General features: G+C 33.6%; 39 protein-coding genes, 1 long non-coding RNA gene and 2 other non-coding genes across 60 annotated transcripts; 24 read left to right on the top strand and 18 right to left on the bottom strand.

Moving 5' to 3' along the window:
- Nucleotides 1-7,819: 7,819 nt before the first annotated feature.
- Nucleotides 7,820-9,606, top strand: LOC105769639 (1-aminocyclopropane-1-carboxylate oxidase). Its single transcript, XM_012590409.2, has 4 exons — nt 7,820-8,014; nt 8,126-8,352; nt 8,433-8,766; nt 9,041-9,606. Exons 1-4 carry the CDS (start codon nt 7,907-7,909, stop codon nt 9,329-9,331), a joined length of 960 nt encoding a protein of 319 aa, XP_012445863.1. The 5' UTR covers nt 7,820-7,906; the 3' UTR covers nt 9,332-9,606.
- A 2,832-nt stretch (nt 9,607-12,438) lies between these two features.
- Nucleotides 12,439-12,571, top strand: LOC128041499 (small nucleolar RNA snoR111). Its single transcript, XR_008196518.1, has one exon. It is a non-coding gene; the product is annotated as a small nucleolar RNA snoR111 (small nucleolar RNA).
- A 372-nt stretch (nt 12,572-12,943) lies between these two features.
- LOC105770523 (ubiquinol oxidase 4, chloroplastic/chromoplastic) lies at nt 12,944-16,086 on the bottom strand. The gene is made up of 9 exons (XM_012591750.2): nt 15,813-16,086; nt 15,536-15,728; nt 15,323-15,416; nt 15,010-15,125; nt 14,712-14,820; nt 14,087-14,155; nt 13,722-13,793; nt 13,587-13,634; nt 12,944-13,447 (listed from the first exon to the last, which is right to left on the bottom strand). Exons 1-9 carry the CDS (start codon nt 15,950-15,952, stop codon nt 13,206-13,208), a joined length of 1,083 nt encoding a protein of 360 aa, XP_012447204.1. The 5' UTR covers nt 15,953-16,086; the 3' UTR covers nt 12,944-13,205.
- Nucleotides 16,087-17,669: 1,583 nt separating this feature from the next.
- Nucleotides 17,670-19,746, top strand: LOC105768703 (short-chain dehydrogenase/reductase SDRA). 2 transcript variants are annotated; one of them, XM_012588810.2, is made up of 6 exons: nt 17,672-17,878; nt 18,226-18,342; nt 18,588-18,722; nt 18,994-19,119; nt 19,224-19,325; nt 19,423-19,746. In XM_012588810.2, exons 1-6 carry the CDS (start codon nt 17,726-17,728, stop codon nt 19,570-19,572), a joined length of 783 nt encoding a protein of 260 aa, XP_012444264.1. In that variant the 5' UTR covers nt 17,672-17,725; the 3' UTR covers nt 19,573-19,746. The 2 variants fall into 2 exon arrangements, with proteins under 2 accessions (XP_052486993.1, XP_012444264.1); XM_052631033.1 differs by lacking the exon at nt 18,226-18,342 and having other exon boundaries at nt 17,670-17,878.
- Nucleotides 19,747-19,824: 78 nt separating this feature from the next.
- LOC105768701 (uncharacterized membrane protein At1g16860) lies at nt 19,825-23,130 on the bottom strand. Its single transcript, XM_012588808.2, has 4 exons — nt 21,790-23,130; nt 20,532-20,687; nt 20,202-20,413; nt 19,825-20,103 (listed from the first exon to the last, which is right to left on the bottom strand). The coding sequence occupies exons 1-4, from the start codon at nt 22,540-22,542 to the stop codon at nt 19,911-19,913; spliced, it is 1,314 nt and encodes a 437-aa protein (XP_012444262.1). The 5' UTR covers nt 22,543-23,130; the 3' UTR covers nt 19,825-19,910.
- Nucleotides 23,131-35,545: 12,415 nt separating this feature from the next.
- LOC105768704 (hypothetical protein) lies at nt 35,546-37,058 on the bottom strand. Its single transcript, XM_012588811.2, has one exon. It carries the CDS (start codon nt 36,405-36,407, stop codon nt 35,775-35,777), a length of 633 nt encoding a protein of 210 aa, XP_012444265.1. The 5' UTR covers nt 36,408-37,058; the 3' UTR covers nt 35,546-35,774.
- A 138-nt stretch (nt 37,059-37,196) lies between these two features.
- Nucleotides 37,197-40,589, bottom strand: LOC105768702 (probable carboxylesterase SOBER1-like). Its single transcript, XM_012588809.2, has 6 exons — nt 40,262-40,589; nt 39,587-39,639; nt 38,239-38,362; nt 38,037-38,158; nt 37,564-37,671; nt 37,197-37,478 (listed from the first exon to the last, which is right to left on the bottom strand). Exons 1-6 carry the CDS (start codon nt 40,572-40,574, stop codon nt 37,389-37,391), a joined length of 810 nt encoding a protein of 269 aa, XP_012444263.1. The 5' UTR covers nt 40,575-40,589; the 3' UTR covers nt 37,197-37,388.
- A 20,193-nt stretch (nt 40,590-60,782) lies between these two features.
- On the top strand, nt 60,783-62,066 carry LOC105770571 (uncharacterized). Its single transcript, XM_012591828.2, has one exon. It carries the CDS (start codon nt 60,902-60,904, stop codon nt 61,922-61,924), a length of 1,023 nt encoding a protein of 340 aa, XP_012447282.1. The 5' UTR covers nt 60,783-60,901; the 3' UTR covers nt 61,925-62,066.
- A 1,417-nt stretch (nt 62,067-63,483) lies between these two features.
- On the top strand, nt 63,484-66,399 carry LOC105768897 (plant UBX domain-containing protein 4). The gene is made up of 4 exons (XM_012589152.2): nt 63,484-63,855; nt 64,933-65,215; nt 65,510-65,605; nt 65,801-66,399. Exons 1-4 carry the CDS (start codon nt 63,707-63,709, stop codon nt 66,182-66,184), a joined length of 912 nt encoding a protein of 303 aa, XP_012444606.1. The 5' UTR covers nt 63,484-63,706; the 3' UTR covers nt 66,185-66,399.
- A 6,528-nt stretch (nt 66,400-72,927) lies between these two features.
- LOC105768896 (homeobox protein SBH1) lies at nt 72,928-77,179 on the top strand. 2 transcript variants are annotated; one of them, XM_052630933.1, is made up of 5 exons: nt 72,930-73,641; nt 73,730-73,932; nt 74,303-74,546; nt 76,113-76,360; nt 76,662-77,179. In XM_052630933.1, exons 1-5 carry the CDS (start codon nt 73,629-73,631, stop codon nt 76,863-76,865), a joined length of 912 nt encoding a protein of 303 aa, XP_052486893.1. In that variant the 5' UTR covers nt 72,930-73,628; the 3' UTR covers nt 76,866-77,179. The 2 variants fall into 2 exon arrangements, with proteins under 2 accessions (XP_012444605.1, XP_052486893.1); XM_012589151.2 differs by having other exon boundaries at nt 72,928-73,932.
- A 1,179-nt stretch (nt 77,180-78,358) lies between these two features.
- On the top strand, nt 78,359-81,783 carry LOC105768895 (uncharacterized). Of its 3 annotated transcripts, none has more exons than XM_012589147.2 (9): nt 78,359-78,526; nt 78,868-79,066; nt 79,168-79,229; nt 79,627-79,753; nt 80,182-80,330; nt 80,501-80,608; nt 80,704-80,823; nt 80,984-81,157; nt 81,400-81,783. In XM_012589147.2, exons 2-9 carry the CDS (start codon nt 78,961-78,963, stop codon nt 81,499-81,501), a joined length of 948 nt encoding a protein of 315 aa, XP_012444601.1. In that variant the 5' UTR covers nt 78,359-78,526; nt 78,868-78,960; the 3' UTR covers nt 81,502-81,783. The 3 variants fall into 3 exon arrangements, with proteins under 3 accessions (XP_012444601.1, XP_012444603.1, XP_012444599.1); XM_012589149.2 differs by having other exon boundaries at nt 78,382-78,549; nt 78,868-79,045; XM_012589145.2 differs by having other exon boundaries at nt 78,387-78,549.
- Nucleotides 81,784-82,333: 550 nt separating this feature from the next.
- On the top strand, nt 82,334-85,415 carry LOC105770243 (chromatin remodeling protein EBS). Its single transcript, XM_012591353.2, has 5 exons — nt 82,334-82,679; nt 83,071-83,413; nt 83,516-83,584; nt 83,678-83,813; nt 85,123-85,415. The coding sequence occupies exons 1-5, from the start codon at nt 82,580-82,582 to the stop codon at nt 85,147-85,149; spliced, it is 675 nt and encodes a 224-aa protein (XP_012446807.1). The 5' UTR covers nt 82,334-82,579; the 3' UTR covers nt 85,150-85,415.
- Nucleotides 85,416-87,198: 1,783 nt separating this feature from the next.
- On the bottom strand, nt 87,199-91,197 carry LOC105769929 (O-fucosyltransferase 2). Of its 2 annotated transcripts, none has more exons than XM_012590901.2 (10): nt 90,507-91,197; nt 90,012-90,101; nt 89,791-89,890; nt 89,633-89,694; nt 89,422-89,510; nt 89,048-89,168; nt 88,804-88,947; nt 88,312-88,643; nt 87,927-88,173; nt 87,199-87,564 (listed from the first exon to the last, which is right to left on the bottom strand). In XM_012590901.2, the coding sequence occupies exons 1-10, from the start codon at nt 90,936-90,938 to the stop codon at nt 87,256-87,258; spliced, it is 1,926 nt and encodes a 641-aa protein (XP_012446355.1). In that variant the 5' UTR covers nt 90,939-91,197; the 3' UTR covers nt 87,199-87,255. The 2 variants fall into 2 exon arrangements, with proteins under 2 accessions (XP_012446355.1, XP_012446356.1); XM_012590902.2 differs by having other exon boundaries at nt 87,927-88,167; nt 90,507-91,196.
- A 4,472-nt stretch (nt 91,198-95,669) lies between these two features.
- LOC105769661 (calcium permeable stress-gated cation channel 1) lies at nt 95,670-100,188 on the top strand. 2 transcript variants are annotated; one of them, XM_012590433.2, is made up of 13 exons: nt 95,670-95,841; nt 95,947-96,077; nt 96,357-96,686; nt 96,959-97,111; nt 97,199-97,334; nt 97,464-97,565; nt 97,666-97,785; nt 97,891-97,971; nt 98,132-98,472; nt 98,561-98,806; nt 98,907-99,231; nt 99,326-99,559; nt 99,733-100,188. In XM_012590433.2, exons 3-13 carry the CDS (start codon nt 96,373-96,375, stop codon nt 99,991-99,993), a joined length of 2,313 nt encoding a protein of 770 aa, XP_012445887.1. In that variant the 5' UTR covers nt 95,670-95,841; nt 95,947-96,077; nt 96,357-96,372; the 3' UTR covers nt 99,994-100,188. The 2 variants fall into 2 exon arrangements, with proteins under 2 accessions (XP_012445887.1, XP_012445886.1); XM_012590432.2 differs by having other exon boundaries at nt 95,670-96,077.
- A 3,978-nt stretch (nt 100,189-104,166) lies between these two features.
- LOC128040992 (uncharacterized) lies at nt 104,167-107,292 on the bottom strand. Its single transcript, XM_052630237.1, has 3 exons — nt 107,200-107,292; nt 106,796-107,030; nt 104,167-104,327 (listed from the first exon to the last, which is right to left on the bottom strand). The coding sequence occupies exons 1-3, from the start codon at nt 107,290-107,292 to the stop codon at nt 104,167-104,169; spliced, it is 489 nt and encodes a 162-aa protein (XP_052486197.1).
- A 5,645-nt stretch (nt 107,293-112,937) lies between these two features.
- LOC105767595 (cytochrome b561 and DOMON domain-containing protein At4g17280) lies at nt 112,938-114,177 on the bottom strand. The gene is made up of 3 exons (XM_012587168.2): nt 113,882-114,177; nt 113,550-113,804; nt 112,938-113,475 (listed from the first exon to the last, which is right to left on the bottom strand). The coding sequence occupies exons 1-3, from the start codon at nt 114,098-114,100 to the stop codon at nt 113,185-113,187; spliced, it is 765 nt and encodes a 254-aa protein (XP_012442622.1). The 5' UTR covers nt 114,101-114,177; the 3' UTR covers nt 112,938-113,184.
- Nucleotides 114,178-118,163: 3,986 nt separating this feature from the next.
- LOC105767506 (stigma-specific STIG1-like protein 1) lies at nt 118,164-118,942 on the top strand. Its single transcript, XM_012587062.2, has one exon. It carries the CDS (start codon nt 118,214-118,216, stop codon nt 118,655-118,657), a length of 444 nt encoding a protein of 147 aa, XP_012442516.1. The 5' UTR covers nt 118,164-118,213; the 3' UTR covers nt 118,658-118,942.
- A 1,963-nt stretch (nt 118,943-120,905) lies between these two features.
- LOC105767517 (stigma-specific STIG1-like protein 1) lies at nt 120,906-121,687 on the top strand. Its single transcript, XM_012587069.2, has one exon. It carries the CDS (start codon nt 120,974-120,976, stop codon nt 121,415-121,417), a length of 444 nt encoding a protein of 147 aa, XP_012442523.1. The 5' UTR covers nt 120,906-120,973; the 3' UTR covers nt 121,418-121,687.
- A 948-nt stretch (nt 121,688-122,635) lies between these two features.
- On the top strand, nt 122,636-123,348 carry LOC105766816 (stigma-specific STIG1-like protein 3). Its single transcript, XM_012586381.2, has one exon. The coding sequence runs from the start codon at nt 122,819-122,821 to the stop codon at nt 123,230-123,232; it is 414 nt and encodes a 137-aa protein (XP_012441835.2). The 5' UTR covers nt 122,636-122,818; the 3' UTR covers nt 123,233-123,348.
- A 2,205-nt stretch (nt 123,349-125,553) lies between these two features.
- LOC105766815 (stigma-specific STIG1-like protein 1) lies at nt 125,554-126,204 on the top strand. The gene has a single exon (XM_012586380.2). It carries the CDS (start codon nt 125,634-125,636, stop codon nt 126,030-126,032), a length of 399 nt encoding a protein of 132 aa, XP_012441834.1. The 5' UTR covers nt 125,554-125,633; the 3' UTR covers nt 126,033-126,204.
- A 1,753-nt stretch (nt 126,205-127,957) lies between these two features.
- LOC105766814 (stigma-specific STIG1-like protein 1) lies at nt 127,958-128,359 on the top strand. Its single transcript, XM_012586379.2, has one exon. The coding sequence runs from the start codon at nt 127,958-127,960 to the stop codon at nt 128,357-128,359; it is 402 nt and encodes a 133-aa protein (XP_012441833.2).
- Nucleotides 128,360-134,521: 6,162 nt separating this feature from the next.
- Nucleotides 134,522-137,212, bottom strand: LOC105770778 (probable WRKY transcription factor 31). The gene is made up of 6 exons (XM_012592114.2): nt 136,700-137,212; nt 136,517-136,588; nt 136,219-136,383; nt 135,714-136,094; nt 135,510-135,623; nt 134,522-135,408 (listed from the first exon to the last, which is right to left on the bottom strand). Exons 1-6 carry the CDS (start codon nt 137,042-137,044, stop codon nt 134,788-134,790), a joined length of 1,698 nt encoding a protein of 565 aa, XP_012447568.1. The 5' UTR covers nt 137,045-137,212; the 3' UTR covers nt 134,522-134,787.
- Nucleotides 137,213-147,282: 10,070 nt separating this feature from the next.
- Nucleotides 147,283-150,351, top strand: LOC105768582 (mitogen-activated protein kinase kinase kinase 18). The gene is made up of 5 exons (XM_012588569.2): nt 147,283-148,884; nt 149,487-149,710; nt 149,846-149,996; nt 150,073-150,166; nt 150,237-150,351. Exons 1-5 carry the CDS (start codon nt 147,552-147,554, stop codon nt 150,349-150,351), a joined length of 1,917 nt encoding a protein of 638 aa, XP_012444023.2. The 5' UTR covers nt 147,283-147,551.
- Nucleotides 150,352-151,722: 1,371 nt separating this feature from the next.
- On the bottom strand, nt 151,723-153,678 carry LOC105768584 (peroxisomal membrane protein PMP22). Its single transcript, XM_012588579.2, has 7 exons — nt 153,511-153,678; nt 153,329-153,427; nt 152,829-152,930; nt 152,592-152,667; nt 152,252-152,322; nt 152,045-152,130; nt 151,723-151,944 (listed from the first exon to the last, which is right to left on the bottom strand). The coding sequence occupies exons 1-7, from the start codon at nt 153,580-153,582 to the stop codon at nt 151,875-151,877; spliced, it is 576 nt and encodes a 191-aa protein (XP_012444033.1). The 5' UTR covers nt 153,583-153,678; the 3' UTR covers nt 151,723-151,874.
- A 5,458-nt stretch (nt 153,679-159,136) lies between these two features.
- Nucleotides 159,137-160,785, top strand: LOC128041289 (probable F-box protein At4g22030). Its single transcript, XM_052630999.1, has one exon. It carries the CDS (start codon nt 159,165-159,167, stop codon nt 160,575-160,577), a length of 1,413 nt encoding a protein of 470 aa, XP_052486959.1. The 5' UTR covers nt 159,137-159,164; the 3' UTR covers nt 160,578-160,785.
- Nucleotides 160,786-162,871: 2,086 nt separating this feature from the next.
- On the top strand, nt 162,872-164,585 carry LOC105768581 (probable F-box protein At4g22030). Its single transcript, XM_012588568.2, has one exon. It carries the CDS (start codon nt 162,976-162,978, stop codon nt 164,254-164,256), a length of 1,281 nt encoding a protein of 426 aa, XP_012444022.2. The 5' UTR covers nt 162,872-162,975; the 3' UTR covers nt 164,257-164,585.
- Nucleotides 164,586-165,359: 774 nt separating this feature from the next.
- LOC105768583 (aminomethyltransferase, mitochondrial) lies at nt 165,360-168,287 on the top strand. 2 transcript variants are annotated; one of them, XM_012588570.2, is made up of 4 exons: nt 165,360-165,559; nt 166,318-166,893; nt 167,321-167,439; nt 167,563-168,287. In XM_012588570.2, the coding sequence occupies exons 2-4, from the start codon at nt 166,336-166,338 to the stop codon at nt 168,107-168,109; spliced, it is 1,224 nt and encodes a 407-aa protein (XP_012444024.1). In that variant the 5' UTR covers nt 165,360-165,559; nt 166,318-166,335; the 3' UTR covers nt 168,110-168,287. The 2 variants fall into 2 exon arrangements, with proteins under 2 accessions (XP_012444024.1, XP_012444029.1); XM_012588575.2 differs by having other exon boundaries at nt 165,368-165,552.
- An 84-nt stretch (nt 168,288-168,371) lies between these two features.
- Nucleotides 168,372-171,310, bottom strand: LOC105768579 (uncharacterized). Of its 2 annotated transcripts, XM_012588565.2 has the most exons (6): nt 170,803-171,308; nt 170,019-170,675; nt 169,481-169,930; nt 169,035-169,207; nt 168,646-168,829; nt 168,372-168,555 (listed from the first exon to the last, which is right to left on the bottom strand). In XM_012588565.2, exons 1-6 carry the CDS (start codon nt 171,211-171,213, stop codon nt 168,460-168,462), a joined length of 1,971 nt encoding a protein of 656 aa, XP_012444019.1. In that variant the 5' UTR covers nt 171,214-171,308; the 3' UTR covers nt 168,372-168,459. The 2 variants fall into 2 exon arrangements, 1 of the variants encoding a protein (XP_012444019.1); XR_008196050.1 differs by lacking the exon at nt 168,372-168,555 and having other exon boundaries at nt 168,680-168,829; nt 169,035-169,271; nt 170,803-171,310.
- Nucleotides 171,311-173,932: 2,622 nt separating this feature from the next.
- Nucleotides 173,933-174,346, bottom strand: LOC105766813 (glycine-rich protein 5). Its single transcript, XM_012586378.1, has one exon. The coding sequence runs from the start codon at nt 174,344-174,346 to the stop codon at nt 173,933-173,935; it is 414 nt and encodes a 137-aa protein (XP_012441832.1).
- A 4,104-nt stretch (nt 174,347-178,450) lies between these two features.
- LOC128041299 (uncharacterized) lies at nt 178,451-185,197 on the top strand. Its single transcript, XR_008196064.1, has 3 exons — nt 178,451-178,508; nt 178,943-179,016; nt 185,022-185,197. It is a non-coding gene; the product is annotated as an uncharacterized LOC128041299 (long non-coding RNA).
- Nucleotides 181,543-186,318, bottom strand: LOC105768585 (uncharacterized). 2 transcript variants are annotated; one of them, XR_008196065.1, is made up of 3 exons: nt 186,110-186,318; nt 185,859-186,020; nt 181,543-181,682 (listed from the first exon to the last, which is right to left on the bottom strand). It is a non-coding gene; the product is annotated as an uncharacterized LOC105768585 (transcript). The 2 variants fall into 2 exon arrangements; XR_008196066.1 differs by having other exon boundaries at nt 181,572-181,682; nt 185,863-186,020.
- A 4,661-nt stretch (nt 186,319-190,979) lies between these two features.
- Nucleotides 190,980-193,163, top strand: LOC105769511 (5'-adenylylsulfate reductase 3, chloroplastic). 2 transcript variants are annotated; one of them, XM_052631361.1, is made up of 5 exons: nt 190,980-191,089; nt 191,281-191,424; nt 191,520-191,646; nt 191,835-192,624; nt 192,717-193,163. In XM_052631361.1, the coding sequence occupies exons 2-5, from the start codon at nt 191,391-191,393 to the stop codon at nt 192,945-192,947; spliced, it is 1,182 nt and encodes a 393-aa protein (XP_052487321.1). In that variant the 5' UTR covers nt 190,980-191,089; nt 191,281-191,390; the 3' UTR covers nt 192,948-193,163. The 2 variants fall into 2 exon arrangements, with proteins under 2 accessions (XP_052487321.1, XP_012445650.1); XM_012590196.2 differs by having other exon boundaries at nt 190,990-191,187.
- Nucleotides 193,164-204,145: 10,982 nt separating this feature from the next.
- LOC105769228 (glucan endo-1,3-beta-glucosidase 1) lies at nt 204,146-207,365 on the top strand. The gene is made up of 4 exons (XM_012589712.2): nt 204,146-204,636; nt 204,729-206,039; nt 206,975-207,002; nt 207,101-207,365. The coding sequence occupies exons 1-4, from the start codon at nt 204,567-204,569 to the stop codon at nt 207,258-207,260; spliced, it is 1,569 nt and encodes a 522-aa protein (XP_012445166.1). The 5' UTR covers nt 204,146-204,566; the 3' UTR covers nt 207,261-207,365.
- A 1,388-nt stretch (nt 207,366-208,753) lies between these two features.
- LOC105771267 (L-ascorbate oxidase homolog) lies at nt 208,754-213,032 on the top strand. The gene is made up of 7 exons (XM_012592683.2): nt 208,754-209,068; nt 209,172-209,281; nt 210,718-210,988; nt 211,066-211,514; nt 211,595-211,963; nt 212,051-212,129; nt 212,249-213,032. The coding sequence occupies exons 1-7, from the start codon at nt 208,931-208,933 to the stop codon at nt 212,459-212,461; spliced, it is 1,629 nt and encodes a 542-aa protein (XP_012448137.1). The 5' UTR covers nt 208,754-208,930; the 3' UTR covers nt 212,462-213,032.
- A 2,242-nt stretch (nt 213,033-215,274) lies between these two features.
- LOC105770358 (autophagy-related protein 8C-like) lies at nt 215,275-217,185 on the bottom strand. 2 transcript variants are annotated; one of them, XM_012591524.2, is made up of 6 exons: nt 216,973-217,185; nt 216,797-216,859; nt 216,132-216,187; nt 215,980-216,032; nt 215,631-215,749; nt 215,275-215,548 (listed from the first exon to the last, which is right to left on the bottom strand). In XM_012591524.2, exons 2-6 carry the CDS (start codon nt 216,831-216,833, stop codon nt 215,442-215,444), a joined length of 372 nt encoding a protein of 123 aa, XP_012446978.1. In that variant the 5' UTR covers nt 216,834-216,859; nt 216,973-217,185; the 3' UTR covers nt 215,275-215,441. The 2 variants fall into 2 exon arrangements, with proteins under 2 accessions (XP_012446978.1, XP_012446979.1); XM_012591525.2 differs by having other exon boundaries at nt 217,139-217,159.
- A 3,657-nt stretch (nt 217,186-220,842) lies between these two features.
- Nucleotides 220,843-224,438, bottom strand: LOC105770532 (probable beta-1,3-galactosyltransferase 1). 5 transcript variants are annotated; one of them, XR_001126235.2, is made up of 12 exons: nt 224,105-224,438; nt 223,446-223,530; nt 223,142-223,200; nt 222,835-223,046; nt 222,683-222,746; nt 222,421-222,493; nt 222,200-222,323; nt 221,921-222,008; nt 221,696-221,821; nt 221,570-221,609; nt 221,377-221,486; nt 221,154-221,303 (listed from the first exon to the last, which is right to left on the bottom strand). XR_001126235.2 is itself a non-coding variant. In XM_012591771.2 (11 exons), exons 1-11 carry the CDS (start codon nt 224,212-224,214, stop codon nt 221,131-221,133), a joined length of 1,347 nt encoding a protein of 448 aa, XP_012447225.1. In that variant the 5' UTR covers nt 224,215-224,436; the 3' UTR covers nt 220,843-221,130. The 5 variants fall into 5 exon arrangements, 4 of the variants coding, with proteins under 4 accessions (XP_012447225.1, XP_012447227.1, XP_012447226.1 ...); XM_012591771.2 differs by having other exon boundaries at nt 220,843-221,303; nt 221,377-221,609; nt 224,105-224,436; XM_012591773.2 differs by lacking the exon at nt 221,570-221,609 and having other exon boundaries at nt 220,843-221,303; nt 224,105-224,434.
- Nucleotides 224,439-227,660: 3,222 nt separating this feature from the next.
- LOC105768768 (uncharacterized) lies at nt 227,661-229,616 on the bottom strand. Of its 2 annotated transcripts, none has more exons than XM_052631021.1 (3): nt 229,271-229,616; nt 228,865-229,067; nt 227,661-228,655 (listed from the first exon to the last, which is right to left on the bottom strand). In XM_052631021.1, exon 3 carries the CDS (start codon nt 228,641-228,643, stop codon nt 228,107-228,109), a length of 537 nt encoding a protein of 178 aa, XP_052486981.1. In that variant the 5' UTR covers nt 228,644-228,655; nt 228,865-229,067; nt 229,271-229,616; the 3' UTR covers nt 227,661-228,106. The 2 variants fall into 2 exon arrangements, with proteins under 2 accessions (XP_052486981.1, XP_052486980.1); XM_052631020.1 differs by having other exon boundaries at nt 227,661-228,649; nt 229,271-229,612.
- Nucleotides 229,617-230,465: 849 nt separating this feature from the next.
- Nucleotides 230,466-239,435, bottom strand: LOC105768767 (starch synthase 3, chloroplastic/amyloplastic). 2 transcript variants are annotated; one of them, XM_012588925.2, is made up of 16 exons: nt 239,098-239,430; nt 238,662-238,728; nt 237,234-238,565; nt 236,562-236,776; nt 235,840-236,110; nt 235,248-235,423; nt 234,768-234,875; nt 234,211-234,320; nt 234,004-234,109; nt 233,447-233,617; nt 232,716-232,844; nt 232,128-232,310; nt 231,678-231,809; nt 231,444-231,555; nt 231,028-231,151; nt 230,466-230,875 (listed from the first exon to the last, which is right to left on the bottom strand). In XM_012588925.2, the coding sequence occupies exons 1-16, from the start codon at nt 239,215-239,217 to the stop codon at nt 230,743-230,745; spliced, it is 3,489 nt and encodes a 1,162-aa protein (XP_012444379.1). In that variant the 5' UTR covers nt 239,218-239,430; the 3' UTR covers nt 230,466-230,742. The 2 variants fall into 2 exon arrangements, with proteins under 2 accessions (XP_012444379.1, XP_052486979.1); XM_052631019.1 differs by lacking the exon at nt 230,466-230,875 and having other exon boundaries at nt 231,100-231,238; nt 239,098-239,435.
- An 856-nt stretch (nt 239,436-240,291) lies between these two features.
- Nucleotides 240,292-245,168, bottom strand: LOC105768445 (tRNA(His) guanylyltransferase 1). Of its 2 annotated transcripts, none has more exons than XM_012588362.2 (13): nt 244,295-245,168; nt 244,088-244,219; nt 243,960-244,004; nt 243,665-243,834; nt 243,471-243,559; nt 243,014-243,121; nt 242,326-242,582; nt 241,630-241,761; nt 241,502-241,546; nt 241,190-241,359; nt 241,001-241,086; nt 240,621-240,728; nt 240,292-240,526 (listed from the first exon to the last, which is right to left on the bottom strand). In XM_012588362.2, the coding sequence occupies exons 1-13, from the start codon at nt 244,396-244,398 to the stop codon at nt 240,398-240,400; spliced, it is 1,575 nt and encodes a 524-aa protein (XP_012443816.1). In that variant the 5' UTR covers nt 244,399-245,168; the 3' UTR covers nt 240,292-240,397. The 2 variants fall into 2 exon arrangements, with proteins under 2 accessions (XP_012443816.1, XP_012443817.1); XM_012588363.2 differs by having other exon boundaries at nt 244,299-245,167.
- Nucleotides 245,169-247,890: 2,722 nt separating this feature from the next.
- On the top strand, nt 247,891-253,817 carry LOC105768444 (tRNA wybutosine-synthesizing protein 2/3/4). The gene is made up of 9 exons (XM_012588361.2): nt 247,891-248,707; nt 248,837-249,285; nt 249,485-250,645; nt 250,803-250,932; nt 251,307-251,542; nt 252,044-252,179; nt 252,577-252,653; nt 253,205-253,311; nt 253,409-253,817. Exons 1-9 carry the CDS (start codon nt 247,982-247,984, stop codon nt 253,507-253,509), a joined length of 3,123 nt encoding a protein of 1,040 aa, XP_012443815.1. The 5' UTR covers nt 247,891-247,981; the 3' UTR covers nt 253,510-253,817.
- Nucleotides 253,818-256,343: 2,526 nt separating this feature from the next.
- LOC105768443 (peroxidase 42) lies at nt 256,344-258,263 on the top strand. The gene is made up of 4 exons (XM_012588360.2): nt 256,344-256,657; nt 256,764-256,952; nt 257,271-257,436; nt 257,562-258,263. Exons 1-4 carry the CDS (start codon nt 256,424-256,426, stop codon nt 257,969-257,971), a joined length of 999 nt encoding a protein of 332 aa, XP_012443814.1. The 5' UTR covers nt 256,344-256,423; the 3' UTR covers nt 257,972-258,263.
- Nucleotides 258,264-261,771: 3,508 nt separating this feature from the next.
- On the bottom strand, nt 261,772-263,177 carry LOC105770219 (uncharacterized). Its single transcript, XM_052631719.1, has one exon. It carries the CDS (start codon nt 262,786-262,788, stop codon nt 262,129-262,131), a length of 660 nt encoding a protein of 219 aa, XP_052487679.1. The 5' UTR covers nt 262,789-263,177; the 3' UTR covers nt 261,772-262,128.
- Between the last annotated feature and the right edge of the window lie 6,488 nt (nt 263,178-269,665).

Genomic DNA, 269,665 nt, shown 5'->3' with positions numbered 1-269,665 from the left:
ACCAAATTGAATTGTATATATATACTTATATTGCCAAATTGAATTGTATAGGTATACACCTATTGCCAAATTGATTTGTATATGTATTTATATATTGCTGATTTGATTTGAGCATTGGATGACTGGTTTCGTGCATGAATTGATTTAATTATGAAGTCGAAAGCCCCGAATGAACCTTAGGAAAAGTATAGAATATTGATGTCATGACATTATGACTTCTGAGGTGTAATTTTGTGTAAGACCATGTCTGGGACATTGACATCGTGTATGATTTGTATAAGACCCTGTTTGGGACAGTGGCATCGATATGTGTTAACATGTAAGACCATATCCGGGATATGGCATTGTACGAACCTTACATGATTTTCGAGTATCCTTAACAATTTCGAATGGTTCAACGGACAATGTCAAATCGAGACCGAAGGTGAATTTTTTAGCTAAATGGTTCAGGTATGTGTGAAGTTTATATGTTCATGAAATATTGAGGTAAGTTTAGTACTTAATGTGGTAGTATGAATTTACTTGAGTTAGTTGAATGTATATGTGTTTGAGATTTATTTAAATTCAATCTATTTGAATTGAATTATAAATATCATTGAGATGATTTATTTGTTTATGGCTTACTAAGCTTCCAAAGCTTACTTTGTGCATTCTTTCATTGTTTTATAGATTATCGAAGTTAGCTCGGACTAAGGGATCGTCGGGAAACGTCATCACACTATCGAACATCTTGTTGGTACTTTTGAAGCTTTGAATATATGGTATATGGCATGTATAGGCTAGTGAACTTTTGGTACGTTTGAATTGTAAATTCTAGACATGTGAGTCGGCTTGGAAATGGTGTATGTGATGAAGTTGCGTTTGGGATTATGATATGAGATGAATCATGGTAATTGATGTGTACGTATTATGGCTAAGTGTTTAGCATGCTTATTATGATAGGTGATGCCCTTGAATTTGTTCAATTTGGTTTGGATGTCTTGATGATCAAATGATGCAATTGGTATGATATTGAGATGATAGATTGGTATGTAGATGAGGTATGAGTTGGTTGTTTAAATATTGAGAAAATGCATGTTTGAACCTAAGATGAATTGATGATTATAGTAAGTTAAATTGATATACTTTTGAATTTGTTTGTGGACATGAAATGAGTGGTAAATGAATGGTTATAAAATGGTATGAATTGTGCATAGAATGAGTTGTTTAGGCTGTCTATTATTATGTGAAAAATGACATGAATTTAAGGCAGTTTAGGTATGCTCGAAAGGTGTGAACTCTGTAACTTAGAAAAATTTTAAGTTTTTCGAAAATTTTTATATGTGATCGGTTTAGTCCCAAACCACTTCTAAAGCATGTTTAAGGTCTTGTAGACCTATTTAAGGGACATTATATATGTTAATTAAATGTTATGTTTGATTGGTAATACCTCTTAACCCTAATCCGGCAACGGACACCGGTTAAGAGTGTTACAAAGTGAAAGAATAAGGTAAAGCCAAACAACCTTTTGGCACTGACTCGAAGCAAATAACATGATGTGTATTTTTATGTTGTTGTATAGTATATAAACTTGTTGGGAAAGCAATACAGAAAAGGCCAAAGGGAATCTAATGGGATCCACGTTTCATTAGCCATCATCGAGTTGATAAAACATGGCATGTGCACCAAGTACCTAAAGGAATGTCTCTGGAATTCAAGAATTCTCTATGAACATGCAACCATTCATGCACTGAAAATCTACCACTGTTATGGCATATGGGGAACCAATTGGAAACTAAGATGATATTATTTATATATGTATGTGTGTGCGTGTGGGAGATAATTCCAAGTGAAGAAAACAACCTAAATTTTAGGCCCAGACATAATGAAGATAAAAAGAATGAAGGATAATATATAGTAGTGAGGAAAATTATTTGCGACAATATTCATTGCAAAACATGGATATTATAATTTGATATCTGATGGCAGTGGAACACAGAAACTAGTAGGGCACGAAAATGTAAGTTCATGGAATCTAGAACTTGATCCAACACCAATATAATGGTGCTTGACGCATATAATATAAGATATACTTTTTTTTCTCTTTTTTGGTATCAATATTTAGCTGACTCAATTTGTTAATTAAATGGATTAAATGTCATTAATCAAGTTAATGAGCATAATACCTATTAGACTTGCGTGAACCAAATTACTGTTAAAATAAAATATAAGTGGTAAGATATGGGGATCTGCGAAGCTGTACAAGTGAAATCTGTATAAATAGATGAATAAGTTGATTTAACCTTATTGTATTACTTTTATTTGACTTTGATTAGAATATGGTTTTACAAACCTATGAATATATAGTCTATGCTCCTCTTCTATTATTCGAATTTGACATAGTAAATTTTCTTCTCCTCTGCTCGTGATTTTCTTCTCGAAAGAGTTTTCATGTAAAATTCTGTGTGTTCTATTTTCTCTTTTTTATTTTCTTGTGATTCCTTATAGTTTATTAATTAAACCAGTGAGGGAATTACTTCCATAAAAAATTAAGGATGCGTGATTTTACTTTGTCATTGATGTATGATTTTAATATTGAGCATGTATATATAGTCCATAAATTCAGTAGTAATTTAAACAATGGACATTGAATTTGGTCATATCGATTTGTTATTAATTATACCCACTCATGACAATTTGTTTTAGGAATTATCATGGCGCTGGGTGTTGGCAGTGGGACGATAATTAGATTTGGTTGGAAAGGGTGGTGGTGTATATTAAATATGACGTAGGTAGACATAGGGAATTAAATAAGTGTTTGCATTGCATTGCATGTTGTTTTCAAAAGGGATGATGGTTGTGTTAGTGAGCAGTGAGTGGAGATCCAGCAATTAAGCAAAGAAGTGAGGTTTAAGGAATTTGACGATTGGACGTCGCATGAATTTAGAGGTCCAACGTGGGAAGCTAATTCATCAATTACCATCCATATTTTATATAACACGACAAATGTTACGGATGCCTCTTCAGTCTTCCCCTTGTTTGCCTTTTATTTGTTTTTTCCCCAAGTAGAAAAAAAAAAACTAGACGTATTGCTTGAAAATTTCTATTCTAAGTATTGCTTCTTCAGCTAAATTCTCTCTTTCACTCTAACATTTATCTTAAAAAGTTTTAATTATAATAATTATTAGTAAGTTAGGCAGACAACACCAGATATGAACGACATTTTTGTTAATTAATGTCTACATTAATCTATTAAATTAAATATTTATTTTATATATTAAATGAAAATATCTCTGAAGTGTTTTTTTCTTACAAGAAAAAACATAGCTTAGAGAAGTAGAAGCTTTGTCGGTATATAATTTGTGAAGTGAAAGAGCTTTACTTTTGTGTTTGTCGCGCATATATGCTTATGTGTTTTGATATCGCCAAACAACGACACAACGTTCGATCGTCAAAAGACAAATTAAAGTACGTAAATTTCCTACAAATTTTCACTAATTTTATTCTTTGCCGTCCTGCTTCATTTCTTTTCTTTTACGGCATGCGCAGCTCACTTTTTGTTTTACCTTGAAATGATTGATGTTATTCCTCATAATTAAGGAGAAAAAAGAAAAAAACATCATTGTCCAACAAACTCCCATACATTTACCACACAAGTGTAGACAACTTGCTGAGAGCATTCTAGCTTCTTTTTTTTTTCTTTTCTTTTTTTCAGTTACTTTTAACCTCCATATTTGATTGGTTGAGATAACCAAAAAGTTTTTTTACCCTAATACTATAAAATAAATAATTATCAAAATAGAATAAATAAAAATTAATTATCGAAATAAACAAATGTAACAATGTCCGCCGGTGTCGTCCGACATATCGACGACACTACCTTCACCCATTTTCCAATCATTCAGTCATCATTAGATTTTTTTAAAAAGAATTTTTTGTGGTGCCGTTAGGTGGCACCGATAATATTTTTAATATTTTTTAGTTGATAAATTAATAATTTAGATTTTTGATCAAATGGTTGAATGTTAGTATTTTTGTATTTGAGTCTTAGGTTATATTTCTCTCCTACTCACATTTGCATTTTTTATTTTATGTTGTTTCAAGTTTTTTTTATATTTTCAATTCTTCTTATAAACATTTTAATATGTATTTTTATTTCATGTTGTTTCAATTTTTTTATTTTTAATTAATGTTTATAATTAATAAATATGTTGTTTTCAAGTTTTCTTTTATTTTTAATAATAAATAATTACATATTTATAATTTGATTTTATAAATAAAAGAATTATTAAATAAAAATTGAACACAATATATTTATTAATTAAAAAATTGAAACAATATGAAAAAAATACAAATGTAAGTAGAAGAAAAATTGAACCCAAGGCTCAATGACCAAAAACACAAATACTTAACCATCTATCAATAAACTACATTGTTAATTTAACAATTAAAAATATTATGGATGCCGCCTAACACAGTGACAGTATTAAAAAAGTTTCTTTCTTTTTCTTTTTTTAAACTAATGATGGCCGAATGATTGGAGGAAAGTAGGGGTAGTGCCACCGGTGTGTCAGACGACACCAACAAGTAATTTTACATTTACTTATATCGATAATTAATCTTTAACGCATCTTAGTTTTATAATTAATTAATTGTTTTATAATCCAAACGTGTGGAAACAGGGATATTTTCATCTTTACTCATTCATGCACTAATACATAGATTAGTAATTATAATATTTGTTTATAGATTGATAATGAAAGGAAATCCTGATTATCTTACAATTGCCTTTTCGTTTAATTATTACTACTAGGTTTTGACATTTTCTTCCTTATTTTATTTTTGCCGGAATCTATATTTTTATTTATTTAGCCCAAGAGATCACAATTAGATTCGAGAATTTATTAAAGATAAAAAAAAGGTACTTAGCCTGATTTTATGGTATGTCAAATCGGTCGATATTGAAACCTTTACATCATGAATAAAAAGCTACAGTATTATATTCTTATGTAAAATATAATTATTTTATAAAGTATTATATTGAACTAAAACCGTCGTAACTTATTTATTCCCATATTAGTAATGATAGTAACATAAATATGATTCACCGACGATTGATTTGATGCCGGCGGCTTCATACGTGGGGGCGTCTCCTTCTCTTCTTTATACCTTTTTTCGTGTGAGAAATATTAAGATATGACAAGTTGGGGAATATGAAAGTAATTAATCCAAGTATATACCATTAATATTGTTAATAAATCAATGTATGTTTCATTTATTTAATTTTTTTAATAATGTTATTTTTAATTTTGTTTGTAAAATTAAATTAAATTAATTAATTATTAATATATAAAATAATTATCTATATTAAATTATTAAAAGGAAATATTTTATGTATTCTTTTTAAATTTACTCAACAATGAACTTCTTTTATTTAAACAAAAATATATTATTATGACACCAACTTAATTAAAAGAATTTGTAAAGTTTATTAACATCACGGAAATAAGGGGATTAGCTATAATAATGCTTTCTTAGATGCCCAATTTATTAAAGTTTTTACTCGTATTTTTAAACTATTAAGATTGTGCCGCTCTAATCAAATATGATGATACGAATTTCAACCTATATTAATAAAAGGAAAAGAAAAGGGAGGGGGCGTGCATGGAGGAATAGGAAAGGTCCCTCGGGGTTCGTAGAAGAGGAATGGAGAAAGCAAGATATGGACAGGGTAGGAGGGATGGACGATGGGGTCCTCTCAACTAAAAGAATGTCTAGATAAATTCAAATAGGAATTTTTAGACATCAAAGATCAGAGGGGGATGATGCCCCTCCCTTCAACACCAAAAGTTAGTAAGAGCGATGAGGTGAAGCGGATCTAATAACTGTTTACTTACGCCACCAGAATTTTGCAATCTGGCACCTCACCTTTACAATATTGTTCTTTTTAAAACTGAAAACAAAAATTGATATGATGGTATTTCAACAGTTTTGGTTCACAAATAAAAGAAGACAATTACACTAATAAGGATAAATTAGCTACATATGTCAGAAAATTTTGTTAATTGATTATATAAGTCCATCTTTTAAAAATATTTAGAGAAATAGACCTTTTTTGGAGAGCATGTGTGAAAGTCCGTTCAGCTAAACGAGTTTTCTACACAGTTGGCAAAAAAGATTGTCCAACTGGCGAACTTTTTGCACAGTTGGCAGGAAAGCTTTCTGTTGGCATGTTAGGAAAAACGCATTGAGCTGGATACATTTTCTTTGGAATTTTCAAAAAAACGTTTCCAATTAAACGCGTTTTCCTGCCAACTGTGCAAAAAACTCGCCCAGCAAGACGAGTTTTCACACGCTCTCTCCAAAAATTGCCTATTTCCTTAAATTTTTAAAAAACCGACTTATTTGGTCAATGAATAACTTTTTGGGCATATATGACTAATTTAGCCCACTAATTGAGTTGAATTTTTTGTTATTTAATTTATAATTAATTTTATTTTTATGATATAAATATATATTTTATATTTAAATTAATTTAAAAATACTATATAATTTTTTCCAAAATTTATGGATTATTTTTATTAATTAAAATTTACTATCTTTAGAAATGTATATAAAAATATTTTAAATTTTATCTAAGAATATTCAAAAATAATAAAATAAAATTAATTTTATCAAAATAAAATAAAAATTTCAAAATCCAAAATAATATGAAAAGCTTAATAATCATACTAAATTATCGTGAATAGTTTAAAAATTTAAAAAAAATCTAGACTATCAACTCTAATTTTAATGTCTTATGACATTGAGAGTAAATATTAAGAGTTATTTATATTTATATTGACGTTATGTTAATATAGGATTTATTGTTAATGTATAATTGTTTCAGGTTTTAAGGTTAAAGCTGTTTCAATAAATTTTAATAATTTTATGGAACCAAATATTATACTACATAATGTATACTAGATAGATAGAAATAGAATCAGGCAAAAGGTGGGGATTTTTGCTGTGTTACTTATCGTATTATATAAAAATTGATATTTTTTATGCAAAAGTAGTTACCATTTTACCTTATTAGAAAATACCAATCCGGTTTCGTGTTTGTTGGGAGTATGATCTCTATCTATAGAAAAGGAGAAAACACTTACAATCAAAGAACTAATCACCATTACTGACGATAAAAATTCTGATTTAGATAAAAAATATCACAAATATATTTAGCATAAAAATTTCCATGCAAGTATATAATTGTAATTCTCATAGTTTTAACATATTAGGATTTTAAAAATAACTTTCATGGTATAATATTTTAATTTAGATTGTAAATTAAGACTCTAAGGGTGAGTTTGGATGAGCGGTGCATTTATCTGCGATTAGTGTAAAAACAATAGTGGCGGTGAGATTAGATATTGTAGCGTGAGATAAAAATTAAACTAAACGCACCACACCACACCATCCAATCCCTCTCTAAAAATGGGTTAAATACTACAGCACCTATCTCTTGTATTCTAGTTAGTAATTATTTTTTGTACTATTTCTACAAACATGAATTCCGACTTGCTTTGCTCAAAAAGAAAAAGAAATCTAACATGCAAAATAGTATCTAATCTGACTGTGGCAATCTTATCATTTTGTTCTACTAAAATAATTTTACATTTATAAATTAATTCTTAGAATATGATTTGATATTAAAACAGATTTATTCACAAATATTTTTGGACCTTTTTAGTTTGCAGTATCTATTTTAGCCTTAATCTGCTAAGTTCCCCCACCTTTGATTTTTTAATTTTTTTTATTTCACCTGTTTTAGCCCCTCACTCTGTGCCTATAAATTGCTCTTCCCCAGGATCCCATTTCACTCACACCTTGAAGCTAACGTAACCTCATTGATAGAAAAGCTTAGTAAAATCCCCGGGATAAACAAAAAATGGAGCTCACTTTCCCTGTAATCGACTTCTCCAAACTCAATGGTGAGGAGAGAGCAGCCGCCATGGAAATGATCAAAGATGCCTGTGAGAATTGGGGTTTCTTTGAGGTACTAAATGCTATCAAATGCGTATTTTATAGAACTTTTACTTGGTTGATTCATTGGTTTTAATGCTTCTAATCTTTTTGTTGTATGTTTGTTTACTCTTTTGTTGAAAAGTTGGTGAACCATGGAATATCTCATGAGCTGATGGACACTGTGGAGAGGCTGACAAAGGAGCACTACAGAAAGTGCATGGAGCAAAGGTTCAAAGAAATGGTGGCCAGTAAGGGTCTTGAGGCTGTTCAATCTGAGATCAATGACATGGATTGGGAAAGCACCTTCTTTTTGCGCCACTTGCCTGAATCTAACATGTCTGAAATTCCTGATCTTGAAGAAGATTACAGGTCAGAGTTCACTTCCTTTCTTATACTGTGTCAATGATGAAAAATGGCCTTATGTTTAACTTCTTTTTTTCGGACAACAGAAAGGTGATGAAGGAATTTGCAGTGGAGTTGGAGAAGCTTGCAGAGCAACTTTTGGACCTGTTGTGTGAGAATCTGGGGTTGGAGCCTGGTTACCTGAAAAAAGTGTTTTATGGGTCCAAAGGGCCAACCTTTGGTACCAAGGTTAGCAACTATCCTCCATGCCCCAAACCTGACCTAATCAAGGGACTCAGGGCTCACACTGATGCTGGTGGAATCATCTTACTCTTCCAAGATGACAAGGTCAGCGGCCTTCAGCTTCTCAAGGATGGTCAGTGGATTGATGTTCCTCCTATGAAACACTCTATTGTCATCAACCTTGGTGACCAACTTGAGGTATACCAACCAAGCACTCACCGTTTTTTTCACACTAATTCCACATAATAATAATAATAATAATAATAATAATAGGCTATTTGGCTACGTACGGAATATGGAATAATATTGCAATTAATTAATTTCTTTATTGCATAAAGCACAAAGCCTATATATGTAAGTGGGAGGACAAAAGTTATTCCAAACTAGATCAATTCCAGCTGGGGACTAATAATTATTTTATAAGCCCCATTCCTTGATATTCTTGCTGACTATTTTTATCTGCTTGAACCAGGTAATCACAAATGGTAAATATAAGAGTGTGATGCACCGTGTGATTGCTCAAACAGATGGGACCAGAATGTCCATTGCTTCCTTCTACAACCCGGGCAGTGATGCTGTTATATATCCAGCACCAGCTTTGCTAGAGAAAGAAGCTGACAAATCTCAAGTGTACCCCAAATTTGTGTTTGAGGACTACATGAAGCTCTATGCTGGCCTCAAGTTCCAAGCCAAGGAGCCAAGGTTCGAAGCCATGAAGACCGTGGAGTCTGCAGTTAACTTGGGTCCTATTGCAACTGTTTGAGTCCTTCAGTGATTGAAGAGCGATGGGTTTTAATTAGCAGTGTGTTTCTGTTAATAAGTTTAGTCGGCTGATGGATAAATTCTGTTAATTATAGTTCTGGAATTAGTGAGTGCCTGCAGGTGTGGAGCTTAGTAGTTTAAAATAAGCTGAAAAAGCTTGTACTAAGAATTCCTCAGTTATATATGGTGCCTGGTCGCTAGTGGCTGTGCTTTAAATGAGATGTTTTGGCTGTCGGAAGTGACCAAATTATATTTGACATGAAAAATTGTCCTTAAGATTCTGTTTTTGGCTTTGTTAGGCTTCAATAACTCGGTGTCTCATTTCTGTCTTTAACATTTTACATACTTGGTGCCGGTGGGTTCTCCTTTCAACACAACAATTTGTTGTTGCCAACTTGCCATTCTCTTATTATTCCTGTACCAAAGATTACCAAACCAGCACTTAAATATCTCCATCAACTGCTTACTACAATATCAGCTCTCGGGTTAAAACCAGGATAGCCCAATGAAAAAAGAAAGCTAGAGTTGACCATTGCCAAAAGCTGTTCTATGAGCAACTGCTGCCAAAATTAATAATAAAAGCAGAGAAATCACATCTCCGCTTTTAAAGGAAAATAAAGAAATATTTATATCATCTTTCCGTCAGCCAAGCGGCCGATTAATGCTTATTATGTTGCTTAGATCATAATTATTATGTTTCTTGGATCATAATCCAAAGGTGAGCTAATCAAGGCTAGAGCTTGTAATATCCACACAAACTCCAAGTGGAAAACTGATAGAATCCACTAAACTCAATGACAGGAAAGTTCTCAGCAAGATCCTATTAAAGTAACATAAATTTAATATCATGGTAATGGCCTGTTTTTCAGTGCCCATTAATTATATAAATTGATTTCCTTTTCATATGTTCTTCGCGGGGCACCTTGGTAATCTCGGTTTACAAGTTCCCAAAGTAGCATCACTAACTATTGTAATACCCTTTTAACCTCCAACTTAGTTACCCAAAATCCAAATAACATTGATTAACGTAAACTATTTGAATGAGAAAGTGACCAGGACACTTATCCGAATAAAAAGAAAAGAAAGTGACCCCAAGGAGAATCAAAAAGGCAATTTCAAGGTCACAGTCGCCATAAAGTTACTGTTTTTTTTTACTGTCTAGCTGTGCTAAAATCTTGCTATGGAAAGTTGAGGATAAGTAGACAAGGTGACTAAAACAGATTACAATGTGAATGCCGTAGGAACTTTGCTTATTCAATCTTAACACTAGGAATATGCCAAAAAAAATTGCAACAATATTTTAAATAACAACCAATTGGAGGAAAAAAACTCAACCCTTACTGCTTCATCCATTTGACAGCAAAGGACATGAGAATGGGGAGATTAAGGGAATCTACGCTCAGAATTCAAGAAGCACCCACCAACAGTCAAACAACAAAGTTTGACAAAGAGAATTTTCAAGTGTTGATAGTCGGAAAATTCCAGAAAAGGCATTCAAGTAAAAAATAAACATGTCACAATTTCCAACTTGACTGTGCAGTAGTTAGGCATAAGCAAATCTATGGTAACCAGCTAATAATATTAATATGGAATGGATGTAAAGAAAAACAGCCAATCAGGAATAGAATTCTGCCATTTACATAATAGAGACAGACACAGACAGACACACACAATAGGTAAAACAAATGAGTTGGGCATTACAACCACACGTTAAGTTAATATCAGATGAGAAAGAAAAGGATATGCTGTCTGTCCATGAGCTACTTGTTACCCTAGACAACACCGTGCTGCTTGGACCACTTTCTTTTTTGGTACTTTGGCATATATATCAACATGTCATAATAACCTATACCAACATGTTTTTTGTTGATCGAAAATAAAGTCGATTATTATAGCGAATTTGACTTCAGAGCCTTGTTGGAGTGTCTGTCATCCCCCAGAAGGGCATCATTCAGTGTGAAGGTGAGTTGGTGGTGTTGGGAATTATGAATAGAACCGCTAACTAATTCCACCAGCACCACCATCCTACTTTTTGCCCTGGCCATCATGAATTGTTTCTCTGCCCCCCTAGTCAGTTAGAATCTAGAAGCAGGTCATCATTATTATTTCTCAGTGCACAGATAATTAGAATCAAATATAACGTCTATAGGCTACCGACCGGAATTTCACAAACTCGCTCAGAAATATGTAAATTAACGAGCACGTAGTAAATCCGATTCAATTGGATGCTAGTGTTTATTTGCATGGTGAACTTCTCACCAAGTCAGCATCATAGAATGGACAAGGGAAAAGTACTCTATTATCTGCGGATCTGTAGCCAATTGAAGGATCAAAGTCGAAAGGTTTGAATAGAAGAATCTAAAGTTTGGAAATGCTGATTGTATTGTAGAGCACATTTGGGCTATATTTTGTAACTCCGTTTAATATGTTGGGGATTTTACTTCAAGTGTGTCAAGCTAGCCACAGTAGCTATGACCTGGGGCTTCATGTTCATTCTACAAGTTGCATTTTAATGTCAGGAAGAAAAACAAGGTAGGTTTCACTTATTCTTTACTTTGTGATTTCTCCAGGTAGCTAGAATTGGGAGAGAGTACTTAAAACATTTAATAGAAACAAGTTCTTAATTAGTGGGAATAATAATCTAAAGAGAGCTTGTTACAACTTTGAGGGGAAAACCCTTGTAGACTGTACCCCTAAAATACGTCGTGTATGCTATACCGTGCTATTGCTAGTTCATGTTTTCGTATTTTGAATGCAGCTTCATTTTCCCCCACCAAAATATAGAAGGGCTCAAACTCTAGTGCCCTGTTTAAATGGATTAGGCCGTGCCCCAACTCTTATAGCCCATTCAAACTTTAATAATTAAATAAGGGTGTATTATTATGATCAGATAAGCCATTGGCAGCAGCGTCTCTAGGGTTAAGCCTCTATAAAAACCCATATATAAAAACACCATCCCTGCAGCCAATGCTTCACTATTCTTATTCTGCTCGTTTCTGTTGCTTGTAGAATTTCTTGTGTCTGTTTTTGCTCTCTTTTTTTCTTTTTTATGGGGTTCTTTTTCTTTATTCAGTACTCAGACTTTCGTCAGAAAACCTCTGTTCGGTTTTAAAAGTGAGGAGGCGGCTTATAAGATTGTCTCTTCATAGGGAAGAACATTGAGGTATATCAAAAACGAAGGCCGAGATATCGTTTCAGTCGTCATTTCTCCATTGACGATCTGATTGTTGCTCGTCCACATTTGCTTTTGGGTCTACCCTTTCTTTTCCTTTCGTTGTTGCATCTTGTTTCTTACATCCAGCTATTAATCTAGCTACGCCGGGTCTTCATCTCAAAAACCCATGCGGGTTATTCGATTGTGTACCTACGTAGATTCGAATCATAAGGGTAACCCTGTTTATCAAGCGGTAATCGAGAAATTTGCTTGAATGAGTTTACCATAAAAGTAAAAAAAGAAAGCCGCCAATGAACTTAATCAACTGTTTAACATTGGTTTCAAATATCATTTATTTCTGAAAAGCGAAAAGAAATTACTTGGATCTTCTGTAAGACCTGCGTCCATTTCAGAGTGAGGGCATGGTCTAACCAACAACTCCATTCATTTGACTGAAGCTAAATTCCAATGTTTAGACCCTTAAAAAACGTTGGTAATTTTCCCCACTCGAGAGAAATTTTGACAAATGAAAAGGCCATTTTTAGTTATTGCTCCTGTCTAACAGGAAACCTTTCCCCTAAGCAGGGAGGATATACAAATTTGAAAACATTAACTATGAATCAAAGCCATAAATTGGAGGGAGATATGCAATTTTCTTTTATGCTCATACTATACATGTATTTCATCTTTTACACTATGTTTGTAGACTCACATGAGTTCATCATCTATTTCTCTCAACTGTCCTGATTTGCTTCACTTGAGAAGGTGTTAAAGATTTCTTTATGCAGTCTACAATGCCTTCACAATCTGCTTCAGGAATCATGCAATCAGGCGTGTCTTCAAAGCCATCTTCTTCATATGAATGAGGAGACCGAAGGTTTCCATGAGTCTGACAAGCCTTCATTGTCTTACAATGTTCAGCTTCATCATCTCTGATGTTCATAAACACATCATACAAATTCTCTGTAGATATAGGCATGAAAATACAAAACCACTCATTAGCATTGGATTTAGTAATAACATGGGTTGTAACACTGTTAACACCTATAGCCCATGCAATGGAACAAAAGTAAGGTGAGGAAAGCAAAATCCTGGCCTTCACCTATTTTTGGTCTTCGTGAACAGGGTGCTCTATCAGTTTGAAATTCATCTGGGCAGAAAATTGGAGAAATTGTTAGACCCCAATATGGCATAATATAAGACTGAACCATGCAGTTTAAAAGGAGGAAATACTCACCGAACAAGTATAAATCACCTCCGGTATAGTACTTTATAGCAACCTCGGGAGCAGGCTTCTTCTTCAACTCATCTAAAAGAAACAAAAGGAATATATCAAGTCAAAATTGGTAAAGTCAGTAACAAATAAAAAAAAATGAAATGCATATCTACTAAGCTAACATAGTGGAGATCATACTTGATGCAATACAACAATTTATTTTCAGATTGGTAAAGGGCAATCACAGAGCAAGCCATTCACATATGCAAGATAATTGGAAACTAGAATTGTTGCCAAACTTGTGAGAAATGATACATACACAAACTGCAAGCTAGATAAGATAAGATGAATGACATGGAAATGGAAATGGGAATCTGACATCTTACCTCCTTGGGCCTTGATAAATTTATCATAGGTTTCAAAGGCATGACTCTCCACACATTCAGAAAAATGATCTGCAGTAGCCATGAAACCAAATATATCAAATTAAGTACCATAGATGAATGAAAGTGAGCAAGTTTCAATCTTAATGACCCACTCTACAGCATGTATTTCATGTCCTATGCAATTAGAGCTATGTTACTGTAAAATAAAATTCAGAAAAGAAAAAAAAAGACTTCGAGAATACAAAAGCATTTTCTCTGTATGATGAAATCACAAAAAAGCAACAACAGAGCAGAAGTTTTACGTGTTTGAACTGAGCAGAGGTTAAGAAATTTAAAATATTCTCTTTGGTCCTTTCTTGTTAAAACTGGTAAAATAGGTTGAAAATAGGGTAGCAGGGGGTTGGATGTATGCAAGAAAGACTACCAACTAAATTAGATGGCAACTTTGGTCTTGGTAACTGCTTATGTCCATCAATAGGTTTTCCCTAAAAGCTCATTAGTAAGGGGATTTACTGGAGCTGAAAATGTCCTTTTATCATTCAGGATGAAGGAGCCAGAAGAATGAAAACAGGTGTGTGTGCACAAAGGGGCATTTGCAAAGTGAAATCCAGATAAATGTACTTACATGCCATTCTTGGGCTTAAGGTATACATGAAGACTGTCATGAAATAATAAAAAATTGCTATATGTTGAGCAAGAAACCGGTCAAACCACCAAGAATTCCCACCCAATTCCTGAAACCAAATATGATAAGAAAAGTCATCTATTTGAGGCACAATATTACAAGAACAATAGGGTCATTAAAGAAACAATCCATCATCTTCACCGTCTATAATTTTCAATTTTCTATGCAACTCACTCTAAATCATGTCATGCTAATCAGGATTGTGTTCACAAGTCGTTCAACCAGTATAGGACCTTACTTCCATGATAAGCAGGTGGTGCATCTCGTTCCAACTCTCAGCAAAATGCACTTTTAGATAGTCAGCTCTCCTCCACCAACCAAAACTCTCATACATGTGCAGGACAGATATAAAGGCTGTCATAAAGACAAAAAAAAAAACACCGAAATATCAACAAAAACTCTTTCAAGTAAATGAAAGATAATATTAGAAAGCTCAAGCAAAATGTTAAAAATAACAATAATTTCCCCTAAATGGCCAAAAGCTATAGATAAGGTGTTGCACCTTTCTGGTGAATCAAGTAAATAAAGGATGTGAGAAAAAGGTCACTGACCGAAATAAGGAACTCTGGCAATTGTTTCCAACACAAAAAATCTGGCATAATCTCTATCACGGTACAACGTATCAAGTATCTTTATAACTGAATCCTGAAGAAAAATAACATCAATAACAAATCAAATTGGCTGAACAAAATGGGTTGAATTATACTCATTCCAACAGAAATTAACACAATCAAATATGTATATACATATATAAAACATTTTACCGTGAGGAAGATATTCACAGATTGTTCAACCTTGATGACCCATTTCTCCAAACTACTAGATGATGAATTCCCGCGAGATTCCTCTACTTCTTCAATTCCATTTCCTGGGAAACTCGTCGTCCGAAATGATTTTTCTACGAAGACATCTTCTTCGTCTTCCTGCAGGATAGTTGCTTTCACTGGATGCAACTTCCTACAATAAAAAAAACCATAAATTAATTTTATTTTCTGATAATTAGAACGTGGTGGAAATGAAGAGTTGGTCGAAGAAATTTACCTGGATAGCGGAGGAACGGAAGGGGTGGAGTTGCAACGCAAAGGGTTTTGGAAGCTGGAAGGAAGAGGGGTTTTAGGACGTCTAGCTTTGAAGGAGAAAGAGGGTGCCGAGATAGCAAAAGCCGATGAAGAAAGACTCATCGCTTCGGCGAATTAAGAGTAAAGAAAAATGGAAAACTAAGACAGGCGAAAGTGGGAATTGGCGATTGACAACGTAAGCGCCGGCTTTGGGAATTCCGAGTTTGGCTGTCAAAAGGCAGTTCAATGGGCGCATATTCCCGGGTTGTGCCAACTGTTTACGACTTTTATTTTATAATTTAAATGGGCTTTTCGGCTGGCTTTTGAGTCCATTAATGAACACGATGGGCTATTTTGAAGGCCTTTCGTGCGTTTGTTGGGTTCCCATAAGACCCTCCACCTTGCTTGTTCGCTAATAATTTTTATAATAAATATTTATTTATATTATTATTTAAGCTCATAAATAAATTTGTGTCACGAGACAATCCAACACAAAATCAATTTAAAAATGATTAAGAAATTATTAATTTTCAAAATAAAATTATGAATATAATGATATTTTCACCCAAAGAAATCAATTGCATCAAAAGTACATACAACCAAACACAACAATATATGTATAAGCGGTGTGCAAAACAATACTCTAATATATCACATATCATGCACAAACACACGTATACATCTCTATTAACATGCTAATCATATTCAATTGTTATTTACCAAATTTATAGAGAAAATACACATCAGTCTTTAATTTAATCATTATAAATATAACACTTTCATGTTTCCATAATAATCTCAATCTCATCACATTATTAAATTTCACAACTCATAACTCATGTTTCCAAATCAATTTCAAAATACAAATATAATCATAATTCCAATTCTCTTTGTATATAAATCATCAGTGGTGGAGCCAAGAGGTAGGTAGTGGCCCCGGCCCCTCCTTAAAATATAAAAATTTTCATTTAAACCTTTTATAATTTATAAATTTTGAATTAGTAATAGTAAAATTACACTTTGACCCCCAAAAAATAATAAAAATTTGATTTAATCTTTTAAAAATTATTAAAGATATAATCTATTAAAGTGATAAATTTATATTTTTACTATCGTAAAAATATACAATTTAATTCTAGGCCCCAAAAAATTTTTCTGACTCCACCACTGTAAATCATTCATATTTCACTTATACTATTTTCATATCCATATATGAATCTTTTATAGTTCCCTCATGTAATATACATTCACATGTATACTTTGCTTAACAATTCATCACATAACTATTTTCATAGCTATCAATTTATTCTCACATAACTATTTTATTTCATTTAGTATAACTATATATACATATTTGTGATTTAGTTGAGCTAATCAGCTGATCCCATCGGCAGAGGTGGCTGGTAGAAGCCCTAGCACCCCGTAAAATGTAAAATTTTTATTTAGGTAATTTAAATTAACAAAAATAAAATTATACTTTAACCTTCTAAAATTATAAAAATTTGATTCAATACTTTAAAAATTATAAAGATATAAATTATAAAAAATTAAAATTTCATTCCATCCGCCTATCATGCTAAAGTTGATTAATCCTATGTAGAGTACCTTATTACAGGGAGGGGAAATCAAACACATTTTGCAAATTCACAATTTATAGAAATTCATAAGATAAAACTTTAACGTTAATTTCATTATAAATATTAATACTTAATTAGAACATGATTCAAATATTCGGTCTGTTAGTATCTAAAACTATCCGCCCAAAAAAATATAAAACCCTATACAGTCTGTACGAAAAAGATTACGTGTACGAAAATTGCATCTAGTTAAAAAATACTATAAATAGAGCGTTGAGACAGGTAATAACAGAAAGAAGACAACTCACTCTTCTTCGAAATGGCGAAGATGATGGATATGGAAACCAAGATTGGGAGGAGATTTGAAGGCAAAGTTGCAATCGTCACCGCATCCACCCAAGGCATTGGCTTCGCCATCGCTGAGCGTCTCGGCTTGGAAGGAGCATCTGTTGTCATCTCTTCTCGCAAGCAGGTTTCCTTTTCCCTTCCTAATTCCTTTTTAATCTCTTCACTTTTTTTCTTCTTCTAAGAATACAAGGTTTGAAGTCTTTCGTGAAATTTTGAATTTTTATGATTCATGATCTGTTGATTTGTTAAGGTTAAACAATTACCGATATCAGTTAGACCGTCTACGGAATTTAAGTAGGATAAGAAGTTTCTATTGATTTGTTAAGATTTTCATTTCAATATCGGTTTCTGTTTTTTTCCCCCCTTTGCCCAACTAGTTAAAAAAGTTAGAATTTTGAATTAAAATTTATTTTTAATTCCTTCTTAATATAAGGACGGTGATAGATGTTTGTGCTTTCGGTGTGATTGCAGAAAAATGTGGATGAAGCAGTTGAAAAGCTTAAAAACAAAGGAATTGAAGTGTTTGGAGTGGTTTGTCATGTCTCAAATGCACAACATAGGAAAGATCTTATTCAAAAGACTGTTGATGTTAGTATATGTTTATCCTATCTTTTCTTTTCTTATTAATTACACAATTATCATTGTCCTTCTATATGATTTTCTTCTGAAATTGGAAAGTTCTAAATTCTAACTTCAAATGTCTCAAATCCTTACTTTCTGGAAATGCAAATGGTGTTTTATCTATCAAGGACATCTTTATATCGGTCTATGCTAGTAATTGGCTGATGTTGTATTTAATAATAGTCGATTTAAGAATTGCCGTTTTGTTTCAGAAATATGGAAAAATAGATGTGATTGTATCAAATGCTGCTGTAAATCCCTCTGTGGATCCCTTGTTGCGAACCTTGGAATCTATCCTTGACAAGCTCTGGGAAATAAACGTCAAAGCAACTGTACTTCTTCTACAGGTAAATCTTTTGGGTGAAGAATAATGTTCAGAGTTAAAAGGACATACAAGGGTTCAGGGTAGTTTATATGATGCATGACTCATTATGATCAGATGATCAGATTATTGTTGTTGCATCTTCTGCTTTCTTTTACCTCTTAAATTACGCAGCGAGCTAGCCGTATCTTGCCATAGAAGCTTACTTGGTTACATTTCCACAATGTGTATTTGTTAATCCTTGACCATTGTTCAAGGAGGGAACATGACTTACCTTCTTTGTATATCTATTGCAGGAGGCAGCTCCTCACCTCCAAAAGGGTTCATCCATTGTTATTATTTCCTCGATTGCTGGCTATAATCCACAGCCCGCTATGGCTATGTATGGGGTAACTAAGACAGCACTTCTTGGATTGACCAAGGTTGGTGTTAGGGTTGTATTTCATCATATGCTAATTATGTTTTCGAGATTTTCTACAACCATGAGATCTTTTCATCTTCTGAACATCACATTAACATGTTTTAGGCACTTGCAACTGAGATGGCCCCTGTTACTCGCGTAAATGCTGTCGCTCCAGGTTTTGTTCCTACCAACTTTGCAGCATACATCACAAAAGATGAGGATGTGGTAAGTAAATGGTGTGATTCTTATTTTTGGTTACACTCTTGGCTGAAGTGACGCCCCATGTCTTGTAAAGAACTGAAATTGAGTTGCAATGTTGCAGAAGAAGGTTAACGAGGAAAAGACCTTACTTGGAAGGCTTGGTACCCCAAAAGACATGGCTGCTGCAGCTGCTTTCTTGGCATCCGATGATGCTTGTTATATTACAGGGGAAACTCTAATAGTGGCAGGGGGATTGCCCTCTAGACTCTAAGGATACTTCTTTTACTAGCTAATAAGTCCTTCCCTTACAGGAAAAATTAAGGGATACTTGTAGAGATATCTCGTCCTTTGTTCCTTATTTTTTATAACTAGAAATAGTTGTCTTCAATGGAACAGCTCTGACGGAGATCAATAAATTTAATAGGCTTCTCTTTCAATTTAATAACCTTCTAGTCTTCAAGTGTTAAATTGTCTTTGCATGCAATTGATTAACAGGAAAAGGAAGATGGTACTGGCACTGTGATATTTGGAACCTTTCTTTCATTCTTAAACACTATTTACATTATGACATCCAGTTGCAAAAAGAAACTTGTATGAAACGCGACATATTTACACTGGGACAACATCATCATTCTGGGTATCATCACATGTCAAAATAAGACCTTCCACATATGTTGGGAGGAGGCACCTGCTCCATTGACACCCTGTTGAGATAGGTTCTGATGGTGGAACAATCATGAGCACGTTATCATGGCGCCGCACAACCCCCATCACACTTACGGTGCTCCCTTCTTTTATGCAACTGTCACAACAAACGCCCTCTTTTATCAGCACTGGACTGAAAAGTTACTCATAATGATACTACTGAGGTTCATAATAGTCCAAAAAAAAATGGCATACCCTTCTTTTAGGCGCATTATACAATCATCATTAGAGAGATTGCGCTCTGCTAGCCAACGTAAAAGGCTTGGAAACGAGTCTCTGTTTTCCTTTGTTACATCAAGTACAGTAGCAGGTTTGATCATTGGAGCAACCTTAGATCCATAGCCTGCTTTGACTAGTGCTCTTAATCCAGATTGGAAGTCTGATATGTAGAAATCAGCAACAAATTTCTGTTCACAATAAAAAAGGGGTTGTTGCCTATGAGAAAATTTACTTAGAAGCTGCATTTCTTAGTTGGCTAAACAGCACTGTCATTGATTCTGAATATTTTTCTGATGCAAAACGTACCTCAGAATGTTTACATCCCCAGGAGAAGCAACGCTGCTTAGAATTTGCAGATTTCCCACCCCATCCTTTATACTCGTACAACTCTGTGGAAACATAAACACATCTTGGCTCCCTCTGGTAAGATGACTCCAATGGAATGCTGCCACAGGTGACGACCTACAATTTCATTAATTATTTAGGAAAATGAATACATGAGAATGAAAAAAAAATTAAGGGTCAACTGGGAAACTTAATAAAACATTAATTTCAGCTTTCATCCTTAAGATCGCATAATGAAGAACAACTCAATTTGAAGAAGACAAAGTCCATAAGGACAAAATGACTGTAGGCTTCCACTGTCAATACATGTAGTTCCCAGCATAATACAATGCTGTACCTTACCAGTGTATTTGGCATGTGAAGCATGCCTCCCAATGAGCCCCATGATCACGTGCACAAAATGTAACACTTAATACGCGATCATGAGTGTTGAAAGCGAGAACCCTGTCTTCAGTTGAGTACAGGAACACCATAGCATCAATATATGACGCAGGTGATAAATACGTCTACGCCAACTACCTATAATTGGTTCAGCGTTATGTATTGTCCTTTGAATAAAAGATCATGAGACCTCCAAATCAGGAAAGTGCCAACTGGTTATGCTCACAGGTAGAGGAAAACAACTAATAGACTAAGCAATTAACCCATAAAAGATTAAAAAAGTTTTCCAGCAAAGAACATGAACATGTACTAAAACCCCATTTAGAGATTGCTTATAGGAACAAGGGCCTTCATTTGCAAAACACTATAAGATGGTGAGACTTGGACACATACATTTAGTTTCTGAGTTCTGATCGGACCTGAACTCCCATCGTCACTGACAAACATATCCCCCGAAAGCAGTTTCATCTAAAACTAAAACGACCAATAATAAACAAATACCCAAATCAAAATGGGAGAGGAGTTTCAGAATGCAACTCCTACGGGTAGCAAAAAGGGAGTTTAAATCTCTCCTATTGAAACATTAAAACATGACATAAATATGTGTTCAATTCTTGTATATTAACAAAGGATTCTGTTTTTTAATTTTATTAACAGAGGATTCCAATTCGGAATCTTATAAGAACGATTAACCAACTGAATGAATCCAGAATCTAACTCATCTAACAAATGCAAAAACTAAACTCCTAGATAACAATGACAAAAGATGAATTACCATAAAAGACGTTTATCAAAATGGTTATTAAAATCACAAAATAATATTAATAATAAAACTTACCCCCGTCACTTTAATATATTGGCCATCAACAGCACCTCTAAGCTCAGCATCTGGGTACCTCTTCACGAACCCAAATAAGCCTTTCCTTCCCCAAATACAGTTCCAAACTAATCCCAACCCCATGGGTGCCACCAACGCACCTACAGCCCCAAGAACCACCACCTTCTTGATGGCTACCATCAGAAACGCACCCACCAACAACCCCATCGCCACCACCACCATCACCATCCAAACCACCGCCTTCGACAGTCTAAACCCAAATCCCACCCCTTCCCCGAGACTAGTCACTGCTGGCCCATACCCTGCTTTCCCCGACACGGCACCAGATTGCCCCGCCTGACCGAGCTGTTCCGACCTGCTGGGACCGGAGCTGAGGGGACCTGAAGTGATGAGCCCAGTGGGCTGAAGCGGTATAGTCCCAGAAGATTTCCGGATCGGGCCCGAGTTAGACCCAGATCGCATGGATCCACTGTTGGGCTGAGAAGAAGAGGAAAAGCGTGAGGGTTGCAAAAGCTGTGGCTGCTGCTTGGAGTTGGGGTTTGAGTTGGGATTTGAAGGAGGAGCACTGGACGGGGAATGATCAAGCACTGGGATGTCGAACATTTTGCCCAGCTCTCCGGATTTTTTAACGTTACCACCTGTATAAGGTACTGCCCGTAACGGCATTGACGGCTGCCTTTCTTTCAGCTGCTCCGGCCTCCCCGACACTATGAGCCCATTGCTTAGCTGGTGAGACTGAACCCGTGAACCCATCTTTTTCTTCCTTTCTTTTTTTATCAACTTAATCAGTCTATTTTAGCTATGAATATATATAGAGAGAGAGAGAGAGAGAGATTGGAGGGAAGTCGCAGAGACTAGAGAGAGTGGTGAAGGGAATGATGCAGGAAGAGGAGTGAAGCGGGTGAAATGAGGAGAGTGTGTTGGAGGAGAGCCATAAGGACATGTGTGTCGTTTTGTGTTTCAAATGACGGTGCTGCTCTGCTCTCTTCGTTGTTTTGAGCTTTGCTTTAGCAAGTGAGACAAGAAGCACGGCCTACAGTATGGGTCCCCACGCTTTTCTTCTCTTCTCTTTCTTTTCCCTGAATTTACTTTTTCAATTCTTTTTCTTATAGAATAATGAAATCCAATTCTTATCCCTTGTGATGGCTACTACCCGTACCCTGTCAGGTTGTTGTCTAGCAACCACCGGTGGCGTTGTATTACACTTGATCTTACCCAAAAATGCCGACAATGAGGGTATACAACCACCGTGGTGTTTACCTGCACGGTAAACCATATCACTTATAATATTAAATGTGAATAAAGCTTTGTAAGGAGCTGTGCATGGTAATGGAATAAATGAGAGTGAAAGGGGGCCCCTGAAAGCCTGGAGAAAAAGGTTGGCAGTGAATTGAGGAGTGAAGAGGGTTAATGATAATTGGGGTCCTGTTACTAATGTTATCACAAGATCTTCTGAAATTGGAATCTATCCTTTCATTTTTTTGTACAATCATTGAAGGGTTTAGGATAATCCAATCACAATCACCACCGTCCCTCACAAGCTTTCTCCTTCCATTTCTTCTTCACTACTACAACTACTTCCCATTCATCAAATGCATTACAAATATTTTTATTTTAATGCTAAGGATATTTTCAATTTTATATATGGCTTTTTTAAAACTAGAGCTTAGTAATTTTATAAATAAATGTATTATACTTAAATTAAATCGGATTAATCTATAAATATAGGTTATTACAGAAAATAATTATTATTATATTTAAGGGTGAATATTCGATCGAATCGAATAAAATTAAAAATAATTTTGGGTCATTGTAACTATTGTCACCTATCGTAATCAAATTTGTTATTAACTTTCACTCCTCGTAATTTATTTATTAATCTTTTATATATGAGTTAGTTTCTTTACTTGCTTAGTTGCTTCAATCATCTTCCGATTCTTATCACCGTGTATTTTAAAATTAAAAATATATTAAATGTAAAAGATGTGATTTTTATTAGAATTTATTTTAAAGGTAAATATGAAATTGATACCAATAGAAAATTTTAACACGAATATTGAATGACATCATCAATAATTCAATTTTAACAAAAATTGATAAAGATTCAACATGATTAAACAATTCAACAATATAGATAATACAAAATGTAAAATTTCATTTAATGATACAAATAATTTAAGGGAAAGTAAAAGGGTTTAAGATAAAATGAAAAATATTATAATTTAATATTTGCTTTATACGAAATATTCGAATTATTCTTAAACTTAAAATTTAAAAAATTCGAGTTGATTTGATTACATTAAAATAATTTTACTGGTAACGAACAAAAATGAAAGAGGAAAACCGCGCGCAAAAATAAAAGGAGAAAAAATGAGGTTTAAATTAGAGGCATAAGTGTCCTGCTGATATAATGCAAGGAATACAAAAAATCTGATCAAGCTTGGAGGGTATTCTCGTCCTTTTCTTTTAAGATGTGGGTAGACCCAAAATTCTCTCTATAATTAAGTTGCCTCCCTTTTCTTTAATTTATTCCATTATGCTTCTTTGCAAACTAGTCTAATCATTGTTATTCTCTTAAAAGAGTAATTAGTTAAAATCTAATCGAATCAATCATTGTACTCTCCAATGTGTTCATCATAATTTGTTAGGGTAGCAACAATGGACCACCAAAGTTAGGTTAGATTAGGGGATCGCATTATAATGCTTATGTTTGTACTATCAAAAAAAGGGAACAATTTGTCAAGGATTCATTGGCGTACAACAATTAAGGTATTTTTTGATGAAAACATTTTAATACATCTGATTTTGCGTACTGATTAGTTTAAATCAATTTGATATATGTGTAGGAGGATACCTCATTTTCATCTCTTTTTTCAAAAAAAAAAAATTCAAATATTCAAAATTTTTATACCAATTGCATTGATTCATTTCGTTTAACTTGCTTCTCTTTGTTGAGTGATTTTCTGTATCTCTTCTCATATGGGTTAATTCTATGTATTTATATGATACAATCATTGTTCAGAAATGTGACATACTAAGTAAGTTTCCATGCATGATAATATGTACCCTACCTCAGAGTTAACACGTGTATACTTAAATAGTTCACATACGCAGGGTTTGCACCATGTGTAGGCGAACTCATATTACATGTCCTCCTCTAATGCTCGCCCATATGCGAACCCATACAAAGTGTGTGTAACACCCTTTAACCTCATACCGTCGTCGAAATAGGGTTACGAGGTATTACCGAACATATTGGGTAATTTACGATTAAATTCACAAATAAATAACATACATTTTATAATTTAATGATTTAGTCCCTTTCATGAACCTTCGAGACTCAGAATACGTATTAGAAGTGAATCGGGACTTGTTCGAGTGCTCCAAAAATTAAAAAAAAAACTCAATATAACCCATTTATAATTAACTAACCTTCCCTGCAAATTCAAACCACAACCAACTTGCAACTAATATAACAACCTATCCATCTCCATACTCAAACATGCCTAATTATGCCTACAACATTAATTTAACAAATTATCTACTTGATCATTCATAAATAATTTTTAATTGAAATAATAATTTCATTTATTTCCATTTTAGTTTCATGCCACATTTACCAAATATGTCATATTATTTCATTTCATACTTATAATCCATATTAGACATCATTTTACAACCAAAGTTACAAGACTTAATTAAGTACATAATTTATATATAATACCTAAGTACATGCCACTTTTACCAAAAGAAAGATTACATCACCAAATTGTCTCTGAAGTCGGGATTGATCTGGACGTTGAATCGGGTCCTTTGATTTCTACTGACCTACGCACGAAAACAGCCGAACGTTGAGTATTTCACACTCAGTGGTATTACCATAATTCAAACTATATAACTTTAATGAATTATAAATATTAATCATATAACATTAAACGTGTAAAATTTATAACTCATAAAAACTAATTTACATTCAGTTTCATATTTCATATATAATAATTCATCAACAATATCATATATTAATGACTTGAATTTGATCAATTCATGAACCTTAGGTTCATGCTTTCAAATCTCACAATTCGACTAACAATTTATTTCTTATACTTTCAGTCGTATGATCAACCAAATTTATTCAATTCTCATATTTCGATTATTCACCCTATTAAGAAACCCAAGCCTTGGCGAATACATGGATTCCAACCAAACACACCAATACGGCACATTGTACCTAAATCGGTACTCAGTACCTGATCAACATATCAAAAGCAGTATACAACACATAAAGTGCCTGAAACGACACATATGGTGCCTAATACAACACATATAGTGCCTGATCGACAAAGCCAATAAATTCCCGTACTCTTCCAATCCTATGGCATGCCAACTATATCCGACTAAGCCCGATTAGTTAATAGGGTATTCAAATCACTTTCTCAATTTCAATTTCACTTTCAATGTACAATTCAATTCAATACAGTTTTCCACTTTCCAACAATAAACTATCAAATATTCATACATAATCATACTTCATCTCGATTTCATTAATTTCAATATTGATACCTACCTTAAAATTTTACTTACCATACACATAAATTTAAATATAACATTTAATAAATAGTAGTTTGAATTATAGTAATACAAACCGTGAATTTCTCATTTTAGTCCTTGATAGCTTTCTCCTTTCCTTTCGTTGCCGATGCCTCGGGTTCTTTGTTAGCTACGAAAATAATAACAATTTACATTATTAATTACAGCACTAATTTACAACAATTTACTGAATCTCTTTTCAATTTATACCTTAATTCCAATTTAATCCTAATTAACTCATTTACTTTTCTAACTCAGTTCACACTTCATTTCTACTTAATATCTTGCCATATTCAACTTAACTATTCAATGTTCATATTAAAACCCTAATTTTAAACTTCTTTTAATTTAATCCCTACCATGTAAAACTTATAACTTACTTTACAATTCAATCCCTTTTTCAAATCTATCTTGAAATTCATTCAATTAAACCCCTAATTCATTATTTTGTTCAACATGAACTATGTTCAAAAAACCTAAAAACTTCCAAAACCTCAACTTAATTTCAACAAAACTTTATTCTCAAGCATCTAAAATATCAAAATTAAGTAAAAAGAACTTGATTGATTTACCAATTTAAACTCCAAACTTTAAAACCTGAATTTTCCCCTTTTTCTTTTCTTTCCCTTTTCTTTCTCCCTATTCGAATGCTTCTCTGTTTCTTTTCTCCTTCATTTCTTTCTTTTATTCTTTTAGTTTCTTTATTCTTTTATATTTATTTACTTTATTATTTTAATGATAGTTATAATAATAATTTTTATAATAAATATCTATTTAATAATAAATATTTATATTACATTTGTACACATATATTTTACACTTGTCTATTATCATGTAATAGCCCGATTTTAGGCCTAGTCGGAACAGTGGTTTTGGGACCACAAATCCGACGAGAAAAAAAATGTAATGGCCTGAATTTTCAGAGGTGTCGGAACGGTGATTCGAGATCACTAAATTCGACAAATGGGTATAAAATATTATTAATTTAGTAAGTATAAGTTAAATGTGAAGTTAGGAAAATTTTTAAAATAGTGAATAGTGCACTAGAAATAAATATTAAAATAATTAGAATCGAAATGAGGTATCAAGACCTCGGGGATTTTAAACCGAGCCATAAACATTTTTATAAATATTTATGGAGTGTTAAAAAGTTAGTATTAAAGTTTCGTTAAGAAATTTTAAAGTTCCGATAATTAATTGAACAAAAAAGGACTAAATTGTAACAAATGTAAAATTTTGGGAAATGATTAAATAGCTTAAATGATAAAAGGAAGAGGGCTTAAAAGGAAAATATACCCAAGGTCTATTTGGGCTGGACGGCAAAGGCATGAAATCAGCAAGAAAGTAAGAAGAATTAAGGGCAAAATTGGAATATTGCAAAATTTGCTTAATAAAGTTAGGACCAAAGAGGAATTATCTAGATTTCTCTTCATTTTTCTGAATTCTCATCAGCTAAAACACCATGGAAGGGCTTCTTAAAGCTGGTTCTTCATATTTTTATTACAAGTAAGTTCAATTCTTGACTATTTCTTGAAATTTTTGTATTTCTATGACTTTTACAACTAGGCCCACTTGTTAAATTCATTAGTTTTTGATTTTATGAAAGAAGTTGAAAGTTGATATGAATATGTGCTGGAATTATATGATGATTTATCATGAAATTAGAACTTTAAATTGTTCATATGTTGATTTTATTGAAAGAATTGAATAGAAAGTGAATGTTTGGGACCTAATAGTAAAAGAGTTTGAAGATAGAGTTATATGTGTAAATTCTGAATTTCAATAGTTGTGTAACAACTTATAATGTCTAGTTAAAGTATTAATTGAGAAAATTAGATTAATTGAGGGGTTAATTGAGAAAGGACCGAATTGTATAAACTGTGAAATTTGGGGCAAAATGGAAATCAATATTTTGCACTAAAGCAGTTTTGGACAACAGCAGTAGTGTAACTTTGAAAAATCACCAAAAATTGTAGAGATTGAATTAGAGGATTAATAAAATATGAAACTAAAGCTTATTGAATCTAGTTTCTTATAAAAGAAACGGTGTAAGGAATGAAATTGTAAATCATGAGATATAATAGATTTTGTGAGACAAGGTCAGAATGAATTCGGGTTCCCCTGTTCTGATTTTGGAAAATCATTAAAAATTGTACGAAAATTATTATGAGTTATAATTTATATGGTTAGAATCCTTAATGAGTCTATTTTTAGAAGAAACAAACGAAAACATCATCTGAATTCTATACAATGAGATAATTAATTTTTAGTGAAGAGTGGTCGGAACTGTCAAACAGCGAAACAGGGGAAATTTTAAAGAATAAACTGTATTATTTGGCTAAACCAAAAATTCTGAAAATTTTATGGTATGAAGATATGTGAGTCTAGTTTCAGAGAAAATTAACGGATCTTAATTTGGAGCTCTGTAGCTCCGGATAAAAATAATTTAGTGACTCTGACTCGGATAAACAGTTTTGAATATACATGTGAGTGAATAGTGAAATTATAGCTAATGTTGTTTAAGTGTGTTATACACATTAAGGATGTGGAATGTAGAAGAGGAGGAGGAAAATTGGGAAATATATGAATGATTTGTGTATAATTGGTCATATGCTTGATTTTAACTGACAAACGATGAAATAGAAATGATGCTTATATTTGTGCATTATTGGTCATGGTTTAAGCTCATGTGTGAAAATAAAAGTTTCATAATATGTGTGTATGGTATATTCGGTATATGATTTGGCATGAAATAATGTCATGAATGGTTTATGAATTAACACATGTTGGAAAGCCTGATACATGAATAAATGTTGTGGTCATCCATGCTTATAATGCTTATGCTATACGTGTATTTGGCTAACATATTTGGTGTATATGCTTAGACTTTGGCCAAGTAGTGGCTAGATTATGCCACGTTAAATTTATAAGTTATGCATTGAAATGGTTTATCGTGTGGTTAGTTCCAAAAAGAGTTATGTTTAAATACACTAGCTTGCAACTATGGTTGAATGATATGCTTATATCTTGTGTGATGTGCATAGAAACAAGTGTGGAAAGATAATGAAATAATAAGTTCATATGGCTGAAATTTAATGATTAAATGTTAATTCCATGAATTATACAATGTACGATAAAATGTATTCATTTTTGAAATGAGAATAAAATAAAAATGTGAAAAATCGAATAAATGATCAAATTAAGCGGAACGCCGGATTTGAGTACTTCTGATCAAGAGATAAAGTGATAAGTGGTAGCTTTAGCTACACTTATCTGATCAAGGGAAAAAAGTGATAAGTGTTATACTTATCTGATCAAGTGACAAAGTGATAAGTGTTAGCCTTAGCTACACTTATCTGATCAAGTGAAAAAGTGATAAGTGCTATACTTATCTGATCAAGTGAAAAAGTGATTAGTGCTATACTTATCTGATCAAGTGACAAAGTGATAAGTGTTAGCCTTAGCTACACTTATCTGATCAAGTGAGAAAGTGATAAGTGGTAGCCTTAGCTACACTTATCTGATCAAGTGACAAAGTGATAAGTGGTAGCCTAGCTACACTTATCTGATCAGGGACAAGTGATAAGTGATCATACGTAAGACCATAGTTATACTATGGCAAGGTGAAAGTGAAGTACTCAAATTTCCGTAACCATTCCCTAATTTGATTAAGGATGGTAAGTGACAAATGGGCCCAAAAGAATTAAAGTAAATGGATAAGTGGTAGTGTATTTATATCAGGACGATGTTGTTATTCAAGCTAAAGTGATATTTTCATTGCAAAATTGAGAATTTCATAAATGTGTTATTGAATGGTATAATCAATAAACATTGAGTTAAATGGTAAATACGTATTAGTGTTGAACTTGATGTCATTGAATTGTACGTGAATTAAATGGAAATTGCTAGTGATATGATCTAAATCGTGAGCATGAGAAATTGCAAATTGAAGGAAATGGAAATGAAGCATTGAATTGCATGAGTATGTATCGGGTCTCGTAAGCCCTAATTATTATGATTATAACATTTTGAGGATATACTGTGAAATGTTATAGGAGCATGTTAATTATTTTGAAAGTTTTAATTTAGATGAAATTTTATAACTCGGTTAAATACGTTTACAAGTGCATGTGTTTTGGTAATGCCTCGTACCCTATTCCGGTATTGAATACGGGTAAGGAGTGTTACATATCATCACCATCCAATTGTCCTTATTTTATTTATTTTTATTAATTTAATATTTTAATATAATAAAAATCTATTTACTTAAATAAAAAGTAATTAAATAAATATATGACAATTGTACAAATATAATTATTACACATGTATATTTTTATTACCATAGGTTTGTCTTTATTTTAATTTACTTCATAATATAATAATATAATATCAATTAAATAACTTAATTAATGTGTGAAATCTAAGAAAATTCTTAGATTTTTCAATTCATTTTCCGCCAATAATATCAATTAGGACAAATGGCATAATTTTCATTTTGGTCCTTTATATTTTATTTTAATCTATAATTCAACTTTTTCCTTTATTCAATTCAGTCATTTTTCCTAATTACCCTTAATTAAGTTAAATTTACCTAATTAAAACTTAATTAAGCTCACTACTAGACTCATAAACATTTCTAATAATTATTTTCGAACTCATTTCATTAAGACGGAGGCCTGACAATGTACTTTTCCGATGCCCGTGAATTTTAGGTCATTACAATGTGGGTCATGACTCGATAGACTAATGAATCAATGGGTTGATAATAGTTAGTATCATAACACTCTTAATTCTAATTATTTTTTAATCACTATTTTTTACTTATATAGTAATAAATAAATAAAATTTAAACTTTTAACGATCAAAATTTTAATAAATGTGAAGCTACTAATTTAAAAGTTTTATATTGTAAGTACGAGAGCTTGGGTTAATTCCTATGCAACCTTATTCTCCATCCTCAATTATTAAAATATTTATAACAAATAAATAGAAAAATTAAAACCCTTAAAAGCTTTCACGAATAGAATTTCATGTGAATACTATTATGGAGCTTCAATCCTGTATATTTATGATAATATGACCATGTTGTGAATAATTTTGTTGTCTAATATTTAAGATGATTTTTTTGTTTACTTTGAATTTGTTAAATAATTAATTTTTATTTATGAAGTTATATAATATAAATGATAAATATCTATATTTAAATTTTATTTACTCTTATTCATTTCATATCTTTTAATTTTTTATACATATATATTAGATATTTATTTAAAAAATATCGATAAATTAGAAATTATATATTGAAACAAACCAATATTGATGTGTATTGGTTCCATCTAAAAAATGGTACACCCCTCCATACGGTATTGACTACCTTAAATTTTCCTCAAACCAAAACTTGACTTTTTTGGTGGAGGCACCGACCTACCTCTTTAACGGTTTTCTTTGACTTTTTTCCCTTTTATTTTGGTTATTAGTTTCAATCCGGTCTATTTTATCTAAAATTATGTTGGTTCTAGTTCTACTCTACTTTGCTTTCTCTTAAAGTTGTGATGACTTTAGTTTTTGTTTCTAGTTATATTTTGGCGTATATATAGAATTTATCAAGGCAATACCGCTATTAGACCTATTTGGAACTGTTGTCAAAGGGCTTTGTAATGATAAAAGCAGTGTTATTGTGATCATAAAGATTGGACTACAATATGATGAATGGAAAGACAAGCCATTTGAGATTTGACCATGGTTATTTGATTGACCGGAGTTCATTGTCGGGTTGGCCTAGCGAAAGCATAATTAGGATGCAATTATTTATGGTTGATCAATGTAATGCCTCTCTATTTAGTTTCTGAACATTCCGGTGATGTGATTGTAGTCAATTTATTATTTTTCTTTATTGGGCTCTTTTTGTGAACAATGCGATATAGCTTGTAATTTTTTATCCGTTATCTATACTACGTACCATATATGTGTATTATTGTTGTTTATAGTTGTTATTTATGAAAAAATTCAACAAAAAACGACAAGCAAGTAGAAAGAATGGGGTTATAAGTTTTGTTTTTTTTTTTTAAACTCGTATTAAATATAATAATTTATGCTAATGAGGGTACAACAAAAACTAGGGTTTTGGGAACCTTGAATCCCACCAAATGGAAATGCGATGTTTGGGTCCCTAATCCATAATACAGAAGCTCAAATTAGGATTTTGGACTAAGGGTTAATTGGGTCTTGAATCTAATTGTTATATGCTCACAAAGGCTCAAAGGCTTTTCTCCCTTTTCCCTGGATAACATGAGTCATCCAACATGCGATGTCAATTTGTAGCACAATAAACAAAGAATGGAACAAACTTAAAGCTACTTCAAGAAAGAATGAAAATATTTAAAACAAACTTTTGCAGTCTTTTTTGTTTTAAAAAAGGTGGGTCATGCATTTGAATTAGACTTTGCTTAGTTATGCTTCAAATGGTCGAAAATGGAGGCGGGTATTGGCCTCCATCTTTTAATCCAAAACAACAGTATTATGTTGCATATCTTATGAAGAACAAAGATCACACAATTTTCAATTACGGCTGAAAAAATTAAAACTTCATATTGGGAAAAAAAAATTGTGATTGAATCATAAACATGAATCACACATTGCACTACACCTGGAGATTGCACAGAACAGTATGTTGACCAAGTCTTTGCACGACTCTGTCAATGTATCCACTATTAGTATTCTTCTTATAACTTTGATTAAAACTAGCGAAGATTTCAAATACACGTCACAAAGTAAAATTATTATCAAAGTGTAATAATTAAAAAAGATAGATTGAAATCACGGGCTAAGACTGTTTTTTTATCTTAATTAGTGGTCAATGATTTAATGCTCGTTTGGGGTATGAAACAGTTTTAAAACTTGTGACTAGCGTATATCCTGAAATATGGAAGAATTGAAATCTTTCTCTTCGTCTCAGGTCAATGGATCTTCTTAGCTGGAGGATCCCCTATATGGATAATACACATTCCAATTGTTTTTTACCAAGTTTGATTCATTTGGTATTTTTAATCTAAATTTTCATAAAATCATAATAAATTTTACTTTTTTTACAATTTATAAATTATAAGTACAATACTCTATAAAAAGTGATTACAATTGTAACACCGATCATAATTATAATTAGACCTATTATTAATATATTAATAATTAAATTATTAAATAAAATAAAATAATTATATGTGTAATGTACTTCTACTAATTCACTATTAGGAAGTATGTATATATTTAACTAGTTCTTAACGTTATTTAAGAAAAAAAGTATAAATTGATTAAAATAATAAAAAGAAAAAGAAAATTGATCCAAATTTTTATATTACGTTCCTATTTTAAGGAATTGACGGTAATGAAATTACACCATTATTATAATCCCAAAATCACTCATTTTATTAAACCTTCTTCTGCGCATATCATTTGTAGAGCAAGTCAGAAAGAAGACTAGACTTTTTTCGAATTAGAAGGCTATGACCAAAGTAAGAGATAGTGAATCATGGTGATACACGCTAGCTTCGCCTGCTAATGAAAAAAGTTTTATACATGAACTTTTGTAGCACACCCGTTTTCAAAGTTACCATTCAAACGCGACAGGCTGATCACTTCGTGTTAGCTTCGGCCCCTTGCTTGTTATAACAGTCAAAATACGAGCCAATGACATTCAAAGCTATAGTGGGCCCTCCCATGAGTAGAACAAATCCTCAGTCCTAACTCTTTATATATTTCCTACCGTAAGTCAAATTTACTAATTCATGCTCACTTACCTAAGTGATCATCAATTCATAGCTCCAAGTAGTAAGGACAAAATTTTGTCACAGGACTGACGACTTAGTTTATATCAAGAACCGCAACTTGCAACGGGCGATGCTAATATTAAACCCTTCTTTTTGGATCTACTACATTAATGAATTCAACAAAGTAAGATACTAGAATCCCTAGTCTTAGAAAATGCCTTTTTGATTCTTTGAAAGACCATAGGTTATAATGAAAATGCTTTAGTAGACCATCCTTGTTAATTAAGGGCATTCATACGTGGTATACTTGCAAAGACTACGAGACAAAACATAAATGACAGAGTGGAGAGATTGTGGTTTAAGGGGGGTGGAAATATGTATGTGCCATGGTAATAGGGGTCACCGCCCCGAGAATTGAGACAGTTGTCCCCTTCTTTTCTTTCTTTTGAGTGTGATTGACACCACTTTTCTTGATTTAATCGTCTTAATGCAAGGGGCCATACGGTACAAATATTTTCAAACCAAAAAACAAAAAAGATATTCTGCTCCCTTTTCTTGACTAAACTAAACTTTGTTGAACCAGAAATTTGAATTTTGACTTATTCCCTCTCTCTAAATATTCCAACGCATTCAATTTGGACCTAAATCAGGATTATTTTTATTTTAGATTCCTTAGCGATGAAGAAGAGGGAGATGACGGCATGGCAAGGGTTGATGATTACTACTACATTTGTGGAAAGAATAAATGGCTTCAGGGAACAACAACAACAATGAAAAAGGGGGGATGAGAGGTGAGTGGGGCCCACTTCACATTAATAATAAAAATATTATTCGCTTTAATCGAAGCCTTGCTTTTGCCGACCTCGTTTATTGCCCACACCTTCAGCCTATCCCCTCTTGCCCTTCATTTTCAGTCACTGCTCAGTTCACCCTCCACTCTCCCATGGTGATGCATGATATGCATGCATGCATGCCCACTGTTTTTTTACCCCTATCCCCTCTTGGCAACCGACGGCGTTAGATTGAATTGAAATGAAGAGATGATGAGATTATTGTAAGTTAAAATAATAGATTGATTAAAAAGTAGATAACAACAACATTGCTACCTAATCTGCATCACCCACTATAAATAAATACAGTAAACACGTTGGGTTGACAATTGCAGGGCATCTTCACCACATACAGAAAAACACACTAATTACATTAATACAGTGATAAAATCCAACCACATCGATTGCCATTTCTTAACAGAACTTAATTCCGACATATCCATGCAAGAATTCAGGGCATTGTAAGGACAAGCAGAGCGGAGCAGAGACAGCATATCAATGTCTTATCCCTCGTTTCCACCAAATCTAAAATCAAATTATGGCAAATGTATTCAACTGATAGCTTAAGCTTGGCAATGGTGGGCAACAAGAAAATCTTTTTATATCAAAAGGTTGCTTCAAGAAACAACAAAAACATGGTTGATTCAAGATCAAACTACCCATTTTTACATTGTAAAAGGGTATAATATACAAAAAAGAAGGAAAATTAATTAAAAATAGAAGAAATTTCATTGTTCTTTCTCTAATACAGAGAAAATCGGCTGGAGTTAAAACCCACCTATTTTCTTGGGGTTCTCGTCTAAATTCACTGCCCCCAAACATTCCAAATCCTCTCTCCGATGAAGTTCACGAACCTCCTCACCGGACCCTTGTCTGTCCCTTCTTCTTCACCGTCATCCCCACAAACTTCAGCACCACAACTTTTGCTACTGCTACTGGCTTCCGCCGATTTCGAGTCACATGATTCGTCCTTCCCTAAGCTCAAATCGGTTCGTTTCGAACCACCAGACCCATCAGCTCCACCGCTCTTCTTTTTCCTGTCTTTCTTGCTCTTTGTCTTCTTGCTTTGAGCTAACCCATCTTCAAAAGCATCTATAATCTCATGTATCAGCTGCCGGTTGGACGATGAGTCCCACCTGACCCAGTAGCTCATATAGCACCTGAAACAATCACAGGTAAAAAGAGGTGGATGGTCATGATCGCTGCCGCTGCTGAAGCTGATGCTTCTTTTAGTCGGGTGTTTCTGGGTGTTTTTCCGGTGGGATGAGAAGTTGCTGAAATCGTTGTTAGCACAAGAGATGAGATAGGCCAAGACTTCCCTGTCTTCCGGGGAAAGAGCAGCCACGAGGGTCAAGATGGTGGCCGGAAGGAAAGACAGATGATCGGTTGTGCTCAGAGGTGATGGATGAACCGTGCCTCTGCGGTAGAGCTTCTTCATGGTCAACTTTGATGATCAGTCAGCGACAGAGAGAGAAAAAAAAGTTTGAGACTTTTGAGTATAAAGGGTTAATGAGGTTTTTATAGTATTATTCTACGAAGGGCAGAGAAGAGAATAACAAGTAATAACATAAGAGCGGATGACGCAGTTTAGGTCTTAAGAGAAACCTAGCCTGGGGAAGTGTGCATTCAAGTGGGACACGGGACTTTAAATGGTGAAGGGTCCAATCATCAGAGCGAGTGAATTATATTTCTGATTACTCAATCCATGTCGTTTCGAGTTGCAGTTGGTGCACTGATGCGATCGATATACCCATTTGTCCCAGTCTATCTCACTTCACTGTCCCACTTTATACGTTACTATAATCAAATATAGGTTGGTAGAACCAATAGAAATGGTGGTGGTTAGGCTCTACCTCATCTTACCCCAACCATGGAGGGGACCCTAACCACAAGCCACTTCGGTCATCCAATTCATCAATCACCCTCACCCTCACCAGCAAAGTTCGCTTTCCTGGAATTAGGACAGAAAATTCCGAGTACCGTATGTGTTTCCATAGTGAAGCTTAGCCACTAGATTATAGTTTCCTTGGTGTTTTGTAATCAGGCTCTTTCACATACATAGTGAACAGAGAATTCCCAGGTGACAGCAGGGGTATGTAGAATCAGTTCGTCACAAGAACTTCGATCGTCTTCCTTCCTGTCTAAATCAAATTTATGCAAAAGTAGGTAGGTAGTGATTTTGCTATGCAAGTGAAGCCTTTTAGATTAGATCATACACCCTTCTCCATACTCCAAGTATAGAAACTTATGTTTTAAATAAAGCAACAATACAGAAGTTGATTCCAACTTATAATAATCCAAACATGAAAAATATCCTCATATGTCACCCACACCAATAATTGTAGTATTCAAGTGATTACCAATTCCACTAAAAACCAATGACAATAATTGGATATCGTTCTCAAGACAATCTACTGATCTATGAAGAACTTTGTAGACGTGTTTTAATCCATGATTCAAGGAACTGCAGCTCCTCGTTGCTTATTGAATGGCCAAGACCAGGATAAGCCTGTAGTATCATAGGAATTTCGGCACATCAGTAGCTACCATATGAAAAGCACCAGAAAATCAGACAAAATGTTCACAATACATACCTTAAATTCACAGGTTACTCCTGCTTGTTGAAGGAAAGGAGGCCCCGCTTGTCCAGCCTCAAAAAGTACTGTTCTGTCAGCCATTCCATGGGACCACAAAATAGGTGTCTGCAAAAGATTCGGGTCTCAAATCGATTTGTAAGCGTATGTCAAAATAATGACAAATTCCAGTTTGTTTAGGAAGAATTAATTGATCTCCAAAACAACCCTAGCAGATGACAAATCACTATTATCCATGAAAGCATAAAAGACAGTTAGTAATTGCATCTTCGTGAATTAGGATGCTAATGATAGTTTACAGACTAATACTCTCATAGATATTTGTTGGAAATATATTTCAGACAAGCAAATGTTATATTTGTCAGACATCATTTGCTTATCATCATTCGTTAAATGCAGTCCTCAAATAAGACGGGAAAAGGAATGGGAGTCAAGTATTAGTAAACTAGATAAATGCATTTAACGGAAATCACCTTCTTTGCATCTTCTGGGAACTTTTCTATCATTGAAGAATTGAAAGGAACCCATCCACTGAAGACTGCACCTCCACCAAGCTTTTTTGGGTACAACAAAACACTAGCCAAGGTCAAGGCACCTGAAAGAACTTGTTACAATTTGTAAGATACCGCAAGCAATGCAATGAATTATGCTCTGATACTAGGAGAGATTTCCTACCTCCTTGACTAAATCCACACACAAATACGTTATTAGGATCCGTCCCAGCAGCTACTTCTTTGTCTATCATCGCATGCACATTCTGAACTGCTTTAAGGACATCACTTTCAGCTTTTGGAGAATCCTATACAAATAAGCAACACCAAACATCAATTGAATCACCAGCACCATAAGCAGAGCATTCAAATCATCATGATGGGAAATATAGAATTGGTTTTAAGACCATGTGAACCTTTCAAGAGTAACAGCAAAGTAAAGATAAACAGTTGCAAGACATTGACAACAGGTCTCATGCAAAATATCTTTCACCTTACACCATAGCACAACAGGTCCCAAATCCTTTTTAAAGAAGTTTATGAAAATTGAAACGAAAATCCTTAGTCTTTGCTTGGCAAGATGGAAAATTGGAAGTGTAGAAAAGTAAAACCATAGCAAATATATGTATTTTTTTTCTTTCCATCGAGGTGACTGGTAGAAAATAAGAGAGATCATCATTTTCCATCCTCATGCATGAAAACAAATCATTGGAATGATAGGAAGACAATGAGAGAGGAATGTATGTTAATTCAAAATTATGCATTTTTCAAAAGCTTCATTTTCTTTTCTCTCATTTTTGAACTGTACCAATCAATGAAACGAAATAAAATTACTTTTTCTTTCAATTTTTTCATCTTTCCTACCAAGCACACTAATGTGGAAAAAATACTTTCTTTCTACCCCTTCAATTTTTCTTCTTTTCAATTTTCTTCAATTTTTCATCTTTTCATTTTTCTTTCCATTTTACAAAGCAAAGACTTAGTTTCAAAAAAACAAGTTGACCGCAAAATCTAGGTAATCATACTTGAGGAAACTTTGAATGTTGTGCTTGAATAATTTTAAAGCCAAAGTCAAAAGCATATGCAAAGTTCCATCAATGATATTTTTGCACATAAAAAGGAATTCAGTCAGCTGATAACGATAAAAAAGTTAACAAGGGTGGCATTTTCATTTTTGTGATCCATTGCACATGCAGATTGTTGATGTAACAGAAAGCCCACAATTCAAGATGACTTAGTCTATCTAAGAAAGCATGCATAAGCATTAAAGTTAAGAAAGACAACCAATGGTAGAACAATAAAGACAACCAATAATAGGAAGTATATACCACCAAAACTCGGTTTCACTTAGGTTTGGATAAGAAACAAAAAGGCAGAAAAAACCACTACATATAAGTATTAATAATGAAGCCTACATGAATTTGTTTTCAAGAATACGAATGACACTACCTAAATGAAATCTGAAAGAGAAATGTCCCTGCAGTATGTCAAATTAGTGTAAATGAAACGGAAGGAGAACAAGCATTACTTACAGCTGTAACAGGAATCTCCTGAATGTCGAACCAAGAGGGCATTCGCATTCCATCTGCAAATAAAAAAATGCATCAGAAAGAACAATTGCGCTATCGTTATGGATGATAATCAGCTGTCTTGAACAGCATCATCATTTTTAAGAATGAATCTAGAGTTGACTCATCAGTTAAATCGTCTGAGATACGAAACTTTTAAGAGAATATAGCAATTTGTCACAGTAGTAAACCTTAATTCATGAGCCATCAAGGTATATATAGGTTTAAAATACCCCAATATATCAAAATCAAGGATGTTGACATTCATGCCCATGTCAGCTGCTAAATTTCCAGGCAGCTCCATAAAAAAGGGTTCCTAAGAATATTTACCACGGCAATACTAAAGGATCATGAAAGTCTATGCAAAAATTCAACTATACTCTTGCTATGAATACTTTCCATAGTAAAGTCTCTGCAAATAAGAGACGGGTTCCAAACATGAAGTGATCATTGTCGATCATTCCTAAACATTTTCCCCCAAACAAATTTCCCAATGTATTAACTGACTGTAAATTACACTGAAACTCTAATTAAGCTAGAAAAAATCAGACCCATACACATCAATTCATTCAAAACACAAAAACAGAAGTCAATAGGCAGAACCAATTCGTCAAGAAAATGTATAAAAAAGAGGCTTACAATTGCAGGTGACGGGGTTTTCAGGGGCAGAAGGGAAAGACCATTTGGTGTTTCGGAACTCGGAAGACCTAAAGAGTGTCTTGATGGGTTCATTGGCTGGACCAGAGTCACCAAGCCCGTGAAGCCAAAGAACAAAGCTCCGGGCAGCCATGGAATCAGACTTCGGGGAAGATGATAGGTGGCGCGGTTGGAGGAATAGTATGAAAATGATGGTGCTACCCAGGATCACAGCAAGAAGAGCTATGGGGTTGGTTAACAATATAGAATGCATGTCTTTGGTCCTCCACGCTGACCCTTTAGTCCTACAATACATTGATCTTGTTTTCCGATAATTTCCCAGAATTCAGTTGGTAGAAAAAGCCCAATGTACCTAGCAGCAATTACTTTACCTGTCATCTCCATTGGGTATAGCCCAGTTTATGTTCTTTGATATAAATGGGCCTTATTTATAATCTGTACTTAGTGGATTCAATATGGTTGTTCTTCGTTTCTTAACATCAAAACCATTGTCTTCTTTCTTAATGGATTTTGGTTGCCGTTTCTTGGGCCAACTTATAGAACAGTTAACTACACTTTGCTCCTCCAACTTGGTGCTCAAGCTCAGAGTTATTTTACTACTAATTTCAATTCAATAAATAGAAAGCTAAGCAAACCAAAATAATCTGTTTTTTGCTTGTGGTGGTGGGGTCTTCAGAGTGTCTATGCCTTTAGTGCCCTTATTTGCCTCTAATTGTCTTGTTGTGCAGGATCCATCGGATTGGTGGGAAAATCAGCCAAAATCCCACCAATGGTCTCCCATCAAGTGGAACTGCCTCATTTGGCAACACTCTTGTACCATCAACTTTAACCTTTCTAGAAAGTAAATCAATAATCCTCTGTTACTTTTGGCCAGCTTTGCCAAAAATCATACTACAAGACAACAATGCTAATACAAAATATATACTTAGACACATGCATGCATCCTCCGATAGAACCACCTAATAACATACGCCAGCAGGGTACAATCAAATATGGGTTTTCTTCCTTTGCCAAAAAGAATCAATGAATTTATATACATATTAATCCCCCCAACCTAATTCCACTAAAATTAAAGGCTTTTTTGCCCATTACTTACGATTTGGTAATGACGATATTATATATATATATTCTGTTTTGTTGCACTCTCCAAGTGTCACGATCTTTTAACTTTTGGACTCTATTCCTGCAGTGTGTGCCAATATGGGAATAAATCCAAAAGGAAGCTAATAATTAGAAATAAAAAGAGTGGTCCTCTATGGTCCTAAATAAGAGTACAGGTCAAATGGTAAGAGTAGCAAGAGATTTAATGAATTCATATGGGGCACAAACTCCTTTTAAAAATAATATTTGCTTAGGTTTTCGGGTGAGTTTGAAATGCACCTATGTTGTATACTAAATTTCGTTACCCCAAGGGATAAGATTGAAATCAACCATATGCATTAAAATAATAGGAATAGATGGTGAGCATTAAAACCCTATAAACAAGGCATATGACATTAGAGAATGACAAACCAAGGAGACAGCTTGGAAGGAAGGAATAGAAACTGTAGAATGTACCTTTGCCTGTCTGTCATTGTTGGTTGTGAAGCTTTCAAGTAGTAAGACATGACTGTGGGAGTATGTGCAATTTTAGTTGCACTACTCGTGAGAAAAAGAAAAAGAGTGAAGCCCAAGCTGTCGTGCTAGGAGCCTAATGTATATAGTATAATAATATAAGCCCCTTGGCCCTTTCCTCCCATGTCCTTGCCAACAACAATGGAGCTTCTCGAGGCTAACTAGATAATTTTTTTTTATAAATATAAAATTGTTAAATTTTTTTGATAAATGAATAAAGAATATAATACTATCAATTTTGCTTAAAAAGCAAAAGATTATTAAACTCTAATTATACTCTCAATCTTTTTAGTTCATATAGTTGATTGAATCTTCATTTAATTGTTATTAATATTGTTGCCAATAAAAGTGAGTTATCGTAGTTTAATATCAAATTGATAACTTTTGTTAAGTTATATTACGTGACATTTTAAAATAATAATTTTGATTGCTTTGACAATTTAAAATTGTGTGAAATCTTATCATGAGAATGTATAAAGCCCGGTCTGATATGAAATGAATTTATAATCATGAATTCAACTCGATCATCAGATTATATATTATAAGTTCGTAACCCCAGCTCATTCTTATTTTGGGTGGAACAGGTCTATTAATTCTTTGATTCCAATTAGTAAAGAGAACTTTGAGCTAAGAAATAGATTGTAGAAGCTAAAGTAAAAGAGAAAGAGATATCTTGAATAATTGTAATAGTCGGGTCCATTGATATTCTTTGTATAATAAGTGCTATTACACATACAATCATACTAAATTCTATAGAATTATTTGGTCTTAAAAGGAATCTTCTATAAATTTGTACATGTAGGGTTATTGGTTTCGTCCGTCATTAATGATTTTATTTTTAGAACGCATGTAAAGAATTCTATTAAAATAATGTTAAAAACCTTAAAAGATTAGATTTTACAAATTTAAATCCAATGTTATTATTTGCCTATTTACTCCTCCACAAAAGTAATATTGATGAGTAACTTTTTATTCTAAAATTGAAATGGGCAAAGCAGGAAGAGAAATAAAGGTTGTAGGTTCATTTCATCTCCCCGATTGATTTTAAGAAGAAAAGAAAAGGTAATTAAGTCATTATAGATTCAAAATTCAAACAGTGGTCCCCATATCTGGTAAAATCTGGAAATCAGTTTTTCTTCATTTCTCCCCAATCAAAAAGATAAAAATAAACAAATAAGACACCAAAGAATAATGCAGTTTGAGTCAGTCATTAATAATTCTTATGTCATCTACTACGTGAAAGAAAAAGAGAGAGTTCATTTTGGGGTTTACAAGTAGGTATGATGAAAGCACGTGTCTGCTTCTGTGAACATTTTCATGGCTGCCTTTTGGAACCATGAACGATCCTTATTAATGGCGGTTTTGGCATTTTCAATATCTCCCCATATTCCGAATTTTGGATTTTAGTCTTCTCCAGGCAGACTCCAGAGGAATCAACCAAGATTAGCCTAAAAGCCTGGAAAATGACTCTTCGTTTTGTTTTCACTCTTTCGTCATTTTACTTTTTTTTTTTTAATGAACAATTGGCGATGGACCATCCATCTTCTTCTTCCTTGTCTGTATTATACCTCAACAGATTCCACAAATCGCAAAAAAGTCAAAACGAATTTAGTTTACAACGTTTTATCGATTTACTTTTGCTAAATTCTGCTGTTCAATATTCAAACGTCTGGGATGTGGTGAGAATTTAGTTTCCCCAAATACTTTACTGCAATGGGGGTTTTATTTCGACTTATCTGGTGTTGGGCCACGTTCAGGGTTGCTTTTAGCCAGCCATGTCTGAGACTCAAAGCTGCGCCTACCCGGTGAACTGTATACTCTGACTCACTGGAGATTCACACACACACAAGTCCTTTCAAAATCTTAACACCATTATTAATCATAGCTTACACAGATCTGCAGCCTTGCCTTGCGCAATCCCCATCTTGTCTTCTTGTCCTATTCCTATAAATTTTCTTTTTTTATTACAAAAATTAGTCCGAGCCGGTAACACTAAAAATAAAGGTAACCTATAGGTGACCAAATTATGTCCACATTACTATTTTAGGTATTAATATTTAAATTTATTTTTATTTTAATAGTTCACCGTTAAATTTTTATTAATTTAATCATAATTTTAAATAATTCAATAAATGTAATCATCAAACTTCCTAACTAAAACATTTAACTTTTAAAACAAAGACATTTCATATCTATTAATTATTCTATTTATAGTTAAATTTATCTAATTTGGTACATAATCCTTTTAAAATTAAATGTCAAGTGCGTTATTCTTTTCTCTTTGCTAAAAATATTATATTTTCATTTAAATAATACATATTCTGCGGGATATTTTGACAGATATCCCTAAAGGCTACAATCACTTACAAATCTCTTTTTCTGTGTGTGCAAATTTCATTATATTTATTTTGTATGCTTGAATTTGAATTTTTAAGCATGTAATTTTGATATATTGTTTTCAATCAACATTTTGCTATTTCCTATTTTATATAACTAATAAATATAGTTGGTACTATGCTTTAATAAAATGTTTGTTTGTTGAACCTAGAAATCAAAATTTAAAAGCTTGATAATATTGAACTTTTCTTTTAATTTATTTGTTTATGAGTTTTGAAGCTTTGGTAAAACGACCCATAAAGCGTACTGTAATTTTTGACTTTGTTTATCTATTTTCGTCTGCATATTTTATCATATGTTAGGAAGTAAAATGTTCAAATTTTGTATTTTTGTTTTGAGAATATTGCTTTATTTTGCACTACTTGGTTCCATTACTATTGGTTTTTTAAATCGTAGTTAATTCTTGAAATTAGAAATTAAGTCCAGAGTTAAAAAATATGATTTTACAAAACCTAATTGTTCAATCAACAATTATATAAAATTTATGAATATTTAATTTTTCATAAAAAAATGAAAGAATTAATTGAGTTTCCTTTTTTACATTGATAATGATTTTTTATATTTTATAAATTGATTAAGAGCTTATCTTGTGTTTTATTTTTTAATTATTTACGGAAAAGTAAAACATTTAATAGATGTGTAATGCATCTGTTGTAAAAGCTAAAATTTTTAAAGTGAGTTACCAAAATAGAAATATAGACATAATTAGGTGACCATTTATAGAGTTTACCCTATAAATAATCTTACAATGTATATTTATGTTGTCGCTCTTAATTGGAAAGAAATTATCATAATTTCAACCAACAATTTATTGATTATAAATGCATTGTTGGTCGTAATGGCAATTTAAAATTTATGTTGGTGAGCAATAGGTCAATATCGAAGAATTCGTCTTTTCTTTTTGGTGTGTGAAATCCATGTTAGTCCAATACCAAATTGGTACTGGATACTATTATCATCTTAAATAGGTCCAATTTTAAGTTCCTTGACTAAAATTTTGCTACTTTTTTTTTTTATTTTTATAATTTGGTGGATTGATAAGAATATAATTGTCAATGCAGGAGAATGTGGGTTCGAGTGCATTGAAGCGTATTATCTTCCTATTTATAAGTTGGAAAAGCATTTTGTACCAAATATATATATGATTAAAACTTATAATAACTTATAATGAGATTGTTTAACAAAAACTTTTTAACTAAAACTAATTGATATATAAAATTATAAAATTGCTATTTTAAATTAAATTTTTATAATTAGAAATAGAATTAAAATATTGAGCTTAATTGATAATTTAAGAACTTATATTTGCTATAAATATCTTCAATAGAGTAATTGAGATATATTTGTGTACATATAATTTATTAATAAACTATAAATATACATAATTTAAAAATATTAATAAACCCAAAACTATAAATCAATACACCTTTAGACTTTAGTGCACCAATAAAATACTGGTTACTTACCTCGGGAAATCCAAATAGATGAAGTTGCAGGAATCCTTTGACGATGTAAACCTAAAATAACTCAAAAAGGATTGTTGATGAAGTAAATATATAAAGAAACTGCCCTTCATTCATCACTAATTTATGTCATTTGGCAAAAAATGGAAAAAAGGAAATACCATTTTCAAAAATATTGTGTAGGATCAACCATCATTTAAATCCATGAAATAAAAGCACATAAAAACAGCACGTCACACTCTTGATACGTCAAAATTAAACATTTAAGAACCCATAACGCTTTTTAAATTAAGCTCTTTCTTTTTTGTGTACAGCAGTGGACCATTCGATGCTAACAATGGATCATATGTAAATGCGCAAACTAATCAATTTGATGCACATTTCTCATTTGTCATTGCAAAGCACCAGGCATTGCACCTTTTTGGTAGGGTGCGGCTCTGCTGTCCCTAGGCCCGAGCCACTAACTCGTTTCAAGCTACCCAATTTTACTGGTGCACACTTGATACATGGAAACCATACCAATGACAATCGCAAATGTCAGGTGAATATTATGCACAACTCTGAAAATAAATATAAATACCTTTAATCAATGAACTGAAAAGATAAAAAAAACCTGTTATTCCGATTAATTGCATCCATAAAGATTATGCCTTGTTATGCTAATGTTCTTAAAAATCATCAGAACTCAATGTGATGGCTTAATAATTAAAAATATTTATCGCCTCGAGTATGATCTGGATTAGAGTCGTGCTAGTTACGTTTGTTGTTTAGGCTTTGTCCTGTTATACTAAGAGTCGGACACATCACATCTGATTGATCTATCGATCATGTCAACTTTTAACAATAGAAAAGAATGAAATTATCAATAGAAAAAATCAATTTATTGTAACACCCCTATACTCGGTTTGACCCAAGGAACTTGGTTTATGGATATTACATTTGGTGTCAAATACTCACCTCAATACTTACCATATGCATTAAATAAAAAAATACAACAATTAATAACTAGTTTCAGATTATAGAAATACAAACAAGGAATTCTGAGCTATTCCACGTCAAATTTATCTTTCCCCTTTTTAGTTGAGGATTTCGGTACGACGTTAGCTATGGAATTAAAACAATTAAAATTCATCAATACAACAATATCATAGCAAATTATATAGAAAATGCTCTCTTCTTTGCAACTTTCCGGCAACCATGGGGACGGTGATCCTCATCCTGAATATGATCGTAATACTAAAAAAGTGAGATTCAAAGTTCATGCTGTTGATTAAGAAACTACTATGACCGGAGATCCAGAATCTCAATCGGTTTTGTTAAGGAAAGACAAACTTTTGGGGGGCAAATCTGGTGAATCTGCCTTGGATCGATCTACTCCTAATGTGGGATGTGAGAATGATTTTGAGTTACTCGAAGGAGATGTGAACACGACCCATATCGATGGTGTTCCGGCCATTACTTTTTCTGATCATATTAAGGAGATTCTATTTAGATAAATGGAGTTAACTGTTGTTGTTAAATTATTAGGGCGTAACATTGGTTACAATGCCCTGTATAATCGTATCATGTTTCTTTGGAAACCAGCTAACTCTATTCTATTAATGGACATTGATAATTGCTATTTTTTGCTCAAATTTCAGGATTTTGTAGATTATAACAGAGCTTTGATGCAGGGTCCTTGGGTTGTATATGGACAATACTTGACCGTCTAGCCATGGACTAGACATTTTAGTCATTCACAACCCTACCCCAGTATAGTTTTGGCCTGGATTCGTCTACCGAATCTACTGGGTTATCTCTACAAACGGAAAATAATTAAAGTCATTGGGGGCCTCATCAGAAAAGTGGTTAAACTTGACGTTCAGACCTGCAATCAGACCAGAGGTAGGTTTCCTCGTTTGGCTATTTATCTTAACCTCGAAAATTCGTTGATTTCTCAAGTGATTATTGATGGAGCCATTCAGAGAGTCGAATACGAAGCCCTTCCAACGGTATGCTTCACCTGTGGCACATACGGGCACGTTAAAGAAACATGCCCGTCAGTTACGATCGAACAGAACCTGGCGGGGCCTTGTGGTGAACCAGCGATCGAGATGGATACTCCTAATAAAGGTAGATCAAACGGCGAACCTTTTGTTTCCAAAAATGGTGACAAATAGTCAATTTTTGGGCCGTGGATGCTGGTAGAAAGAAAAACACCACAGAGGAAAAAGAAAGAGATTCCGGCAAAGACTAAGCCGAAACAAACGAAACAACAATAAGGATCTCGGTTTACGGTGCTGATGGGGAAGAAAGATTTAATCAGTGATGGAAAGTTTTCTGCTGGAGATTTTTTAGGGGAAAAAATAAATAGGAAGGAGGTTGATATTCTAAGGGATTCGGCGGTTAGGGCTACTACTAATGTTGGTTTTAGGTAATCTTTTAATGCAAGCCATAAGAGTGGTTTGGGTGTAGGCTTAGTTAATGGATCGGGTTCTAAGGAAAATTTAGGGAATGAGAGCTTATATTGAATGGGCAGATTATCTAAAGCTTCATTGGATAAGTTATTGGGCAAAAGGCTTGTGGGCATAGACGGCAATATTAATTTTAAGAATGGCTTAATGTCTATTTTACCAAATCAGATTCCTTCTAATAATGGTGAGTTAAATTCGGAACATGCAAGAGCATCATTTAATCTTATTAGGTTTGAAAGTATTCAAGGCAGGTTGGGTTCTAAATTTCAAACTAATCTCAACGCAGATGAGCTGGAAAAAATTAAAGCTCATTATAATCCTGTTTTTTACAAGTCTGAAGGTTTCATCATACCAATAGCCAATAATTCTCTCGATCCAGGTAATCATTCTTCTATTATTTTTAGTAAAAATACTCATAATCCTCAACAGGTTCTTATGGAATCGCGGTCAAAGGAGCTTTCAGAGTCAAATGAGCTTCCGGAGTCAAAGACCAGAAAAGTGGTGGAAGTCGAAGTATTCGTAAAAGCTCTTTTGCCTTATGAGGTAGAGGAAATCGATTTAAATATTCTAGAAATTTACGCATTCCTTTAGCTGAGTCTATAGAAGTCATGGAGGAACTTTTATCGAACCAAATCCTTGATAAAAATTTAAATATCGAAGTTGATGGTGTTGTTTCTAATCCAAAAGGAATCAGTGGCCTTGAAAACTAGGTTTGACTTTCTTCCTTTAATTTTACTTTATTTATGAATATAATTGTTTTTTCGTGGAATTGCTAGGGGTGTGCCAATGTTAAATTTCCTAGAATTTTTTGGGAATATAACATGGAATATAAGCCCGATATAGTTAGCCTTTATGAATTGAGGGTTAGTGGGGCCAAGGCAGACAAAATCATTGCTAAGCTAGGGTTTTAGTATTCGCATCGTGTTGAGGCGGTTGGATTCTCTGGGGTATTTGGATTGGTTGGAAAGATTCAGTTTGACTTGAGGTGGTTCGCAGTCACCCACAATTAATTTTGACTCGGATTTGGCAAATTCCTTCGGTGCATCCTATTTTTATCAATTTTGTCTACGGGAGCCCCAACAGGAAAATGCGTTAAGTGCTGTGAAACGATTTGAGGAACACTAAGCTAGTGGGTTAGATTCCTTGAATGGCTATTGGTGACTTCAACACAATATTTTCTTCTGCTAAGAAATCTGGATGTGTTTCTAAGGGCAGGAGATGTCTGTATTTTGGTGACTTTGTTGATTCTTCTAAGCTCCATGATTTAGGTTTCAATGGTCCACATTTTACTTAGCATGGGGGTACTTTGTTTGAGAGGTTAGATCGAGCTTTGGAAAATGAGGCGTGGATTCGTAATTTTCCAAATTGTATGGTCTCCCGTCTCTTGAAGATAAAGTTAGATTATCGCCCTCTGCTTTTTGGTGCTTAATCCGAATATTCCTCCTCCCCGGGAAAGACCTTTTTGGTTTTTAATTTGGTGGGTTGAACATCCAGATTTTGGCAAAATTTTAAAGCATAATTGGGAGTACTCTGGTAATATTTCGAATTCTCTTAGTAAACTCACTCTTCATCTCAATGAGTGAAATAAAATCATTTTTGGAAACACAACCACTCGTAAGAGAGACATTATCAAAAGAATTTCCAAACTCCAGGAGAGAAATGATTACTCTAGTTCTAATAGTTTTAATCAAGTTGAGTTGTCTATTCGTCAAGAACTTGAGAATGTCCTTTACTATGAAGAGCTCATTTGGAAACAAAAAGTGAGGTGCGACTGGTTGAAGTTAGGGGATCGAAATACTAATTTTTTCCACTCTCGTGCTTTACAAAGGAGTAAACAAAATCGCATTTTTGCTATTCGCAATTCTGATCGTAATTGGATTTACGATCCTGAGGTCATTGAAGGTGAAGCGAATGAATTTTTTCAAAGGCTCTATAGAGAAATTCCTGCACCTTTGGGTTTTCTACCTCCGACCGCTGCTCCCTAACTTGATTCTAGTGATATCAGTTTCTTGGGGAAACTGATTTCTAATGAAGAAATTAAGGAGGCCCTGTTCGCCATGGTTCCGCTTAAAGCTCCGAGGAGTGACGATTTTCACGCCATTTTCTTCAAAAAGTAGTGGGACTCGATTGGGGGAGCTGTATGTGACTGGATCCAAAAGGTGTTCGACGGTACTTCCATTGAGCCTGAGATAAATAATAGTTTAATTGTCCTAATTCTAAAAATTAACAATTGTGAAACTTTTGGTTAATTCAAACCAATTAGTCTCTGTTTAGTGCTTTATAAATTAACGATAAAGGTTATAGCTAACTGGTTTAAATATATTTTTCCTAAAATTATTGCGCAGGAACAAGCTCGTTTTATTGCAGGCAGGAATATCAATGAAAACATCATCATAGCTAAAGAGGTCATTCATTCTATGAGATGTCAGGAAAAGAGGAAATGGATGGCGATTAAAATTGACTTGGAGAAAGTATATGATAGAGTTAGCTGAGAGCTTATCGATGCTTCTCTACGTGCGGCAAGTATCCCTGAATATCTTGTTAATGTCATTATGACCTCTATTTTTAATTCTACTATGCAGGTTATGTAGAATGGAGTTCCTCTTTCAAAATTTAGACCTGTTAGAAGTATCTGCCAATGTTGTCCTCTTTTTCCTTATCTCTTTGTGCTTTGTATGGAGTAGCTAGGACACCTAATTCAGTCGGCTATTTTGGAAGGAAATTGGAATCCTATTTGTCTTTTTAGAGATGATCTCAGTATATCACATCTGTTTTTCGTCGATGATTTGGTTATCTTTAGTAGAGCATATTTAAGGCATTGCAAAATTTTGAAAGGTATTCTGGCTAGATTTTGCTTGTTATCCAGGCACAAAATTAATGCAAGAAAGACTAACACTTTTTCTCTTAAGGTGTGGATGAGTCTTTTGTGTACTCGATTAGTAGTTTTTTTGGTTCGAGAGTTCATAATCTTGGTCAATACCTTGGAGTTACCCTTCTTCACCAAAGGGTTACTATTAGTACCTTTCAGTTCGTGGTGGAAAAAGTTCTTGGTAAGCTTCAAAGTTGGGAAGCCAAAACGCTCTCTTTAACAAGACAAAGTACTCTAGCTCAATCTGTGCTTAAATCTATCCCTAGCTACTTCATACAGTCTATGATGATACCTAGGAAGACTCTGGATGAAATAGAAAGTTTAGTCAAGGAGTTTATATGGGGTTCATCTGAGGGGAAAAAGAAGATGACTTTGGTTGGTTGGGATTCGATTTGTCAACCAAAGATGTGTGGAGGTCTTGGTCTGAGGAATCTTCAGGATCAAAATATATCTTTTTTAATGAAGTTGGGTTTTAAATTGGTGTCTGACAATGAAGCTTTTTGGGTTTGTGTGCTTAGATCGAGACACCGTGTGCAAGATGAGTTACCTGTTTCTATCATTAGATATAGGAGCTCTTTCTTATAGAAGTCCCTCTAAAAAATTTGGGACTTATTTCATGAAAACTTACGTTGGTCGGTTGGAGATGGTCATAAAATTCAATGCTGGAAGGATAATTGGATTCCTAATATTAAGTCCATGGGAAATCTTATTTCTCCTGATGTTAATATAAATTATGAGTGTTTATTGCATGAGATGACTATTAAAGATGGTTCGTAGAATTTTGATCTTTTTAGAGTTGGGCTTTTGAATGATATTATCCAAGTTATTAAGGGTATTCCTCCTCCTCATGATTCGAAAGGTCCAGATAGAATTTCTTGGAGCCACACTTCGTCTGGTGCTTTTTCGTTTAAGTCAGCTTATACGAACCTCAAGAAAGGTGTTTGGAATCCGGTAGATGAAAAGTGGAAGAATGTATGGTAGTTTTTTGGTCCCCAAAAGGTTCGTATTTTTATTTGGATGATTTTACAAGGAAGAGTTCTTTGTAATGTTAAAAGAGTTAGAAGGGGTCTTTCGGATGATCCCTCCTGTTACATTTGTGGTTCTCATACAGAGGATATTTTACACATTCCATGTGATTGTCCGGCTGCTAAGGATGTTTGGTTCCAAGTTAACCCAGGTAAGTTTCTTGAAAATTTTTTCTCTCTTCCTTTTCAGGACTGGTTCTTTCTTAATTTGCAGGTGAATAGGTTGGTTCTCGAGGGAGGAGCTAGCTGGGCATGTCTTTATGGTCTTATTATTTGGTGCATTTGGAAAAATCAGAACTTATACATATTCCAAGGCAAACCTTGGAATCCAAATGAGATTTTTCAAAGATATTATATTTGGGCAATTCAGTTTTGTCTGTACCGCATAAGGCTCATAACGGATCCATTCAACTCCCTATGAAAGTGCATATATTTGAGGATTTGATTCTTCTCAACACTGATAGAGCAATGCAATTGGGATCTGGTCTTGCTGCTGTAAGGGAGTTGTTCATGATAAGGAAGGAAATTTGATCGTTGGATATCATCGCGTCCTGGGCAAATGTTCAGTTTTTGATGCGGAGCTCTAGGCATTCTTGACGGTCTTAAAATTATCCAACGCAGAGGACATGTTCATGTCACTATTGAGACTGATAGCTTGGAAGTTGTCAAAAGCATCCTCGGCAGCTCTTCTACTGAGTCCAACTCAGCTTTGATTAGGCGAATCTGTAATATTTTGTCTCAAGAAAATCATTGGATTCTGAGATATATTCCGATGGAGTATAATCAGGTTGCGGATTGCTTAGCTAAGCAAGCTTTGATGGAAAAACCTAACCTGTAGGTGTTCGGTGTTCCACCCGAAATTACTAATTCCTTTATTGATAGTCCATGGGCCGGACGGCCAGGCCCGGCCCGACCGCCCGCCCATGTGAGGGTTTGGGTAAAAATATAGGCCCGAAATATGAGCTTAGGCAAAATTTTAGGCCCGTTTAAAAAATGGGCCGGGCCACGGGCAAGAATTTTTTTGGCCCGGGCCCAGCCTGGCCCAAAAAATATTAAATATATATTTTTTTATTTTTAAAATATAATAGTTTTTTATTTTAAGTTTATTTACTTTCATTTCCCTAACTATTGTTACAAAATAATAATAATAAAACATCAAGTTTATTTTACTAATCAAATGTTAGATTTTGTTACAACAATTAATACAATTAATACAATTAATAATTTGATAAATTTACTAATCAAATGTTAGATTTTATTACAACAATTAATACAATTAATACAATTAATAATTTGATAAATTTACTAATCAAATGTTAGATTTTATTACAACAATTAATACAATTAACAATTAATAATTTGATAATTTTACTAATAATTAATTTTAATAACAATTAGTTTTAATTTTATTAAAAAATTATTTTAATTTTAATTAAAAACGGGCCGGGCCGGGCTCGGGCCCCATATTTTTTCTTCGGGCCGGGCCTGGGCAAAATCTCAGACCCATATTTCAAGCCGAGCCTGGGCCTAGTAAACGAGCCCGGCCCATGGACATGTCTAGTTTTTATGCTTAAGTTTATTTTGTAATTCATTAGTTTGTTATTTTCTTCACAAAAAAAAAATCATCAATACAACACAATTCAATTTTATATCGAATATTTCAATTTTTATTCAATATTTACTTAAATTCTATTTTAGTCCCTAAACCAATACATAATTTTTATTATTCACAATTAATTTTATATTTTCATACAATTTTCACTTTAAACGAAATTTAAATTCCTATTTTCACTCAAATTCCTAGATTTTGAATTTTTCACAGTTTAGTTTATACAACTCAAAATTTACAATTCATTCTACAATTTAATCATTTTTCATTTATAACTTAAAATCTATCAATTTAATTCCTAATACTAAAATTATTCAATTTTAACAACACTTAAAAACTCAATAATTGCGAAAATTTTGACATGGGTCGAGTAGTATTTAACATTGAAATTCCAAAAATATAAAAATTACAAAAAAACTAAATTAACTAACCAATTAAACTTTGAAATTTTTAAAACCCTTGCCATGAGTCCTTCTTTCTTTCTTTCCTTTTTCTTTTCTGTCTTCCTTTCTGATTTCGTTGGCTTTCTCTTATTTTTTTTTGTTCATTCATTCTTTTATTATACTTACTTTATTATTATATTATATACATTTATTTAAATATTAAGTAAAACATATTATAATATATATTTTAATTTTAATTTATTAATAATATATATAAATTTTACACTTATGTCGCCATAATTCTTTCTTTAGTTCTTTTAGTTATTCTTTAATCTATAATTCAACTTTCACCCTATATGTAATTTAATTCTTATACTTAATTACTCTTAATTCAAACAAATTCACTTAATTAAAACTTAATTAACTACACAACTAGCTTCGTAAATATTTTTAATAAATATTTACGAATCTAATTTACGAAAACAGAGTCCCGATAATGTACTTTCTGACACTCGTAACTATCAAGTCGTTATAATTTATTTAATTAAATTTTGAATTAACTCTAAATATAAAAGCGTTGGTTATACTTTTACGGCTAAAACAATGGCAGAAGGCAGTTACAATCAAAAAAAAAAAAATGGGGCCATTTGGGAGGAAATACGGGACCCAACTTCAACAAATGAAATAATGGGTAATTTTTACTAGGCTTGCACATGGCTCATCATTTTGGTGACAGACAAAAACCATCAGCTCAAAAAAAACCTCAACCAGTCTCTTATTTTTCTCATTCTTTCACTCCTTTTAGATTCCGAGTCCCCACACTATTTCACCATCCCACCATTATCCTTACAACGCAACCACTTACCCCTTCCCCTTGGGGTCCCAGTTTAAGTTGTCATTTTAGTTAAGTCCCCTCAATTATGAATTTGCAATGTTTCCACCCTGCCATTTTTCTTTTTCTTTCTTTAATACCCATTTGACTTATGTTCATCACATGCTTCAGATTCATTGGTTTACTGTTTTTTCTTTTTCCCCTGTGGGAGCTGCTAAACATCAACATTCTTTTATCCAGTAAAGTATTTTGTTCATCATTTTATATTACGTTGTTCGGGCTTTCTCCAACTCCTTTGTTACATTACTTTTTCTTTATTATATACACTTTCATCCAAAAAAGGGCTGGAAACTTTAGTTCTAAGTTTTGACATTCTCGTAAAAAGGAAAATGCTTTTTTTAAAGTCAAAAGTGTTGTTAAATTTTAATCCCTGGAAAAAATGAATATTCTAGTAACAGGTTTCATTTTTTATTGCTTATTAGCTATCCATGTTAGAGTCAATTTATGTTGATTACTGAAGGGCTCTGATTTCTTTTAATAATAATAATAGCAGCGATTAGGTTGGTGGTGACGGGTGAGGGAGAGAATTACCTAGGTATATATATATCCCCACATCACATGCCGTCATGCAATGGCATCACTTTCACATTGGGACTGCCCTTATTGCACTTAAGGTCAACCCACTTGCATATGTTTCATATAAATTCAACTTCTATATCATTTTCCATTTTCATTTTTTTCCAAGGAAATAATCATCGAGAATCTAGCATATCAACTTCCTAGCTTCAAGGATCAAACGGTCATGATATTCTATAATACTAAAAGACCTTTAATTTCAAATTTATGAAGCAATATTTATGAACATTGGATGCCACAATGATGATGACAAGATGTATACCTAAATATGTGTAGCATATGTAAAGGTGATCATAAATTCCATTACCAATGATAAAATGTAATTTACCTTTTAGCAAAACAATTACTTGATGAAATAATAAGAGATTTTTTTATCTTAATCAATAGTTGAGGATTAGCACCTATCCTTTAATGAACTTATAAAATACAAATGATTAATTACTAAGCTCGTTATAATAAATACACTGAAAATTAAAAATAAAATTAAATTTTGCCTTCGATACTAATATTATTGAGACTTTATTGTTGTTATCAACATAGCGACAATAATAATAGACAATTGATTATTCACTTAGATAAAAAGAAAAAGTGTAAATGGCAGCCATGTTACTTAAATTATTATTATTAATCCATTATTTTTAAAGATATGAAAAAAGCTGGTTAGATTCTAATAGCCAAAATTGCCTTTCATAATTAAAACCCTTTAGTAAAATTACATTCAACTAAAACGCAGCGTTTATATTTTAGAAAGTTTAATAATTGGATTTAGATATAATTATTTGTAATTAGAATAATAATTGTAATTGATGGATCCTACTGAATTGGATGTAATGTGAGCACCTTAATTATATTTTTTAATTTTAAGTAATTACGTAGGACATCATAAATTCATTTTAAATTTTTTATACAAGTTTAAGTTATATTTTTGTTACATTATAAGTATGAACACATATGAATGTTTGAATTGTTATGACCGACGATTTATTATATTATAAATCTTTAAAAAATTAAAACAATAATTTATGCGCATTTAAAATTCTAACAAAAATAATCTTTAAATCCTAACGTTTCTTACAAAAGTTTATGGTCAAGAATTTTATTATAAAAATAATTTATATGTTATAAAAGTGTTATAATATATATTTATAAAAATAATTGTAAAATATATAGATATGACTTATTTATGTAGTCATGCTATATATTATTAAATAATATATTTATTCATAAAAAAGTTACGTTTTTATTATAATTTATTTGTAAAAAACTTTCTAAATTTATTGCAAAAAATTATATTATTTAGAAGAAGTGTTGTGAAATTTATTCAACACTTTATAAAACCTTTTTTATTATAAACATTATATATTATGAAATTTAATATTATTTTTTCACTTTATTTACATATTATAAAAAGAGTTATAACATAGCATGGTTCTTTTTTCCAATATAAGTTTATATATTTTTTATGATAAAAGTTGTAGACTATTTGTACCATAGACTCAAATATTATATGGTAAATGTTAATTATGCAAATACAAAAAGTTTTTGTAACACCCCTAACCCGTAACCGTCGCCGGAATAGGTTAAGAGGCATTACCGGACTTTCAACCCAGTTCAGATTAGTAATTCATCAAACATTTAACAAATATTATCTTATCCACATTTGACCATTTTAACAACTAAGCCAAGTCTCATGGCTTAAGAACATCGAAACACATAACTATACAATAAGCTAAAATAACCAAAAACATATTCCCCCTAAACTAGCCTATACATGCCATATTTACACAACTTCCATGAGTTCAAAAGTACCGAGAAGTCGACTGGATAGTGTGACGCTTATCTCTGACGTCGTTCGAATCAAGCTAGCTAGCTAACAAACCTCTATAAAACACGAAGAAATAAATTGAGTAAGCATTAAAGCTTAGTAAGTTGATAGGTAATTAATAATCAATCTGTTAACATGCTTTTACCAATCCTCACAACATGTTCTCAAGACAATACAATCAAAATTTCACATAGTTCCACTATTTACTCATGTTGACATCAAGCTGTTTACTCGAATCATAGTCACTAATTTATTTATATCCTACGCTACAGAACTCCAAATTAAGATCCGCTTGATTTTTTCGAAACTAGACTCACATATATTCTTACCATAAAATTTTCAAAATTTTTGGTTTAGCCAATAAGTACAGTTAATTCTTCAAAGTCGTCATTGTTCTGCCGTCTGATAGTTCCGATCCTTCTTAGCTAAAAATTAATTATCTCTTAATACGGGATTCAGATGATATTTTTGTTTGTTTCTCTTGAAAATAGACTCATTAAGAAGTCTAATCATGTAAATTCTAACCCATAAATATTTTTATACAATTTTTATTGATTTTCCAAAGTCAGAACAGGGGATTCCGAAATCAGTCTGACCTTATCTAACAAAAATTCAAATATCTCACAATACGAGATTCTTTTGCTTACACTGTTTCTTCTATGTGAAAGTAGAATCAATGAGCTTTAATTTCATGCCTTATTCAACCTTTAATGCGATTTCCCACAAATTTTTAGTGATTTTTCAAAGTTATACAACTGCTGCTACCCAAAACTGTTTTATTGCAAATTTTACTCTTTCATGATTTCTTTCATACATTTCATGTCATTTCAACAAACCTTTCTCATGTCTTAAAACATGATTAAATATCATTTCATCATTTTTCTCTATTAAATACTCGAATATGTTCCGTACGTACCTGTATTGTCTCGTACTAACATCTTTCTCATTCATCTCATTCTTTTATCCGTTGAACCATTCGGAATAGAAATCGGATACTCAAATATCTCACATGATAAGTACCTAAACCATGGCCCGTAGCCAAATCAAGGTAACTTATCCAAAGAACTATTATTGTGGCCCCAAGCCAATTTATCCGATATGCGTGGCCCGTTTATCATTTACTTCTCTTAATCAAATTAGAAGACGATTACGGAATTGAGTACTTCGTTTTCACAATGCCATAGTAAAACTATGGTCTTGCACCTTGTTACATATCACACACCGAAGTCATAGCCCAGCCATGGTCTTATACGGATCACATATCACATTGATGCCATAATCCAGATATCGTCTTATACAGTAGCACATATCACACCGATGTCATATCCCAGATATGGTCTTATACAGAAACTCATAATCACATCACACCGATGTCATAGCTAGCTATGGTCTTATACAGGAATCACATATCGCATGTTATCATGGTCCAACCATGGTCTTTTTCATCAATTCGTTTTGGCCTCTGAACAAAAGTACTCAAATCCATTGTTCCAACTAATTTTTACTTTGACTTAAGCATTATTTTACAATAATCAAAATTTTATAACATTCATATACATTAATGAAAATCTAGTAATCACATTTTAGGCATAGTCAAAGCATTTAACAAACATTCTAATGAAGTCATCACATTCCTCGTCACTTGCTCTTATACGGAGATCTACTAATCTGATACTTTTTCTTTTCCTCGATCTAACTTTTTATTTGATCTTTTCGGATCTGTATAAATGAATTTAACATCAATTTAACACATCTCATATTCAATTCAATCCAACTTACATATTAGGTAAAAGTACAATTTTGCCCCTATACTTTTAATTAATTTCAATTTCATCCCTAGGCTCGGAAAATGAAATTCATACAATTTAATCCTTATTCCAAGCCTAGCTAAAATTTTCATTTAACATTTACAGCCCATGTAATTCACAAATTCATAAAATTTTCATGAATTTTACACATTTACAATTTAATCCTTAAATCACATTTTCATCAAAATTCCTTTAACAAAAGTTGTTTATCTATCAATAACCTTTCATTTTATACCATAAAACTTCATAATTCATCTGTATTCATCCATGGAAAAACTTTAATACCTCAATAACTTTGCAAATAAATCCTCAAGATAGCTTGATTAGGTAATTACGATATCAAAATATAAAAATTACTAAAACGAGACTTGAATACTTACCCAATTAAGCCAAGTAAGCTTGCTTGAACTCTTTTCTCTTAGCTAGGTTTTCATAAAAAAATTTCGAGAAAGATGATGAAAAGATGATATTTTCATAATTTAATCAATTATCATCTTTTAATATATTTTATTTCCAATTTCATCATTTTCTTTAATTAAAATTTCATGGATGAATCATCATCCTTATTTACTAACTTCTCTTAATGGCCTATTTGTCATATAAGGACCTCAAACTTTGAATTCCATAGCTATTTGATACATATAGCTACTAGAACTCAACTTTTGCATTTTATGCAATTTGGTCCTTTTATCAATTAAACGTGAAATCGGTAAAGTTTTCTTAACAAAAATTTCATACGAAATTTCTAACATAATGCATACCATAAAATAATATTAAAATAATTTTATTTTCGGACTCGTATTTGTGGTCCCGAAACCACTGTTTCGATTTCACTGAAAACGGGCTGTTACAGTTTTCTTGCACTATATTGTGGGATATGATACCATTTAAGGGAATTGAGCTAAACACAAGCACCAAAGATGACTCACGAACTTTTTCGTTTGAAACATTCAAGGATTGGAAATGTAGTTGAGAGGACATTTATTGTTATAAAAAATATTTTTCGTATTAACAATATCATCTGAATGTAACATAAAAAATAATGGTGGATCGTACTAGCATGTTATATACTTTATAGCTTCATGCATAAGTGGATTTGGATGGTTCATATTTCAAGAGTACATAAAAGAAAAGATATTAATAATGTTAATAGTACAATTTCAAAATCGATAATTATGAACCCGATCAATGACTAACATTTAATGAAAATAAATTTATATTAAATATTAAAAGGAAATAATCCAACAAAATACGAAACACTAGAACAATTAGACTAATTTTATATAATGTTTATTTTTCTTGTTATTTTATTATTAATCGTATTATTAACTAAAATTTTAAACTAACATAATGCATATAATAATTTTATTTTAATTTTTATCCTTTTTTTGTCATTCTAATAAATTTTTATTAAAATTAATATTTTTAAAATATAAATTATATAATTATGTAATTACAATTTATATTAAAACATAATTACAATTTTTTAGTACTCAAATAAATGGACCCAAAATTTGTAATTCCTAAGACCCCTATTTTTCTCTATCATTTGTTTAATACTTTCTCTCATTCTTTTTTTTTTGGTTCCCTCTTTCCAGTCATTCACTAAAAAACAAAACGCTCATCTTTCCTTTCCTTTTAAAAGAACATAATAAATTCTCACCTTTTTTATTCTCTTCAAAGTTTCTTTTTCTTATTCCAAAGAGAAATGGAGAGCCAAAGAACTGTAAACAAAGAACCCAAAAATCTATCACCATGTAGCAGTGGAAGAAGAAGCAGTACGAGCAGCCATTCTAGTTCACCCGAATTCGAGTTTTGGATGGTTCGAAACCCGTCTTTTCCTCAACCCGATCTCATCTCCGCCGATGAACTCTTCGTTAACGGCGTTCTTCGTCCTCTCCATCTCTTAGCCAGCAAACAACCCGAAGAAAACCCACTAACCGAGCAGAATCCACCCGCCGCGTCAGAACCTTCTGTACCCGACCCAGAACCCGAAGCCGGTCCTCGTATAACATCCCAGTCGCTGCCTGTTTTATCAGCTTCGAAACGGTGGAGGGATATCTTCAAAAAAGAAAAGGGCAAAAACGGAAGCAAAAATCAACAAGACAAGGATAAAGAGAAAGAGAAAGAGAAGAAGAAAGAAAAGAAAAATCAGAGTCAAAGCGGAGGGAGTCCAGCTGAGTTGAATATAAACATATGGCCCTTTTCAAGGAGCAGATCCGCAGGTACGAGCGGGACCAGACCCAGGATGACCGCCGGTACCCGGAAAGTAAGTAGCGCTCCATGTTCCCGCAGCAACTCAGCGGGTGAATCCAAGTCTAGGAAATGGCCGAGCAGTCCCAGCAGGGCAGGGGTTCATTTGGGTCGAAGCAGCCCGGTTTGGCAGGTTCGTCGTGGAGGTTCCGCTGTTAAGAGCTCCGATGTTATGGCCCGGACCGCTGAAAAAGGTAGCGGTAGAAAAGAAGTTACCGAAACTCGTCGCGGTAAAATTGGGAACAGTGGCAACAACAATAGTAACAAAGCCAGGGTCTTGAATTTGAATGTGCCAATGTGTATTGGGTATAAGCATCATTTGAATTGTAGAATCGACAATAACAGTGCCACGGTTGCCGGCATTGGTACCGACCCAAACGGCGGCAGCGGCGGAAATGGTAGAACCAACGGCCCTAACGTCGGAACCGGTGGTAACTTTTTTAACTTGCGGAATCTTTTCAGTAAGAAAGTTTATTAAGTGTGTTAACCTTTTTTAAGTTGGATTTTAATTTTTTTTATAGTAAATTTCTTGTTTATCCTTTTGTTATTATTCTCCCTTGAATCCATATGTAAACATAAAATGAGTTGTCTTGAGTCTTAATTTTACATTTCATTTGCTACATAGTAGGGATGTCGAAAGTTTTCTACTTTAAAAAGATTATTTTGTAGACATCACATATATCTTGGAAATTGTGGGCTCTGACTTCATACTTATTTCCTATACCAAATTAACTATTAAATACTAGCTTTGTCACATCAGCTACGAAAGAGGGAAATCTTAAAAAGAATTTATTATGTGAGCCGTAGAAAGTAGACGAATTTTGTTTCTCCATTAGTTCTCAGGGAAATCTCCGCAGGCCCAGCGTTGTCGTTTCACATTATCACAGTTTCCAGATTCATGGTATCCCTTCTAAATGAAATTCACATCACATCATTGTCTTGATTTAATTTGTTAATGAGGAACCAGCCAAGCATCACTACCACCAACCTTATCTAAAATTACCATTACAATATATAAATCAAGGTACGTAAAATTTCTTGGGTTTTGATCTTCTATGTTGGCACACAAGTAATTCAAAGGAAGTGATTCTCTCTGTTATGTGTAAATTGGGGACCTCAATCTTAATATATAACTTTTGCACATCAATTAAAAATTAGTTACTAGTACTTTATTTAATAATTAAAATTCAATAAACCTTAACCAAATTAATTTTTTTAATTTGATTAATCTTTTATTATAGTAATTTCAATATATATGGAAAGATGGGAGTTTTCTATCTGTTCATTAGAACCTAACATTTCTAAACAATAGGTAAATCTCATCTATTAGAGATATTATTTTAAAAAATATTGAACACCTTACATCTCAGTCCAATAAAAGTTGATTGATAAATATTTGGGAAAGGGTAACGCCCCAAATACAAATGTCGGGCCATATGGGCTTAATCTGTTTAGAATTTTCAGAAACTGAAGCTGCCCATTTTGTCTAACAGTGTAGAGCCCCATTTTCATAACATGTTGAATCGGGTCAAGTATTTTATTTATATTTTGTATGTTTTCTTAAGTTCGTTTTAATTTGAAATATGAGTCTACTATTTTGGTCAAACACGTTCATATTTATAAATGATTAATCTAAATTTATTTTTTAAAGTCTGTCCATATTATTTTTAAAATCTTCTTTAAAAATATATTTATATTTATTTTAATTTTATATATATATTCATCTTAATTTATTTTAATGTTTATATTATAATAATATTATATATTATATATTATTATAGATTTAATTTTTATATGTCGTAAATTATATAATATATGAAAACAATTAATATAAAACAATAAAAAACTTGAAAGATAGGTTGATCAAATTTGGACTTTAAACGTTAAGCCTAAAGTTAACCTAATCTTTTCACCTAAATCCATTTTTCGGATGTAATAGTTTGGTTGAACATTTTTAAATTTCAGACCGGTCATGGATTGCCCGATCATCAAATGAGTTAGTTTTGGCTTTGGTTCAAGGATAAAAAATAGAATCTAGCCGCCGACAAGCATATAATTTTCGGCTCAAGGAAAGCACATGAGAAGATCCGGTTCGAGCTGTAGGGAATAAAATTCCCAAGTGTGAAAATCTCAAAGGTCAAGCCAAGCCAATCTTTAAGCCAAGCGAGCCATAGAAACAGAAGTTCCTCCTCTCTATTTTATCTGTCGTCTCTCTCGGAACTTGCTTCTCTATCAGATAAAGCGAAATCTGACAAAATTGATGGCCTCACGTGACAAGAAATCTGGGAAGCCGTCGAGCAGCCGCGCCGGTGGAATACGCACGCTCTCGGATCTGAACCGGCCCTCTGGACCCGATTCCGACAGCGATTCCGATGATCCCCAGGAGTACTACACTGGTGGCGAGAAAAGGTCATCTCTTTTCGCTTTTATTTTCTTTCCATTTTTCTTCAATTTATTTGTGGCCTTTTCTTGTTGTTATTATTAGCATGAATCATCCAATTGTTTGATTGATTGTTGAGTAAATTTAATGGTTGAAAGAAGAATCTGATTTATTCATGAGTTGTTAAAGTTTCAAGCTTGGTTGATTTCTATGGATTTTGAGAATGAATTTGGATGAGAACTTAAGAACTTACTTGGGGTTTATACTATCACCTGCTACTTTGGGTAATTTTTTGGGGGGACTTTATGATTTGAGTGGTATTGGAGACTAGAGTTAGTACTTGCAAGGTATTAACACTGCTTTCACCTAAATTAAGTGCTTGAGAAGCCTATCTTGGTTTGATGATGTGATAAACTAAAACCCCAGTTTCTCACAATAGCAGATCATGTTCGCGTCATTCGTTGAATACAAATTATGAGGGTAAGTCCAACGGATTTACATTAGCTTTAGATAGGAGATATAATCGTCAAGAATTAGGGATATTAGTAACTGGAAAAGATCCTCTCTCTTTTTCTTGATATAGGGCAAGTTGAATAAGTTGTCATCGTTATTTTGATTTAGAAATTTTGGCGTATTCAGTTTACTTCTTGTTTTGTTTGAATAAACACATGCTATCTAAATTGATGTATTAATAATAATTTGAATAAAATTTTAACCTTGTTGAGTACTTGCCTGCTTGATCGGAAAAAAATAAAATTGATTCTTAGATGATACTAATAAGTCTTCCTTCAGAAGTTTATGTTGTTTGCTGCACATTAGGTGATGTGTAATTATTATTTGCATTTTATAGTATTGGAATGTTTATATGCAATAGTGCTGGATTTTAGATGTATCTCCTGTTTAAGTACCGAGTTTCTATGTTTTGACTTGCATATCTTATGTGAGGTCCTGGAACAAGTTATCAACACAATCATCATTCTTTTTATCATTGATGAAGCCATTCCTTTATTTATGTTAAGTTTTTCAGATAGAATTCCCAACCTCACAATTCAATATATTATGATGGCATGCTTAAGGATGATCAACTTTAACTCTGTTTATTGCAGTGGCATGCTTGTTCAAGATCCTTCAAAGAAAAATGATGTAGATGAAATTTTCAATCAAGCTAGGCAACTGGGAGCTGTAGAAGGTCCTCTCGAGCATCCTCGTCCATCAAGTTCAACAAGTTTTACTGGAACCGGTAGATTACTCTCGGGGGAAACTGTTCCTTCTGCACCTCAGCAGCCTGATTCCATTATTCACAACATAGTTTTCTGGACCAACGGTTTCACCGTGGATGATGGCCCTCTGAGGAGGTTGGATGATCCTGAAAATGCAGCATTTTTAGAGGTAATGAAAATTAGGATTGAATACCTCTTTTAAGAAATAGAGTTATAGAAAATGAATAAAGTGACAGCTGTTATTGGATGTGGGTGATTTCTGTTCATCTTTTGGAGTGAATACTCAGTTGCATGACTACGGTTACTGAGTTCGGTCTTCTGCATACTTGCCTTTTCCATTTTGTATATTGTACAAAGAGGTGTCCCATTCTATATGTTTTCAATTCTTTTATGGGTGGATTAATTTTTATGTTTCAGAATGCCATTTCTTGTTTATTAACAACTTGGTTGCATCTCGAATCAGAGCATCAGAAAGTCTGAGTGTCCTAAAGAGCTTGAGCCTGCTGATAGAAGGTCTTCTGTTCATGTCAATCTGATAAAGAGGGACGAGAAATGCCCTGTGAGTCTCTCTCTCCTTGTTAGCATTATTTTTGCCTGGAAGGTTGAACTAGTCGAATTTAGAAAGTGATGCTGATTGAAAGGGCCTTATCCAAAAGTGCTTCTGTCTTCTTTTAACAAGCATAAAATTTCAACTTGGTTGATTCTTGATTTGAAGTCCTTTTCGAGGATAACTCCAATGTTTGTCTTCTTGCAGGAACCAGAGAAGAAACGCCAAGTAGCATTTCAAGGTGTAGGAAGAACTCTTGGTAGCAGCAGTACTTCGGCAGCTCCTGAACCGACTACCGGTTCCAGTCCTCTCAACACAGCTCCGAACCCTTCACCTGGCTTGGTTGTAGATGAAAGTTTACCATCGACCTCAATTCAACTTAGGCTGGCTGATGGGACTCGCATGATAACCCGCTTCAATCTCCACCACACAGTTGATGACATCCGTTCCTTCATCAATTCATCTAGATCTGGGGGTGCAACAAACTATCAGTTGCAGATAATGGGTTTCCCTCCCAAACTTCTTACTGATCCAACCCAAACCATAGAGCAGGCAGGCCTTGCCAATTCTGTGGTAATCCAGAAGTTCTAAGCTCCGACCGTGTCGAAAGTGTCGTATCTGCTTATCTCTACAAGTGCTTATTGTACCTAGTGAAAAAGAATCCATCTACTTGAAACGATTATGAACCACTACTATATACTGGAAGCAGGTTTTTGATGGTTCTTTCTAGTTGAATGGTATGGAATTGTTTGAATTTTTTTTTCTTGAACCAGATAATCATTGTAGAAGTGGTCAGTTTTTCTCCCTACAGAGGATTATTGGTATATCCGTACATATATTATATACACATGCCAAAGTTGCTGCCGTAAGCGTTTCATTCTTAAGCTCACCATTTCCTTGCAAGCTCTGATGACAAAGGGAAGGGTTGGCCAGGGATGGAGACTTACATCTCACCCTTTCACGAGTTATACAGTTCTTTTTTTATCTCCATCGATGGTGGTGTATAGATTGGACAGGAAAAAACAACGTCGGCCAGAAGCAAGGGAAAAAGCATTAAGGGATATAAATTAGGATCCCTTAATGCTTTGCGAATCTCTCCACCAAAAAATCTGATACGTTTGACCAATAAGTTTTGGTGCCTTTATACCGTAATTGCAAGGTGAAATGATGAGTATAAATTAGGATGTAAGAGTCTTGTCATGAAAACACAATGAAGAACCACTAATGGAACGATGCGCTAGCCAGCCTAGGTGCTTACGGAAAATAAGCCGACGACATTTAGATTGTATACCTTATAATTTATTTTTATCTAAATCAATATGTTGATTACAAGTAGTAGTGACTAATTTTCTTGCTATTAGAATTTTTGCTAGCAATGAAATGTGTTCGATTTTCATAGACAGAGATTCATGATAAAAAAAATAATGAAGTGAACAATTATCACACCTCATTATTATAATTTTAGGTATTATTATATTTATATAATACAAAACATAATATAAAACAAATGATAGAAATATAATTAGATACAAAAGTAAGCAGATCCCCCTATGATTTTATGGGATGATTGCACAACCGTAGTTTCCAGAAATGGGTATGGTCCAGGTCCTTAATCTAGATGCACAAACAATAATTTAAAATCATGATGATCCGATTTCACTTTTTGATAAAAAGCTTCTTTAATCCAGGATTCTTTTTCTTTCCTCGTAATTATTTACGATATTTCATTTTTATCGTCCAATTTTTAGGACGATTTATGTTAATTATTTAAGTTTTAAATTTTTATGGCGGTTAATTTTACATATCACATTATATTTGTGCTTTCATTTTAATCACAATATTTAGGTTGTTTTTATTTTGGTCACCCAAAATATATATATATAAATATTAAGGATTAAAGTGAACAATAAATAGAAATCAAAATAATACATAAAAATTTGTTAAATTATACTTATTTATCCCATTGTCGAAAATTCTAAATTTAAGTTTTGAAATATATTTTTAAAATATTAAGATTCAAATTACAATAGTAAATCGATTGACATTATTAATGAATAAAAATTTTCAACAATTTATTTTGATGTTTTGAAATCATTTTCAAAAATCATCAATAAAACTATTGTCTTTAATAGTTGTCCACAAAACTCAATTTATTTTCATTATATGATCTTAATCTTTCATGCTAAACTAAAAATAAAGAAAAATCCTTGCAACTAATTAAATTAATTAATTTTATCTTTCATTCCAAACAAAAATCATAATTTTTCATCACTTCTTTAACCGAAGAAGAACAAGCAATTAATTTAATTAATTGCAAATACTTTTTCCTTTTTCTTTTAGCTTAGCATGAAAGATTTGAGATTATATAATCAATGAAATTTAAGTTTGGTGGACGATTATTAAATATGAATTATTTGAGTTGATTCGTTAAGGATAAGTTAGAAACATAAAATTAAATTTTAAATTTTAAAAGGAGATTAAATCAATTAATTTTAATATTATAGTAACAAATTGATTAGCATTATCAATGGATAAATTTTTTAAACAATTTATTCTATTTATTTTGATGTTTTGAAATTTAAAATTTCAATATTAAAAAATTAGAATTTCGATAATGGATACACAAGTAAAATTTGTATATTATTTTAGTTTTTATTGCCTTTTCACTTTAATCTTCAATTTTTTTTACCCCAATTAATACTTAAAAAAATATTTTGTGAGTGACCAAAATGAAAGTGTAAACACGATGTGGTAAGTACAGTTAACCGCCGTTAAAAATTTAATGCTTGGGTAATTAAAATCGCCCTAAAAGTTGAGTGACCAAATTGCAAATATTTCATTTTAAGTGGCTAAAATGAAAGTAACCTAAAAATTGAATGACCAACTAAAAAATTTATCCTAAAATTTATAGATTATAAGTATGAGTAACGTGGTAGAATCGTCAGTGAACTAGTTTTTCTCTTGTCTATGTTGTTGTTTTCAGAACCTTTTCATTAATGGTGGGTTTGGATGGGCGATTGGGTGCGGTGCGTTTAGCTTATTTTTTGTCTCACGCTACAGTATCTAATCTCACTGCCACCGCTGTTTTTACATTAACCGCAGGTAAACACACCGCCCATCTAAACACTACTGGACTTTTGGTACTTCATATGTGACATGGTTGGATAATGTATATTTATATATTCATATAGAAAGATGATGATCGCCATTACAATCAAATATCTATACAAAAACACCGGAAAATAAAATTTAATAAATTAAATTATTATATTTTAACTTAATAAATTAATAAAATAGATAAAATTATCGATTATCATTTTAATATAATGAGTATATTAACGAAAATTAAAATTTATTACTTTTAATAAAAAGAAAAATGTGTATCAGTAAATAAAAGAAATCGAGATTGGTATTAATCAAATAATGAGATAAAGTTTGTACTTGAAACAAATTTGATATTTTAATTATAATAGTTTTGTATTAAAAGTAAGATTTAGTGTTTTTTTTGTTAACAAAAATGAGAACACGAAATTCTAAAGTTGAATAAAAGTGCTCCAAGAATTTTTATATTAATATATTTTCATTAATATTGTAGCATAAAAAATGTATGCTACATCCAACAATTAAATTGTAATTGTGCAATAAGAATGTATACAAAACAATAAAGTAGGAGAGATTAGAGCAGCCAAAACTAGAGGCCTAACCTATACATTTCTCAAACTCTAATTGCAAACATAATCGGGAGTGGGGCATAGATGCACAACATTTTTAACTTTCTTTAACAAAACTTCACTAGAACTAGAAGAATTCCTAAATAGCCTACTATTTCTTTCACACAATTGTGTTTCATGCCAGCACAACTTACATTTCAAACAAGAAATTACCCAATTAAATTCTCGAGAGTAGATGCACTCAAATAAAATATGATTTCAAGACTCAAAAGTATAAAAAGAAAAAATAAAAAATTATATCATCACTAAATAATTGGTTTAAAATAATCATCCAAACAATTATAGAGTGTTTAGGCACAGAACAAAAAAACTTATACCAAGAGACCAATCGAGAAGCTCCTGAAAGAATTAATTGTTCCTCCAATTCTAACTACTAGCTGAGTTGGCAGCACCTTTTAGTCCATAATTAATGATTTTAGTTAGGAGGAAATGTTAATTGTCAATTACATGCATGATGTAGGAAAAAGGGAGCTCAATTCATGCAGAAATATGGTTAAAGAATAAGTGGATTACATTAAGCTTTCACAAACATCAATCATGATTGAATAGTTGTTCTTCTTTTTGATGGTTTACAAGTGGACATTTGTAAAAATATTGTTTAAAGAAAAATTCTAAAAAATAATACGAATTCTTATCATACCAATAATATATAAACCTAAAGTTATGCAAATATATAATATAATATTCGAATTTCTTTCATATCAATTTTTTTTTCTTTTTACATCTCTCACCATCTTATCATGCAACTGTTGGTGGAAATGACGTAAAGTTTTTCCAGAGGAAAAAAAAAAACAAAGCGTTTGCACCAGTAGTTCTCACTTGGCGTCTCTCTAGCTTTTTTCTGTTGTGACGGATTCTTTTGGTGTACTCTCTCTTTTCGAGCCCTATATAGCTACCCCTGCCAAGGCTCTTTCCCCATTAACCCTAAACCTAGCTCCTGACTTCAAACTTTAGTGTTGCAATAAAAGGGGGAAACCATAAATTTTACATTTCTTTTTTCATTTGTATTTATTGGCTTTTATAGCAAATATCAGCATATGCTTTTGTTCCCTTTGTCCTCATAAAAATATGGATGTTTCCGCTTCCTTCGAGTTGAATTAATTAATTATTATTTTTTATTAAATTATAATGCTAAATTTTAAAAATTACAATTAAATTTTGCACTTCTGTATTTTTATTTTTAAAAACTTAATCTTTCTATTTTTTCAAGGATATTATACTATATTTTGATGGGGGGGGGGGTGTTGAGAAATTGATTCACAGATTGCTAGCCATCGATGTTTCTATTGCAACTTATTGGCTCATGCGTACATGGATGATGGGAGATGGTTTTTTCTCAGCAAATTAGCTTTCGCAGATCCTCATCCACTACCGTATAAAAGATGTATTATTTTATTAATTAAATGGTTAAGATTTATAGACTCAATGGTACTGTTTGTTCTTTGTGCACTTCAACTTTACGCATCCATTTCAATGTACCTTAGCTTAGCATGGCATAAGATTCTTGAAGCGTAAAAGACAGATTGCAGAATCAGAACATATATGGGCTAAGCATATGTTGTGACATTTTGTCGACCAAGAAATATATTATATAATAAATGTAAAATATCATCAAGTCGATAATAATGTTTACTGGGTTAATACATAAACAATCTAAACTGCCACACCTTTGGATATTATGAAAACGAAAAGAGATTGAGAAATTAGCAGCGGTGGATGGTAGTAGTAGCCATCGCAGAAGATACGATACCAGCGAAAGAATTATGGCATTAGAAATTTAGAATAAGATAGGTTAAGCCTGTATCGGTGCATTACAAGCACTCATAGACTCACAGCGGTGGAAGCTGTAGGAGAGGAGACCAAGAGTGAGAGGGACATAACTTTAATATTTGTGTGTGGGAGAGAGGATGAGGTTGGGACTGTCCCACACTGGCTTTACCAGCCTGTTTCCGGTTCAATCCATCCTTTTTTTACCGTGCCAAATAATTGTGGATTAAGTGACAACTGAGACTGAGAAGACTAACAAGGATTTGAAGCAATTTTTTATATCTCTAGGTGTCTCTGTGTTCACCTTCACTCTGCTGCACCACAATTAGTAACAACTATTTACTTCTAACAGTTTATTTTCTGCATCCACCCCCCCTTTTTTCCCTTTTACAGTTGCATCTTATTATTTAAATTAACTCATTTAATATATCAATATTGGGTATATAAAATTCATATTATATTTTTAAAAGGATAATTTAAATTCAAATTTTAGAATATCTTATTAAAATAAACAACCACAAACCTTGAAACAATTAATCTCTACCAATATAAAATGAAAATGATGTATATATATATATATATGGTGAAAAACAAACAAAAAGATTCAAACCAACTAAATTAAAACAAAAGGAATCTTTGAAAAAAATTGCAATTTTTCCTCTCTGACAAATGCCATTTTGGCTATTTGGTCGGCTTGTTTGTTTTCTTCTCCACATTCTTCAGCAAATGATGTATTTGACTGATTAATGCTAAGTTTGAAGTCTTTGAAGAAGATTCTTGAATAGCCACAATAACCTCCATACTGTCCATCTGCACCAATACTCTATCGCAATGTCTGCCTTACAATAGTGTCAAGTCATCTAAAATAACCCATAATTCAACATCAAAAATTAAATATTTCCCCAAATATCAGTTAAAATCAAGAATTCACTCCCCATTTTGATCCCTCAAAACTCTCCTTGCAACAACATACCTGAATCCACCTTAACAACACCATCAGATCTTATTTATATCCAACTACTTGTCCAAATGGCCCCTCCCTCACAATTTGCATCAAGGTGGAGCTTACTTTGCAAATAGAAATGTACTACTTTATCTAATTATATGAACCTTTGATAATTTTTTAAAAAGTTAAATAAATTTATATTAAAATTGAAATAAGTGATGAAATCAATTTAATTTAATTAATTGATCGGTGACGAAATTAAATTGGTAGTAATATTAAAAAGTTTTTTGAAAATTTATTTAATTAGTAATAAATTATGAGTATATTCCTAATGCATTATAAATAAGTTTAATATATATTATATAAGCTTATTATAAAACTTTTATAAATATTATGAAAGCTAAAATTAAGCTTGAAAAATTAACAAAAAGTAATAATCTAATAGAAAGAAATCCTAAACATTTCCTACTTTTGTTTCAAAGTCGGGCGGCGCTTTGAGTCTTGACATTTATCTTCTTCACTTCTTTGTTCTTTCAAATATTTACTTTTAACTTCATTTTTCCAAGTTCAACAGCTTTATTCTTTGCCCCTTTCATTTTGAAATATTATCACAAATTTCTCATACCCTTTCATTTTATTTTCATTAGAACCTCCACTGTCGTAAGTTTTTTTTCTTCAAAAATCTTCCCTAATGTGAGAGAAAAGGACAAAGAGAGCAAAAATAAAGTTAATGTAGAGCGAGGGAAAAAGAAAAATATCGTTGACGAGCACGTTTGTTTTTTTGTACATAATAAAATTGTAAATTATATACAAGTGATTAAATCTATCGTTGATCCAAGTTATTTAACATAAATGCTGGTTTCATTTCGCTTTTTAGTTCCTGGCCAGTAATGGCAGTGCAAGAAAAGAAAGGGAGACTTTTCATCGGGAAGGTAAAGCTTTGGCTGTCCAGCCAGTGGCCAATTGCCTCCTCAAACATATCACACCATTTGAAACGATTTCCCTGCTTTAACTGCCCTATTTACTTCCTCTGTATCCCCCCCGCGTGCGCTTGCTTTCAAGTGCCAGTCCGACTCAAAACACTCCTGCCTTCTCTCTCTCTCTCTCCGCTCCTTTCTTCTGATGAAAGACCAAACAGAACTCGAAAGGAGTTAATGCTGCTAGTCACTACAAAGATAAACACCCATTTTTTCTAATGGAAACCTGAGCAGGCTTTGCCAGACCCAACCCGCATTTCTTAACGGACTGCCTGGTGCTGCAGCGCCTACTACTACTCTCATTGCTATCACTGTCTAGGATTTCCTGTAAAAAGCCTGGTTATTGTAGCATAAATCTCGCGGGAGAGTCCTTGAGATACAACCTTTAGGGCGAAAAAGAAGATTGCGTATGAGAGAGAAACCGGGAAAGCAAGAAAAAAGAAGGGAAAAAAAGAGTGAGAGAATGTTCATGTTGTTATATACCAAAGCTTCCTAGTGAACAACAGCTAGCCAAAAAGGAAGAGAAAGAAAAGATAAAGACAGTGAGAGATAATGGAAGGCGTTTCCAATAGCACTTCTTGCATGATGGCTTTTGGACACAACAGCAATGGACTATGCCCTATGACGGTGATGCCTCTCACTGCTTTTCATCCTCATGATCAACATCAATATTATCATCATAATTCGGACTTCAACTCCTTATTTCTTCCTTTAGCCCCAACCAACAATCAAGACCAGAACCACAATAGCAGCAGCGGCTCCTCTATGATTATTGACGATCAAAGCAACACCACCAATAACAATACCGGATGCTATTTCATGGAGAACAACGATGGCAGCTCTTCTTCTGTCAAGGCCAAGATCATGGCTCATCCTCTCTACCACCGTCTCGTAGCCGCCTATGTCAATTGCCGAAAGGTAAAAAACTAAGCCAAACAGGTTTGACTTATGAATCTGCTACCCAGTTGGCCACAAGCTTTCACCTTCTCTCTCCTTTGGCCAGTTTTTGGGATATGAACCTTATACTAAGTTCTTAGAAGTTGTGGGGACTTGGGTATTGAACGCTTGTGTCATTTTCATTTGAGCAGTTTTTAGCGGAGACTGAAGATTTTTATACCTTTGTCATCTCTCATCTCTTTTGCCTTTCTTAAAGATAATTTTTCTTGTCCGATAGAGACATGAGTCTTCAGTTTTGTTTATTTTAAAAATTTTTCATAGTAGTGAAGGTATTGGTTTTTTTTTTTTTATTTCTAACGAAAGCGATCTTAAAAAAAAAAAAACCAAGCAGGTAGGAGCACCACCTGAAGTGGTGGCGAGATTAGAACAAGTATGTGCATCTGCGGCCACTATGGGTCCCAGTACCATCGGCTGCATAGGAGAAGATCCAGCACTTGACCAGTTCATGGAAGCTTATTCTGAGATGCTCGCTAAATACGAGCAAGAGCTATCTAAAACATTTAAGGACGCCATGCTTTTCCTCCAAAGTGTCGAGTGCCAGTTTAAAGCCCTCACTATTTCCCCTTCAAATTCCGGTGATAGTACTTTTTCTCTCTCGCAACCTTCAAGGATTATTGCTAATATTAAATCTGGAACAATCTCCCATGCATGTCTATATTTCTGGAGACATGTAGCTCTAATAGTTAATCAACAAATCTTAACGAAATAATGTATAGTTTATTGGTGCTTGTTCCAAGTCAAGTGTCGCCTGCCCCTTTTGGCACCATTTTCTCTTTTGTTTTCTTCTTCTTCTTTGATGCTTCTTTAAAATTGTGCTACTCCTTTTCACAATGGGTATATGGAACTGTTTTACCAACTAGGGTGTCCACAATAACCAAATAGTAGATATTCCCTGCTGCTTTGATTCTCTTCGTTTGCTTCTTGGGTTTCTTATGAAGTCATCTTGTATGTTAGAAATGGACACGTTTTTTCTTCTACTTTTCGGAGTTCCACCATTGAAGGAAATGACATTTCAATGTTTTGCTAGCTTTTATATGGAACATTTCTTGTTTTTGTCCTTCAACTATGCTGGAAAATAACGACTATGCTAGTTATGAGGTTTTCAAGGTCACGGTTAATGACGGATGTTTCTGCGGTAGCTAAATAGCGACCGGCTAGTTCAGTTGTAAAGGCTTCCGGAAATGGCACTTCTAACTATATACATCAAAGATGATAACGGTCCTGTAAGATTGATCAAAATTTGTAAGAATTTTAGGTTTTGAACAAACTAGCGTTCCTTCACAAAGTTTTGAGTATGGGGAGTTATCAACCACAGCCCTAATTTTGAAGCCTTGTATTTGTAAAGGGTAATGCACAGTGTTAAAGATTTATACACATGTAAGGGTGGGTAATTCAACTCATGTAGTGGTTTTTAGCTATTTATGCATGAGGTTGACCGTTTTAGAATTCTTTATATGTGTTTCCTTTTTTGTGGTGCTTCTCAAAGCATTTGATCATCAAATACTTGTTTACTTGCCTTCGGCTGTGGAACTGACGAGTGAAAGTCAAAAGGTTATATATTTGAATGTCAAAGCTCTTTGATGCTTTCGACGTATTGTAGATGCTGTACTTAGGTAGTCTTCAATTTTTCATTTGTGGATTTCAGTAGGGTTTAATCTAGAATTGCTTGCTAATAAAATACTGATACTACTTTGTTTTATGACAATCCTTTTTATATTTCAGTTTTTTATTTTATGAGATTGATTTACACTAGGAATAAATATACGAAGCTAGAATACTTTGGAATTACTAAGTTTTAATTCTGGTTATGTTATTATTAATTCTGTATCATTAAAGGGTTGCCTTCTTTTACTCAATGCTAGATATCTTGGCATTGAAATCAACTCGATCCTTTTTACTTTATGTTAGTTGGGGATAATGTGCGTACAAAAATGCTTGAACCCTTGTGTTGATCTATGGAAGTGATCTTGGGTATGTGTAATTTGCCTTAACCGACTGTGTCACAGGTTTTATAATAATAGTTTGGATTATTGGATTCTTGTAATGGTTTTGTTTGTAGACAGAAGAAATGAATTTTATGGTGACATGGTAGTTGGTTCGGTTTGAGAATTAGGAGATTGACTGGTTCATTTTGTGTTCAGCTTGTGGAGATGCTGTTAACTTGAATGGATCATCTGAGGAAGAGGCTGATGAGAACAACCACCATTTCATCGATCCCCTTGCGGAAGACCGAGAGCTTAAAGGCCAGCTTTTGCGTAAATACAGCGGATATTTAGGCAGCCTGAAGCAAGAGTTTATGAAGAAGAGGAAGAGAGGGAAGCTACCTAAGGAAGCCAGACAGAAGTTGCTGGATTGGTGGACTAAACATTACAAATGGCCTTACCCATCGGTATGTACACAATTTGCCTACGTTATTTGGATTCAGGTTTCTAAGTGTCGGATGGGTATATACTAGACACCTCTATGATCAATTTTATTTTTTTAGTTAGTTTTTCCATTTATTTAAAAGATCATATCTCCGCACTTATGTCTGAACATGCCCCAAACATGATTAGTTTTAGGGAAATATGTCTCAGTTTTAATTTGCTTAATTTGTGTTTATAATTGGCAAGCTATGCAGCCTTCAAGGGTTTCATTTTTTTGTCCACTGTATTAACATTGTCCGGTCCATCGACCAAATGTTGCAATAGGAATCGCAGAAGCTAGCGTTGGCAGAGTCAACAGGTCTGGACCAGAAGCAAATTAACAACTGGTTCATTAATCAAAGGAAAAGGCATTGGAAGCCATCTGAGGATATGCAGTTTGTGGTAATGGAGGCTACCTATCCACACTATTTCATGGACAATATTTTGGGGAATCCCTTCCCTATGGATCTCTCCCACACACTTCTTTAAAGACAATGAGTATGGATGCATCGCTGCTGCCAAGCTTGAAGGCAACTGCTTCTATATGCAACCTGTTATAGTTAATTGTGGGGTAGATAATTATGCATTACCTTCGGATATTATTTATTTAGTATATATCAAAGATTAACTCCTGTTACAAGTATATACCTATGTTGAAACTCTTTGATATAGTTTTGTCAAATGCTTGAATCTTTTCCCCTATTATTCGGGTGTGTGTATATATCGTCACTAAAGCTGCTTGAATTTTGTGGAGAAATTAGAACTTCCCTGAACTTAATAGTAAATGCCTATATTGATTGATTTGTAGTTTTGTAGGGCTCAGCCCTTCTCCTTTTGCCTACCAACAACGAAAACTTGCCTAAACTTAATAGTAGGAAACTAATCTTGGCACCTTACAATTGAAATGACAAGGATTGAAAAATAAATCAATGTAAAAAGTACGTTTGTATAAATGAGATAACGAAGTATAACGTTAAGGATTTGGATAATGGAGGGTTTGTTCTATTGTTGCAAGTTTCATTTTTAAGATAATTTTTATTTGTATTTTGGGTTTTGTTGAGTGTTAATTTCTCTCTCTCTCTCACGGAGGATCCTCCTCGTATTTATAAGGCATGCGACGTACTAGGGGTAACTAAGTGCCATGCATGGCGACACGTTACCCCCTAGGGGTGACATGCGTCCTTTGGTGCTCTCAAGAAGATGTTGGCGAGCAGGACATTGGTTATCAAGACTATACATTGTGGACTAAGATGGATGGTGGTGAGGACGCGTGTCTTAGATAGCGAAAGAGCGAGCTAGACGAAGGTGAGAGGTTGGATCTCAAGTCAAACATTCGGCCGGGTTAAAGCGTGCCCAAGGTATGGCGTGCTCTATATTTTATACATAACATGTTCAATTTTTCTTGTATAAATTTTATATGAAAATATGAAAAGCTTTTTATTTTATTTTATTAATGTTGGTTTCATTTTGAAAATAATTTGTTATTATTTAAGTCCCTGGTTGAATTGGTATCACGAGTCAAGTGAGCATATGGTAAGGTTTGAACTTGCAGTAATTAGATTGATAAAATCTTAAATTCACCGCTCAGCCGAACTCGCCCTAACCCGACTCATGGTCAAATCTAGTGAATAAATAAAGAAAATAAGAGAGCAAAAATATTTTATTAATGAATATGGATGATTTACAATTCTTTTTAAAATCTATATTTATAAACATATAATATAAAAATAATTTACTTTAATTTCTATTTAATTATAAAATATTTATGACATGAAATTATTAGTGAATACTATTATCTCAAAAAACCCACTAATTCTAGAATTGATAATGTGATAAAATATCAAGCTAAGAAGAGAAACAGAGACTAATAGATTATTTAATTGGCCAAAATAAAAGCCCAGAAATTGGGGCTAAGTTCAAATATGATGCCGAGATCACGTCCTTTGAGCATCCAACTAAACCTAAGCCGAAATTCTTATGGCCCAAACAGTAAAAAAAAATATTGGAAATCGAGCAAGACGAGGTTTTTCATTTTCAATACGACCAAACTAAACCCACACTCTCCACACATTGCCTCCATTCTCTAAAACCAACGCCCTCAACCGCGGCCATACGCCGTCAACGTTCTCCGGTCTCATTTCAGCGTCCAGGTTCCCGCCACGTTCATCTTTTGGTTTCTTCTTGTTCCTGATCTCATTTGCTTTTTTCGTTCTTGTATATTAATTTAAGAATAGATTATTTGTTAATCGTGAATTAGAAATGATTTGATTAACAACTATGTCGACTTGCATGCCATGCAGGTTCTATTTTAGCTTAATACGATTTCAGGGAAACTATTTTTTGTGGGCCATTCTTTTTTCGTATTCTGAGTTTCTTGTATGTGGAATTTTATCAAATACCTTGCCCTCACAATGTTAGATGCAAACGTTTGATTTGAACGGGTTTATAAGTTTGTATGATTCTTCGCTAAAGCTGTGGACTTTAATCTTAGGTAAACTTCATAAACCAGATGAAGTTTGGGCTGTAGATGAGCAAGTGACTTTGTCTTGATGCTATTGAACTAGTTATTCTTGGTTATTGGATAATGGCTTTGTCGATCTCTAGAAGGATTGTACGTTCTTTTGGTTCACTGTCTGCCTTGGGCTTCCGCGAATATCCAACTGTCGCAGGTCGATCATTTCAAGCTTCTGGTCAGAACAGTATACTAAGTTACTAATATTTCAACATTGTTTGTTTGCTGCTTATATGTGATTGGTATACTTGACCTGGTAACTTCTTTTTTTCTAATTAGATTTGAGTGATCAAATTGCTGGGGATAACTTGCTTCATGCAGAATGTTTTAGCTTTTCCAAGGTATGCTCTCATTTTGTTTTCTTTCTAAATATCCTTTTTGTAGAATCTATCCAACAGGATGGGTGAATCAATTCAAGGAAAGGGGATTTGGGGGTGGGGGATCTAGTTTACTAGTTAATGGATTTGCTATTATTGTTATCCTTAATTTTTAGTTTAGAAGTTTCTAACAAGAATACTTATAACAGGCTTTTTGTATCTGCATCTAGTGGAGGTGCCCTTACTACAATACCAATTATAGAATTCTGTATTATTTGTTTCTATCTTTATCACCCCTTCTAACCCCTTGGTGTTTTTGTTCTAGTTATTTTGCATGTTTATGCACCTAGCCTCTTGTTATCTTCTCTATCTTGGCGTCTCTTTGTATTTTATCTATCTATGCTACATTTAATTGATGTAGGGTGGTCCATCTTTCCTTGGTTTTCGGAGGTTTTCAACCACAATTTGGACTCCTGATTCAAATGGTGGTGCTTTTCCATCCGATTTACTGTCTTCAAAGACTGTGCTAACACCAGAGCGTACTATAGGTATGGAAACATTAAACCACATTCCTTACTTAGCTACTTGCCTTTAAAAATTTTAATAGTCATAAGATGGAAGCGTATTAGTGTTTGAACTTTGAAGGCAATATGCATTTGTAGGAATCTCTGGGATGTTCTTTGGCTTTCTAAAAGATATAAAGTTAACAAAGGTGGAGGCCTATTACTGCTACCAAGCCACTTTATTAGTTGTTTCTGTGCTAAAACTTGCCTCCAGAAATCACCTTGACATATGCCAACTTGTTAACCTAAATCTCCACTTTGGGTTTTGCATTGCCTTCCATTTGGCATCTTGTTTTCGTTAAACTGAATTCAGCTTGTAAGCCTTTAAATAATTGTTGGAATAGGCCAATGGTGTTTTGTTGTTTAAATGAGGAGCAGTGTTCTATTGAATTAAATGTATTATTATGGCGCAGGACTTTATGAAGACCTGGTAGTTCCTGTGACAAATTTTCATAATGAAGACCATGGCTTGATGGTTTTGGCTGGTGATGTTTTTGATGTACCTATTAGAAAGGATATTATCCACCGTGTTGTACGATGGCAGCTTGCAAAACGACAACAGGTGCCATTTCATCCTTCTTTATGGATGCTTGAGGCTCGCTTTTAGGATTATCTTGGTGTTAATGAAATTCTTCAGACCATACCATATTCTGCACATCATTTTGCATTAAAAAGATTTTCTGAATTGTGCCAACAATCTGCTAAGATTAGCGATAATTGAATGGTCAACAGGGAACACATTCAACAAAAACTATTAGTGAGGTTAGTGGGACTGGTAGGAAGCCCTGGCAACAGAAGGGTCTTGGTCGAGCTAGGCATGGATCACTGCGTGGTCCCCAGGTGACTCCTTTGCTGTTCTTTGATTTTTAAGAAGTTTTGGATCTATGATGCTATTTTACTATGGCCTTTTAATTGATTTTATGGATTGATAACAGTTTCGAGGTGGTGCTACTATGCATGGCCCCAAGCCAAGAAGTCATGCTTTTAAATTGAATAAGAAGGTTAGGCGTCTTGGACTGAAGATTGCACTGTCTGCTCGTGCTGCTGAAGGAAAGGTAAGTTCTTAGTATTTGGCATGTGCATGTTATGCGTAGTTTGTTCACACTATTTTGCATTTTGTAATGTGGTTTTACAGATCACCTTAATAAATGTAGAACAAAAGTTTTCAGTGCTAAGTTTTGAATCCTAACTGATTAGTATTACCTGACTGAACAGCTTCTTGTCTTTGAGGATTTGGAGGTCCCTACACATAAAACCAAAAATATAGTGAACTATGTAAATCAAATGGAGAATACCAAGAAACTTCTGCTGGTGGATGGTGGCCCCATAAATGAAAAGTTGAAGCTAGCTACACAAAATTTACATTATGTCAACGTGCTGCCATCAATTGTAAGTTGTGTTAACTGTAATTATCTCAATGTGGTTGCCTTTGTAATTAATTACATGGTAACTGATTAACTTTGTATTGTCACTGTCTACCAGATGATAGAGTTGGTTTAGAACTATTTGAATGCTATCGGTATTCACTTATAGGGATTGCATAATGTTATTGATTGCTTTAACCAACTATTCTCGAGTTGGCTTGTATGTTATTTTTCTTAATGCTGAGACTGTTGTGTATATTTTTGCAGGGCTTGAATGTCTATAGCATCTTGCAGCATGACACGTTAGTGATGTCCCGTGATGCTGTTAACAGGATTGTCGAGCGAATGCACACTCCAATCAACCGTTGAACTAGAATTGCGTCTATTGGTCATTTAGTTTTCTATTGGAATAGAAGCCTATAATTTTGCTGAAAGCAGCTGAGAGAGAAAAAAGAGAACCCCAAACGATTTGTGTGTTATCTATGATGGCATTTTCAAATGCATGGCTGGGTGTATAATTTCATTTGTATCAACATATTCAGCTTTGATTTTTGTAGTTCAAATTTGGTGAGACAGAAAACAAGAGATTGTTACTTTCACCACCTATTCCTGTTTGGTAACAATAAATTTTCTTGACCATTTTCCTTTGTAGTAGTACTGGGCATTAATGAATATTTCCCTTTGAGAAAAAAAATGTCAGTCAAATAATTTCTGTTTCTTCTTTTTTTTTTTTTTTTTTAAATGTAGGAGTTGTCTAAAAAATCTAACTTAAAATATGTATTAACTGAGTTGAAAATATGAACACTTTATTTGTAGTTCAATGGACAGAATATTTTAGTTTTAAGATAAAGACATTATGATTTCTTTTCTTCAAGGGAATTCCTGACAACGAAAGAAGTGTGGGTGTTAAGAAAATTGGAGGCCGGGTCAGTTCAGCCCATAAATTAGAAAATGGGTCAAAAAGTGGAGATTGTAACTCTTCTTTGCACTTAAATTACTGTACTGTTATCCTATCTTAGTAAAACATTTGTAATTCGAGATTAAAAATCTTAAATTTATCCTTTTATGATATTGAAAAAAGAGTTCTTACATTGGGTTGTTGTGTCCAATCCTAGCGGTGAAAAATTAGAGAACTACAATGAAAATCATTTCACACTATAATTTTTCTTACCAGTATGAATTAAAAAATTAAAAAAAATACATTTAATGACTGTAATTCCAGCACTCGACTGTATTGTCTCCACTCACTCCATCAACGTACCTTCTTCTTGTATGAGTTGTCTCCTCTCTTCATCTCCCATGAGGGGAACTTAGGGTTTTGTCTATCTTCCTTCTTTCCTCCCCTTATTTCTTCAAAGCTTTCTATTTCCATTGTTTTGAATAAAAAAAATTTAAAACTTCCCCCCTAAATCCCTGAGCTTGACCGTAGCTCAAAACCCTAGCTTCCATGGCAAAAACAAGACCAGGAATTTCTGGCACCAAGCCCAAACAAGGGAAGAAGGACCTCGACTCTTACACCATCAGAGGCACCAACAAAGTTGTCAGAGGTATTGTGATTCTCATGTACATATATACGCCTACGAATACGTATACGCCGTAAAAAATTGTCGCTTTGGTAGTGTCGAAAATTTTTCATGGGAACCTTTTGGATCTTGGCAGTTCGTGTTTAACAATTTTAAAATTTCAAATCTGTCATGTAGCATTAGTGTCGATGATTAAGAAGTGAATGTTTGGTTGTCGGGTTTTACTTTTTTGCTGGCTTTAATGGATGCATATACATTCACGTTGAAAGATGTCTGTTTGCAGAAGGGATTGTTGGTGCATCTTTCATATCAACATCAATGTATATGCATATGGGTGTGTTTTACGGGCGTATATAGATGTTAAGAGATTGTAGTTTGCGATGGCTTAGAGTGAAAGTCTGATTTCCTTTTGCAGTTGGGGATTGTGTTCTGATGCGTCCTTCCGACACTGGTAAGCCCCCGTATGTGGCACGAGTTGAGAAAATTGAAGCAGATAGCAGGAATAATGTGAAGGTTCGAGTACGGTGGTATTATCGTCCCGAGGAGTCACTTGGAGGAAGGAGGCAGTTCCATGGAGCAAAGGAGCTGTTTTTGTCTGACCACTATGATGTGCAGAGTGCTCACACCATTGAAGGGAAGTGCATCGTTCATTCTTTCAAGAACTACACTAAGCTTGAGGATGTTGGGGCTGAGGATTACTATTGTAGGTTCGAGTATAAAGCTGCTACCGGTGCCTTTACTCCTGACCGAGTTGCTGTGTGAGTATGATGATGCATTGGTTGGTGAAATATGGCTTTTAGCTCACTTGTTAGCAATGTGGTATTTATTATTTGGTGCCCCTGGATTTGTCTGTTTTGAAGGTATTGCAAATGTGAGATGCCTTACAACCCTGATGATCTCATGGTGCAATGTGAGGGCTGCAAGGACTGGTATGGCGTTCTATGTATTTTTGAGTTCCTGGTACCAATGGGAGGCCCGATAATTTTTAAGATATCTATAGGTTCTTATTACTGTTCCTATAGGTATCATCCCGCTTGTGTGGACATGACAATTGAGGAAGCGAAAATGTTGGATCACTTTGTTTGTTCCGAATGTTCTGAGGATGATCTGAAAAGATCACAGAACGGATTTCATCCATCACCAGTATCTGATGTAAAGGTAAGACCTTTTTCTGACCAAATTCTCATGATGCTTGGCGAGTTGTCTTTCTCTTTCTTCTTTGAGCAATTTAGTATTTACTAATCCTCTGATATGCAATTTACCCGATCCGTTTTTGGTGTCCTCCAAGGAAGTTTGTTAATGAATTTAAGTGCAATTAAGAGGAATTCTCATCCTCTACAAATAAAAATAACGGCATGTATAGCATATATAGTCTTAAGTCACTGGGAACCCTCTAGTTAATGTTGTTTGTGTGTGTTACTATTGATTATAAATGGATAGAAAGTTAATGTTAGTTAGGAAACATGCTTTACTCTTAGATGCAAGTCCTTGTATTTGTTAAGTGCCTTGAGGTTGTATCTGCCTGGTTTTTCTATTTCCAGTAGTTGATTTGGATCAGGTTTGAGTGGCTACCATATCTCATGACATATTATCGAATCATATTTATCTATAAATAATATATATAAAAGCACGAGTTTGGAAAAACTTTTGAATAGATGAGAAAGCCCTTTATTTTCAATTATATTACTATAATATTTAATTTAGAATTATTATTAGTAAAAGAGTTGAAATAAAATAGAAGTTGTGATAATTTAAATTACAATCACTCGTAAAAGTTATGACAAAAAAAGTTGTGCTAAATTTAAAATAGAGTTATTATAGAGCTCTAAGTATAAACTATAGGAAAAATTGTGATAATTATAATTATAACTTTGGATTATATTTGAACAACAATGGCATCTGAGAGGAATGAAAGATCATTTTAATTTATAATGAGGTAATATAATGAAAAATTGTTTCTTTTTTTTCTATTTATTCGCTATTTTTTTGGTGCATGTAAAAACCTTTGGTGAGTTTGTATTGAAATAAAGTCAAATCAACGTGCAACGCATGGAACATTAGAAACTAGTACCTCTAAAGATCTGATCGTTGATTGGGTTTATCTCTTTATCCAGCAGTCTGCATACTTATTTCCATTTCACTACATCTTTAAGATTAGCATTGACTTTAGCTGATCAAGGCCAGATCGTTGTTAGTTGTTACTAGCAAGTGGCCAAACATTTTACCTAACAAATTAACAGGTGCTTTTTTTTTTTTTTTTTATAATTGGGATTGTGGAACATTTGGAACATCATAGAGAGCTATAGGCAATCATCTTGTTCTAGATATGAAGTTTAGAGTGAGCGTTTAAATATAAAAATGTCTGCTTACAGTGAAAAGTCCATTTATCTGAAACTTTTGCCTACAAAGTATTTATATTGTGTTTTAAGGTTCTGCCTCAACTTCTCATTTTTGCGGTATTTCCCAGGTGGACGCCAAACGACGAAAGAGGTAAGTAAGCCATGGGGAAATTTTGTTGCTTGAGGGGAGAGACTCCTTATGCAGATTTAGCTTGTTGTCTGTCTGAGATGTATAGTGCAGAAGTTGTGTTTTGTCCGAACTGGTGGCTGTTAGTAACTTATGTGTTGGAGTGGAGACATCTGTGTCTGTATGTTAGATCAAGGAGATTAAATCTGTGCAGGAGGATTTATCTGTAGTTCTCTGATGTTGAACCGATATTTGCGGTACAAAATCTTTCCAATCTTGCCTTTCTTTCCATCACACATGTTCTTGGTTATGCATTGCCATCTCCCACCATAAGCTCGCCCCACTCAAATTCATTTTCTGCAAAAGTAATGTTGAATGACCCAAGGTTGCTTTGAATTTAGGCTGTGCAGAAACTACAGTTGTTTCTATAAATGTAGCCAGCGTTCTGAAGAGTTGTGCCCTTTTCTACTGAGCACGACAAACCCCAAAAATTTACCTTTTGTTGTAAAACATGGCAAATAGGATTGACATATCGGCGGCATGGAGAGAGAGCAATATATTTACTTCTAATGGAAAATTCGGTAGCAGTTCATGGCTATACTCTTACCATGCTAACATGGAGGAAGATTTTACCTCGAGGTTATAAATGCACTTAGCTCTTTATCGATTCTTTCATGAAGCTGGGTTTGAAGATTACTATCACAGCATGTCTGGTTGGCATGAATAGCCAAGTGGTTCCTGCCTTACTTGAAGTGCTACACTAATTCATCCATTTGGTTCATGTAATTGCTATTCTTTGGAATAGTCTATTACTGACAACAAAGAATATGGCCAGGATAGCTCCAGGGCTTACCCCTCAAAATTGGCTATTCAACACCACGAGGAATAACCACTCGAAGCAAATTTCCAAACTACCCATTAAACAAACAGTCATCAAACTCTTCATAAAAAAAATAGCCATTCAAATCTTCATAAATAAAGTCACCAAACTCAACCGTGACAGTATACCAACCAAAAAGTCATAAAATTTAAAAACATTAAAAGAAAATGTATTGTATACCACCCATGACGGTATGATTTAGCATACTAACCAAACTATGCGTTTTCAATTATTTTAACATTTTGATATTTTTTAAACATTATTTTATATCAAACTAGAATAATATTATATTATATATTTATAATTAAATTTTATCTGGTAACAAAAAAAATTTAACTTCATCTTTTTATGATTTAATATTTATCTTTTAATGACTGCAAAATATCTATTATTAAATCTTCTCTATTTTAGTTTATTTGTTTTTAAAATTAAATTAAAATATTAATTTTATTTTAAAATCTTGTTTTATTGTATTTATTTTTTGAGCGATTTTCTTGAACGTGTTTTATAGTATTTAATACTAAGTATTTTAGTTTTTAAATAATTAAGAATTTTAATAAGATATTAATAATATAAATTTAAAATCGATAAGTAAAATTATTGTTTTAATCTATTCTTTTACCCAACCAAACAATGTATTAATATTATTTGTCTATTCCATTCAATTAACCAAACTATTTAATATTATTACCCCTCTATTCCATTTTCGCCAAATGTACCATCAGCTCTTTGCAACAAAGCTGCCAGTGGAATGTACTACTGTGGTGCAATCAGTCGCTTGGCTGCCCAGCTAAGCTCAACATAACCTCAAGTGACGATATCTGGTCTAAGAATATCACCGAACCTGTATATAGTAACCGAACGGGAGCCTATTTGCAAGCTTAGCGATATCGCCAAACGGGACAACAGTTGGCTTGCATCCACCCGAGGGAACCCAAGACTTGTCCATAGGAATCGATGCGATCCTGTCGGCCGACGAGTTTTAAATCCCAAAGTCAAGGTTTCTTTAACCAGGATAACCAACAAAATTTCAACATATAATTTACAATTGAATTTGAGCATTACGAGGCCATGTCTCCCGAAAAACATAATTACAAGTCATTTTTAGTATTCTACTCGAACGAGGTTCCAACATCAAGCCTGCCTTACCATTAAACAACAACGTATAAATAATCAGAGTTTGATTTGGGACTAAAATTAAACAACAAAGAATGATGCATGTTTTAATTAGAACATCTTAAAAAGGGAAATAAGTCAATCTGTACGACACATACACTCTTTACACCGTGGATACCGGTAAACACTTCTAGCCTTAGGCCTACTCTGGACATGTTTAGTTTGTCTAACTGCCTTCCTCACTCTCTGCTCAAACACTTTCCACTCAATTGTATTGTTCTTGACGAAGATATCAGCTAGTCTCCGCTTATTTGGGCGTATTGTAGGCATCCTCCCTCCGCCATAGTATATTCGATACCCAGATACCAAAGATGACAACTGGCTACCAGAGTCCGTCATGGCAAATGCATCAGCTGCAGTGCAGGCAATGAAGTCTAGTGCTGCCAGCTACAAATGAAAGGTCATAATATGTCATTGCAATTGCACCAAGTATGATGGTAACCAACATTGATAAAAGCATAGAAAACCATTTGTCCTAATCTTACTAGTCTTAGAGATGCTATATAAAAAGTATTAATCTAATTATTTCCAAATATCTAACTTGGTTATTTCATAGTCTATATCACTGACAAGAGACTGCATGAAAACAACCTGGAAACAAGCAGTAGCAGCTTGTGCATGGTGAAAAGAGCTAATGCCAAAGTATTTTTGAAAGCTCAAATTTTGGTAAAGACCAACAACTCATCAATGCAACAATCGCAAAACCTACACTTTTCATCAAACAAGAAGTGGATATGCCGCATTGTTACCTGAGATGAGAAATTCTTGAATGGTTCAAGTTCGGCGGATGAAAGCAAATTCTCTTTCGTAACTAAATTAGGATACAAGCTTGTCAAAGCAGCTAATCTTGATGTCCCTCCATATATTTGTGCCCCTGCGACATATATTTGAGTCTTACGATTGAAACCTAGAGCAGCAAGCATAAGTACAGCTTCTTCTGGTGTTAATGGACATAACCCTTCAGATCGGAGCATGGCAGGGGAAGGTAACCTGAAGCTAGTAAAACAGTTGGCTTCAATATAAAGCAATATTTTGTATGCTTCTCCAAATTCACAAGGAATGATATGGCAGAAATTTAACAAACGACGAAGAAATATAGAATGTGTAGGGGACAAATTAGAAAACTATTCATACTTTTCTGTCTTCTTTAGCTCTGTTAATGCAGGAAAATGGATTTGTCGATATGCTTCCAATTCTTGCCCCTCTTGCTCACCTCCGCCAAACTCACATAACGAATGAGCTACCATGTCAATCTCAAATCTCAAATGCAAAGCAAGATATTTGGAAGCTTTAGCACGATCACTCCTTGCAATCATAGCAGCCACTGCATGTGGACCAACAAGATAATGATCCAATAGTCCTGGCTGAGCTGAATGCTTGTGCAATCTTTCAAGGAGTAAAGCAGCAGTTTCTTGTATCTTCGGAACAAATTTAAGTGCATGAAAATTACATCTGCATCGAAGTCTCTAGATGAAGTTTCCCAATTAGGAAAAGCAAAGTAGAAAAGAAAAGGATATAGACATAAATTTTATTACCAACAACTGATTATAACAATTATCCAATGAATAAAGCTTAAACATCAAAAGGAGCTTGCTATGGCATCAGATATTAAGGCTAGAAATTTACCTGGAACTTAAATGGTATCGGGTCAAAAGCCAAACGGTTCCCAAAGCCAACGAAATGGACAACTCTTTTCTGGAGTAGGATAGGGAGAATATTTTTCAGATAAAAACTTGGTTTAGATTCCTTCCTAACATCTACGTCCGTCACCTGGAAAATCAATTGAACAATCACTATTGATAAAAGACACCCTAAGACCAAAGCTGCGAGCAAAAGCCATTCAGAACTTGATTTAGAGGAAGAAACTCACAACACTACCAATTGCCTCCAAATCTAGAGACTTTAGCTCCTCAGGAAGTTCTTTCACTATTCGAATATCTGGAGCCAGGTACTTAATAAAATGCTCCTCCTGATAGATATCACCAAATTGACTGCGAAATTTAAAATACAGTGCAGTTATTTTTCTGTCAAGTCCGAATAGAAGTCATTTGATAGATACTAAACAAATTTAATCTGAAAGTTAATTCCTTTCATTCAGTGTTCAAATATCAACAATATACTTTAAAAGAAAAAAAAATGTTTTAATGTGAGGAAACATCCATCTTCCAAGGGGAAGAAACATAAAAAAATTAAGATGAAAATTATTAGCAAAAGAAAAGAAAGGAACAAAAATAAAAGCCTCACCTTACATCTTTCCAGACACTACTGTACATAAATTTGGGAACAACAAGAGTTGCATTAAGTAAGCGAGCAAGTACTACAGCATTGCAGACCTGTCACCAACAGTAACATTTAGCAATCAAAAACTAAATCTACTAATCTCAGAGAGGAAAGATGAAAGCAAATTCAATAGCTTGGAACACATGCTAGAATTTCTGCCATTGGAATCACTTACAGCTACACGCTGCTGGTTGATTCCACCATTTGCAGTGACCATAATGTATCCATTCTTCCCCTCTACCAAATTAAAAAAGAAGTAATGTAAGAACTGAGAACTAGTCTAAATTATCCATACCCCAGTGAAGAAAACATATAGAAGTCAAAGAGAGAGACCATTAGGTTCCCAGTCACGTTGATCAGCACAGGGTCTCCAAGCAGAAGCAGGAACTACAGGTTCCTGCCATAAATCTTTCGGTTCACGTTTATTTTGCCCCTATGTGTCATAGCACTTCTTTCAATAAAACATGAAAAACAAGAAAAGAGAAACTGTACAGAAACGGGAAGTTCGTCAAAGAAAGTGAACAAAAAAGACATCATTGCTTATATTCAAATACCTCAGCCAAAGCATGAGCAGCCAAAGCCAACAACCTTCCATAAATACCACCGTAATGCTTTTTCCCTTTACTAGGCTTTGTCACCTTCACCTGCAAAAGCCACAATCGTAATGCTTTGGCAAATAAATTCATATCACACAGAGAGTAATGTCAATTGTCTCCAGAAATCATATTACTCTCCAATACACTAATAACCACTACTCAAATATGTACTATTCATCCATGAATCGTAGAAGTCACACTTGTGAATGGTGTGGTGATTAAAGTTGTATTGGATAGTAATGGACAAAAAAGTATCGGCAAACCCAAATCATACAAGCTCTCTTTCATTTAGCAACTTAGCAATAACCGATTAATGCACTTCATTGAACTGGAACTCCTTGCATTAATAAGGAAACAATGCAGCTAACCGCCTACTAAAAAACCCATTATTTCTTCATCATTAGTGTTAATAATTGTGAAATAAAATCTCAAAGCAAATGAGAGTTGAGCTACCTGAGCCGAAACAGAAGAAGCGTTCCTGGAAGATCGGTCATCGGATCCGACCCGGTGATCTTGTAACCGCAAGAGCATAATCCAATCGACCAAGAAAAACAAACCCACCAATGCAGTCAACACTACAAGTCCTTTCACCCTTTCCTTTTGGTACCAAACTTTGCCTCCTTTTCTCTTCGCGTTCTTCGGTTGCTTCTTTCGATCAGCCCATAATTTTCCCAACAATTCAGCTCCGACAAATGACGCCCCGCTCTTTTCACCGTTCAAGAACCGGCTGGGGCCGAGTCGGGGTGAATGACTGGGGGACCCTTGACGACTCCTGGGGCTCCCCCGGAGGTCGACCCGGTCGGGGATCCGAACGGTGTTGGGTCGATCTTGTTTAGATTCAAGGGCAAGATTGTGTGAATTGTTTGAGTTGCTAGTTGAAGACATCGAATTGATGGGTTTAAGACTCAGATCCCAATGCAGAAAGAGTTAAGGGAGATTGGGTTTATTTTTTGCTTAAGACATCACAGCGAAAAAAACGCCGACTTTTGTAGTGCGATATTAGAGTTGGATCTTGCCGAAGGTGGGATGGTCATCTTGAAAGCTTTTGGGATAAGGATAAATCAGGGGATTGTCGTTTCGCTATTTTGCATTAGTGTTGCCGTTGGGTTATTCGGACGGTTTGACCCACAGTATCAATTGCCCATTTGCCATCCGCCGCTTTTAAATGAAAACTGGTTCCATGGAGAAAACAGAACCGGGCCTAAGCCGGTAACTGTCTTCGAAATATAAAGTATAAGTTGAAACATAAATGGGGTTGGAAATTATTTTTGATATTTTTAATTTAAATTGTTTATATACATTTTTCTTTGAAAACAATAAGTCTTATTACCATGGTTGAAGTTCCTTTAATAAATTCAAGTTATAATTTCATTTTTTTCCATGACTACTAAATAAATGTTTTCTTAATTTAAAATGTCGTACCAATAAATATAATAAAAAAATTGATGATATTAAAATTTTAACATTAAAAAAAACAAACAAAGCATAGGTAGTTAATAGAGCACAAATTTGAAGAAAATGTAAATTTAAAAACAAAAAAGAAAAGGAAATGAGCCATTTTTAAAAAAAAATTAATAATATATGTCGATTTTAAAGGGAAAAGGTAAAAGTGCGTTGCGTATGAAAACGCGTCCTACGAGATGTACTTTTTGACTTTTTTCACATATCAGTTCCTCTGGTTAGATGATTAATTGTTAGTGGTTTTATTGTTGAGTTCCAGGTTCGGTTTCTCTCATATTTGTGTTTTTTATTTCATTTTGTTTCAAGCTTTTTTTGTTACTTTTAATTAATACTTGTATTACATTAGTTTGTTTGGTTAAATGGTTAAATCATATTTTGATTCCATTCTTGAGTATCAAGTTTGATTTTATAAATCAAAGAATACAAATGTGCTTAGAAGAGAATTAAACTTGAAACTCAAGGTGAAGTTCTTGTTAAAAGCATTATTTAAAAATAACAAAAAAAGAAGAAGCTTGAAACAACATAAAATAAAAAATGCAAATGTGAGAGAAATCAAACCTAATATTTGAGGATAAAACAACTATACAATTAACCATATGAGCAAATGTGTTAATATGTTAAAAAAATCAGAAAGCATGCCCTATAAAATGCATTTTCATAGTGAAAACACATTTTACATGATGCGCTTTCACATTCTCTCTCCAAAACTGACCTATTTCACTAAAATTTAAAAAAGAGTTGCCCATTTCTCTATTTTTTTTAAAATTGACTTTTTCTTCAAATTTGCCCATTAATAGAGGAGTTTATGGTTAGGGCAAGTTCAAGATGGGTTTATGCATGATATTAGTATATTTTATGTTTGTTCAAATTTAATATGACCTAGAATATGGGTCTAAAATTTTTCTTAAATGTACTCATATTTGTAAATGGTAACCCAAAATCATTTTAAGTTATCTTATATTATATATATATTTTCAATATATTATTTTAAATTTAATATTTAGTTCCCTTTACTTTTTAGGAGATTTATGGTTGCCTCTCCCAACAATGTTGTCTCCAAAGTTTGAACTTACATCATCTCATCAAGAGTGTAATGTGCCTTATCAATGCACCCATCACTTATTGGTATTTTGTTGAAAACTTAAATATATATAAGTTGACATATTTTCTAATATTCACATAATATTATATATTTAAATTTATGTTATATTAATTACAAAATATATAAAAAAATATACTACAAAAGTATAAATGGGTGGGGTTAGGCAATCTTGAACTTTGAATGTTGAAGTCCAAGTCGAACCCACATTTTAAATGAGTTTAATTATTTTGTCTAATTTCATTTATCAAATCTCATAATTTTTATATTTTGACCATACTTTCAACTTTGGGTAATTTAATCCTAAAAGATTGTATTAGAATGAATAAAAAATTGCATTTAAGAAAAAGTAAAATAAAATTTCAAAGTATAAAAACATTCAAAATGAGAATTTAAGCAATGGAGTTCGTTAAGTTTTGAGAATGATATGACAGTTAGCTTAATATATAAGGACTTATTAATTCCTCATCATTTGCACTGACCATTCAGTTGCACATTTTGAAGCATTTTTGAAATAGAGTTAATTAAGTGATGATATTGATGTGATTAAATTGAAATATGTGAAATGTTCATCAACTCATTACTGTTTAATTCATACAACTGCATTTAATCTATTTTTCAAAATTAAATATATTAGTATTTTAAGTTTATGTTGGTTTTTAGTGCGTTTAATATTTACACATTCTATTAATTTGATCTTAAATATAATAAATTTAATAAATTTAGCCCTCAATGTTTACAAAATTTATCATTTTAGTTCCAATTCTAAAAATTAATAAATTTACCCTCAATATTTACAAAATATGTCAATTTAGTCCTAACTCTAAAAATTTTAAAAATATTATAAAAAAATCATTTTAGCTCTTTATAACCCATTGACTAGCCCATGTGAGATATTAAAATAAGAAAAAGAGTACCTTCTTTCAAGTCACTTGCAACTATAATTTTGACTTCACACTAGATAATTGTTTTGGAACCTACTTGGAATAATTGGCTGCATTACTACTCGAATAAATAACATTTTCAATGCCTTTACTTTCTTTTGGATCTTAATTTTTGTGTGTTTTATCCTGACTTTTTTAAAGTCTTTTTGCAGGTGACTTGAAAAATGGTACTCTTTTTCTTATTTTAATATCTCACGTGGGATAGCTGATGGGTTTTAAGGGCTAAAAATGATTTTTTTAAAAATTTTAGAGTTAGGACTAAATTGAAAAAAAATGTAAATTTTGAGGGTCAACTTTTTTTAATTAGAACTAAAATGACAAATTTTGTAAATATTGAGGCTTAATTTTATTACTAGACCAATAAAAAACCCACATAAACTCAAAGCGACTCAAATATTTAAATTTGAAAAGTTTAGTAACTAAATAAAAAAAAAGTAATAGTTGGGTGACCATTTTGATAGTTTATCAATAAAAAAAATTCCAGCATGTCCGCGTAAATTTAACGGAGGGGCTAAATTTAACAAAATTTAGGTACTTATCTGAAAAAACAGGAAAAGTTTAGAGCTAAAATGTGAATAAAGCCTTAAAAAACATGTATTGATGCCAGATGCTATAATGTAGAGTTCACGCGACTTGAGACATCAAACATTGTGACGCAGCCACTATTTGTCTTCATTTTTGCCTTCGGAATTTTCTTTCTTTTGAAAGAAAGCTTTTGGAATCTAATATTATAGTATTCACGATCACAGGCATTGGAGTCGCCACGAGTTTGAGATTTCATAATTTGACTTAATCCCTGCCTAGCTGCCATATTCTTACCCATGCTTGCTTTGTTTACAAGGGCATTTCAAAGTGTGAGTCACAAGATTGAATATCAGGGATGTGACACCTTTTTTTTTGTTTACTATCTTTTTTCTTGACCAACTCACTGCTTTATTTTCAATATAAATAATAATTTGGGCCTGAAACTATACACCTACTGCCTTTGAATGCATACGTTACAGCTTAAAACAGTAAAATCAAACAAGGCAGTGTTGATCATGAAATAATTAGAGAACACGTTGGAATTATTTAAAAAAAAAAACTCATTTACACAATTTTTGACTTAAAAAGAACCAAATACGTTTTCCGTCTGTGTGTACGACGATTAATTACTTTAATTGTGATATAAAGGCAAGCCGAGCTAAGTTTAATCGACGCTGCTAATTTCTCAACCATCTTATTTTAGCCCACGGATTCAACGCTGCATCCACCGCACACCGGCCTGCTCCATTCTTTTACATTTTCTCAGCTGAGTTGTAGACCAACCACTTTCTTTTCTTTGTCTTTATTGGCCATTTCCCTCAATAAACTAATCCTGCTTCTTGTCTCGTTCGCCACCTTTTTTTTTTTTGGAATCCAATCTCATCGTGTACTTCGAAGTTAAATAAATTATCCAAAATTTTATTTAAAATTCCGAAATATTCTTAGTAAACTTTTATAATATTAATTTCACTATTAATTAAGACATTAAATTTTAGATTTAATATCGTCTGAACTCTATTGAAAACATGAATGCAAAAATAAAATTATCTTCCCAATTTTAATAATACTTTTGTTACCCTAATAAAACCAAATCATAGAACGAAAGTGGGATGATATTGAAATAATCTTGTTTGAACGACAATTCAGTGTTTATTATTGATAACGAAAAGGACTTAAACGACAACTTAAAGTATCCTATTTTATCCTTTCCAAAAAGAAAAAAATCCTCTGATAGGGACAGCCATGTTACCGCCACGCAGCTAACGCTAAACCCACGCGGCGACCTTCACCAAATGGCAACCTACTCTCTCCACACACTCAATCGCCCCCTTAATTTCCACGCTCCCACGCCGCGACTTAGACAAAAAGTAGCCGTTGCAACACCCACGTGGCAGCTTGCCGACATTGAAAGCTGCTTCAGGTATACTAATCTATTAATTGTTACTTCATTTAAAAAAGGAAACTCATACCCGTTAAATCGAAACGACACAAGAAGAAAGCGGACCCTACCGAAACGTTAACATCAAGGCAACTGCCAACCTGAACTACCATTTCCTATATCTTCACAACAGCGAACAAAACCATTGTAACAAAATAAAAATCAAAACCCGCGAAAATTACTACAAACATAAATCCTGTTTGAGACCAAAAAAAAAAAAAAAAATCCACCGATCTCATAATATAAATGACTGTTTTTTGTTTGCTTGGGGTTTCTGGTTTTTAGTTGCTAACCTGCTTTGCTTTATCAACAACAAAGAAGGTTTTTTTATTATCCATTTTTGGGTTTTCGGTTCCCGGTTGCTTGCGTTTCACTTTCATGTCTAAGTAGTGGAGAAATGATATTGCTTTTTATCGAGTTTTGCAGTGATCCAAACACTCCCTAATTCAACTTCTGATACGCATCATTCAATTGTCTTTGGTTTTGGCCTTCTAGATTGCCCGAAAATTATTCCTTTCTATTTCCGCCCCACTTGAAGAATCACAAACAGAAAACGAGTAAGGATTTGTTTGTACTAGAATGTTTTCTTTGTTTCCCTTTTCCTATGACTTCTGTTGATTGTTTTTTAAGTTATTTCATATTGAGAGGACTTGAAAAAAAAATCCTTCTTTATGTTTTTTTATGTAAAGCAATGATTTTTGTGTGAGTTTTATGTTTAAAGGAGTCAATTTTCCTGTGAGGTTTCTGTTTATATCCGGAATATATTGCAACCTTAAGAGTTTAATCGTTTAATTACGGTGGATTTCCTGATCTGGGAATTATCTTCGTGTATGCAGAGAAGATTTTATATAGATGGCAACACTAAGTGATATAGGGGTTGCAGCAGGCATTAATCTGCTAAGTGCTTTCGTTTTCTTACTAGCGTTTGCTATATTGAGGCTTCAACCTTTCAACGATAGGGTTTATTTTCCGAAATGGTATCTCAAGGGTTTAAGAAGCAGTCCTTCGAGGTCTGGAACATTTGTTAAGAAATTTGTCAATTTGGACTTCCGTTCCTACTTGAGGTTCTTGAATTGGATGCCAGAGGCTCTCAAAATGCCAGAACTCGAGCTTATCGATCACGCCGGCTTGGATTCAGCTGTTTATTTGCGCATTTACTTGATAGGGTATGCTGTAGGCCATCTTAATTTCTTAAATTGTTCATTTTTTCCATCACTGTTATTGCTTTGTTGCTTATGCTCTAAATGGAAATATTAATTTTGCTTATAAGCTGTATCTGTTTGTGGGTCTCCGTATATATGTATATTTATTAATTTTTCTTCTTAAGATGATGTAGTTTTTATGAAATGCGTTAGCTAATGACAGGCATTAATCATTTATCTTTTTTTCATTTCGTCTTTGTCTTGTTCTGATTGCTGTCTTATTGTTCTGTTTGCAGACTAAAGATTTTTGTGCCTATCACCTTCCTTGCATGGGCGGTCCTAGTGCCGGTTAATTACACTAATAAAACATTGGAGTTGCAGCTGAAGAATGTTACTTCAAGTGATATTGATAAGCTCTCGATTTCAAACGTTCCAGATGGATCGGATAGGTAGGAGATATTCTATCACTGCAAATTTCTTTTGTCTTAGTCTGTGATTCAGGTTACAATGGACTAATATTTAATCATATGTTGTAGGTTTTGGACACATATAGTAATGGCTTATGCTTTTACCTTTTGGACATGCTATGTGTTGCTAAAAGAGTATGAGAAAGTTGCGAATATGCGGTTGCAATTTCTTGTATCAGAAAAACGCCGGCCTGATCAGTTTACTGTAAGATGTGTTCTTTGCATTATTATCAAAAAAATTATTTAAACTTACTCTTTTTGTTCTGTATTATAATTCAAAGAGATATGATGCCTTTTACTAAATTGCATTTGGAATGGAATTTGATTTTTTTAGGTGCTTGTGAGAAACGTACCACCGGATTCAGATGAATCTGTAAGTGAGACTGTGGAGCACTTTTTCCTGGTTAATCACCCTGATACCTATCTTACACATCAGGTGAGTTCCTCTTGCATTTGTTCCAATGATTATATTATCTTCTTGTTCAAAGACATTTATCATAGAATTCAGTTCATGATATAGTTTTCCTTATATTCAGGTAGTATGCAATGCAAACAAACTTGCGAAGTTGGTGAAGAAGAGGAAAAGTAAGCAGAATTGGCTTGACTATTATCAATTGAAGTATTCCAGAAATAATGCAAAAAGGCCTATTATGAAGGTAACTTACTGCCGTTTGTCATGGTTTTAGAATCTGGTCTCCTGTTGATGTTCAGCTCTGCTTTATATTTCTGATGTCTTGACAAGCATATTATCTCTTTACTAGACTGGTTTTCTCGGGCTCTGGGGTGAAAAAGTGGATGCAATTGATCATCACATAACTGAAATCGAGAAGTTATCCAATGAAGTAAGTATTTCCATTTTTAACTTGCAAATTCTCTTTAGGTTGATTTTTTATTTGTTCATTCAGTCGAAAGATTCAAGCCTGTTCACGAATACTGCATCTGAGCCACAGCCATTTGTTTTTCTCCGCTGATTGTCTTTCAACACTTGTTTTCATTATTCAGATAGCTGAAGAGAGGGAGAGGGTCCTAAAAGATCCAAAATCCATAATGCCGGCTGCATTTGTTTCCTTTAAATCTCGATGGGGTGCAGCTGTTTGTGCTCAAACCCAACAATCCAGGAATCCAACCTTGTGGTTAACAGACTGGGCACCTGAGCCACGCGATGTATATTGGCAAAACCTGTCAATTCCTTACGTCTCGATAGCTGTCAGGAGGCTGATCATGGCTGTAGCATTCTTCTTCCTGACTTTCTTCTTCATGATCCCAATTGCATCTGTACAAGCTCTGGCCACAATAGAAGGCCTTGAGAAAGCAGCACCATTCCTGAAGGCCCTTATTGAAATGTGAGTTCCATTTTATTTTCAAAATCTTGAATCATTATTTAGATTGCAATGCTATAATTAATATTGACCTTTTTTCCCCCCTCTGCAGACCGTTTATTAAATCGGTTATCCAAGGTTTTCTACCTGGTATTGTTTTGAAGCTCTTTCTCATTTTTCTGCCAACTATTTTGATGATCATGTCCAAGTTTGAAGGGTTCACATCAATATCATCTTTGGAAAGGAGATCAGCAACTAGATACTATCTCTTTAATTTAGTGAATGTATTCCTCGGCAGCGTAATTGCAGGCAGTGCACTGGACCAGCTAAACACGTTTATTAAGCAATCAGCAAATGAGTATGTTTTCCTTCCATTTTCTTCTGTATATGTCTGTTATGGTTTTGGTGTCTAAATTTGCCTTAATTTCGATATAAACGATTCTCCCCCTTCTTTGCAGGATTCCTAAAACAATTGGTGTAGCTGTACCAATGAGAGCAACTTTCTTTATTACTTATATCATGGTTGATGGATGGGCTGGAATAGCAGCAGAGATTTTGATGCTGAAACCGCTTATAATTTACCACTTGAAGAATACTTTCTTGGTGAAAACAGAAAAGGACAGGGAAGAGGCAATGAACCCAGGAAGTTTGAGCTTCAACGTTGGAGAACCTCGTATACAACTCTATTTTCTACTTGGCATGGTTTATGCTACCGTGACACCTGTTCTACTTCCGTTCATTTTAGTTTTCTTCGGGCTAGCTTATGTTGTCTTCCGTCATCAGGTAAAGAACTTCGACACATAATATTCAAGTAGAGTAGTAAATGAATCTTTTTGCTTTGTCTGATTCTCTCTATTTTGTTCCTTTGAAAATATAGATCATCAATGTTTACAATCAAGAGTATGAAAGTGCTGCGGCATTCTGGCCTGATGTTCACGGACGCATTATAATTGCTTTGCTTGTCTCGCATGTCGCGCTCATTGGATTGTTAAGTACAAAGCATTTGGCTCAGGCAGCACCACTTCTCATTACTCTAGCTGTTGTCACAATCTGGTTTTACAGATTCTGCAAAGCGCGATATGAACCTGCTTTTGTCAGATATCCTTTGCAGGTTTGTTGGTGTTTACATATTTAGTTGATGATTTCATCCGTGTTTTCAGTGATTCATTCATAATTAAAGCTTTCATACTCTTATTTAATGAATTTAGTTAAATGACTACCACTAGAGTGATGAATGACATGTTCAATCATCATAATCATTACTTTCTCTGTTGTTTGTTTCAGGAAGCAGTAATGAAAGACACTTTGGAACGCGCACGGGATTCAAACTTCAATTTGAAACCCTATCTTCAAAATGCATATATCCATCCAGTTTTCAAAGAGGAGGAAGATGACGAGGAGGAGGAGGTTGTCAAGTTAGAAAATGAGAGTGTGTTAGTACCCACGAAACGCCAATCTCGAAGGAACACACCAGTACCTAGCAAAATGAGCGGTGCATCCTCACAATCCTTACCGGAGGCTGTTCCTGAACATTCGGTGCCCTAAACTAGGTAACAACAGTGAACCGATTTTGTCACCATACTGCTATATTTGACACTGAGCAAAACTATGCAGCATACTGAGAGGATGGCACTGTAAATTAAACGAACAAATAATGTAAATTAAACGGTCAAACTCTATATCTGTTCCATGCTTTTTTTTTTGTTTGCAAGGAAGTTCTTGAGCAGGGGATTGGTATCCCATTATATGTTTCATGAAAATCACAAGCTTTTAGTTCAAACAAAATATCATGATAGTTCATGTTGTTTGACTAAGAAGATAAGAATTGGCATAGTACCTTTGATCAAATTGAGGGACGTATGATAGGAAACTTGTGACATTTTTATTACAATTTATTTAATTATTTTTTCGTGTAAGAAAACTCCACTGTTCAGTATTTAAATACTTTACTTACATCCAGTCACGGGGCTATGTGAAGCTTTCCTAGTTTACTTGGTTACATTTCCTCCTAACTTGTAACATCTATAACCCTCATCCGTCGTCAGAACAGGGTTACAAAGCATTACCGGACTTTACAGAATAAATACGAATATTTTATAGCATTTAATAAATGTATCAGAAACCAATTATAAAATACTCATATTGTACCTTATATGAGCCCTCAAGGCTCAATATACACCTTAAAAGTGAATCGGGACTAAACCGGATACTCAGGGACCTTTTCGCAAAATTTCAAAAATTTTCTTAGGAGCAGGGGACACGGCCGTGTGGTCGGCTGATGGCTCACACAGCCAGGAGACACACCCGTGTCTTAGGCCGTGTGGGCATTCGATGTGAGGCACACGGCCGTGTCCCAACACGTGTAACTCTCTGACTTGTGCCACACGACCAAGCCACACGCCCGTGTGCAAAAACCTGGGCATTCTGTTTCGAAATTTTAAGATGCAGGGGATACACGGCCAGACTACACGCCTATGTGCCAGGCCGTGTGTCACACACGGCTGAGACACACACCCGTGTCTTTGCCCGTGTGGACGAAAATAGACCATTTTAAGGCCACTCTTCTCACCCATTTTGACATCAATCAATACACAACATTTCAATACATCAATATATCCCAACTAAGCACTCAACACAAACTAAGCACATGTCTTAAACATGACATAACATCACAAATACTTACTTAACTATTATACTTATTTGTTTAACCTATTTCATAGATTTATCAAATCTACTACTAATTACATACTTACAAACATTTATCGTTTAGAACCACAATTCAACTATTTCATTGCCAAACCAACCCTATACATGCCATATAAACTAAATTTACATTGCAAAAATTACCGGATTAAATTGGATAGTGTAGCTTGATGTGTTGATTCAATTCCCCTACCTCACAACAATCTACAAAGACATTAAACAAAACAAGTAAGCTTGATGAAGCTTAGTAAATTCGATGATTTTAAACATAAATCTTACCGAACATTGAACATATTACAACCAAATCAAGTAAGTAAATCATTCAAATTATATTTCCTGCCAACCACAACTTTAATTTATGAATTCACATCAATACTATCAATAATTTTAAATCTTCTTATATTAATTTCATATGTCACTTCCATCCCCTACCAAATCGGAGTACGACTTATGGATGTGAGTACATCGTATTCAGAAGCCCGAAAGCTGCACTGAAGCACATAAGTGCTAAACATGACCTGTAAGGGTTGAGCTGAGCTCATAGGAACTGAACGGAAACCCATTAGGGTTAAAAAGAAACTCATATGAGTTAAGAGCTAAATAAAAAGTAAACACGAAAGTTCACAACAAATGTTGAACCTTGGTTTACTTAGATAATTTGCTGTCAATTCATCTTTTACATTACCACCAATTCATCCTTTACATTTTCCGTCAGTTCCTCCTTTACATTTTCCGTCAATTCATCCTTTACATTTTCATCAATTCATCATTTCCCAATAACGATAGTACTGAATCCCGCGTTTTCGACCGGAGTTGAACATTCAATTTAATTTCTTTATTTTAACAATAATTTTATTTTCCACAAATGATATGAATAAATACATACTACCATTCATTAATTTAAAATATAATATTAAGGTTTAACCATACGAACTTACCTGGGTTAAATGGTGAAATTTGTAGTAATTCAGAGACTATTCTACTATTTTCTCTTTTTTGCATTTGTCTACGGGCTCTTGATCTAAAATGTAAAATTATTCATTCATCAGCATATATTTCAGTTTCAGTCCACTTCACAATTTATACCCTTCAATTTTCAAAATTACACAATTACCCTAACTTTTATAGTTTTTACAAATTAGTCCCTCACCAGTTAGCCTATCAAATGAGCTAAATTTTCCCAATTGACAATTTATCTAAATATTCTAAACTATCACACAATATTTGATAAACAAAATTTGATACCAAACCCTAATATTTAATCTTTTTCACAATTTGGTCCTAAAATCAATTTCTATTGAAATTACTTGATAAAATCATCATATAACAAAATTAAAGTTCTAAATCCATGTTAATTTATCACAAACTTCCAGCACTCATCAATGGTAACTTTAAAATTACCCATGAAATCAAAAGCTACTGAAATAGATAGTTGGACCTAATTGTAAAAGTCTTAAAAACATAAAAATTTCAAGAAAAAGGCAAGAATTAAACCCAATTGAAGTAAAAATATGAAAAACTAGCTTTAGAAGCTCTCCTATGGCTGTTTTTGGTTGAAGATTGATGAAGAAATGTCTATATTTTCAATTTAGTGTTTGTTTTAAATTTTTATCTTAATTCCCAAATGACCATTTTGCCCCTAAATCATCAAATTTCAAGATTTTTCTCTGCACATGCCGTTTCAGCCTTCTAATTAATGTTTAATTGACTCTTTGGTCCTCCCCTATTTACCACTTAAGCCATTTAACCCATATTTCTTTAATTAGCAAGTTTTGCATAATTTTCAATTTAGTCCTTTTTACTTAATTAACTATCAAAACATTAAAATTTTCTAACGAGACTTTAATACTAAAGTAATAAAACTCCGTAAATATTTATAAAAAAATATTTACGGCTCGGTTTATAAAATCGAGGTCTCGATACCGCATTTTCGAAACTATTTTATCTAATAAGTCTTTCTAAAACACTAATCACTAATTCAGAAATTTTTCTAAAATCACACTCAACTTGAAAATAATAAATAATAAAATTTTAAACTCACTCATAAGATTTAGTGGTCTCAAACCACTGTTTCCGACACTACTAAAAATTAGGTTGTTACAACTCTCCCCCCTTTAGGAAATTTCATCCTCAAAATTTTTTACCTGGAAATAGATACAGATATTGTGATCTCATCAATTCCTCTGTTTCCCAAGTAGCCTCCTCTGAACCATGATGGTGCCATAATACATTTACTAACGGTACTCGTTTGTTTCGCAATTCCTTAACTTCTCGAGTCAAAATCTTCACTAGTTCTTCTGAGTACGTCATTTCCGGTTGCAACTCAATTTTAGTATGAGGAATTACGTGTGAAGGATCTAATTTGTATTATCTTAGCATCGATACATGGAACACGTTATGAATCTTCTCAAGTTCCGGAGGCAGAGGTAATATATAAGCTACAGGGCCGATTCTTTCAATAATTTCATATGGTCCAATAAATCTTGGACCCAATTTCCCCTTTTTGCCAAACCACAATACTTTCTTCCACGGTGAAACCTTTAAGAACACTCGATCACCCACATTGAATTCTATATATCTTATTTTCAAATCTACATATGATTTCATATGCAAATTCAACCAACGGTAAATACTTTTCCCAACTACCTTCAAACTCTAGTATACAACATCTCAACATATTTTCCAAAATCTGAATCACTCGCTCTGATTGCCCATCAGTCTGAGGATGAAACGCTGTGCTGAAATTTAGTTTTGTACCTAGAGCCTCTTGAAATTTATTCTAAAATCTCAACAAAAACCTTGGATCCCGATCTAAAATAATAGATGTGGGGACCCCATGTAACCTCACAATCTCTGATATATATAATTCCGCTAAATTCTCAAGTGAAAAGTCTGTTCCGAAGAGATAAAATGTGCCGACTTAGTCAATCTATTAACAATCACCCAGATCGAATCTTTCTTTTTCGAAGTCACAGGTAATCCGGATACAAAATCCATTCTGACATGCTCCCATTTTCACTCAGGAATCATGACAGGTTGTAACAAACTCATTGGTACCTGATGTTCTTCTTTTACTTGCTGACAAATCAAACACTTTGCTACGAACTCACAAATTTCTTGTTTCATATCCGACCACCAATACATCTGTTTCAAATCACAATACATCTTCATACTACCTGTAATACCCCGAAAATTTCTACAGTAAGGAAAGTAAGATAATATCTCTGATATAGTAAAATAAGGAAATAAAGTGCTAAAAAGAGTAACTTTGAGTTATGGCAACATTGGGAATTATATTATGACATATTAATTCAAGAAAGGATTAAATCGCAAAAGTGAGAAAAGTTTTGTTACTCAAGAGTAAATACTCAAAAGTTGAGGGGTTAAAGTGTAAACATGAAAAATTTGAAGGACCAATAGGTAAATATTTTAAGGGTGGAATAATCTAGAAACTAAGGAAAATGGATGGATTGGGACCAAATTGAATAGATGAATAATTATGAGGGACTAAATTATAATTTTACCAAATTAAAGTGATGACTCAATTTTAAAAGATCTAAAGGGCAAAATGGTCAATTTGAAGAAAGAGAAATCTAGAAAATAATGATGATGTTGGAGATATTTTAGAATAAATAAATAAATAAATATTAGTTTATTAATATTTTAATTGGATTTTGAATGACGTTTTATTATTTTATTATTATTGTTATTATTAATATTATTGTTATTATATTATGAAATAAATTAAAATATGACAAATGGATGATAATGATAAAACACATGTGTAATAATATGTAAATGCACAAATGTAATATTTATATTGTTTATTAAATAGCTATTTATTATTATTAACTATATATATATATATAAGATATAAAGTAAAAAAAAAAGAAAGGAAGAAGAAAGTTACAGAGAAGAAACAACGAAAATAAGGGAAAGAAAAGAACAAGGGGAAATTAGAGAATTGAAGCTTGGAGCTTATTTTGGTAAGTCAATCAAGTCCTTTTCTTTTAATTTTGATATTTTAGAAGCTTTAGAATAAGGTTTTGATGAAACTAAGTTAACATATTGAAAGTTTATGAGTTCTCAAGTATAGTTTATGTTGAACAAAAACATGAATTAGGGACTTAATTGAATGAATTTCAAGCTAGAATTGATAAAAGGATTAAATTGAAAAGCAAGCTATAAATTTTATGTTGTAGGGGCTAAATTGAGGAAAATTCAAAGTTAGGAAAATTTTCTGAAAATTTAATAGTTAAATTTGAGTTTGGATGGAATTTGAATAGAAAAGAAGTATGAATTGAGTTAGGAAAGTAAGTAAACTTAGTTAGAATTAAATTGTAAAATAAGTTATAAGAAACAGTTTTGGACAGCAGCAGTGGTCTAAATTTGAAAAATCACCAAAAATTGTGGGAATTTAATTAGAATATGAATAAAATATGAAATTAAAGCTTATTGAGTCTAGTTTCTCATAGAAGAAATGGTGTAAGCAATGGAATTGAAAATCATGAGATATAATTAATTTTGTGAGACAAGGTCAGAATGATTTCGAGTTCCCCTGTTCTGACTTTAGAAAATCATTAAAAATTGTAAAAAAATAATTATGGGATAAAATTATATTTTTAGAATATTAAATGAGTATATTTTCAAAATAAACAAACGAGAACATTATTCGAATTCTGTACAATGAGATAATTAATTTTTAGTGAAGAGGGGTCAGAACTATCGAGCAGTGAAACAGGGGAAACTTTAAAGAATAAACTGTACCATTTGGCTGATCCAAAAATTCTGAAAATTTTATGGTAAGAACATATGTGAGTCTAGTTTCAGGGAAAATTAACGGATATTAATTTGGAGCTCTTTAGCTCGAAATAAAAATAAATTAGTGACTCAGACTCAGACAGACAGCTTGAATTTACATACAAGAAAATAGTGGTAGTATGGATAATGTTGTTTAAATGTGTTATACACATTAAGGATGTGGAATGGAGAGGAGGAGGAGGAAAAATTAGAAAATATATGAATGATTTGTGTATAATTGGTAATACGCTCGATTATAATTGATAGACGATGAAATAGAAATGATGCATATATTTTGTGCAATATTGGTCATGTTTTGAGCTCAGGTGGGAAAATAAAGTTTCATAGTACGTACGTATGGTATACTTAGCATGTGATTTGGCATGAAGTAATGTTATGAATGGTTTATGAATTAACTCATGTTGGTAAGTTACATGTGAATAATATAGTAATATAATTTTATAAATTGTTAGTGATATGATTTGAATTGTGAATATGAGAAATTGTGATTTGAATGAAATGAGAATGAAGCATTGAATTGCATGAGTATGTATCGGGTATCGTAGGCCCTAATTATTATGATCATAATATTTTGAGGATATAATTGTGAAAATATAAATGTTTGAATAAAAGATTTAATTTAGATGAAGTTTTATAACTCGGTTAAATACGTTTACAAGTGTATGTGTTCTGGTAATGCCTCGTACCCTATTCCGGTGTTGGATAAGGGTAAGGGGTGTTACACTACCTGGATGAATAGAATACATGCTACTGTGAGCTTCAGAAAGAATATTATTTTTTAAATTTGAATTATTTGGAACACAAATTCTATTACGCAACATACCATTATCATCAATGCTATACTCCGAACTCAAATTGTCCCGAACCATCTGTCGTTTCAACATCAACTTTGGATCCTCGTCTTGTAATTTTCGAACCCGTTGGAGAAACACAGGTTTCGTTCTCAATTCTGCTAATACAAATCCATCTTCATTAAAAGATAAATGAGCGTTCATCGCTCGGAGTGCAAACAAAGACGACTTCCGGCTAAGTGCATCTGCAACCACATTATCCTTTTCCTGGGTGATAATCAATAACCATATCATAATCTTTCAGTAATTCTAATCACTGTTTCTGCCTCAAATTCAACTCTTTCTGAGTCATCAAATACTTTAAGCTTTTGTGATCCGTATACACGTAACATTTTTCACCGTATAAATAGTGTCTCTAAATCTTCAAAGAGAGTACGATTGCAGCCAATTCTATATCATGTGTAGGATAATTCTTCTCATGCGGCTTTAATTGTCGATAATCATAGGCCACTAATTTTCTTGACTGCATCAATACACAACCTAAACCATTCAGAGATGCATCACTATAAACAACATACGATACACCAGATTTTGGTTGAGTTAAGACCGGTACTTCTGTTAGCATTTTCTTCAACTAAGTAAATTTTGGGCAGAGGCTATGAATACCTCAATGTACTTGCTTAACAGGCTGTTAACAAATGCTGTTAAAGAAAAAACTCCTTTTGAAGCTTGGTTCGGACTTAAGCCAACAGTTTCACACCTAAAAGTGTTTGGTTGTGTATGCTATACACTCATTCTAGCTGAGAAGAGAACCAAACTTGAAAAATGATCTATGCCAATGATCTTTGTTAGCTACAACAGTACAAATAAAGGCTATAGGGTCTTTGATCCCTCGACAAAGAAGATAATGGTGAGCAGGGATATGAAATTTGATGAGGGAAATGTATGGAATTGAAATAGCACAGATGCAAGCTTGAATGAGGAAGGCTAACAGGACAGTAATTTGCAACCAACTGAAGAAGAAGAGCCAATTGGTGATGACTTTGATGATGAACCTGTGAAAGACACAAGAACCATCACTGATATCTATCAAATGTGTGATGTTGCAATACTTGAACCTCCTAATTTTGATGAGGCTGGCAAAGAAGAATTTTGGAAAAGAGCCATGCAAGTTGAAATAGAGATGATACACAAGAATGACACTTGAGAATTAGTTGACAGACCAGAAGAGGGTTATTGGTGTGAAGTGGGTGTTTAGGGTCAAATACAATACTGATGGGTCTTTAAACAAATACAAGGCAAGGCTTGTGGTAAAGGGATACATCCACCAGTATGGGATCGATTTCATTGAAACCTTTACTCCTGTTGCAAGGTTATATACTATAAGGCTTCTGTTTTCCTTGGCTGCTCAAAAGTAATGGAGAGTGCACCAAATGGATGTTAAGTCAGCTCTTTAAATGGCCTCCTTAAGGAAGAAATCTTCATTGAACAACTAGATGGGTTCAAGGTTCCTGATGAAGAGGACAAAATCTACAAGCTGAAAAAGGCCCTATATGGTCTAAAGCAGGAACCAAGGGCCTGGTATGAAAGGGTTGATGCATACCTGTTTAGGCTCAGGTTCGAGAAGAGTATTAGTGAGCCTACTCTTTATGTGAAGAAATCAAAGAATGAAACTCTGCTGATTGTGTCACTTTATGTGGATGACTTGTTAGTAACTGGAAGCAAGAGGGAGATGATTGATGACTTTAAAATACAGATGCAGGATGTCTTTGAAATGACTGACTTGGGAGAAATGACATATTTTCTTGGCATGGAAGTAATTCAGACTGATCAAGCTATCTTCATAAGTCAACAGGCTTTTGCTTTGAAGATCCTAAACAAATTTTGCATGTCCAACTACGAAATTGTTAGCACATCAGTGGGTCAAGGTGAAAAATTAACCAACAATGGCAACCATGAAAGAGTTGATGAAAAGGAGTATAGAAGCCTTGTATGTTGTCTGCTCCACTTGACAGCTACAAGGCTTGATATCATGTTTGCTGTTAGCCTTCTATTTAGATTCATGCATTGCTGCGATGTTGTTCACTTTAAAGCAACCAAAAGAGTTCTTAGATATGTGAAAGGGACTTTGGACTATGGAGTGAAGTTTGAGAAGGCAAAAGAGCTCAAGTTGATAGGGTATTCTGATAGTTATTGGGCAGGATCCATTGATGACATGAAGAGCACTTCTGGCTACTTCTTCACTCTTGGCTTAAGGGTCTTTTGTTGGAGTTCAAAGAAACAACAAACTGTTGCTCAATCAACAGCTGAAGCAGAATACATTGCAGTTGTTGCAGCTGTTAATCAAGTCATTTGGCTCAAGAAGCTCTTGTGTGACTTGAATGAAGATCAAGTTGATGCTACTAAAATTAGAGTTAACAATCATTCAGCTGTTGGCATAGCTAAAAATCCAGTATTTCATGGCAAGACCAAGCATTTTAAGATTAAATTTTATTTTGTTAGAGAGGTTGAACAATCAAGGGAGGTGAATCTGATTCATTGCAGCTTAGAAAATCAGTTTGCTAATATTCTAACTAAGTCTCTCGGTGCTACAAGGTTTGATACTTTAAGAAGAAGTATTGGTGTTTGTTGCATACAATCCAAGGAGGAGTGTTGAACTTTGGCCTGCAATGTAACAACAAACCAGCATTGAAGCTGAACCAGTGCAGCAGCAACATTTTGTTTGTTTTAGTTGTTTTGTAATTTGACTTTGAGTTAGTAGGATTAGTTGCTGGTTTGAATGATTTCCAATGTGATGTAATAGCTGATATGTCAACTTCATTTTGTGTGTAATTTAAGCTATGTTTTAGTCAAGTATTAGTAGGAGCAGTTATACATTAGGTGGCTGCCTTGTATCACATATATGTTTATTATCTTAATGAGAAATATATGAGATTTTCTTTTGTTTTCAATTCTCCTTAGTTTACATGTCCAAACACCAACACTTAGCTTACAAAAATTTGAATTATCTTATTTCTCAATATATAATCAGAATGTGAAATGGTGTGATAACACCAATGATTAATGTGTTATATATCCAAGTCAATTTAATGAGAATAATGCATTGAATTGTTTGAAATTATATATTACCATTTTCTAGAAGAGGGTGAAATTTCATGGATCACTAAATTTCTGGGTGGCGATTCTTTTTAATGTACAGTAGTATAAATAGTACAGAAATGAATGTCCTTCCAGTTAAGTTTTGACAATTTCAAAATTGTGGGTCTGAATTCACGCTACAATGCATGAGTGATGTCTCAAATCTCTCCTTTGAATCAAATTTATGATCCAACAAAACTGCATTGCCACTGGCACAAATAGTCCAATTTATGACCCCACAATCAATTATTTTTGCTGCAACACTTCCTCAAACATTTATTATTATTTATAAGCATTTATCAACTAAATTCGGCTCAACATGGAGATAGTTAAACTTAAAAGTGAAATGCCTTTTATGTTGTTGCTCCATGCTCAAACCCATCATTTAAAATTTTCCATTAATTTGCATTGCAAGTAAAGCAAATAACTAAAATTAAATATTTAGTTTTTTTTTGAGAAAAATACCATTTAAAATTTTTAAAATTTGTAAAGTTGTCAATTAGTATATAATGAAATTGTACTTTGACATCTTAAAATGATAAAATTATAATTTAGTCATTATAGTGATAAAATTGCATTTTATCTTTCATACGAATTTATAATTTAATTTTGATCACCTAGAAAAAAATTGGCCCTGGGCTCCTATACTTCAACCATAAGTTTGGAGTTGAGATAATGAGGCTCAGTGTTGCGATATCTTTGGCAGATTGGTCCAGGTTGATTTTTCATCAAAATTTTAATCCCCTAAAGTGATGGAGGGTCAGTATCACGATATCTTGGCATCAGTGTCACGATACTCACATCTATTGGTGTTTTCCTCGAGGTTTGGCCGGAATCATTTCCCTACACACTCAAACCAACCATTAGACTCTCAATTGCATAGTTTTATTAATTTTTGTTTCAAAAGGATCAAAATGTAAAAAAAAAAAATTACCATTAACGCTAGAAACTAAAAATCAGTAAAAAGTATCGAAAAAGCTCGTAAATTACTTGATAACAATCTCATCAAGTGTTGGAGAGATGTGAAATTATTGCAGATAACTGCCCACCAAACAAATGTGATAACAATATTCTAAAAATCTTCTTCGTCAGCAATACCAAGTCCAACCATTCCATTTTCCATTGATCAGAATAAGGGCAAAACAGAAATGAATAAACAAAATAGAGAGCTTAATGAAAATAGAAGAGAAAAAGAAGAAGGAGGAGGCAAAAGGCAGACAAAAAACATGTTAACAAGTAGAGAAATGACTAGATTGAAAAGAAAAATTATATTCATATTGTGCATCAGATTTGGTAGCAATATATAAATACTACTTATTATTGTTATTTGTGAATATATTGCCTGAGAATTTTTATTTTAATATTAATTCTACAATAGGAAATTTCGTTAAGTAATATTTGTTTGTATGAATTTATTTATTTTTATTAGATTTACATATATTTACATGAGAAAGAAAGATCAATTTAGTCACATACAATTGGATTCAAAAAATAAAATAACAATAAATTAGCAACTTCTTACAAACAATTGGATTCAAATAATAAATATATTTTAAAATTATTACAAATTTTTAAATAATAATTTCTCCTACATATTATAAGGAATATGCGTTTTGGCTGCTGAAAATACGACACAGCAGGAGGACCCATGCTTTGTGCACAAGCATTTTTATAATGTTTTAGGAAGACAAAGCCAAAATTAACTTCTTATTAATCCATTTTCTAGATAGTAACATGAAAATGATCCTTCCCGCTTGCTCGCACTCACCGGACATTTGAATGGATACTTCATATTGCTTTTCTGGTGTCGCGAGAGCGTTGCAGACCTCATATCTGCAATTTGCTAATGTTCGGCTAGTATTGTAAACAAATGGAAAGGAAGTTCTCCGGTGCTGACGTATAATCAAGCATCCCAATTGTCATCAATCCAAAAAATTAAAGGTTGGGGCAACTCAGACTAACATGTTTTGCAAGTTCCACAAGACCTGAAGGCTCAACTCCAGACTTCGCTGCAATAACATAACGAAGGACCATAATCTCAAAACTACTACCAAGTAATGATCAGAAAACCAAACCAGTTTGAATGTGCAAGCCTTAATGCAACTCAACCAACAGCTTTACATTTGTTAGTAACACTAACATGATAAACTAAACTTACATTCCTCTACACAGGTATTCACCAGGCTTTCTTCCAAAGCTGCCACCTACACGATCAAGCAATCTGGCCCGCAAGCAGGGAAAGTGCTCAACGGTGACCAATAAGTAAAAACACAAACATGAAGTATCAACCGAATGCTATGACATAATGATTATCAAGTATCAACCCAACCTTTAACGAAACCTTATAGGTCTTTGCAAGTTCTATACTTAATATAAGGTTGTATTAATTCATTTTACAGTAAGCACATCCCAAGCTCTGCAAGTTCTTTCAAATATTCGGTCAGCAAAAAGAGCGAATACATTACTAGTGATTCTAAATATATTTTCAGTGCGTTGAGTTTTTTTATTTTTAATATGTTTTGATCAATTTCGGGTGATTTCACGAAAAAACTCAAAAAACACAAAATTAAATGAAGAGTTAATATAGTTATTTTATAAAATTAGGGGCCAAAAGATCATTATACCTGAAATTTTAATAATTTTTTGTTAGCAATCTAATTGACCTAGTTTTCACGAATCAATAAAGAATCTCAAGTATATGATTAATTTTAATAGATGATGAAACGGAAATCAAAATTTATATAATTTTTAATTTAATAGTTATTTGAACTCGTAATCTCCTCTAATATCATTTAATAAGAAGGTTACATTTTGAAAAGGGTTTAAAAGAAACCGATGATATATTAGTTTAATTACCTTTGGTTTTTCAACATGTTAGAATATAATAGTTGGGCGTTATATATGTAATAGAAAATAAATTATTGAAAAAGTTTAATAGTGTGTTGGTAGTTGGAAGAGAAAGATGTAACTAATTAAACTTGAACCTTTGCTCTTTGGACATTAGTGAGTAAGCATCCCTTTCGCCACTGCTGAAACTAAGTAAAAGATTGTCTCTCACTCCCATATATATATATGTAACAAAAACATTATTAATTGAAAGCATAAATCAAGATGATGTGATATTCCCTCTGTTTTGATGATCTCATCTAAAGTTTTGCCTCAGATTTTCTGTTTCAGGTTTTTGCACTTTTTTTTTTCTTTTCCTGTTCTAGAATCCTGTGAGTTTTTAATCTGACCCCGAATTGAAGAGGAAAACACACACACACAACAGGAAAAAGGAGATTTAAATTTGTTGTGAAGCATCTATGTCGTTGTCATCGAATGGCATCTGCTGGTTCTTGGATTTGATCCATCTATATATTTCCAATGCCACAGCTATCAGAGCTAAAACTATAAGCATCGCCATATAAACCCACCTCCAATACTCTGCAGCATGGCTTCGGATATTACCGATCCCTTCGAATATGTTAGCTATGCTAAGAACAATCACCACATACCCTAATACATTATAGCATATCTCCCACCACTTGCCACATTCATCTTCTTTCTTTGCTTGTAACCACATGGCTAACATCTGAACCACACAAAGAAAATTACCACACAGAAATCTAAAGCTATTTAATGGAAAGAAAGACACTCTGCGCTTACTTGTAGAGTTGCCAATGTAAACACAATGATCCCTAGAATCCGATGTGCCTTCAAAGTGTATTGCCTGGAAGAATTCCCCAGCCATATGCCAGTGCCCCATCCAACCGCACCCACTATGTATCCAGAAGTTTGGCACAGCGTGTGAAGTTGGTACCAATCATCGCATTTCAAAGGGAACTTGCTGAAATTTCTTGCCACTATTGCTCCTATGGGCAACAGTAACCCCCATCCAAAGATGTTTAGAATCCCATGCACCTGTTGAAAGCTCTTGCAAATCATTTCATTGCATCTATTGGGTGGCTTATGTATGTTGATTCAGTGAACTTACATACATTCTTCAGGTGATGCTGGTGACGCCAGTTGCTTTGACCCTTCCATGGTCTAAGCCCTGTTGTTACTCCACTTTCAGTGCTCTCAATTGAAGTAGCTTCCATCTGGTGCTCCAAGATTGTGTCAACTTTCCATGGCTGGTTTTTTCCAACCATAGTTGCAAAAGAGATAGATGGCAGAGCAAAGATCAAGCTCAAAATTACAAGACAACAGAAGCTCATGGTCTTTATAGGCCTCTAGATAATATATTCAGTAGGGGGGAAAAAAGAAAACTAAATTCTGAAATAGCAGATTGTTAAATTTGTTATAGATGTATATATGGAACAGCAATCAAGAAGAATAATTGCATATGCAGTGCTATATAAACTAAAAGGGATTCCTTGAGCTTGTTTCACATCTATGTTTCTATGTTGTACAACATTTTTTGTTTCTTAAAGTAGTCTTGGTTATTGTGTTATCGAGAATATATGCCTTTCTTACCAAATTGGGGAATCTAGTTTGCCTTTAATACATTAAACAACCTGATATTGTTCTGTTCTTTAGCAGATTTTGCTTTTTCTGGTTTGTTTTCTTTTGGAAACAATGTTGGCAAGGGATGAAGAAAATGATGAATCATGTAAAATATGGGGTTTCAAAAAGTTAGATTTTGTTAAAAGCCTAGGAATGAACCAACTTGGAAGAGCCTCAAAACGACTGAATCTGATGTCGATTATAACCAAAAGAAGCCTACAATTAAAGAAGTTTAACATGTACATGTTCCTTTGGTTAAAAGTTGGATAAAGGGAGTGACTAAGTTCATTGATGGACGGCTGAATAATCTCACTTGAAAGATTGTTCATAAACTGTCACCCGCCCCATATAATTGTTTTATGAATCTTTATAGTTAATTTTAAAACTTCATATATGATTCCAAATTGAGTATTGAAGACATTAATTATTTTTATCAACGCATGACATATGTCCGATCATGATTGGTTTAATTCTACATTATAATTTATCAAATATATATTTCATACTGTCATATAGTTGTAATAAAATTTCCGACTCTTAAAAACTAACGAACAATTTTTCAGATAAATTTAAAATGGAAATATAAAATATTCTAATTTATAAAAATTCTTTAAAATTATTAAATTCATGAAAATTTCAAAAATGAAAATTTCCAAATTTCTGCAAGGAAATACAAACATTCTATAAAATAAAATATTTTGATTTGAGCAAATTTTTGAAGTCAAAATCTGAAAATCAAAACATTTTTTATTTTATTAAATAGTCTTTTCTGACATATATTTTGATTTTTTATTAAAATCCTATTTGTTACTTTAATGAAATTTTTGTTAAAATTATCTATAATTTATATAAAAGCACGGGTTTGGAAATTTTTTGAATCAGTAAGAATACCCTTTATATTCCAACATATCATTAAATTCACATTTAAAAATAAAAAATTTAAGTAAAATAGAATTGTGATAATTATACATTTAAAAATAATTATAATTTATGGGAAGTTGAATTTTTAAGAATTACACATTTAAAAATAATTATACTTTAATTTATAATTATTAGTTAAAAATATTGTGCTAGTTTTAATATAGAAATTGTGCTAATGTTATTGATGTAAAATAGAGTTATTGCTGAATAAAATTCTAAGTATCTTAATTATCACTTAAATTTTCGGTTTGGTCATTTAACTATTAAAAATAATGATTTGGTCACTAACATTTTTGGAATTGTTTTTCTAGTCACACGAATGTTAAATTCTAACGGAGGCATTCTTTTAATTGATTTAATAATAAAGTTAATCCTTAATTTTTATATTTTTTTGTCAATTTGACCTAAATTTTTATAAAATAATAAAACATTTAAAAATTTAACAAATATGCATAAACATTCGTATTCTTAACAATTAAAATTTTCAACAAAATTTCTTTGCAAAATTTTCCAAGCACATTTTCTGTAGGAACAATTTTCTATAGAATTAAACACATTTATTTAAATGGAAATCTGGAGCGGTGAAGAGGGACCCAAAATAACACTGAATAATGGTAAATCTAGACCTAAATGGATTTCTCAGAAAGGAACTCACTCCCTTCCCTTCACTGTGGATGATCTTAGGTTCCCACAACAATATGTAGAATAAGGCTTTACCATTTGAATTTGATACCCCATTAGCATGCCTCTGCCACAAACAACACACTAAAATTGGTATTTGCATTGTTCCTTTGCAGAGCTGAGCTTGAAGGCCGACAATAATACCAGCTTCTAGGGTTCGAATGCAAAATTTTGCACCTACACAAGAACACAATTTTAGCCAAAGATTAACAAAATCCTTGACTTATTTGTGTTTTATAGGTAAATATATTCTACAACAAACCAGAACACTTCTACCAACTCCTCCTGGATTTGACCTTCTGCAAGGGTTAGAAAGATCTCATAAACATCCAGCATTTAATTGATTATGATAAATAGCAAAATGGTTAAAACCAAACCTCACTAGCAAGTTTGATAGCCAAGTTGGCTTCAGCATCAGCCTCGCCATGCAGTTCGTGAACAAGAGAGGTTAAAATCATGCAGTGCAATAAAAAGACAAAAGATCTTATTCATGAGAATGCATTTCTGGAGCAACAACAGTGAAATAACATTCTTGCAAAGGCTGGTTTGAGGTTGTTTAGATTTGAGACTTGAGAACTATTGGTACTGATGTTTTAACACTTCAAATTATTTACCATGTCTCATTTTTCATTATAGAAATACAAATGGCACTGGAAACATCAGCCATCAGTTTTAATGTTAAAATGTTCTCCAAAAATTTTTAATTGTTAAGAATATAAATGTTTATATATATATTTGTTAAAATTTTAAATGTTTTAATATTTTTATAAAATTCTAGAGTCAATTTCACAGGAAATATAAAAAGTTGATGACTAACTTTATTATTAAATCAATTAAAAGAATGTCTCTGTTAAATTACGATCGGGTGAAAAGAAACAATTCTTAAAATGTTAAGGACTAAATCTTTATTTTTATAGTTACGTGATCAAAAAATATTATCCATAGTTGGGTGACTATTAATTTAGTTTACCCAATTAGTTATTAGTTGAATAATGTTACTTTACATTAACCACAGAATATCAACATATGTTAAAAATACTTTCAATATGTCTATTATAATATTTGAATTGATTTGTTAATATATTTCACTTACTATAATTAAAAATATGATATTTAAAATTTAATTTAATAATAAACGTGAAAAATCACACGTGAAAATATTTTTAATTGCTTGATTTTTATGGAGGAGGTTTTTTAATCGTTAATTTTATATAATAAATTAATAAAAATATGATTATAAGGAGTTTTTTATGTGAATGTTTAATAAATATATTTGTTGCGTAATATTTTTTCATCCACATCGTGATTTATGCGTGTGCCATAAATCTAATTATTATTTAAGTTTATGATTGAGTTTTGTCACCATCAATTGGATATTGATTCAAAAAAAACCAAAATTTATTTTTCTACAAAGTATCGAATTTTATTATGATGCTGATTTTGTTTTTTTTTATATTTTATATACAATCTAAAAATTACACTTAGATTATAAAATTTAGCCCTAAAACACCATAATTTTTAAAGTTTAAACTTCACTGTTTCAATAAAAAATTATTAATTAATTAATTAATTAATTTATAAATATATGTTGCGTAATTTAATATAATAACGGTATTATTTGAGTGGTTGTGTAACGGTTTCTTGTAAGCCAAGCTTGAAATATCGGAGTTTCTTAATACATTTGAACACTACATTATAGTGGTCTCATGTAAGGGAGCTCCATTTGCATCTCTCTATCTGATTCAATACTTGGCATATAATGCCTTTTTTTTTTTAAATGAACTTATTTATAAATAAAAACATAATATGGTTTATTATAAAAGAAACTTTTATTTGTATGAAAATCTATCCTTTTATATATATAAATCTCAACCACAGGAACCAAAAAATCAAATTAAAATATTTATCTGAAAACTCTAAATATAAAATTATGAGAAAATGATAATTATATATAGAGATAAAAATACAAGTAGATGAAATTGACCTAATTTTTCGGTCTTGGGGCGCCTAACCTAACTAAGTTTACTTAAATATTTCAAAAACACACGTCGAATTGGACCACCCCACTAACGGCAGTCTCGGCCCACAACCAAACCATGCAAAAATCTTCTTTAAAACGAACTCGTTTACTTTTATTATGTAAATGTCAACCTCCAATCTTATCTATAAATCACACCCAATTGTCCATAGCATATCGTATTATTTTCCACCAACTTTCCAGCATGAAAGCGCTCAACATCCTCATAATGCTTGCCTTGTTAATGGCCTTGACCATCACCAATCTCTCCGCTACCCCATCTGATGATGAACCGTTATTTTTCCACAATGACGGTGACGAAGATCGTAGCCAAGATGAACCAACTTCCGTCGGGTTCACGAGCAGGTTTCTTGCACAAAAACCTCGGGCGCCGATGACTTGTGACAGATACCCCAGGGTGTGTCGTGCGGCGGGCAGTGCGGGGCCTGATTGCTGCAAGAAAAGATGTGTGAATGTGAAGACAGACTGGTTCAACTGCGGAATGTGTGGTAAGAAGTGTAGGTACTCGGAGATTTGCTGCAAAGGGAAGTGTGTGAATCCGATGTCCAACAGACTGCACTGTGGGGGTTGCAACAACAGCTGCAACAAAGGAAGTAAATGTCTTTATGGGATGTGCAGCTATGCATAGAAACTCTGGCGGGGCCTCTCTTTTTTTGTGAGATATTTGATCAAATGATTAGCAGCTAGAATATGTTGATGCCCTATATAGTCATTCAAATTACTAAGAACAAATAAAGGCGAGCCACCACAGCTTGGTGTGGGTTTCGCTAGCTGTAGTTATTTTTTGAATTTAAAATTAATTATCGTTTCATTGCTTTCATGTAACTATTTGGAAAGAATATATGTATACTGATACATACAACTTATTTGTTTAATACTATTACATCAATATTTTAATCAAAGTAACGAAAAATATGTTTGTCTTTAATTATTGACTACTTTTTGCATGTTTTGTCAAAATGGCCTTAATTGTATTTTTGAGTCTTGTTTTTGCCATTAACCTATGTTCTTTTTTTCAATCTGCTTTTCTAACAGATTTAATGAAAATACCGTTAAAAAGTTAACGGGATGATGTGAAATTTCATATGTAGAATATTTTAATAAGATATAATTTATTACTTAGATAACCCAATAAGATAATTACATGTGGAAAATAATAAAATAAATAATAAATTAAATTAAAAATAAATCTTAATTTAAAAAAATAAGCGTAGTAATTATCTAAAAAATTAACTCAATAGAAAAACTTCTCAAGAAACAAATGTATGAAAGATTGAAACCTTTTAAAAAATTGAAACCTTGAATTTATTCATTAAATCATTAGAAAAAGTAGATTGAAAAATAAAGGTTGATGACAAAAAAGACTCAAAAATACAATTAGGGTCATTTTAATAAAACATGCAAATGTTAGTGACTAAATATATCGTTAAGCCTAAAAAATTGAAAATATTATTATAAAAGTAATATTTTCGAGTAAATAATGTAATATTTAATTGAAATATTAGTTGAAGGATACATTAAAAAATTGGAGAATTTAATTCATTGATTTTTGTTATTATTTCATTGTGGTTTTAAGTAAAAAAATTAAAGTCATAAAAAGTGGATTAAAATCATCAAAATGTCACATTATAAATGAATTTAAAATTAAAGTGGTCTTTTATCTTAATGAATATTAAATCTCTTATACATTGAAAGACTTATGTACGTGTATTGAGAAATTTAGCACCTATTTTGTTATTAACTTATTTTCAAAGTACATTTTGTAAATAATCACGTGAGTCACTTGATTTTTGTCCTTTTAAGGGTAACTCATTTAAGTTTTGTCTTTTAAGGGTAAAATTTATAGGAGTGTTAGTAACATCACTTGTTGTATGATGTGTTAAAATAACGGATTATCTATTTAGATAAAACTCTGCAAGCGTAAGAAAATTGAATTACGTATTCAATATTTTTGTGCTTTATTCTTCCTCAGTACTTGAAGTAATTGGCACTGCTCAATTATGCTAATCAAGATGTGTAGAGAGTGTAATTGACTCTTACAACAGTTTTAATTGAAAAAGTTGTGAAAATAAAAATATATATATGTAACAGATTAAGTCAATAATAACTAAAATATTAATTAAATTTGATATTTTGTTTCTTCTTCCTCCAAACCTGCCCATTGGCCAAGTTACTATCGACTGAACGTGCTACATATTATTGTTTTTATCGTCATTAATAAAAGAGTTAATTTGTCTTATGGAAACACATTTTAGGGAATCAGGATATAATTTAGGGCCATTTTACTGTTAAAGCATTATTCTATATATTGTGAATGAAATAAATAAAGTGAATTTTAGATGCAAATATGTTTATTTTAATGATTTTTTATTTTATAATAATATATAACAGTATTTTAAATCCTTTTGTGAATCTTTTTATTTCACGGTAAAACATATAAAACAATTACAGCAAAACCTTATATATTTATAGGAATTTTTCTGTGTAATTTTTTTTACTTGTATGGAAATATCAATATTTCAGAAGAATAAAAAGAAATCCTTTTACATATATTCTGGCATTTATATATGAACGTTGAGAAAAAAAAAGTTGAATGTTGACCACACAGAAAAAAAAAATCTAAAAACTCAACCTATAAACTATGAAGTGGCTAAGAAAATGATAGTTGTTCATAGAAATACAAGCCGATGAAATTCACCTAATTTTTGGGTATAATTTTTCTTGGGACGCCTAACTTATAGTTTACTTAAATATTTTAAAAACACACGTCGAATTGGACCACCCCATGAACAGCAATCTCGGCCCAGAACCAAACCATGCAAAAATTTGTTTTTGCCTTTTAATATGGAATGTCACCCTCCATTTTTGTCTATAAATTCCTGTGCATAATATCACACCCAATTATCCATAGCATATCGTATTATTTTTCCATCACCTCTCAAACATGAAAGCTCTCCACATCTTCATTTTGTCTGCCTTGTTAATGGCCTTGGCCATCACCAATCTCTCCGCCACACCATCTGGCGATGAACCGTTGTTTGTCGACAATGATGGTGACGGAGATCGTAGCCAAGCCGAACCCACTTCTGTTGGGATTATGAGCCGGTTTCTTGCTCAAAAACCTCGGGGCATGATGACGTGTAACAAATACCCGAGAGTGTGTCGTGCGGCGGGCAGCCCTGGGCCTGATTGCTGCGAGAGAAAATGTGTGAATGTGATGTGGGACAGGTTCAACTGCGGGAAGTGTGGTAAGAAGTGTAAGTACTCGGAGATTTGCTGCAAAGGGAAGTGTGTGAATCCAATGTCCAACAGACTGCATTGTGGGGATTGCTACAATAGATGCACGAAAGGAAGTAAATGTCTGTATGGGATGTGCAGCTATGCGTAGAAACTCTGGCAGATTTCCCTCTGTGAGATATTTGATTAAATGACTAGCATGTTTATGTCGTATATAGTCATTGAAATTACCAATAATAAATAAGGGCGAGCCTTCACAACTTGGTGTTGGGTTTCGCTAGATGTAGTTATTTTTTAATTTAAATTTAATTATTGTTTCAATGATTTCATGTTACTATTTGAAAAGATATCCACAACATTTGTTTGTTGACTAATGTATTCATAAATATGAAATAAAAGATATCCACAACATTTGATTGTTCACGTAAGTAATGAACATTGTTGTTGTTGTCGTGATTGACCGAGTACTATTTAATTCTCCATGTCCGCGATCAATAAAACACGAATGGACTCGATCACGTCTAACCGTATGACCATCATCATCAGTTAAGTGGTTGTCGTCAAAGGAAACGAAGGTCTCTGACTGGAATCCATAAATCTTTCCACCTACAAAACACTGATTCGTATACAGCATCTTTTGTTGGAAGAAAAGAGAGGATGTACATGTGTTGAAGAAGAGGATCGTGTAAAGGGCTAATTCCATCACTTTCCCTTCCATCCAATATAAACAAACACATTACTTGTGACTTGTGAGTATAAATATACATATATACAGAACAAAAATGAAAGGGGAAAAGGATAAAATTAAAATTACGAGAGAATTACTCAGTGAACAAATATTAGCCTTTAGTTTCATTTTGGCAAACAAAACTGGAAAGTTGATGAAAACTTATTTTTGTCAGCTCTGTCGGCTTTGTTGTTGATGATAATTAATCATAGAAGTTGTCCATGGAGGCAATGGAATATATGGCTTAGGAAGGATAGCTTTGATTGTAAGAGCATGAGGCGTGTGGTTCGTTGGCAGGGGATTTGACTTTAGGATGCCTATATTCGAATCTGATTTCTATTAAGGCAGTTCTTTGTGTTGTATGGGCTAGCAAAAAAAAGAAAGTAAAACTGTATGCAATTTGTTTTTGTTAGACAATAATATATTTAGAACTCAAAGCTTAACATAAAAGCTGAGAATCTAGGTGCGTGGAACTGGAAAGTGTTAAGTTATTATCAAAATGATAACAAAGAGTCTCATCTGCCAACCTACGGCCAAAATTTCAATTATCTAATTATGCCTTCTTCATTAATTCAAGAGGCCTAACTTCAGTTACTTGAATTTTCTATATATACTCGTTGGATTAGAGCAGACTACCCACAAATTAACCAAAAGCAGCTTCCTATGGATCCATATACCATGCTAATAGTATGCAGTAGTAAATCTTGATTACCACTAAATTTTCTATATAAATACCACCCTGCATGCTTGCGTTCTTCTCCATCCAAATCATTCATATCTATATCACCACTTATTTCATAAGCTTAATTTTACCTTCGTAAAGACATGAAATTCTTGAACCTCTTCTTTATGTTGTCTATAGTAATGGCCTTAGTGGCCATTACTCTCTCCGCCATCACTAGCGAAAAATCTGATCATCCTCTGGGAAATAGCCAAATGGCAGCCTCGTTTAGAGGAGCAGGTGGGTTTCCTACCCAGGGATTTCGTCCTTTCTTGACATGCGACAAACAGCCTGAAATTTGCAGCATGAAAGGCCTATTTTGCTGCAACAGAAGATGCGTAGACCTCAAGACAGAACAATTCAACTGTGGGAGGTGTGGCAAGACATGTAACTATTCCAGCATTTGCTGTGAAGGGAAGTGTGTGAGCCCATTATTCGACGAGAACCACTGCGGAGGATGCAACAATAGCTGTGGTAAAGGAAGCTCATGTGTATATGGAATGTGCAATTATGCATAAAATTGGATTTTCCTTTATTATAGCTACAAATATTGTGTGTATTAATTAATGTGTTGGCAGATATTTAAATGCATTAGCAATAATATGGACAATGCAAGAAGTATTTCTAAGTAGTACCGTGGTGAGCATAGCCAAAGTAATGAATGTAATCCAAACAGGTTATCACCTGCAAAATGAAAGAAAGAAAAAAGTAAAAGAAAGGGTAAAAGAAGAAAATATTTAATATGTATTAAATATAAAAATGTAGTAAATAAAAAATAGAAAGGAAAGAAAGTAGAACCGTTTGAAGGAGGATTTGAATGATTTCTATTATTTCCAGTATTATTTATTACGTTTTAGTTAGTGACAATTCTTCTAAACAATTTTATTTTCAAGCTTTAAATTTGTATTTTCTTTATAATAATGATTTTAAACATCATATTAAATAGTAAGTAATAGATTAATTTAAATGATATTTAAAATTTTTAATATATTGATACATATCTTCAAAGAAATAAAGATTTATAGTTTTATAATTCATGAAAATATTACCGGCTATTATCTTTTATGATTATCCAAACCTCAAAAGCTCTATTACGCCAGCTTATATGATTGAGTCCAAAATCACTTCTACACAGCCATTTTTTTTTCTTAGACACAATATGTTCTCCATTGCTTCTGCTATAAAAAAAGTGCTCCTTTAGTTGGTTTGAGTTATGTTTTGCACAACTCATGTTGAATATATAATTATTTATTGTGATTATTTTGTTTAGATTTTTTTTGGAAGAAAACTTAATCAAATAACTTAAACTTTAATAGCGTTGTACAAGATGGATTGAATAAGCAAAGTTTAAGCTAAGCTTGGCAAGTTGTGGGTCACTTTCTTTCCATCTCCTTTAATAAGGAAGATTTGGCATTCTTCAAAAGTATTCATCTTAGCCTTAACGTGTCTCCTTCTATAATGATGCGCCTAAACTCCATTTTTTCGGCAACTTTAAAAATGTTTGGTTTTTCAGAAAAAAATTAGAAAGAAAATAAATTTTAAATGTGGCGGTGTTTTTTCATTTTAGTGTATAAAAATTAAAATTTTTTTTAAATTGGAATGATGAAAGAAAAAAAAAACGAGGAACTGTTTACACTCCACCAAGCAAAAAATTCTACTAGCTTGGTGAAGTTTGAGCACTCCTACTCTAACTACAAATTCTTGGCGATCCTTGATAACCACTTCAATTCCTCCTCCTTACTAGAAGCGATGAAATTGGTATGGAACCTTCAAGAAAGGTTCCTTTGGAGCTTTTCAAAAATATCAAGTATCCTTTGGCTTTACGCTTCTACCCTGTAAATGGAAAGAAATGAAAGTGTTTTGATTGATATGTCATTCAATTATAATTGAAAGAGAATTATATGATTGATTGGTTTATTCAATAAAAAAGTCGATCAATCATATAAATTTATAATTAGATTCAACTTTGTTTAAATAGGAACTTTAAATTTGTATACACACATCTTGTCTTATATTCATAACCAATTGGATTGAATCATAAAATGAATATGAACACTACACAAGTCTCAAATTACTTACAAAAACATAACCGATTGAAATCTAAGATGTCTACGGAAACTCTTCATCTCTGCTTTATTATTCTTTGTTTCAGATAGAAAGATAAAAACTAGGAGCTTTGTTCTAAGTTTCAAAGTTTTCCATATTATGAACCGATCAAGAAATTCCAAGCATTCGACATCTAGCTTTACTGGGATTGAAGTTCCACTTCTCAGCTTCTACCAATATATCATTAGGAAGAAAAGAAATAAAAAGACGTTGCAGTAACCAATGATGGATACCTAAGAAGAACAAGCATTAGCAATTAAGCTCCAGTTTGTGCTAGAAGAAGCATTAGGCTTTAGTTTCTTTTTGGCCAACAAGCTGGAAAGTTATGTTTGTTCATAAGTGGAAAGTTATTTTTGTTTATTAACAACCTTTTTTCAGAAAAGAAGCAATCGTTTTGTTTGTTAAATAATTTCATCGTGCAAAATCACAAGTGTAAAGACAATAATATTTTAAACTCAAAAGCGGTGATAAATGACAATCAAGGTGCTTGGAACTGGAGAGTATAAATTATATATTATCAATAACGAAGAGGAGATTTACCAACCTACAGACAAAATTTCAACCAGGTAATTAAGTATTCTTCATTAATTCAAGAGGCCTAATTTCAGCTTCAGTTTTCTGTACCCGTTGGATTAGACTATCCAGTAATTAACCAAAAGCAGCTTCCCATGGATCCAAATACCAAGCAATGCTGTAAATTTTGATTTCTTCTATATATAGGCTACCATGATCCTTACCTTCTTCTCCATATCCAAACCATTCATATCGACATTACCAACTTTTTGATAAGCTTAATTGCATATTCGGAAAGACATGAAGTTACTCAATCTTTTCTTTATGTTGGCTATGGTAATGGACTTGGCGGCCATTACTCTCTCCGCTAGCACTAGCGAAAATTCTGATCATCGTCTGGCAGATAGCCAAATGGCAACCTCGTTTGGAGGAGCAGGTGGGTTTCGTCCTTTCTTCACATGCGACAAACGCCCTGAAATGTGCGGCACAAAAGGCCAGTTTTGCTGCAACAGAAGATGCGTAGACCTCAAGACAGACCAATTCAACTGTGGGAGGTGTGGCAAGACATGTAGCTATTCCAAGATTTGCTGTGAAGGGAAGTGCGTGAGCCCGTTATCCAACGAGAAGCACTGTGGAGGATGCAACAATAACTGTGGTAAAGGCAGCTCGTGTCTATATGGGATGTGCAGTTACGCATAAAATTGGTTGCAGCTCGTTTGGATATGACGAGCTAAGTGTGCTTCAAAAGCTGAAAGAGGTCGAGTTTCCTTTTATTATAGATCTGGAATATTGTGTGTATCAGTAATAAGTAATAAATAAAGGGCGATGCACCATTGATGTGCTCGCAGATATTTAAAGAAGCTTTATTTTTCTCCATCTCCATATATACATATAACCTAACAAAAAATATGGAATGTGTTGAGGTAGCAATAGCATACTACGTCCCCAGCATTAACCCTGAGCTGAGAGTAATGAAAGTCAATTCAATAAAGGCCTCCCAGCATCAGTTTAATTTGGAAAGACAAGAATTCCAGCATAATTCTTGGTACTATCTCTTTTCATAATATGATCTCTTCTTGATAACCTACTTTACAAATTAAGATCTCGAAAGGAACAATTAAGTATCTTAATCAGTAAGTTTTTAATATCAATAGTTGTTATGATATGTTCCGACTTGAAATCTGAACATAATCTGAACTATCAACTCGCGACTTGTATATTAGGGGCTCAAGAGGAGGGCTCGTAAGCCTAGTTCACATGTCCCTATAGGTGTTCGAAGGTAGAAGGTGCAAAGTCAAACAAGTGAACCAGCGAATATGTGTTAAGTCTAGAACAGCATACGTGCTAAGTTTAGGATAGCATACGTGTTGGCATGCATGGAACCTACCTAAGACGTCACTTCGATGAACAATAATCGTGTCTTATAAATACACGATTCTCCTCAACACGAAGACACACAAGAAAAACACTCAACAATTGTATTTTCATAAACATGAATCAAATTTCGGTTTGATCGAGTAAGAACTGAAAAACTTTGGGTAGGTTACGTAGAAAGAATTTTGAATGATATGGACATATACTCATTAACTCTAATTTTAGGTTAAAATATGTCGTAATTTTATTTATTCTTTATAAATTTAAAATTTAATCTCTTTATTTTTAATTTTAGAATTTTAGCTGCTACTTTTAAATTTAAAAATTTAGGTTTAATTATTAAACTTATTAAAATTATTTTGTTAAATTAAAAATTTTTACAAGCTCTATCATTTATAATAATCTAGTTCAGTTTCTTTTTGGCAAACAAACTAGAAAGCTTATGTTTGTTTGTGAGTGGAAAGTTGATGAAATATGTTATCTGGTGTAGGTGAAAATATGTTATAAGTTCTTATACTCATTACAAAGTTGTAATTTAGTCTCTATATTTTTATTTTAGGAATTTAGTCTCTACTTTTCAGATTTCAAAATTTAAGTCCAATTGTTAAAACTAAATAAAGGACGTTGTAATGAACTGGATTTAACAAAATAATTTTAATAGTATTAATGACTAAACCTAAAATTTGAAATCAAAAAAGAGTAATTGTATTCCTAAAATAGAAGTATAGTGATAAATTTTAAATTTATGAAAATACAAAAACTTATAATATATGTTAACCTTTGATTTATTGATTTGCGTTTTATAAAAAAAAATTATTGCATAATTAATTTCATCATATACTCAAACTCAAAATGTAAAGTAAATATTTTGAGCTCAAAAGGTGACCATCAAAAAGTCCGTGAAATATCAAATTCAAGGTTCGTGAAAGTGTAAATTACTATTAGACTGATTATAACAGCGGTGATTTGCCTACCTACATCCAAAATTTCAACCATGTTTTCTTCACTAATTCATGAGGCCTAATTTCGGTTACTTCAATTTCCTGTACTCATTGGATTAGACTACCCACAAATTAACCAAAAGCAGCTTCCCATGGATCCCAATACCATGCACTGCAGTAAATTCTGATTACCTCTAGCTTCGTTTCTTCTATATAAATACCACCATGGATGCTTACGTTCTTCACCATATCCGAACCATATCTATATTTCCGCTGTTTTTATAAGCTTAAGTTCATATTCGGAAAAGCATGAAATTCCTCAAACTTTTCTTTATGTTGGCTATGGTAATGGCCTTGGAGGCCATTACTCTATCCACCAGCATTAGCGAAAATTCTGATCATCGTCGTCTGGCAGATAGCCAAATGCCGACCTCGTTTGGAGGAGCAGGTGGGTTTCGTCCTTTCTTCACATGCGACAAACGCCCTGAAATTTGCAGCATCAAGGGCCAGTTTTGCTGCAACAGAAGATGCGTAGACCTCAAGACAGACCAATACAACTGTGGGAGGTGTGGCAGGACATGTAACTACTCCAAGATTTGCTGTGAAGGGAAGTGCGTGAGCCCGTTATCCAACGAGAAGCACTGTGGAGGATGCAACAATAATTGTGGTAAAGGAAGCTCATGTCTATATGGTATGTGCAGTTATGCATAAAAATTGGCTGCTGCACATTTTAAGCTCGTTTGGATATGACGAGCCAAGTGTGTTGCAGGCAGGAGAAGAAATTGATCGAGTTTCGGTTTTATTATAGCTTCGGAATATTTGTGTATCAGTAATAAGTAAAAAATAAAAGGCGAAGCATCATTGATGTACTCGCAGATGTTTAAATTTATTATTTGGTTTTATTTCCTCTATGTATGTAAAATGTAATTTTAAAAATAGTACTGCATTGAGATAGCATACTGCGTTCCTAGCATTGCCCCTGAGAAAGTCAAACTGGAAGAGCAAGAACCCCTCCATTACTCTTCATTACTGTCTCTTTTTCATCATCGTCATCATGTCATCTCATCTTGATAACATGCATTACTGCTAATTAAGATCACGAAAGGAACAAATGAGTTAGATTTCAGGTTCAACATGATGGAAATTAAGACCCTTGAAAGCTTCGGGTAAGTTGGAAAGAATTTTGAACAACTTAATAATGCATGCGACAGAACCAGATCACGATGGAAAGCCATCAATTTAATTTCCAAGGTTAAGTCCACCTTTATTGACGGTCAACGCTTCGAAACTTATTGCATATTATGCAAAAGCCCATATCCATAGCCTGGACCTAACCTGGCTTAGAAAACCTTGATATAATTGTAGTAGTGAAGTGCACCCATTTAAACTTCTATTAATTTTTTTCACTCCTCTTCTTATTTAAGCCCATGGGTAATATGCATCACCTGCTCTGGGTGTTCAACCAATCACGTCCGTTATTAATCAAATCGAATTATCATTAGTTGAATTAATTAATACTCTTTATTTGAGGAAGCTCAAGTAATAAATATTTCATTTAATATTGAACATTGTTTTACAATATCAAATACTTATAATTTAAACTTTTACCAAAGTCACGTTACACTTTTAAGGACATAATTAGACGAATGTTAAAGTATAATTTCATATCAAATTCATTTCGAGTCTCTTTTAACTCAATTAAAAATTTTCAATCGCAGGCTTATATGCCTCGAGACCAAGATTTGACTGTCTTGAGACATTATCATGGCATTGTAGATATTTGGCTTCAAAATTGTCCTATCTCGAGACAAATGAGTATAGGTGTCAAGATAATAGAGTTTTTGCCTTGCGACAAAGTTCAGTATGTCTTGAGACATGACTCTATTATTGTAGATTTTTAGCTTCGAAATTTTTATGTCTCGAGGCCTGAGATAAGGGACCTGAAAAATATGATTTTAAACACTTCATCATATTGAATTGTCCACAATCAATTCCAACATTAACCAAGATTCATAAACCATGCAATACCTTATAATTATCATATTATTCATCGTCTGTTCAAGACATATCCCAACTAAATTCATTACACCATAGCTAATACCGTAATATATATTCTTACTTCCATATCTTGAGATGTGTCGAAATCGAATCCTTGATATAACATTTCAAAATAATCTTTTACCTACACACTAGAAAATAACGCGTTAAGCTTATGAAAGCTTAGTAAATCGACAAGAATTAATCCTACCTTTACATTAAATAAATATAAACAATGTATATTAATATTATATTACATAAGTTTTGAACTTGATAACATTAGAACTGCTTGTTATATCCTATTTAATATAATTTAATTCATTATTATTTTCTTTCAATTACTTATAACCTTGTCATATTCATCATTGTTTTATTGTGTCCTTTAATATTTAACATATGCCTAATGTAGAGTTAACAGAACATGCGGGATATACGGAAATTAATGTAGAGAAGCACCAAAGTGCATAAACAAAACAGTGGCACTAAAATGCATTAATAAAATAGAGAGCGCACTAGATATTGTAACAGCCCGAATTTGGGGCTAGTCGGAATAGTGGTTTCGGGACCACAAATTCGAGAGAAAATTTATTTTTATTATATTTTTTATGGTCTACGATTTCACGAAAATTTCGTGAAAATTTAGTCAAAATTTCATTTGAAAATTTCGTGAAAATTTTGTTTGAAAATTTTGACGTTTGGGGACTCAATTTAGTCAAAAGGACTAAATTGTAAAAAGTACAAAATTTGAGTTTTATATGTTAGAGGTGTCCAATTGTTATGAAATTTTAAATTGGAGGTCTTTATATGATAATTAGACCATTGGTTAAGTTGATGGACAAAAATGGACATGGTTAGGCATGTTTCCAAAGTTTTTTTAATTAAGGGCATTTTGGTTAGCAAGGGGGAAGCCATGGTTAGGGTTTTCAAGCTTCCAAGCTCCATATTTTTAATGTTCTTTACGTTTTTGGAGTCCCGGTAATTTGATTTAGCTATTTTTAACAATAATTTAACCTAGGGTTTATATTTGGAAAAATACTCATAGGTGAAATGTGTTTATTTTGATGTTTTATGGTAGAATATGAAGCTAAAAACTATGTTAAACAACTTTTGCTAAGCGTTTTTAAGTGAAAACGAGTAAAACGACATAATCGGTAAAAATACCTAATGTTCATAAGTAAGTGTTAGAGTGGGAATTTGATGTTGCCATAGAAGGGAAAATTGTTCAGTATGTCATAAAACATAAGAATAAGAGATGAAGTTTAATTTCCGAACTTTGGGGAAAAAGTGTAAATATGCAAAAGTTTAGGGGCAAAAATGTAATTTTTCCAAAGTATGATTTTTGGACTGGAATGAATAGTGTGATATGCATAGGAAACGGGAGTGGAAAGGAAACAAAATACTAAGTTCATGCTTGAAGTGTAAAATGACGCAAAAAGGGGACGTTAAGTTAAACGATAAATATGTATTAGTATTGAACATAATGAAATTGAACTGTACGTGAATTATTATGGTATTGAAATGTGTATTGGATTGAGAAATTGAATTGAATCGTGAACAGGAGAATCGTGAATTAAATGAAATGGAAATGAAGTATTGGATTGCATGAGTATGTATTGGGTCTCAGAAGCCCTATTTGTTACAAATATAGTATTTTGAAGTTATAACGTGAAGATTTATAAAAGCATGTTAAAAATTTGAAGAGTTTAAATTTGAATGAAATTTTATAACTCGGTTTAACATGTTTATAAGTGTATGTGTTCTAGTAATGCCTCGTACCCTATTCCGGTGTCAAATACGGGTAAGGGGTGTTACAGATATTTTCTAAAGGCATGTCATTTATATCCTACTAGTTCATATCTTGTTTACATGGACAAATATAACAAAATTAGCTTCACCTTTACCTTTCAAAACATTACATATTTTAAATTCTTTTCAATTTAATCCTTATTATAAAAATTCAATAAACACTATAATACTATTTCCTCATATATGAAACATAACACACTTTCTCACTTTCTGATAATGCTTAGTTCCAACATCAAAACATTGATTTACCTTACTTTTCTATTTTGCATATTTTACAATTTCACCCATTTTATTAGTCACTATATTCTCACTTTAAAATTCACTTTACTTCCATATATCACTACACTTAAATTATTATTTAGTCCCTACTTACTAATTTATTTATAATTTGGTCCTTTCCACTTTTAGAATATTTTACTTTTGATCCTTCAACTTTTTAAATTTATATTTTAACCCCTACTTTTACTTAATTCCATTTTAGCCCCATCAATTTTTACTCATTTACAATTTAGTCAATAGCTTAGATTTATTTCTCTCAATACATAATTCTTTTCAATTTCTTCCAGTATCCAACTATCTTATCTACTAAGACTAGTAATTCCTATTTTATTTCATTTCGAAATTCTAACACATGCCATCTTGTATTAGCACTAATCTCGATTTAGGGTGTTAATGATGTTACAATTAATCAAAGTTTTTGGTACAATTGTGAATCGAACCCAGGTTATTTATGAAGAAAGTGAACACCAGACCAATAGACCACAACTTGGACTCGATTGTACCGAAACCTTTTCAAAAATAATTAACTGGATTGAATTAATTAAAATTTGTAACTTTTTTTTTGTGTGAAAAAAATACAATGGCAATATCACATTAAAAATAATATTAATAACAACACAAATTAAAAACATAATAACAAACATTCTATTGGATGTTCAAAGTGTTTTTATTAATTGTAATATTTATACTATTTAAATTCATAATATATATATATATATATATTTGCTTTAGCCCATTATATCGCTTTTCTATTGAATCCATTTGTTTAATATAAAACGGACTTATATATAATATAAAATATGCACATCCTTACCTTCCCAAATAGAGAGAGCCTCTCTTCCCATAAACATACTCTAAACTTGAGGGTTTTTTTAAAAAATTGGGAATGGGAGATTAAATTCAAGATCCAATGTTAATTGGTACATTTTTCAATAAAATCTTTTATCATTATATTACGAAATTAATTGTTTCTAAATCTTATTAAAGAACATAAATACATACATATAAACTAAGACAATATATATGGAGGGCTGAATATTAACTGGAATTTACCTATTATTGTATTTTTTCTTTTTTTTATACACTTACAGTTAATTCATGCATATTTAGTAAAAACAAATTATTAGCAATTCATAGAGTTGTTCCTATAATTCAATCCTGGGATTTAAATTTTTTAGATGAACATACGATGCTGCTAAAAAGTGGCGGGGCTGAAATATTTTTAGGAACTGAAATTAAATTGTATACTAAAAATATAATTTTATTGTTTTAATAGTTTATATTTTTATAATATTTTAAAGAATTAAATTAAACTTTTATTATTTTTAAAATATCAAAATATAATTACCATTTTAGGTGGAGCATGACTCTGGACCTCCCATACGCTGCGAGACTGCCACTAGATCAAATATTTAGTTGTATTGTACCATATGAGTTTTGACGCAATTGTACTTTTAAAAGGGAAAGATGTTTCTTTTTCTCTGTTATAATAAAAAGATCTTATCCCCATTCGTAGATTAAAACAAAGGCGGTGGAATTTGTTCCACTTGAGAAAAATAAAAGGAAATGAAATTAGAGATAAGTAATGACAATATACAAATCTAGTTTGTTTTATAAAGTCTCAAGTCTTGACATTCAACATTGGGACTTGAAATTATACCATGTGATGGCTGCCTTTTATCTTTCAAGTTTAATATTAAGTACCCTTTGAAACCTAAAATCTCCGACGCTGGCGCCACACGGAATTCATGCAACATTATTACTTTACGTGACAATGATAGGATTGATGTAATCAATGCCATCACACCCACTTTGTACTAACACCATTCTAGCTAGGCGGCTTGAAACTCATGCATGGTGCAACAGATTTCACCATCTTAATTTATCCATCTCTAAATTTATAATAAAAGTCCCTAGAACTAGAAGAAAGCATTAAAGGATCGAGAGAGGGCTGGTACGTTCACATGGAAGCACGTGGGGGCGTGATGAATCCCACGCTGAAGGCTCTAAGTTGATAAACTTTATGAAATACTTATTAGAAATTGTACGGTGGCTGAGGTACGGTGCGACTTACACCATGCCCACGAAGTTCGACATTAGGGTTCCCCCCCCCCCCCTTCCCCCTCCGTGGAACATGGCAGGTCTGGATCATATGTCAATCAAGTGGGATGGGATCCAAAAGTCAACAATCGTATCTCACTTGTCCAATAAAATAAATTGTTCCTCACCACAATCCACGATACTACTACCCGACATCTTCTTCATTGAACATGTTTGACCTCTAACCAACCCCAAAGATAATTAATGGTAATAATTATCCCCTTCAGTTTTCTTTTATTTTCGTTTCAATGCAATCACGTTGTTGCCTGGAAGTCTCGTTCTAACGTCCACTGTCTTGGTTCTCATCTGGTTCTTCTCGTACAAATGATTTACGTGTCAAACGGTGGTAGCCGTATTTTCTTGACTGTTTATGACAGAACATAATAATATTCCAATTGAGGAATTATTCATTTTGTTTTTTTTTCTAGGAATCTTATTTTTACGTTTGTTGTAAAAATCTTTTTATTTTTATTATTATTATTCTTTAAGATTAATCTTTTGTTTTCTTGTAAATGTAGCATTCAATCATTTTACCTTGTTGTGAAGATATTATTGTTTATTGTTCTTGACAAATAAGTTAAAAAATGGATTTAAGAAATTAGATGCATTACGCCTTGGAAAAGGAAATTATGGTCATGTTTTTCTGTGTAGTTTTACTTGGAAATTCTGAATTGGATTATTGAAATGAAGCAGCAATAAGAAAAAAGAATGAAGTTTGTGTACGGTTTACTAACCCTCTCCCATAACAAAGTACAAAAAGATATAAACATGTAATCTCCACCTAATCCCCCAATTAAAGAACACTGAGAAAAAAATAAAAATAACAAGGAAATTGGGTTCAATAAAGAAGTCGTCCCTAAATAATTTACGGGGAAAAAAACCTACTGATCTATTGACTGCTCCTTGTGGTGTTGGCATTACTTGTTGTCGTTGTTGGAAGTGTTGCTGCTAGTATTTGGGTGAGCACCACCAATAATGGAGGTGATGGCAGCAGCGAGGGCGGCGGTGAAACTGGGATCATTGGTGATAGCAGCAGTGGCAGCGCTTACTTTGTCGGCCAGCGTGGGAAGCTGAGGCTGCTGCAATTGTGGGTGGCCCAACTGTGAAGACCCCATGTCTTTAGACAACTGCAGGCCTGAGAATTTTGACTGATTAAACGGTGGTTGACCAAAAGCTTGAGGCAATTGAGGGGAAGAAAGTGAGGCTAAGTTTTGGGGTTGGCCCGGAAAAGGGCCATCGAATTGGGGAGGCGGTCTTTGGAATTTAAGAGGATTGGGTGATTGAGTAAGGTCCAATGTTACAGTTGGGAATGGAGCGGAAGCTGAAATGGTTGCCATGCTGGAGGATGGAAGGATGGTCCTGGCAAGCAAATTTGGGTTCATGATCCCATCTGCACTGGGCATTGACCCTGAAAGCAACATGCTAGCTGCTGCTGATGTTGTTGATGCCATTGCCATGGCAGCTGGAGGAAGTGGGTGATTGTGGTTGCCCTCGTATGTTGTTATCAATATTGTTCTATCTTCAGCGCAGCGTTGAACCTGATCATCACCGTGAATATACCAATCAGTTTCTGGCCTTGAAACAAATAAATCTAGGCAAAGTTCAAAACAAGACATCATTGAAAAAGATTGAAAAGTACTTGTTTTCGGACAGGACAACCAACTGCCATGGTGCATCGGTAATAAGCTCGAGGACAGGGGTTTCCTTTCGCCATCTTTTGTCCATATTTTCTCCATTGACACCCATCACTGATCTGTATCAGATTAACAAATCAATAGATTAGTTTCCAAACAATTTAACAATAACTTCATATCCATCGATTGGAATCTTCACAATAACATACCATGGGAGCTTCCGATCGAGCTCGAACAGAAACACGAGCTTTCCTCATGGTGGCCTCTGTAGATTGTTCAATTGGCTTTGCAGGATTCAGCTTTTGGGCTTTGTTAGGACCCCAGCCATCAGATTCTGGGCTTTCTTCTCTATCAATTCTCTTGCCATCCCGCTCCTCCTGATTAAACTGAGAAATTTCATTGTTGCCTTTGATAGAATCCTTGGATGCAACTTCCACGTTGTTCGGAGGAGACCCTGAACGCGTTCTTTCTTCTGATGAAGGATGAGTCATCTCATCTGTTTCAGCTGTGCCTGAATGTGGGACTAGTTCCATAAATTGTCTAGGCACTACCACCTCATCTTTTTTAACTTCGGATTTCACTTCTTGAATCTGAATCCATCCAAGATATTTATGTCACCAATTTGAATAACAACTGATACTAGATATCTATGTTTTGCTCAGTTCCTATGATCCTAAAAAGAATACTAACGTGAGAGAAGAATTGTAAAATCACCTCATGTTCTTGGGTGTTTTTGGCTTCACGGTTCCTGTGTTGTTGCATTAAGGTGACAAGGTGCATCTGGAGAGCAGTGTAGTTGTTGCTGACATGACTAATCATGTTTCTTAACTTCTGATTTTCAACATTCACACGTTTGAACTCAGCTTGTAATTCCGCCAGCTGAAATCAAGTGAAAAAATTGTCATTCAGTGGGCGAAGATTCCTTGGGCATATATGTAGCTAGCTTGACGATTCATATAGAACCAAAAAACAAGAAAAAAAAAAAGTTTCACGTTTAGAGACATCCTCGTACCGCATTCTTTTCTCGCTTATCCTCCGTTTCCGATGATTTCCCATCATCAACCGTAAGAAGATGCAACCCAGTCTATAGTTAGAAACAAAACAAAACAAGCTTCATCGTCAATAATCTTGTCTAACTGTAAATTAATTGTTTTTTACGATTTTTTAAAAGAAGAATAAAAAATAAAACACTTACATTTACATCCAAATGATCAGAGCTTGGACCGTCTCCACCATGAGAAGTAGTCTCCGTCTTGACGATGACAGTACCGGTTTTCTTTTCATCAACAACCCCGTGTTTCTTATTGGAGAAAAAGTCGACCTCATCAACCGCCACCCGGTTGTCATCGGAGGCAGGTGAGGAGGAAGAGGAGGTTCCAGGGCGGTCCTCCCTGGAGCCAGCAAGGCTAACAGGGAATTGTAACATGTCTGGGTGCTGTTTTAACCTGAAGACAGGTCCAGCGGTGGAATTAGTTTTGTTGTGGAAGAAACTAGACACAGGATCAGAATTACCAAGGGTAAGGCCCCATCCCTTCTCCATAAATAACCTAACAACAGTAACAAGACTTAAACCAGATCAAAGAGACCAAATTAAAGATGGGGAGTTGAAAGAAGAAAAAGAAAATGGAGAGATGAGAATTGGGAAGGTGTTTAATATGTGTTACAAAGTCTTTCAAGTCTTCTTGCCGGTGCAAAGGGGTCGCCAATAAAAAGGGGTTTGGAACGTAGACCAGATAGCTGGAGCATACATATTACAATTTTGGATTTTTCATAATTTGACGGGATTTAATTTTTCAATAGTTTTTACGTCAGATGGTGCGTCAGCTTGCCATCTGGCAAGTTGAACCCCACCTTTTATTTTCACCCTGAGAAACTAAATATAAAAAGGCCAAGGCAACCACGACTGAAATAATTAAAGATGAATTTGGATGGGTGATTGGGTACGGTGCGGTGCGATGCAATGTGATGCGTTTAGTTTATTTTTTGTCTCACGCTACAGTATTGTTATAGTATCTAATCTCACTGCCACTCTTGTTTTTACACTAACCGTAGATAAACGCACTGTCCATCTAAACTCACCCTAAGAAACGGATACATCACTTTGTTTAGCCCATTACTCTTTCGGCTTCTCGGACAATTGACCAAAAGTTAATTCGGATTTCTGATCATTTTTTTATTCCAATTTCAAAATTTGATGACATTTAATTAGCAACTTGATAGCTTTTAACTTAAAAATAATTTAAATTCAAAATTATTCTATAAAGTAATCAAAGTTAAAAAATTAACCTATCTATAAAATTGTAAATGAATTGAATTTGAAGGAATATATCTTTGTTTCTATTCGTTTGTCTATTTTAAATTTATTCGTGTTCATTAAGAATTTTAAAATTTTTATTCATGTCCGTTTGTTTATGCATGTGATATCTCAACATAAAATTGTACTAGCTCGATAATATTATTAGTGATTTATAAAAATAAATCAAACCAAAATTTTATATATGAAATCGTATAAAACCAAAATTCATGTATAAATTTAATATTTATCTCAATATTAAATTATTAAAATTATTCATAGAAAAAAATCATAAAGTAGTTCATGAATAAATGTTTGGATAAGAATTTTTTTATTAGAATTGAAAAAAATAAATTTGTTGTCAAACGTAATTAATTGTTAGAATAAAAATAATAATTGAAAAGTAAAAAATAGAGAGACGGTTGGCGGGTGTGGACGAGAGAGCTTAGGACCGAAAATATGGAGTTATTGCGTCAAGAAACAGTTTTGACTCCCGTCCTTTATAAATTTAAAGTAAAACACAACAAATAAGGCAAGAAATCCGTATATTATTAAATACACCGCCCGAAGGGCGCGGCGCCTTCCACGTGATTAATTTTACAAGCAAATGTTACGCCACGGAAATGACACCATATGTCATCCACCTTATTCCATATTCAAGTAACCAAACTTCAAATTCACGATTTATTTTGAACGGACTTACAATTTTTATATTTAACTTCAACTAAGAACCAAATTTAAAACTACCCATACAGAACTTCAATCAATTTAATTTACAACCACGGAGAAATGAATGGAGCTCCAAGCCAAGTCAACGAATTTGACGGATCGGGTGTCGTATGACTGGCGACCCGGTGGGGCCGTGGCTTGGTCTGTCGTTGCCCCTATCATGTAGCGTCAGACTCTCGTTTCAGTATGTTGACTGTGTACCGGTGGGAAAGAGCCCTTTATTTTTTTTATTACTAGCAGTTTCGCCTGGTGTAAACAGTAGCAGGACCATTATCATTTTTAATTAGCTTCTAAAATTTAATATTTTAAACAAAAATCACTCAAAAGCGAAAATGTTCAAATAAAGTACAACACTGGAGGTTGAAACTTGCCCTTCAAAGCTTAGCCTAATTTGTTATTTAAGAAATTGAATGAATTTTCTTCCTTTCTACATTTTAATAATATTCGAGGTTCCATTGGTAAACTTATGATGAAATATTATTTTTTATTAACATCAATAATTGCTTTGATGAGATGAACAAGTTTGCCAAAGATTTGGAATATTCTGTGGCATCTAAAGTTTTCTTTTTTACATTGCAAAACAGGATTATATAATAAGGTAGGAATAGGGTTGTTTGGAAATCGAATTCATAATTGATGTGAATCAAAATTTTATTAATTATTATTATTATCTTTTTTTATATATCTACTTATTAAAACCATGTTCATAAATGATAAATAAAAATATATTAAAAAGCATGTTTATAAAAACCCAAACTGATCATTATATTTTAAAGCATATCTTGACTGCTAAATTAAAGAAATTCTAAATCAATTTTCTATTTTTGTTAGGTGTTAATTTTTTTTAATTTAGGATGCTTTTTTTTGAATTACAATAACAGGTAAAGCCCGAACAATCAATGCAAGTAGCGTCCAGACCAACACTCTTAACCATAAAATCATCACACGGGACTTTAATTTAGGCTTTTTTTTAATAATAATAATAACAACTTTAGTAATTCTAAGACCTATGAGTACTTGGCATATAAAATTTTGGTTTAATATTTGTACCTCACATGAATTTATAAAATATATATTATAAATTTCACCATTATACATGAACTTTGGTTAAACATGTAATAAGATGTATATAAATTTTGATCTTTTATTGTATAAATTAAATTCAATTTTACCAATCAGTAATATTATCATCCATATATTATCATTTTACACTTACATATTGTATATACAAATAATTTTATTCATTCAAAAAGAAAGTAAATGAATATATACATGTTAAAATTGTCTACAATATTTTATACTGTTACAAGCTTACGAATTGGGAATGAGATGTAATAGCTAAAATTCAAACCATTGACTTTGAGGTGTAAATATAAAATTTTAACCATTGTTGTAAAAATGTCATGTCAACTGTTGAACCAATTAAAATTTTATCAATATAATAGTATTAATTTAAAACTCATATATTATATTAGACATTAGATTAAAATTTTACATAAAATTAAGATTTAGGTAAAAGACAACTAAGAAAAGAACAAAGCTGTGGCTGCAGATTCAAATATTACATGAATTAGGTGCATGGTTTGATTTATTGATCACTTATTACTAATACATTAAAAGGCCAAAAATAATAAAAGACACATTGAACTAATTCTTTTCCGAACAAGCCCCTATAGTTTGATTTATATTAAGAGTTTTGTTTAGGTATATATTAAAGGTTAAGGATATCCAAGTTAAAGATTAAGGATTTGTTACGTGTCTGAGTGTAAAATAAAAGTATAAGGACTTATCAAACAAAATGACAAAAAATCAAAAGCTTATTTTACTATATTAGCCTATATTTAATTTTTCCATATATAATCACACCTATCGGTGTCTCGTATTTTGAATGCGCGCGGCAGACGGCAGAAGGGTTTTTTTCAACCTCCAGTGACGACCCTGTTTTGCATTTTTCTCTCTTAGTTATTTTATGATTACCTTTGAAAATGGATGGAACATGTTGAATGAAGGGCCAAAAGTTAATGACTAAATCGAATTGTATTCCAACTTGTACATAGAAAAAACTAGTTTCCTTTCTTTACGCTGCGATACTTTCAACAACTTTAGCATCCAACAATGAAAACATTAACAAGAAAGGACGTCGACATGTACTACGTTTTCTTCTGAATTTTCTTCTTTAGCCAAAACCATGTGTTTGGACTTGGAATTTATGTAACAGTACTGCCAAACTAGTTCACATGCATTGACGTTGTCCTATTTAGAAAGGTTGCTTTTTTGAACATAAGATAGGAGATAGGGGTTTATCACATATTTAACTCTATCGAAGACTTGATATCAATTTTCTTTTTTGCTCCATCGGTGGTTTACCGTTAAAATTCATGTTTTAAAAATTATAATGTTTCTAATGAGTCTTAGTTCGATGGGCATGTGCATTACCCTCCTATTAATGGAATGGGGAGAAATTATAAGTAGTTTTAGGTATTGTATCAAAAAGAGCCGATATAATCATAATTTATAATAAGATTATTCAAAAAATATTATATTAATGTTTCAAGATTGTTAAGTTTAATTTTTTATTGATTTTACATAAAAAAATTAAAAGATAAAATACGCTTATAATAGTATAATTTAGATAGATGAATGTGAATACTAAAATGTTCAATTAGTAATTTATTTTGACGGATTAATTAATGACAGCTATTTTTGATATATCGCAAAAGAAAAGGCACTCGATGCAGACGTGAGGGAAGAAAAACATACTGATAACTCACCAATTTTTTTCTCGGTTAATGGCAAACCAAATTTGAAGTCAAATTTCAGTTGTTTAATGCAACTGCTAATTTAGGTTTTTAATAAGGTCAAAATATGCTGTTAGTCCCTGTAATTTGACAAGATCTGAAATTTAATTCGTGCACTTAAAATAGTTAAAAATTAACTCCTCTTACTTTTTCTAATTTAAAAATCTCAATCCTACCATTAATATTGTTAGTATTTTCCGTCAAGATCTGTCAATTTGGTATGTTGATTAAACTATCCTCATACGATGTTGTATAAGATTGTCAAAAATAAATATGTTAAGTTGACAAGTTTTGATGGAAATTAGAGTTTTAAATTAGAAAGTAGTAGGAGGATTGGAAGTTTAACTTTTAAAGTACAGGGACTAAATATAAAAATCTAGAGAAGTACAGGGTTAATATCATATTTTAACCTTTTAATAATATTCTAGATGCATGTGATTGCAATGATCATTTCCCTAAAACTCTAATTTTCTGATACATGACAAAATAAAATATATAAAGAGAAATCGGGATTGAATTTTCTCAAGAATTAGATCTAAAGTTGATGAATTTTGAAGTTAAAACCAGTTGAGACGTTTTCCCAATATTAGGAGCTTTTCAAGTCCAAAAATATTAGTAGCAGTCAACGGATGTAGGTAATAAAAATTAACCTGTCCCTCTGTTTCAAACATCAACGACGACACCCCCCATGTTCCTCGTCAGTCCTCCCACCAAAAACTTTCTCGGTCCTCTTGTGCAGCTTTTAAAGATACATATATTATGACAAAAGTGAACCAATGAATAATGGATACAAGGAAGCTTAAGATAATTAATTAATGAAAAATAATAATTTATGACTTTTGATTTACCTGTTCTAGAACCATATGCTCGTCGACGCTAAACATTTTAGGACAATAGTTGAATCTATAGTAATACTATTAATATCAATATTATTACAGTTGAATTTAAAAATAATGTTAATATATATATATATATGTTGCTTGGTCTAGGGTTTGGTTACAGGTTAAGGTAGCAAGAAAGCATGTCAAATGTCAATGCCCCTTCACACTAAACTATCCAAATTTCCAAAAACCCAAAATTAAAACAAAATCAACATTGGAGAATAAAAACAAATTTGACTGTAGATTTTTCGTTGACTATCTGGAGCTAACTGCGTGGCTCAATATTAAAGGCCCAAATAAGTCTAAACTAATAATATTTTATTTCATATTTAAAAAAAAAAAAAAGCATACATGAAACACGGCAAAAATAAAATAAAAACTCTAACATCCCGTAATTCAAACAGCCAGCCATTCCATGAATACAAGTTTGCCTGCTGCGGTTTTCTATTACATATACACACATTAAAAATCTATTTTATTTTATTTTTATTTTTAAATTAAGGATTGAAAATAATGGATGAACTGAAAGCCGGGGGGGGGGGGGGGAATACACTCAGCCATTATTTATGCGTGGTTAAACCGTGTCTCTCTTAATTTCAAACCCTTTGGGATTGATTTAGTATTATTTAATGGGGTCATCGTTAATTTGTCAGAATAACCAGCAAATTAACTTGATTTGTCCTCTTGTGGTTGCATTGTGCATAAGAAAGAGACAAAGGATTTGAAAAGCCACCTGTTCTTGATGTTTTCATGCGTAGGTATCCCTATTTATTAATTAATATGAAGAAAGAAATTGGATGTTGATTATGAGATTAGGTTTTCCTTTTGGCGTTGAGTTATCAATTAATCAAGTGAGGATGCATGATTAAGTACTGATAAACATATCAAATCAAGACTCATGCTTACGATTATACAGGAGATAAGGAGTGACATTAATATAAGCAGAAAATAGAGAAGACAAACAACAAGTAAAGACCAAAAATAGTTGATGAGCTGCATTAATTTAAAGATCAATCACCCACATTGTCTTGACTCAAAATTCGGATTAGTATGATGCCATTTGACAATAACATGTTTCCCTTAAAATTAGCAGTTAATCGTATTTTAATTATCCTTCTCCGTCAATCCCAACCCTTTAATGGAGGAAAATCAATTGATTCCAGCTATATATGTATGAGAACCAAAGATCGAGGGCTAATACCGGTGAAGCTGAAATTTGGAAGTGAATGTGGTCAGTGGTGGGTGGCGGGTGGCGGGGATTCCAGTCAAACCAAAATATGGGCCATTAGACTTTTTTTCATAGTGAAGGGTGGACTCTTAAAGAAAAGAAATTAAAAAAGGACATTCCACATGACTGCTTATATGGATATACCTTAAGATACCTTTCACACATACGGTACTTTTTAACCATTTCATTTTTGGTAAATGTTTCCCTTCTACCATCTTTATATTTAAAAAATCAATAAATTAGTCATTGCACAAAGAAAGAGTAGATTGATTCTTTAATTAAAAATTCAGAAGTTACACGTTTAATTATTCTGTTAATTATGTTAATTTTTAACAATAAATAATTCTTTTAAAATAATTAATTTATTATATCCGAAGATTTCTCCATCGATAATCTGGAAAACTTTTTCGTCCAAATTGAACGTCACATTTTGTTTATTGGCCTTAAATTTGGATGGGAGAAGTGACTAAAATTTACACAGAAAGTAAATGATTCGTCACAGCTAATACTGGTTTCACAGCCTCTTCCCTAGATAGCTTTTATATTTGACGATTTAAACTGGGGCCGAGAAATATATTAGAAAAAAGGTGTATATGTTTGACAAATAGGGAATAAATTTCACAGGATTTTATTTTAAAACATGATCTGTCTTTTTCGATGACAGTTCTGGTTATTCGTCAAATTTCAAGGTTTCTAATTTCTTCCATACCCTTCTTAGTCTCTAATTAAATCAGCCATGACCTAATTTGACAGATATTTATTGAATGGGAAACGTAAAAAGAGTGTTCATTCATTTTCAAGTATCAACCAGCTACCCTATATATAATTTAGGGGTGGGGGCAAAACAAATATAAATATGAGCCCAAATGATGCAAAAGGGCCTTTGTTGATACTTGATGGACCATAGAGAAGTTCAGGTTCACATGGACATATAGGCTTACCTTAACAAAGACGATAATAATCAAATAAACTGTCATTGGGCATTTGAGCTCTTAGTGTTGCATATGTTGTATGCAAATGATACTTTTAATCCTATCGAATTTTATATTATGATCCATCATGTTAACTTATCCAATGCTAGTTTTAAGCTTTCGAAATGCAGACAAGAAACCAAGACTTGGTAAGACAACGGTAGACTGACAGAGATGAGGAAGTGAGGCCAGTAAACAGAGATAAGGAGGAGAGGCGGAGACCGACTGATAGAGATGACGAGGAAGGGAGAATGACTGTTATTCAAGTAATTGATGAGAGTGGAGAGGAGAAGGGAAAATGGCTTACGGGATAAATATCAATAAGACATTTTCCTTAAGAATGTATTAGTTTTACTCGTGTTTTGGAGAATATTTTCCTTTGGAAATTCATTTTCCACCAAACAAACACCATAAAATAAATAAAATAATGAAAGTATTTTACGAAAAATATTTTACTGACAAACAAACGAACTTTTAGATTTTCAATGTGTCAACCATCTCTTAATTTTGAATTCTTAAGTAATGTCGAGATATCGTAATATATAATCTTATTATAACTTATTTTAATTTTAAATTTTAAATTTTAAACTAATTTACCCTTTGTTTTGATTATTTTAATCAGTTTAGACAAATAAAATTCAAATTAAAATTAATTAAAATTAAAAAAATATTTTCTTAATAGTGAACTAGAAGGTCCCATAGAAATTATAATTATTTACTCTAATATATTAACATATTAATTATCATTGCAATTATTATTGATGATACAACCACTTTTTAGGAATTAGCATGTTTGTGATTTATAAATTTAATTCATCATCATATATTTACTTCTTTTAATATATAATTTGTAATAAAAAATAAGAATTATAATAATCGATAATAGTTTTATGAAAAATGAAATTAAAAAAATATTAAAAGAAATAAAAAATTTTAAAAGATATTTTATTAAAAGAACAATTTAGTAAAATATACCCTTATTTAATCTTATATTCCTTCAACCAAAAATTGGTGAAAGTATTATGGAAGCCTCTCTTTTAGGAGTCAAATTGCATTTTGCCCCCTTTACTAAAAAATAGGCAAATTAGTCCATATACCTTAGATCAAAGAGCAAACTGATCCATTCTGTTAAAATTTTCATACATTTCTACTGATAAAAACTACAATGGTTGACAGAATAACCAAACAATTACATCTAGCATGTCAAGTGCACATTATTTTGACTTATAGGGACTAGATTTTAGTAGTCTAAATGGAACAAAAAGGCTAATTGATCTAACATGTAAAGACTAATTTGCCCATTTTTAATAAAAGGACAAAATACAATTTGACTCTTAATAAAATACTTTCATAGTACTTTTACCGTCAATCACCAAACATATCACCCATATGAACCAAAGAAGGCAATGTAATATACCAGACATACCATCCCGTATTATTATCACGAAACATAATCTTACATCCTGTAATAAATATCATTTACTTAATTTGTGTTTGGTTTTTACCCCAACTTTCAACAACCCAGATATGAAAAATTAAGATGCCAAACACTTGCAATAAAGTATGCATGCAGTCTTGTTTCCTTCTCCAACTCCACGGTGAGCTGCCATTACTATTAAAAGATCTACCATGTGGGACCTGAGTTCTTAATGTTGTCCATCACCCAATATGTTGTTATTACAACTACATAAAGATGGTGGAAGTATGTAGCCACTGGTCTCAACCTAAAATCCTGTCGTGCTGTAAAAATTTGAGTCCTTGCTCCGTTTCACCAACCCTGGTTTAATATGGTAGAAAAGTAGCATTTACTTGGCATATGGCAAATGGCAATGGGAAGCTTTACATTCCTTAGAAACTTCGATTGTGAACACTTAACGAACAAGTATGTGCCAACGAAAAAAACAAAAGTAACTCGTATGATTGCAACAATCAATTAAGCATTGGCGATAAGGCATGCAAAACAATATATGTAGGCAATGACAAGAAAAGTGACAAAACCAGAGTGGCTTCCCAACCTTTATTTTTTACCGAAAGCTGAATTAACCAATAAGCAGAAAGGAATTTAAATGGTGGCTGCCACATGAAGAAAAGAAAAAAGAAAACACTCTGATTGGGCTTTACTTGAAAAGGACGTCATTTTGAAGATGCCACAAAAATCAGCCACGCAATGCGTCAAAAAGGGGTCTAACAAAAGCAATTTCGATGAAAAAGGTTCATAACCAGCTGACCAACCAACCAACCAACCAAGTTATGACAAGGAAGGTTGGGTTTGTGAAAAAATATGAGTTGGGCAGATCGGTTGGGTTTATTAGGTTGCTGTATTCCCTTCTCTCAACTAAATTCCAACTGCACCAATCCTTTTGCCTTGTCTTGCACCCATAATAAATCCAAGAACTGGAACTAACCATATCTACTAGTTTAGGTAACAATGTTCCTTTTATGGTGGATGCAAGAATCAGTTATCCATCGTCTGATTGTTGGGTGTTCTGTTAGGCGCTTAAATCATGTTCTTTTTTTTGACAAGTAGCCATTGCATGCAACTTATTCAAACTATCTACTTTGCGCAAAGGGTGAATAGAACCCTAAATAAGGATATAACTTAACTAGTTCTTGAACCGTTGAGATATAATAGCACAGGTAAGAGCTTCCTTAATTAAACATCTGGTCTATGAAGTACTATGGATTAAATTAAAGTAATTAATTAGTGTTAGAAACTTAGAACACAACTAATTAAAGCTAGGAATGTACCATTTACAAGGGACCTCTCATTGTGCCAACAAACTAGCACCGCACTCTAAGCATGCGGCTCATGTGAGAACGCAACAGTATGATTCGTGGCTAAGCTAGCTAACCAAGTAAGCAACCCGCCAAAGCTTTTAATCCAATCTTCTTTTGCCACGTGGAATGCTCTGGTCTCAAGATAGAAAGAAACGGCGGCCGCCCCATTGGTCACAAACCTCCAACATGGTGCTGTTAAGAAGCATTTTCTTTTCCTTTTTGCATTAAAGCCAAACCTTTACCAAACTAAAGAGTAAAGCCTCAATATCTTGTATATAAATGCTTGGTACCCAACTCGCCGAACTATTCGACTCTCCAAACTGAAACTCTCAATTTTCACATTCCTTTCCAAGCTTTTCCACCTCTCAAATGGATTGGACCCGTGGTAGAACCATTGGCCGCGGTTCCACTGCCACCGTTTGTGTCGCCACTGTTGACCAATCCCGTGTATTTGCTGTTAAGTCCTCTGAGCTTTCGCTGTCAGAATCTCTCAGAAAGGAACAGAGGATTCTGTCTACGTTAAGCTGCCCTCATGTCGTAGGATATAAAGGGTGTGACATTTCATCCGAGAATGGTAAACTTCTATACAATCTTTTCCTGGAATATGCCCCTAGCGGCACCGTCATGGATGCGATCCAAAAGCACGGTGGTTACCTTGAGGAGGCCACGGTTCGATCGTACACTCGTGGGATTTTACTTGGCCTTGAATTCCTGCACTCTCGAGGGATAGTGCATTGTGACATCAAGGGCCAGAATGTTTTGGTTACAGATGACGGGGTGAAAATCGCTGACTTGGGTTGCGCTAGGCGAGCTGATGAGGCGTCGAGTGCCGCTTGGTCCATTGCTGGTACCCCTGTTTACATGGCGCCAGAGGTGGCACGCGGCGAGCAACAAGGATGCTCGGCTGACGTGTGGGCACTTGGGTGTACGGTCATCGAGATGGCCGCCGGACGATCACCATGGCCTGACGTCAGTGATCCTGTTTCTGCATTGTACAGGATCGGATTCTCGAGTGATGTGCCGGAAATACCAACCAACATTTCGAAGCTGGCACAGGATTTCTTAAGCAAGTGTTTGAGGAGAGACCCCGCCGACAGATGGTCGGCAACACAACTTCTTTCACACGATTTTCTAGCGGAATCGAAGTTCCCGGTGAAGGAAACTGAAGGTTCTAAATCGGAGACACCCAACAACGTATTGCATCCAAACATATGGGATTCCATGGAAGAGTTAGAGACAGTTCAGATTCCTTCCAACAAGCCTATCATGGAAAGGCTACGACAATTGGGTGAAGACAATCTTGTTTTGTCTTCAAAAATACCCAACTGGGAATGCGATGAAAATTGGCTGACAGTGAGAAGCAATAGCAATTTGGAAGTAGAAAAACTGCCTAGCACTAGCAGACAGGACAGTAACCTTTTACGTTCCGATGAACCCCCAAGCAGTTGTGGAGGATACACGAGTAGGACGAGCGAGGATTTTGAAATACTCGTTGATTGCTTTCTCACAAAGATTAGGAGGCAAAATACTAGGATCACTAACAGTGATAGTGTTGAGAGTAGGAGTAAAACGGGTTCTTTTGCAGCTTGTAGATATATGATTTACATCTTATGTATGGATTTAAATTACTCTAATAATAATTATTTTATTAATCCGATTTTTACTGCTTTTCAGTCTCTTTTAATGAATTTGAGTTTTATAAGTATGTTCAAAGAAAGTAACTGAAACAGACAATGAATCTAAGATTTTGAGAACTTATAAATTTTCATAGACATTCATGTTTGGTCAGATCATTCGTACGTTTCTCCATCATCTATAATTGTTTTTTCCACCATGTTTGCTCACGGGTGAAATGAAACTCCATTTATTTATCAATTTCAGTTTTATTTTTGCCTTCGCCATGTGAAACGAGAACTTCATATTCTCCATCTGATCATACATTCGAAGTATGGACAAGCAGGCGTATCTGCATGGCTTAATTGTCTAACCACAAGTTTCTTAGACTGATAATTTGTTTATGTAGACAAATATTTAATTGATCATGTTAGAAAATATTTTGTACAAGAAGAAAACTGTTATTAGACTATCAAACTAGCTAGCTAGCAAATTCCTCAGTTGCTTCTTTGTTTTGTGTCTGCGAGATGCTTGAGCTCTGATAGGCTCCTTCCTAGCTGCAAAGCTCCCTTCATTTCAAGAATTTCTCCATTGTCTCCTCTCTCAACACCTTTTTTCATTGGCGTTTGACATTATGCTCTCTTCAATAATCTTAAAGAAGCCAGCGTTGCTACAATACATCTCGAACAGTACTATTCCAAATTTCCAAATTTGGCCCGCGATGGAGTTCACTATGGACTATTTGGTTGAGCGTCGATCGAAGGGTGTTTGAGAATAAAGATGCTTCTAGTGGTGAGTTGCTGTTTCTGGTTAAGCTAAGAGCCCTTGAATGGGTTAAGGCTATTGAGAACAAGGAGGTCTGTGATAGACTGGTAGTGAAGGGTGGTGGATTTATCTGGGTACCATCACTAGCGGTATGGCTTCTAAGTTACTGAGCACCGTTTCTTGGGATCCTCCCCTTAGGGGTTGGCTAAAGTTTAATACGGATGGGGTGGCGAATGGCACTGGTAACGCTTGTTCTGGGGATACTACGCAGGCAATGATAATAGGGTGGTGGGGTTGTCTGGTGCCCTTTTAATAGCAACAATCCTAATGTCACTAAGCTATTGTCCATCAAGGTGGCCTTAGAGATCCTTTCTTTATCATGGTTAAAGATCTCTCGTGAAGCTAATCGAATGGCTGACAATCTCGCTAAATCCGGTATTGATTTTTCTACGTTTTTCAATTCCTGGTGGTAATATGCTTTGTCTATGGACTTCGTGTTGGTCTGTAACAGTTGTATTCTTAGCCAGTGTTTGTGATCTGTTGTCTTGTTTGGTCCCGATGTTGTCAGTGTTTATTATTATCTGGGCTGTAAACAGGGGAGGCAGGTGGTAGTTTGTAACTACACTGCCTTTTAACTATGTCAGGTGATGTTTCTTTGTAATTTTGGTGCTGTAGTGATTCCTTAATGCTGGTGGTGCAAAAATTACGGTTTTTAGCCAAAAAATCTGCCAATGCACCTGCTACGCTGCGTGAGAGTTCAATGTCTGCCATGGCTGCTGTATTGGGCTGAATTGGCTTTGAGAGGAATGAATTGTATTTATATTTCATAACAGGTCGCATTTCATTGGTACAACAAAGAGTAGAAAAAGTCTAATATTTGAAACTGCAAGGTTTGAACAAGAGGAGTTCCAGGCTTAAATTAGGCCGCTGGTCATCTGAAACCGAACTGCTGGATCTTTGCACCTGGGGTTCCTACTGCTGACTTTCAAGTTCCAACTGCAATAACCCTTAACATGTCTACACTCCGGAACTACCAAAATCACGTCTAACCTATATAGTAGTACACTTTTAATGGTAATTTAGTCAAAATTTTCATGCTGTGCACCATATAGTAATTCCCTCTATGTGGATTCAACAAGTGTTCTGGGATATTAGAATTCTGAAAAATCCAAAACTGAAATCACGCCAAATCTTATTTAATTGTATGCTAGTCGTTTCCACGGGAAAGTTCAGTATATATTTCACAATCAGATCATTGTTTTAGTTAGTGTTGTCAAATCTTGACAAAATCTCTCCTTGCTTGAATTACCCTTATTTTTCATGCTGACCAAAGTTACCAAAATACTCTTGCATTCCCTTTATAGAGGTGATCATGGGTTGGGCTATCCGGCTCAGCCTGACGGCTCGCTCAAAAAATAAAAGTCCAAGTAAAAATATAGGCTCAAAATATGAATTTGAACAAAAAACGATACCTATTTAGAAAACGGGTCGGGCTCGGGTAAAACTTTTTTGGTAACAAAAAAAAAAATTATCCAGAGACCTCATTTGTCTCTCAAGTTCCTTTCATATTCTTTTCTCAACACTTTTCCATTTCGGACCAAAAATTACATTTAACTTGACATGTCCCAATTATCACGAGGCTGCAAAAATTTGTTGAAAGATGACCAATTGCATCTTCCAATATAAAGAATTATTTTCTTCAGTCTGGAACAGGCAGCATCTGTCATCTACGGTATGCCATGAATACATGCATATGAAAGAGCCAGTTGTTTGCTAGGTCAAAGTGAGTCACTACATAACGTTGAACCTGAAGCTGGGATTTCAATCAAATGCTAAATCCGGTGCAGTTCCAACATAAAACCAAGACTTGCCGATATTCACGTCCTCTTGTGGCTGGCTATCATGTTTTAAAGCATGAATGTCCCAAACTTGTACACAGGGATGCCTCAAGATAAATTACAGATTACCATCTCCAATGCAATGGATACTAATTGGTTTCCTAGCAAATGGAATGATATTAGGCGACAATATCATCACCATGTCATTTCAATTAACTATTCTGTGGCATGGTTATTATACAGTAGTAGCATGAAAAATTGAGGAGAAAAAGGCAGATTTTGAAATTTTACTGCTCAGGTAAGCACAGAACTCAATATCGAGCTAATAATGAAACACTCCAGGTAAGATAAAACATTAATAATTAATTCATGGTTGCATAAAACAAGCTTCAAACTACTTAAAATGAGTCTATGATATGGAATTTTGATATGCTATAATTAAACAGATCCAAATGAATCGCAGGTTTTCAATTATTCAGTTACTCTTTGGCAATGCAGTCTTGGGCAATGTCATAGCTCTTGCCCGTAGGTTCAGAAATATTCCCCTGAAAAATGAATTTTGAAGGAATAAAAAATCACCTTATGAGTAACTATGTATATATTTTCATTGGAGGAAGTAAAGTGGGAAAGAAACAAAGTATTTACCAGCAAAATGCAACGAGGCTACTAAAAATGACACGGAACTGCAACGGCACGTACTGGTGATTTATCCATCCCACAACAGGCCAGAACTGCAATTTCATTCAGGTAGGTTCTAAGGTATATATGTAAGGGCAGAGGTCTCCTCTTTGTCACATAGATACAGATAAACTATTACTCTATTAGTACTCAGAGTGGGAAACAAAGTGATACCGTCCATGCAGTCATCTGTACTTTCGGATACTCCTGCTTGATCCTAGTTTTCACATGCATCCAGGGTCTTCCTGCATTTTAAGTTTGCATTTAAACTAGAAAGAAAAAGAAAGATAAAGAAGCTATTCTTATTGTATACAAAGAGGAAGCAAGGAAACTAAATCATGTTCAATTGCCCTTCTTTAAATATTAACTAGTACTTTGACATATAGCTTTCCTTTTTAGCAAGAGTTCACCACAAATATTAAACTATCATCAAAATAAGTTATTTCCAAGAGAAGTAATTTAGGTTTGGTCTCATTGCCCCTCAAGAATAAGTTCGTAAACTAACACCGCTTACCCTCAACAACCACCCCATAGTAAATCATGAAAAGCAAGTTGTTGCAAGGAGAAGTTGTCAACTGTTCCAGCACCACCTGATACGATTTTATTCAGCATTAGACCCTTCCCTATGGATCTTGGCAAGAAGAACCAAGTTGATATATTGAATTCAATATGGCCCCCATATTTGAATCGATGGAATTTAAAAGTGAATTCTATTGGACAACTGGAGACATAAACTGAGTGTGTAACATACCTTCTTGGCAACAGTTTTGGAGTCTCTCTTCCCCTTGAAGATTTTATCCAGTAGCATATACATGTAATGACCAAATGGCCCAAGATAAGCAAATCCAAAGAGCTGCATATGGTAATCACCGTGTTAGATGACGATGAATACATATTTTACCTTCTGATGAACTCATAACATCACAAAATCTCCCCTTCCTCCCATTAGCAACTCCCTAGCGCTACATAGAAAAATCCCCAAATCCCAGTTACTTTCTAAATTTACCGAAATTTCCTAAAAGCATCTCTTAATAAGACTCAAGATAACTGTGGTTGCATTACACAATTCACCCATTTCTATAAACATCTCCAGCCGTAAGGTGAACTTGGTTTCTACCCATCATTTCAATCGTGTTAAATCATAGCCACAAAAGAGGAAGGAGAAACTATAGCAAGCAATCAACCAAGTAGAATACAAGTAAGCTATAAAATGAAGTCAACGAGAAACAAAACAAAGAGAGGATCTTTCACCATTTTGAGAAGAATCCGTCTCAGCTGAAGTTTGGGTATTCCAGAAAGCTTCTGAGAAACAGTGTCACTAATCCCTGACAAAACCGCAGCCGTAATTGCCTGCACCGGTTTTCCTCAATTTTGTTCGATTTCTTAATCCACAAATCAAAAAAGAAAGATAAAAAGCCGAAACAAAAGCAAACCTTGGTTCTCAAAGGGTGATGTTGAAGCTGTAACAAGTATTTCTGCAATCCCTTCTTTGCCACCGAACCCATTTTTCTTCAGTTCAGTGTTTTCAGATGATATTTTCCAACAAAAGTAAACGAATGATTGCGTACGAGCCAACGTGTTTGTTACTATAAAATCTGCGATTAATTAATAATATTAACGGTTCGGAATTTTACTTCGCATATTCAGTTCTCCATTTTGTCCTTCAGCTTTTGGGGCTGTTTTGGTTCGATATTCTTTAGGTACGGCCACGGGCATTTTTGGAATATCAAAAAGCTCAATGATTTAAGAATGTTTAATGACACTTCTTAATTTGTGAAATTAAAGTTAAAACTTTTCTCTATCTTTATTTGTTTGTACTACTATTTCTATATAGCCCACTCCCCCTCATTACCCCAACTTTTAGAAGAGCCCAACCACCATCTCAAATAATCAACATCATTTTTTGGTTCAATTCTGCTATTACTCCCTGTATTTTACAAGAGTTATGGATTTAGTTTTTCATATTTTAATTTGGTTATTTTTAGTCCCTGTACTTTTCAATTTTAAAATTTTAATCCTCACCAAACAATAATTGTTAAATTCATTCAATTAAGTTTTGCTATTTCCAAAATCTGATCAGGCAAACATATTATCATATGTGCAATGTCATGTCAGCTTGTTATTTTCACATATTACTCACTAAAAATACAGTTTATGGATTAACGACGGTCTTTTACATCAAGGTTGAAATTTCAAAATTCAAAAAGTATAAGAACTTGGAATGATCCAATTAAAGAATATAGACTAAATCTACAATTGTGTGAATAGTAAAGGACTAGTAATTGAATTTCATTAAAAAAATTAAGCTTTTACTATTTGGATCGATTAAAATTTCAAAATTCTAAAAATATAATGACTAAAATAGACCAATTCAAAAAGCCGCGTAAGGTTAAAATGTTAACTATAATTATTTGATAAAGGGTGAAGTTTTTAATTTTATAAATAAAATATATTTTAATTAATATTAAATTATAACACATCTATCTACAGTGAAAAATAAAACTATGTAATAAATATATTTATAAATAATAGTATAAAGAATAAATGAGATTTTTATAAAATGGTAAAATATAAATGTAAAAATTAAATGGCATGAGTTTAAATTTTATTATGCGTGACTATTTTTTATTTCTTATAAAAGATATAAAATGATAAGAATATTTTTAAAATAAGGGAAAATATTTGGTACATTGTGCCAATGGACTTTTTAGACTCTATAAACAGAGCCAGGGCTTGACAAGTGTACTATAGGGTATAGTAAAATATTAAAGAATAAATATTAAAAAGAAGAAGAAAGAAACATGTGGTAATATTTTAAGATTGATTGTAGAATAAAAAAAGTACATTGTTAGCGTGCCAAATATTAAACCTTCAAATAATATAATTTACTTTATAAAGTTAGATTATTTTCATTTTTATATTAATTAAACTAATAATTAAATTACCCGTAACACTAACTCAATTAAAAACTGATATTTGGAATAACCGTATTAATTAATGAAAATAAAATAATGATATACATAGCCTATAAAATGCGTGAATTAATACTATTAATGCCCTTAAAAGGAAAAGGTGAAAAGATAGGTTAGGTTTGATTTAATAAAATACTTTGTTTTTATTTTATTTTTAAAATATTTTTATTCTTTAATTTTTAAAATTGGTAAATGCATTTGCTAAATGATAATGAAAACATAAAAATAGAAACATGAAAATAAAATAATTTTTTAATTATTTATATAGACTTAAATATGTCAATAATTTTACTTAAAAATTATTAAAATATTTTTATATTTATATAAATTTAAATAAGTGTCAATTCATTAATTAAATTTAAAATTTAAAATACCCTTATTTTATTTTTTAAAATTTTGTAAAATAATTTTAGTTAAACAATAAAAACAAAATTAAAATGTATTGTACAAAAATAGTGAAAATTAAATAAAGGAGAAATATTGCGCCTCAAAAGTACATTTTACTTTCCATCTATGAGAAAAAAGTAAATTTTAAACTCATTTTCATTATTAATAAAATGGTTATAAATAATAATATAAAATGGTTAACAACATAAGAATCAATTTTGTGATTATAACTATGAAAATTACATTAATGTACTTACCAAAAATAGTTGCGTTTTGTTTCTGCTTTTTAACATGGGTAAACTATATAGATAGTCATTCGGGTATTTTACCAATAAAAGCCTTTTTTTTTCAAAATTTACCAAAATGGGCCAACTATTTAATTATTTACCGGAATGGTCCATTTTTCGCGAAATCGCGTCCACGTCAGCGCGATGTTAGGGTGTATCGCCAGAAATCGCGTCCACATCAGTGCGACTTGTTGACGTGACGGAAATCGCGCCCTAGAGGACGCGATTCTCGACGTGGCATGAACAGCTTTATGTTTTAAGCTTGGAAAACTTTGAAAGGCCATAACTTTTGGCTCGGTTGTCCGATTGAGACGATTTTTTTATTTCGAATAACTTTTCGAGATCTACGCGCTGACAAACTGCTTAGAGATGAATAGGGACTAATTTGTAAAGTATAATTTGTTAGTTACGAGTATAGGGACTAAAGTGTAATTATTTCAAAATTAGCATGAAATTTTTGTATTTAAGAATATTTGAATGTTATGGAAGGATGAATTTGAATTTGAATTGAAAAACAAAGCTTAGATTTGAAAATATGACTATTTAGGTTTTAGGGACTAAATTGAATAAAATGGAAAATTTTAGGGAACTTCTCAAAAGTGGAATGAGCTGACTTATACCTATAACAGGATGATATAAGACAATTCTGTAAAAAAAGATCCGGTGTTTACTTCAAATAATTAAGGAAAATAATGATTTGAATGTTTCAAAATTCAATTTTAAACCGAAAAAATCAAAATTTAGGGGCAAAAAAGGATCTTTTTCGACGAAAACTGTGGAAAACCACCTTCGGCTGTTTGTCAGTGCGTAGATCTCGAAAATTTATTCGAAAACAAAAAAACAATCGTCTTAATCGGACAACCGAGCGAAAAGTTATGGCCTTTCAAAGTTTTCCAAGCTTAAAAACATAAACTGTTCATCCACGTTAGCAAATCGCGTCCTCGTAGGCGCGATTTGTGTCCACGTAAGCAAATCGTGCTGACGTGGACGCGATGTCCCGACACATACCCTGACATCGTGCTGACGTGGACGCGATTTCGCTGAAAATGGCCCATTCCGGTAAATAATCAAAAAATCGGCCCATTTCGGTAAATTTTGAAAAAAAAACGGATTTTTTTGGTAAATTTCCCTAGTCATTCAACTATCAAAAATTTTTATTTTAGGTATCCAAAATAAATAGTTTGCAATTTAAGTACCCACTTTACATAGTTCGGCCATTTTGGTCACTCTGGTTAAAATCACAAACGGAGAGCTAACGTGACAATTAAAAAATTTGGTATAATAATAAATTTAGTCCTCAACTATTACATGTTATATCAATTTAGTCATAATTTTAAAAAATTAACCCTCAAAATTTACAAATGATCTCAATTTGATCCTAATTCTAAAAATTCAAAATATATAAAAATAAATAAATATTTTCAAAAAATATAAAATTTAAAAAACATAAAAGAAAAAATTTCTATTGACAAGAAATAATAATATATAAAATTTTAAAATATATAATAATAAATTTAAATTTTATATTAATATTAAATAAATATAATTATATTAAAATAAAAAACAAATATTCTTGATCTTCAATCTTGATTTCTAGTAGTTGTAGAGACTCAAGTTTAAGGCTTTTGCCACTGTTTCAAACTTAAGATTTCTTCCGTTTAACTTTATTAATTCTATATTTTTTCTCTTGTTTTGTTTTGCATCTGATAAACAATAATTTTTTTGGGGGGATGGGAAGCGAGTCTAAAATATAAATTTGGTGCCACCACACTGTTAGGCTACACCTTTACCTATATGACTACCCAATCACAACACCCCAATATTTCCATTTTTTTTATAATTTGAATCAGTGCTGCTAATGTGTCAGGTGACATCACTTTAAAAAAAATTGTATTCCTACAGTTTTTATTATGTGTTTAAAAGAGACCTGTATTTTTTTTTGGTTGCTTGACAATGTGGCGGGACTACTTAAAAAATAATTATTTTCACCCGGAATGATTGGGTGATGATGGGATGCTTTTGGGGTTAGTATCGCCTGACACATTGGCGCCACCTAAATTTACTATAGAAAACGTACCATTTACGTAAATAATTTGTAACATGTCTCATTTTCGTAATTTTTTTTAGTATTATTCATGTAAAAAACTCATCTGGGTGTTCTATTTTAATTTTAATTTTAATTGATCAACATGTCACAGTTGTCTCAGACTTCAGAAAAGGTTCTCCCATCTCAAAAAACCAAAAAAATAAAAATAAAAACAAAAGAAGAGGAAGAAAAAAAATTTAAAAACAAAGTGTTTTAAGCTAATTTTAGAGAAGTCTCTAGCATTAGTCAAAAGTCAAAAAAATGACTAGTATCGGTTACTCAATGGGTTAATATGACATGCCAACAATTCGTTAGTAAATTAATGAAAATAGGATAAACCTACTTTTGAGTGCCCATGAGTGTAATTTACCTAAAAATTTAACATTGTTAATAATCAAACCTAAATTTTAAAATATAAAAGTAAAACAACTAAATTTTTAAAAATAAAAGAAGTATATAAAATAAATTCTAAATTTATAAATATTAAAAAGCTTATGAAAGGTTTGAACATATCTCTTGTATAAGATGGTTTTGAATTCTCGTGAAGCAATCTTAAGTCATATTCTTTTACATTGATTATCATCGTAAAGATCAAGATGATATGAACATAATTTAAATTATACATCTTCGATAATTAAGTCAACACCATGTAGGAATTGTTAATTTGCAGTTAAATTAAGAGAGCGCAAAAAATTGAAAAAGATTGAATGCAGATGTCAATGTGAAGTGTCTTCCATGTAAACACGGCCATAATATGTATGTATGTATGTATGCAAGGTCAGCTGCAAAACATAAAATATTCTATTTTCAAGACATAAATTCAACTCCTTGCATATATAAATTAAGATATAATAACACACACAACTCTTTAGAGTATTATAAAAAACACATTTTTTGTAGGATATAATAAATAACATTTTTTTATATATTCTTTCTAATTTACAAGTATTTTCATCTGAGATTAAACTAATTACTTCCTTCTCCTAATGTATATTTTGTGTCTTAAACCGTGGAGTTTATAGACCAAAAGCAAATATAGCCTCAGCAGAAGATGAGTATAAACGTAAATTGACCGAAGGCTGCCATGCCCTGCCTTGCCTTCAATATCTTTCCTTTAATGACGCCAATATTTGATTGAATGGATCGAATTGTTTGCCTTCAGGCGCCAAAGCAACGAGTTGTTTTACCACTTCCCATGCAAAGACCCGATCCTACACTGAGAAAATAAAATCTTGAGCTAAGCGAATAGGTCAGCTAAAGAGGCTGGTCAATTCAAGCAGCCAGTCTACATTTCCTAACACGACCTGACTTCCTCAACTCAGTTTAATCGTCCCCTTCCTAGTTTGCTATAAATTATGCCTTCAGAGTCCCCCTCTCTTTTCATCCTTAACATCTGCCAACACAAATTTTTCTTTTCTAATTTGCTCAAAGGCGCTAATTCTAATACAAATTCACCAGCAGAAGAGATCTTAAACAAGAAACACCCTCACATGGCTTCTTTGCAAGCTTCTAACTTTCTAGCCTCTTCTTCTTCTCCTTCAAAGCAAATCCATGCCGCTATATCTGTCCCAAAGCTTCCATCAATACGGTTTTCAGTTCCAAAAGTACCAACCAAAAGCTTGTCTGTGGAATTGAATACTAGGGATGGGTTCATAAATACAATTCCATTTCAAAAGAATGTCACTGGGAATGGGATACCACCGGTTCAAGAAAGCTCATCTGCTTCAATGGCTACGGTACAACTTTATGCTATCTTAGAGTCCGTTATTGATAGAGTGGAGATGCACAACAACGTCGGCCAACAACGGGAAAACTGGAACGCCCTTCTTCTTAATTCCATCAACATGATCACTCTCACCGCCGCAACCATGGCTGGTGTTACGGCAACCGGCAGCGCTGGGATTTCTGTTTTGGGTTTGAAGCTGGCTTCGACTCTCTTGTTCTCTGCAGCCACGGGAATGTTGGTGATGATGAACAAAATCCAACCTTCACAGCTTGTGGAAGAGCAGCGTAATGCGACGAGATTGTTTAAGCAGCTCCAGGGACAAATAGAAACCCTACTTGCCATTGGCTCTCCAAGCAAAGAAGAGGTCAAAGATGCTATGGAGAAAGTGTTGGCTCTTGATAAAGCTTACCCTCTTCCCTTGTTAGGCGTAATGCTTGAAAAATTTCCGGAAAGTTTAGAGCCTGCTGTTTGGTGGCCAAAGACCCAGTCTCAGAAAACAAACAAACAAAAGCACTCTAACGGAAAGGTAGAGAGCAATGGATGGACGGAGGAGCTGGAACTGGAAATGAGACAAGTCGTAGAGGTGATTAAGAGAAAAGACAGTGAAGATTACGAGAGGCTAGGCAACAAGGCACTGAAGATGAACAAAGTTTTAGCTGCATCAGGGCCATTACTAACTGGGATTGCAGCTCTAGGATCTGCCTTTATGGGTCCCTCCAATGGTCCTTGGGCAGCAATAATGGCAGCTGTTGCAGGTGCTTTAGCTTCGGCTGTCAACACATTCGAGCACGGTGGCCAAGTTGGTATGGTGTTCGAGATGTATAGGAACAACGCCGGTTTCTTCAAGCTCGTGCAAGAATCAATTGAGTCGACTCTGAGTGAAAGCGATTTGGGGGAAAGAGAAAACGGGGAGTTGTTTGAAATGAAGGTGGCATTGCAATTGGGAAGAAGCTTATCACAGCTGAGAGATCTAGCCAAAAAACCCAGTTATTCTTGTATAGACGGAAGCCCCATTGATGAATTCGCTAGCAAGCTGTTTTAAGTTTTAACCGGTAGAGATTCAACATCACAACATGTGCATATATACAAGGATTATTCTTTGATTCATTCAATTAACCACTGATAATATTTTTTGTACAATTTTGTAAAGATGATAGGAGATAAAGTTGTACCATGTACGTCATGCCTCATGCATGGAAATTTTTTAATTAATAATTATAAATTAAATTATAATTCTATTCAAGTAATAACTCTATCTTAAAATTATTACAATTTTTAACTAATAGTTTTAAATTGAATTATAAATCTTGTTTTTAAAATTAATCTATTAATATGATGGAAAATAAAATATATTATGATCAGTTAAATTTTTTCAAATTGTACTTTTATATATATTATGTCAAATGAAATCTTAATTATATTAATCAAGGTTTTGACGTTAAACATTCATGTTTCAATCTTTTTCATGTAAACTATTTAGTTTAACTAATTAGAATTAAGTTATTCCATTTAATTTTAATTTTAATTTTAATTTTAATTCCGGTTTTAATTAACATATAATTAATTGTAATTAAAAGCACAACCCAAATATATACAAAGAACTAAATTGTGGGATGAATTAATGTCATTAAAACACTCAAACTATATGACGGGTTTTTCTTATAAGATGGTTTTCTGGTTTTGCTTTTAAGTTTAGTTTTCTCCTTAAGCCATCATATATATTTGAAATGTTCTTTCTAAAGGTCAATAAAATGCACATTCAAATTTATTTTTATTACAAATTAAACAATAATAAAATATTGGATGATGTAAGTATAATCTAAAAACAATTCACAACTTGGAGATCAAATCTGTATCAAGCCAACACTAAATAGGAATATTTGATCATTTGTTTGACTAATGAAGGGAAAAAAAAAAACCCTGAAAAAGGTTGAATGCAGGCGACAGTGTGAAGTGTCTTCACTGTAAACACAGCCGTAAGCCCATAATATGGAAAGTCAGCAGCAAAACTTTAATTCATTATACCACAGGGGCTAACAAATCATTATATATCTTATTAATTTAGTTTTGTTTTTATAAAATGTGACATCAATTTGAGTTAACAAACTTCATTATTCATCTACCTAATCATCACGAGTAATAAAATTTAAAACTCTACAATCCAGTATTAAAAGTTATCATATGTTTTTTAATTAGTTTTTGGCTAAAGTACTAACCCCCCTTGAAAGTATTCGAAAATTAATTGGATTTTTAGTTGAAAAGTACAATCAATTGGATTCTTAATCTAAAAATAACAATTAATTTGAATTGTTACTTTCGTTAAGGCCCTTGATGGATTGTTAAGTGCTGATGTGGCGATTGATATAAAAATTTTGATAACATAGCGTGGAAAAATGTTGACATTGAGGATTTAATTGATTTTTTAAAATATTTTAGGAGGACTTAATTGATTTTTAAATATTATATAAAATTTATCAAAATTATAAAAATAATGAAAACTTATAGAAAAGAGAATTAATTTTAAATTTTCATAACATTTAATAATTTTAATGACGTGCATTTTATAATTTTTTCAAGAACTTATAATCTTTTAGTAATTTCTAATAATTTTAAATTTTTTTAAGAAAAATTACTACTCATTTTTTTTGTTTTTTCATACATATTGCCCTATACCATTCTGTAAACTATCTGTATCAACTTGGATCCATCATCTATTCTCAATCAAAATTATTACTCATCACTCACCTTAAACTACCAAACATTAAATACATTATTTCTTGGAATCTTTACTCCACACCCCCTCCAACTCAAATTATTTTCGCACTTCAAGCCCCCATTAAAATCTAACCCAAACCTTTAAAAAAAACTATAATTTTGTTGTATATATTTTAATTTTTACAACTTTTTCATAATTTCTATTAATTTTTATCGAAAAACCACTCCCCCACCAAAAGCAAAGGCAAATATATGAAAGCCTTAGCAGAAGATGAATATAAACATTTATGATTGCAGGATGCCATGCCCTGCATTGCCTTTGCCAATCTCTTTTCTTTAATGACGCTCGTATTAATTGAAACGATCCAGTTCTTGCCTTTATACGCCAACGGTGTCAGTTTTCTTACCAAAAGAGGAAATAAAATCTTGAGCTTCAAAATTATGGAGGCGAATAGGTCAGCCAAAGAGAATAGTCAATTCAACCAGTCGGTCAACAATTTTTTTTTTTTTGTAACATGACTTGACCTCCTCAACTCAGTTTAATCCTCGCCTTCGTTGGCTTGGTTGTTATAAATATAGCCTCCAAAGCCCCCCTCACCTTTCATCCTTAACATCTGCAAGCAAACATCTCCCTTTTCTAATTTGCTCAAAGCCGCAGTTTTTTGAACTTTGTTTCTAATACAAGTTCACCAACAGAAGAGATCTTAAACAAGAAACGCCCTCACATGGCTTCTTTGCAAGCTTCTAACTTTCTAGCCTTTTCTTCTTCTCCTTCAAAGCAAATCCATGCCGCTATATCTGTCCCAAAGCTTCCATCAATACGGTTTTCCGTTCCAAAAGTACCAACCAAAAGCTTACCTGTGGAATTGAATACTAGGGATGGGTTCGTGAATACAATCCCATTTGAAAAGAATGTCATTGGGAGTGAGACACGGCCGGTTCAAGAAAGCTCATCTGTTGCAATGGCTACCGTACAACTTTATGCTATCTTAGAGTCCGTTGTTGATAGAGTGGAGATCCACAACAACGTCGGCCAACAACGGGAAAACTGGAACGCCCTTCTTCTTAACTCCATCAACATGATCACCCTCACCGCCGCAACCATGGCTGGTGTTACGGCAACTGGCGGCGCTGGGATTTCTGTTTTGGGTTTGAAGCTGGCTTCGACTCTCTTGTTCTCTGCAGCCACGGGAATGTTGGTGATGATGAACAAAATCCAACCTTCACAGCTTGTGGAAGAGCAGCGTAATGCGACGAGATTGTTTAAGCAGCTCCAGGGACAAATAGAAACCCTACTTGCCATTGGCTCTCCAAGCAAAGAAGAGGTCAAAGATGCTATGGAGAAAGTGTTGGCTCTTGATAAAGCTTACCCTCTTCCCTTGTTAGGCGTAATGCTTGAAAAATTTCCGGAAAGTTTAGAGCCTGCTGTTTGGTGGCCAAAGACCCAGTCTCAGAAAACAAACAAACAAAAGCACTCTAACGGAAAGGTAGAGAGCAATGGATGGACGGAGGAGCTGGAACTGGAAATGAGACAAGTCGTAGAGGTGATTAAGAGAAAAGACAGTGAAGATTACGAGAGGCTAGGCAACAAGGCATTGAAGATGAACAAAGTTTTAGCTGCATCAGGGCCATTACTAACTGGGATTGCAGCTCTAGGATCTGCCTTTATGGGTCCCTCCATTAATGGTCCTTGGGCAGCAATAATGGCAGCTGCTGCAGGTGCTTTAGCTTCGGCTGTCAACACATTCGAGCACGGTGGCCAAGTTGGTATGGTGTTCGAGATGTATAGGAACAACGCCGGTTTCTTCAAGCTTGTGCAAGAATCAATTGAATGGACTCTGAGTGAAAGCGATTTGGAGAAAAGAGAAAACGGGGAGTTGTTTGAAATGAAGGTGGCATTGCAATTGGGAAGAAGCGTGTCACAGCTGAGAGATCTAGCCAAAAAATCCAATTATTCTCGACTAGAAGGAAGCCCCATTGATGAATTCGCAAGCAAGTTGTTTTAACGTATAGAGATTCATCCTCACAACACGTGCATATATACAAGGATTGTTCATTGATTTTTTGATTCACTCAATTAACCACTGATAATATTTTTTTTGTACAATTTTGTAAAGATGATTTGTACAATTTTGTAAAGACTATACGAGATAAGGTTGACCTATGGAAAATGTACGTAATGGCTCATGCATCTTTTCTTTAAAGTTGATTATTTTATTTGGTTGTTCTTCGTATTTTACTTTTGTTGAAAAGGGGGAAAGAATTGTATAGATATAAAATAAGAAATTTCAAATTTTAAAGTAGAAGAAATGAATATTATTGGCTTTGTCTCTCAGATTGTATGTTAACACAAGGAAATAAAGGGTCAATGGATTGGATGTTGACATTGTTGAGTCTTCCAACTATTTTTGAAGGATTAAGAAGTGTTCAACATTGTATGCTTGGGACTGGGTCACTGAGTCATTTGGGTCTAAAATTTAAGCCCAAGTAGCTATTTCCAGGATCCATGGAGGCTGCTGTTTGATACAATGGGGGGAACCATATAAGCTTGCTGGTATAGCTTTGGACACGGCACATACTTACTCGCTGTAGAATGAATTGGAATGCTCAAATTTTGAGATTTCCGGGAACCCATTTTCTTCAATTTTCTTCTGCTATTAAGGAAATCAATACTATTGCCACAAAACTTTTGGCTAATTCCAGCGTCACCTACCTTGGGTAGTCGACCTGGCAAAAGTCTCATCTCATCAACTCTTCATTTCCTTTTTATTTTTAAAGTAGTAACAACAGTATTTTCTTAAATGAACAAAAAAATATATTTTATCTTCACGGTGATCTCTCAACTGTAAGGGTCCCTCTTATCCCCTGTACTCGTTTCTAAACTCAGTTCAATCACAGGCCCATTACATTTAGCCTCGCCTAAAATCAGCAACAGACATTTAGATTCCTCGTCATGACAGCCGTTAGATTAAGCGAGTAGATACATGTGGGTGAGGTGGTCAAGACAGAGGATTGGGAAGTGGTGAAATATATAGCTCCAAAATCCTCTAAGCACCACTCGCTGACGATGTGGCTTTGTTGGCTATTTGTTTTTCTCGATTTTGCGACAAGCCCTCCTTCACCCGCTAATTTACTATCAATTGATCCTATTATTTTTTTAAATTTTTTTAATACTGCCAATGGATGTCTTCCACCCATATATAAAAGGCTATCCTTTTTTTTATCTCTTAGCTGAGCAATGTTCTATTGTGCTATCTGAATTGCTCTCTTTTGAGTTTTGAAGAAGAATAACGCAAAGAAAGGTTCTTTGTAAGCCCTTTCCACTCTTGTTTTCTCTTATTTCATTGTTTGTTTTTATGTCTTTAACAACTTGGTATCATTATTTGTTTCTTTATGATGTTGTGGTGAACTTGATTGATAACGCGACAGCATTGGTTTCTTTTGTTAATTACCCTTTTATGTTCCGATCGTTTACATCTCTAAAACTTGGGCATAATGGGGTGTTTTTCATTGGAGATGGTCTGATTTTTTTTTTTTTGTGTGTGTGTGAATGTTTGTCGTGGATAGTTCAATGCTGATTTCTAGATCGTTTTGGGTTATATCATCTGTGAAGTTCATTTGATGTTTGATTAGTAATATGGTTTTGGACTTTAACATTGAAATTGAACCGGTTCATTGGATTGCTCGTGTGATTTTGAAGCCAGTAAGCATTTGCATTGAATTACTCTTCAACTTTAGGCGTTAAATGTACCGCATATTTCCATTCTGTTTGCTAATCATGTTTTTGACCTATGGTATTTCCCAGAACCATTTGACTTGAATATAGCACAATGATGTCAAAATCACTTTCCCCTTTCAATTAGAATCATTTCCTTTACTACTGCTTTTGCCTGTTGCTAGTCGTTTGTTTTTGTGCAACTTTTCTTAGAACTTGTTTTCCTTAACACATAATTGAGCATTACTTGGACTATCTTCAACTACCCAACTTTTAAAGTGAGATGTGAATGCTATTCTTAGTGTTACAAGATTGTGTTACTACTTATTTCTGGAAGATTACTGTTCGTCAGATTTTTCAACTTTAGAAGATGAGGGGAAGTCTTTGGCATCTTGGGCAATCGATTACACGCCGTGTAGCTCAGGCTGACAAGAAGGCTGCAGCACGTCGATTCTTTGCTTCAGAAGCTGATCTGAAAAAGACTGTTCTTTATGACTTCCACGTTGCTCATGGTGGGAAGATGGTCCCATTCGCTGGATGGAGCATGCCAATCCAGTACAAGGACTCGATCATGGACTCTACGGTGAATTGCAGGCAGAATGGTTCACTCTTTGACGTTTCTCATATGTGTGGGTTGAGCCTTAAGGGAAAGGACTGTGTTCCATTCCTTGAAAAGCTCGTCATTGCTGATGTTGCTGGACTCGCCCCTGGAACGGGAACACTAACTGTTTTTACAAACGAGAAGGGAGGGGCGATTGATGATTCCGTGATCACCAAAGTGAAGGATGATCACATTTACCTAGTTGTGAATGCAGGCTGTAGGGATAAAGATCTGGCTCACATCGAAGAGCATATGAAGGCATTCAAGTCCAAAGGTGGGGATGTCTCATGGCACATCCATGATGAGAGATCTCTCCTAGCTCTCCAGGTTAATCTCTAGACTCTTCTAGTTGCACGTCTCCAGCTCTGATTCTCTTTATAGATTCATTATTTTGCTTCCCTGCAACTTGTTGGTGATTGTTTTGAATCAGAAATGCATACTTCTGCTTTTTTCTTGAGTTCATTCCATGCAAATGTTTCTCCGTTCAAATGTTTTCCTTTTACTCTTGAGTGGCTTGATGTGCTTGCAGTTTGCAGGTTTTGAGAGAATGAATTGCCTGCGGCAATTGAACCTTGTTCGGGTTTAGCTGTTATTACTCTGTTTGTAGCCTGTCCTCTCACTATATGTAGAAAAAATTAGTCTTGTGTTGTCAATGATGGTGGATACGGTTTGTAGAATATGCCATTTAATTGAATTTGAAGATAAATGGATGTCATCTTAGAAAGTTGAAACATCCCCGTCTTTTGTCTTGCAGGGTCCTCTCGCTGCACCAGTTCTTCAACATCTTACAAAGGAAGATCTGAGCAAGCTATATTTTGGGGAATTCCGTATAATGTATATCAATGGTGCATTATGCTTTCTTACTCGAACGGGGTAAGCTTCCATTTGTATTTCTTCTTGCTATTCAAAGAGTAATTTGGTTGGCATGGTGATGTTATCCCTTGTTGGGATGCTGTGGGAGGACAACTGATGAGTTGTCTCTTTAATCCATCGTAGGTACACTGGTGAAGATGGATTTGAAATCTCAGTTCCCTCTGAAAATGCCGTGGATCTTGCTAAAGCAATCTTGGAGAAATCTGGAGGGAAGGTTAGGTTGACAGGACTTGGAGCTCGAGACAGTCTCCGACTTGAAGCCGGGCTGTGTTTATATGGTAATGACATGGAGCAACATATAACACCAGTGGAGGCTGGACTGACCTGGGCCATAGGGAAGAGGAGGAGAGCAGAAGGTGGATTCCTAGGAGCTGAGGTAATCCTTAAACAACTGGAAGAGGGGCCGTCAATCAGGCGAGTTGGCTTCACCTCCAATGGTCCACCTCCTCGATCCCACAGTGAGATTCAGGACGAGAAAGGGAACAACATTGGTGAAATCACCAGCGGAGGATTTAGTCCTTGCCTTAAGAAGAACATAGCAATGGGATACGTGAAATCTGGGTTACACAAGGCAGGCACCAAAGCTAAGATTTTGGTAAGGGGAAAGGCCTATGATGGGGTTGTCACGAAAATGCCATTTGTACCTACAAAATATTACAAACCATCCTAAGATCAATTTTACATTTCAGGCTCAGCTCCAACATATTTCTCCTTGGCTCCAGTTATCGAGTTTCCTTGTTTCCTGTAAACTTTTAAGCCCCTGCAATTAATGCTAATGGGTCTGGTTTTTCTATTAACTGACAGGGCATGCTATGGTTTGTTAATTTATCGCGTGTTAAATTTAATTATTTTTCTCGTGTTCATGTAGTATAATCATATCTAACACTACTCTGTCTATTGGAGTTATGGTTTAAAATTTACTCAAAATTCCCTTTTGGAACTAAAGATTACTGGATTTCCTCTGTTTTCCCTAAGATAATGGACATCAAAATTGCAGAAACTGTCAAAAATATGCAGAAATTATAACTGATCAGGGGAAGTAAAATCTACAGCAGAGTCCTTTAAGGATTTCCGAGCCCGCCAATAGATCGCAGCAGCAGTTTCTGATGTTCCCAACTGTAAAAATGGGTTGGGAGACAGTGAGTGAGGACATGATACAAGTTAGAATCCGAGCCAATGGTTTGAAAGAAATCACATAAACCGCACCTTAGTTTCCAGGGAATGGTAATCTTTCCATAAGCTAGTGTCTTGGTCATAAGTTGCAAGCGCAGCTTCGTACAACTTTCGGGTATTTACTAGAGAATCCTCGTTGCCAAGAGAAGCGAGATTTGACTCTAATTCAATGCAATTTTTGTATAATGCAAGACCTGGATGAGGTAGAGCCAGGAATCTACAATTTGCAGAGGACAAAAAGTTAGAAACTTCTAACATTGACGGAGAACTTTTCTAGACAAATTGATCCTGTTCTGGTACTTAACATATAGATGCAAAAGCACATCAGCAAGCAACTCTTAAAACTTAAAATTCCTCTGGGGATACAATCGAGGGCAAAATAGAAGTAATAAGAAACATTGACTGAAGAGATGAGAACATACCGCTTATAAACCTCTCTTGCATGTTTAAGTCCATCCTTTTGAAGGATGAAATTAACTACAGCTGAAGAAAGAGAGAACCCATTCTCATTGCCACCATATTTAGCGACTGCTTTGAGAGAAAGTTCAATCAGCTTCTCAAAAGATTTTTTCTGATTTGCAAAGAATTTGAGAGCCTGCAGAACGAGATAGCATTACACCAGGACTTTCATACTCATCAACTTTATTGCCTTTCTGTTTCTGATGTAGTAGGTGAAGAAATAAAAGTACAGTAACTTTTCATACACAAACAATGCACAGATGATAAAGCGCAATCCAATATGTTTAGGCAAATCATGACTTCAGGGAATCCAAGGTTCATTCAGCAAGGGGATAATCAACAAATAAACATCAACTAGAGCATTGAATAGAACAGAAAAGCAAAGATGGAAATTAATGCTGAGACATACCATTATCCACAAGCTCTCAGCTTCTGATATTGACATTTTTGTTAGAACAGTTCTAAAAAGTTCAAAGATGGATAATGCATCAGCCTTGCTAGGAGAAAGAGAATCCTTTGTGATACATCTAATTTCTACTGAAACCCTTAAAAGCCACAGTTGTACCGAATCTGAAAGTTTTCCAATGCAAAGGTTCTCTGCTACTTTCTTGGCTTCCTCCAATCTCCCCAGTTGTGTGTAAAATGAAATACATTGGCAAGCAAGTTCTTCAGTAAGACACCCTGTTGTTTCAGCCTTCTCATAAACCTTCAAGATATCTGAAATATAGCTGGAGGCATGATTGGATAAGCTAAAGGCTTCTACTTCTCTTCTTTCAGAAGCAATGGCATCCAGCAAAAAATTTATGTACAATTTAAACATCGGGGCTGAAGGCACTGCTTTTATTGCCTCTTCATAAACCTGTACATGGCAGAGAAATAATGTATATGATTTCATAAATATGCTCGCTAGAATTTTACTAGGTAATATATAGTTAATAGCTTCAAACCTGAACTGCCTTTTGCAACCGAGAATGCATGGCATCTTCATTCTTCTCCCCCGTAATTGAGGCATCAGGCATTTCAAGTCTTGCTAACCAATTCCAATATTCAGGATCAGCTGAAAAGTCTCTCTTCATATCCCTCAGTATCTCAATACGAAGCTCCTCTGAATCTGCCACCTCTATTGATTCCAGTATCTCAAGAAATTGTTTCCTGAGGCTAAAACTAGAAGGAAGTGCTTGAATTGCCCCACCATATATCGTTTTAAGAAGCCCCGATGCATGCTCTGAAAACAAATCCAATTTCTTCCCAGACTCTTCATCTGACACATGATCATTGTTTTCTTTGTCTTCATCATCAAGGGACATAAACAAATCTTTGTTTTCCTCCTTCCATTGCTTTTCATCGGCATCCTTTTTATCACGAACTAAGGTTCCTTTATCCTCCCCAAGAGCAACCTTTCGAGCTTTTAGCTTGTTAAGGTAAGTAAGTTCCATCCTAAGATACTCTACCCAAAGGTCTTCTGAGTTAGGACACATTCTCAAACCACTTTGCATTAAAGCACGAGCAGCTGCCACATTCAAATTATGATCAAATTCCCAAGCTGCTGCATATATCCAAACTCCTGGCAGCTTAGGATGGAACCTAATCACTTGGGCCAAAACCTACAATAGTTTTTAAAAATCAACAAATTTAAATTATCATTCACCTCTAAAACCCAAATTACACCCCCACCAAAAAGAAATCTTCTTTTCCATATCCAAACAGAAAATAAGAAATTAAAAAACGTACCTTTTTCATTCTCCCATTCTTTCTCTGCCTACAAAACTCAAGATACCGAAACCAAAGCTCAACATCTCCTTTATGCCTCATAACGGCAAGTCTATATATCTCCATGATTCTCGAGACGGGGGCGAAATCGGAAACCGATTTTCTCGTCTTGATCTTCTTCTTTCCTTGGCGCAAGAGTTCACGAGTTGCAGCTTTTTTACGGAGCCGGCGGAGAGCGTCGAGCTGAGTCTCGTAGTCGATATAGGCAATGAAATCTTGCTTGAGGGGAGAAGGCCGCTTGAGTCGGTATTCGAACTTGCGACGTTGCTTAACTATCTCGGCGATCTCGCGACGAGTGAAGATACCTCGACTTTCGAGGTCATCGAGCTCGTCCACCATGCGCTCGAGACGGTATTGAACTACGTCCGCCATTGCTGCTTCGTGCTGAGCTGAGAGAGTGGGCGCGTGTTTAGGGTTTAAGAAAAGATTATAGTCCTAGGGGGGAAGGACAGGAATGGGTCTGGTTCGGGGTTTTTATTTTGTTGGGATTCGAAATGATGGTTAGCTTTTATGCAAGTGGACTGGGCTTATGTTTGAATCAGATCAAGATGAATTTGGGCTTTCAATTTATGCCCACTCCGTTTCATTAGTAAAATATTTTTAGATTAAATTATTATTTTGGTTCTTATACTATATTTAAATTAGGGATTTGATCCTTATATTTTAGTAGGAATAATGAACTTTTAGTTATCAATTTTACATTTTTTCAATTTAATCCTTATTCTATTTTAGCTAAATTTAACCTTTAACATTAGCCAAATGAATCATTTTTTCTAATGAAAATGCTAAAACATTGTTTTCTTTTAACAATATTAATGTGGTAACTGTGTGGTAGTCAAGATGTACTCATACTGGCATGACACTATTTGTTTTATATGTCATGTTAACAAAAATTAAAAATTATAAAATATTTTAATTTTCAATAAAAGGAACCCGAAATTCTTATCAACCAGTTAATTTGTAATTGAATTTTTATTTATTGACCAAAGGCCTCATTCTTTTTTAATTCAAACCAAAACAGAACCTTAAAAGAATAAATGGGAAACTTCTCTTTACTTTAATAGAACAGAAGTTTACTTACTGAATTTTTCTTTGAATTGAATTCAAAATTGTTCAAATTGTATAATCGTCAATTCTCGACATTGGTAAACGCCCAAAGCAATTTGATTCGATATTCAATAAAATTATAAATAATTTATAAAAATTAAAAGAGATCTAGTACACGTAAATTACCATGTAGGCTGTCATGTTTAACAAATTAATGATTTAATCAAGATTTTCATTAAAAGCAATAATTTAATTCTTCTTAAAAGTTGATGATTAAATTTATTAATACTAGTACTACATTTTAATCCAAATCACTAATATTATTTGAAAATTTCATTAGTCCATTGACTTGACACAGGTTTTCGTAAAATACCCAAAATCCAAATTGCAAAACTGGCTTGCTAATTAAAAGCTGAAATTATCAACCAACCAGCAATAATGGATTCTTATTTATTTTTGTAACATATGCCCAATAATATGGGGTGATTGGTTTTAATATTTGCTTATAGTTAAAAATTATTTTCTTTTTATGTATATCTGATACTTGTTAATATAATATTGTGATCATACCGTTTTTAAAGGTTTTATCATGATAATTCATAATGATGGTGATAGATTCGAAATGATAAAGAGGAGGATAAACTATTTAAGACTTGGTTTTTTTTGTGCATTACTGATATAGTGGATCTCCGGGGACTTTTGACAGTTTTTTCTTAGTTGATCAGTGTTTATCAACGTGTTGATTTGATGATAGCGATGCTAGGATACAAAATTTAGCGATTTGACTATGTGGATGCATCTCCAATTTGTTTCTAAATTTTTTCGATATTATAATTACTGTCAAATTGATTTTTGCTCTCCTTTTTTAAAGTATTCTATAAATATGACATTTGCTCATTAATTTATAAAAAAAAGTATTTATTGTGTATATTATATGTCATATCTATAAATTATTCGCAATTGATATTAATCATAATATTTTCTTTAAAAAAATATCAAACCTGGAGAATAAGGTCTATATTCAAATTATATCATTCCTATTTGGGCAATCTACAATGTGAAAATAATTTTAAATGTGGAAAGAGGTTCAATCTCATCATTGTCACTTTTCTTTTTGCCGAGATCAACCCATTAAAGTCCAGTTGTATGAAACAGTGACATCACGTCATCTTTATTTCTTTTTTAATAATTTAATGCTACATTAACATTTTCATATTGAAAAAAATCAAATCCAATTCAAGATGAAATTATTGATGTGATATTAAGCTATTGAAAATGAATAATATCACTTTTCATACAATATTTTCTCTTAAAGTCCAAGCATATTATTTATGTCCATGTTGATGAATTACTTAAATGCCAAAGAAAATTGATGACGAAAAATATATTCAGAAAAACAGAAGAATATGTTGATTCCTTTAACATTGGTTTCACATCCAACTTTATTTTTTCAACATTTAAATTTATATATTTTTATCAGACAAAAAATATAAGTTGAAGAGTTAAAAAAAGAAAATTAATAGAAAACTAAAATAACAATTTTATAAAATCATTACATGTTAACATTTTAGGTGATACCTTCTTACCATTTAACTCATTCTTTTCTTTGATATTAATTGATAAAGTAGTTGTGTTGAGGTTTTGAAAAATCAGACATAATGTGACACCCTATCTGTATCGAGAGAGGCGACAACTGTTGGGAAACTTCAGATGTTAACACAAGTTATTAACTTCTATTTTCTTTTTGTTGTTGGTACGTTTTTTAAAAATATTATTTTATTAAAATGTTGTGTTGTTCGGAAAATGAATAAGTACAAGTTAATTTATAAAAACGACTGATATAAATTAGTGAACTTTATTACATTTGTAATATTGTTCCCAGTTATTCACTTCTAGGCTTTTCATGTTACAATTACACAGATAGTGGGAGCCAAGTAGTACAAGTAATGCACGCACAAATTTATAATAAGAAGAAAACATGATGGGACAAAGTTACTTCAATGCCAAGCAACAGTGTCGGTACTTAGCTTCACAGGTATTAAACTCACGGCATTCCGCTTCCGCCTCCAAATCCTCCTCCATATCCTCCGCCAAACCCACCGCCATGGGAACCAGCACCTCCCCCCCCACCACCGCCTCCGCCTCCTCCTCCGCCACCAAGCCCTCCATTTCCAGACCCAAACCCACCTCCAACTCCACCCCCAAAACCATATCCAGCACCTCCTTTGCCACCCCCACCTCCACCGCCACCGCCACCACCACCTCCCCCGCCACCTAAGCCGCCACCAGCACCAGGCCAACCGAATCCACCACCATAACCAGGGATATAGGGGAAGAACGATTTACTCTCACCAACCGCATGCACTTCCTTTTCACTCACTAGCTTCCTACCATCAATACAACCGCAAAGAAAAAGAACACCAACAAGCACGAAGACAGAAACCCTGCAGACAGTCATCGTTTATGCTAAGAATTGTTATAAATATTTCACAACGTGCAATGAGAAAAGTACTCAAAATGATAGAACATTTATATAGATGTCCGAGAAGTAAAACTGAGTAATAAAAATTGCCAGCAAGGTTAGGGTACTTAAAAAGGTGAAATAGTAAAATGCCTCCTATCATCAATAATCCGTGCTGAGACATGGAAGTTAATATAGCCAGCTGCGCCTAGGGAAAAAGAGACCCACTACTTTAAGCGTTGATTTTGGTCTTTGGATCATTGATCGAAACCAACGCTATTGAATGAAATAATTGCTCTTATTTTAATTCAATGTTGAAGACCTTCCTTCATCTAACTTTCTCATTGGAAATCTTATCAATTTTAATTGGCCTCACATTGAGGTCCTAACAGTTGTCTCCATGACGATTATCTTCTACGTCCCAAGCATTACAAAGAACCAACCATATGGTGAAACTAAAGTACATTCTTTGGATTAAGCTAATTAACATCGCCGACCAAAAACAAACGGCCAGAAAACAGTTAAATTGTACTGTTCCATTAAAATCAACCTGGCCCTTAACATTAAACTCCAATCCCGTCTTGCCCTCCCTTTTCTCTTTTGTATCAAACTTTTCGGTGGTTACACTAAAATTCTTCCATTGAATTAAATGAATTTGTTGGTTTAAAAGTCATCTTCTCGAAAGGGAAATGAGAAACTACCCAAAATCTGGTGTATCATCAGCACTTATAAGTTGGCTGCCGACTCTTGGCATCATGAGACCAGAAAAAAGAAAAGTTCGGATGATCCCCTTCTCTGGTATCCAGGCCAGAAAAGAGGATAGAAAAAAGGTTCCTTTGGCACACGTGAATCAAGCCTGGTTTTCAGCCTTTGGAATGGTGCTTTTGGTCACCGTTCGTCATAATTGGAGGTAGCGGCAGGTGTTAACCGTTAAGGATTAACTGTCTGTCTCGTTGGATGGTTAACATGTATATATACTTCGGAAACCAATAAAGAAAAACCAAAAAGACAATTGATATACTTGCTACGATGTCCGTTTATTTGCATAGCTTTAAGCAAGTGTGATAGAGTTCACTTATGCCTGTTGAGTCGAGTAATATGGAATTTAATGTCCTTTTAAGTAAAGCTATCAGGTTCTAGTTTTGTGGATAGAGAAAACAACACTATCTCTCCTTTAGGGATCTGATTTGGCTCGATGTCAGGACTTGATATAACTACTGGACACCAGAGCATCAGACCCCAAAAAAAGATAATTAAAACCATCCACTTAAAATGCCCCTCCTATTTAGAGCTGAAAGCATATACTATATAGATTCAAAAATAATAATCAAAACAACAATTCAAGGCTTGAAGATGTCATTTGGACGCAGACTTTACAGGCATTGTTAAAGAATAAAAAATAAAAAGGCTAAAGACGAAGGGTCAATTTGTGGGCACTTTCGGCAGTGGAGAAGTCGCAATTTTGCAACTTTTAATTTGGACAAATAGGCAGGCCTTTTTGGATTCTCTATTCAGTATTTAGGGCCTTGCTATACCATAATGGGCTGATTCCGGGTTCTAAGTAAGTTCAAGCATGATTCTCTTTGACATGTGCAATGAGAGATGGTTGATTTGTTTCACTACACATTATTTTACAAATTAGAAACAGCAATATGGAAATGCTTCACGAACTTCCAATTGTTTCAACCAAAACATGAGTTTGCATAAATGGATTAATGTCGGGTGCATCTTTCAACCACCATACGGATTAACATATACAAGTAAAACATGTTACATTCACACTTAAACTAAAAGAAATAACCGATCCCAATATCTGAATAAGCTCAACTATGTAAAGAATTTAGAAAAATCAGCACAAAATCAAAGTGTTGAAAGTCAACAAAATGATTCAAAATAAAACAATATTCTTGTAGGATTTTACGCTGGTAGAGGAGATAATAGATTTTAGTTTCATAATTTTAAATCTTAAAAAGTACTTCTAGCCTGTATATAGATAGGTTTATAATTATATTAATCAAAACCCAAGTTTTTACCTCAAACAACTTCTGTTCTTTCATAAAATTACTGCTAATATTGTTCCAATTACAGTAATTGTTTCATCAATTTCGTTTAGTTATAGGACAATAGAAGACTACGTATATTGTGGCATGTCAAAATAAATAATAATATAGTAAAACTAAGGCCAGTTATTCATTGCTTCTGAAAAGTGCTGTGGAGAAGTGCTTTTGAAAATTTTGAGTGTTTGGTATTGCTGTCAAAATAAAATATCCATTTTAGACATAATATTATAAAGTAACAAATATGTATTTAAATAATATTCAAATTAGTTAATATTATGATATTTTAGCAAAAATATAAAAATAATTTATTATAACTTATTGTTAATATTTTAATAATAATAATTTTAATTTTAAATATTTCTAAGTAATTAATATTAATTATTTATTAAATTTAATTAGAATATATAAACTATATTTAAATATTTAAATATAATAATTAAATATTTGTAATTAGATATTGACACAATTGTATTATTATAAAATTATTTTTATTTTTAATTAATGCTTTTAACACATCTGTATTATTTTATTTTAAAATGTATTTGAATATATAACTCATATTAGATATTAACATAACATAGAAAACATAAACTTAACAATTTAAAATATTACATATATTTGGATTAAAGTTTTAAAAAGGATAATATTTATATACCAAATATAAATTCACAATAGACATGTACTAAGCATATACATAGAGCTACTCTAATATTGTTCTCAATTATATTATTTCTTTATAATTAATTTAACTTGTTCAAAACTATTAAGAACATATATTATATAAATATGTGGTTTCCAACTAGGAAGCTCTCAAATTTTCAACTGCAATTTCATTGAGCAAATTGAATAAAAATTGCATCCAGAATGGCAAAAATGTCATCAATCTCCAAAGTCTAGTTTGCAACTAAATACTTCATATCTGTCCGGGAAATGTTTCTTATAGAAAGAAAACACTTCAAACCATCTTAAACTAGTAATATGGGGAAAAGACTATTAGATGGACAAATGTCAGACACAGGAAAGACTCAAATGAAGTCAATTTCATAATATAAGATTCTAGGAAGAGGGAAGAGTGTAATGCATTTCATTTAAAGGTTCAGCTAAAATCTTTAAATAGAATCAGACCTATAGTAATAAAACTAGTACATACCATGATGTAAAAAAAGTACAAGAGAAACAGAAGAGTAAATTTCAGTCCACTCAGATGTTGAACATATTTTGAATAGACCAACAAAATTAACTATCCACTGTAACATACTTGATAACTCTATAGGGAGTTGATACACATAAAGCATGAAAATGTCAAGCTCGCATAAAATGGAGAGCACATGTAATATTCAATTTTCAAGAGTGTCGAATAGTGATTTGAGATCACTAAATCTGATGAAAACGTTAGAAAAATTTATTAATTAATAATTATAAGTTCAGTGTGATTTTAGAAATATTTTTAAATTAGTGAATTTTGTGATTTAAAAGAAATTATTAGGCAAATTGGGTAAAAACGAGGTATCGAGACCTCGATACTATAAACTGAGTTGTAAATATTTTTATAAATATTTACGGAGTGTCATTAGGGTAGTATTAAAGTTTAGTTAAGTATTTTAATGTTCGATGGTTAATTGATTAAAAGGACTAAATTGCAACAAGGGTAAAAGTTTAATTATAGATTAAAGAAAAGTTAAAAGGACTAAATAGGTAAATATGCCAAGTCCCATAAATGAGGCGGCATATGCATGATAAAATCTGAGATTTTTTTGAAGTATATTATTATTTATTATATTGTAAATTATATTAATTATATTATATTATTATATTTCAAATAAATAAAATTGTTGACAAATGCATGGTGTATATGATGAAATGTGGAAGAATGAAATACATACATATTAGTAATGATTACATATTTACTTATTATTTAAGTAAGAAATATTATTTTATTATTTTATTGTTATTATATTAAACTAATTTAATAAAAGAAATAAAAGATAGAAAAAGAGAAATGGAAACAGAACAGGCAAACGAAAACAGGGAGAAAGGAAAGAAAAGAAAAGGGAAGGAAAGAAAGAAAATTAGGGGTTTCAAGGTTTCAAGCTCAATTGGTAAGTCAAATTAAGTTATTTTCTTATAATTTTGAGTTTTGGAGTTCTAGAACAAAATATTTCATGGTTTATGTTGAAATTTGGGAAGATGTTATATTTCTAGACATTGATTATGTTGAATAAATGAAAGAATTAGGGGTTAAATTGATTGAATTTAAAGTTAGAAGTTAGTAAAGGATTTAATTGTAAAATAAAGTGTAAGTTTTGAATAGTAGGGACTAAATTGAAAGAATCCCGAAATTAGGGATTTATGGTGAAAATGAAGAGTTAAAATGAGTTTTTAGTAAGAATTAAGAGAGAATATGGAGTTAGATTGGGAAAATAAAATTAGTATTGATAAGGGATTAAATTAGAATTTAGGTAAAGCTTAGGTATAAATGGAAATGTTTTGATGAAATTGTGTATTAATAATTTTTAATTGTTTAATTACGTAGCTAATGTCGTGCAAGAGTCATTGCCGAGAAAGGAAAGGGGAAGGTGATCAAGGAGTGACTCGAGAAAATTTACGGTTAGTATTACCATAAATCGAATTTAATTATTAATTGTTAAAATTTAAATTAATATACATGATAAGAAAATTGAGGTGAGTATCATGATTGAATCGAATGAAATATATATATATATATACATATTGATATTGAATTTATTGATAGTAATTGTTGAATTTTGAATAATATGTTTAGTAAATAAAAATAAGGAGAATATCGATATTTAATTGAATGAATTAAAAATATGAATTGAATAAAAGTGAATTAAATTATGAATAAGTGTGAATACGTGAATTGAGTATTGACTGAAAAGTGGTTTGATTAGAATCGAGGTATGATTTGTGAAATATGTATTGGTGCTGAATTGTATATTGATTTGAAAGTGGGAAGTGAATTTGAAATAGAAAAATATATTGAATCAAATGGTGATTAAATTGTATAATGATTTGAATTGAAAGTATGAGAAAATGATTGAATTGAAATGTGATTCGGAAACCCTATTAACTAGTCGGGCTAAGTCGGATATAGTTGGCATGCCATAGGATTGGAAGTGTTCAGGGATACTTCGACCTTGAGTCGATGAGACACTGGGTGTCATACTGTTACTTCGGATAGATTCGATGAGGTACTGGGTACCAACTTACTTCGGCTTTGCCGATGAGACACTGGGTGTCAACTATTGATTCAAACTATCCGATGAGGCACTGGGTGCCGTACTGGTGTGTTTGGTTGGATCCGTGTATCCGCCAAAGTCCGAGTCATGTTAATAGGGGGAAAATAAAAGAATTGAAGTAAGAAATGATATTGAATTATGAATTATGTGAATATTTGAAGGTATATGTATTGAAAATTAAAAGCAATTTGAATTGAAGTAAATTGATTTGAAATAAGACATTGAATTGAGATGTGAAAATGGAATGTGAGAATTATGGTTCAAGAAACAAATAATGATAAATTTTATGAAATAGTTTTTGGTAATATGAAATGATGTAAAATGACAAGTGAAAATAAAATGATTTGAAATAGTGAAATAATATGTGAATTTAATTGAATACAAGTTATTGAATTTTATTTATGGATTTAACGTGTAAATTGAGTGTTAAAAGATTATAAGTGTAAAATTGAATATAAATAGAAATGATAATGAATAAGTTGATGAAATGATTGAGTTTGTATGGATTGGAATGAGTTATTAGAATGAGATGTTGAAAATCCAATAAAATTTAGATAGTGAAACAAGGTATGAATACAATTAAATATAAGATTGAAATATTGCTTATTGTTATTAATGATCAAGTTGATTTAAAGTATGAGGCAATTAACGAATAATTGTAGACATAAATTAAATGTATATAAATTATCGATTAAAGTTATTAATTTGAATTATGGTAATACCACTGAGTATTCCCATACTCAGCGTCTGTTGTTTCCGCATGCAGTTAGTAGAAAACCGTGTTCGGTCCAGCATCCGAGTAATCCCGACCTCGAGAAATTTAGCGATGTATTTTTCTTTTGATAACGTGGCATGTACCTAAGTAATGTTTATACCTAAGTGATGTATAGGATTAGTCAATTTGAATGTTTGTATCTATGATATTGCTAAAGGAAGATGTGTGAGTATGTGATAATGTTTGGCTTTTAAAATGGTTAAGTATGAATATGTTTGGTAATATGTATGTTTAGATGATAAATCATGCATGGAAATCATGAAAGAGTAAAATTTGTAAAGAAACAGATTTCAAGCAGCTACAGTGATGTGACTTTGAAAAATCACCTAGGATAGTATAAAATTAATTAGAGGGTGAATGATATATGGAATTAAAGATTGTTGAGTCTATTTTCATGGAAAAATAACGGTTTAACAAAAGAAATTTTATATTTTGAGATATGAGAACTTTAGTGAGACAGGGTCAGAACTGTTTTGGAGTCCTCTGTTCTAAGTTTAGAACATCATTATAAATTGCACAAAATGGTTATGAGTTGTAGTTTATATCTATAGATTCCTTATTGAGTCTATTTTCTGTAGAAATGAGTAATAACTTCATATGAAAATCCTATAATGAGAAAATTTATTTTTAGTGGCAAGAGGTCAGGACAGTCAAGTGGTGAAATAGGGGAGACTTTAACTAATAAACTGTACTAATTGGCTGAACCAAAAATTCTTAAAATTTTATAGTAGGAAGATATATGAGTCTAGTTTCAAGGAAAATTTTCGAAATTAAATTTCGAGTCCCGTAACTCGATTTATAATTAATTTAGTAACTGCTGCGCGATTAGACAGATTGCTGTAAATAGTGAAATTAATTTTCAAAACAAGTTTTATGCTTCGAATTAGTAAGATAAGCTAAGTAATGCCTCGTACTTGACTCCGGAAACGGTCTCGGGTAAGGGGTGTTACAGAGCCTTCCACAACCTTGACGAAAAAGAAACAGAACATAAGCTACTAAAAACATTAACCAATGATAAAATCAAATCCATTAACAAAGAAAATGAAATAGAACAATGTACAAAGAGTCAAGAAGCAATCACCTGAATAATCCTAGAAAATTGCTAGTCAAAGACCAATCCACTATCCCAATACAGCTTCCAATGAAAAATGGCAGAGAAATCCACGAGGGATGGCTAATTCCCACAACCAGCTGAATAGCAGGTAGAAGCAAATAGGAAGCAACTTTAAGATGGGAACCTTTCATGAAATAAACAACGCGATCATTTCAGTTGGCTAACCAGCGAAATAGCAAACTACCAGTCATACACATTATATGTTATTAATGCAGTCTGTGCATACATTGGATATTACTAAGTTGGCAAGGATACAACTCAATACTGCATGAAACACAAAGCATTTGTTCGCTGAGAAAACTCGTTTGTTCTGTTACCACATGAAAACTCTTGACTAGATTGACAAGAACTCTAAATTGAATATGAGGCAAAATAATGCTTTAGAATGTCACAGCCCGATTTCGACCCTAACCGGACATAGTGATTTTGGGACCACGAATCCGAGTCTGAAAAATATTTTAATATTATTTTATGTGTTTATTATGTGTTAATTTATATGTGTGAAAGTTTCGTGAATTAATTTTATTGTTTGTGTGCTTAATTTAATAAAAGGACTTAATCGCGTAAAATGTGAAATTGACTAATTATTGTGTAAAGTGCTAACTTGCTAATGTCTTTATAATGTAAAGTTCTTAATAGGAAATTAGGCCATTAATCAAGATAGTGGACGGCATTATGCTTATAATTTATAGTTTTTATATTATGTATAAAGGTTTTAATAATATATTATATTATAAAGTTAATATATTAAAAGACAAACAAATTAAAAGCCACATTTTCATCTTATTTTGACCGAAACTAGAGAAAATAAAAAGAAAGAAACCTAAGCTAGGTTCGGCCATCTTTTGAAGCTTAATTCAAGGTTAGTTTTTGTTTGGTTTTTGATAATTTTTACGTTTTTTAGATCGTTGCTTTGAATACTTCAAAACCCATGTCTTAATTTTGTGAATTGTTGATGATTTTGAAATGTCCCATTGATGGATGCTTGAGCTTTGTGATAGTTGATGATGAAAAATGAAAGGTATGTGAAAGATTAACATGTTTGAATTTTTGGTGAAATTGAGTAATTAGGGCTAAATTGTGAAAATAATTTTTTAGGGACTAAAATGTGAAATAAATGAAATGTGTGGATCTGTATGAACACTAGGAACATTCGGCCCTAGTATGGTGTGATTAAATTTTGTGCATTTTGTGTTTTGTGCAAAAAGGACTAAATTGCAAAAAGTGTAAAATGTTAGGGGCAAAATGGTAATTTTCCCATTTATGTATTTTTGGATTTAATTGAATGATTTGATGAATAAAAAGGCTAAATATGAATATGTTTAGATTAAGAAACAAAGAAAACGGAATTGGATTGGGGAAAAACGAAAGTAGTCGAATAGTCGAATGTGTTCGTCGATATCCGATGTAAGTCAATTAGCAATTAAATGTTATCTAAATTAAATATATGCTTATTATATTTATTTTACATATGATAAGCTGAAACTTAATATATTGAAATTGAATGAAACTTTAAATTTTATTATTGATAGCCGAATACAATAATTTACTTTGGTAAGTTGATATTAATGATGCAAATTACATGTATGTTAGCTAAAGTTTGTTCAAAGTTCAATAATATAGAACTAATAGTGGATAATATATGTATATACATGTATAAGTTCTTGAATTTAGTTAAAAGTATGTATGTTATATTTATATATATATAAAGTTCGGATATATTTGTATATACATGAATAAATTCTTGAATTTAGTTAAAAGTATGTATGTTATATTTATATATAAAAGTTCGGATATATATGTATATACATGAATAAATTCTTGAATTTAGTTAAAAGTATGTATGTTATATTTATATATATAAAGTTCGGATATATGTGTATATACATGAATAAGTTTTGAATTTAGTTAATGTTGAATGTTATATATGTTTACAAGAGGTTCGAATAGGTATGTATATATGAGTATAAATTATTGGATTATATTAAAAGTATGGATGTTACATATATATATGTATAATATATTTGTATATGTTTGGATCAAATAAGCATGTATATATACGTATAATTGCTTATGTTGAGTATAAGTATAAAATTATATAGGTATATGTTAAATTGAAAATGTATGTGTATACAAGTATAAGTACTTGTTTGAATGTAAGTATAAAATTATACATGTATATATGTTAGATTGAATATGTATATATGTACATGTATAAGTTGTATTGAAATGGGGTATGAATTTATATAGGTATATGTGAGATTTGAATGTTAAATGTACATACCATGTTATAAGTTAAATAGTATGATATTAGTAGTAATATCTAAAGTATGAAGTTATATATAAATGTGTTTGGTTGAATCATTCAGATATTAATGTTGGATTTGGTGATTGAACTTTATATATATATATATATATATATCCATGTGGTTCAAGAATATAAGTTATAAATTTTGGGTTGAATTTTTATGTATGGATTTTATATACATATATAGTTTGAATATGAGTTACAACTTACGTGAAATGAGATTTCAGGCTCAGTGTCTAGAAGGCTTATCGCCATTGAGATAATTCAGCCTTTATGTCTAGCAGGCTAAGTGCTGGTGATCTGAACCAGGTTATAAGCCTAGCAGGCCAACTGCCGGTGATCTGAATTAGGCTATAAGCCTAGCAGGCTAAGTGCCGGTGATCTGAACCAGGTTATATGCCTACCAGGCTAAGTGCCGGTGATCTGAACCAGGTTATAAACCTAGCAGGATAAGTGCCGGTGATCTGAATCAGGCTTTAAGCCTAACAGGCTAAGTGTCGGTGATCTGAATCAGGCTTTAAGCCTAACAGGCTAAGTGCCGGTGAATCTGTTTAAATTAAGTGATTATATGCATTGGGTATATATATAATTTTGGTTATATGTAATGGATAAATATATGAACATTTGTTTCTACGTATTTGATGAGCATATAAACGTTCGGATCTTTGTGTTTAGTGAGTAAGTACGTATATTGGTTGTTATGAAATTGTTGGATATATATATATGTATGCATTCGGCATATGTGGATTATAAGTATATATGTGCATTCGGCACATGTAATTGATAAGTATAAATATATGCTTTTGGCATATGTATTTGAATAATTATATATATAAATGCATTCGATGAAGTGCAAGCGATAAGTACACTAGCAATCAAGATATGCAGTTAGTGAGTATGTTTATAACTTGGTTATATGCATATAATGAATATACATATGTTCGCTTATATGTATTAATTAAATATACATTCTTTTAGATATCAACAAAATGACTTAAGATAGCAATGTTTGAATAGTAATTATATTTGATATTTGTGATCTCAATAAATTTACTTAAGGAATTATATGATTCTTTTATATGTATAATAGATATGCTAAAGACTTACTAAGCGATAAAAGCTTACTTTGTTAGTTTACGTCCATTTGTTTTATAGATAAAAACAAAGCTGCAAGCTCGGGGATCGTCAGAAAAGATCATCACTCTATCTATTGTCTCGGTATTGAAATGTTTAAATTTTAACTTATGGCATGTATATGCTAGATAATGTTTTGGAAGTACTGTATATATAATTAATAGCCATACGAAAATGGCTTATTTTCTTATGGTTTAACGGGATCGAAATGTTATGTTTTGTTTTAAAAGGTTAAAGTAGAATTTATAATTATACTTACTTAAAATTTGACTAAGCTTAATATATTTCAATTTATATATATATACAATGCTTATATTTTGATTTGGAAATAGTAGATTTAAACCTGTATTCAAACGAATTGCATATAAATGTTAAATTCTTGAATTCTACTGAATGTCTGTATTGAGTTGTGTTTTGTCTAGTAATGCCTCGTAACCCTAATTCGGCGACGGATACGGGTTAGGGGTGTTACATAGAAGTTCTAGTAGCTAACTTATAAGCTTTAAGTAGGTTACAGAGATCAATAATTTCACCTCCAATCCACAAGGCCCCAAAGATCACAAGGGAAATATTCCACTGGTAAAACATGTGCTATCATTGACACAAAATGAGAAGAGAATAATAATGCTTCACTGCTGCTTTAGAAGAGGGACAATTGGGGGAAGAGTGTTGAACTTGATTTAATTCATTTAACAAAGTGAATAAAATCAACTCTAGTTCATATCCTCTGCATGCAATGAGTTAATCCTAAAACATGCATATATGATTGCTAAATGGATCCTGTTTTGGGTAGGGAGAGTACATAGTGCAACAATATCACTACATAAAAAACAATTAGAAAAATAAGGAAATACTTACAAACCTAATTGGTCAACAACTGTTAAGAAATGACCCCAACAAGTATACCGCCACGGAACAAGACCGAATCTGTTCCCATGTATATCAAGCAATGCAACTACTAGCACTAGAAGTTGTGTAACCAAAAAATAGATCACAGTGGGAGATCTCCAAGACTGGATTCTGCAAAAGCATAGCCAAAGGGACAAACTGTCAAAATATGCAGAGACTGAAGGAACAGAAGAATTAAAGAAAACAAAATATATCCTCACATCATAAAACCAATTAGCTTGAGCCACCAAACATCTCCTACACTCTGTTTATAGCCTCCAACATCCCATATAACAAGACATGCAACTTGTGAAAGAAAAACAAGTAGGGAAAAGATGATAACAGGCCACAATAACAAATATTTCCTCCTGAAACGAAATCAAACAATTAATTTTAAGGAGAAAGAATTTCTGTAAAATCAATCAATTAATTTCTGTAAAATTTATGTAAAAATCAAACAATCAGAAAACAACTAAAAACTAAAGCATAATGAATAATTAAAGAGAAGAAGAAGAAAAGAAACTCACCGACAGAAGAGGAACAAAGAACCAGAGGAAAGAACTTTGAAAGAGAAAATGTGAAAAAAATGGGTATAGCCAAAGAACCAGAGAAAAGAACGTTTTTTGGGGAGAATACAGGTTAAAAATGGAAATTATCAGTCAAAAGCATTTTTGGCTGAAAAAAGTTAAAATTTTCAACTTCTCCATCTGCAAAAAAAACACCTTTTTTTAAGCTGAAAATTATTTTAAAATGGACTGGAGATCGGAGCCTCAGCATCTTATACTAACGTCGTACTCTGCTATACCTTATTATATTAGCTCATTCTATAAAAAAGAAAAAGAAAATAATATTAGCTCAGTGGAAGACTGACATCATAATCGGTGTAGGTTGCGAAATAAATAAAAAAGTAATTAAAAGAAGCAAAAAAGAAAAAGGGGTTCCATGGTGCCTCAATGCTGTATAGTCAATGTTGTCCACTCCGTTATTGCAGCGTCCTGTTTTTCAGTGTTTAGAAAGACTAATATTTAAAAAGTGCATCACTATAATAGCATAATTCTGTTTTTTTTTTCCTTTTATATTGAAAAAAGCAACTTTTCCCGGCCTCAATATCCAAAATGATCAATACAGCATATTTAGCGCAAAATAACTTTTCGATTATTTTCAATTTCCATCTTTTAAAAAATTTAAGATAGTTAATTATAATATTAATATTTTTTATTAATTTACATTATTTTAATCGATATACTATCAAATTTAACACTTAATGTTAATGTTAACGGTGTGTATAAACTTTAAGGATAAATTTATTAAATAAAAATTAAATTAATAGACATAACTTTAAATATTGAATTTGTTATTATACCAACAAAAAATATGTATAACTGATGAAAATATTAATGCTATGATTATTTGTTCGCTTATTTTTAAATTGATAATATTAAATTATGTTGATTTATTTAATAATATCTAAATTGAGAATAAGAAAGAAATGTTTTCACCAATAATATAATAAATTAAAACCAAATAAAAGGCGAGTACCGAGTACCATAGACCTGCCCGTCCGTATATTGTATCTCATGTATTGTTAAGTTAATTCTATAAATAAAATGTAGTACGTCTATTAAAAGTATTTTATGTTTTGTACGTTTAAATATATTATATTATTTTCTGTTTGCTATTATTTTTGCATTACGCTCAAATTTTTTTGGAATTGCACCTGTTTATAGAAAGACAATGCACGGTTAATAAAGAAATGTGGGTAGGGTGAGAAGAGAACATTTAATTATGTGAAAAACAACATCGATATTAATATTAAACTTGATCATGGATTAGATCGATGCAAAAATTTAGGTTCGGTTTGATTTAATTTAAAAATTGAACTTAAAATTTTGTCCAAATTTGGTCCGGATTAAAAATGTTAAACTCAACCCGCCCGATCCAGCCTGCTCATATTAATTTGTTTATATTATTTTTATATAAAAATAAATTTAAAAAATATATATAATACATCAAATACACTAAAAATATTAAAATAAATGTTTTTCAACAAATTAAAAATACATTTGAAAAAGCCTTTTTATTTAAATAACACTAAAATAGTTATAATTTAGCAAGCTCTAAAATAGTAGCAAAATTACAAATAAAATAAGAGTTATATAATATTTAAATAATAATAACAATATAATAGCAAAATGACAACAAAACAGTAGTAGAAAAAAAATTTAGACTAATTCGTGTCAAAAAATATTGTTTGAGGCCCAGCCCGTTTAAAAATTAGATCTTATTTTTTGTTAACTCGATTTCTAAATTTATATTTTTATTCAAATCATTAAATTTCTCAAGCAAACATTTAACAAATGATTCAACTCATGATAAAATCTATTTAATATAGTAAGGGATTATTGTATCGAATCAGGTCGCGTCAAATAAACACATAGCTTAATTGATAGTGATGTGTGAAAAATGCATGCATCCTTTTACAAACCCCAAAGGTCATTTGGTTTTAGTTGCCATGACAACGTAAGATTCCTCAAAGATTAAAGAAATCGGTGCATCATAGAACAATAGTACAGTAATCATCATTTACCTTACTTAATCAAAAGGAATGGTGATAAGTATAATATTAACTTATCTTTAATATGATTTTGGCATACAAACAAAACAAAAGTATATATACTATATAACTTTGCAACCTAATGTAAAATTTAAATGTCCTTTCGATGCATCTCCAGCCGCCGGGTCCACATGTGATTCAACTTTTAATAAAGATTACTTTCAGCCAAGTTGGGACTTCCACAAGTTTGTTTTCTTAAGGTAGAATTTCGATTTGCTAATCATATTATACATGAAAATTAAGATTCGATTGTAATTCTTTTTTATTTTATTATAATATAATCGTTTACTTGTATAAAAATTTGATTTAAGTCAAATAAATATGAATATTACTGTTTTATGTAAATACAATTTTCCTTTTCTTGTTGGAAGTAATATTAAAATTTTAAATTCATTTTAAAATTATAGGATCAACTGTTCTTTTCTTTTATGTATATAAAGGGTCAACGTTGAATTCGTAGAATATTGCTCCAAGCATAGATTACTGTCAATTTAGAATTAATGCTTTGTTTGCAATAATAGTTTTATATTTTATATTTTGTTGCGACTTCGAATCATATTTTGTTCAAATTGATTTTGAATATTTATGTATTAATTATAAATATTTTTATAGCCAATGTAACAGGACTTGTCCTTTTCTTTTATAAAATTTACCTTAAATCTCTATATTATTAAAAAATTCGATTTTATTTTATTTTTAAAATTTTAAATTGTGCGGCTATGTAATTACCTTTTTTTTTTTTGAAGTTTCATAATATTGTTTGACCATATATCCGGTTCATAATATTGATTCACCGTATATTCGGTTTTCATTTCGCGTGCTTCTCAATCTATAAACGAAGGAAAGGGGGTGGGAATTTTTCATGGGTTACTTTCAGAATCTTTTATTTTATTTTTGTCCCACGCTATATAACGAAAAAAAAAAACATATACGGAAAATAAGATGAGATATTTTCCTCACCATTTAAAAATAAAATTAAGGATTAGGAATGGACCATAGTGTGTGGCATGGACCACCCAGATTGAACCAAATGGTTCTTTAGAGCTGAGGTCACAAAAAATTGTATAATTTTAAGCCACATCTTATAGGTATTTCTCAAAAAAGTAAAGGGTTACTTTTATTTGTCTCAGATTATAGTGAAATGTTATGTTTTAGTCACTTACGTTATTGTGTTATAACATTTTAGTCACTGAGTCGATAATTGCCATTAACGGTATAACAGTAAGTTAACGTGTCATGTTAAATCATCATTTCAAATAAAAATTTTTGGTTAAATTATATAATTGGTCCCTATATTTTTCTTGTTTTGAACAATTTGATTTTTTTCTTTTATGTTCTTTTAACTTCTTCTTTTTTTTCTCTTTTACTTCTCCTCCTATTTTCCTCCCTTCTTCATTTATTTTAACGTAAATTTCTATGTTTTTAATTTGTTAAAACATCCATCCATAAAGGTTAAGCTATTTTAGTTTGACATTTTTTGTTTGTTACTTTTGGGAATTATAGGAAGGAATGGAGTTAAAAGGAGCACAACTGGTTTGGTTCTTGACTGGATGCAAAGGGTAATAATTGCAGTTGATGTGGCAAGAGGCTTGGAATATTTACACGAGAAGGTTCAACCTTCGATTATCCACAGAGATATCAAATCTAGCAATGTTCTTCTTTTTGAATACTTCAATTCGAAGATTGCGGATTTTAACCTCTCAAACTAGGCTCTCCACATGGTTGCTTGTCTTCATTCTACTTGTGATTTGGGAACCTTCGGCTATCATGCACCAAAGTATGCTATCTGAAGTTGCTTTATATCATTGTTCATTACTTTTTCGAACCAATCGGTCATTGCCAGTTGCTGACATAAATAATTTAAGAGAGGAAAACAAAAGGAGAAACAGAAGAGAATAGAAAAAAGAAAGAAAGTTAAAAGAACATAAAAGAAAAGTTTAAATTGCTCAAAACAAAAAAATATAGGAACTAATTGTATATTTTAATCTAAAATTTTCATTTGAAATGATGATTTAACGTGTCACATCAGCTGACCGTTACACCATTAATGACAATTAATAGCTTAGTGATTAAAATGTTACAACACGATAATGTAAATGATTAAAATATAATATTTTAGATATTAATTATTAAAATATAATTCGAATCAAATAAAAGTGACTGTTTTGATAATTTATCAAAATAAAATATGGGATCGTTAAAGAATAACCAGAAAAAAAAGGAAAACATAAAAAAGAGGGAAGAATCTAAGAAATTAATGGGACCGTTTTTTCAGCCTCCAAACACAAACTTAACCTCCTCTATATTGACCACGTCTCTAAGGTGCTGTCCACGTGACGCAAGCGATGAGAAACCTATATTAAGCTCCATCCAACCAAAATCAGCCACGTAAACAATCTCATGTTATCCAGAAATGCGTCTAGGTTCAATGCACCTTGTACCCCCGTCTTTAATCAGGCTATTATTTAACCTTTTAACCTTCTGTGTCTCTCTCCCCACCACCAACGCTCAACATAGAGAAAACTCAGAAACACGCAGGAAACCCAAAGTTCTTCTCTTTTTTTTCCCTCTTTTTTTATACACAAAGGTAATAATTTTCGAAAATGGCATTTTCTGTTACCTCTTCTCCGGCTGCAATTTCTGGTTCCAGCTTTTCTCGTTCAAGTGCCTCCTCTGATCTCAAAAGTACATTTAATTTCGTCTTCTTTTTAAATGTTCTCTTTTCCGGTTAATTATGTTTGTTGATGTTTTTATTTATTTATTTTTTGGGGGTTTCAGTTCCGCAAATTGGTTCATTTCGGCTAGCGGATCGCCATGCAACGGTGAATCTATCTCAAAAGCGTTGCGCAGTGAAGCCCGTGAATGCGGAGCCAAAGAGGAACGATTCCATGCTTTCTCATGCTGCAACCACCTCTGCTCCTGGTAAAACATCAAAGTCTTATTTTTTCTTTTTTGAAAATTTAATTTAATGATGATTACAAAGGTTTGATCGGGATTAATTAATGGTGGATTAACAGAAGTGTCGGAAAAAGTTGAGGTGGAGGATTTTGAGCAATTGGCGAAAGAACTTAACAATGCTTCTCCACTCGAAATCATGGATAAGGCTCTGGAGAAATTTGGAAACGACATCGCTATTGCTTTCAGGTAGTCCTTATCTCTAAATTCATTAGCTTCATTAACAATTAGTAATAGTAGTTTGAATGTTAATTACTTAATACGGCCAAAGCATTTCATGGAATGTTTTAAAATTACTAGATCCATTTTCTGTTCTGGTAATTTTGAGTGTTAATCAGTAATGAGATGTATTTATTTATTAATTATTCCTTTTGCAGTGGAGCGGAGGATGTTGCTTTGATTGAGTATGCAAAATTGACTGGTAGGCCATTTAGGGTGTTCAGCCTTGATACTGGCAGGCTGAACCCAGAAACCTACCGATTCTTTGATGAGGTTGAGAAGCATTATGGGATTCGTATTGAGTACATGTTTCCTGATGCTGTTGAAGTTCAGGCCTTGGTTAGGAGCAAAGGGTTGTTTTCATTTTACGAGGATGGGCACCAAGAATGCTGCCGTGTTAGGAAAGTGAGGCCTTTGAGGAGAGCACTCAAGGGGTTGCGTGCCTGGATTACTGGTCAAAGGAAAGATCAGTCTCCGGGAACTAGGTCGGAGGTTCCTGTTGTTCAAGTGGATCCTGTTTTCGAAGGTTTGGATGGTGGGTATGGTAGCTTGCTGAAGTGGAACCCGGTTGCCAATGTTGATGGTAAAGACATTTGGAATTTCCTCCGGGCGATGAATGTGCCCGTCAATTCTTTGCATGCCCAAGGATTTGTGTCCATTGGTTGCGAGCCTTGCACGAGACCAGTATTACCAGGACAACATGAAAGGGAAGGTAGGTGGTGGTGGGAGGATGCCAAGGCCAAGGAGTGTGGTCTTCATAAAGGGAACCTGAAAGAAGACGGTGCAGCTCAAGTTAATGGAAATGGGGCTACCACTGAAAGTGACATTTTCAATAGCCAGAGCTTGGTCACACTGAGTAGGACTGGAATTGAGAATTTGGCAAAATTGGAGAGTCGGAAAGAATCATGGATTGTTGTGCTCTATGCTCCATGGTGCCCTTTTTGCCAGGTAACCCTGCTCCAAACTATGCACAAGTTAATTGAAAAACGTTTGCCATTTGGCTTGTAATTTTACGGAATCTATGTGTGAATGTTAAACAGGCAATGGAAGCATCGTATGTTGAATTGGCTGAGAAGCTGGCAGGTTCTGGTGTGAAAGTTGGAAAATTCAGAGCTGATGGTGAACAAAAGGAATACTCGAAGAACGAGTTGCAGTTGGGAAGCTTCCCCACTATACTTTTCTTCCCCAAACACTCAGCTAAGCCAATAAAGTATGCCTCTGAGAAGAGGGATGTTGATTCATTGATGGCCTTCGTTAATGCCCTCCGATGAAGGGATTCATAAATTATTTGTCCGAGTTAACAAAAAATCAACTTTTGAGTGGTGGTTCATGCTGGTTTACAATCTCATAAACAAACTCATGAACCCGGATTTTGTCATGCTTCCATCGCCCGTAGCATCATAATGAACTCGGGTGTTTTTGTATACTGAACACGATGTTCCATATTTTGACATATATGTGTGAAATTGATAGTTCTTTATTAAAAACCGTCTATGTGAGTGTTTTTTTTTAGATTGTCTCTTCATTTGGAGATCACGAATCTGATTCTACGAGACCTAACTTAATATCAGTATGTTTGGTATGCAAATCACTAATCATCATCAAGAATTAGAGAACTGTGTTTGACCTTTGTCCCACAAGTCCGAAATTTTCAAGACGCTTCTAGATATTGGTTTCTAAAACTCTCCCATGTAGTTCGGTAAAGCAGCTAGAGTCCTCAAATTCAAAAGCATTTTAGTTAATGTAACGAGAGGCTGGGGAAATATATCGGTTTTTTCATTTTCGTACTTACATTTTCTTTTTGTACCTAATTTTTTTCATATTTATTTTTTTTTTTCAATTTGGTATTTTTAATCTAAAATATTAACTGGTATTATGATTCTTAGTCCAAAAATTAACTGATATTAAAAAAATTAACATTTTCATAAAAGAATATTATTTAAATTATTTTTACTTAAAATATATTTATTAAAATGAATTTTAATTAATAAAAATATTTTTTAATTCATTTGTTCTTCTTGTTCTCTCTTCCTCTTCCTATTCATCTTCTTCCATGCTTCATCCTTCTTCTCAACACAAACAACCATAGTTAAAATTTTCATAACTATAAAGAACAAAAACATAAAAAATATCAACCCAAATTTTGGCTAAAGCAAGATGGAGTTTTTTTTGGTATTGTTTGGTCTATCTAAATGGTGAAAGAGAAGTTTATAAAAAGAGAAAGAATATACTGAAACTTGAAGACAATCTGCCAGTGAAAAACAATTAGACTTGATGTTGAAGTTTTGAGATTTATTTATATATCTACAAAAATTTAATGTTTTTTAGAAAAAATAAATTCTGGAAATGAAAAGAAAAAGAGTGATGAAATTTGGACTCAAACAATTATCGGTGAGCAGCGACTTGCAGTGGAGCATGGTGGCTGATGATAACCATTAACGTCGGAATCTAAAAAATTTTTGAGTTTCATTTGGGTTTCAATTAGAAACATTAAAAGAAAAATGATTTGAATTTTAAATTAATTAAAATTATTAGAGTTGTGTGACCCAAATTTTAAGAGATTGCTTGCAAATCAAGTTAAATAAAATATATATTCTTTCTAGAAGATTTAGTATTTATGAATATAATATATTTAATATTTATTAACATAATATATTTGACTTTGATTAGAGTTAGGTTTTTTCAACCTATAAATAGATGTAGTCGAAACTCCTATTATTATAATTTGAATTTAACATAGTGAATTTTCTTCTCCTCTGCCCGTGGTTTTTTTCCCGAAAGGGTTTCCACGTAAAAATCTATGTTCTTTATTTTTATTTCTCTTTTTCTTTACGATATATTGTCATTACCGACGTTCTATTTTTACAAATTAGTATCAGAGCTTCCGGGTTGTTCATCTCGATCACTGTAATGGCATCTTTGAAGTATAAAATTTCATTGTTGGATCGCAACACCAGATTTGCGTTGTGGCAGATTAAGATGCAAGTAGTTCTTGCGTAGATGGATCTAGATGATGCCCTGCTAGGGATAGATAAAATGCTTTTGACATTAACGGATGAAGAGAAGAAGCGTAAGGATCGAAAGGCATTAACACAATTACATATGCATTTGTCTAACGAAATTTTACAGTATGTGATGAAGGAGAAGACCGTCGTTGCATTATGGAATAGGCTGGAACAAATATGTATGTCGAAAACTCTAACCAGCAAGTTCATATGAAGCAGCGTCTTTATGCTCATCGTTTGGAGGAAGGTGCGTTTGTACACGAACACTTAACAGTGTTTAAAGAAAATCTCTCAAACTTGGAGACCATTGAGGTTCAGTATGATAAGGAAGATCTAGGGTTTATTCTACTTTGTTCGTTGCCCCCGTCTTATTCAACCTTTAGAGACACGATTTTAGATAGCCGCGAGTCTCTCACAATTGATGAGGTTCATGATTCTTTGACCTCTACGATAAGATGAAGCATCTTGTGGCTAAACCCGACTCTAATGGAGAGTGTCTCATTGTTCGTGAGAGACAAGATCAGAATGCTAACGATGATCGTGGAAGGACACAAGAACAGAATCCTCGCGATAAATCTAAGGGTAGATCGAAGTCTTCAAACAGAGGTAAAACTTGTAACTTCTGTAAGAAGAAAGGGTATATTAAATCTGAGTGCTATAAGCTAAAGAGAGGCTGCGAATCAAAAGGAAAAACAACCAGAAAATTTCGGTGAAGTTGATGTTGTAGAAGACTACAGCGATGGTGAACTTCTAGTCGCTTCTGTCAACAATTCTAAAATGAGCGAGGAATGAATGTAATAGCCTGATTTTTAGAAATGTTAAAAACAGTGGTACGAGACCACCAAATTCAGAAAATAAGCTCATAAATTTTATTATTTAATAATTACGAGTCAAATATGAATTAGTAATTTGTATTTTATAAAAAATTATTAAGTCAAGAAATTGAGGAAAAGAGGTATCGAGACCTCGATGTTATAAATCGAGCCGTAAATACTTTTATAAATATTTACGGAGTGTCAATATGGTAGTGTTAAAGTTTCGTCAGAAAATTTTAACGTTTCAGCAGTCAATTAATTAAAAAAGACTAAATTGAAAAGATGCAAAACTTGCTAAAGTGATTAAATAGCTTAACAATTAAATAAGAAAGGAATAAAAGAGTAAATGGACCAACTTAAGTGGCAGAGACGGCATACCGTTAAAAAAATCAAAGATTTTTATGTATTTAAGGACAAAATTGGAATTACAATAAAGTTTATGTGGCCAAAATTTATTTTAAGGATTTTAAGACCATATCTTCTTGAAATTTCGGTGGGAAACAGCCATGGAAGAGGGTTTAGAGCTGTTTAGCTTCAAGTAAGTGTAATTCTTACTTTTTCCTTGAAATTTTTATATTTTTAGACTTTTACAATTAGGTCCAACTTACTATTTTACTAGTTTTTCATTTCGTTGAAAGTTTAGGAAGATACCATTGATAAGTTCATATGATTTTTGTTATTTTATAATGAAATTGATATGTTAATGGATGTTTAAAGGTGTTTTATTAAAGAATTTTGGATGAAAACATGTTTTAGGGATTAAGTTGAAAAATATTGAAATTGTGGAAAAACTCTAAAATTTCATGGAATCCATGGGCTGTTATTGATATGTATGAGAATTATTAGGCTTGGAACAAGGATTAAGTTGCAAGAATTCCATTTTCCGAGCCTAGGGATGAAATTGTCATGTGTTAAAAGTTTAGGGTCAAAATGGTAATCAATATATTGCACTAAAACAGTTTTGGGCAGCAGCAGTGTGCCAACTTTGAAAAATCACCAAAAATCGTGGGAATGGAATTAGAAGATTAGTAAAATATGAAATTAAAGCTTATTTAGTCTAGTTTCTCATAGAAGAAACTGTGTAAGCAATAGAATTGTAAATCATGAGATATAATAAATTTGGTGAGACAAAGTCAGAATAATTTCGTAATCCCCTGTTCTGAATTTGGAAAATCATTAAAAATTGTACAAAATTAATTATGGTTTAAACTTTATATTTTTAGAATCCTGAACAAGTCTATTTTCTTTAGAAATAAACGGGAATACCATCCGAATTTTGTACAATGAGATAATCAATTTTTAGTGAAGAGAGGTCAGAACTGTCGAGCAGTGCAACAGGGGAAATTTTAAAGAATAAACTGTACTTATTGGCTATGTCAAAAATTCTAAAATTTTTATGGTAAAAATATATATGAATCTAGTTTCAGTGGAAATTAACGGATTTTAATTTGGAGCTCCGTAGCTCCGGAATAAAATAATTTAGTGACTCTGGCTCAGATGGGCAGCTTTAAATCTACATATAAGTGAGTAATGAAATTATGTATAATGTTATTAAGCGTGTTATATACATTAAGGATGTGGAATGGAGAGGAGGAGGAGGAAAATAAAATATATGAATGAATTGTGTATAAATGGTTATATGCCCGATTATAATCAGTCAATGGTAAATACATATTGGTATTGAAAGAATTATTGCGGTATTGAAAAGCAATTGATCAAATGTTTAAGAAATTTAGTCATTGTATATATATATGTGTGTGGTAATTTTGATATATGGATGTATTTTGGTTGTGGATTGATCATGATAATAAAGGTTAGATATATTTGGTCTATTAAGTGACATAATTGAGAAGTATGATAGGTGGGTCATTCTATGTGTGAGATGATGATATAATTTGGCTTGGTTAAGTAAGTTAAAAGGATGATTACATCATTAAGGTTGCACTGATTAATTCGGTTTATGTGATGGAAATGTCAAGTACGTTTGTCTTTGATGCGTGATAATTATTTAATGCCATGAGAATTTGTTTATTGGTGAGGTTTAAAATGTATCTATATTTTGTTTTATAACTTGTTTTGTAATTTATTTAAAAATGATAAAATTAACTCTGTTACTATGTGAGGTGAATTATGATTTGGGTAGCACATCTATATTCGCAATAATAGATAAAATATATTTATGTCATGGGTGAATGGTTAAACACTTGGGCTAGTATAAGTTGTATATTTAGTAAGGTTAGTTGGTAATGAAGTAATGAGTTTTGGTTTAACATCAAATAGAGAAAATTTGTACTAACTTTGTGGCTAATATTGATAGTTGTATGAGAGATGAATGGATGATGTATATGTGACAATTAGCTTATGAGATATTGAGTAATTGATATATTAAAATAGTTAAATAGGAAAATGTAACGACAAAAGAATATGTAATGATACGGATCAATTCAGGTACTCGTGATGAATTCAACAAGTAAGTGAAAATTTATAAATTTATACGACGAGAAAGTGAAAGATTGTGAGTATATTGGGCCACGTAAACCCTAATTAGTGAATCAAGAATAACAATTTGAAAGTTTTAGTTTAGATGAAATTTTACAACTCGGTTTAATATGGTTAAAAGTGTATGTGTTCTGGTAATACCTCGTACTCTATTCCGGCATCGAATACGGGTAATGGGTGTTACAATGAATCCTTGATTCGTGTTGCACATTCCACATGAGTCCCAATCGGGATTGATTTACAACTTATGAAACAGTGTCTGAAGGTGTTGTTTTGATGGGAAATAATATTTTGTGTAAAATTGTAGGTGTTGGAACGATTAAAGTTAAGATGTTTGATGGAGTTGTCAGAACACTTAGTCATGTGCGACATGTTCCAGAATTGAAGAGAAATTTAATTTCGTTAAGTACTCTTGATTCAAAAGGGTATAGATACACAACTGAAAGTGGGGTTTTGAAGATTTCCAAAGGTTCCCTAGTTGTGATGAAAGGGCAAAGAAAGACTGCCAAGTTATATATTTTGCAGAGTTTTACTGTTACTGGTGGTGCAGCTGTCGCTTCCTCTTCCTTGTCAAATGCTGATATTACTAAATTTTGGCATATGCGCCTAGGGCATATGAGTGAGAATGGTATGGCAGAATTGAGCAAAATAGGACTTCTTGATGGGTAAGGAATTTGCAAACTAAAGTTCTGTGAGCACTGCGTTTTTGGGAAGCAAAAGAGAGTTCGATTAAGTAGAGGAATCCATAACACGAAGGGAACGTTGGAGTATATTCATTCTGATCTGTAGGGGCCATCTAGAGTGCCTTCGAGAGGTGAAGCTAATTATATGCTAACTTTTATTGATGATTTTTCCAGAAAAGTTTGGGCGTTCTTCTTGAAGCAAGAAAGCGATATGTTTTCTGCATTTAAGTCTTGGAAAACTATGATTGAAAAACAGATAGGAAAACAAATAAAATACCTTCGTACAAACAATGGCTTAGAGTTCTGTTCTGATGAGTTTAATAAACTATGCAAGCCAGAAGGGATCGTGAGACACTTGAAGTTTGTCATACTCCACAGCAAAACGGCGTTGCAGAATTAATGAACAGAATAATAATGGAGAAGGTTAGATGTATGTTGTCAAATGCCAAGTTAACAAAGTTATTTTGGGCCGAAGCAGCCTCTACTTCATGTTTTTTTATCAACCGATCTATATCCATTGCCATTGAGAAAAAGATTGCACAAGAGGTATGGTATGGTAATCCTACTGACTATTCTGATTTAATGATCTTTGGGTGTCCTGCGTATGCTCATGTTGATAATGGCAAATTGGAACCGAAATCCATTAAATGTGTTTTTCTTGGTTATAAAGTTGGTGTAAAAGGGTATAAGTTTTGGTGTCCTGAAAATAAAAACATTGTGATTAGCAGAGATGTTGTTTTTGATGAAACTGCTATGCTACCTAACTTATCTACAACAGATTAATCCAGATTAATCCAGAATCTACAACAGAGTTGACTCTTCAAGCCAGTACCAAAATTCATAATAGAGTTGCTTCTTTACCACAATACTTTATCGCTAAAAACAGAATTAGAAGAGAAATTAAACCTCCAAATAAGTATGCCGAGGCTGATCTAGTTGCTTATGCTTTAAATGTGGCTGAAGATATAGATGCAAACCAAGAGCCATCTAATTATTCTGAGGCGATTAGCTGTGAAGACTCAAAAAAGTGGATGTTTGCTATGCAAGATGAGATGAAATCACTTCACAAAAATAAAACATGGGATCTTGTGAAACTTTCTAAAGGTAAAAAGGTTGTTCGTTGTAAATGGGTGTTTAAAAAGAAAGAAGGAATTTTAGGAGTTGAAGAACCCAGATATAAAGCAAGGCTTGTTGCAAAGGGTTACAGTCAAATTTCAAGAGTGGACTTCACAGATGTGTTCTCCCCGGTTGTGAAGCATAGTTCGATTCAAGTTTTGCTTGGTATTGTGGCCATGCATGATTTAGAGCTTGAGCAGTTAGATGTAAAAACTGCGTTTTTGTATGGAGAACTTGAGGAGGATATTTACATGCAACAACCAGAGGGTTTTACAGTCTCAGAAAAAGAAGACTATGTTTGATTGCTGAAAAAGTCCCATTACGGTCTGAAACAGTCACCAAGACAGTGGTACAAGAGGTTTGATTCCTTTATAACTTCTCATGATTTCAAAAGAAGTAGTTTTGACAGTTGTGTTTACTTTAAGAAAAACAGTGATGGTTTTTTTGTGTATCTACTCCTTTATGTTGATGACTTGTTGATAGCAGCAAAAGATAAATGAGAGATAAGAAATGTCAAAGCCCAACTAAGTGAAGAATTTGAGATGAAAGATTTGGGGCCAACAAAAAAGATACTTGGTATGGAGATTCTCAGAGATAGAAAAGCAAGTAAATTGGACCTAAGTCAGAAGGGGTACATTGAGAAAGTTCTTTGCAGGTTCAATATGCAGAGTGCTAAGCCTGTTAGTACTCCTTTAGCAGCCCATTTCAGACTTTCATCAGCTTTGTCTCCATAATCAGATGATGAGATTGAGTACATGTCACATGTTCCATAATCTAGTGCAGTGGGATCTCTCATTTATTCTATGGTTTGTTCACGTCCAGATTTATCATATGCAGTCAGTGCAGTTAGCAGATACATGGTGAATCCCGGTAAAGAACATTAGAAAGCAGTTTAGTAGACTTTAAGATACTTACGAGGTACTTGTGATGTTTGCTTAAATTTTGGAAAGCTACTTTGCAAACTACAGGCGCTTCGTCTACCACAGAAGCTGAGTACATGGCGATTACTAAGGCTTGTAAAGAAGCTATTTGGTTGAAGGAACTATTTGGTGAACTCAATGAAGACCTTCAAATCAGTACAATATTTTGTGACAGTCAGAGTGCCATCTTCCTTACAAAAGATCAAATGTTTCATGAGAGAACAAAACACATTGATGTTCGGTATCATTTTGTTCGTGATATTATTGTCGTGGTGATATTGTTGTGAGTAAAATTAGTACTCATGAAAATCCTGCAGATATGATGACTAAGTCACTTCTTATAACCAAGTTTGAGCATTGCTTAGACTTGGTTGATGTTCATTGTTGAAGTTAAACCCTTAAGGGGTTTTATGAAAGAGGTGAAAAACTTGTGCATTGAGAATTCGTGTCAAGATGGAGATTGTTAGAGTTGTGTGATCCAAATTCTAAGAGATTGCTTGCAAGTCAAGTTCAACAAAATATATATTCTTTCTAGAATATTTAGTATTTATGAGTATAATATATTTAACATTTATTAACATAATATATTTGACTTTGATTAGAATTATGTTTTTTCAACCTATAAATAGATGTAGTTGAAACTCTTCTTATAATCATTCGAATTTGACATAATGAATTTTCTTTTCCTCTACCCGTGATTTTTTTCCGAAAGGGTTTTCATGTAAAAATCGTGTGTTCTTTATTTTATTTCTCTTTTCTTTGTGATATATTGTCATTCTTGACGTTATATTTTACAAAATAAATATAATTAAACAAAATTTTAATTAAAGGAATTTGTACAATTTTGATTTGTTTTATTTAGGCTACTGTTAACTAAAATATAAGAGACACTTATTCTTCTCTTTTCACACATAAAGAATAGGATAAGAACACCCAGAAATTTTGCTAGATTTTTAGGTTAAAAACATTTAATTATTTTATGAAATTAATGAAATTTATTTTTTATACTTATTATTATATATTTTGTGAAATTTATATTTATTTATTTATTTATAATTTTAAAATTGATATATAAATATATATTTTTAAATTAAAAAGGTCGGTTGTCATGTTATAATCACCACTAATTTTTAAATGATATATCATTTAAAAAATTAGATCATAGAATGATGATTTAGATATCAAACAAGAATAAAAGAAAGTTTAGATATCAAAACAAAAAATTAAGTATACTTCGTGGTTAAAGTCGTGAATTAAGCCACTATTGCCAGAGACGGATACAAGGGGGCTGCAGAGGCTTGACCCACCCTAAAATAGAAAATTTCTATTTAGGACCTTAAATTTTTTTAAAATTTTAAATTAGTAAATGTAAAATTATAGTTTGACCCCCCTAAAATTATAAAAATTTGATTTAATCATTTAAAAATTATAAAGATATAAACTATAAAAAATTAAAATTTTATTCAGCCCCTCAAAAATTTGTTTTAGCTTCACCCTGATTATTTCCAGTAACTTCACAACGAGGGAATCTGTTGCTTATCTTGATCTACTTCGGGCCCAAATGAAAAGAAATCCAGCTTTGCTTGCAAAGTTTTATTTTTATTTGAGGCCCCAAAAGTTCAAAACCTCTGCAAAGCCCAATATCTTAAGCTTTCTAAAAAAATCTGAAGGAAATATTGATTTATAAACTTAATGTGTAACTATTTTAATATTTTTAAATTATATAGAATTTAGAAAAATATGAAAAATTGTAAAAAATTGAAACTAATATGAAGAAAAATAAAAATAAAGACAAGCTGCCATAGACCAAATACTACTTTACTCTCTATTTTTTTTCCCTTTTAAATATAGTTTCTGTACGATTAAAAAGCACTCCTGCTTTTTCAAATTTGATTCCGACATTTGTGCACGAATAATAATTTATTAATCAGGAAAAAAGGGGCAGGCAAGGCAATGTGAGAAAATCAAGTATTTTTTCTTCTCCAATTATGTTAAAATTTAAATCAGAATCAATTATTAATATCTAAATCAAGAATGATTGGTTGAACACACGAACATCATTTTACATTCCATTCTATGAAGAAACGAAATTCTGGAAACAGACAATCTAATATCTAAACCCACACCATCATGCAAAACAATCAAGACATCTATATACCATTTTATCATTCCTTGATATATAAAGCATCAAAGCCTAAACAAACACAAACAACGAAAAGAATAAAAAAATAGTAATACAAATAATATTTGTGGACAATTGTGAGCCCAACATGTGACGCCATGCAGGTACTGTGTTTATGCTCGTGACTCACCAGTTGCTTGTTATGGTGTAGCAGAGATGCTGTTGTTTTTTGTTTCATACTTGGCGGTATCCTCCATGTTCATCACGTAATAATTGCCTTCATACTGTTTGGAATTTTCTCCCACACCCCGGTTATGCAAATAGTACTTTAGACAGCCGTGCATTTTGATGGAGTTGGCGGCTCAGATTCATTAACCCTTCTTTAGTAAACTTCATTTATAGAAGAAACGAAAAACAAAGGTCCAACCACATACATGAGAAAGGTCACTGCGCAACGCAACCTAAAACTTGAACCCTCGCTATCAAAGTGAGACTGTGACAACACATCCGCCAAATAGGTAGAGAAAACAAGCAACAGCAACAAAAAAAACCCATCCAAACCTAGGCTCATTAGGGTCGAAGCTCATCTCATTGATGATGGCTAGAATGGGAACACAGTAGCTATCATCTGGAATCTAGAAGTGAAGGTCAGAGCCAAAATACAAGAGTCAAGATTAATTCCTGAAGCAGATTCGAGGCTCTTCTGAAAATACCAAAATATTCTAATCATGACAGACAGACAAACAACTGGATAAAACCTTGAAAACATCCTTAGATATTAGGAAAGGGAATTTTGTATCCTTAAATCTATTAATCTAATCAGTCACAGATCATCAAGTCACAACCACTGGTTCTCTTCATAGGTGGGTGGTAAAATTGAAGCTCAAGCAAATAGAAGAGGCAAATTAAAAGGAAATATGATAAAACTTGGAACTTTTGAAAGGGCATTTGGGTGGCTGTAGTTTAGTTTTGAAAGGGAACTTGGAACAAGTGAGTTTAGTTTTCATAAAGTTGGCCTGGTTGAATGCTAAACGCCTACGGCTGGCGGCTGCACGCTAGGCAAATCAGCCAATAGAGCGTGTGTGTCAATTGTGGAGCGTGGGAGTAGTAGTAAAAGAGCTATTGAAAGCGGCTAAAGACTTAAAAGAGGAGCTGCTACTACGTCTCTCTGAAATCGCCAGCCTGTATTCATGAAACATCTCAAAAACTCACCACAAGCCATTTACGATGTTGCCCTCCTCTCCCATCACTTATCACATTATCACCTTTGCACTTTTCCCAAAGTCATTCTTCACCAAACAAAAACAATCCATTTGGAGAAATAGAAAGTTTTCGTTGGTCGTGCGAGGCAAAAATCTCAAAAAAAAAAATCCCAAATTTAGTTGTCGGCTCCAAGGGGTATTATAGTAAATGTGCGGCTAGAAATTGAATAATGGATGGTACCAGAAAAAAAAACCTCCTTGGGGAAGCAAAGAAGAAAAACCCAGTTAAGCCCCCAACCCAAAGGACTCTGAAATTGTTTATCTCTTTTGATAAAAGTTAGTAGCTTTGTTTCTTGTTACTGTTGTGTAGACCTCATAAGTCAATCCTAAGCACAGCCAAATATAAATCCCACAGGATAAGTAAAACCAGTGGCCACCAATAGAAAGGAAAGCTTGCAAAGATAATGTTAGGATTTCTAGCAGAGACTGAAGCAGAGGATGCACAAGTAAAGCTGAAGCTCCTCTTCAATGGCGAACTCTAAGCTTACCACTTATCTTATTCTCATAATTTGCTTTTGCTTTACAGTTCCTTCAACAGGTAATGTCTCAAAAACCCCAGTAAAAAATAGCTTACTAGAAATTAGAGAAGCCAATAAAGACTCAATTTTTATAGTATTTACTTTTATGCAGCAAAGACATCAACTTTAGTACAAGAAATCAAGCAGCAAAGTCAGGTTCAAGATAAAGAACCGTTTGTGGGTGTTAACTTAGGCACGGATGTCTCAGATCTGCTATCAGCAACGGACTTGGTTTCATTCTTGCAAGTGCAAAAAATTTCGCACATTCGACTTTATGACGCAAATCAAGACATACTCAAAGCATTGGCGAAGACAAAGATCCGGGTCATTATCAGTGTACCAAATAACCAGCTTTTGGCAATAGGATCATCCAACACCACTGCTGCTTCTTGGATCGATCGATACGTCGTCGCTTACTACCCGGAAACGCTCATCACTGGTATTGCTGTTGGAGATGAGGTTTTAACAACCGTACCGTCCTCAGCTCCTTTGCTGCTTCCTGCAATTCAGTCTCTTTACGGTGCCTTAGTGGCTGCAAATTTGCATACGCAAATCAAGGTTTCAACCCCACATGCAGCTTCTATCATTCTTGATACCTTTCCTCCTTCTCAGGCTTACTTTAACCAAAGCTTGACTTCAGTTATGGTACCTTTGCTTCAGTTTTTGTCAAGAACTGGCTCGCCTTTAATGATGAATCTTTATCCTTATTATGTGTTTATGGAGAATAAGGGTGTGGTTCCCTTGGATAATTCCTTGTTTAAGCCATTGACACCATCTAAAGAAATGGTCGATCCTAATACTTTGTTGCATTACACTAATGTGCTGGATGCTATGATTGATGCTGCATATGTTTCTATGAAGAATTTAAATGTTACCGATGTTGTGGTGCTTGTTACTGAGAGTGGGTGGCCTTCCAAGGGGGACTCGAAGGAGCCTTATGCTACTAAAGACAATGCTGATACCTATAATTCGAATCTTATTAAGCATGTCTTAGACCGTAGTGGAACCCCTCTGCATCCAGAAATCACTTCCAGTGTGTATATTTATGAGTTGTTCAATGAGGATTTGAGGTCACCTCCGGTGTCTGAGGCGAATTGGGGATTGTTTTATTCAAATTCAACCCCAGTGTATTTGCTTCATGTATCAGGAAGTGGGACCTTTTTGGCAAATGATACAACTAATCAGACCTTTTGTATTGCAATGGATGGGGTTGATTCAAAGACATTGCAGACAGCATTGGACTGGGCTTGTGGTCCTGGGAGGGCAAATTGCAGTGAGATTCAACCAGGGGAGAGCTGCTACCAGCCTAACAATGTGAAGAACCATGCTTCTTATGCCTTTGATAGCTATTATCAGATGGAAGGGAAAGCGTCTGGGTCTTGTGATTTCAAGGGTGTGGCAATGATAACTACCACTGACCCAAGTAAGTGTTACTACATCCATTCCATAAAACAACATTTGTTGTAAGTTTTACATTGCCTCTCCATGGAGTTGAATTTGTTGCTGTAGCTGTTATAAGTTGTTAGTAATCCAAGTGCTTAGCTCTATCTTGTGATTGAACAATTTCGATGAAAATTGGAAATGAGGATATTTTTGACATTCGGTGTTAGTCTTTTTTGCGTGTTTTCCTTTGATCAAGTTCCTTAGCACAAGAATCAGATGCTTTAGTCCCCAACTGTTGTGCATTTTCCATAGTCTAGACTCTAGAACAATGTATTTAGCCAATCAAGTGCCAAGTTCTAGCACCATGAATGCCTTGAGTTCGAAGGACCCCAAGGCAAAAAGTGATAGGAGAATGATGCTTAATTTATCAACTTAATAATCTTTAGAGCTAACAAGTTTCTTAACCATAAGTTGTTTGATTTAAAAATATAAAGCTATGTTAGCAGAAGCCATAAAGTAAAGCTTTTGGAATAATCCACCTTCCAAGTTACAAGTCACGTATATAGGGATACTCATTGGGGGAAAAGGTCACTTCTAAGAAAGAACAGTTTCTACCTGGCAGAGTCACATGGGTTCTGTTTGTGATTGGAAAGTGGAAAAGGGCGTGGAATAACATTTTCTTGTTCAAGCGGAGAACTAAGATTTCAGTTCGGACCCTGGTTCCTAGTGAGCCCCACTGCCCAGCATTACCTCGCTAGGCCATTGGCCTATCTTCATATTTAGATTGCCTAAGAAAATGTCTTTTCTTTGTGCTTTCTATTACTGCCTTGTATCTTATGAAAGGTTTTACAGGTCCAAGTCGAGTCTATCACTTGATCATTGTTCCTCCATTTTCCTTTTTAGCACTGATTTTACTCATACCGTGTTAGAAATCTGAGATGTTCTCTTTACTAAATTTTTTGGGTATATTTGCAGGTCACGGAAGTTGTGTATTTCCAGGAAGGTGAGACACATATCAGCCATTCTTATCACTTAACTCCTGATTTTATAAATTTTTTTGTTAAGCATTATGTAGTTGAAAATTTCAATTTCTGTTTGCAGTAAGATGGTAAGCAACAAGACGAGAACGGTTTTAAACTCAACAGAAGTAAGTGGTGCAGCTGAAAGGTTAAAGTTCAACACTTTCCACGGCAGCCAAATAAGTGCAACTACTGTAGCATTCTGTATTTTGTTACTCATTCCTTTTGTTACCACTCGATGAGGAGGATAATAAAAATATATCTGTTTGAAAATGTATCATTGTTTTGCATTGAATTCAAGATGATCTCTTTTTGTGCAAAGGTGAAAAGAATATCTTTGATGATGATCTGATGAGACCAGACTAGGCTGAGTCGTTGAATGAATGCGTTAATTGAGCATGGTGATTATAACTATTTGAGAGCTGATATTGTATGTAATCAATGTGATGATTGTGAACCGTAAACAGTTAGCAGAAAGTGTGATGATTCTGCAACATGTAATCATCAAGCAGGAGAAATGGATCAATTGTAGTCACTTTTGATGGCCAGGATCAATAGAATCTGATTAAAACAAAAAGGAATTTTTTGAATGAATCTAAAAAAAAAAAAAAAAAAAAAATCTCGTCATTGTTTCTTAGCATCTCTGAACAGTTTGTGCGAGTGTAGATGTAATCGCTTCCAAGATTCCCATAATGTCAATGAGGAAAGGCAATTTTCACAAAAAAGAAAGCAGCTTTATAAACCCTTTTCCAGCCCCGACCTTGGATCATGTTTGTCGCTGTAGGGTATTGTGTTTCTCACTACTAAAAAAGAAGAAAAAGCTTAAACTTTTACCATCATGAAAAGGCACCTGATTACCTAACATTGCTGTTACTGGAACTGGACGGTGCATTAGTTTAAAGCACGACAGTCCACTGTGGATCCCATTCTGCACGTATGTAGCTGTTTGTGGGGCAGACGAGACATCAGCCGAACCTTGTACAATACCGAACTGTAACTCCCGAGGTAAAAGTGGAAACTAAACCGGCTTTAACTGTTGAAATGGTGGTACTGTTCTCGTTAATCTCACTCCAGTCATGGAGTCTGTTTTCTTTGCTTTGAAGCATTGTGTTGAATTTGGTAGCTTACTAGGCATTAAGGCGTCCCATAGTTTTTTATTTGCCCCATCAAAAGAGGACTTTTCTGACCATGATTCTTTCTTTTGGCCATACTCTACTAATTGTGCCATTCCTCTCGAAAACGAAAAAGATAGATTGGCAAGTACAAGTGTTGGATGCACATTGTTATTTCAAAAAGAGAATTTAAGTTTGAACTTGAGAGGGACTTCAAAAATTGTAAGGCAGACATAAAACATACATTAATTTAAAAAAAAGGACAGGGTCACATGATGTTTAGGTGATTCCAAGCTTGCACGTGATGGGGTTTGAGCCCTGTCTTGTGACTTTGACAGGCTTTACTTAAAATTTTGCATAAGATTACAAGCTTTGATTTGTTTTCCTCTTTTGTTTTCAAGGGCTAAACTAAAAGTCAAACCAAAACCAAGTCACAGTCAAACATCAGGCGGCCATAACCGGTCTGACTACACATCACGTGACGGGCAATAGTCACGATCAATCCGGGGACCATGTGATTCGCTAGTTTCGGCCGTATTTAGTTGGAACACACTGACAGCTACTGCCTAAATATGCATATGTAATCTTATAAAAACTGTTGTTCTTTCAGTTGCATACGCATACAAAAGAAACACCTAACTCTTTTTTCTGCCTCCCCTCCATAGAAGCAAAAGACAGATTTAGAGAAAGATACAAGAATGGTGCCTTAAAAGAGCCGCTCTTTCTAAATCTCTGTCACCTATAACATTTTGCAAAACAAAGCAGTCTTTTCTGTATTCAAAGTAGAAAAGACAAAGCAAATGGAAGATAGCAAGTTTGCTGTTTATAGTTTCATTGCTTGCATTTTGTTTCTTGGCGTCAATGGAGAAAGCCCTTATAGGTTTTTCACTTTGAAAGTCACGCACGGTGATATTTACCCTCTTGGCGTTAAGCAAAAGGTACTTTTGGTTTTCGTTACATTCTTTCCTTTTTGGCATTTGGGAAAGGCTTGATTTTGTTTCGTTGAAGTAATGGGTTGGAGTGTGGCGAATTGTGATGCAGGGGATCTTAATAAATGGGCAGTTTCCAGGGCCTACGATCGATGCAGTTACTAATGATAACCTCATTATCCATGTTTATAACTACTTAAACGTACCATTCCTCATCTCTTGGTAAATTTGCCATCATTCCTTCCTTCCTTCCTCTTTATTTTACTTTATCTTCCACTTCATTAAAAAATGCGACGTAAAATATTGGGGAAGCTTAACATTTGCTCAAAGTGCTGCTTTGCACTAAACTATTCGCTTGAGGAAGAGCGGAAGATATCAACTAATGCGAGGTTTATTTGATGAAACTAAAATATTGGTCTGATTTTGTGATTCAGGAAATGAGCATATTCCTGTTTCTTTTATCTTTTTGTATGGAAGTGCATGGCGGGGTTCAAAAAGCATAGTTTCTTTCTTTTCACTTACTTTTCTCATTTTGGTTTACAATCTCATAAGCGATCGCTATACAAACTCTAACGCTATGGTCTGAGCATGGTTAAATGATTAAAAATCTCACTTTTCTGACTAATAGCTCTCTAAGAATTTAATGGGAATATGAGATAATAATGCAAGCTAGGTGAGGATTGTAACTTTCTATGTTTCTTCGGGTTTTTTCCCCCCTTAAATTCTGATTAGATATGGAATGTCATTTGGAGATTGATATTTGAAGATATCATCTTACAATAAATGAAATAAAAATAAAAATTAAATAATATTTATATCAAGCATATAATCTATTCAATACTTACATCTCACTCCAAATGAGATAAAGATAATTAATGTTTGTCACTATTCATATCTAAAGCATAAAAATGAGTATATCTATATTATTATTTTTATTATTACGGTCTTAACTGAGTCGATAAGACATAAATTTATTTGAGAAATTATTAAAATATATTTTATAATAAGTTATATTTTTATTTTTATATAAAATTAATAAAAACTCAAATATTATGAAATTTGAACCCATGATTTAATCACCTTTAAATATTTAATTTTACCATTTTAAGGGTTCATTTGATTTTTATAAACCTAAGTTGGTCTCATAACTTAATAAAACTCCAAATAATGTTATTTTGAAAGTTTTAATGTTTTTATATGAAAATAACGTATATGTCTGCCGTCTGCGTAGTTATAGGATAACTGATTAAGATAAAATATTTTAATGCATGCGCTTCCAACCAACAAATAAAAGAACAGATCAATCCCCCCTGAGTATGATTATGCAGACCAGCATAAGACGAGGGGCTTGGGCCTAGTTATCGTAATGGGTTAAAATCTTTAATACATACCTGTTGAACGCATAATTAAAGCTTGGCGTCTTTGCACATTGTAAAGATCATGCCAAATGTTTTATCTTTATTTTCCATAATTATGTTATATGGGTAATAGTATACAGTAATAGGGACTAGTCCAGTTTAGCATGCAGGAACTTAGTACTGTACATTTATCCACTAAAGGAATCAAATATGGAATAAACAGAAACAGCTTCTAGAATATAGATGCTACAGTTGATCTGAAATTTGATTTTTTATCTCCTGCTTTTATTGTTTCTTCAGGAATGGAGTGCAGCAGAGGAGAAACTCATGGCAGGATGGAGTGTTAGGCACGAATTGTCCAATTCGACCAGGGAAAAACTTCACTTACGTGCTCCAAGTAAAAGACCAGATTGGTACCTTTTTCTACTTCCCATCACTTTTATTCCATAAGGCTGCTGGTGGATATGGCAGCATCAGAATCTGGAGCCGCCCTAAGATCCCAGTACCTTTTCCCACTCCCGCCGGAGATTTCACTGTACTGGCCGGAGACTGGTATAAGAGAAATCACTATGTAAGAACTAACAAATCTGTGTATATGTTTTTATTATCTCATGAGCCTTCTTTATCGTATTGTTTTTGCTTCTTAAGGTATTGAGACGTTACTTGGAGAGTGGACATAGCCTTCCCTTCCCTGATGGACTTGTTATTAATGGTCGAGGTTGGAATGGATACACATTCACGGTTGATCCGGGTAGGACATACAGGTTCAGGGTATCGAATGTTGGGATCTCCACTTCAATTAACTTCAGGATCCAGAGCCACAAGCTCAAACTCATAGAAGTAGAAGGATCTCATACGATTCAGAATACCTACCATTCTTTCGATATCCATCTCGGGCAGTCGTATTCGTTCTTGGTCACCGCCGATCAGGCGTCGCAGGATTACTATGTCGTTGCCACTTCGCGCTTCACTCCTCGTGTGCTCACAACCACTGCCATCCTTCACTACAGCAATTCGAGTAAGGGAGTTTCCGGTCCAATTCCTTGGGCTCCCACTTTCCAAATTGCTCCATCACTCATGCAGGCGAGATCCATACGGTACATTATTAATTATGTTCTTTTCAGAAGCCATATGATAACCTAACAACGTGTAGCTGATACGTTTTTTCTTCTACCAGTTGGAACCTGACAGCGAGTGGACCTAGACCTAATCCCCAAGGCTCCTACCACTACGGAATGATCGCCCCAAGCCGCACTATCATGCTTGCCAATTCTGCGCCTTATATTAATGGAAAGCAGAGGTATGCTGTCAATGGTGTCTCATATGTTCCACCAGATACCCCGTTAAAACTAGCAGATTACTTCAAGATTCGCGGTGTCTTCAATCTCGGAAGCATCCCTACTCGGCCTCCTTCAGGAAACAATGCCTACTTACAGACTTCTGTCATGGCAGCCGACTTCCGGGAATATGTTGAAATCGTATTTCAAAACTGGGAGAACACTGTTCAATCATGGCATATCGATGGATATTCCTTCTTTGTTGTAGGGTAAGGATTATAGTATATTATTTATGCACAAGGTTCAATTTTCCATGCATGGCGAAATGTATTTAATCAAGATGTTGGATGAATCAGGATGGATGGAGGGCAATGGACGCCTGATAGTAGAAGAAGCTACAATTTGAGAGACGCAGTGTCTCGCTGCACTACTCAGGTATGCAAATGCAATATATAGATAGAAGGTGTTTCCATAATGTGATGAGCTGTAGAGACCTAAGGTGCATCAGCTGGAAGGCCTGTTTTGTTGATATGCTAGAGTGAATACATTTGCAGGTGTATCCGAGGTCATGGACCGCCATCTACATGGCTCTGGACAACGTGGGGATGTGGAATATAAGGTCAGAGAACTGGGCCAGACAATATTTAGGGCAGCAGTTTTATCTCAGGGTTTACTCCCCTGCAAATTCATGGAGAGATGAATATCCAATCCCAAAGCATGCTCTTCTATGTGGTCGGGCCAGAGGTCGTCGTACAAGGCCTCTTTAAATTAGCTACAAGAAAAGGAACCACGATGTCATGAAGGGGTGACATGGGATATGATACGATATGATGAACAAAATCAAGTTAATTAACTGCGGAGCTCAGGTTGAGCTATTCAGTCAATTCTTTGTTTGCTTTGAACATTTTCATGTTTATATGACATTATTATCGGCGTCTAATCTTTATATGCCTAAGAACATTTTTTGTTTAGGCTTCAACTTTCAAATTTTCGGTTCGATTATCTTTTTGGAGAACATCAAAAGGGTTGAATATTCTTTTATTTTCATTTTCTGTTTTTCATTTCTAGGTTAATTTCTTTTGCCACGAAACTTGTTCCAAGCAGATGTTTAATTGCCTTCTTGAAATGGTAAGAAGAAACAAATGGCAAAAAGAAAATGCTTGCATGGTAACAAAAATGTATTCATTGCATGGTACATACCAGTTCTTTGTGGACAAGCTTTCAAAGAGACTAAATGGTTAGGATGTTAAATTTTTATCTATAGCGGGTAGAATATACTCGACAATGGTAGTGATTATGATTATCCCAAATTACTGCATGCAATCCGCACACATTGTGTTAGTTTTTTGTGGGCTTACCTTACCTCAGCTTCTTGTCTATTTGTTACTGTTTTAAGCTCATACGTGTTTTCATGGAAGAAACGGATTTCTTGCCTTGAATATTCATAGTTGTGGCATTGCCACACCTTGCTTTTTGTATGATTGTGGCATCCGTCCATAACTAGAAAACCAATGAGAAAGCAGGATTTAAATAAAGCCAAGCCCAAAGCAGCTGCTTTTTGTATGATTGAGGCAGTTCACGGTCGGTAGATGTGACAACTGACGAAGTCGTGGAGCACTTAGCTGGGCTGATAGATGGAGTTAGCTGCCAAACCCAGTAGGATATTTTACCTAACTCATTTCTACTCTTTGAAAATGGCCAAAAACCAATCTTTCAAGATGTAAGAGTCAGTGTCAAAACAACTACTAATTTGTTTCTTCAACCAAGGACTTCCTAAGCCATTCCATACTTAATATATGGTATTCAGTTCTGGTGTTTGAGCGATATTTTAATAGGGAAAGACCTCATTAATTACTTTTCTTTAAAGATTTTATTTCAAACTATAAGAATCAAGCAACTAGCAATCATCGAACCATGATTAATATATAAAAGGGAGATGAAAGAACCAACAGCTGCACTCTCATTTGGTCAAATAAAGATGAAATTTCTTTTCTTACTTTTAAATTTATTCTGCCGTTTAGTTCTAATCAGGGAAAAAAGTGGGGTTAAGACACAGATTTATGTTTTTCTTTTACATTTTCCTAGAAAATATTAAAAATAGAAAGGAGCATCGTCAAATTACTCCATTGGCTAAATAGTATTTTAAGCAGCCGTAACTAGGTAAAATAATGAACATAAAACAGGATGACATCAGATGATAGTTAAAAGGGAATGCAAGTATTAGGAATTGAACATGGCATGAAGGTTTACATCAAATATTATAATAATCATCATGAATTATTTATAGTAATTTTTAAAAAAAAAAAAGGAAAGAAACAGATATGAAGATGCTACAAGGAGTTTGCTTCAGATGATGGGAACAAGTGAGTTGGCAAGTCCTTTAAAAAAAGGGGCAGCAAAATAAGATTAAAAGACAAAGTCATCTCTAAGTGGTCCTTTCTTTATTACGTTTTAAAAGGTTCTTGAGCAGAGAAATCCCATTATTGTTCATCTCCTGCTTCTATCAAAATTTTTTTCAGGCATAGCAGAGCCGTTGGTAATCATCACCAGGACCAGGTGCGTACTACCATTACTATCTTTCATCAAACCCCTTCTCTTTGTTTTACTTGTTGCTTTTTCTCATTTCATCTATTACTAACAAATGCTCAAGTCTCATAATTTCTACTACATCCTAGATCCTTTTCATTAGCTCCCATTGGGAGGGTATAAAGCCTCTTAACCTACTTCTGCAGATGCTTGTAGGCATAAGTTTAAGATCCAGTTTATATACTATTTTAAGTTCTTCCTTGTCGTGTCAAATTTTGATCATATTTACACACAAAATGAAAAAGAAGCTCTCGTAATTATGGTTTCATGGCACTCCAACAAAGGATCTATGCTTCAATCATTCAAGCATAGATTTGGCTGCGAGGGTTTCATTTTTCTTTCTATCTTTTAATGTGAACAAACATAAAATGTCTACTGCTTCGTTGCATTTAAAACAAGGTTATTATCATTGGGATTGGAGTTGGGTTCATTTTATAACCTTGTTTTTGCTATGAATTCAAGGGTAAGAAGGACCTATGGCTAGTGAGGCACCAAGCTGGGCCGATCAATGGGGGGCTGGTGGAATTGGTGCAATGGAAGACGAGGAGGCTACAACCAAGAAAGAGCACGACAACAAGAAACCCAAAAGAAAAGGTGGACTGAATAAAGCCAAAACAGCGACTTTGAAGGGAGCCAAGAAATTCAAGCATGGGATATCCAAGGGCTTAACATGGGTCAAGAATAAATGCCAGAAAAAGGGTTCCTCCAAATGAACGTAACATTAAAAAAAATTGTAATTGCCAACGCTTTGATGTGTCCTTCATTCATTTTTGAGTGACCTATATTCTCCAATTTATGGCAACTTAACAGCATAACAAAGTTTCTTGAGCACCTTTCATGGATCTACTACCAAACGATTCCATACTGTCCGAAAATGACCGGATAACAATCATGGCAGAGAGAAAGAGTCATATCAAACAACTGACTTGTCTCCTAACCTTGTAGAACTTTTAAGCATTCATGGATCATAATTAAAACCAGAATAACTTTACAATTATGAATCGCTGCTGAAGTTGGATTCAGCCATTTAATTTATAGAAAATAAAATTGAAAGTTCAGATAATAATAAAATCGTCATTGTCAAGAGCAAAGCATTGGGAATAATTAGCACCACCGAGAATTTACACCTTCCACTTTAGCTATTTACATAGAGTGATAGCATTATGCTTGAAGTGAAGGGGAACCAAATGTGTTTTCTCCACTGTAAGTCATATAAAGAAAACCATCTTCATCCTTGTTTTCCTCATAAATTGCAGACATCAAGGCAGCTGCAAAAACCGAATTAGAAAAAAAAAGGAAATAAGCCTCACGAACAGAAGAACAAATGGTGAAGCTAATATCATTACTCACCGGTAGGAGGAAGAGTGTTCTTCACAAAGACAAATATAGCTTTCTCAGCACTAAGCTTAATCCTTTTACGGACAACATAAACAAATTGACCCACAGTCAAATCAGCAGGAACAAGATACCTGGAAGCCACAATAAAAGAAGAATATAAAGAAAAAGAACAGAAAAAAAAATTAAGCAAGTTTGGCAAATAACAGATTGAATAACAGAGAATTGTAAAGTATTGCTGTTTTCATGTTCAATACAATCAATCTTCTACACTTTGAAAGCATGGCTACAAAGAACAAGCGTCATTGTAGTTATATTACTATTAATAGAAATGTGAATTTTGGTAAGGGACAATGCAACTAACTTCTTTTTATCAATATCCGGAATGTCACTCCTTTCAGCTTTCTCAACAATAACCTGCGTGTTGCCACCATAAGTAAAGATGAATGTTAAAAGAAATAATGCAGGAAAACAATGTTCAGAAGAAAAGGAAGATTGTAACTTCGATACTCTTACAGGAACTCTGTCTGGATATTTAGCCCTGATGCGAGCAGCTTCATCTTGCCTCCTTTCTGAGAATTGGGAATTTTAAAAGACGATGATGAGTACTAACAAAAATTTTATTAGCTTAGTCAGATTAGTGAACAAGTAAAGCAGAGACAACAGCAAAGATAATGAGGATGCTGCAACAATATTCAAAAGAGGCGAGACAAATAGAAATAAATACCAACATTTGCAATTATACTTCATTACTAGCATGTAATTCAAAAAGAAGCAGCAGATCATGGAATACATGCAAAAAAATGCGACTGTCCAGCAAACAGACAACTTCAATGTTCAGCTCTTTTCAATACAGTATCCGCTTAACCAAGAGCATATTGTTTTCTCTAAGAAAGCAAACCTATTTATAGGAATATCGGTATATTGAAGCAATGTAACATCTCATGAATTTGACAAAGATATCCCCCTGATCGAACCAAGGTTTAACAATCAATTAATTCTCAACAGTAAATACAGCAGTCATAGATTTAATAATAATAATAATAATAATAATAATAATAAAACAATGAATAACCAAAGAAAATTTTAAAGCGTCAATAATTCAACCAAGCAAAATTTTCAACAAATTCTTATACAAAAAGGAAAGGATAAAAAAAAGGAAAAGAAAAAAAAAAACTAACCCAATGGATAGTCAAGCTTAAAGGAACTTTTCGCCATTGCAAGACTCGATCCCTGATTATCCGCTGCGAATTTCAAACATCGAAACATCAGTAGAAGATCAATTCTTTTTCTAAATTAGAGAAAGAGAACAAATAAAAGTAAAAACTTTGTCCAAATACAACATCAGAAATAATACCCGACAAGAAACAAGGAGGAGGCTTTGAGAAATTAGGGTTTCAACTAAAAACAAAACCCTTAATTGATTGATTGATCAAGAGAAAAGGGTCGATTTCAAGCAAAGAAATTTATAGGTTTAATATAATTTATAAGAGGAAGCGAAGGTGTTTTAGGCAACAAGAAACCTTCTAAGCGTCTACTACTTGAACACGAGCCACACGAAACCAATATTTAGGGGAACTTCCAATAGAAATTTTATTGATGATTTAATTCAGGCTTAATTAAAAAATACCCCTTAAACTATACCCGCGTTTCCAAAATGATACTTTTTTTTTTTTGTCAAATAACTTCTTACTCCAAAATTTAACACCGTTGGGAAAAAAAAATTAGCCTATCAGAGATTGCCATGTCAACAGTATTTGCCATGTCAAGAAGGGGAGGAGAAAGCGGTGGTGGTGGAAGGGAGCCGAGAGGGGGCGGAGAGAGGGATGAAGAGGAAATTTTTGTTTTTTATTTTTATTTTTTTAATATTAACATTTAACATTTTTATTTTCTCCTTAACAAATTCCATAAAAAAGGGTAAAATCAAATATTGTTGACGTGGCAGTTTTTGATTGGTTAAAATTTTTTTTCCTAACGATATTAATTTTTGAGATAAATTTGAGTACCACATTTGATCAGAAAAGTTGAAGTACCATTTTGAGAATACAGGTATAGCTTAGGGGTATTTTTTGAATTAAGCCTTTAATTTAACTAGTATTTTATTTGTTTCACCGATTGAATTGCTCCGGTTCTAGGAATCTCATGCGTGCCCTGCCTTGGTTAGCTTATGAACGATGCCGTTTCGGGACTTTTGCTTGAAGATAGGGCTCGAATGGCATTGGAGGAAGGATAAAGTCTGTTTTAAGTCGCTATACTCTTTATACTTCAGAAATTAGTCCACTATTTTTCCTTTCAGGAATTTAATACATTTACTTTTCAGATTTAAAATGTAAGTATAATTAAAAATATTAAATTTTTTTATTAAATTTAATTTCATTACAGCACTATTTCTTTATTATATGGCTACCAAATGAATAAATTATCTATTTCAAAATATAATACGAATGAATTTAATAAATTAATTTTAATGATAAATTAATAATTAGACCTAAATTTTAAAATCTAAAAATAAATAAATAATTTTAAATATAAGAAAAATATAAACTTAAAAATATTTTAACCCTAATGAAATAGGTTGCTCCAATTTTAGATAATATCTAGAATATTACATGATTATCTAAATATTTTAAAATGAAAATATTGGGATATTTTTGGGTACATGAAATATATTGTGACAATTATTCAGTAATAATAGGTGGTTATTTATGCTGCAACGATAATGTTATATTATACCTACGTAATGTATCAAATATAAATCTTAGATATTTTTATGAGTTATTTAATTAAGGAAAATAATTGATGACAATGATTATATGCTAAAAGTATTATCTCATTTTACTTTATGTTTAGAAAATGAAAAAGTGTGGAACAACTTGAGGGGTTTGTTGGGAACTTCTTAGCTAGTACAGATGAGAAACAATGAGTGAGGGCAAAATTGAAACATCAACATATAAAGGATGCAAAAAAGTTCTTTATTGAAGTGATGATCTATCTATCTCAATCAATGTTGTAATAAATACAAATAATAGTTAGGAAATGGTTGAAAATTGAAATACCACACTTTACTTTTCACCTAGTACCTATTATATATATATATAAATTTGAGAATTTACTTTAGTAACCTTCTCGTTATATCATTTATGGTCCTTTTTTAATTATTTAATAATTTTTTTATGTTATTGATACATAATTTTGGTAACAATTTTATTTTAAATTTTAGACCTCAAACCCTAAACCTTGAATCCTGAACTTTACACTCCAATTTTGATTTAGGGTTTAAGGTTTGATTAGAGTTTGGAGTTTGAAGTTTATGGTTTGGAGTTTGAGATTTAAGTCAGAGTTTAGAGTGTAGAGTTTAAGGAAAAAATTACCAATATTATGTATTAATACATAAAAAAATTACTAAAATGTCATTAAATAATTAAACTCTTTTCTTAATTTGATTATATCAAACACTCTGAATTAGATGTTTAAATATTTTGAGAAATATATGTGAAATCTTTTGCAACATATTTAATTTATCTTGTGTAATTATCAATGTACTACTAAGGGCTTCCTTTGCTTAACAACCATTAAACCCTTTTGCTTATTTTTTTTCTTCTGGGTTTTCGACGCAATGCATAATAGTATTGCATTAATTTATCTACACATAATAAAAAGGCCAAACCACAAAGAAGACAAATGGCTTAATTAGCCAGCCTTGTAGTGAAACCTAGCAGGTCTCTTTTGTATATGCAAATTGCAAGAGAGACTTCCCAGTTTCATTCGAGAGTAGAAATATATATCGTAGATGTAATTAAGAGAGCATGCCTAGGAGAGGGTCCAACAGAAGCACTGGTCCATTGAAAAAACTCCATTCAAGGACCTTCTTGTGGGTCTGCTGCAAATATTTTCTCAACCTGCTGGTGCACGTTGCAAACTATGGGTCAGTGCCACTCAGCGTCAGCGGCATCAACGTCAAGAGGAGATGATCACGAAGAAGAAGAAGAAGTGCGTTTTGAGGAGGATGAGGAAACGTCCAGCATGAAGAAAAGGTGCTTATCCATGGCTAAGGAACAAAGGTCGAGGTTTTACATATTAAGGAGGTGCGTTATTATGTTACTTTGTTGGCAAAAGTACGACAAGCATTGACTTTCCCTCCCTTGTTTTCTCTTCAACAAACGCTCCCTTTTCATAAATTTTCAAGTATCAATAATGTAAAAGCACTACTGCATAATTAATCATGGTGTCTTTGCTTCTTTTCTTTTCTATAATTTGATAGCTAGTTGTCAATTTAACTATGGTTGCATCATATAATATGCTTACCTTTTCCTTAACTAGAATGCTGCTATGAAAGCCAATAAACCTGTTAAAAACTGGGGAAATTTGAAAAGATACTAAAGATAGGACCTAGGGTTCTTTTCTAATTCTAGTGGGGAGGACAAGTGAGGAGAGATAGATACGACTATGGTGCAGTGATAGATACAACATTTGCAGAGTTTTCACGTGAAAATAGTTAAAAGAAAAAAAAAAGTGGGGTTGTTTTTCTTTATATTTTTTGCTCTAAAAGGAGGGAAAGATGCAGACATAATATTTCACATGAAGAGAGGGACAGATCATTGAGGGGATGGTAAATAGATACAGGTTTCCTTTTGGTACGCCTGGGATCCATAACAAGCTTGTCGTTTTGGCTTGTTATCTTGTACTATTGCAGTTGCCTATCTTTTCTATGGTTACGAATTTCCTTACGAAATTTTTAGGTAATTTCCTAGCTATTATTTCTCAATTTCAGGAAAAAGAGAGTGCAATAATTCCACTAATTTGATCATTTCATAATTCAAAACTTTAAATGCTCTGGTAGGTAGGTATACCATCAAACAGTCTCGATTTATTAGCAAAATAATTGCTACATTTGCATATAGAGTTGGAAAATGATATATCAACTATACTAAAGAAAGAGTCTTTAAAAATATATATAATTGTATAACAAAATAGATCTCATTAATCATTCCTGGTTTTTTGTGCCTTACCCATACTTTGTTGTAAGCTATTGTACTACTTGTTAACCATTCTTGACTATTAAACAGATATTAGAGTTATCCACAAATTTTACGTTTAAGGCTACCTGACATGACATATAATATTGTGATTTGTCTTTACGATCGATAGACATGAACGTGAAAACTGTACATAATGTATCTGAATCGAAGTTGTTCATATTAAAGACACAAGAGAGAAGTCCTGAAGATATATAAATAAGCATTAATATTGATTTTTATTGAGTAGTAAGCAGCAATATGCTGCCTACAAAGATTAGACGTATATTATATAGATCTCATCACCATGGCAAAAAACTTTCGATCCAGCCCCCCACCATGAGGTTAGGCAGTTGTATCTTCATTTCTTTAGCATGGTATACTACTACACATTCGTATACACCTATGGATGCAATATAAATGTGGGGAAAGGGGAAAGAAGTATAAAAAGGGTAAAAAAAAAAGCATCTCTATGCTGGATTTCTTGTGTGTATTTTTCCTCAGGAAGAAGTTCTTATCGTTTGCACAAAGTTTGCGCTCCATAAAGCATTCTTGTCTTCACCACAACGTTCATGGACCTCCATAATCCTCTCCACAGACCTGCAAATCCCACTGCACCTCCAGTCAAATGAAGCAGCACAGATATTACCAGCTTGAGCTTTCCATTCACAATCTGCAAGAAAACTATTAAAAGTCAATGCTCCAGTGCTACTTGAACAAGATAACACAGATTAAATGAAAGTTACCTGGTGGAGTACCACAGCAGAGTCTCCTATCATCCACATGCTCCACATCCAAACCAATAAACCAAGCTCCCAAAGAAACATCTTCATTAGCATATTTATGCAGTACATTCCTGAGACAGAGCATAACTATTATCACTGGAGGCATTAACAAATATATGAAATTAGAGCTTCGATTTGAACACATGCACCGCACAACTAGAACTAAAGCTTCGTTGAGTAACTGGACCAGCTTCCTGTTAGTTGAAATGCACACATCAACTCATCAATGGTAAACAGGCTTGAAATCAAAACAACGGGAAAAAAGCATGTAGGAACTCACTGATTTATGAATATGTAAGTAGCCAAATCTTTGGATATAGCATACAGTTGTCCAGTAGCATGTCGAAAATATTTGTTCCCAACCTCACCAAATTTCCAGTACTCAGGTTCATGGTATTTCACTCCCCTATTAATTAAAGATCATATAAAACACAACCGGATATTTCAGATATTTATCTCATCTAAACATATAAACTAATCTGGAAAGCACAAAAACTCTGCTTACTTTCGAGCAAGAACAGGACCCGACTTCATGCAGCCGATATAAACTCGGGGTTTCTTGCTATGCCTAGCTAAAGTCACACCAAGTGTTGCTGCAAGCATACCAACTCAATAAGAAAAGGAGTACACATATTTACAACCCTTTTTCCTTTTATTAACAACTATGATTGTCATCTTTGTCAAAAAAAACAACAACTATGATTGTCATCATATTTATAAAGGAATTAGAGTGCGTACAAAGATTTGTAAACATGCAAAATGAAAGAATAAAATTTTGTTTTACCTAGATTCACATGAATATCATCATCAACTTTGACATAAAATTCTGCATCCCACAAGGAAACAGCAGTGGCAAAATAAGTTTTTGTCTTGGCTGACAACTCCAGGTAGCCCTCAACATGTTGCTGCTTTTATTACGGACAAATAGAAGTAAAGGTCTTTTAGATATTTTATATGATCTATTTACACCTACAAAAACATTAGACTACTCGATAGAAGTATTACCAATCTCAAAAAGTCTCCATGCACCTTTTCTTCAGCTTCAATGGCTTTATCAAGAATGCCACCTGACGTTGAACTGGAGAAAAGGCCAACCAATTAATTCAGTTTTCTACTCCATTTACATCATATAGTTTACTAACACATGCGATTTCATTGAATTTTTGTAAGATAAATAATTGCATTCAAAGCAAAAAGCCTTTACATGCAGTTACTGGAGAAATTAAAGCAAATAGCCAAAAGAATGGCCGGAATGGGTGGAAATTACCTGTGACCTATAACAAATCTTATGATGATACCCGTTTCTTCCTCTAATTTTTTTCGCTTCTCAGCTGGAACATTTATATAGTAAGAAAGCATTAATCATACACCAAGAGGAGGATCATAAAGGAATAAAAATTAATAAAAACAGTAATGGACCTTGAGGCATCCAAGTCGCACGTACTGAATCTCTCCGCTTATGACTACTAAAAGCCGTATTGATTCCTATAACCATAAAATATTTCCTTTTTAAAGTCGATTCTATATTCTTCACGCCTTCAGATATCATAGGGTCTTTCTGAATTGTCTCACGTTCGGCCCTAGAAGCCATCAATTTTATCTCCAAATCTGAAATGGCTTTATCCATGGTCCTGTAAACCATATACAGCAAATAAGCTACAAATTTAAGGACACAATAGGGTACAATAGCTCAAATTCAGATGTAACAAAGATAAGTTTGGTTTACAGAATAGAGTGTTGGGACCCTGAAATGTCTCCTGAGTTATTGCCTTCATTCTTCAAAACCTATTAAGTTCAAGAAAAGAACAAATATTTCAAACAATTGTCAGCATGATGAAAAATCCAGACAGAAAGTTTGGCAGACGAGACAAGTTAAAGGATATCACAAGTCGTTAGAGTAAATGCCACTACTCTGCTAAAACATACAGGCCAAATCCATGTTTCTTTCATTACAACAAGTAGGCTCTTCGAAGCTCAAGCATATAGATCAGATAACTAAGACTGAACATATGTGGGACAAAAGCACTCACAATGTTTGGATCATAATCCACAAATTGTTTACCCCCAGTTCTGGATGTCCACGGAATGCCCTTAGCATCAGGCACCATCCACGTCCTGATTCAAGTGTTTCACAATTAAAATAATTTGAATATACTATAAGCAAGCCATGGCAAAATCAAATAGCAAAAGAATAGCATCTTAAGTGTCTGAAAGAGAAGCTTAGCAGACTCAACAAAAAATATTGTATACCATGGTAAGCAATTTTCATATTACCAAAACAACATGACACAGAGAACCTAGTAGGTTGTGGTTGAGAAAATATCGTGCATTGAAATTAACCCGAATGAGTTCTACCCTGAACAAATCATGAACATCAGAGAGAAACATGTGTACAGTTTTAACTTTTAACCCACTAAAGCCAAGATTCCTGGAAATGGTAATAATCCAAATAATTTGCTAACAATGATTAGTAAACCATTAAACAAAGTCCAAAACTGAATTTTTTTTCATTTGGATAATTTAACATTCACATAAAATGATTTATCACAATTTTCAAGCATGCCGTGGAAGTACTTGTGAAAACTTATTTCACGAGATCTATAAAATTCACTAAAATGCATCATTTAATCAGCAAAGAAAAAAAATGCAAATTGAGAGTTAGAAACATAATCCAAGAAAGCCAATATACCTATTGCTGAAGAACATTCCAGCACAGAAGCTAGCGAAACAAAGCAAGAGAGCCAAGTTCTTCGGTAAAACATGCTTTGAAGCATGCTCCCCTCTACTCTTAACAAACATTTTATTCTTTAAAAAGTCAATATCTTTCTCCCACGAAAGAACGTAAATTTATATACAACGATGGAAATTTGGAAGAGAGAAAAGAAAACCCAGAAACAGATTCAGAAAGGACAAGACATCAACAGTTTAAGGGCCTGGTTTTTTTTAATGAAACTCTCTCTCTCTCTCTCCAACCTCAAAGAGACAAGAGAAAGAGAGAGAGTACAATGGATAAATGTAGACACACTAAAACTGCCCTATTAATACTACGAAAATGCAAAACCGTCCAGTTTAAGTGTTTAAACTTTAAACCAACGGTCATTCCCATAAATACCTCTAATGTTTTCTACTTTCTTTTCTCCTCATTCTTCTATTAACAGTCGGTTTCCTTTCACTTTGAGCTCTAATGTAACAGGCTAACAGCATGATTTTGTGGTTTTTTTTTTTGAAAATTTTATTTTCATCTCTATATTACATTAGAGCTCAGAGTGAAAAAAAATTGAAGTTGGTACTCATAGTCATACTTAACCAGAATTTAATAATTAAATCAAATTTATATGCAATAAAATGACAAAAAAATCATAAACAAACATTTGCATTAGGGCCAAGGACCACATTAACCAAACAACTGAATTTGGACTAATTTGTCGGTTGTGGTATTGTAACTTTTAATTAGTATTTCCTTGGTTTTTTTAATTTTTTTATATAACCCATGTTAATAAGAGTTTATTTTCTTGGATTTTAATGATGAAACATTCTGATTTATCATTTATGTAAGTGATCATTAAATTTTGTTTTAGTTCATTAAATATTTTTACAGCTTTCTTTTTCTCTTTCTCTTTTATATGTTCGTCCCCTGTGGAAAAAATAGTTTTACTGCTAATATGTTGTAGTTGTAATAATAAAAGCCAACATAACAACTAGAGGTGATCATGGGTTAAGCTACTCAGCTCGCCCCGATGGTCCGTTCGAAAAATAGGAGGGTTCAGGTAAAATTATAGGCCCAAAATATAGATTTGGGCAAAAAAATGAGGCCCGTTTAGAAAACAGGCCAGGCCTCGGGTAAAACTCTTTTGGCCCGGGTCCGGCCCGAATTATATATTAAATATATATTTTTTATTTTTGATCAAATATACTTTTTAAAATTTAATATGCTATTTTCTTTTTAAAATATGCTATTTTGGTGTTGTAAAATTTAATATGGGCCGAGCCGGGCCGGAATCGGGCTTAGCAATTTTCTTTCAGGCTGAGCTTAGATAAAATTTTAGACCTATATTTTGGGTGGGGCCGGGCCCAGTCCTAGAAAATAGATCTAAAATTTTGTTAGGGCCCCAAATCTAGTCCGGCCCATGATCACCTCTAATAACAACAAAAGTGGAAATTCCTTATTTTTTGAGAAATTTAGAAGAGAAAAATATAGATGTAAATTATAATGGCGGTAAAAATATTATAAAATTCGTGTTAAATTATATTTTGGTAAAAAAAATTTTATTTATTGTTGTATGTTGGTTGTGAATTTTGATATTGTTGATTTGAATTAAAACACATGTAAAAATTTTTATTAAAATTACACATTCATTTTCTCCTTAGATTTTAGGTCAAATAATAATAAATTTTAATATAAAAATAATTATTTTAGTTTCAATTAAGAGAATCTAGTAAAAAGGATTAACAAGAATTAATTTATTTACAATGATAAATTAAATTGTAATTTTATCATTATTAATTTAAAATTTAATAAATAATAAATAACTTAAATAAAAAAATTATTTTAAGGGACCGGTGACCTGCCCGCTACTGGGTCTGCCACTGTTCCTATTACTTCTCAAACACCAAGTTACTCAAAACTGGACTTTATTTATTTATCCATCAAGATGTATGTGGATGTCTTATCCAAAGCTTTAGGTGTTGGTCTTAAATGGACGTTTCCTTGAAGTTGATGCTGAAGGTTCAACTTTGATCGTAACAAGGAGGCCAGGTGGAACCCAACAATTTACTCATGTCACCGCTATTGAAGCTGCCATCAGAGTTGGTGAAATAGAAGGATCCCCGGTGAACCAATGGAACATGCATTCGTAGGTGGAGACCTCCAAATTTAGGGGTTTGAGTCCTTTGTTGTTTATTTTTTAAGTTTAAGATTAAAATAATAGTTCAGTTTATTTTTGAAAAAACTTTAAAATCCCAATCTGCATCAGTTTATAACCATAAAAATAAAACTAGAGAGAAATAATTTTGTTGTTATTCGAATACTCAAGATTTCTTGACTAGTTTTTCCCTAATATAAAAGAAAAGGGGCAGTAGCTATAGACATGGCACCTTTGTAAGTGGTCAAAACTTTCATTCTGACAAAGATGCTTTGTTATGATGAATTAACAACACAACACATGCTTATCCTTGATAAGGTTTAATTGTAACTAATGATACCATAAACGCCACAACATAGCAATCTAAACAAACGTTGGAAGTTAGATAATCTGATTTTTAGCAAGTATCCTGCATAAATATATATTTAATTTTTCATAGAAACAACATGCATAAAATTTTTCATATAATTTCCTTTTTCCCTACAAATGTGAACATTTTTAAGTAGTGGGGCGAACTACTTACGGTTTATGACACTTGTTAGAATGTGTAGAGTGGTCCCTTAAACAAATGTAGATAAATTACTTTATTATTTAGTGTTTTTTATAAGGAATAAAATGTTGAAATTAATGTTTCATTTGAAAAAGGTGTATTATATAGTAAATATTAAAAAATAAAATTTTCCTTCACTTCACTCTAAACAAATTATGTCAAGCCTATAATTTAAAGGTGGAAATGATAGCGGTGGGAAATTCATTGGATTGGGTGTCGGCAAAATGGTAGAACATAGAACCAAAACCCAAGGCGTGGAGATACATTGCAGTTGCAAGTCTGTTCTACAGGTAGATGCTAAGCTATACTTATACTATATGAATATGATAAAGATTCAAGAATCTGTCCAATCAGGAGCAGCTAGTCTAGTCCTAGACGATTCTTATCTTCAGCCTTTTTCGTATAGTGGGTGGCCCATTATTCCGATGGAATGGAACTATGCAATGCAATGCAATGGAATCCATCTGTTTCATATACGTAAAGCCTTGGGGTTTTCTTTTGATCTTGTGCAAAGAAACATAGGTATGGTATTATCAAAAGTCGAAATCATTACTATGCCCTGTTTGTAGTTTTAGCTGTAATTATTAGGCAGTGCTAAATACATGGTCATCCAAATTTTGGAGTAAAAATATTGAACATATAAATAAAGCCGAGAAAGGAAAGTACGGGGGTCGGTGGCTAGTAAAGAAAATAAAGAAACAGGTAAAATTTGGACAGACTAATGAGAATGGGATGCCTGAGTCCACTGTCTTGTGTTTTAACCAACATAAACAAAAGATGTAATGTTTTACTAACTATTACTAAATGGCTAAATGATGGAGAAAAGAGCAAGATATAAAAAGATATTAAATTTGAAATATGCTTTAACCAATTCTCTCTTTACTGCTAAAAGTGCAGTCCAACTGTATCCAGAACATAAACCCTTTTCCACTACCTGACAAAAAGTCTCGGAGGCTTGCCACCTTTTGTTGTTGTTTCTTTCCCTCCCCCCCCCCTCTTTTTTTCTCTCACTATTTTCTAAAATCATACAAAAAAGGCAGCTCCGACTTTGATTTAAAAACCATGTTTTCGAGTTCCAAGTTCATTACATGGCTACACCATAATAATACGATCAAAAGTTGATAAAAAGCAAAAAAGGTTCCATGGGACCCAAAGAAAGATGGAAAGTTGGAGCAGAAGAACATCATGATGGTGGTAATGGATTTGTAGTATGAAAATGAAGATATGATGATTTGGTGTGGAACTGTTGATGAATGACGTGACATTAACAGTACTGGAACTACTCGAGGAAACCTGTTTTTGTCAAAACTGCATTCCTTACTTTGCTTAGATCTCTGCCTTTAAGTGTCCTTCCAATCCCTTCACACACTGAGAATGAAGAAATTTGACTTCTTGCAAGCTTTTTAGCTAGCCATTCATGGGGAGGGACCATATCATGATCATCATCATGATCCTCCCCACAACCATCAACCCCATTATAGACCCATGTCCCGTTCCTTGATGAATCCAAGCTTCCATGCCTGCCATATATCTTGGACCAATCAGGGATGTTGAGTGGAGCCGATGATTGCTGAGCCATCTTGGTTTCATGCTTTGCTGATGATGAGTACTGGCTAACCCTTGGAACCATCCTTGGTGCGCTTGGGAGGCGCCATGCAGTGGAAGAGTAGTCACTAGGTTTCCTTGGTGCAGAACCTGAATCTTCCTTCTCCTCCTCGTAACGCCACATTTCTTCTTCATCGAAATCTTCATCTCTCGTTGACCTGATGCTGCAACCATCAGTGGTCTTCCTCATGGTACCATACCAGTCTGCCATGACTTTCTGTTTCTACCATAAACAAAGAGAAAAAGATACGATGTATGAGCGTTGAAAGTGAGATATAAATACAAGGGATGAGGGAAAATGTTTACATTTTCTTAAAACATTTATTTATTCATTTCATGATGTTTTGTGTTGTTTTGCAACTAGATAAACATGAGTTTATTTCTTGGGAATAAAAAAGAAAGTAAGAGAATAATATCAGGAATCTAGCTTGCCTTTGTTTCAATACCCTCCAAAAAGAAGCAGAGCTTTTCAAAGATACATCACACAAATGAAATGGGTTAACTTTGCTTAGCCCCAAAAACCAACCAGGAGGAGAACAGAAGAGAAGCTGTGGAAAACACCCTTTTTTTTATCCCAACTCTGTGTGAATACTTCCAAACAAGATCACAGATTTCAAGACCCTCAAAATAGTACCCTGCAAATAACAGAGGAAGAAAAGGACAAGCTACAGATAGATGTAAATGAGATCATTTCATTTCTCATTTTCTCCTACTCTTATGCCTTATGGTCTATCCAATCCCACATTTTACTTGTATCGAATCAAATTCGACAGTTTAGAAACAAATTATTATATGAGGAAAAAACAAATAGGTTGCTACTACTATTGTATAAACTTACCACCAATTCCCAATGGTTTCTGCAAAGATGGATTTGGCATTGGCAGTTGGCACCCACAGAAAAGAAGGTAGAAGAGGGAGGGTATTCATTATTGAGGCATTGAATAAAAAATCCAGGAAGCAAAGCTTATCAGAGCATATTTACCCACTATAGAAATTTTATCAGTTTTGAGGGTGAAGGGTTCTCTTCATATGGGGTTTTTATTGTTTATTTATAAACCAAGTGTGGATTATATACACATATATATTTGGAAAATCACTGAAAAGACTGGCCTGTGATTGGGAAAGGTGGAAGAGAAGGATTTGACTGACCAACTTCACTGATTTCCGTAAACCTTATCCTCAACTCACAGCAGCATCTCATCTGATTCGACTTTAGCACAGACTTAAAAAAAAAGGGGGGGGAGGGGGGAAGATAATACTAATAAAAGCTACGTAAAGTGTGAAGGTTATGGAAATTTGAAGAAAAAATTTTGGTTTCTAGGAGAGGGTGCTTAAAGGAGTAAAAGCATCTGGTTGGACGATAGTTGCATTGATATACGTGGTGACTTTGTTTTTGTTGATGATCATAAATTTAACTGTGACTCAACTTTTTTCTATCTCATTAAATAAAATATGGCTACTTTCATTCTTCAATGCTTCCTGGGTTTTGGGGAATTGAGCAGCATGTGGATATGGATATGGTGAGTGAAGAAGGGATCTTCTTAAACTTAAATCAGGAGCTATAATGTTGGACAATGACCAAAGAAAAGATGGTTCAAGTCTTTCGAAAAGGAGGAGAAAAGGCAAGAGTATGCTGCGACTGTGGTTTTGTATAGCATTGATAAAGAGTGTTGACTATAGCTTTAATTCGTGAATTGCACCTATATGGCAGTTTAAATGGGTATGTATAAATGTGAGTGTAAAGTTGTATTGTATTAAATATATGTATGAAGAGGAATGCATGTAATATATATTAGTTTTAGAGTTTTGAGTGTTACTTTATGCAAATGACTGATAATTCTGTCTCTAATTGGCTTATAGATCAACCTAACTTGGATGGGTATTAATCAATGTCCAGGATTTTACATACCAAAATTGGTACCATTATATGTTAAATCGCTTTATAAATTTAAAGGAAGAAAAATTGTTTATCCATTTTGTTGTTAATCATCACCACAAATTTGCACATTATAAACAATTACTTTTCAACCATATTTGTGTTTTCATACAATTTTTTTTCACGTTATTTTATCATTTCATAGAGATGAAGTAACAGCAGTCAAAAAGAATTTGTAGCTCTCGAGAATGATACACGTTTGGTTCTCTTTTTTACTTTTTTTTTCCCTTATTTTGAAGAGAACCAATTGCTTTATGATACACAAAAATGGAGGAATGATTTTAAGTGCTAAAACTATGGCAGTAAAAGGTATAAGTAAACAATGTACAGGCTATGGGAGATGGTAACGATTTGCATCTTTGCTTAATCGGCTTTTAGTATTTCTTTGCCGCATGGTACAGCTCCATATAATCAAGCGCAGGCCGATTCCAAGACCAGTCTTGCTCCATCACCCTCTTGCACAATGAGTTAAACCAGTCCCGACCATCATACCAAGCAGAGATAGCCCTAGATTATTAACAATTCAGAAGATCGAATCAATCATATACGTTCAGAACATAGAACCAAGTATTGTGGATTAGGGGAACTCTGGAAACTAATTGATAATGAAGGAATGGATGAACAAATGCACTTACAAAGGTGCTGAGAAATTAACTCACCTATTGAGGGCATAATCGACTCCAGCACCATCAGCTCCATCGAAGTTAAATCCGTTGGGTTCAAGACCTTGTGCTTCAGCTCTAGCTTTATCATCGTCAACATCGAATACAGTATCATAAAGTCCTTGAAACAAGTAATTGAGACACAATGTCAATACACTTTAGGAAGATCTAACTTGTAAGAACGGAGGCCAAGTAAGATTCTTCAGTTCTACATCCGAGACAAACAAAAAATTCAATGAAATCAGATGCAATTTGCAAAACATATGAGAAATCTAGATGTATGTAATTCATCGTTGCACACTTCCATATCCTCGGTAACAGATCATCCACATATCTACACATCTTCGTAATTAAAGACGTAGAAGAATATAGTTTAGAGGTATCAAAATTACAGATTTAAGGAGAGTACACACCTCCTGTTTTACGAACAACAGGTATGGAGCCATATCTCATTGCTGTCAGTTGCGTCAGTCCACAAGGCTCAAAAATTGATGGAACTAGAATGAAATCGGCACCAGCATATATCTGTAAAAATAGACAAATAAAAGAACACAGATTAAAACTGCTAGGATCATATTGCTAAGGCAAAATATAAGTATGCTCCTTAGAGAATAATCATAAACGAAAAAAACTTCGAGAGTGCAAACCAAGTGAGAAAGAGGTTCATCATAGGTCAAACAAAGGCGAGCCTGATCCGAATGAGATGAATGCAGCTGATTGGCCAAATTCACAAAATCATTTTGGATGCGAGGATCAGGAGCTGAGCCAAGCAATACAACCTGCCACCAAGAATGTCATCATCATGCACTTATTAATATGAATTAAGCAGAAATACACAACCACGGATGCCCACAATAGACACTAAACTTCCTTGTTTATACATTCATTCCAAATATATCAGACAACATGATTTCCCAACTTCATTACACGAGCACATTCGTATTAAGAATGCAAGAAAAAGAATGGTCAAGTGAAAGCTCTAGGGAATATCACGTCAATGTCACCACTGAGAAGTCCAGATGATACAGATCAAATAATGTCTAATTCCATATGAATTCATACAGGGGATGGTGAAAGGGGGGGGGGGGCCAGGGAACCTGTCCATTGCGTTTTAAGGTGTTCCAAATTGCATGCTTGATAAGATGGATTCCTTTCTGGTGAGTTAAGCGAGTAATGATTCCAACCAAAGGATGATCAGATTTCTTCAAACCAAGCCTTTGCTGCAAGGCTTCCTTGGCAGCTCGTTTGCCTTCAACAACATTTTCTGAAGTGTAAGGTACCTGGAACGACAAGCATCACACATTAAGAACAATAATAATAGCAAAAAAGGGACAACAGCATCAAAAGAATACCCTAGAGGCCCATTGACACTCTTTTATCTTGACGAGCATTAATTGCTAAATCTGATTTAGAATATCGTATCAACAAAATTTATCAAGTCTTGTCAAATCATCAAGGCAACATATCATCTCTTTCCTAGAATACAACTTTAAATGAAAAAAAGAAAGGCCAAGATTTCCGAAAGGAAAAAGAAGAGGAAGGTCTTGTGGTTCTTGCCTATTCAAATATGAATCGAGTAAAACATAAAGCCTACAGATACATAACAGTTCCTTCTTTTATTCATTTAAGGCCTGGGGACAAGCTCATAGATACGGGATTTATTAAATAAAGGTATATCTACTCACAGGAATGAACTTATCATTGTACGGATCCCAAATATCTAAGTCAATTCCATTTAATATTCCATGGAACTTGTGAAGATGAGGAGCTACTGCAGGATTTCCAGCAACCTCCTTTGAGTAGGTGTGGGATACCTGCATAAGATGAATAAGAAGCAACTAAGACATCATCATAGGAACTATGAAAGATAAAAGACCGCCAAATATCTTGTCTTATATACCGTAGCATGATGTTAGGATGATGTAAAATAGAAAAATATAATTTGAATAGTTTGGAAGCATCAGAAAAAGGGTTATTACAGACGTATCACTTGCTTATATTCCGTATGAACTATACTCAATCATGTTTACAAAAAAGGAGTTCAAATTCAAAGAGGAAAGTAAACACAACGAAACTTCTTTTTTTTTTTTTTAAATGATTAAATTTCTGAACCACTGTGCAGTTAGTTATATCTTTTCAAATGAAAATGGAAAGAGCTAATGCCTACTGGTATGGTGGTGCCCCAACCCAAGGATATGGTCCTAAATTGACCACATTATATAATTTAAATCATTTACTTTATATACCTTTTAACTTAAAACATATATGAAAGGCAAGTAGATAACCAAATGAACCAAAATATAACATCCATGAGCAATTGATCATAAATACACTATATGTAGGAAAAGATCTATACATGTATAGAGCTACTGTATTAAGTAAGCAACATTAGCTATAAGGAAATTTGGGTACATACAGTTGTAGCCTTGTCTGCATATGCCATAGCCTTTCCGATGAAATGCGCTCCAAATTCAAGGTTATGTATGGTGAAGACAACCCGAGTTTTGCTAAGACCATAATGCATGTAATGGTCCTTAAATAGCCATGCAACTGGGGCACTAGACCAGTCATGGCAATGGATGATATCCTGCCGAAGGTTAAGCAAAACTAAATATGGTTATCTTTGGATTTGTCCACGCATTCAAGAAAAGATAATCATTGAAGAGAGTGGTGTACCCATAATACTCTTCTATGAATGAATTGTAGGGCCTATAGAGCTGAACAGCAAAACATATGGGTTTTGATAATTGCTAAAAGGTACTGCCAGGCATGTAGGTGGTTTACTTGATATACTGCCCAGTACGTGAATTTAACTATTTAAGCAGAGAGCCATCAAAATCTAGGCCTAGTGGCAAGAAACTTGTATGGCACTACAGCTTGGGTTAAACCTGAGCATCCCCACCCCTTCCTAAATTATCAAATGTACAAAAAAAAAAATTTTTTAACAGAACTATAACTTGAATCTAAACTTACAGGCTGAAGTCCACCTTGGTGTAGAAATTCTAGAGCAGCATGACAAAAGAAGCCAAACCTCTCTGCATCATTTTTGCAACCATAAACACAACCTGTCCAAACAAATCTGCAGGCAGCGATAACACCAAAGCATTCTCATGATTGTAATTTGTTTATTAAAATGAAGCATTTTAATTCTCAAATGTGCATATAGATTATCAAAATTACCCATTTTGTGGCTCCAGAAAATAAACTGAAAGGCCTTCCACTTTACCAAACCAAACTTTAATTTCAGTGCCACCCCAAGAATAGCTTTTTTGGTAATGTAGGTCCTTCACCTGTATCATAAAACATCCATTGAAAGATCTGAAATTATTAAAAGACAAAGTTTGATAAAAATGAAAGGTGATGAATGATTTTATTTTTCTGTTTTTGATAATTAAGATACGAATAACAGTGAGAAGCAGTCTATATGATTACAAAACATTTTTAAGTAGCATGCACAAATTTTTTAATCATGAATGCCCAAATAAGGACGGGGGTGCATAAAGAGAGGATGGTAGGTAAGCCATGTTTAGAACTTTTGTTTTCAAGAAAATCCAATAGGAAAGGTGCATGCCACAAATATCTTATTAAAGAAAAAATGAATGTCAGCCAGCTGATGCGCAATTGCTAACACAACATGCAAGCTTACAAGTAAAATGCCAAGTAAGCAAGAATTAAAACCACAAATGTCCATCATTTGAGGCGGGGAATCTTGCTAAAGCAACAGAAATGAAGCTTACATGGCTAAGGTTCAAGCAGTCATACTTTGGAAGAATGATGTTCACATTGTGGTTTAAATCTTGAACAGCACGAGAGAGACTCGTAACAACATCACCAAGGCCTCCAACCTACAATGTTATAAAAGGAAGCAACTGAGACTTTTACTACAGATATGACCACAAAATGAAGATTAATACTCCACCAAAATCATTTATTGAAAAACTCTATGAAATTCAGTTATATGACTTATAATAGGTCAATAGCCCAGATATCTGCAGCGTCCCGTTTGTATAAGAGGTGCAGCATCCTCTCCCCCTAATTGTCTCATTTCCAGAACACTTTTCACTTGGGCATGTCATCGTAAAGAATTTTCTCTTCATTATGAGAAAGAATTTGAATGGATTTGTAAACCAAAAATAAAATATCTAGAAAAACCTTGATAAATCAGTGCATCGAAAAAGTTTCTAAGAGTGTCAACATCCTTAATGTCCAAAATTTACCTTTGCAATTGGGGCCATCTCAACAGCAATATGCACAATGTGCATAGGTGGCTCTTTCACAATTCCTCCAAAAACAGGTATATGGTAATCCATACCACCTTTGTTGTCAAACATTCCACCATCTTCCCGCTCAGAGAATACAAAGTCCATCATATATGCATCCAATGGAACCTTGACTGAAAATACACATAAAGTAAGTCTTAACTTCAAAAAATAGAAACCCCCAAAGTGCAGGCAAATCAAGAATGTAACAGTAATACAAAGACTTAATACAGTAAAAGCAAAAAATAAAAAGAATGCCTTATGTCACCAAAAGGGATTAGACAAAGTCATATATGCCTAAAATTGGGTATACATTGAATTTAAAATAAGTTCTTATTTATGTGATATTTGGATATGTAATTTACATTTATATTCTTAGACTGGCTGAAAGTGCCTTCTTTTTTTACGGACGAAGTGTCATGACTAGAAGTCATACACAAACCATTAACTTCACTTGTGACAAGAACAAGGTGCAGTGGTGAAGATAAAGAAAAACTTTAGTCTCCAGGTTAAATAGAGAAAGCCATAACTGAAAGTTAACTTAAATTACCAGTAGCTTTTACATGCGAACCATTATCTGCAGGCAACATTCTCTGAGGTGGTAATGGACCCATACGGTGAGTCCAACGGTTAAATGAACATCTGAACCATATTTCATGTTTTCCATTAAGAACTGTGTTAGCAGGATTGTAAAAAACTGTAACAGTGCTTCCTGCATGAACATCAAGAGGCTCGGTATAAACTATATGTTTTTGGGAAAGCAGAAATCTCTTCAATGTTCTTTCCTTCATTTCAGCCTTCATACGTGCTGTTTTTTCCGCCTATGACAAGAGAAGAAAAGAAAATTAAATCAGTAAATACAACCAAGATAAATGAATAAATAAACCTTTTATCGTTTATTTATACTTGAAATCTAGAACACAACAAAACTAATATCAGTCAATGAACATGCAGAAAATGCATTTCCAGCAGCAATCTTTGCATTCTGAGAACGGTTCAAAATTAGCATTCTAGTCATAAGAGAAACAAAGAAAGCATAAAAAAGAAGCCAGCAGTAAACAACCCAAGCAATCAGATCTCTGTCTCTGCCATCATAGTCAGTGAACAAAAACCTTACTTTCACTGCAATGTTTTTAAATTTGACTAACCTAACCTTTCTGCAACTTGCCATGAAATTTACATCTTTAATAGAATGATATTTGAATCTTCACTGTGCACTACACTGCTGAAGTTGACAGTAATTATTCAGAAGATAGTTTCATGTAAACTAACCTTGGCGCGTATGGCCTCCTCTCTTAGTTTCCTCTCTGCTTGAAGCTTCCTAAATATCTGGTGTTCTTCCTCAACCCAAAACATCTCTTCAGGAATGCTTTTCGGGACAACAGCATGGAAGTCTTGATAGTTGTTGTTATCATATATAGTGGCAACCTTAGGTGGTCCATCAGCAAATACCCAGTCTAACACAAGGGCACGACCAGGTACAACAACTGCAAAAAAAACCCCATCTTGATCATAAGATAAACACCACCACAGAAATGACCCTCTACTTATAAAGTATGATCACAATAAACTATATGCAGCAAATCTAATGAGTAACCAAAAAAACAAATACATTTCAAAAGGAATAAAATGGTTCTCTAGCCAACGAAATCAAAGACATTAAAGAAACCCAAAATAGAAGAGCAAACATTATCTGATTTAATGCGAACAAAAACTCCCATGTAATAAAGAGCATGCTCACGGCCGTAACAATCACTTTATTCATAAAAGTCTAGATAAACATTTTTTTACAATTACTGGGAAAAGTGTCTAGAATAAAGAATATAGAAAATGTTGAGATCAAAATTTTGGCAGATTCTAAATTTTGGACTCATTGGATATCACCTTTAATATCACAAAAAGTAACAACTACAAATTGAACAAAAAATAAATTGTGAAACATACCTTCTGCATACCACCAATCCCCACCCTCTCTACCTGACCTGAGAAACTTTTCAACAATTGTTAATCCATTGCACCAATTATTATGTCCTCCATGAATCCAAAGCTCATTGGCATGAGCAAGAGGGCCTGAAGTTTTGTTATAATATAACTTGACCTTGTCTGCCCCTTTGAATTCGTTAGGTTCTATGAACCAAATGTTATCAACTGATCTCGGAGCCTGTTTCATCAATTGTTCCAATATTTCTCGCCTCTTTCCAGTCTCCACCTTTGCTTGTGCTCTATCTGCTTCGCTTGCTGCCTTCTCTGCTTCTATTCTTCTTTGCTCTTCTTCTTGCCTTTCCTTTTCTGCCTGCTCTTTTGCAAGTTTCTCTAGTTCCCTTCTTTTCTCTTCAAGCAAGAAATCTTCAAATGCAAACACATCCATTCCACCCTCCACAATTATGCAAAAATCCTGTTTGTCGTTATTGTCATAGATATTCTGCCCATTAAAGAACACAAAATCCATCTTGTAAGCTTCCTTTGGAACATGAATCTGGCAAGACCACCAATCCCCTTTGAAATAAGTCTTATTCAACCTCATAGTGAATGATCTCCATCGCCAATCATTGAAGGCTCCCATGATTAGAATATCTTGCTCATCATTTAAAGTGGAGAAACTCCTATTAAAGAACACTTCTATGTCTTCATCTGGTCTTACTGTCTGAGGATAAACAAAAATTTTGTTCCCCTTCAAGAAGTTTCCCTCAGCAAGGCGCTCAATTTCCTGTTTACGCAATTTTTCTTCCATCTCCAACTTCAATTTTGCCGAAGCATCTTCAATTGTTTTCTCATCCTTTCCGGTAACAGTTCCATCAGTTTCTGTACCAGCCAAATGCTTCTCTTCAGTAATAGCGTAATCAGTGAAATGCTTTCCTTCATAGGTTGCAGCATCTCTTGATGTACTCACAGTATCATTTTCCAAAATTAATTCTTTCTTCTGTAACCCCAGAACATCTTCAACAACCTTCCTTGCACTTCCGTTTTCTGCATTCAGGTAGCTTTTGGTCTTTGATGGTACATCCTCTTTTAACTCTTCCTTTTCACTTTCATTTACCTTATTCTTTTGATAAAGTGCAATGGTTGATTCTTCATCAACAGCAACTGTTGATTCCATTTCTGTCTGGTTAGACTCTTCAGACTCACTCAATGTCGGAATGTTTGAATCCTCATTCTCACCATTATCCTTTTGATCCCTCTTCTGGTTGCCTGTTCCTAATTTTGTTTTCCGGCCAAAACCCTTCGAACTTTTAGAGCTTCGGGTAGACAATCTTCTTTGTCTCCTCTTTGAAAAATCTATAGAAAGCACAATATTTCAGGAAAATAAAAATTCAAAGATTGAATACCAAAAATGTTAATTTAAAACCATAACACCATTTAGCAAAAACTGACCAGCTGCACCAGCCGTAACTCTAAGCGAAACTCTGCTGGGAAGACACTCACAACGCCATGGAGTAAACTGAAAACAATAACCAAAATTAGAATAATAGGCAAATGCGATCCCAATACAGCTCCACTTGAAATTATATACTCAGAGAAATACCACAAACAGACATAACACTACCAGAACCAGTAGTACTATGAAAAAGAAATGAAATTCTACGGAAAACAATAAACTGAAAATAAAATACTCAGGAAAACATTGGAAAACATGGTTTTTATATATGAAACAAATAAGAAATGCAATTTCCCGACATAGTGAAGAAAAAGAACAGAGAAGACAAAATACTCAGTTCCACTATCATTACAATCAACAACAAAAAAACGAGCAGGTACACCTAAAATCCCAAACTTCGTGCTCAAGATCAAAAGAAAAAAGAAAGTTCACCTGTATAGTTCTAGCAAAAGACAAGGAACCAAGAAAGGGTCTGATTTTGAAGCAGTCAGTCCTGTGGTTAAGCACCTCTTTGAATCTCAACGGTCTTTGCAATTGCAAAGACACATCCATGGGTAAATTGTCAGAACACAAAATAGGATATTTGTACTTAAGCTTTTGCTTCTGGGGAAGATTTCTGCTCCACTAAGATCTGTAGATTCATTCATTCAAGAATTTGATCATCACATCCACATCCTAAAATAATTATAAGAATCCAAAATTTTTAGTTAGACAGGAACAGGGAGAGTGGAGTCCTAGAATCTCAGCCATAAAACCCTCAAATTTTAAAATGTTCTGCAACCCACGATATCAATAACTTTTAAGGGACCGGTGACCGTTAGTTTTGGATTATAAGTTGATCCAACGGTGAGATATGAGTTAAAACGTTTATTCTGAGAAGTTTGGTTGCAGAGAAGAGTAGCCCACGACAAATCATGTTATAAAGATCTGTGAACATTTTGGAAGTACTAAATAGGCTTTTGAGAGGCTCAGACTCAATTGCTCATGGTTCGGGTAAGGGTGAGATACTAGGATGAGACGTAGGCGAACCATACAATGGAGTGGAATCAAAATCAGCCACTGCATTTACACCTCAAATTGCAAGATGCCACGTGGGAGCATCTTTCAGCATTATTCCACCATTGTCTTACTGCTATTGTTGACTGTCTTCTTTGCTCTTCAAAGTTACCATTTATTAAGCTCTTAACCAGCTTTTATGAAGATTTTTTTTCTCTTATAGTAATTTATATCGCCATATATGAAAATAAAATGAGGTGAAAAGTAAACTCGAAATCTGAAAGTAACTTATCTCATATGAATTATAAGTAGTATTTTCTAAGAACATTTAGTAATAATCATCATTTCCCAAAACCTTTAGTCAGATTAAAGTAATTCTTTTATCTGCCAAAATATCAACTTAATTTAAAGAAACTTAGCAAACCCAAGAACAACATGTGAATGTTACCTTTATTAAACCCTTTTTTCTTTTTTTTTCCTTATTTAGCTGCAGGAATCAACGTGTTATTGCTTAAAACAAAGCAAAAGGCAGAGTTTATCCCATCTTTTATACCTGATTGCTTGTGTGTATATCATTAATATGGGTTGGAGCCTCTGCCAAAGTTTATGTTCCTTATTTCCAACCTCTAATGACAAATAAGATAAATGAGATAAATTAAAATAATGACAGTTGGTTTCTTTTTAAAAGCAAAGAAAAACAAGACAGCCTTAAAATCTATGGAGCATCTGGGAGCCTTTAATCCAAGATGCTTGGATGTGCTTCCCAGAAGCTCTGCTCAATTATATTACAATGTTCTGTAACTATTTTAGTTTCTGTTTTCTCAACAGAGGAAGCATCATTCTCTAGCAGTGTGGGGTTTTCTCTCTGCACAAAAACCAATTAGAAAACCAGATATCATCAGTAAAATGTATGCAGTAAAATATTCGGAATAACACTACACAAATGGTGGAGAAGCAACCTTAACACGGAAAATGGAAGAGCCCTGCCGGAACATCAGTGGCAATGTGTTGTAGTTGATACCAAACTCTTTAAGCAACAATTCATTTTTTTCACGTGCTTGAGTGCCCTGCGATTGCAGAATGGGAGTGGTTGAGATACCAAGGACATGACATTGTCCACCATATCCTATTATAATTTTATGTATGACAAACAGCATTCTATGTGACTGTAAATATATGAACACCTTTACAGCAAACAATTTCAACAGACACTCTGTTACAAACTGAATAATAGTCTTTAGCAAAATATGACGGAATTTAAATGAGTGGAAAACTACTATGCAAGCTTGCCGCACAAGTGAGTTAGAACTGAATAAACATATTGTGACCAAAAAGAGACCTTCAGGTAATTTTGAGCTTCGCTTTTGCTTTTTCCCGATTTAACAAGACTCCAGAAACAGGTATTGTACTGATTATTGATATGACCTACATCCAAAAATGTAAAAAAGCCAGATTATGATAAGTGGTATTACTCTAGCAACCCCTACACTTTACCAGGGGAAGAAACAATTTCGTTAAAGAGACTCACAATCAACTTGTCTCCAAGCCAGATAATCTTGTAGTATTTCATTTGATGGATAACAAACCGCTCGTCCATCAAAAGATGGAGGGTACTTCAACTCTTTCTTCCAGAAGACATCTTTCCATTTCATTACATACATCGAAGAGAAAAAGGATACAATGGCAGAAACAATTTTGCTGCCACAAATGATATTATCCAAATTTAGTTGAAAGGCATGTCAGAAAAGAAAATTTAAAGGTAAGATATCAAGGCGTGAGTAGTAGTCCATAAGCATCATGCACAGAAGTTGACAACTCAGAAAAATGGAGGACTGCAAACCTAGCTCGCCTTTGATAGAGCTGAGAATCCTTCTTCAAAACAAAGCTGAAAATAATAACAAACTTAAAATGATTTACTTAAGCAGGTAAAAGAAACTTGTAAACAAACAGTATAAACAAACATGTTACCTGTACTCGTCACTAACTCCATAACAGAAAACAATATCATGGAACTCTTCTAACACAGCCACCGCACATAAATTCATAAGACCCAGAGCCTGCTTATCATTAGGCTTACTGAATTCATGAACATCAGCAAATCTACCAAAAGCACAGAAAAAGGTAAACTTTGAAAGCACCCGGGCACGAAATCAAACAAACTTTTGTTCATCAAATAGATCATATGCCACAACATCCCTCCTTTTCCAAAAGAATTCAACATTTTCAAGTAAAATCGTTTGACAGCAACGGAAGAAACATATAACTCAGTAGATGCAGCATCAAGAAATTAAAAAGTAGAAAAGTAGACCTGTGACCTGTGACCTGAACCCAAAAACCTGACCCCCAATCCAAACTCAACCCGACCTGGTTTAACCAAAAAAGTCAACAAACCAACCCGCCCAACCCAAATCCCAAAAATAACCTGAACCAGAATGACCCGAACCCAGCATGACTAAAACCTGAAACAACCCAAATTCAAGTATAAACTCAAATGAAAAATCCGAAATGACCCAAAAACGGAAAAACCCCAAGCTCAAAATGATTTGAACCGAAAATGACCCAAATCTGAAATAACCCAAAAAAATTAAAACCCTAATTGACCCGACCAAATAGGCCCTTCCAATTCACAGGTCTACACAAAAAGCTTTACCTGTTTTGTATTACCTGTGAAAATGGCAGCCATCTATTCTAATTACAATCCAAGTAGATGGCATCAGCTTGCTCTCAAACAGAAAGGATCTGATGTAATCAGGGTTTGTTTTGAAACAATCCTCAGAGAAATTTCCCAGCTCTTTAAGAAGACTTGCATGTGCATTCCAAAATCTTCTCCCAGCTATATTTTCCGAGCGGAAAATACCTGCCTTTCTCCGCAACCTCTTCACTGGCGTTCCATCTTCATTGTACTTTACAATATCTTCCACCTCGACAAAGTAAAGAAGATAACATTTGTTGACAAATAAAGATATGATATGTCAAAGAACAAAATGAATAGGGGGGAGAAAGACGACAGACCAAGTCAATTTACGTTCTCTATACCAAGGTGCTCTTCACTAGAAAACTTGATACAGAATTTCAGACAAAAGACATAGCAATACTGTAAGGTTTTGTTTTAAGAGGTATAACATCTCAAGCCAGTCCCAAGCTAATAGCATCATTTTGTTGATCTATATCTCAAAATGCTACCGAAAGCTACAAGTACTTTGGTTATTTGCACATCCAGGCATGCCCCTTTCAGATAAGACTGGAACATGCTCTGTAAGGGCATTCTGATTAAGGCCAAATAACTTAGGACTAAACAATGAGCTTTTAGAATACCTTAGACCATGTTCTATACAAAAGTGTAGAACAGTACCTCAGTCTTGAAAATACAAGTTCCTTGACGAAACAATGCAAGAGTACCATTGTAGTTAATACCAAACTGTTGATGGAGAAGTTCATTTCTATCTTGTTCTTTAGCATACTGCAGAGTCAACAGATACAAAGCATAAGAACATCCAACCATACATAATTTGAAAACTAAAAGGACCTCTGATTATGAAGGAGAGTCTACAACTAAGCAGTTCTCCGGTGATCAATTAGAAGGACACATCAAGTATCAACAGCTGTCCTGAAGGAAACAAGACATACATGAAAAGACTTTTTTTTCCTTAAGAAAAAAGAAATAGAAATATTGAAATTAATATCAAGAGCTGCACTGTCCATAAACTAGTGAGCTTATAGCAGAGAAAGGGGAAATGTGAAAACATATAGGGGCCTATACACCCCAAAGGTACACATACATGAAGACTCATACATTAGCAGTTTAGGACCTTTAAAATTTCTTGTGCTTCCATTTCTGTTTTTCCACCTTTTTTCACAAGCTCCCAGAAACAAGTATTATACTGATTTTGAACATGACCTGCCAAACCACGCAAAAATCATTTAATAGATTCCAACTGATGCATATTGATTGCAAAAGTTTTCATTTTTATAGGAGTTTTATAGGTGGAATATCATCACTTACAATCTCTTTGTCTCCATGCAAGATATGCTTGAAGAATCTCTAGTGATGCACAGCATACAATTTGTGAAAGAAATGAGGGTGGGTACCTCAATTCCTTAAGGGGAAAGAATTCTTTCCATTTTGTGACATATACAGAAGTAAAGAATGACACAACAACGGAGGAGATCTTGCTGCGCATTCATAGCCAAATTGAGAAGGCTCAACAATTCAGTCAATTTTTCAAAAACAAATGAACATCACCTAAACATGTAAAGAATTCTTGGAGAAAATTCTGAATAGGAAAAATAAAAGAAACCTGCTTCGCCTCTGGTAGAATTTTGATGTCTTCTTCAAAACAAAACTGGACAAAAGAAATAAAATCAAAGAAGATATCTAAATAAAGTTCTAAATAACAGATGAATAACAAACTAAAGATACGATTACCTGTACTCATCGCCATATCCATAAGAAAAGACAATATCAGGATACTCCTCTAAAACAGCCATTGCACATTGGTTCATCAAATTTAAGGCTTTCTCGTCATTCGGCTTCTCAAACTCATGAACTTCAGAAAATCTACCAAAAATAAAAAGAAGAAAAAAAAAATCAGGGGTTAATATGAATGGGTCTACTTTACGTAAATTTATTTACCTACGAAAATCGCGCCCGTCGATATGAACGACGATCAGATTGGGAGGCATTACTTCGTCTTCAACCTCGAATGACTTAACGTATTCGTATTTGCTATTTGCCATTCTCTGAAATTACTGCCTTCTCTCTCCGGAAAATGATCAAGCACTTGGTGTCCAATGTTCAGAGGCTGTAGAATAGAAGACAAGCCTTCGAAGTGCTAAGTATTTCAGGAATTTTAACCCTTCTACCTCAAGGGCTCGTCAGGAACAGGGCTATCAAATGGTCGACGGCGAAACCTATCAGGATTAAAAGATCGTATGCTTTTAACGATGCCCTCTATCGGCGAGAGTTCGACGGATTACTTTTGCCATGTCAGTCACAAGAAGAAGTTCAGCAAGCCTGGCAGAAAGTAAATGCTTTTGCTCTCTACCTTCTCACAGGGAGGTGGAAACAAGAGAGGTCAACTGGAGTGGAAGACAAACAACGGAGCCGAGAATTTATGATCGATCCGAAGAACCACTGACAGATACGCTTATTAGCAAAGGGATGGCGGACTTTTTTAAAAATTCTTTACATATATGTCTGGGTCTAACTATGATTCAAAGTCCGGCCGCCAAAAGGTATTAAAGGGAGCTTTTAGCGTAAAAGAAACACTCGTCATAACAATCTATTTGAATCAACTCAAACTTTTCTAAAATTCAGCCCATTAAAATCAAGCTAATCTCTTTTCTTCTAGCCGAAATAGCAACCTTTAACAACCGAGAAGATACAAACAAAAGCGATCAAGGAGGGCAAACCTGAGCTAACGGGTACACCCAATACACCATTACTCTAAAGCTCATCCTCATGAAAAAGAATAGAATTGTTAGACATAACTGTGTCGATTAAATTCATTTTTTTTTATTTTTAATCAACAAAATGTGAAATCCAGCACGATAATCAAACTTAATCATACTGCATACGGATTAAAATAAAAATTAATCAAATCTTATTACTTATTTGGTTACGATTAAAATAAAAGGAGATCAATCTCAAAACTATACATGAATTATAATTTAATGTGTAATTGTATATATGGACTTTGGTTTTATGTAAATTTATACATAAAATTTTGATTTAATTCCATTCTTGTAAATTATTAACACAATTATTAATATAACGTTATCAAAATTTATATATAATTTTGAGATTTAACCCAAATAAAATTATCAAATTTAAAATGGTTATGAATTAATAATTGCATACCTATTTTATTTTCATTTATTAAAATAAAATGAATAATGTCGATTAAATATGAAATTTAAATAAGTACATTTCAACCAACTCTTTCTTTCTTTTCCTTTTTTTTTTTATATAAAAGGATTTTAGATAGATTACATAATTGTTCTCAAAATGGGAGCTACGAAAATCTCTTTTAAAATAAGTGATAATATAGACTCAAGTGATTGATCTAACTTAGATCCATTGAGAAGTATGGAAATGAACAATGTGAAGATTCATTGTCTGGTAAGAGTGATTCACCTCTTCAAAAACTTAAAAAAATATGACTTACCTAATAAAGCTTCATTTGAATTTGCCGTCATGAAATTTTTCGATGATCATGGGATCTTTCTTCCCTTCCATCTTCTTAAAGGAGTGAACTAACTTCATGCATAATGATTATATTATCCAAAACTTGTCTTCTGGATAAGAAACTTCCTTAGAGGAGAGATATAAATGTCTGAAGGAGTAGTCTAATTCGCTTCACCATGACCTTTGTGATGATTTTATAAGTTGTGTTGCAAACGCGTTTATTAATGATTGCACATTTTTTTTCCTTAACTTAAATATTTTCCCCAGCTTCGCCTCGAAAATCTTTTTACATTATTTTTTCTTAAAATTATTTTTTGGTGAATTCTTCTTAAAAAATTTTAAATAATAATAACATGTATCAAAAGTAATTAATATCAATAATAAAACATTAATAAATTTCATTTAAACATATTTTTATCATTTGTAACGCATATATATCATTTCGATAAATATGTAACCACTTATTAAAAGAAATTAATAATGTCTTTTATAAATAAAATACAAATTTTCTATCAAAACAAATGACAAATGATTATGTTAGGCATAAATTGTTAACTGATTTAGATCAAATAATGGTTATGGTCTCTTTACTATGTTTAAATTTAAAATTTAGTACCTATTCTTTAATTTGATACAATTTGATTCTTCTACATAATACATTAGTTGGTTGAAATAATTGATTCCCTTAATTATTTCGGTCCAAATGTTGAGTTAGATTTTTTGCTTAAAATACTCAATCCAACTTCATGCAAATATATATAGTGTGTTAGAAATGTGTTTTCAAGAGAAATTCACATAATCATTTTAATCGATATAGTTAAAGATCCCGATTGTTTGCCATTATTAAAGTAGATGATCAAATTATTCAAATTAAATTATAATCACTAAATCCCAAATATGAGCATATAGAGAGATTGAAACGCAATTTTACCATTATATTATAATTACTAAAAAGTTGTTATCAATTAGGCCAAATATCTTAGCGAATGTGATTTTTATAATAACACTTATTCCAATTCATTATGTCAAAATAAACTCTCATTGGAATAGCATTTTTAAAACTAATATAACAAAATTTAATAAAATAACTAATAATGTTAGTTATCTGGACCAACTAATGTTATTATAAAATACGAGAATCAAATTATGCGAAATTAAAATATAAAAAATAAATTTCAAGTGTTATTGTAATAGATGAATCAAAATTGAAATTATACCATTATAATTATAATGAAAAAAAAAGAATTAAAGGGATTGAACGCGTGTTTAGAGGAAGGCCCTTACATAGAGTTATTAGTATGGTTGCCACTTGCCACCCACAATTCTTGTTTTGTTAAATATTTATTTTTATTATATTATAGAATGAAATTTTAAATGTTGCAATATACTTTAAGTTATTGTATTATTCATATATTCGGATTTAATTTTCATACTTTTATTTTCAGGATTTTAGTCTCTTTATTTTTAAATTTAAAATTTAAAATTTTAGATCTATTTGTTAACACGATTAAAATGATTTAATTTAATTTATTGGTATGACATTTTAAAATAAAAAAAGAAATACTTACTTGATATCCTGTAATAGACAAGAATTTAATAGAGAATTTTAATAATGTTAACAAATTTTAAAAGTTTGCATAAGCATTTCAATCTGAATAAAGCATTTAAGCTTACTAATGACATTTTAATCTGAATAAAAGTATAGAAATTAAATCTCAAATTTGAGTGAAGTATAGATATCAAGACTAAAATTGAACTATTTTTATATAATCTAAAAAATAGAGGGATTAGAATAAAAATTTCACCATTATAATTATGTAAAAAAAGAAGAAGAAGAAAAGGCCTAAGGCCTTGCTTTTATATATAGTAATATAGATAAAGAAAACCCAACTATTGTCTCTACCATCAAAAAGAAAATGGCTCGAGTCCATGGGCCATCAATGAATAAAAAAATGAAAGCCTGAATCACTTCACTATTACTGCGTAAAGCTCAAAGCCCATAAATTAATGAAAATCTCCAAAATTATCCATTACCTTCCTCTTTATCCCTACCCTTTGAATCTAAGATTTAGCAAAGGGTTTTTGGAGCCGAAAGAAAGAAGAAAACAGTGATAGAGGTGGCTGAAAAACAAAATGGACTTTGACAAGAGGAAGGCATCAACGTTAGCTTCACTGAGCTCCAATGAAGCAGATAAATCACCCAAAGGCTCTTTAGACACGCCCATCATTCCTCTCATCAACGCCCTCAACAACCACCTTTCTTACTTCACCACCAGTTCCTGCTCTGGCCGTATCTCTATCCTTTCCCAACCAAAACCCAATCCCAGCTCCAATAATCCTACCAAAAAGAAAGCCCGAGGAGGCACCTGGCTCTTCATCACCCACGACACGGCTGATTCCGACTCGGTCATCTCCATACTCTTCTCTGACTCGACTAAGTTGATTCAAGACAGTGAGTTGGTCTTTCGATTCGAGCCTCTCATCATCGCCGTTGAGTGTAGAGACTTAAGTTCAGCTCAGAGTTTGGTTTCTTTGGCGATTGCTTGTGGGTTCAGAGAGTCTGGGATTACAAGCGTCAGCAAGAGATTGATAGTGGGGATACGGTGTTCGATACGGTTGGAGGTGCCTTTGGGGGATACCCAGAAGATTATGGTGTCTGAAGATTACTTGAAGTTTCTTGTTGGGGTTGCTAATGAGAAAATGGAAGCTAATTGGAAGAGAACTGAAGGGTTTCTTAGAGCATTTCGAAAAAGTCAGGATGGAACATTGGAAAACGCGACTGGTTCAAAGTGTAGTGTGAGTGGTGGTGATTGTAATGAAGGTCAAGATGGTTTGGAGAGAAGTTTTGTAGATGCTCAAGTTGGTAAATTTTGTTTTACTATGATTTTACAATTATTTCATATGAACCCTGAGCTTTGTGATTATATTGAGCTTTTATATTTATGATTGAGGCTTTAATTTTGAGCTATTTCACGTATGCGCTTGCAGAACATCGTTCCTAGCGAAAAAGCAAGTTTTTCTCGTGAATCATTGGTGGAAACTGAAGGAATTCCCGGCTGCAGTTTATCTATTAGTCAGATGGTAATTGCTGGTGAACCTATAGAGAGACTGTTCCTTTGGGGCCATTCTACTTGTACCTTAGAAAGCACAAACAAAGCTGAAGTTCTTATATTTGGTGGCTTTGGGGGCAGTGGAAGACATGCGAGAAGACATGACTCTTTTCTCCTTGATCCATTGCATGGGACATTGAGAGAAATCAATGTGGCGGGCCGTCCATCACCTCGCCTGGGTCACACTGCTTCTTTAATCGGAGATTGCATGTATGTTATTGGAGGCAGGGCTGATCCTACGAACATTCTGAGCGAGGTATGGATTCTCAATACGTTAAAGAATGAATGGAAGCTACTAGATTGTATTGGCAGCGCTTTTCCTCCAAGGTACTCATATCTTGCTGTTCTGCCTCTCCACTTAGTTTCATTGGGTTAAATATATGTTATAAAAAAGCATTATCTGTGTAAATCCCTCCGTGAACATGTTATGAATGTACATTAATGTCTGTATCTACTGTTTCTTTCCCCGCCTCAGCCTGCATCTCATTTTAGTTCTTAATTTGTAGTCTGTATGTATCTTGCACAGGCATCGGCATGCGGCCGCTGCAGTAGGATCAAAGATTTATGTCTTTGGTGGCCTTAATAACGATGCAATCTCTTCATCATTGCATGTTCTTGACACCAATACACTGCAATGGGAAGAACTAATTGCCCACGGTGAACAGCCATGTGCTCGTCATTCTCACTCAATGGTGGCATATGGATCTAAGTTATTCATGTTTGGAGGGTACTATGGAGAGGCTCTTGGGGACTTGTACAGTTTTGATACTCTAACATGTTCATGGAAAGTAGAAAAGGTAGGAGGAAGAAGCCCATATGCTAGGTTCTCCCACTCCATGTTTGTCTACAAGTATTTTATTGGAATAATAGGAGGTTGTCCTGTTACACAACATTGTCAAGAGTTGACATTACTAGATATGCGAAGCCTAGTCTGGAAGCATGTGACCCTCAGTTCAATGGATAAAGCACTGTTTGTGCGTTCCACAGCCAATGTTGTTCGTGATGATCTTATTATGGTTGGTGGTGGAGCAGCTTGTTATGCTTTTGGAACCAAGTTTAGTGAGCCTATGAAAATCAACTTGTTTCCTTTGTTATCTCTAGATGATCATGACAGTTCTCGAAAGCTCGGTGAAAATGAAGTTATTAAGGAAGAGGAAGGTATGATGGAAAATGGGAATGTTCTTTTACTAGCTCCACATGTTGGAACTGGTTCACCTCAACATCCTGAAATGCAAAGCTTAAATGTTGAGAACCAGACAGGACAGATAGATGCTTCGAGTTGGGTTGTAAAACTTGAAAAAAAACATGCAAAATTAGGAAAGGACATATTGAAGAAGTTTGGATGGTTAGATCTAGAGAGAAAAGTTTATGCACAAGAGGATGGTTTGTTCATCTCTTTCCCTGTGACCGAGAAGTTTTGTGCTATCTTCTCAGAAGACAGATTTGAAGTTTTGAGTGATCATCATCCATCTAAACCATTTAGAGCTGAAAGTTTACTCTTAAATGACATGTCCTCCTCAGTAGCTCTGGACATTCTTAAGGAATATGGTGCTACTAAGCTTCCAGATGAGCTTGTTCAAAAAAGAAAAGCTTGTAAATCTCCCTTAAAAATAATGACTGAAGCTGTTGCCTCTTTGATTAGGCAAAAGGGGTTATCAGATAAACTTCTGGAGCAGCTACCAAACAGGTTTGTTTCACTACTTCACTTCGTTGTTTGCTTATTCCAGTTTCAATTCTGTGAAATTTCTTGAGTTAGATTGAGAGTTTCAGTGGCTAGCTTTGGTTTTCTTTGTGTACCTGCGCATGCAATATCCTCACCATTTTAACATCTTCGACTAGTTCAGGTGGGAACGGATTGGTGATATTGTTGTGCTACCGATTTCATCCTTCAGGGACCCAATATGGAATTCAATTGGAGAGGAGCTTTGGCCCATTATTGCCGAATCCCTTAATACTTGTCGCCTTGCACGGCAGGTAAGATATATGGATGAACCATATCTTAGCTGCTATATTGACTGATAATGCTTTCTTTACTTTTGTTCAAAAACTCCTTGTCTTATGCTGATTCAGTCTAATACCGTAAAATGATTTTTTTTTCATCTCTAGTTAGTTGGTCAGTATGTCCAATTTTTATATGGAAGGCAAAGTTAAGATTTCAAGAAAATGACTTTGAAGGTTTTAATTTGTTTAACTGTTGTTTCCAATTTGTTTTAGGAGTAACGAGTTGAATTAAATTAGTTGTTTATTTTTAGACAAAGAGTCAATAATTAAGAATCTCAGGGGTACCATTCGTCATATTATGTATGCCACTTATGAACTTATTGAATTAATTTCTATAATTTTTCAAGGGCCGGGTCGCTGCAAATGGTACAAGGGACAGTACTTTGGAGATTCTTGTAGGAGATAATGGCTGGGTTGATCATCGTGAAAATGGGATTCTATATTCTTTTGATGCTACCAAGTGCATGTTCTCTTGGGGCAATCTTTCTGAGAAAATCCGTATGGCCAGTTCAGATTGTACAGATGCAGTCATCGTGGATCTGTTTGCTGGAATTGGATATTTTCTATTGCCCTTCCTTGTTAGGTATGCTCTAATTATGATTTTAATGCCTTTCAAAAATTTCTCCACATCTCAAGTATTTTCAGCTTTCTCTCTGTCACACACACATTATGTGCAGATGTAAATACGTGCTAACTTGGTTTTTGTGACCTTTGACTAGAAGCAGACTTCTTTTTCCCACTAAAAAATTGTTAGATAATGTTGTTGGTCTGACAATTACCATATCATCCTTCGCATCTGTACTGGTCTGTAGTTTGTTGTAATTGGTGTTAGATTTAAGGATTTTGAATTAATGGTATGACACTTGTCATTTTATGGGCTATGTGGAGGATAAGGATTTCTTGTGTCATTCCACCATTGTGTTGTTAGCAGGAATTACAAGTTTTGATGGGGAATTATTAGTTAGTGTATGGAGATTTCTTATTATCTCTTCAGTTTTCAATCTGCTGACTTTTAATTTCACTGATTATTTTGTCTTTTCTGTTATGTTGGTGCCTTTTTTGAATTGTAATGCTAATCAATCAGGGCGAAAGCAAAGTTAGTCTATGCTTGTGAATGGAATCCTCATGCCATTGAGGCTCTTAAACGTAATCTTGAAGCCAATTCTGTCTCTGATCGTTGTATCGTACTTGAAGGGGATAATCAGATTACAGCACCCAAGGTACATTGGCATGCTTAATATCCGCATTGACAGTGTAAACATTTATACCCTTGGAATACGAGGACAAGGCAGCATATCTATCTATATATACTTTTTTCATAAAGGAGAATATTTGGTACACTGCCAGTGGAGGTTTTAAACTACATGAGCAGGGTTAGGGGGTTGGCAAGTGTCCTATAGGGGTATAGTAAATTATTAAAAAGTATATATATTTAAAAAAAAAGACACAGGTCCATTTTTTGAGGCTGCTTGGGGAATAAAAAAAGTACACTGCCAGTGTACCAAATACTCACCCTTTCATGAAATAGACTAAAAATAACATATTGCCATGGCAACTTGAGCCTTAAGTACCGAAATAAACTGTATGTATTGATTCCTATTGATTATTTTCCTATAGGGAGTGGCAGATCGAGTTTGTCTTGGTCTTCTTCCATCAAGTGAGGGTAGCTGGCTTACTGCTGTGAGGGCATTAAGGTGCTTTGCTCTGGTGTTATTACTTGTGTTTCATTTCATGTCACCTTGCCTAATATCAAATTCATTACTTGTTTCCACTTTAAAATCCGAATTCAATGATAAATTAGAAGAAAAAGAATTGTAGGGTTATTCTTTGAAACTTTTTCTATGATTTGTTGCTTCTCCCCCGGCTTGCAATAGTTTTTTCACGCAAAAGTCCACTACCATTCACCTTCAATGTGCAGATGAACTTGGTCTTGGATAATATTCATGGTTTCTTTACAATATCTCCTAGATGCATATAGTTTAAATATTTGCTCTGGTTCCGAACTTCTATTTGGTTGATTACTCCATTTTTGGACTCTGGAAGAACTGTCTAGCGAGGCTTCAGTTATCTTGGTAGCAGTTTTGCTAGCATCTCCTTGCGAGATCTTAAATTTGTCGCACTTTTAGACCCCAATATACGTGTTGCTTTTTTCATTTTAGAACTCATGGGGGGAGTCCGTGCATTCTTCTTTCTCTCTTTCTCCCATTGTTTGTGGTCACATTTAACGATGGTACTAAAAATGCAGGAGTAATGGTGGGATATTGCATGTCCACGGTAATGTGAAGGACACCGAGGTGGAATTGTGGGCTAACCATGTTTCAAAATCGATATCTGAAATTGCAAGATCCGAGGGTATGACTTTCTAAGCGTATATAACGTACATGTACATGTTGGGGTTCATGTTTTATTTAAGAAAAAGCCAGTTTAAAGTGATTAATGTTGTGTGCAGGCCATCGTTGGGAAGTTACAATCGATCATGTGGAGAAAGTGAAATGGTATGCCCCACACATCCGCCATCTTGTTGCTGATGTTAAATGCAGACGGATCTAGGATGAAATTGTTTCACGACGGTTAGTGTCTGCATCTCTTGGGAAATAATTCGAGGTGGCAAACATGCGAGTTCGGATCCATACGGGTGGGTTATATGGTAACCCATTTATCCATTAATGCCCTATTTAAGTTGTCTGTGACTGCCCAACCTGCTCATTACTCTTTTATTCACCCAAAACCCGAATAACTCTTTGATGAGAGGAAGCTTGTGACCCATAGAACTCAGCCCATCGTACAGCAATTTAGTGAAATTAAAAGATCTTCTACATACTTCTTTTAAATTCATATAAAAAGACTCCGTTAGTCCATTTTATGTTTGAAGTGATTCATTAACGTTACAATATCAATGGCTTCAACGTCACGAGATTAAAAGTCAACAACTGGTAGTTCCGTCGAAAAAGTGGCAAAAGCTTGAAACAAAGGCGTGTGGGCATCACTCATCAGTCGTCACAATAATAGCCATTATTACTCTGCATATAATGAAAGCATGCATCAATGCATAGGTACATGTATGCATAAAAGTAGGTAAGTAAAAATGAATGGTTAAGCAAAGTTCATTCTGAAGAAATTTTATTCACTTTCGTGTTATCCTTTTTACTGTAATTACTCAAAATGTTTACCATGGCAAGGTTACAAAATGTCGTGTTCAGGCATACAAGGTTAGGACCCAGAACATATTCTGTTCCCTATTTCATTTGTTAATATTATTTTTCAGCTGCTATGATGATTCATCACTTGGGGGGTTCACCGTTCACGTTTATCCATATATATAAAGAAACAAGTGATATTTGGAAGTGTCGGTGGTCCATCCTACCACTTGGTTGAGCTCCCCCGATTTCTCGCATCTACCCTTCATGCTGTAGTGCTGCAAAGCAAAACAATAGTGGGTTACAAAAGGGCATTGCTGGCAACATGAAAAGCCCTACTACGTCACGGAAATGCATTTGCTTTTGGGCTTTGCCTAAAGCCTCCAAACTCTCTTATAATTATTATTGAATTCTAGAGAATCCAATTCAATCAAGCTAAATGTGACGGTGACAATAACTTTTGCTTTCAGTATCATAATAATTATAGCTTTGTCGTCTTAGATTTCAATAATGTATAATAAACTTGTTAGAAAAATGTAAGTGGGTCCATTGTTTGAATGGAAGAGATGTCCCCCCACCAAAATAAAAAGGCAAATGTCTGTGAGTGGTAGGCTAGTGGGCTGCTTCTTCTTCATCCAAGATCTGAATAAATTTGTTAGCTTTCCTTTTGGATGGGATTAGCAATTCCTACACGTTATCCGACGCATAATAAATACCCCACTTTAAAGTGAAGGGTATTTTGCTATTCTTTTCCCAAATTAAACTGGTCCAAGTTTTGGCAAGACCTAGAAGTTTATATCTAAGGCACTGGATTACATTATTGCTGCCTATATTCATTAACCCATAGTTTGTTTTGTCTCTAGTATTTTGTTTTCATCCCATTCATCTCATCTAAACTGACATAAATTTTTATTAACTGGCTGTATCATTATTTACTATCTCAGAATAATCTTTCCATTTCTTTTTTATACCATGTCTCATACATGCTTAAACCATATCTTTAAGAATGACCTACCAATCATTATTACTTCTATTAAAGGTACATTCCATAAGCCTTTTTATGTATTTATTTGTCACTTAATTTAAACCTTCAAATTTATACTATTTACCCCCAAATTATTAAATGCGTGCACAAAAATGTTGAAACCACTAGGCATGTGCAGGTTCAAAGTTCAATGCTTTTTAAGCATTTAAAATTTGAGAAACCTGAACGCATTCTAGCCTTCTTCCTCCAGATCCCGCATTGCAATTAATAATAGGGTAAATTACATTAAAGTTTATTAAATTTTCAAAAATTTACAATGTGGTCATTAAGTTATTTGAAAGCTCTCATTCTCTTATACACTTTAACTTTTTTTTCATGAAACAACCTTAAATATTACAAATCTATGAACTAAAGTTTAAACAACTTTTTTCTTCGATCTCTAGCATTAGTCATCAGATCGACTTAGATCTAAGGTATTTTCATCTACTCATTGACGGGTACTGATCCCCACTGTATCAATCATTGAATCGTTGCTTGAAGCTCGCTAATCAGACTTTAAAAAATTTAATAGAATTATTTAAATAAAACTTTTAAATAATTTAATGATTATTTTATAATTTTTTAAAATTAATGATTAAAATGTAAATTTACTAATAGTTTAATCACGTTAATATCAAAAGAATACTGCTAGCGGTAATAAATTATATGCTTTTGATTACAACAGTCAAACTTAAATCTTATATCCTCTTCAGAGAATTTAGAAAAATTTTTATCTGAGTTCCTTTACTATTCAGTAATCACATTTGAGATTGAAACCATTGATTTTGTTTCAACATTTTAGCATGCTTTACATTGGGAAGGCTAAAGGCTTTAGTACTGATTATGGAAAGAACAAATCTGGTATTGGAGAGACAAATAACACTAACTCCCCCTCCAACATCATCATTCAACAACAAACCAGGATAAATTTACTAGATATGTTTTCAAAAATCTTCTAGGTACCTGCCTTTAAAAGGTAAACTTGATTCTGACAATGGACCCTAATCTTACACCTTTATTCCATGATCCTCCATCATACACCGTTGGATCAACTGGCTTCGGATCTCTAGCCCCCTCTATCGGTCATTTCTCTTAGTTTTGTCATTTTCCGTTGTTAACTCCCACAGGTGTTACTGTGTACTCACTCAGAGACTAAAAAAGAGTGGTAGTTAATGGCAAGTGTATAAAAATATTAGTAACTGTACTTATTTTTTTATACCAGATCTGTTACACTCTGAATTATTTAAGCAGCACGTCACAAGGGATCTAGAGCAAGGTTGGTGACCTTGGGTTGAGTGTAGAGATGAGGAAAATCATGGGTGCCAAAGTTCTCTTCTTCTTTGCTTTGCTTTCCTTTTCAGCTGTGTCGGCATTTGCACGGGATGAGGAAGACCAAGGTCTTGTTATGAACTTCTACAAGGATTCTTGTCCTCAGGCTGAAGACATTATCAAGGAGCAAGTTAAGCTACTGTACAAGCGACACAAAAACACTGCTTTTTCTTGGCTGAGAAACATTTTCCATGACTGTGCTGTCCAGGTATATATTTCTATGAATCTATACGCTACAGTGTTTTTTCAACTACTTTATACTATTTTCTTGTTCTTGATAGTTACAAGTACTGTTTTTTCATATTTTGGAGTAGTCATGTGATGCTTCACTGCTGCTGGACTCCACAAGAAGGAGCTTGTCTGAGAAGGAGACAGACAGGAGCTTTGGCCTAAGGAATTTCAGGTACATTGAGACCATCAAAGAAGCTGTAGAAAGGGAATGTCCTGGAGTTGTTTCTTGTGCTGATATCCTTGTTCTGTCTGCTAGAGAAGGCATCGTTTCGGTAAAAATTTCTTTCCACCCCTTTAGATTACTCTTCCTCCATTCAAATTTAATTAAAACTACAATTTCTATGTGCTTACTTGAGAGTTCCTTTTGCACTAGATCAGTAAGATTAGTGGAGGTTTCGTTTGCTTAATCTACTACTAACCTTTGCTTTCCCAGTCCTTTGAGGTTTCAACTTCAGTTTCATGTGCTTAGATCCTATTTTAACTGTAATAAATACTTAAAATTCCTGGATGCATATCTTAATTGTGTGAATTACTAAGTTTAGCTTAGCTTGTCAGTCAAGTAAAAGTAACCCCAAATTCACTTGTTTCAGTTGGGAGGCCCTTACATTCCTCTCAAAACTGGAAGAAGAGACGGTAGAAGGAGCAGAGCAGATGTTGTGGAGGAGTATCTTCCGGACCACAATGAGACCATCTCTGGCGTTCTCGACAGGTTTGCCGCCATGGGTATTGACACCCCTGGAGTCGTTGCCCTCCTAGGTACTCCTTTTCCATCTTTACATAAGTATCAGTAAATGCAAGTGACCGACTGTGTGAGTGAACATTATGGAGATTATATTTCTAGCATCTTTTTGGCTCTAAGTTTCCTATTTTGTGCAAAACAGGAGCTCACAGTGTCGGCAGAACTCACTGTGTGAAGCTGGTGCATCGGTTGTACCCAGAGGTTGACCCTGCCCTCAGCCCCGACCATGTTCCACACATGCTCCATAAATGCCCTGATCAAATCCCAGACCCCAAGGCCGTCCAGTATGTGAGAAACGATCGTGGGACACCCATGGTTTTGGACAACAACTACTACAGGAACATACTGGACAACAAGGGTTTGTTGATTGTGGATCACCAACTGGCTTACGACAAAAGGACCAGACCTTATGTGAAGAAAATGGCCAAGAGCCAAGACTATTTCTTCAAGGAGTTCTCAAGGGCCATTACTCTCCTCTCTGAGAACAATCCTCTCACTGGTAGCAAGGGTGAGATCAGGAAGCAATGCAATCTTGCAAACAAGCTTCACTAAAATGCCTCGCCAAAGAGAAAGCCGAGAGTGGCCGAATAAAATGGTTGTTTACTTGTTTCTTTTCCAAGAGACAAGTTTGTTAATGTGCAGTGAGTAATGGTGCAATGGTACTGGTTTGATACGATCGATCCATTGCATTTTTTTTTAGCATAAGCCAGGTTGCCTTCTCTTGATGTTGGTCATGGGCGTAGTGGATGTAGGGATGGATGTAATGTATGTATGTAAGGATGGTGTTGACTGTGTATGATGCATGAATTTCAAAGATTTAAAAGTTATGATGATTCATGCATAATCCCTTCCTTCTCCATTACGATGCAATACTATGAGCAATATTATTGTATTTGGATCAATTTAATGAAAAAGGCCCCGTCCCAACGACAACAATAAATGAAAGAGACTGGCTCTCCAGGTGTCCACCAAATTATAAAAGATTCCAGCAAACGGTGGGATATTAAAACAGATTGAATCTACGATGATTTAAGAAAAAAATATTCATTTCTATGCATGTTATATATGTGGTCCTGAGTTTCACTCAATAAAAGCTATACTTATATATGAATTATCAAAAGTTAGGGGACAAACGCTCCAACTTATGGAGCAGAATTGATAGCGGTGGCCATTAAATATATCATTCAATTTGTTCATCTACGATATAAATATTTAAAGTTAGGGATTATTAACAACTTGAGCTTTCTCTATTCTTACTCGTTTGCAATTGGGCCCTAGGATGGTGTTATTGGTATAAGATGCACAGTATGCACAATATGTAAGATATTTCAATCCTCGGGATACCTTGTTTATGTTCGGTTTTCTTTAATGGGTTTTTCTGTTATGGTTGTGGGTGGAGCTTGAATCAGGTAACCAGACCCAAAAGCTCTTCCATTTCTTTTTCAGTTTATCACCCTTCAGCTTTTGCTATCCCATGGAGATAAATAGCCCATCATTTTGCCGATATGGATCCTCAAATTACAAGCCTAAAAAGATAAAAGAGGGGAAAGGGGTCACTGACGATGACCCATTGAGTGAGCCCAGATTTCAGTTTGCTATATTTGACAACCCAAACTTTTTATGTATAAACCAAAAGAGCTTTTTTTTCCTGATGATGTTTTTGGGTTCAGAAAATAACATTGGAAATCTTAATAAGCAATCAACAAAGGAAGGGAAGAAGTTGTGGAGATAGAAAAAGAGATTTGGTTCTTGTTTTCAAAGTCATGTCGGATTGCATGGATCACACAAAATGAGAATCAAAGAACAAAAGAACATTAACCAATAACCCATCGTCACCAAGCATGGGCCCTCAAAAAAAAAATCCAAAACAACAGAAAAGATAGAGGGAGTGAAATGAATGGAGGGAATGGTTTCGATCTAAAACAAATTTGATACACCCATCCAAGGGAGACTTGAAAGTCATATTCTTCCAAAAAGGCACCATTCAAGCATCATCCATCCATTCTACACACGCTCGCATATTGGTTTCATCTTTGACTACAAAACCTACGTTAGGTTGGATCGAATCGAGTAAAATTTTTTTGAGTTAATCGAATTAATGAGTCCTGTTTTATCATCCTAACTCGATTTAAAATTTTTTCGAATCGAGTCGAGTGAAATAAAATTCGAGTCGAGTCGAATCGAATCGAGTGAAATTGTTCAAGTTAAATTAAAAAAATTAGACATGTCAAATTAAAAAAAAAAAACTTGTTATAGTATAACTAATTCTATGTTAAAACACATCAACTTAAAACCATATATATTTGAAATAAAATTCGAAGCAAAATAATAAAAAATAATTAATTTCAAGATGATAAACTTAAATAATTAATTAACTTATTTAGATCATAAAATTATTGTTTTAGAAAAGTATTAAAATTTTAACTTTCTTTACATATTCTTTAGAATTTTTAAAATATACAATTTAGAATTTTATAAATATTTGGAATTTTAAAATTATTTTGAATTTTGAAAATTATTTTAATTTTTTATAATTTTTGTTGAAAGAGACAAATTTGCTTATTTTCAAAATTGACAGGGATTAAAGGGTATTTACATTAATTTTTTATTTGAATTGTAAAATCTAACTCGACTCGAACTTAATTCGAGTTGACTCGAATAACTCGAACAACATGATTTGATTAACTCGAAATTTGATTTTTTTCAATTTTTTCAAATCGAATCGAGTTTTGCTCACCCCTTTCCCTCACTCCTTTGTTGTCGAATTCTGTCATCAAAAATCAATTTTGTTCTTGCTCTCTTTGTAATTTTTTCAATATATCTTGACTAGGATAGTAAATCAAGATTTGCAATGTTAATTTATTAAGAACAAAAATTAGATACGGAAGCATACTTAAATCCATTAATATCTTATCTTCAAGTCTTGTAATTTTGCTCTTTTAAATTATCGCACAAATATATTAGAAAAAGTATTTTTTTCTTGAAATGAGAAAAAGTAAATTTCTCTTTTTTTTAATAAAATTGCATATGTATAATTTAAACCATAACCTTAATATATATTTCTTTGTGCATTAATCTTAACTTTTAATCAACTTATTATTAATTAAAAATTAATTACTAAAATATCTATGTATATTTATCTTGTACTTATTAATTTAAAGTTAAATGAGTGATATTATTGTACATAACTTAGATGTTTGGCATCTCTGGATTTTTACTAGGTTGGAGTGAATTAAAGGGTATCTTATATTTGCTTAGGAACTGTTTAGCTGCAAAGGAGGTTTGGTCGCAGGTCATTCCGGTAAATCACCATCGTATGTTTTTTTCAACTAATCTCTAAGATTGACTTGTTTCTAATTTGCAAATTGTTTCCTTGTTGAATATAAGAGGGGTTAATTGGTCGTGTTTTTTTTTTTGTTTGTTTGCTTGAGTGGCGAATATGGAAAATTATAAATCTCTTCATTTTCCAAGGTGCATTTTTGAGATTGTTAAAGTCTCGTATAGTTGGACAAAACAATACATGTTAGTTTATAAATATACTGGAATCAGTCACCATGAAGATAGTCCTAGTTAATTTTTGTCAGGAAATTGGGTCCATTAAAATTTGAATGGTGTAGTAAAACTGAATTCTGGATTAGGAAGTGCTGGGAAGTGTTGCGGAATGAAGCTGGAGAGTGGATTATTGGGTATAACAGGCATGTGGGAAATTGTTTGGTACTTGACACTAAATTGGAATATCTTGGATGGTTTGACCCTTCTCCACCGACAAGGATATAGAAAAGTTGTGATTCATTTTGATTGTTTGCAGGCGATTAAAGGTATCCAAAATAGTGCATTGATGGAATCAAACTCTGGTTTGATTAGATGGATTCATCAGAATTTGTCGCACGTAGAGCATTGAAGCCTAAGACATGTTTCTAGAAAAAATAGTCGAATTGTTGATTGTTTAGCCAAAATGACGGATTAAAAAATTAATTGTGTGCCAGTAGATAGTATTTGTGATCAGTTCATTTTAGTTTAATTTTTAATCTTATTCAAAAAAAAAAAAAAAGTTCATGTGAGCGTAACTAGACAGAAGTTTGAAAGCGAAGGCAAACTAATATTCTTAATATATTATATACTGTGGAAACCCTTGATATTCTCTTTAGAAATCATCGCTTATAAAATATCAGTTTTAAAAAAATAAACCTTACCCACTGTAACATAATCCTTGAAAAATCCATTATTATTTAAAAAGGAATCATTCATTTAAATATACAATACGAGTATAAACCTTATTCTTGATTTATTTTAATGTTTATTACTTTAATAATTAGAGTTGAATTTCATTAATTTACGTAACCAAAATAATATTTAAAATTTATTAATTTATATTCGGATGCGTGTAAATGATTTCAGATGACAAGCATATTTTGGAAAGCAGGAGCATTAGGATTGCCCTTGCTCTAAAATGGAAAATCTTGTCCAATTATGTTTTCCTCACCAATTTAAGAGAAAATGGAAATACACATTTAACTTCCAAATTCCAATCCAATAACAGAAAATCTTTTTTAAGATACCTCAATGCAAAATCCTGCTTGAGCTCCCTCGCAACTAAGTTGACTCACCTGTGTCCACTCAGCCGAATCATTGCCCAATTAAAAATAATAATAATGATGTAGTTGCCTTTTAATCAATCATATTCAAGCTGCTTTTGTCTAACAAATTGGTTAGCCATCGAACCCGGTCCGGCTCCATACTGCATCCCTGACCCGCCTCATGTCTCGGCCCTTGAGGGTCCGACCCACGCCTTCGAAAACCGAAGCCCCGCCAGATTTCTTACTCCGAGCGTACTCACGCGCCAAGTATTCGTGTGGTGGCACCATCTCCGATTCAGCGTCATCCAACCCATCGTCCGAGTCGCGTATCCACTCCACCGAGTTAACCCGGTAAATCTTACTCCAGTCAGGCACGTTCACTGGAGCTGACGTGGCCATATGGTGCCCTCGTGGCGAAGCAGCGGCCGCCACGCCGTCATGGCCACGAAACTGATGCACGATCCTAGGCTTCGTCGAAGCAGAATCCTCGAAAGCCAAGGACAGCCCACCAACGTGACGGTCGCCCCGAGGAATTAGACGACGATCCCCCCTCATGTCGAAGTTCCCATTCCCGTTACTCTCCGCATCAGCGTGTGGACTCCACTGGCTCCGAGAATTGTCGACACTCCCGCCGTCTCCTCGGTCTGCGACGTTATCAACCATCGACCAAACATCTTCCTCACCAAGCTCGGCTTCTTCATTGACGACACTGTCCCCTTGGCTGTGCCCGTAACCATAATTTCCAAGCAACCGTTCGCTTCTGCTGGTGGTCAACCGCCGGCCTTTCGCCATCAAACAACCAAATACTATTAAATAACCAAAACCAATAGATCAACGACAAATAAAAAGAAAATGGGGAAATGGGAAAAAGGAAAAAGGAAAAAAAAGAAAAAAAAGGAAAAATGAAAATTAAAAATCTACACTAAGAGAAGGAAGGAGAAAAGAGGGAGGGTGAATATTAAAGGGAGTCCATTAGAGAGGAGACTCAAACATAAGGAGGCTTAGAAGGGGAAGCTGTGAATATATAGCATTTGGGGAATGGGATTTTCATTTCGTGTGAATTTGGACTTCATTTCATCTCTCCATTCCCACTACCACCAATCAGATCAACGGTGAGAATATAGAAGATGCCAATATTAACACGAAACTGCTGCAACAAAAGAAATAAATAATAATAATAAAACTGAGAGAGAAGAAGAGTTGGAACTATTTGTTCAAACAAATACTTCTTACGGTATTGGAAAGCAATAAAATATCAAACTTTATCAGATGGAGTATTAGTGATGCAGTATCTGTTTTTTGTTTAAAAAATTTATAATCTACTTCCAACTATTTCATTTGATAGATTAATATATATTTTATACCAAATAATGGTACATCCACTACTATAAAAGTGGGTGTAAGAAGGAAAACTTGGATTTCATTACAATTACGTAACACGACTAACGTACATCTGGTAAAAATTTGAACTATTTCTCGAATTCTCTATTTTTAAATTTAACTAGAAAAAATATTTTTCGAGAACTTTAGTTGATGCTATTTTAACCAAATAAATAAAATCTTGACTTAAAGAAGAGAATCAAACCTGCCATTGTTGCCATTCGTAGTCATATTGTGTTTGTAATACCTGTGGTTAAAGTTTAACACGAGGATATTATGTTATGTTTCAAGAAATATTTAACATAAAAAATAGTAAAGTTAGTAAACCATTTTATTTATATGTACTGTTATTACAAATTATATTTTTAAATCTCGTTTTGTTAACTAAGTTAGTTTCAGAGTCACACTAATTTAATTAAAAAATTATTAATAATAAAAATAAAATCTTACATAACTAACTAATAAGCTTATATTATACACAAACATAGTTAAATTCGTTAAGTAAAATAGTAGGCTCGCGGTTTCCTAGATAAAGATTCAAATGACGTTGATTAGATATATCCACGTCAGATTTCCTAACTAGTGGACCCCACCTTGACTACGTCCATTTTCCATCTGAGAAGATGGGTCCCGCACACGTGGCGGCTTACATTCAGCTTCTTTCAACACGTATATCTCCGACTTAATTTGAATCACGTCCAAATCACGCCACGTAGCAAATGACTATTTAAAGTAAAGGATTAATTTATTATTTGAAGCTTCATCTTCTCAACTTTTTCCAAATTAAGGTTTGAAATTTTTTTAAGAATTAAATTTGATAATTATTTTCATTTTTCTATAAGTTTAGATTTTTATTTTATTTAGAACTTGACAATTATTTTCACATTGAAATTTTAAATGGGAAAATTAAAATCCTAATGTGAAAACATATGTAAAATTTAAGACCTAACTTAAGTAAAATATATTTTGATTCCAATATAGGAATAAGTCAATTTGATATAACCCTAAAATAAAATGCTTGGGATGTTGCGAGACGAAAGTAATGATGGTAGTGGACAAAAATTATATCTAATCACTTTTGTTGGTCCCTTCCATTATTAATGGTTTAGGAGAGGTAAAATAAGTTAAGATATATTATATTTTCCAATTTGGGCGGTTTAAAGGTTAATTTAATCCCACTTGTGGCTGAGGATTAAGAAAAGCAAAGTCTCTCTTCTGTGATTGGCACATTGAGCGGTTGAGAATACACATATACGATGGGTGGGTCCCTTTTGTTGGTTCTACAATTTGATTGTCGTTTTCTTTTGTGAGTCCCTTTCTTGATCGGTATAAGTTATCGAACAATGAAAACATCATCACCATTTTAAGCATCATAAACCTCATCAATCGTCTATCTAAAAGCACCTGAATCCACCGGTTTTACCCAAAATTGAAAATCTTTTTAATGCTTACGTTTATATTATTTAATCCGATTGAATGTAATTATTATTAACACGATTTAAAAGATGTGAGATTTACAAATGATTTAGGTGTTGTATTTTTTATGTATAGTAAAGTTGAAAAACAAAATTTAAGTTTTTCACTTTTCTAAAATAATTTTGTTGTTTTTGTAAAATTAAAATTTGCATATAATTTATAATTCTATGAAAGATGTACAATTAATTAGCAAGAGATTGCGGAATAGAATTGTAGAAAGTAAAACAGCCACTCTTTATTGGCCTTTTGTAGAAACGAGACTGCAGTGCAGGGGTGTGGGACCTGGGTTTGCAGTGACCGGACCTTCCCCATGGACCCATCCCCGGACCCAACTCTGTCTAGCTTGTATTTGGATCCATCATTGTTAATCAGTATCCTATGCTAGCTAGGTTAACCTAAAATTTTAACATTTTACCGAAAGAAAAACATCCACAACCCTTACTAGGTGTGGATGATTACCATTCCTTGGCGGCAAGTGAGTGTTCCAATACCATAGGAACTACTCGTTCAACTAATCAAGCCCTCACATGATCTCACCGCTGCTGTCCTTAAACACCAGAACATGCAATGACAGCTCAATACACTTACCCTAATGAGCAAATATAAATCATACATCATTTGGGATCTCTCTGCAACGAATCCAAATTACCCCTTTGAAAATTCAAAACATATTTATTGGTCATTAATTTCAGTGCATGGATCTCATTGTTCTATACAACTGTGTGTTTTTTAATGTTGGGGGATCAGAAGTTCAGTTAATTCTCTTGGTTAGATCCGTCGTTTCAAAGCTTCTTTTGTAATGATTGTACTACTGGGGGAGTGGAGGAATCAATGGTTTTTTTTTAGTGAGTGTAAAGCCAGGAAAAAGTGACGCAGACAGTGACTAGTTTAAGGAAGGCAAGGGGGTTTGATGTAGTAAAGGAAGCATCGGCAAAGTTTTTGTTGGGAGCTTTGTCGTGAAGCGAGAATTGGAGTTGTCAGGCCAACCAATGAAACCAGATTCTTTCACGAGATACTCAATCAATTGTTCCACCCTAGTGGGCTCCATTGATTTCTGGAATTAAACCACGTGGACCATGTCTCTAAAACGGCGTGTGCTAGGCCAATTCCCGTTGTAATAATTAAAAAAAAAAGAAGAAACAAGTTGAACTGCCACTTTATTTCAGAACCGACATGTCCAAATTTGGTTCCTGTTTTTTGAAATGATCTGATAAAAATGTTAAAAAGAGTGATATAACTTTACAATACATCACCGAGGCTCTAAATAAAAAATGGAAATACCTACTTGTATAAATGTTTCTCTACAGTGCAAGGCTCGTCTGTCAAGCACTAGCATGTTGGTGCCACAGAGATGACAAAGATTTTTTTTTTAACTTCACTATAGGGAAAATATTATGATCATTCGATATGAATGACAAGAGTGATGAGAGAGTACAAATAACAACAAAAGGCAAGTTGATCACAGCAGTTTCACTGTAGGTGGTGGGGATATGGATTTCTATCTTTAGTCATCACAGATTGAAACAGCAATAATTACCAAACGGATCCCTACCCCATTGCCTTCGGTATATTAACAAATCCATGTGCCCTCATGTCTCATCTCCTCCAGGATTTGATGGTGCCATAACAATGGTGCAGTAATATTAATATTATCACCCTGCAATCAAATTCCCTCAACTGTATACCTTTCACTTGTGCTCAATGATCGGGTTGTATTCTTTCGCTGCAGTACTTGACAGATTATTGATATTTCAATAGTAAATCTCAGAGAGGTTGTAGGCCACTGGGACTGGGAGTGGTTTATATAAATATATATTATAGTACTCCGTAGCTAATCCTTGAAGAACTAGATATGTATTATATATAGAGAAGGGATCTAAGGCTAGATGGATCAGCGATTTGCTAGGGGTAGCTAGGTTTATTAAATTAGTGGCTGGCAATGGCATAGCCCACTATAGTTGTTCACTTGGTCATTTTACTTCTTATTACTGACAATGCAGTACCATTTATTTCTGTCGTAGCCTGACTGACCATGTGAATCTTGAGGGATATTGAGATTCTATCTCTCTGAGATCTCCTAATCTTTGCTTTTTTTTCCCCTTTTCATTTTGGGGTATAAAAGAGGAGGGAGAGGAGTCAATAATTTCAATATTGTGAAACTTGCTTCCGTTAACATTAACTCATGGTTGAGATTGATCACTTAAAAAAAACATGGTACTTCACTTAACAAGCTTTATTTAGTTATTTTTTGACGGCTTAACTAATCTTGCAACACTCTCTTTTTCTTGCCACAATCTTCTGCTTTACCATACTCAAGCTATTGTCATTATCACTTCTCATATTATTAAAAAACAAAGTTTTCCTTTTCTTTTTTTTTTGCAAAGCATGCTGCTTAAAAATAAAAGAAATGCCGCAGACTTTGAGAACCCTAATTCTAATATATATATATATATTCTCTTTTAAGAATAACTTCTTGAACAGATTGAACTGTTTTGGTATGTTAAACTTACAATCTTAAAAAATATGACATGGTACTGTCGAATGCAGCTGTAATATATGACAATGTACTGTCGCAAATGCAGCCATTTTTCATTATTTTCCATGACAACCTAATGGCAGATCCCGGTATATCTGTATATTCAAGAATAAAATAAAATAAAGAATCATGTGTATAAAATATAAATATACATTACTAATTAAACCAATCCTTTTTTTTTATAGGTCAAGTACTTTGATTCCCAATATTTTGCTTCAGCAGTCCAACAAGGTAATACCATTTGCAATTGTTTTCAGTACTGTTACATTAAATCCAATGTTTATTTCTATTATTATAATTAATTAAAACATAAACAATTAACCCTCAATGTATAGTTTAGTGTTGAAAAAGAATCTTTTTTGTTTAATTAAAAAAAAAGCATCTTTTTCTTGTGGTACAAGTATTAATTACAATATATATTCAATAAAGAACCGATATTAATCAAAGCTGCTATTATAAAATAATGGAATGGCAAGAATCTTACCTTTCCGAAACATAAAGGGATTGTCTTGCTTGACCATATGTCCGCTTCTAATTGAACCGTCAAGGGTGGCTTTCATGATTGCTTCTCCTTTTCTAGTGCTTTTCCTATATTAAGACGATCAGAAATATTAGATATACAACTAACATGAATTGTTGACCTCATTAATCACAAATGTAGTTCGATTGAACCCATGTCTGTGTCACCGGTTATAGGTTAAAAGTCGTTACTTTAACTAGTGTCTCTCCATGTATTTGAAAACGTCTAAACAACTACATGATGGGTGCGTAAAGTCACTCTCGGGTCATATCAATTAACTGTGGTATCAGTTAATAGAAGATTTTTTTACATGAGGTTACATCGTTTACCAGTTACTGGAGAAGTGCTCCACCCACTTTGCATGGTGTGAGTGGCGCCTGGACCTTTGTGATTCTAGTGCTGGTGGCAAGTCCATTTCTTAATTGAGGGTGGGCTTTCTTTCATTAATCATGAATACAATGCACTATGCCCTCTTATTTGGCCTATAACATCGCTTGTTATCTTATCATCTGATGAGTGTAACTAGGCCCCAAGGCAGATCAAATCAAAAGTCACCTTCTGCTTAAATTAATCACATATATTTGATGTCATTTCATATACCTTTAGGTGTGCCTTCTCAATTACTTTGATCCACGGAATTAACTGAAAATCCAGATATGAATGCCATTTATATGGCTAGAACCAACAAGATATAAGTTAACCTTAATGTTCTAAATCTACTGTGGATGATTGAATTTGCTGAATTTAACCTATGTTGCATAAGTTTATTCCAATGATATGGCCACATATAAGGCCAAAATTTTCATTTGTTGTCAACAGATAAACCTGAAGCTATGTCCCATTCCCCGTAATTGCACAGCAGATATGTTTGGTTTCATGTCATAATAAGTCACAGCGAGCAGATGCCTCGATGAATGAATACATTTGCATAATTATGAACTCGAACTTTCATACCCGTAGCCATGGAAGTAGAAGTTAGGTAGAAACTGTTCACAGGCTTTTCAGCCCATGCAGATCAGCCCAAAATAATCAATCTAACCCATTAGTTTTGGATACGACAACATGTTATCTGAGTTTGAGTATAAGAAGGAAGTTGGGGTTTCCACTGAATATTCTGGATATTTGAAACATAATATTTCGTGTCTCAGTAGATAATGAAAGATAGTTCTGCTTTGGATGACATGATAGCACAAGTATGGGGATGAGGTCATCAAGACTCAAGCTCAAAGAGTCTTACTGCTATGATATCTTAACTTCTCATACACAAGTGGCTGTTCGTGTGGGTCATGGCAAACCAGGATTGGACTTCACTAGGAAGCTGATATTATGCCTGATATATGGTGAATAGTTCAAAGCATTTGCCAATAGAGGCACTGGAAATTAGGTTATGTTTTTCAACCAGAGACTATTCACGATTTGAAGACTAATAATTGCAGACATGGAAGTTTAAGGTGGGACTAGCGTGACGAGAACGATAGGGACAATGATCACGCCATAGCATCTAGAGTTTTCTTTTATTACCCATCTAAATTATCTTTTCTTTTCGTTTCTTAGATAACTTGAGTTCAATTTGCATCTTAAGCAACATCTCTAATAGCAATTTATCCCCCAAACCATTTGAAAGCCTTCCATTACTGATGTTACTTTATAGGATCATCGACTGCTGCTTCCACATGATATCCTAAACATTGCAGGAGATGTTATCCGCTTTGATTTGCTATATCTAATAAAGTCTAGAGCCCTATAGACCATCTAAC

This window comes from Gossypium raimondii, chromosome 5, assembly GCF_025698545.1.
Source record: "Gossypium raimondii isolate GPD5lz chromosome 5, ASM2569854v1, whole genome shotgun sequence".
Lineage (NCBI taxonomy): Eukaryota > Viridiplantae > Streptophyta > Magnoliopsida > Malvales > Malvaceae > Gossypium > Gossypium raimondii.
Note: the sequence above shows the minus strand (reverse complement) of the source record. Positions and strands in the feature narration are given on the sequence as shown.

Coding starts and splice junctions, on each gene's coding strand:
- LOC105769639 (XM_012590409.2), top strand. CDS start 7,907: ATGGAGCTCACTTTCCCTGTAATCGACTTCTCCAAACTCAATGGTGAG. Junction 8,353..8,432: donor GATCTTGAAGAAGATTACAG/GTCAGAGTTCAC, acceptor TTCGGACAACAG/AAAGGTGATGAAGGAATTTG. Junction 8,767..9,040: donor ACCTTGGTGACCAACTTGAG/GTATACCAACCA, acceptor TGCTTGAACCAG/GTAATCACAAATGGTAAATA.
- LOC105770523 (XM_012591750.2), bottom strand. CDS start 15,952: ATGAGTCTTTCTTCATCGGCTTTTGCTATCTCGGCACCCTCTTTCTCC. Junction 15,417..15,535: donor CTGTGAATATCTTCCTCACG/GTAAAATGTTTT, acceptor ATTTTTCTTCAG/GATTCAGTTATAAAGATACT. Junction 13,635..13,721: donor AGGTGATTTATACTTGTTCG/GTGAGTATTTCC, acceptor TTTTCTGCCCAG/ATGAATTTCAAACTGATAGA.
- LOC105768703 (XM_012588810.2), top strand. CDS start 17,726: ATGGCGAAGATGATGGATATGGAAACCAAGATTGGGAGGAGATTTGAA. Junction 18,723..18,993: donor CAACTGTACTTCTTCTACAG/GTAAATCTTTTG, acceptor TATCTATTGCAG/GAGGCAGCTCCTCACCTCCA. Junction 19,326..19,422: donor TCACAAAAGATGAGGATGTG/GTAAGTAAATGG, acceptor GCAATGTTGCAG/AAGAAGGTTAACGAGGAAAA.
- LOC105768701 (XM_012588808.2), bottom strand. CDS start 22,542: ATGGGTTCACGGGTTCAGTCTCACCAGCTAAGCAATGGGCTCATAGTG. Junction 20,414..20,531: donor GGGGATGTAAACATTCTGAG/GTACGTTTTGCA, acceptor TATTGTGAACAG/AAATTTGTTGCTGATTTCTA. Junction 20,104..20,201: donor ATAATGCGCCTAAAAGAAGG/GTATGCCATTTT, acceptor TTGTTGTGACAG/TTGCATAAAAGAAGGGAGCA.
- LOC105768704 (XM_012588811.2), bottom strand. CDS start 36,407: ATGAAGAAGCTCTACCGCAGAGGCACGGTTCATCCATCACCTCTGAGC.
- LOC105768702 (XM_012588809.2), bottom strand. CDS start 40,574: ATGTATTGTAGGACTAAAGGGTCAGCGTGGAGGACCAAAGACATGCAT. Junction 38,363..39,586: donor AGGAGATTCCTGTTACAGCT/GTAAGTAATGCT, acceptor TTATTTGTATAG/GATTCTCCAAAAGCTGAAAG. Junction 38,159..38,238: donor GTGTGGATTTAGTCAAGGAG/GTAGGAAATCTC, acceptor AAGTTCTTTCAG/GTGCCTTGACCTTGGCTAGT.
- LOC105770571 (XM_012591828.2), top strand. CDS start 60,902: ATGGAGAGCCAAAGAACTGTAAACAAAGAACCCAAAAATCTATCACCA.
- LOC105768897 (XM_012589152.2), top strand. CDS start 63,707: ATGGCCTCACGTGACAAGAAATCTGGGAAGCCGTCGAGCAGCCGCGCC. Junction 63,856..64,932: donor TACACTGGTGGCGAGAAAAG/GTCATCTCTTTT, acceptor TGTTTATTGCAG/TGGCATGCTTGTTCAAGATC. Junction 65,216..65,509: donor AAAATGCAGCATTTTTAGAG/GTAATGAAAATT, acceptor ATCTCGAATCAG/AGCATCAGAAAGTCTGAGTG.
- LOC105768896 (XM_012589151.2), top strand. CDS start 73,567: ATGGAAGGCGTTTCCAATAGCACTTCTTGCATGATGGCTTTTGGACAC. Junction 74,547..76,112: donor TATTTCCCCTTCAAATTCCG/GTGATAGTACTT, acceptor TTTTGTGTTCAG/CTTGTGGAGATGCTGTTAAC. Junction 76,361..76,661: donor ACAAATGGCCTTACCCATCG/GTATGTACACAA, acceptor ATGTTGCAATAG/GAATCGCAGAAGCTAGCGTT.
- LOC105768895 (XM_012589147.2), top strand. CDS start 78,961: ATGGCTTTGTCGATCTCTAGAAGGATTGTACGTTCTTTTGGTTCACTG. Junction 80,331..80,500: donor AGCTTGCAAAACGACAACAG/GTGCCATTTCAT, acceptor AATGGTCAACAG/GGAACACATTCAACAAAAAC. Junction 80,824..80,983: donor CTCGTGCTGCTGAAGGAAAG/GTAAGTTCTTAG, acceptor CTGACTGAACAG/CTTCTTGTCTTTGAGGATTT.
- LOC105770243 (XM_012591353.2), top strand. CDS start 82,580: ATGGCAAAAACAAGACCAGGAATTTCTGGCACCAAGCCCAAACAAGGG. Junction 83,414..83,515: donor ACTCCTGACCGAGTTGCTGT/GTGAGTATGATG, acceptor TCTGTTTTGAAG/GTATTGCAAATGTGAGATGC. Junction 83,814..85,122: donor CACCAGTATCTGATGTAAAG/GTAAGACCTTTT, acceptor GGTATTTCCCAG/GTGGACGCCAAACGACGAAA.
- LOC105769929 (XM_012590901.2), bottom strand. CDS start 90,938: ATGTCTTCAACTAGCAACTCAAACAATTCACACAATCTTGCCCTTGAA. Junction 88,948..89,047: donor TGGAGGCAATTGGTAGTGTT/GTGAGTTTCTTC, acceptor TTGATTTTCCAG/GTGACGGACGTAGATGTTAG. Junction 88,644..88,803: donor CGATACCATTTAAGTTCCAG/GTAAATTTCTAG, acceptor AACTTCATCTAG/AGACTTCGATGCAGATGTAA.
- LOC105769661 (XM_012590433.2), top strand. CDS start 96,373: ATGGCAACACTAAGTGATATAGGGGTTGCAGCAGGCATTAATCTGCTA. Junction 96,687..96,958: donor TTGCGCATTTACTTGATAGG/GTATGCTGTAGG, acceptor TTCTGTTTGCAG/ACTAAAGATTTTTGTGCCTA. Junction 97,972..98,131: donor TCGAGAAGTTATCCAATGAA/GTAAGTATTTCC, acceptor TTCATTATTCAG/ATAGCTGAAGAGAGGGAGAG.
- LOC128040992 (XM_052630237.1), bottom strand. CDS start 107,292: ATGCAGTCAAGAAAATTAGTGGCCTATGATTATCGACAATTAAAGCCG. Junction 107,031..107,199: donor ATATAGAATTGGCTGCAATC/GTACTCTCTTTG, acceptor ATTATCACCCAG/GAAAAGGATAATGTGGTTGC. Junction 104,328..106,795: donor GTATAGCATTGATGATAATG/GTATGTTGCGTA, acceptor GGGGTATTACAG/GTAGTATGAAGATGTATTGT.
- LOC105767595 (XM_012587168.2), bottom strand. CDS start 114,100: ATGAGCTTCTGTTGTCTTGTAATTTTGAGCTTGATCTTTGCTCTGCCA. Junction 113,805..113,881: donor ACCAGCATCACCTGAAGAAT/GTATGTAAGTTC, acceptor AGCTTTCAACAG/GTGCATGGGATTCTAAACAT. Junction 113,476..113,549: donor TTACATTGGCAACTCTACAA/GTAAGCGCAGAG, acceptor TGTGTGGTTCAG/ATGTTAGCCATGTGGTTACA.
- LOC105767506 (XM_012587062.2), top strand. CDS start 118,214: ATGAAAGCGCTCAACATCCTCATAATGCTTGCCTTGTTAATGGCCTTG.
- LOC105767517 (XM_012587069.2), top strand. CDS start 120,974: ATGAAAGCTCTCCACATCTTCATTTTGTCTGCCTTGTTAATGGCCTTG.
- LOC105766816 (XM_012586381.2), top strand. CDS start 122,819: ATGAAATTCTTGAACCTCTTCTTTATGTTGTCTATAGTAATGGCCTTA.
- LOC105766815 (XM_012586380.2), top strand. CDS start 125,634: ATGAAGTTACTCAATCTTTTCTTTATGTTGGCTATGGTAATGGACTTG.
- LOC105766814 (XM_012586379.2), top strand. CDS start 127,958: ATGAAATTCCTCAAACTTTTCTTTATGTTGGCTATGGTAATGGCCTTG.
- LOC105770778 (XM_012592114.2), bottom strand. CDS start 137,044: ATGGAGAAGGGATGGGGCCTTACCCTTGGTAATTCTGATCCTGTGTCT. Junction 135,624..135,713: donor CTCGATCGGAAGCTCCCATG/GTATGTTATTGT, acceptor AATCTGATACAG/ATCAGTGATGGGTGTCAATG. Junction 135,409..135,509: donor GTTGTCCTGTCCGAAAACAA/GTACTTTTCAAT, acceptor GGTGATGATCAG/GTTCAACGCTGCGCTGAAGA.
- LOC105768582 (XM_012588569.2), top strand. CDS start 147,552: ATGGATTGGACCCGTGGTAGAACCATTGGCCGCGGTTCCACTGCCACC. Junction 149,711..149,845: donor TCTGGGTACCATCACTAGCG/GTATGGCTTCTA, acceptor CAATGATAATAG/GGTGGTGGGGTTGTCTGGTG. Junction 150,167..150,236: donor GCTGTAAACAGGGGAGGCAG/GTGGTAGTTTGT, acceptor TTGGTGCTGTAG/TGATTCCTTAATGCTGGTGG.
- LOC105768584 (XM_012588579.2), bottom strand. CDS start 153,582: ATGGGTTCGGTGGCAAAGAAGGGATTGCAGAAATACTTGTTACAGCTT. Junction 152,668..152,828: donor CCAAAACTGTTGCCAAGAAG/GTATGTTACACA, acceptor AAATCGTATCAG/GTGGTGCTGGAACAGTTGAC. Junction 151,945..152,044: donor AGCCTCGTTGCATTTTGCTG/GTAAATACTTTG, acceptor TTCATTTTTCAG/GGGAATATTTCTGAACCTAC.
- LOC128041289 (XM_052630999.1), top strand. CDS start 159,165: ATGCCTTCAGAGTCCCCCTCTCTTTTCATCCTTAACATCTGCCAACAC.
- LOC105768581 (XM_012588568.2), top strand. CDS start 162,976: ATGGCTTCTTTGCAAGCTTCTAACTTTCTAGCCTTTTCTTCTTCTCCT.
- LOC105768583 (XM_012588570.2), top strand. CDS start 166,336: ATGAGGGGAAGTCTTTGGCATCTTGGGCAATCGATTACACGCCGTGTA. Junction 166,894..167,320: donor GATCTCTCCTAGCTCTCCAG/GTTAATCTCTAG, acceptor TTTGTCTTGCAG/GGTCCTCTCGCTGCACCAGT. Junction 167,440..167,562: donor TGCTTTCTTACTCGAACGGG/GTAAGCTTCCAT, acceptor AATCCATCGTAG/GTACACTGGTGAAGATGGAT.
- LOC105768579 (XM_012588565.2), bottom strand. CDS start 171,213: ATGGCGGACGTAGTTCAATACCGTCTCGAGCGCATGGTGGACGAGCTC. Junction 169,208..169,480: donor CTGAGAGCTTGTGGATAATG/GTATGTCTCAGC, acceptor CTCGTTCTGCAG/GCTCTCAAATTCTTTGCAAA. Junction 168,830..169,034: donor GCAAGAGAGGTTTATAAGCG/GTATGTTCTCAT, acceptor TGCAAATTGTAG/ATTCCTGGCTCTACCTCATC.
- LOC105766813 (XM_012586378.1), bottom strand. CDS start 174,346: ATGACTGTCTGCAGGGTTTCTGTCTTCGTGCTTGTTGGTGTTCTTTTT.
- LOC105769511 (XM_012590196.2), top strand. CDS start 191,106: ATGGCATTTTCTGTTACCTCTTCTCCGGCTGCAATTTCTGGTTCCAGC. Junction 191,188..191,280: donor TGCCTCCTCTGATCTCAAAA/GTACATTTAATT, acceptor TGGGGGTTTCAG/TTCCGCAAATTGGTTCATTT. Junction 191,425..191,519: donor TGCAACCACCTCTGCTCCTG/GTAAAACATCAA, acceptor GTGGATTAACAG/AAGTGTCGGAAAAAGTTGAG.
- LOC105769228 (XM_012589712.2), top strand. CDS start 204,567: ATGGCGAACTCTAAGCTTACCACTTATCTTATTCTCATAATTTGCTTT. Junction 206,040..206,974: donor GATAACTACCACTGACCCAA/GTAAGTGTTACT, acceptor GTATATTTGCAG/GTCACGGAAGTTGTGTATTT. Junction 207,003..207,100: donor AGTTGTGTATTTCCAGGAAG/GTGAGACACATA, acceptor TTCTGTTTGCAG/TAAGATGGTAAGCAACAAGA.
- LOC105771267 (XM_012592683.2), top strand. CDS start 208,931: ATGGAAGATAGCAAGTTTGCTGTTTATAGTTTCATTGCTTGCATTTTG. Junction 211,515..211,594: donor ATGCAGGCGAGATCCATACG/GTACATTATTAA, acceptor TTCTTCTACCAG/TTGGAACCTGACAGCGAGTG. Junction 212,130..212,248: donor TGTCTCGCTGCACTACTCAG/GTATGCAAATGC, acceptor ATACATTTGCAG/GTGTATCCGAGGTCATGGAC.
- LOC105770358 (XM_012591524.2), bottom strand. CDS start 216,833: ATGGCGAAAAGTTCCTTTAAGCTTGACTATCCATTGG. Junction 216,188..216,796: donor TAAGCTTGACTATCCATTGG/GTTAGTTTTTTT, acceptor CCCAATTCTCAG/AAAGGAGGCAAGATGAAGCT. Junction 215,750..215,979: donor CCGGATATTGATAAAAAGAA/GTTAGTTGCATT, acceptor TGTGGCTTCCAG/GTATCTTGTTCCTGCTGATT.
- LOC105770532 (XM_012591771.2), bottom strand. CDS start 224,214: ATGTTTGTTAAGAGTAGAGGGGAGCATGCTTCAAAGCATGTTTTACCG. Junction 222,747..222,834: donor TGCGACTTGGATGCCTCAAG/GTCCATTACTGT, acceptor TAAATGTTCCAG/CTGAGAAGCGAAAAAAATTA. Junction 221,610..221,695: donor ACTTACATATTCATAAATCA/GTGAGTTCCTAC, acceptor TTCAACTAACAG/GAAGCTGGTCCAGTTACTCA.
- LOC105768768 (XM_052631021.1), bottom strand. CDS start 228,643: ATGGCAGACTGGTATGGTACCATGAGGAAGACCACTGATGGTTGCAGC.
- LOC105768767 (XM_012588925.2), bottom strand. CDS start 239,217: ATGGATGTGTCTTTGCAATTGCAAAGACCGTTGAGATTCAAAGAGGTG. Junction 238,729..239,097: donor CTTTTGCTAGAACTATACAG/GTGAACTTTCTT, acceptor TATTGTTTTCAG/TTTACTCCATGGCGTTGTGA. Junction 232,845..233,446: donor ATGCAGACAAGGCTACAACT/GTATGTACCCAA, acceptor CATCTTATGCAG/GTATCCCACACCTACTCAAA.
- LOC105768445 (XM_012588362.2), bottom strand. CDS start 244,398: ATGGCAAATAGCAAATACGAATACGTTAAGTCATTCGAGGTTGAAGAC. Junction 243,122..243,470: donor AAGCACAAGAAATTTTAAAG/GTCCTAAACTGC, acceptor TTGACTCTGCAG/TATGCTAAAGAACAAGATAG. Junction 241,547..241,629: donor GGAGTTAGTGACGAGTACAG/GTAACATGTTTG, acceptor TATTATTTTCAG/CTTTGTTTTGAAGAAGGATT.
- LOC105768444 (XM_012588361.2), top strand. CDS start 247,982: ATGGACTTTGACAAGAGGAAGGCATCAACGTTAGCTTCACTGAGCTCC. Junction 250,646..250,802: donor CTGGAGCAGCTACCAAACAG/GTTTGTTTCACT, acceptor CGACTAGTTCAG/GTGGGAACGGATTGGTGATA. Junction 250,933..251,306: donor CTTGTCGCCTTGCACGGCAG/GTAAGATATATG, acceptor TAATTTTTCAAG/GGCCGGGTCGCTGCAAATGG.
- LOC105768443 (XM_012588360.2), top strand. CDS start 256,424: ATGAGGAAAATCATGGGTGCCAAAGTTCTCTTCTTCTTTGCTTTGCTT. Junction 256,658..256,763: donor TCCATGACTGTGCTGTCCAG/GTATATATTTCT, acceptor ATTTTGGAGTAG/TCATGTGATGCTTCACTGCT. Junction 257,437..257,561: donor TGGAGTCGTTGCCCTCCTAG/GTACTCCTTTTC, acceptor TGTGCAAAACAG/GAGCTCACAGTGTCGGCAGA.
- LOC105770219 (XM_052631719.1), bottom strand. CDS start 262,788: ATGGCGAAAGGCCGGCGGTTGACCACCAGCAGAAGCGAACGGTTGCTT.